The sequence below is a fragment of the Manis javanica genome, chromosome 12 (assembly GCF_040802235.1).
Source record: "Manis javanica isolate MJ-LG chromosome 12, MJ_LKY, whole genome shotgun sequence".
In the NCBI taxonomy this organism is placed as follows: Eukaryota; Metazoa; Chordata; class Mammalia; order Pholidota; family Manidae; genus Manis; species Manis javanica.
Window position 1 is genome coordinate 97,043,043 of NC_133167.1, and position 243,793 is coordinate 97,286,835.

Genomic DNA, 243,793 nt, shown 5'->3' on the forward strand with positions numbered 1-243,793 from the left:
AATACTCATTCCCACACACATTTTTTCAAAGGAATATCCTTTATGAAGTGGAAATAAAGCTTTATTGTTGAAAAGCATTGCTCAATCTTGTGTTTAGCACATCTGAAACCTGGTAGATAACCAATACCTATATGTTGAAAACATAAGTGGATGAATTTAGGAATGAATGAATGAATGAAGTAAAACCTATTAACCCTGAAGAGCAAATACAGTTTTCGCTTGACTTTTACTTTACTCCTTTCCTTACCTATGTCTGGGCATTCTAATACTAAACTAATAAATACAGTTACTCACATAATTGAGAATCCCTAGTAAAATACAAGCCCCAGCAACTATGGTGCTTCAGCCTCGGTGAGATGAATTTGCCTTCTATGATAGTAGATGCAGATAGTAGCTAAAATATATACATATATATCTTCTTCTATATATATGCTTTCTCATGTCCCTCTCCTGCTAGCTTTTTCTTTTATTCCTTCTTTTTTCCCTCATTTTCTTTTTCTTTTCTCTCTCTCTATGTCTTCTTTTGTTCTATGTCTCTCTGGCTCTTTCCAGGTACTTTAAATGACAATAATTTGCCATGATTACTTGGGATTAGGATGCTAACTGCCTCATATTTGAACTTACTTAGATAAATGCTTCAGAACAATATTTCCTTTGCTAATTACACTAGTTATCTATTGCTGCAAACAAATTTGAATTTCATTTCCTGTATTAAATCTCTTCCATTGAATTACCTAGGGTGGATTTTGCTTTTTTTGTCTGGACCTTGATAATATACTCCCTTTCCTTCTAGTTCCCAAAATGGATCTTTCAGAAGAGAGGTCACATCCTGTGCAAGGAAATCATCCCTTCATTTCCCCGTGGTACAAACTCCTGCTTCTCCTTACACTTTGCAAATGCCACTTTGTCTCAGAAGGCTTCCTTGACTGTTTCTGGCACATCGAGTCATTTCTCTTTTATTGCCAGTGTACCTGGTACAGTACTAAAAGTGCATTTATCTTATGATTGAAAGTGTATGTTAGTCTCCTCACTAGCACATAAGCTTGAGGCTAAAGACCATGTTTTTTGGTTTGAATATCCCCAGAACATGGGCATACAGCAGGCTAATAAATATTTGTTAAATAATACACACGACAGAAAATTTGATAACTTCCTAGTGATATTTAAGCAGCCTCAATAGGTTCATGATTTTTTAATTTTATAAACATTGGAAACTTCAGCTGTTTTTCTAGTGATCATTTTAACTGCTGTTTTATAAAGAAAACTAATTAGTCCTTTTAACCAAACTAGATATTTTATCCCAGTGTTGGAGGCAGTAAACGTCATTGAAATACAACTACACTTAGCAAAATAATCAAATATTGATGTTTTTAATGTTAGTTTAAGTCACTGGAATTTGCATTCAAGTTTGTGTATTCATATTCCAAGATATTGCTAATTAAAGGTAGTTATATATCCCTATAGGTCACTATACTTAACCGCTGGAAAAGTTTCATTATGATATTATGTATAAATAAAGGCCAATTTACCTTTTCTACCCATTAAAAATATTTAAAACCTGCATAATTTCTACATTATAATTAAATTGACATATTTTTTCAACAGTTCATGAAGTGACTCTGCCAAGTTGTCAAGTCTTTTCTCCTTTCTGGAAATTAAAAAAGTGTTGTCTTTAATATTTTATTGACTTCAAAGGAAAGCTTAAAAGAACAAAAATGTATTATTCAGTCTATTATTTTACATAAAGCTTAAAATCCAAAACCTGTATTTATTCATTTGGATTCTGAACCCTTGACCATTATTTTGAAGGTTTGAAAAACAAAAACCCATGTTGTCTTATATTCCAGATATGAAGGTTATTGATATATTCTACTGCCAACTTAGCACTTCATAGCATGACCCACCATCAAAAAGACCAAAATATGAGTCTGGAGATGTAGAAATGTTTTATCAACCAGTGAAATAAAAATGCAAAGAAATTCAGAATCTAGAGTGTCCAAGTATCTCTTGAAAATAATTACAGATTCAAAGATTCTGAGGTCCAAGAGAGAATTTACACTGAATGAATTCTAGCTGACCGAAGAGTCCCTGATGACCATCAGAGTCTGTCTGCCCAGATCTGAAGCCAGTATGCCTTTTTTGTTAAATGTCATCCTTAAATATTTACTCTTCATTTATCCTGTTCTTTTGGAAGACTGGGAAAACCCTGGCAGGCTTTTGTTTCTTTCTACAATTATAAATTGTAAATGGGAATTTGATCTCCAAGTTATGTTTAGTTTACAGTACTTGCAAATTCTTAAATGTTTTTTTAAAAATTACTTTTTTCAGAAGAGAGTGTCTTCAGTGAGAGCCAGTGTGGGTTTGTACCGACCACTGGGCGAGACACATTAATTCCACCTCCCCTCACATCTGCTGTACAGAAAATCCAGCATGACTAATCTAGCCTACAGCTTGACTGAAACAGAGCTGAATATAACCAGTTATTCTTTGGCTTTCCCCAGTCATTATCTGCTCAACCAACAGAACAAAAATAATCCTGATGGCCACTGGAAGAAGACAGATGATTCTGTGCTTTAAGGCGGGACTTACCCAGTAATAAGGCTTTATTTTCAAGCACTGTTGGTTGGAAAGCTAAATCTAAGAGATAGCTTTATGTATAGGAATTTGAATAGAGTATTCTGATAGGTTTCTCCCTGCTTGTCCTTTGAAAGTAACCATTTGTATACAAGCCTCAGGTTGAAGAATGTAGTCTTAACCTTTATTATGACCCAATGGCTCCTTACTCTTTAGACTCACACCTTCAAAGGAAGACAGCTCCTGCTATATATATAAACCTAGAGTGTCTTCAATTTCCTATTACCCCTCGTTTTTCATTTCTATAGAACAGCAGAGATATAATTATTAGGGGGAGCTTCTTTGTTTCTTGCATGTATAAATATAAAGCCAGCCTCATGAATACTCAGACCAGAGAAAATGTCTAATTAGTTCTGTTCAACATAATTTCCTGCATGATGATTGAAATGTTTTAGATCTTCACAGTTCAATACAATAGCCACTGGCTACATGTGACTTGAGCACTTGAAAGGTGGCTGCTGCAACTAAGGAAATGGAATTAAAGAATTTTTTTATTTTAATTAAATTTGAATAAGCACATATGGCTAGCAGCTACTTAGTGGATAGTACAGGTCTAGACAGTGTGACTTGAAGGGCACCAAGCTCCCCTGTATTCCTATTGTAATGCCTCCATCTTCATGTCCTGAAACTGACCTTTTAAGAGGTGGCATCTTGAATGAAATTAAAACTGTGTACCAGTCGATGTTTGTGGTTGCAAACACAAGTCAACACTAACTGACTTACACAAAAAATGCTTTTGCAGGTATAGAGACCTTAAAGAATCAACAGGAAGCCTGGAGAATTGGGCTTGAGCTAGCACTAATGAATCTGCTTCATCGCCAAGGTCCTGCTGCCAAGAACACTCTGCTTAGGAGGCCTCTGCTGGCCTTGATACGCGGACACTTGCCACCACACTACAGGATTCTGTTGCCCTTGGTCACTCTCTGCTGGCCGTTGACCTCTCTACTCCACAATAGCTCCTCCTAATAATTTCTAACGAACTTCTGCCATTGTGTCACTCCTTATAGGAAGAAACATCTGTTCAACATCAAGATTCATAGACACTGCCGCCTCTGCATTTCAGGCCCAGGGAGGGGATCGGTGCAGGCAAAAGCATTCATTTAAATGAAAAGTTTTATTTCTAAAAGAGATTAACCTTAGTGCAAACAGTATAGAAGCGGAAGCAGAATCAGACTGATTCACTATATAGAAAACTGTTCTTTTAATTTTCAATTTTCCAAAAACGGTTTTTTATTAATCATTAGCCAGGAATTATAATTATAAAATTTTGAAATTATTATTATGATTAGCTCTAATTAAATATAATTATTCATGAAGTTATAATTCATAACTTGTAAATTGGCTTTGGCAACCTAATGGTTGATGGCATTGAAATCTCTGAAAAAAGATGCCAGGAGAGGAACACTCCTTGGTGTGCGTCTGCCATCTAGTGGCAAGACAGGTTAATGTTCCCACAGAGATCCTCCGGTGCTTGAAAGGCAAGGTTTGCCAGAAATAAGTTTTTCTCACTTGAGAATCTTCCCAAATTGAAATTATCTTTAATCCTATTCTATTCAATTCCAGGTTAATTTCAAATTATAAATCTCTGAAAGCCATGTGTCCATAAACATGTATTTTGGTCATGCTATTACTCTTCTACAGAGAATATTTTGGCCACTATTTTGAAAAAGTGCAAATGAACCCTGGAGTCACTAATGTCATGGGTTGCTAACTTCTAAAAGGATTCTCCCCACCCCACCCCACCCCAAAAAAATAATAAGCCTAGTTTAAGAAAACAGTGAGAGATCTTTCAGTACTTTGGCAGACCACTCTAGTAAGGATGGGAAAGTCTGAAGTGAAAGAATGGATCCCGATCTCAGCTTCATTTCTTCCAGTCCTTGAAAGATGCAGAAGGCAGTTTTGTAGAGGGTATTTGTCAAGTACTATACCCTAATAGCAAAATCAACACAATTTCTCATGTAGCTGAGATAAATAAAAAATTGACCTTAACAAATCATACCTTAACAAAAAGTTTTTTTAAATTGACCTTATACTTCAAAGATGCAGTGTTTCCCTCCTAAGAACACGTTCAAAAGGGAAAAGTAACTATCAAGCAAGTGACCTACGAAGGTTTCTGATAGGTGGTTTGTCTGAAGATACCAGGTTGGCACAACACAGATAGTACGATGGGTGTCCCACCCCGTCTCCAGGGTGCATGGATGCCCTCTGGAGACAGGGTGGGTCCTTGGCTCCCTGGGCTGGGGTGATGTGCTCTTCTTGATTAGTGAAAGAACTTTCCTAACCAACTTCTGCCATTGTGTCACTCCTTATAGATCCTGCCAGTCCCTGGAGAAGAAACATCTGTTCAACGTTAAGATTCGTAGACACTGCCGCCTCCGCATTTCAGGCCCAGGGAGGGGATCGGTGCAGGCAAAAGCATTCATTTAAATGAAAAGTTTCAGTTTTATTTCTAAAAGAGATTAACCTTAGTGCAAACTGTATAGAAGCAGAAGCAGAATCAAGTAAAGTAAGTGAAAGAAGTAAGTGAACATTTTACTATGGATCTGGAAGCAGGAGGAAGATTTGGAATATTGACCATGATGGCAAGGTAGATTAGAGGTTTGGGGACTGAAGACTCCTGGGAACTGGTTCAAAGTAGCTCTTGGCTGGAGGGAGACAAGGAGATCAAGTTTCCTTTGTGGGAACAGTCTGATCCAATAGGGGGTTCAAAATGTTGAGAGGTGAATGGTTTTGAAGAACTACTGAGTGGGTGGAGCACCCAGACGGAAGCCTGGTAAGGACGGAGTTCTGTTTTAAGGAGTCAGTGGGCCAGGTACGGGGGCCTTTCTCCACTCTGGATGCTTCCCTTGCCCTCCTGCTTACCTGGCCCTCCACTTCATCCTCTTCCCCTAATGTTACCCTGTCCCTCCTTCGCTGTAGCTTTCTTTTTCATAAATGGCCATAACAGTTTTATCAAAATCATTACATGAAATCCACAATTTCATATACTTATTTAATCTAAAATAGGTGAGTTGAACCTTCTGTACTTCTCTCTAAAGAGTTGTTTCTAGTGAAGTTTCTGTTACTGTCTGTGACCTTCGAATTGTTTTCCTAGTGATGCACAGCCCTAAATAAGCACCACGCCCACAGAGCTTACATTTATGCATGCATGCTTATGCCTAATTAGAGCGTGTGCAGAGACAAATTCTGTTATTACATGGTTTTAGAGACAACTATTCCTGAGCTAAACATTTTTTTAAAGATGAGTGAGACCCTTGAAGAACTCAGCAGTACTCCTAAAATTACTAAAAGTGGCAATTATTCCAAATATTTATAAATATGAACACTTAAATAACATTTTAGATAAGTAGTAAGAATGTAGCTTCCTTCAAAGATATTACATCTGCAAATTCTTCCCAAAGGGTAAAAGACGTGAAAAATGTTGAGTGTGACTCCATTCCTGACCTCAAGACCCTGTAAGACTGTTACGTGTAGAAGAGAAGCAGCGCAGGGCATTGTGGCATCTACTGTCTAAAGAGGTACTTTTCACTTTCTTCCAGTTTCCAGTGTGGGAGATTGGACACCTTATTTCTCTTTCCTCATTGGTCTTGAGTGACTTTCAGTCATGGATTTGCTCATCTTTGTGGGGGTATTTCAGTCCTGGAAGGGACTTTGGTTTCTTGTTTTTAGACCCTTTTGAATGGCCACATAAGGTTGACATTCATGGGAAAGGTTGAGGATTCCCGGAAAGTTACATTTTTATGCTCATCTACCCTGCAGGATAGCCAATAAAGGGTGTAAGGCGCTACACCAAAATAAAATGATTGTCTGGAACATAAATTTTCTTATTTCAATTATTTAAAGTTCCACAGAAACTTGACTGGCATTTTCTATGAATTTTTGAATAGACATGCAAAAAGATTTGGGGTGTGGGTAATACAGCAGTTATTTCATGAGAGAAGATTAGCCTGCTGCTTAGTCCCCTCACAAATAAAATCGTAAAGATATGAGCTTAGATGTCTTTGTATTTATGCAAGTCAGTACTTTTAAAAATCTTTTTTATTCTACATATGAAGTAATGTAATTCAATACGGTAACTGTGGTGTGTATATGTATATCCATTAACGTTAAGTAAAATTGTGCACCCTTATACATAATTATGTATAAAATTCAAATGCCCATTTATCGAGGTGTTTCCGTGCAGAATCAGGTGCGTTTATAATCACATGAATGGAAATAGGAAATTTCAGAAGCTTTCATATTTTTCCCATTTCATCAATCATAACACCAGGGCTTTAGAATCCCCTCCAGGATTTTTAGCACCCACTTTAGAACCAGCTATAAACCAAGTTTAGAACAGCCGCCGCGGAGGCCTCCACGTGAAGATCGGCCTGGAAAGGTGCACGGAAGGGACCCCGCACGCCAGGCTGGGCGGCGGGAATGGCGGGATTGTAATACTTGCTAATCACGAAGTAACAAAAGAGCTCAGCTTCTCAGAGGAAACAGTTTGTCTGGAACTCCGGTGGTCTCTGGATTTCCGACCAGCAAGAGCGGCTTGCTCGCCGGACCCTCGGGTGCGTGGCGCTCCCCCATGGCCCAGGCAGTCGCCCCAGCGCGAGCTCCCCGGAGAGCCTCCCCGCCCTCGCCGCCGCTCCCCCGGGACGGTTCCAAGCAGGAAGCGGGGACCCTGGCCTCGGGGCCTGAAGGCTCTCCGGGGCGCCCCGCGCCCGCCTCCGGGCTCCCGGCTCCGGCTGCCGGGGCTGCTGTCCCCACCCAGGCGTGCGCGGTCCGAGCTGCCCCCGCCCCCCGCCGGCGGCCCACGCGGGGGGCGGCGGGGCCAAGGCGGGGCGCCTTCCCCCCTCGGGCACCGCCGACGCGCCCCGCGGCGGGAGAACGGGGCCGACGAGGGCCCGGGCGCCCGGACAGCCGCCCGAGGGCGCAGCCGGGCTCCCAGGGGGCGGGGGCGGGGCCGGCCGGGGGCGGGGCGGAGGCTCCCACCGCCCCTCCGCGTCCTCCTCCCCCCCGCCGCGCCCGCCGCTCGCAGCCTCCGCCCCCGCCGGGCTGAAGGGCCGGCAGTCCGCGGCGCCGGCTCGGGGCTGCGGGATGGGGAGTTAGCGCCACGGCGGCGGCAGTGGCGGCGGCGCAACCGGCCACCCCCGCTCCCGGCCCCGTCCCGCCGGGGGCGCCGGGCGCGACCAGCGCGCCCCACAGCCGGAGGCAGAGCCGCGGGCGGCGGCGGCAGAGCCGGGCAGGTGGCTGCGGCTGGAAGATGGCGCCCGCGGGCCCGGGCGGCGCGCGGCGGCGGTGCCGGCGGGCGCTGTACTGGGTCCCGGTGGTGTTCATCTGCCTGCTGCTCGGCTGGTCCTACTACGCCTACGCCATCCAGCTGTGCGTCGGTGAGTGGCCCCGCCGCCCGCTGCCCCCGCGCGCCCCTCGCCCCTCGCCCCTCGCCCCTGCGCCGCTCGCCGGCAGCCCGGCCGCGGGGCCCCGCGCGCCGCCCGAGCTCGCCTTGCGGCCCGGACGCCGCCGACCAGCCGCCTCCGCGCCGGCGCCTCCGGCCGCTCGCACTCTCCTGCCCCCTCACAGCGCCCCGGCCGCGGGGTCGCCGCTTCCCCGCGGGGCTGCGCCGGGCCGCCCCCTCCGCCCCCCACTACGCTCCGCCGCGCGTGCCACACCCCCTGCCTCGCCGGACGGTCGCCGGGAGCGCCGAGGTCCCCCTGCAGGCAGCCTCCGCGGAGACGGGGCGGGGCGGCTGCGCTCGAGCCGGAGGGCTCCCGGCTGGGCCCGGGTCCGAGCTGCGCCAGACCCGCGCGGGGACGGGGGCCTCGGCCTCTGGTGTCAGAGCTCTCCCTCGCCGGTTGTCCTTAATCCACTTTTTAAAAATCTGAGGAAGCACTTGGGGGTGTTTTCGCAGCCTTTCTGATGTGAGGATTGCCAGTGGGGCACTTTCTAGTTACAAGGAAGTGGAGGGGGTGAGCTGCTAGAAAGTATTTTCCAAGATATAAGCGATACGCAAGACCATAATTTCGATGTTGGAATAATGGGAGATGGGGGCGGAGGGACCATCCGAGGTGTTTTCATCCGCAGAGCCAAGCGGCTAAAAGTTCAAGTTTTAGGACCCTGAGTTGGTGGGTAGAGTACTTTAAATGCTGAAGGTTAAAGAAAACCAAAATTGATTATGCATAATTCGGGATACAATTATGACCTTCAACGTAAGCAGGTTTCTACCTTCTGAGGTTTTGTGAGAGCTGATCTGTGCTTCAGAACAGGTGTTAAAACGGGATGGCCGCCTGTCAGGGACTCGGGAGTGCTTTTTCTGTTTGGTGCCCCCCTAAGGACCTGTCGACATTTCTGCCCGAGGGAGCTCTAGCTTTCCGTGGGACTTGGAGAAAGGTTTAAACAGTGACCCGTTTAGTTGAACCTTCTCAACTTAAGCATTTTCAAAGCCTCAGGTTTCCTACCCTGAATCTTGTCTGGAAGCCCTCCTACCTCAGAATGTTGCCCCCCTCGTGAGAAGTACTATCAGAACAATATACCAAAATAATGACTGACATAACTTTTAAGAGAATTAAGACTTATTTCCCATTTCATATAGTTTTTAAATTTGATATTATTTTGTTTATTGAATTTAGAAACAGTATTTCACTACCAAAAAAGTGAGTCTGCTTTTTTTCAAAAAGGGTGATTAGGTGGCACTAAAATCATTAAGACAGCCCTCTATGTGATAGTCAAGTAATCTAAAATGTATAGGTAGAAAGTTTTCTGAAACATGCAATTTTTGTATTAACTGTTACTATTAAAATAGCTTGCTCTTTTGAGATACACCATATAGATTACATAACTACTAGAAACCTTCATTATATGTCATGTTTTCACTCTGAAAAGCAGTGAATAGTTTCATTATTGTAACTGGTGCAAAAGAGAGAAGTCGCAGAAGACCTTGATTAGCAAAACAGACAGCTTATTCTCCTATGTTACCACATTAAGCTAAGGAGCTTAGCCTGATGCACTGTCTCCTGCCCCTGGGGAGAAAGCATATGAAGGCAGCGGGAGCTGTTCTCGCCTTTCAACTACCTGTGCTTCTGGCTGAGGTGCTACACGGAGGTCTTATATTTGGGTAGATAGGTGATGGAGGAGGAACTAAATGGAAAATCACTGTTACGTCTGGATCATATTTTCTTAATGTAAGCTGAAGATAAATCTAAAGTTTCCACGAGATCTACATCACTATTTTGGTAGGTGAAAATTTGAGAGGGAGAATGAGTCTCCTGTTGGTACTTTTACCTGATATCCAAAAGTGAAGTCTCCTATCACTTTCTTGCTACTGCCTACCTAGCTTGGTACGATGCTTGTCCTGTTGAGAGCAATCGGTAAATGAATAAGCAAGTAAATGACTCTCAGAGCTAGGATCTCTGAGGTTGTTAGAAAGTGGTTTTAATATTTTTATTACTATAGAAAGAAGTAGTAATTGTATGAAAGGTCTAGATAGCATAGTCTAGAAAACAGAACAAACTAAAATGAATTTTTGATTCTAGAAAGAAAGGTAGTGTAGGAGTGGTATGCTCTGGAAGCTTGGGCAGTTTGATTGGGTGGGAAGCTGGAATGAACTGCACCATTCCATCCTGGATGCTGGAAAAGATGGCACAAACTCACAGCCAGACACACAAACCAGCCTCCTCTCCTTTTCGCAAACAAAGCAAATGGGATGCCAACCTTCCTTGCTGCCCCCGCCCCACCACCACCCAGCAGTCATCACATTTCAGACTGCTCTGCCCTTTGTGGATTTTTTTTCTTTTGTAAATCTGTTTCCGATCAGATTTTTTCAAATTTCACCTACAGAACATGGGTCAGGGTTGAGACTGGAGGGTGGGGTTGGGGGCTGGGAACTGGAGTAGGTAACAGAAGAGAACCAACAGGGTGATTTACCCTGGTCCTCCCCCTGCATCTGCTCCCATCCGGGGATGACCCTGACTATAAATTATTCTGCGCCCTCTGCTGAATGAACTGCAATTTAGGAGCAGTGCTTATCCTGGTATCCTTGGAAACTGGAGATAATGATTCTCATTAGTTAGCTTCTATATTTAACAACATGGATGTGTGTGGCTCTCTAGGCACTTTTTTTCAGTTAGCATGTTTGCTTAGTGACTGCATTTTATAAGAAAAAATTCATATCTCTTTTTGAAATATATGGATAAATTTTAAAAATATGAAAAGTACATATATTAAAAGAGAGTCACGTGTTTGGGTAAGTTCCCTTCCTCTTCTACCAGACCGCTAATACTTGTGATCATTCAGAACATGTTTATCTATTTTGTTCTTTAATCAGGCTCTTTTATTCATATTATCTTTCCTCCCCTTCCTTCCCTCTTCCTTGCTCTCTCTGCCCCAGCTTCTTTGGTGTCTTATCTGTCTTTTAGCCCATTTAATTACTTATTTAGCTTGCTTTCCATAAGGTAAGATACAGTCAAAGGGTGAAATCTGTAAGGTGGCACCTAAGGATGCAGAATTAGAAGGTCTTGTAAGGTTAGTCTGAACCTCAGGCATGCTTGAGTCAGTGGACCTACTAGACACGTTATGGCAGTGTTAACCTTGCTTATGGAAGAAGATGAAGTTTTCCCTTTTAAATGCTAACATTTAAAATTGCTATTTTAATAGCAATTTTTTTGTTATAATTTCAAATTACATTGAAATTATTTTGTTATATTTTTATTTTGTTATAATTTCAAATTTACAAAAAAATGTTCAAGAATAATAGCAGAATGCTCCCCATGCCCTTGTTTAACCAGTTTGGTTTCCATTTTTCTAAAATGTGTTAGTTGTCTGCCCACAACCTGGCAGGTGCTCTGAAACCTTTACTATTAAGTTGTGCACTTGTACGGATCTGAGTTTGCATATAGCTTTACTTAAGTCATTTCAAGCAGTCATGAAGGTCGAAAAGCTTAGAGATCACCTAGGACAACCCCCTCCAGCTTTGTAGATGAAATTAAATGTTTAGAAGCCGCTACAAGTTCTGTGTCCTTTCTCGGAATTAACTGGTGAAGGTGTAGGCTGTGACTTCAGCCACTGTGATAAAAGTGTTAAATTGTCTCCCTTTCCCTCCAAAGCTTTCACCACTCTAGCTCAATGAAGTTGTTTAGCAAGTTTGTTGAACTTAATTGTTGTTCTTTAATAAAAATTAACACAGCTATGAAAGTGAGTCAACAGCCTTTACACAAAGTTTGAGAGTTTTAGAAGGGTTTGTAGTAGGGGCCAAATAGTTATATCTGCTCATCTCTGATGCTGTAGCAAAAAGGAAACATTAGACAATACTTTAAAATGGGCATGATTGTGTTCCAATACAACTTTATTAACAAAAATAGTTGGCAGGCCAGACTTGGGCCTTGGGCAATATAGATTGCTGCCCCTGAAGAAGTGAGTCCATTAGAATATTGAGATTTTACTCACAGTGTCATGATCTTTATTAATACACATCTCTCAGAAGTGATTGCAACCTCTTATATTGAAGATGTTCAAGAATGAAAACAATTAGTCCAACTACTTAGGGATCAGTTTGTACAACCATGTTTTCCTTCTTTTAAAAAAACAACACCCTTAAGGATAAAATATATAAAACTTCATACTTGAATACTGTTAGGCTATAATCTACCATTAATTCAAGGTCATTGCAAGCTCAAGGAGGGAGACTGAAAGGGGCTTTAAGTTGCCTTCCATCATGAATGAACTTGAGCCATGCAGAGAAAGAAGTGTGTTCTCATTATTTCTATACTATCATTTAAAAAAATTTACAACACCTTAAAGCTTTTTTTTTTAGAAAAAACTGTAGACAGATGGTCTTGGGAATACAAAGTTCATCTTGTTTATAAAAGTTTAATAAACTATTTTATTAAAATAATTTTAGGGGACATAGAAGGCACTTCCATAGAAAATCAATGCAAACAAAACTTTTAATGCCTAAATTGCTTAGAATTGTTTCTTGTTGACAATAGTGATGCAAAATATATTAGCTTTCTGACTTTACTTGATAATATCAAGTATTTTGAAGTTTTAAAGTTATCTGAATAGAGGAATAAAAACTCAATATTTCTTTAAATATAAAGTTTAATTGTATAAAACAAGACAGGCTCGAAATTCTTGATCTGTGCTGCCATTTGACTTAAATATCGATGGTTCCTGGAAAAGTAGGAGAAAAGAAGATTCTCCTTAATGGTTTCTTAGTTACATTTAGTATGTCAGAGAATTCTTTTTCTTTTGATGTATTGGCCAATGCAGAATTACATTTGCTATTAAATCTTACTAGAGATAGTATATGTGAACAGCAGTTACCGCAGTGTTTAGTATAGAGGTGCTCAGTAATTGTTGAGTGAATTGATCTCTTTGCGATTTTGTCTTATTCAATCCGTTTTTAATATGAAAACATGCAATTGTATAATGAGAATAAGTGAGAGGATAGGATCCAGCAGTCAAAACTTAGTTTAAACTAAGGCTGCTTGTAGAAAGTTTGCTCTTAAATGCTTCCCGAGAAAGTTACCTATACTACTTAATTAAATACTTGCCCAAGTGTTTCCAGTAATTAATTAATTAGTTAATTAATTTGGAAGCTGAAGGGATGGTTTCTTAAATCAAGATAATTGTTTCTAGGGAAGGTTTGTTTCCTCAAGGTTAGAAGGAGGTCTGCTTCAGAAGGGTTTGAGTGGGGGTCATTCAGAAACATTTAAGAAGACTGTCATGGGCCACTTTCCCTGCAGAGATGATTTTGGAGGAGACCGGAATAGAGATCTTCTACTAATAGCTGAGGAAAAAAGTGCCTCTGAGGGAAAGAAGACAAGACCTGGAGCCTAAGGTCCAGCTAGGGCATGAGAAGAGAGCTGTTCCTTTTGAGAACGCTACTCTCACAGCACAGTGGCCGGGAAGCAGAAGGGGAGAACGCAACACCCCACTCCTGGCAGCTGTGTATTGGTTGCTGGATGAACGTAAAAGAATAATCAAAAAAGCAGATAGAGAGCACTTCAGTAGTGATGGATTTCTAATCATAGTGTAAGTCTTAACACATGTAGCTGTCTCAGGATAAGATCATGACCCGCAGTGGTCATTCCTAATGCAGCCAGGTGGCTGTTGCAGCTCCCTCATTTCTTACTCTAATCCCAGCTCAGGGCCTACGACTTGGTGGGTGAACGTGAGGAGGCAGAGAACTTCCTTCATACAACCATCGAGTCTGTGGAAGGTCTGGAGAACCTGGCTGGTGCTCGAGTGGCCGGTCACCGTGAACCCCCGGGCCACCACTGCTCCCATGACTTTGTAAAGATGGTGCCGGAGCGTCAGCTCTCCGAGCTGAGGTTGGTGCACCCACATCCCGGGCAGCAGGGTTCAGCAAGAGCACACATTTGATCTTTTTTGGCTTCTGTGGTAGAGAGAAGTGCCAGGAACACACACAAAAAAATACAAAAAGATAGATATTCCAGGGATTAGCATGGATGTGTTCTCCATGAGGAGAGTCCTGTTGATTTGTTTTTGTTTCTTTTTTATTATTGATGGATATTTTGTAGCTTTTCTTCTCAGAAGAATGGAGCCATGACTTACATTGTACAATATATATACTGCTGATCTCATGTGTTTTGATGCTCATATCACATCTCTCCGCCTTCTTTTCTCTAGGAAGTGGTGAGTTCACGGGTCTCCTGGGGCTCCAGCACTGTCTGTAATGAGCATAGAAGTATCTCGTCTGACTTGCAAAATGATAGGTTAGAACATGGCATAGATCCTCAATGCTGTGTGTTGGCAAAACAGTGTCCCAGAGATCATTTAGAAAGACAGCCTTTGGATTAGGTGAAATCCTGTGATTTCATGTTGCCATTTTGATATACCACAGAGAATTAATAATAAAAGTCTAACAAAATTGAATTAATTTCTTTAATAGTCCATTAGAAAATTGCTGAAATACTTCTTCTCATTCCTTCACAGGTAATTTTATTATGACATCTCAGTTGTTATCTCAGTCAAATGCTGTGAGTGGAAAGGGGTGGAATTTTCAGGGCAGGGGTGGGGTGCCTGCAGCAGGGAGAGGTAGGTGACCTGATTTCTTACGAAGCATATGGTGGCAATAAAGCAGCAAGCTCTGATTGCTTGAAATTTTTCCTTTCCAAATCATATCACATTTTGAAACACTTGTTTAGCATTTTTCTTAATCCGACTTTTCATCTGATCATGACTTTTAAATTCAGTTATAAACATGAAGTGCCAAAAATGTCAGAGTCCATTTTTACTTGGGAGGCCCTCCTGAGCAAAAATGCACGCTGCATTTATCACCTTAGCACTTCTCTGCACCCTAAAATGCATGCTTGATGGTAGTTCATTTTAGATATGTTGTTGATTACATTTTTAAAATGCACATGAAGGAGAGAGGCTTTTAGAGATGACTTAAGTTTGTTTCTCTGCCAGCATTTCTCCGTGGTATCCTGACATTTCTTCTAACATGAAGTATAAACTAAATGTTCATACTCGACTTGAGTTAATTTGACCTGCTTGGGTTTATTCGCCAGCATTGCCATCGGGAAGAAGAGTGGGTCAGGGGGTGCAGTGAGAAAATAAACACCAAGCCATGAACAAACAACCTTTCTAAATGTTCTTTAAAACCAAATATCCAAAGAGTACAGTAGTGTCAGGGTGGTTTGTTCATCCTCATAATCATCTCATAACAGATATAATCCTTACAAAACACAGTTCATGTATTTTCAAGACTTTATAGACTTATTTGGTGATAATTCAGTGAAATTTGGGAAACCAGAAAGCTTTGTTGTGGTTATCTGTTTTCTTACATGTAGATAAAATTAAGTTTCCGTCTCTGTCACTTACTGCATACTTTCGTTGAAAATGTGCTGTCATTAAAACCTTGATTATTATTTATAAGCTATTATTATTGACTATGAGAGAGCTTATTATCTCTTCTTGCATTGTGTGAAAAATGGATTTGCACCATATTTGTAGGCTATGTTTAGAATGAGGTGTCTTAAAACTCATACTGGAATGTGTCCTTTATCCTTCTGGGGGCTCTGGGGACACCCCAAAGAGGTAGGTAGCTAAATCTGAAGTATGGCTTTTCACCCAATTTGTGGGGATGTGGAAGATGGTGTGACTTAAATTGTAGTCTCTGTAATGCACATAAAATCCACATTGGGAGTTCCGCTGTGGGAAAAGCCATCGGTTCTGAAACAGTGGATGGGAAACTGTAATGACAGGTGCCTGGTACCATTTATAGGGAATGAAGAAGCTTTCAGTTATGAGCCTTGAGCTGAAAAGCCTTCAGCCTTGCCCCAAATTGCAGGGGCTAATCTCTGACCAACTTTACTACCAAGTGGGCAACTCCATGTGACATGTTTTGGAAGAAAGTCAGTAAGGGACTTATTTACTTACCTATAAATAGTGATTATCCAGGATATCTCCAGGGAGGTCAGTTAATGTGAAAGGATGGAGGAAAGAGACCAGTTTGATTTAATCAAGTTTTCAGTGATAGCATATTTTTAATGAAATGCAGCTTATTCTAGGACTAGGCCATACAAAGAAACCAAGATACACAAATTGAGGGCTATCAGTTGGAGGTGGGTAGAGAGCTGTAATTCATTATAAGCTCCCATAAATTTGCATTTTAACAGAAAATTACAAAGTCCAAGAATTGAGTGCATTTCAACCATCTATCACTTATTGGGTACCCTTCCAGTTTATTCATTCAAAACTATTTAACTGTTCTTAGAGCTGACATTGTAGTTAGGGGATGGGGGGTAGAACCCTACCAAATAAGAAACCCAAGTAAGTAGCTTCAGTGATTTGTTAGAGGGTCATCAGGGCAGGAAGGATTGAGCATGCCAGTGGCAGGTCTGCACTTTAGATATGGTGGCAGGGGAGTGGGGTCATGAAATGTATGCAATGACCTGAAGGTGCTGAGGGATCTAACTATGCTGGTATTGGGAAGAAATGCATCTCAGGCAGAGGGAACAGCCAGTACAAGAGCCCTAAGGCAGGAGTGTGCAAACATGAGAGAGGAGGAAGATCATTTTGGGCGGAGTGGAGTGAGCCAGGGGAAGGGGAGCGGCTGATAAGGTCAGAGAGGTGTGGGAAAGGTACAGATTTTGGGCCCGGGTAGACCTGTGTGAGGATCTTGGCTTTAAAGTAGAGACAACAGAATTTCTTTACAGACAAATGTGACTTGTGAAGGGAAGGCATCAAAATGAGTCCAGTGTTTTGGGCTGAACAACTGGAAGGATAGCGGTCAGCTGCGATGCAGACGGCTGTAGGGAGAGCAAAGGTGGGCGGTGACGACATCGGAACTGCTGAGCGAGCAGTTGCATAGAAGAGTTTGGCATCTGGAAGAGTCTGGCTGGAGGAATAAATTTGGGAGTCTTTAGAACATAAATGATTAAAAACATAACTCTGGCTACATTTGTTCCAAGGGAGTGAATATAAATTGAGCAGAAACGAGGGCCAAAGATGACCAATGCTGAGAGTTCAGGAGATGAGTAGGAACTGGCTAAGATGCCAGAGAAGCAATGACTAGTGAAGTGGATACAAACCAAGAGAGTGTGGTGTCTGGAAGCCTGGGAGGACAGGGTGTCACGGAAGAGGGAGGAATCTGCTTCGACAGATACGCTATGTCAAGGAAGATAAGGGCTGAGAATTTAACAGTGTGAATATTGAACTTTTAATTCATTACTGCCTATACTCCGAAGGCCCAAGTTCAATTTAAAAGATGTACAAAAAATAACACATACACCAGTGTGTGAATTGCTGGGATATCTGAATCCATTCAGTGCAAATGAAAAAAGGCTTTACTCTGTCAGGCAAGCTTAGTTTTCTTATTATCTGAAGATAATCTATAGAAAATTTCATGAGAGCAGTCACTATGTCTGGTTAATTATAGCATATTTTTAATGTCTGCTTAGCATTGTAACCCTGGTGCCTGACAGAGGACAATACATGGTAGCATTCAGTACAAGCTTCTCTTAAATGAATGCATGAATGCCAGCTGAACTTGTGTAACTGAGCCTTTTGTGGGTGCAGGACATTTCAAGCATCAAAGCATCCTATATGAGAGAATTGTCTATTAGAGCTTTTTATTATTTGGTCACTCAGATGTTCATAAACAAGTTTATAATATTTTTATGGCATCAAATTATTACAGGCTGAATTGTGGCCCTCCCAAATTCGTATGTTGGAGCCCTAATCCCCAGGACCTCAGACTGTGACAGTATTTGGAGGCAGAGCCTTTAAAGAGATAATGAAGTTGAAATTAAGTCATTAGGATGAGCCCTGATACCATGACTGGAGACGCTTTGGACACTGGCGTGTACAGAGGGAAGACAGTGTGAAAACACAGGAAGAAGATGGCAATTTACAAGCCGAGAGACAGGCCTGAGGAGAAACCAACCCTGCTCACACCTTGATCTTGGATTTCTGGCCTCCAGAACTATGAGAAAGTTAATTTTTGTTCTTTAAGCCACCGAGTCTGTGGCACTTTGTGATGACAGCCCTAGCCAATTAATCAAATGCTTTTTTCTTTTCATTCTAGACATTGAAATGTAATCATCTGTAATATGGATCTAGATGATAAAATTAACTTAGATCCATTTGGAAATTTAAAAGATAAAGAATAATGTAGACTATAAAGTATTTGCCCTACTATACCTGTAAAAGAATCAGTATAGAGATAAGTGCGCTTCAGGGAGCACTGTACTGTAGCCAGCATCGCCCAGAGGTAGTCCATTGTAATAGTTATCAGATAACTGAAGTGTCACCATAGAATGCTGAAATTTTTACCCACTTTACATTTAAAAAAGACTTCTTAAAATGTTTCACCTCCCCCTTTCCTTGCCCCAGCCTTCTTAAGTAGAGCATGCTGAACGTAATTTAAATTTGATGTGAAGCTACCAGTCTGAGACAGATGCATGTATGAACTTAATATCCAAGGATGTCCTGGACCCTTGAGGTCCTTGGATTTTACATTTTACATTCACAGTCATCTATTTCCTATTGACTAAAAAAATGTCAAGGAGGAGTGGAATTTGTAGTTTTGCCTAGGCATGCTTTTGAATCTCAGGCACTGAGAAGCTGGGATGGCTCATGAATGAGCCACTTGAGTGGAAATGCCTAGCCATATACTTATATCTCAACAAAGGTTTTTTTTCCTCTATTTACCACTTCTGGGGGATTAAACAACAAAAAATCCTTCATTGTAGAAATAATCAGAAGTGTGAAAGAAAACTTCAGTTAAAGTGGAATATTACCTTAATTTGTGGTTTGAGAATAGGCTCTGGAGCAGGAGATTTTTTTTTTTTTTTTTTTTTTTTTGAGAGGGCATCTCTCATATTTATTGATCAAATGGTTGTTAACAACAATAAAATTCAGTATAGGGGGGTCAATGCTCAATGTACAATCATTAATCCATCTCAAGCCTAATTCTCGTCAGTCTCCAATCTTCTGAAGCATAACGAACAAGTTCTTACATGGTGAACGAATTCTTACAGAGTGAATAAATTCTTACATGGTGAACAGTACAAGGGCATTCATCACAGAAACTTTCGGTTTTGATCATGCAATATGACCTATAAACCATCAGGTCAAATATGAATATTCATTTGATTTTTGTACTTGATGTATATGTTGATCCCACATTTCTCCTATTATTATTGTTATTTTTATTTTTAATAAAATGCTGAAGTGGTAGGTAGATGCAAGATAAAGGTAGAAAACATAGTTTAGTGCTGTAAGAAGGCAAATGTAGATGATCAGATGATCAGGTGTGTGCCTATGGACTAAGTATTAATCCAGGCTAGACAAGGGCAGCAAGACATCCACGGATGCAGAAGATTTCTCTCAAAGCAGGGGGGGTGAGGTTCTGAGCCTCACCTCTGTTGATCCCCAAATTCTCACCTGATGGCCCCCCTGCGACTGTGCCTGTCTTAGGTTGTTCCTCCCTTGAGGAATCTTACCCGTCTCTGGCTAACCAGTCATCTTCCGGGGCCATACAGGGAAATGTAAAGTTGGTAAGTGAGAGAGAAGCCATATTGTTTGCAAAGGTTAGCTTTTTACTTCTTTGCAGATTTATGCCCTGTGGCTTCTATGCCCAGCACTTGTCTCGAGGTATCTTTACCACCTGGAGGAATTATGATACTCGGTAAATTCGATATGAGGCACGAATTCTATTTAAGGTTTGTAATTAGGAAGGAAGAAGAAAAGCTATAGATGTAGCATATGAAGGAAACTTGGGAGGATTATTTCTTTGACATATCTTCTTGTATAGTACCTTAAGTATGTATAGGTTTTAAACTACTAACTAATTTGCACACACATATTAACATAATAGGAATACGGTGACATAAACAAAGCAAATCTATAATTACCAGCCATCTCCAGTGAAGCCAAGAAAACCATTTAGGCACCCTAGGCATTTGTGAAAATTTATCTATGATATGATGGATATTTTCCAACTGTACTTGAACCATCAGACAAATTAAAGCAGCCCATTTCTGGGATCTGTTCACATCCCATATGTTCTTTTAACCATAGATAGTCTATAGTCATGAGATTTTGGGGTGCTACAACTTGCACCCCTCCCAACTCCTGCTTGAGTTCCAACAGTACAGATCCAGTCGAATTCGTTGTCTCGGAGATTTTTTTACTTTGATAAAATATACTAACATAAAAATTTACCATTTTACCCATTTACCATTTTACCATTTTTAACTGTACCTTCTAAGTGTACGGTTCAGTGACATTATGGTCACACTGCTGAGCAACCGTCACCACCATCCATCTCCATCCCTTTTTCACCTTCCCAAAGTGAAGCTCTGTATCTGTTAGGCAGTAACTCCCTGTTATCCCCTCCCCCAGTTCCTCACAACCATAAATACTTTGTCTTTATGAATTTGACTATTCTAGGTCCCTCATGTAATTGGAGTCATATACTTGTCCTTTTGTGTCTTTTACTTATGTGTAGTGTCACCAAGGGTCACCCCTGAGGCACGTGTCATGCTGGTAGAGTGTCTGGATTTCCTTGCTCTTTAAGGATAATAATACTCCATAGTAAGTATAGACCTCATGTTGGTATATAACCAACGGTCGTCGTTTGGTGAACATCTGGGTTGTTTCTGCCCTTTGGCTGTTGTGAATACTGCTGCTGTGGATATCGTGCACTGTTATCTGTTCAAGTCCCCGATTCCAGTAGTTATGGGTGTAGACCCAGAGGTGGAATTGTTGGATTGTATGGTAATTCTGTGTATAATTTTTTGAGGACCACCATACTGTATTCCTGGAGCTGATGATTTTTGATGGAAGTATGATTCCGGAGAAGCCTGTATCTACCCTTGTAAACATGCCCAAATTTGCTCTCTAGAAGTATCTGTGTGGCGCGTCTCAGTGGTACTGCAGTTTTTGACGACCTTGCCTTTCATGGCGCCGCAGGGAAGTTCAGGTTAGGGAATTGCGAATAACATTATTTTGCCCATGTGGCAGCCTTCATTGCTAGGAAGGATGTCCGTCCTGAGAATCCTGGCCCCAGGTGTGCCGAGGCAGGAAGGCTGAGAGCTGCCGCCTCCTGTACTCGTCTGCAATTCAGCAGCAGTTTTTGAGTACCCAGAGGACTGCTGCTAATGGGTATAAATTTTATCTTTTTAATGAGCAACAATGTTAGCAAGTGTAGATGGACACACCCCAGGTAGACATGAGCTGGTGGGGAGAAGTGGGGGGAAATAGACCTGTTCCTGTGGATGCATCGGTAACCCAGGATATTAATCATGAACTGGATCTTTATCTACAGTAGGGGGACTGAATATGATTCATGAATGAATAGCAAGGTGTTGGTACTGCCTGCAGATCTAGGGTAAGTGAATAATGTTTTAGAAACAAAATGTGAAGATCCTTATGTGTAATTGGGGCAGCGAGCCAGGCAGGAGACATGAGCGCAGCTCACACAATGAGCTACTGAGTCTCTATTCAGTCCAAATATTGATGACTATGTTATTCAATTCTGTACACAAATTTTTACAACTTCCCACTTACATTAATAATGAATCTAGTATAAAATTGGGTAGTATCTTTGTAACATTGCATTATTATAATTTAAGGTGTCTTATAATATTGATAGTGCAAGTCTTTGATCTGTGGCCTGCCATTTCGTGATTATATCAAATTTGCTTTTGCCGCAACTGCAGTGACTGTGTGCCAGGCTGTAGGTGAAGGCAGTGTAGGGCGCCAGTGTGATTCGCTGCAGGTGTGATTCCCCCAAGACGGGAAGGGCATACTGTAATTCAAGCTGAGATCAAAGACAGGTGCTGTGTGTGAGATGTTTACTTCATGAATATATGGCAGTAAAGGTACAAAAGAAAATAGTCCTTCTTTTCTGTTTCTAAAACAGAAGTGAGCCAGTATCGACAAGTGAGCCAGTGAATAATCCAATAACCCTTGCCTGTGTTGCTGGATATTGTGACCTAGTGCTGTGTATAACGTGGTCATTATTGCTTTTGCTAAAGTTATTTTAAATCCTTTGCTTCACCCCTTCAAGTGTGCTCCTGTAAATTCTATTCTGATGAGCATCATAAACACAAAGGTTGGAGTTACAGCTTATACAGTTCTTTCTCTGGAGCTCTTTGTAGAGTCAGATAATTTACACGAAGCTAAATGTATTAGTTTGGTTTTAAGTGTATTATACGTGCTTTGTTATCTGTGCTCTGCTATATACTACTAAACATGTAGCTGCTTACCCTGGGAGGTAGTTTTAGAAGGTTGTCTGTTTCCTTGGAGAAGCAAACAAGAAGCATTAATTTTTCTACTTAATTAATCAGACAGCAGTGTTTGGTAGGGAAAGAAAGAACACTCTCGGTATTGTCCTCTGTGAGAATTCTCAGTGTGCCAGGGGAGGAGGGCAGAACTGAAGACATTTAAAAACAGACCACAGAAATTGTTTCCATCTGATCTTAACGTATTTTTTAAATGCTGAAAAAAAAAATGCAAAATTTATTTGCTACCAGTAAATAAGTATGTACACTATAAGAAAGATGAGTAGTTACATCAGCAATATAATCATTAGGTCCCTTCCCAGTCTGAAACTTTGGTTCTGACTAATGAGGGGAATGTTTTCAGGATGTCACATCCCTACCTGACCTTCCCCCAGATAGTAGACAGCCACCGTGTGGGAACCAGGTAGAATTTAGCTGAGGATCTGATGTCTACCACAGACTCGCATGATTCAGAGGGGCCAGCCAGGCCTCTCAGGCCCACCCCAAGGAAGTTCATCTGGAAACGGACAGGAAGGTGGTTGGGGTGAAAAGATCCAGGCACTGAAGGTGCTCCAGCTGAGTTGGGGCCCTGTGTGGGAGAGGGAGTCAGTATCCCACAGGATAAGTAAACTCCCTACACTGAAACCTGCCCCACTGGCTGGCACTGGGAATCTCGTCTGTTTTAATTTGAGACAGAGGGATTAGAGGATTCCACTGAGTAAGCTTTGAAATGAGGACACAGAGCAAGGGACCTGCCCCGAGCTCAGATTTCCTTGTTGAACCGCACCGCAGTCAGAGGTTCAGGAATTGTTCCCCTTTGCCGAGGAGGAAAGTGGCAGTGAGTTTTTTAGGGCCATAATCATGAGACAGAGTCTTTAATCCCCTTTCAAAACTGATAAATTGACTTATATAGTCTTAATGGTTTAAGTATAAGCATTCAGTGAGTGTGTTCCCAGCCTTCAGTGGGATAGTTAGATTTTACAGTCTGCTTCTCTAGAGCAGGGCTTCTTAGATATTTAGAGTAAACTTGGGTCAAATTGCTAAAGAAATGTTGAGAGAGAGAGAGAAAAACACTTATAACTTGGGAGATTTTGGTAACTAAGAATTACAAATTACCATTCCAGTACAGATGGATGTTGCATCTCTCTCTTCATTGCCAATTTGTAGAAGTCGAGGCTGTGCCTCAGGAGTGTGTCTGGGCAGCGCTGACCTCAAGAATGATCTTTCTTTGCCTCCACTGCCGAGTGGGGAGGTCAGGGATCCCCATCCCAGCGCCCCGATCCGATGGGACAGGCCAGGAGTATGTGAGAGTAACTGGAGCTCTGCCTGTCCCGGACAAAGAGGCCCAGGGCGGATGCGCAGGCAGGGGCTGCAGGTGTCAGAGCCCGGGTGGCCGTATGGAATCCCTGAAAGGGCTCTGGAGGCAGACAGACTCATATTTAAATCCTAGCTCCATAGGTGATGGCTTGAATGACATTAGAAAAGTGTTACCTCTGTGAGACTGTCTTCCCAACATTTAAAACTATGATGATAATACCAACCCCACAGATTGTTACAAGGTTTAAATGAGAGAAACATTAAAAAAAATGAGTACCATCTAGTAAACCTTCAGTTCAAGTTTTCATCTGTGGACTGCCATTTTAAGATGATACCAAGTTTATATCATGTATATGCATTCAAGTCAAGCCAGAAGTTCCCCTCCTCTCTGTTACCCAACTCCTGCCCCTCCCAGCCACTTCCGGCTCCAGCTGCTGTCTCACTGTGGGGAGTGTTTTGGGCTGAATTGTGTCTCCCCAAAATTCATGGGTTGAAATCCTCACCTGCAAGACTTCAGACTGTGACTAGTATTTGGAGCCAGGGCCTTTAAAGAGCTAATTACATTGAGATGAAGTTGTTTAGTTGTCTCTAACACCACGTGACTTGTGACCTTTTTAGAGCAGGAAATTTGACTATAGAGATACACAGAGATAAAGTGATCTGAAGAGAGAGAGAAGGTGGTCATCTACAAGCCAAGGAGAGAGGGCATGGGATAAACCAATCCTTCTGACACCTTGATCTTGGACTTCTAGACCCCAGGACTGCGAGGAAGTAATGGTTTGATGTTTAAGCTGCTCAGTCTGCGTCACTTTCCCAAGCTGACTAATAATATAGGGGTCACCACTGAAAACAGGGTGGGGTGAACACCAGCTCTCGCAGCTTGGCAGGTAGGGGCAGGGAGTAAAGGCAGCCTGCATCCACTGTGGGGGAAGAAGGCGAGTGGATGTTGCAAACTCAAAAGGCTTCCCTTAGCACAGAGTGACTAATTTTTGTAATACTGTAAATTTATAATCTGGTGATGTTGTTTCATGTATGTTATGCATTAGATAGGCTTCTGATGGCTACAGTGGAGACTTGACCACAATGATAACCAATGACTGCATAACCTTTGGACCATGACTTTATTCTTAAGTAAGAGGCTTCTTATATCTTGGTTTATACTGCCTGACTTATTGTGGCTCATTTTTGTCTTTGATGTGGGTTGTGCCATTCTTCAGAAAACGATCTCTTATAATTCCTCGACCATTTCCACGGTTGTTTGATAATTTCTAGCACATAGTTTAGATCAGCATAGTTTGTTAAATATAAATTCTGGATGAGAGTCACAGGGAATGTGTCAAACTGCCTGGGAAGTCCTATTTTTCCCCTAATTTACACAGCTCCTCCACTCCTTTTCTGTGTGTGTCCAGCCCTGCTACAACCCGGACAGGCGGAGGTGGGATGCAGGCGGGTGGCGCTGGAGGGAAGAAGCTCTGGGAGGGGCAGGGAAAGAAAATGTAGCTTAAAAATACACTGGCGTAGTTTTTTCTCACAGCATTTATTTGGCCACTCTGTAATTCACCTGTGCTTTCCTGCTTATTCACACTCAAAAAAGACTTCCAGCAATTTATTCCCACCAACTTGGCATTTCACTGTCCAGAAAATTGTAGCGTCACTGCAAGCTGAAGTACACTGCAGGCTTCCTCCCCCAGATTGCTTGTAACACTCTTCACACTAAACTTTGGGGAGCTTCTGCCCTGAAATTTCACTAGTTGCTAATACATATGCTGCCTATTCAGCTAACATTTACTGAGCCCCTGCTGGATGCGGGATCTCCTGTGTCATCTCGTTTAATTCACCAAACCTCTCAGTGAGATCAATATTGAGATAAGGCTCAGAGAGGCTGAGTAACTTGGCCAGGATAAAACATCAAACAGGTGGCAGACCAGGGATCCTAACCTCAGTGAGGAGTATGCAAAAGAAAGGAAGAAAAATAACTACAGATTGTGCTAAGTGCTAAGAAAGAAACAGTGTATTATGATAATGATTTTAGGGCTGAACTAGACAGGAGGGTCTCTGAGAGAAACTGACATTTAGATTGCAACCTGAAAGATGGCCAGGAGTCAGCCAGGAGTGTAGCCAGGAGTGGAAGAGCTTTTGGGCAAGAAAGGCGTGAGGTTTACTGTTCCAGAAGCAGTCAGGTCAGCCTGTTTGCGGCTTCGTGAGCAGGATGAGTGAGGAGAGACCTTGGAGAGGTGGTTAGGAGCCAGATCATGTCCTACCACCTAAATAAGGAGATCGGACTTCATTGTAAATCAGTGCAAATCCATGGGAGGGATTTTAGTGAGATGACAGTAGATTGCCTGGCAGGGTGCTTGTGGTTAGAGTGGTTGGGAATGCTGGATCTGGAGCCCAAATTAGAAACCATGTGTTTGGGGTCCAAGTGCTGTGAAGTCTTATCCTAACTCTTTGTTTCTATTCTTGACAAACAGTTCCTACAAACCCACTGATAAATTTATTTGTGGAATGACTTTTGCCCGAGGTTTTTGAAAGTCATGGATGTTTTTCAGAATACATCAGAGTAGGCCTGAAGAGCATTTTAGAGCCAGAAGAGCCATTATGATAAAGTGCTAATTTTTGTTGAAACAGTAAAATGGAAGCATAGATCACTGAATATCCTGATCAAGGTTACACCTATTGGGCGGATTGGGCTTGAGTCCAGGCCTCCTACCATCCGGGGAAATGCAAGTGCAGAGGATCTGAGGAGGGGGCAGTGTTAGTTCAGGAAGCAAGAAAGCCCAGAGCGGCTGGAGCATCATGTCCCGGAGGGGGATGGCGTGAGGTGAGGTTAGTGAGGAGAGAGGGAGTCTAGTTGTCAATAAAATTGTACTGACATATGAAGATTACACAGGAAAACACAGTTTGATAAAGCCTTACAAGTATAAACAGAGGTGTTTTAAAGGAAATAAATTAGAAAATATTTACTAGGAATAAAAGGATATGGTTGGAATTAAACTGGAAACATCAATATGAATAAATATATTTTTCTTAGGTCTAACATTAAAATATATTTTTCTTAGGTCTAGCAGTAATGCCATCAGTATTCATGGGAATAATTTGACAGGTACCTACTGCTGCCCCAATTTTCATTTCTAATGCATTAAAAATGAACTAGAGCTTCTTGGAAAGTCTCTGAAAGGACAAAGGATCCTACTTCCAGGGATTCCCACTGGGCAGTTTGTCAGAGAATTCACTGTCCGTTTGACAAAGCATTTGAAGAAGAGCATAATTAATTCTATTGGGGTGACTTGAGTTTGGAGAGTTGTGGTAGTGAGGGTATCGGCGACCTTGACAGGCGTGCTAGCAGTGGAATGTGGGAACTCAAAGACCAGTTGGTGTTTGTTGGGAAATAATAGGGAGTTAGAGTGGGTAGAGACAGTACATACACTTGGACACCTGTGAAAATAAGTTTTCCTGTAAAAGAGCCAGAAAAATGGGATGGCAGCTAGAGACATGAGGTCTGAGAGACTTTGATAGGATAGAAGGTATTGAAGCATGTTTGTACTGCTACTACTATTTTAGTCTTAATTGTCTGAATCTGAGCCACTTCTATGACTCAAATGAAAATGTTTTAATAAGTATGTCCTTGCTTTTCATTCAGTTTTAACTTCTAACTAAAATGATCTTACAGACTTAAGCTTTTTGAACACAGGGATGGAATCTCATCATTTCATCCTCAACAATTTAAGTATTATATCGTCAGTGAATGTTTTTCAATAAATGAGTTAAGGAAAAGCAGGAAAAAAGCACAGTGTGGCTACAAAGTTATCCTTAAGAGTCATGCATTAGAACCAAACCTGTACTTTTGGTATTCTTCATCATCAGAGTGCATACACTGGGCTAAGGTGTATCTGTGTCAGATGAAATTTGGAAATAGTGTAATGGTTTTACATAGGTAACTAATGTGTATATGCAATGTAGGTAAATTATTCCTCCAAAATACTGAGTTTGAATTAGAAGGCAAGAAAAAGAAAATTCAGATTAATGAAAGAAATAAGAATATTATAGCAATATACATTTATAATGCAAGTATCCCAAAACCACATTGTTCTACCAACAGTTATGTGACTGTTCTTTGCTAATTTAAGGGGGTAAAGTACATTTTTAATCTACTAGACAGTTATGGTTTAGTATCTGAGGTTTTGAATTTTGGAAGTACTAAAGATTGAAGTAGATTTAAGTTACCAACAGTTAACTGGGCTGCTTCTTATCAATAGGTATTATTTTCACAACAAGCTGGTAATGTATAATGACCAAAACTGAATTGTAAACTCTGTAGGTAAAAACATAGGACTGTAATAATCTTTAAGATAATCTGCTTTTTATCAAGATTGAAGTTAAATCAATCTAGATTAAATCAGCTCTAATATTTTTAGACCTCTTTAGAGAATAGGGTTTGATAGCATCCTTAGGCATTATGTGAGTATATAAACAAACTTTGGGTAAGACTATTTGTGGTCAGCTTGTTAAAGTATGACAAAGGATTTTATTATTGTTTTCCCTACAGCACTTACATAAAGATGTATGTAATTTGTTAGATGTTATTCCAGTTTATTAATTTATAATAAATAATAAATTTGGCTTGAGAACTGATACAAAAGATCAGCACATGCCTCCTTAACAGGAGGTTCTCAGAATAAAATTCAATTATAGATTCACAGTATGATGATTAATTTTGTGTGTCAACTCGACCAGACTATGGTGGCCACATGTTTGGTTAAACACCAGTCTAGATGTTGATGTGAAGGTATTTTCTTACATGTGATTAATCTTTAAATCAATAGACTTTGAGTAAAGCTAATTACCCTCCAGAATTTGGGTGGGCTTCATCCAATCAGTTGAAGGTCTTAAGAGAAAAGACTGAGGGCCCCCCTACTCTCCCCACAAGAAGGAATTCTGCCTTCCAACTGCACCATTAACTCTGCCCTAGGTCTACAGCCTGCCAGCTTGCTCTGCAGGTTTCAGACTTGCCAAACTCCTCAATCGTGTCAGCCAATTCCTTAGGAAATCAATCTTAACCTCCATCCCCCACCAATATATCAATATCTATATTTATGTAGATATATGTACACACATATACACACAGGTCTATTGGTCCTGTTTCTCTAGAGAGCTCTAATACACAGCAATTGGAAAACTTTCTTTAGAGGGCTACATGGTAAATATTTAAGGCCCTGCAGGCTATACTGTCCCTGTCACAGCTAACCAACTCTGCAATTGTAGCACAGAAATCCATGTAAATGCTGGGTGTGTGTGCCTGATAAAACTTTGTTTACAGAAACAGGTGGTTGGCTGCCTTTGGGCCTGGGACTGTACTGACCCCTGATTAAATGATTGCTTGATAATCCATGTGGAAGAGATTAGGGGTGGATATAATTTTAAAGATGTTCATTCAAGCCAGATTTTAATCAAGAAGCAGTTTGTCATCCTTATGTATGTTAGAGCTTATTACTTGGACTGAAAGTCTCAGTAGTCCTCAACTTCGGTTTTATATGTTTCATTTTTACACAAGAATTTCTTAACTATAATACTACAACAGAAAGCATTACTCTTATCAATTTTAAACTGATAACTGACCAGTCAGCCCTTTTCCTAATGTCCTATTCCATTTCTTAGAGAAAGGATTAATGAAGGAGGAAGGGGTTGGGCAGAAAGGGTAGCCAGAAAACAACTAGCAACCCAAACTACAGGGCTTACAGTATCTATGATGGTCCCAGATTCCAAGGTGAAATCCTCAAAGGCCTTCATTTTGCTTTTGGGAAACAGAAACACCCTTGGTATGTTTGGTAGTAATTTACCATTCCCATTTTCTCTCTTCCTACCCATCATCAGTGCCAAGAAAGTGCTGCAATTCCTTAGGATCTTTCAGCAAGTCTGAGTCCTTATTGCCCAGCTGTACCACAATTAATCAGGAAAGAGTTTTACATTTTGGAGGGATATTAAAACATTAGAAATCCCTAAAGCAAAATGTCATGTTGTAGGATGCAGACCAAAAAGAAATAAGGTTAATCCAAGATAAAGTTAGGCAAGTGAATATTGAAGTTAAAATTAAAATTTGAGCCACGGTGTTCCTATTGTATACCTTTAGATGGTCACCAGATGTACAAATGGTAAATAATTTAGTATAATAACAGCCGTGCTCTTATTCCCAAGAGTAAATTGCACCTGACTTCTTTGCAGGTGTATGTAAGAGTTAGGTCTTCTTTTTTTTAAAAGCAATTGTTTTTATTCATTGACTTAAGCAGATGGTATCACATCTAAAATAGATTTTCACACTTTTAAAAGAAGTTCTCATGCAGAGTGCCACATCAGGAATGAAGTTTTTATGTCTCATCGTTCCTCTGGGCTAAGGATGAGTACCACTACTTCTGTTCTATACAAAAAAGTTTCTGAAATGGCGTATCTATATGAAAACGCAAGCTATTGAGACCTAAGTTATTTTTTAACCTTTTATTTTCACTTATAAAGTCTGTATTCATTCAAAATTTTGCATTTATTTCTTTCCAAAGCCTCAACAAATATTACTTTTCTCTTTGTAATTTTTCTTCACTGTTAGTCCCCGTATTTCCTGTATATTATATAGTGCAGCAAAATTAATATTCTGTTTCTTTTCATATTCTCATGGGAGGCTTGCCATGTGCCAGGCACTATGTTATGTTCATTATATACATAACTTCTTTTAAGTCTTGTAACAGCTCTAATAATATTGCTATTGTATTTTTACATTCAATTTGTGACAGAGTAAATGGGATAATTTGTGTGAGCAGGTTAAGTGGCAGACATGGGGTTAAACTTTGCCTGTCTTAATCCAGGACATTTGCTGTTTATTATGCTTAGGAAAATTCGTTTTCATTTTGACACATTGAACTATAAAATAAAAAATAATAATAAGGAAGAACCAAACTAGAAGGGAAAAACCCTATATAACTTTATGTTAAAGCTTTCTTTTTTCAAAGTTGATTGAAACCCAACTGAAGCCAGTATCTCCCTCAACCTTTTCCCCATTAAAGGGTCATGGACTACTTTGTCTTCTGCACTTTATTTATGTCCTGAGGTGTTTTCTTCACTTCTGGAGAAACATACTAGCAGCGGAGTACAGATAGGATTACTCTAGGTTTTACAAACTACCAGTTGAGTTTTAAAGTGTGCTAAGCTGACAGGTAGCAGAAATAACTTTTGAGTTTTTCCACCCCAGAAAAGAAAGAATAAACATTTCTCAGAGGTCTGCCCTGATATTCAACTTCTCTATGATTCAAATTATTATGTTTTCTTCCGTTCATCTAAATCTCTTCATTATTCAGTATACATTTATGGAACAGATGCTCCTTGGCAGACATTGGGCTTTTGTGAGAAACTAGTCTTAGTATGATCCAGCAGAGCCCAAAGTCATAAAGTTTTTGTCACATACATGGAACTTTAAAATAGAAAATAAAAGAATTTCTAGGTTAGAATTATGCCACTCATTGTGACTTTAAGTAAAGTTCATTTGCCTCCATTTTCTTATGTAAAAAATAGAAATGATTTAACTAGCTTAGCTGGTTTTAAGAAACTGATGAAGTTATGGATATAAAATGTTTGAAATTTCTATATATGTGCAGTTGGAAAATAGGAACAGGCACAGTTTTAAATAGACCACATTGGAATAATTCTATGACATAATAAAATTTAATAATACTGGATAAAACTCAAAATTCACATTAAAACCCAATGGTTATTTTTAGAAGATCGTTGTAATATGTTCAGTATTGCTATTTTATTTCATGTCGATTTAAATGATCAAATTACATTTGACTTACTATCTGTATTAAAAAGGAAATGTTGAAATTGATGGCTCTTTCACTAACTGAAAATTACAAGGTGAATCATTGACTTACTAATTAGTTAAATATAGTTGAGAGAAGATTAATTTCCTCAATGTCATAAAGCAAAACCTAGTATAGTCCATGTATCTGTTAAGGAGATAGGTTAATTTGGAAGTTTTGATACTGTTATTTAATCAGTAATAAGTCATAAGATTTTTCTAGTATTTATTAAATCATTTGAAAAAAGTTATACACAGCTTTTTTTGCAACATATCTGGGATTACAGGCCAGACTATATAAAAAACTCAATTGGTAAAAGTGAAGTAGACCAATAGGAAAGTGGCAATTCACTCAGTAGAGATAGGAAAAACCAATCATTTTATTTTTTTTAAAATAATACTAAACTTCACTAGTAATTAGAGAAATGAATACAAAAATAATGATTTTTATTTTGTCCCAAGATGTTGACAAAAATTAAAGACCTATTTTATGTGTATAGAAATTTGGATAGGCTCAGAATCTTTGTGGAAGTGTAATTGGATACAACCTTCTAGGACTTTCACATTTTACCCTATAAATATTATTAGAATTATTTACCATATGTATGCATCCATGTGTAACTTATTAAATTGAAAACAACAGAAGATATGTGCATTTTGAAGTACATTTAGGGAAAAAAAGCTATGAAGGGTACAGAAATTGCTTTTAAAAAGTCTGTGAATGTATATACAGCCAATAGTAATCGTCTCAAGTCAAAAAGATTATCAGCTCATACATATTAACTGTACTTTTTGTCTTCAAATGTCATTTTGTTATGCAGTTTTCAGTTCTGACAGCTAGAGCCATGGGTTAGCAAATACATTTTCTTTAAAACACCAGCATGATTGGAATGGTCATTAAGGGTCATTCATATAGAAATGCACAAATGGAGTTGCATTGTTTTTCCATATCCTTAAATTAGTTCCCCTAAAGGACTGTAAATTTTGATCCAGGGAAGACTTGCAGTTAATTTTGGAGCATTTTTGAAGCCAGTGCCTAGAGAGAAATGCATAAAGGGAGTGGTAGGGCCAGGTCTAAAAGACAAGCTTGTCTGAGGTCCTTCCTGTGCCCTCTGATTGACCATTTTAGGGGTTCTGTAAGAAAGTGAATTCTGACTCTCTAGCCTCTGATTTATGAGCAGACGTGTGGAACAGGCCATTTCTAAGTCAGCAATCATCTGTGTCTGCCTGTCCCATTCTGGGCATCAGAAATGTTAAAGGAAGTTGAGAACCTAGGAAACCTTTAAATGAGCCATATCAGGGTTGTTGAGATGAGAGATCTGGAAATCATGTATTATCTGGGCTAAAAGAACACTTAAGGGGAGCACATTCCCTTTATGCAAAAGTCTGTCATTTAGATTTTCTGCTTATTGCTATAGACTGGAAGCCTAGGTACCATAGGTAGAAGCCACAAAGGCTAATTTTAGCACACTTTAATCTTACATTCATTCTTTGGAGCAATCCAATAATGGAATGGGCTGCACTCCAAAATTGTGGGTTCCTGCTTCCCCTACAAATGCCTAAACTGACATTCCATAGCTGTCATAGGGGATTGTTTTGATCAGGTAATCTTAAAAATTTCTCACATTACCCTCTGATTCCAGTGCTTCTTGAGGCAATGAAATTATATTTCAAGACTAAGGCCTGGAATACTACACTCCTTTAAAAAGCCAAATAAAAACAAAAACACATAAATAAACAAATTCAAATCTCTGCTTGCTACATCCTCCAACTTTGAGAAAGGCCAAAACTTTTAACACTTTAGTACAACAAGAGGAAGGCCAAATAGGAAACAGAACAGGTAGACAGTACAGAAGATAAGAAGACTGCCTGGGTTACTAGATACACCCAGTTTCTTGTCCTAGCTGAGTTTAGCTCTGTGATCCCTGTCCCAATCTACCGTGGGATGTTTACAACAGCCCCTATGAGATGGAGGTTTCTCAGGCACGTTGCCCGGGTCCCTCAGTGTACAGTAGGGAGCAATTAGTTGCCAGGCCATAGAATTCATACTCAGAAGAAACTTATCAAGAAGAGCATATGCTGTGCACACTACATTTTATTCTTTCTGGAGAGCTCACTCGGTCGTTGCTCACTTAGGAAGATCAATAAATGTCTCTGGAGATGTGGTGACCTGGCGAACACTGCTTTTATCTGGACTCCACAGTTGAAAGGAAAACCGAGAAACCAATCCATCCAGGAGGAAGCCCCACAAAGGGCATGCATGACAGGTTTTGTTTTCTGTGTGGTAGCCAGGGCTAAAATGCCAGTGGAGGCACGGCTGATGAGCGCAGCCATCAGCCTCTGTTCTCCACCCCCACTCCCACAGTGGTCACCACTCCTCTGAATAAAGCTAAACAAATACTTAAAGAATGTTGGAGGGGAGCCAAATTATTAACCTGCTGCAGCGCCCTGTATCTCAGTCAAGCCCTGTGTTTGCCATAAGCTTCATGTAACCTATTGCCTTATCTCTTTTTTCTGTTTATTTTTATAGTGTCCATGGAAGACATTGGAGAACAAGGTAAGATATGTTTATCATTGTGTTAGATAAAAAATAAAAAACAGTTTGAGGAAACAAAAGAGCATTCATTTAGATTTGGTGGGAATTAATGTTATGCCTGAGACAAGATGGGATTAAAGACATCTTAGTCCCCAACCTGAATTCTGTCAGACGCCCGGCAGGGAGCTCTACCCTGAAATGGCAGTCATTGTACCAGGGAGCCTTGTGGCCTCCAGATATAGGAAGATGAACAATTTCCCAGTTCAGCTCGGAGTATTACCCCACACTTGAGTCATCCATGTAATTAATGAAAATGTCATTGGCATTAGTCATCTCACACTGACTTAATTGCTTCAGTGGGTAATTGGAATTTTTAATGATTCTGTGAGTATCATCATTCTTTTAAAAAGTCAAAAATTTCTGTTTAAGTTTTTAAATAACCAAACATGTTATATTTTACATTAGCATATCTTATTCAACTGTCTCTTGCAGAATTAAGTTATGTATTAATATACTACTCAGAATTAATCATTACCACTGTGTGCAAATTAATGTTTTATATTGGCATAATACATCAAGACTAAAATACCACACAAGGTATGTTTATATATTTAATGAAAAAAGTATTCAGAATGCTTTTCTTAATAGTTGTCCCATGTGATAAAAAAGACATCTGAACTTGTAGGAAATTTCTCTTTGTCCAGATAGTCTCTGTTTAAATATGTTGTCATTAGAACAATTAGGGCCACCACATCTGACTAGAGCAAAGCAAAATTTGCAAACAGCTTCTCAAATAGGAACTGCTTCTGCTGTTTTTTATCAGTAAAGCAAAGTTCTTAAAGCCTGAATGTTTTAACAGTTGTTTAATGCTAGGTTGATTATTTAAATCTCCGGGCCTACTTGCCTTATTTTTACAAGGTAGGAAAGGTCCCTGTAGCCATTTTACCAACAGAGGGCCTGCCTACAGATGGGAGGGTTCTAATCATGGGATATTAAATAATTAAATTGTCAAACAATTTGGTTGTTGTAAAACAAACAGATCTTTTTTGAATACCATGATTTTAGACTGTATTTGCATATTACAATGATATTTATGTTTCTCTCATTTAGTTGTGTGCCTGATTGCTTATCATCTCCTTTTTGCAATGTTTGTCTGGTCGTATTGGAAAACTATCTTTACATTACCAATGAATCCTTCAAAAGAAGTAAGTTAAAATATTAGTAAACTTATCCTGAAGATGGAAATCAGGAAATACTAATGTCTGAAGAATAAATTTATGTCTTTTCATTAATGTTACAAACTTACTGAGTGTAGCAATTGTTTTATATTGTGTCTGTTACATGATAATGTCTCTTAGTATTTGAATTTTTACTTGGTAATTATTATTTTTGTACTGGATGAATATTACATTTCCAATATTAAGTCTGTTAGGTGTTTCATTTCTGCTTTAGAGTCAGACATCAAGGTGGAGGGATGGATAGTTAGAGCTGAAGGCAGATATGTTACTGGGATAACCATCATACTAATGATGGATTAGTTGACCTTCAACCCCCAGAAATAGCAACAAATAAGGATTTAACTGAACTTCTCTATATTCAGAGTCTGTAGCCAGTCCATAGCTGCGAGGTACCCAGGCTCCTTTTATCCTGTCGCTCTGACATCTGTAGCCATCCTTCTCAATATCACTTCCTGGCCTAATGTGGCTGCTCCATTTCTACCCATCATGTCAGTAGTCCAGCCAGCAAGCCAGAGAAAGTAGGAAAGAGGATTAAAAGTAAATGTCCTTCCCTTTAAGGAGACTTTCTGTAAGTTGCTGGTGCCCTTTCCACTTACATTTAGAACTTAGTGATGTGGCCATATTGACTCACACGGAAGGCTAGGATTGTAGTCTTTATTCTGGCCACATTAGAAGGAAAAAGTGGATATTGGGGGACCCCTGGCAGCCTCAGCTACAGAACCCTGTAAGTAGAGTGATACGGTCAAATCTATACTTCGAAAAGATCTTTCTGGCTAACTGTTAGTTTCTGGGTCTTTTATTCTGGCTAAATGTTTGTGGTCAAAGGTCTGTGCCTTACTCATTTTTGTATCCTTGAACCTTAGTTCAGTACATGTTTGTTGAGTAGAAATAAACTTTGCTCCAGTGCTAAAATAGTGTCATTTTAATAGGCCAAGTTAAAAAAAAAAAGGTTTTGGCAACACTGTAAATTGTTTCCTGAAGTTTGAAATGTTTGAAATGCAGCTATGGTTAAAAAGACCAATAAATATGCTATATGACCTGGGAAAGGATATAAAAAACAAAACCACAGATATTTGCACAGAATTAATGGTAGGCCTGGCCTGGGATGCTTTAGAGGGAGCTTTCTTCTTCTCTCTACTAATTTTTCTTTTCCTACCTCTTTTTCCTTCCCTTTTACCCTTTTTACTTCTTTTTTTGTCATCTCTCTTACCATCCTGGCCTTATTTGTAGGCTTGAAGGACAGATCTGACCTCTGCTGTAGGTGATGCCTCCACCCTGGTGCTTTCCCAGGGACCTCCCTGGTGACCATTCCCGCATCTCTTTCTAGCTCCGACCTCTCCCTGCATTTCAAGCTTATATTCACCCTGCCAAACAGAGCTCCTTGATCCACTGACATCTCAAATACAGCGCGGCAGAAACAAGTCATCGCTGCTCCCCCAAACCGTGACTCCTCTGTTCGGTGTACCAGTTAATGCCACTGCCATCCATCTCATCATTTGAGCCAAAAGCTGGGCAGCCTTGCCTGCCCCTCCCCCAACATGCAAATCCTGCAGAGGTTTTTGCTTCCTAATTTTTCTTTTTCAGTTTCAACTCCAGTCTCTCTCTCTTTTTTTTAAAATCACTGCCCTAATTCTCTCTCAATCATCTTTTTTGTCTGAGACATTGCAGTCTTCCAAATGGCATCATTACAGTCTGGCCTATGTTCCCTTCCCAGAACCCTGTACCTGCAGAACTTCGTGCTCCACCCCAAGCTGGACTGATCCATCTACAAACACATTTAACACTTGCGCTCTACCATTTGTATCACCTCAGTGACTCCACAGACCCAACAGGGTAAAGGCCTAGCTCCCTAGTCGGGTAACAGTGACTTTTGTCTAAGTTACTGACTTCCCACTTTATAGTCTAGTGGTTCTTAATTCCATGTAGTTTCCTGTGTACATCATGCCATGGTTTTCTGTCTAGAATGTTATTACCTCCTTTCTCATCCGAATAATTCTATTTGTATTCATAGTGGCAACCTCTTCTTAGTTTCATTTGCTGGTTCCTCATTTTCTCCGGAGCCTCTAATGCATAGGATTGTCCCTGAGCTCAATCTCTAGCCATCTTCCCTTAGTTATGTAAGTTACAACTGTATATCGTGTCCTTGCTTAGGCTCTCAAATTATTATCATTAGCCTGGTCCTCTCTCCTAAACTACACACTCATTTCCAGCTACCTGTTTGGCAACTAAGAGGAATTCCAAATGCAACATACTGAAAGCAAACTTCTTGTCTCCCACCCATTCCCTGATTCCTCGTGTTCCTAAGGTTTCCCCTCAGTAATGATAACTCCATTCTTCCAGCTGTTCAGGCCAAAAGCCCTGAAATCATTCTTGGCTCCTCTTGCTCAGATCCCACACCCAGTCAGTCAGCAAATGCTGTACGCAGGACCCGTATATGCAGCAGCCCCAGGGTGCCCACGGTGAGCTCCTGCCCACCAGCTCCCCCCACGCCAGGCTGGGGCCATCTCTCACGTGTGTGTGTGTGTGGCACCTTTCAGCAGGTTAACTTGCTTCTGCGCTTGCTCTCTTCTCTGTGTTTGCTGCATGACAGCCGGAGTGATCCTTTCAGAACACAAAACAGATGATATCTTTCTTCTGCTTAGAGCTTTCCTGTGATATCTGAGTTCAGTCAGAGTACAAAAACCTACTTCCCTTCTGCAGGCTGTGCATGGCCTGGCCCACGCCACCTCTGACCCTTTTTAATGATGCTTGAATCACCTTGGTTTCCTTGCTGTTTGGTTTGCATGCTAAGCACATCTCTCTGCTAGGGCCTTGAAACCTGCTGTTTCCCTTTGACCCGGAACAACCTTCCCCCAGATACCTGGGTGGCCAGGTCCTCACTTTCTTCCTGTCCCTGGGTCTCTGCTCATGGGATACCCTGTCTCTTTTCATGTCTCTTTTCATGGCCACTGTGCATAAAATAGTAAACCCTGTCCCTAGCATGCCCTATAAACCTTACCTCACTGTATTTTCTCATGGTATATCATTTCTAGAATGCATTCCATATTCATTTTTATACCATCCCCAGAATGTAAGCTGTACAAAAGCAGGAACTTGAAGTGTTTTGTTCACTAATCCATTTCCCATCCCTAGAGCAGTGTCTAACTCATAAAAGGTACTCAAAATATTTTAAATAATTGAATGAGGGAAGAAGTTATATGTACAGAAGTAGGTTTGTGTTTATAGCTTTGGCAGGAAGTTGAAGTCATTTCTGATTTCTCCCTAAGATTATGTGTGAGCTCATCAGCTAAGAATGGTGAGGGAGGGAGGTTGAGGTTTGGGAACAAAGAGATGGTTGAAATAGTGGTTGGAGAGTATAGAAAAATGAAAAAATACAGAACACAGAATAAATGATGCAGTATTAAGGGAGTGCTTGAGATTGTTGACAGTGAATGTACAGCTGTCCCAGACTTTATGGTGTGATTTTTCTATAAAAGACAAACACTTTATTGAATGCCTATAACTTAGAAAGATAGATATTATTTATTACCATTTTATGAATGGAGCGATAGGCTCCGAACATCAGCTAATCATTCTAAGACATCTGGTGCAGGTGGGTGGCAGAGCTAATATTCAAAGCTAAGTTGTTTTGACCATCAAGGCTACACTCTTGTCACTGTACCACTATGTCCTCTCCTATGGAGAGAGGATGCCCAATGAGTGGGTGTGCCTAGGACATTAGTGGGAACGTGGAGAAAATACAGCACCACTGCTATGTACACACTATTCTTTTAATATTTCTCTTTCTTGAAGTTTCACATATGAAGTTCATAATATATTAGGTAATACAAATAAGTAAATATGCATACACTGGCAGTGCACTCTCAAATTCCTTTATACTGATAAGGGGTAATATGATTGAAAGTGTTTGGAGCCCACATGAAAGAAAGATCCCGTGCTTGCTGGCTAAGAATCTTGGGTCAGTCCATCAATAAAATGCAAGTCTGTGGGCCAATCTAACTGATCAGCAGCCAGAGCCCTCTCACTTGTAAAACAAGGGCTCCTGGACTTAGGTGGACAGTAAAATGCTCTCAAATGTTAAAAATCTTTGAAAAATGGGGGGAAAAATCAGAAGAGGTGATATAAAAAAATAGTATTTTTATGTCACTATTGAGAGAATAAAAATTCTGGGATGTATGAACTAATATTTACCTTTTTCATAGCAAGATTGTGAAATTGATACTAGTTTTTCAATTTCTGACATTTTCTCCCAATATAAAAGTAATATAACATGAAATTATATTGCAAAAATGGAGACTAAGCAAAAGAAAAAGGAAAAAAAAAATCCCACCCCACTAATTCAGGCAGTTTACATTCTGAATTTCTTTCTGTTTCTTCTTAGTTGTATTCAGAGTGCACCTATTCCAATTTTTTTTCCAAGTAATACTTCATTACTGGATTATTGTCATTTTTAAAAATGGCATAATATTTTCACCAAAACACAAAAATGTACTCAGTCTCATCCCATCTTGGATTTTTAGGCTGATCCCAACTTTTCATATCATAAATACTGTTTCTAACATTTTTTACATAGGTCTTTACCCGTATTTTAGATTATTTCCTTAATATAAATTCTCAGAAATAGAATCACCCAATCAAGGAAATTTAAGACACTTGCCAGTTTGTTTGCCAGAAGGATGGTAGTGATTTGCGGTGCTGCCAGTGTCATCAGACCCTTGGCCTTGCATGTTGTCATTAAGAAAACTGTGGCCAGTTTAATAGGCAAAAATGTTCTGTATTTTAATTTGTACGTTTTAGGTACTGCCGAGTTATATCTTCATTTTTGTCCTATGTGAAAAACAACTAGCAAAAGAAGAAATACAGTCCTGTGAGTTTTTTGTTTGTTATTAGACTTGTTTTTCCTTAATTTACATATTCTTCTAAAATTATATTCTTCTTTAATCTGCAAACTATACTTGATCCCAGATCTTGGTTTCTAATACCATTCTCCAGTAAAAGGAGGGAGGATGGCTCTAGAACTAGGGCAGGAAGTAGTCACGGTGAGCCAGGAACACTTACAGTGCCAAAAAGTAGGGAAGCACTAAGCAAACTTTGATGGTGGTATGTCAGAGGGACACAGGAGCCAACCGAAAATTCCCATGACTGAAGCAACCAAATAAATAAAACAGTGTTGGGTAACCTAACGGATAAAATAAATATCTAAGAATCTACTGATAAAGGTAAATGAGTGAATGAATAAAATGGGGAGAAGGGAAAAATCTTTTATAGAAAAATTCCACATAATTTATATAGATACTGTGCTCTCAAGAAGGGAAAAAATAAATCCCCACTCCTTAAATGTGGGCTGCATATGGTGAATTTGTTCCAAAGCATATGGGATGGAAAAGGGAAAATGGTGAGTAACTTGAGGTAGAGAAACCTGACAAACACTCCCTCAACCAGAGGATCAAGGTCAACATCAACAATGATAAATCACACTGATAATATGTTCCCTCGATAAGACATGGTGAGGATGGCACTTTACCTCAGTGGTCTTCCTCCCCCAAAACCCAAAGTCCCCATTTAATCAGGAGAAAAACAGACCAATTCCAGTAGGGAAGCATCTTACAAAATACCTGACCAATACTACTCAAAGCTGTCAAGGTCAGTAGAAACTAGGGATATCTGAGAAACAGTCACAGCCAAGAGGAACCTATGGAGAAATGAGAAATAAATACAGTGTAGGATCCTGGATGGGAACCTGGAACAGCAAAAGATATCTGGTAAAAACTGAGGAAATCTGAATAAACTATGGGCTTCAATATTGATTCATTAATTAATTGTGCTCAATGTATCATACTAATACATGATAATAATATGAGCAGCGTAGTGAGAGGATATGTGGGAACCTCATACTGTTTTCTCTAAATCTGAAGTTAGCAAAAAATAGTAAAAAATTAGTAAAACTTCATAAACAAAACAAAACAGTATGCATGACCTGGCTAGCAGACTGCCACCATCTGGAGGTTGGGAGCAGGTTAGAATAACTATCCTTTCCACCCTAGGAGACCTTCCATTTCTTCACATCTCTACAAATGCCATCTTTCTTCAAATACGTGACATGCCTTCGTACACAGAAGTGTTTTGGGGGAGGGGACTGTATATTTGGTGCATTCCAAGATAGCAGTAGATACTTTGACATCCATAGTATGTGAGTAACAGTTCCACCTGTGTTTGGGGTTTTTTTTGGAACTGGTACAGGGTGTTTTATTTATTTATTAGTAAAAGCATCTAATGTTCTGAGGAGACTTCCAGTTCTGTGCCTCACTAGAACTTTCCTTTAAGGTTAAAAAGATACAGAACTCTGTAAGAAACTGTAATAAAATGTTGATAGTTTTAATCCTTTTGACTATTATTAGGTCTTTACCATACTAATTTTCAATGCTAGGTTTTAAATTAATTTTAGGACCAGGGAGCGGAGTTGCATTTTCCTGAATAATGACCATCATGGTTCCAGGAGTAGAAAGTTGGGCCCAGGATGTAAAATAACTTTCTCTTTGATATCGACCTAGGCCTGCTAGTGCTGGTTTTTTTGTCTGTTGCACTGTTACAACAGGGTGCTTACACTGTACCAAGACTTGACCCTGCCCCGGTCTCAGGGATCAGGCTGCAAGGCCTTTCTTTTCTGGGCTTGATACTCAACACTGCTTAGCCATTCACCATCCTCATCTACATACCCAAGCAGTCAGAATAATTGTGGAAATTTATTTCATTTTTTAAACTGAGATTTGAGGTAGCAACTAAAGAGCACTGATAACAAGTATATACTATCTTCATAAATGTGACCTTCATTTATTTGTTATTTATACTCATTTGAAAAGGACTGGTTCAAGTGTCATTTGATGTACTATGAAACAAATGATAAGTAAGTAAATGCCATGAACTTATAACAGGAGGGCTATTTAGTGTAGAGAATACTTTTTCAAATACTTTGGAAACTCTTACGGAGCCTAAACTGTAACATATATGCTAGATTAAGGCTAGTCAATTTGAAATACTAATTTAGAATAATTCATATTATGTAAATTTCTACATAGAGAAAACTTTCTTTATCTTAACAGGTCTGAAATTTTACAGTTATACTAAAAAAATATCATGCAAAAAAGAACATTATGGTAACTTAATTATTTATATTTGAAAGCTGGAGATGTGTCTCTATTTTTTTAAAAAACCTCAGTAGAATTGTCAACCTCTAAACAAAATTTTTAATTTTCATTTCTCTCAAATATCATGACCTCATTTTCATTATTGTTTTTCTTGCCTTCATTGACATGCTTAGATCACTTTTTTACAACTTAAAAAGAAGTATAAAATCTACATATAGAAAAGCATGCATAATACACAATTTAAGGAATAATAAAATGAGAACACTTCAACAGCCACCAGACCATATAGAAAACATCATTTATTTACTCAGCATCCCCTGTGCACTTCCACATTTTATGTCCCTGTATTCCTTAAGAAGTAACAACTATCCTGTTTTTCATTATAATTTTATCACATATAGCAATAATGTAATATATCCATAAGCAATAATGTAATATATATTTAATAATAAATATAACTTTCTGGTTTTAAAATTCAATGTAAGTGGAATCATTTTATATCTATGTTTTATAAGATGATTTGTTATTTGTTGTTCAACAGTGTGTTGAGATTCTTTTTGTGCATAGCTATAGTTCATTAACTGTTAAGTGCAATAGAGGTTTCAAGTATTCATATAAATTATATACCAATTTATTTACCCATTATTCTTTTGATGGACAGTTGGTTGTGTTTAGTTTTTTATACCTTTCAAACAGTGATGGTGTGAATATCCTTGTACATGTCTCCTGAAACACATTTATGGGAGATTTTTAAAACTGTTTTTGTGATTATCAAGTTAGAGCCCAAAGTTTCATTTTTCTCAAGTAAGTGATTTTTTAATTGCTTGGGCTGAATCGGCAGTATAGGAAGTAAAATTAATCTCTTCTTTCGAGTGCTAGAGAATCCATGCCTTGATTATCCCCAAGTAAAAACTCATATGAGCAAATATGTTTGATAGATTTATTTGTTTTTGTTCTTAATGGTGTCTAGTTGAAAAATTCATCCATTGTGTAAAATTTACTTATTTTGCCATTTCATCTGTTAATATAACTAATACTTCGATAGACCTTTAAAGTTTATAAAGTACTTTTACATATTCTATTCCTCTTCAGTTTCACAAACATCTGAGGAAGTAGGTATTATTATTATTATTATTATTCCCTTTGTATAGATGTGTAAACTAACTATCCAGTAGATCAACAGACATGCTCAGATTTCAAACTCTATTACCTCTTGGAATATATATGCTACATGCTATTAATATTTTATAAATACCTTCTTTGTAGGTATAGTAGAGCAATATGTTATTGTCATTTTTGAGAACACTGATTAAAATTTAAATTTCTTCTACAGTTCCATCTCTCTTATGCAGAGAAAGAATTGTTGGAGAGAGAGCCAAGAGGAGAAGCCCATCAGGAAGTTCTTAGGCGAGCAGCCAAAGACCTTCCCATCTACACCAGGACCGTGTCTGGAGGTAGACACTAATGAATGCTCTGGCACGATCAGTTATAGGGACTGTTAGAAAGCATATTTATATACCAGAAACCATGAAACAGTCGTTGAGATGCATTGTGTTCTGTCTTGGATTGTTATTAAATCTCTCCTGTACAATTCTGCAAGAAAGTATTTTTCATATTCTCTTGGAAACCAGATGTAAAATACACAGCTGGTTTTAAAGACTTAGTATGAAAACAAGAATGTGAAATATCTCACTAATACTTTATATAACTTATATTTGTTTCTCACTCACTTTAGAACCATAATTGAATGTAACTCTAGTTCTCACAGTTTTTTCCTGTTTTCACTGTTCTTCAGTGAGCAAGTGGTGATTCCCTGATTTAATATTATGCCGTTTATTCTATCCCACAAAGGCAGAGATGTCATTATGTATGTTGATGTATATTTACCCTGTAGAAGCCTAAGCAAATATCAAGGAAATTTAAGACCCTAAAAATAAGTTGCTGCATGAATTCCCAAATCTAGTTAATGAGTGACAGTGACAGGTACAGAAATCTAGTCTCCTCATTCCTATCGTGGTGCTTTTCTACTGTACCCCTTGATACACTGAATTAAAAGAAAGGAGGGAAGCACAAGTCATACCAGAACAAGATAATCAACTTTCATTAATAAAAACAACTACACTTTGGATTTATAAGTCATCTCCTTGGGTAGCTCATCTACTGATGTTAAGGCTATCATCTCTTGTCCCTTTCAGGTATTATAAGCCTCGCTCCTGAGATGAATTTACAATTCCCAATATTTGTGACAGTTTGAAATAGAATCTGGATTTCCTAATACAATCCTTATATTTTCAGTGCAAAAATTCTGGGTGCCTGTTAAAATCATTATTAACTGACTAGAATCATTGACTAAATTAAACTATACAAAGAATAATAAATAGGTCATAAGACCGGTGTGATCGATCCCCCTTTGAAATAGGTAGTATGCAAAGGTGAGCACAATGCAGAGTGGATGCTCCGCGGAGCAGTCACAGGACCGCCAAGGCAGGAAGTGAGGGGGTCCTTCCTGCTCCACCCACCTCCAGGACCCCTGGATCCTTTGGATGACTTCCTTCACCCTGGGAAAGTCCGGGGACTAAGGCAACTGAAAGCGTCAGTTGATGTTCACACACTTCATAGAGAGTTGAAGAAAGTGGATGGTGATATAATATAGGATTTTATCATACATTCTAAATCCATAGTACTTCGTCCAAACCCAAAGAAAAATATGCCAGCTGGGTAAGTTAAACGAGTGGTGTACGCAGAGAATAAATGCAGCCGTGTCCAGACCTGGGTGTGGGGTGTGGCCAGGCAGGGCCCCGGGGAACTGCTCATCCCACACCGTCCTCCGCTTTCCTCCCATCCAACCGTCTTCTGCTTTCTTAGAGGACTCTTCGATCTTCATGTTTTTAATTTTTTTTTTTAGTTTTGAAGGTTGTTGTTTGGTTTTTTATTGAAATATACTTGATGCACAACATCATATTAGTTTCAGGAGTTCAACATAATGATTTAACAGTTCCATACATTATGAAATGCCCACCACGATAAGTGTAGTTCCATCTGCAAGTTCTTACAGTCCTATTGATGTATTCCCTATGCTGTACTTTTCAATCTTTAAATCAGAATCAGGCAGTTCATTTTAAATTACAATGGAACGATTTTAGCTGCATATAATATGGTGCAAGGAGTGCTTTTTTTGTTAAGACTACAGTGTTCTTTATGAAAAACTACAAACAAAAAATTTCTTTGTGGTTTTGATTTTTGTTGTGTGTGTAAGTTCTTGCCCACTTTGATTTGAAAAGTTTCTTCACCATCTGGAGAGGACCTAGCATTGCCCCCTTAAACCCACCTGGGAATTTTCTGACTTTAGACTAATGCTGCCCATTGTGGTAACCTTGGGTCCCTTGTGGCTACTGAACACTTAAAATGCAATTGTAAGTGTAAAATATGTCATTAATATTTCTTTACTAGTTATATATTGAAATAGTATATTGGATAGGTTAGATAAAATATTGAAGTTAATTGCCCCTGTTTCTTTTTACTTTTTTTAAACATAACTCCTAGAGAATTTGAAAGTACACATGTGATTTACATTATATTTCTTCTGGACAACACTGCCTTACACTTCAATGCTTAGCAAGGGCCTGGAATGTATACCTGTGAGACTTCGTCATTCAGGAGATGGATGAGCAGGCCATGCCTTTCATCTCTGCAGGTCCTGAAAAAGATATTTGTAAGGGGATGAATAAAAACTTATATCAATATTTAAAACAACTCCATATAGGTTGTTTTGTCTAATTAAAAAAATTTCCCTTTATTCTTAGTTTATAGCAACTGTTCCCTTTTCCAGAGATTTTAATATTTGCCAGTCTAACATGGCTAATTATTTGTCGCAAGTATTTTTTCCAAATGTTAAATTCATTAGTTTAGTTTTAAGTGGGACTGCCCACTTAATAACTGCTTTCCTGTAATTTTGGTAGACTGCTTGCATCCTGTACGATGCCTGTGTACTCAAATAGCATCTCCAAATCATTCACCCATAAATGTCTTTGATATCTTACAAAGAGAAGATATCTTTTATATCTCATTAGAGAAGGAAGAATCAGGACTTCACTTCCAAGAATTAAAATTCTGTATGGGAAGTATGTCTTCCAATACTCACTTCTAAGCTTGTCTCTCACCCAGCAGAGAAGATGTGAGCTCTTTCCCAATTGGAGCAATTCACAGTAGAGTTTATTCACAAATTTCTAAAATGTGGTTGTATCCTCACTTAGTTTATCCTGGCAGGGCACAGGAATAAGTTAATTTATTGAGGGAGACATACTGTTTACTATGATAGAATGGGCGTATTTGCACCTTTTGTGAGCCTTCCTGTAACTACTGATGATTGAGAAAAATTTCCCCCCAAAAGATTCCCTATTCTTGGGAAACCTCCTGAGGACTGAGGTGGCTGAAAATTCATTGCATTTTTGTTTTACACAGAGTCCAGTATCTCATATTCACCAAATTCAGATTCAGTGTACTTTTTAGAATTTGAAATTGGATAGATGATAAAAGCCATTTAATTGCATATTCAGTTCACTGTTAAATCTAAGTGGAGTGTTTTGTTCCTAGCAATCCGCTATTGTGACAGATGCCAACTTATAAAACCAGACCGCTGCCATCACTGTTCCGTCTGTGATAAGTAAGAGAACTTTTTTCTTCTAAAATGTCTACATGCTGGTGGTGGGTTTTTTTTGTTTTTTAAGCAGAGTAAAAGTTTTATTTAAAGTTACTTAAAAGAGAGAAAAAGTACAGGCTACCTCAGCAAGGAGAGGCGCCCTGAAAGTTTTGGAGAGAGAAAGTGTAAGATTAAAAGGTTACACACTTAGAAAGGGCACACAACCTCAGTGAGAGGAGTGCCCCCTGAAAGGTTGAAAAGAGAGAGTTTAAAGTGAAAAGGTTACACACTTAGAAAGTGCGGGTGACCTCAGGGAGAGGAGCGCCGCTGGTGGTGTTTTTAATTAATGTATTTCTTCTCTGTTTCCCAGATGATTTCCTTTTCCCCTTATTTATGTTTCTCCAGCTTTATTTAGGAAATATAACTGGGTCATTCTCTTTGGTTTAATCTGAGTGTAGCTTAGGGCCACAGTCAATTGTCCCTTTTCCCCCAAATTCACATAAATTTCTCTTATCTGTCTGACTTTATTGGGTGTCTCACAGTGAAGTGTGAATGAAGTGCACATTTTTTAACGCTCAGACTGGGCTAGTTCTTTTTAACAAATACTTCTATGGCTCTTTTCCATCTTTATGAAGATAACGCATTGACTTCAGTATTTGGGAACCAAGTTTTACTGTCTGACAGTGAGATATTATCATATACTTAACACCACAAGGACAGTACTGCTTGGCTTAAGGATTGATATTAAAGGAAAAGATTTATACAGAATTTCTGCAAATCTGTTGTCATGTTGTACTTCCTTTAGCGTGAAATAGTTGTATATTAGCATATTGCATTGTTTTTTGAAAATGAGTTATTTGGTTTACATCTTAAATCGTGTACTTTTTTAAATGAATTTAAAGTTCTATTATTGTATCATAACTAGAATTGGCTATAATGTTTATTTTAGTTGAGGACTTTTGCTATTATTCAATATTTAGATAAGTAAATAATTTTGTAGTATTTTAGCTGCCACTACTCTTTTGAAGTAACTATTTTATATTTCCTTTTTGTAATTCAGTAGGATTAGAATTTTATGGAGTGTTGATTTTTGTGTGTGGGGTTTTTTTTTTTTTTTTTAGATGTATTTTGAAGATGGATCATCATTGCCCATGGTGAGTATGGCTCTATACTAAAATAAGTTTCTCTCCCTTATAACTTAATTAATTGAATCATTTTACTATTTAAATATTTTTATACATAAAATCTTGACTTAAATAAATAAATCTAGGAGGTACTTTTAGATTTAGTTTCTAATATTTGTTTAGTTAACTCAAAAGAACCTTTATTCAGAAGAATTTCTATGAAATAATTTTAAAAGAAATTTTCATAAAATAATTTTAAATCCAGTAGGTTATCAATATAAAAGTTAATTTCTCTTACTTGCTTTCAACAAATTGTTTCCTTTAAATGTACTGCACAAACACAGAGATTATAAGTATTTCCCAGAAATTATACCAAAATGCACACATAAATTATACACAGTACTTCAGTGGAAGTTTCTAATAAAGAATTAATTCATCTAAAGCTTTAACAGTTTGTTTTAAATAAAACTTGACACTATGGGATCAGTATAGCAAACACACAATGATGTATGTTTAAACAAGGGTGTCTACTTAGAACTCATTAATATTTTTGAAAACATTTCAAAGTGAATATGAAATTATGTAACTTAAAGGATTATTTGGAAGATGAAATTAACTAATGAAGATTTATTTACAAGCCAAGTAAATGTTTACCTTTTTTATTTTTTTAATAAATGTTACATTTTTTTCTATTGTAAGAATACTCACATGAGGTCTACCCTCTTAAATTTTTAAGTGCACAATACAGTGTTGTTAACTATAGGCACAGTGTTGTATAGCAGATCTCTAGAATTTATTCATCTTGTATAGTTGAGTGAACATTTTTCATAAAAACATTGCTTCACTTTTAAAATTTAGAATGAAAAATTCTAATTTATTAGAGTCAAAGAGGGTGAGATTACCTCCCATTATTAGAGTAGAACAAAGACATTTGAAGAGGGGACACAATATATGTATGTTCTGTGCAGTAGGTTTATTACATTGGTTAACAAAGCTAGCCAGTGAAGATATTAGCCAATTCCACTTAGGCATTGTGTCGCATTTACACAGGATCGTCCAGGAATTCCTTTGTCTTTATGAAAAGGAAAAAAAAACCTTTGGTAGAAAAATGTGTGACTATAAAGTATGAGTTGTGTTTGTATTTATGTTTATTGATGTAATAGTTTGAATTCCTAACCCCCTTGAGATAATAATGATAAAAGTAAGAATATTTGAGATCATAGAATATAGAGCTGGTTCTCAGAGCACTTATTTTACAGATAAGGAAAATGAAATTCTTGTGGGCTGTTGCACCTCATTGGATCCACATGATTATTTAGAGTCAAACATGCATTACAACCCTGGCTGTCTGGCTCCCAGTCCTATTTCTTTTCTTACACGTGTCATTTAATATGCTTTGATCACCAGGTTCCTTCAGTGGTATGCAGTATTTTGTGAAGCCGTTTTATCTTGGGATAAAGCTATTTATTTGGGAAACTTGAAAGATTTTAAATTACTTAATCGTACTTAAAAATCAAACCCAAAAGTAACATAGTAAATGAACTTAATAAAATTCCTCTATCTGCCTGACTTTATAAGGTGGCTCACAAGCTTTGTGCTCTTAGGCATGTGCTTATTACATAATTGGACATGAAATACAGTTATATGGGTCATGATTGATTAAAGCAGTATTACATATCAAATTTTAGATATCTAATACAAATTACTTTTTAGTGAAGGATTTTTTAATGTTTGGATGTGTAAAGAAGTGTAAGTCATGCTTTAAAGAAATGCCAATACATTTTAAATGTTAGGAAACCAAATACTGTGTTAAGGCTGAGCATATGTAAACCTAAGTTGAAAATGTAAAACTCACTGAAAATTATTTTTGTTTTCTTAACAGGGTGAACAATTGTGTTGGATTTTCAAATTATAAATTTTTCCTTCTTTTTTTGGCTTATTCTTTGCTGTACTGCCTTTTTATTGCTGCTACAGATTTGCAGTATTTTATCAAGTTTTGGACAGTAAGTCATTGCACTGGTGACTTTTTTTGGTATACAAAAATATATAATAAATTTTCAGTAATGAATTATTTCAGACACTTGTTTTATGGAATAGAGCTTGTTTTATGGAATAGGTCAGCCCTCACTATTCACAGGTTCTGTATTTATGAATTCACCTACTTGCTAAAATTAACTCCTAACCCCAAAATCAATGCTCAGAGAGCTTTAGTGGTCATGCACAGAAGTGTGGGGAACATTTAAGGCACCTGTGTGCACATTCCCAGTTGAGACCCAAAAAGGTGACTTACTGTCATCTTGTTTGAACTCTGATACTGTAAACAAGTATGCTTTTCAGCCTGGTTAGCACCACATGTTTTGCATTTTTGTGCTTTGTGTTGGTGATTTCACTGTTTGAAATGGTCTTCAGGCACAGCACTGAGGTGCTGTCTGGTGTACCTAAGCAGAAGAGCTGAGGTGCTGTCTGGTGTACCTAAGCAAAAGAGCTGAGGTGCTGTCTGGTGTACCTAAGCAGAAGAGCTGAGGTGCTGTCTGGTGTACCTACGCATAAGAGCTGAGGTGCTGTCTGGTGTACCTACGCATAAGAGCTGAGGTGCTGTCTGGTGTACCTAAGCAGAAGAGCTGAGGTGCTGTCTGGTGTACCTACGCATAAGAGCTGAGGTGCTGTCTGGTGTACCTAAGCAGAAGAGCTGAGGTGCTGTCTGGTGTACCTACGCATAAGAGCTGAGGTGCTGTCTGGTGTACCTACGCAGAAGAGCTGAGGTGCTGTCTGGTGTACCTACGCATAAGAGCCGAGGTGCTGTCTGGTGTACCTACGCATAAGAGCCGAGGTGCTGTCTGGTGTACCTAAGCAGAAGAGCCGAGGTGCTGTCTGGTGTACCTACGCATAAGAGCCGAGGTGCTGTCTGGTGTACCTACGCATAAGAGCTGAGGTGCTGTCTGGTGTACCTACGCATAAGAGCCGAGGTGCTGTCTGGTGTACCTAAGCAGAAGAGCCGAGGTGCTGTCTGGTGTACCTACGCATAAGAGCCGAGGTGCTCTCTGGTGTACCTAAGCAGAAGAGCCGAGGTGCTGTCTGGTGTACCTACGCATAAGAGCCGAGGTGCTGTCTGGTGTACCTACGCATAAGAGCCGAGGTGCTGTCTGGTGTACCTACGCATAAGAGCCGAGGTGCTGTCTGGTGTACCTAAGCAGAAGAGCCGAGGTGCTGTCTGGTGTACCTAAGCAGAAGAGCCGAGGTGCTGTCTGGTGTACCTAAGCAGAAGAGCCGAGGTGCTGTCTGGTGTACCTAAGCAGAAGAGCCGAGGTGCTGTCTGGTGTACCTAAGCAGAAGAGCTGAGGTGCTGTCTGGTGTACCTAAGCAGAAGAAGGCTGTCACGTGCCTCATGGAGTCAGTATGTGCATCAGATGAGCTTCTCCCAGGCCTGAGTCACAGTGCCATTGGCCGGGAGTTCTAAGTGAACAATGAATCAACAATACATTTTTAATGAAGTGTCAATAAGGTGTCTTTATGTAGAAACATGTAAAACAAGGCTACGTATTGTTCAGTTCACAAAAATGTTGTGTTCAGAGGCTCACAGAAACCTAATCCTGTGCTTTCCTAGGGAGTTACAGTGCTACACGCTAAGAATACACAGTAGACATGCCCCGTGCATTCAGGGGTACTTCCAATATCCAGCGTAAAGGGATCCCTAATGAATGCCTGAGAGAATATTACCTCACTGCTCCTCATTTCTATGGATGGTTTTACTTCTAAACCACAAATACATTTGTAAAGGAGTGGCCAGTTTTTGCTGTGAGGACTCTGGCACAAGCTCTCAGTGAGGTCTTGTGACCTGTCTCGGTCTGAGAGATACTACAGGATTTTAAAACAGTGTTACCTTCTGTCAGAAGGGGACACCTCCTAGCAGCTCTGGTGCCTTTCTGTGTCCATTACCCAAAACCTGCCAAATTAGAATAGGTCCAGGTATCCTTGCACAACATATACAACAAAAACCAAACTGTTTTGCGTTGCAGTGGCCTGTCTTATCCCAGGGATCTGGTAAGGTTTCTCTCAGACAGCCGCTGGACACTAGTGTTATCTCTGTGATGCTGTTCTCCAAAATAGCTGCAAGCATTATTGTGGATGTGTTTTTGTATGTGTTCTTGTAGTTGATGCTGTTGTTGTAAAACATCAACAGAAAGTAGCTGAATTGTGCCCAATAACCTTCATTTCCAAGCATTATAAAAAAAGTATGTCAACATTTGTATGTTAACAAAACTTTGTCAGGAAGTAAACTAAAAGCTCTATTTTACTGTTGCTTTTATCTTGCTTCCTCCTATTATAATTACATACATACTACTATAATTTTTCTATAATTTGGTTATACAAAGCAAGAAAGAGCCCAAATTTTAATACCTTTTCCTATGTATGTTCTTATATAGTAAACATTTATTCTAATCTGATGACATTTTTCCTCAAAGTTTTAATATAAAACTAGGTATCTTTCTCCACATCTAAATTTTAAAAAATTAAAGCAAAAAAAATATGTATAAAAGTAGGGGAATACTTATCCCTTTGACAAAACATTTTATTTTCTTCCTTTCTTTATAGAATGGCCTACCTGATACTCAAGCCAAGTTCCATATTATGTTTTTATTCTTTGCTGCAGCTATGTTTTCTGTCAGCTTGTCTTCTCTGTTTGGCTATCATTGTTGGCTAGTCAGCAAAAATAAATCTACATTAGGTGAGTATCCAATTATTGTAGTTAACACAACTTTAAAACCATAAATAGATATTCACCAACAGTTGCCATATGATTAAATGCCAGTCTGTCCTAAAGTGGTTCTGTGGGATGCTGACTTAGATACATACAGATACACTCATTTCATATGTTTATCGGTTGTCCATTGTTTGTAAAGCATTGTGTAGATACACTGGTGGGCAAGGGCAAAATAGTCTAATGAGGGGCACAGAAAATCAGTAACCAAAGGTAATTACAAAATGCAAAGTGATTCCAAGAAAACAGAGTGCTGAGGTATGAACCAAGGGCCGGGGATGGTGGAAGAGAACCTGTGTAGATAGAGTGGTCACAGAAGAGCTCACCAAAGCAAAAAGTGTTTAACGTTGGACGTCAGTCATGAAAAGAGCTAGGACATCTCAGGCAGAGAAAACAGTATATTCAAAAGCTCTACAGAAATGCAATGCAGCAAAAGCAATACATAGCAGGAAACACTTAGTTATAAATGATTACATTGGAAAAGAAGAAATATCTCAAACCAAGAACTTTCCACCCTAAGGAACTACAGAAAGAGGAGCAAGGTAAGTCCAAAGCCAGCAAAAGGTAGGAAATAATAAAGATTAAGAGAGAAGGTGATGCTAATAGAGAATTTAAAGAATAGAAGATCAGTGAAATCAATAATTGGGTCTTTGAAAATATCAACAAGTCTGACAAGGCTTTAGCTTAAAAAAGAAGTAGAAAAGACTCAAATTATGAAAATGAGTAATAAAAGTGGGACATATTGCCAACTTGACAGAAATAAAAAGGATGAAAAGTGAATACCATGAAATAAAAAAATTAGGTGACCTGAATGAACAATGAGCAAATTCCTAGAAACTCTTAAACTACCAGTCTGACTCAAGAAGAAATAGAAAACCTGAACAGACCTATAATAAATAAGGAGATTTAATTAATAATCAAAAGCCTCCCCACAAAGTAAGGTCAGGACCAGATGGCTTCTTCACTTATGAATTCTACCAAAGATTCTGGAAGAATTAACATCAGTTTTTCTCAAACTCTGCCAAAAAAAAAGAAGGAAACTCTTCCTAACTCATTCTATGAGGCCAGCATTGCCCTAATGCCAAGCCAAAAACATCACGAGAAAAGAAAACTGCAGCCCAATATCCCTTATGAATATAGATGCAAAAATCATCAATAAAAGATTAGCACAGCAAGTCCAGCAAATGATTATATACTGTACAAAGTAGGACTATTAAAATGATTATATATTGTACCAAGTAGGATTTATCTCAGGAATACAGGGGTGGTTTGATGTATAAAAATCAATCAGTGGCAAGATACCAACCACATTAATAGAATGAAGGAAAAAAACACCATCACCTCAAATGATGCAAAGTACTTAGTAAAATCCACTGCTCTTTCATGATAAAAGCACTTAAACTAGGAATACAAGGGAACTGTCTCAACCTGATGAAGGACATTTATGAGATATGAACTGACATCATACTCTTTGGTAAAAAAGGAAAACCTACCCCCTAAGATCAGGAACAAAACAAGAATGGCCACTCTTACTACTGCTATTCAAAACAGTACTGGTACTCTAGCCAGAGAAATTAGTTATGAAAAAGAAACAAAGGCATCCAAATTGAAAAAGAAGCAAAATTATCTTTTTTGCAGATGTGATTTTATATATAAAAAATGTTAATCCACAATAAAAACTATTAGAACTAATAAAGTCTAACAGAAGATCAATATGCAAAAACATCAGTTGTATTTCTTTACACTAGCAATGAACCATCCAAAAGGAAATTAAGAGAACAATTCCATTTACAAAGGCATCCAAAATAATAAAATACCTAGGAATAAACTTAACCAAGGAGGTACAACAGTAATACACTAAAAATTACAAAACATCGCTCAGATGAATTAAGGAAGACCTAAATGGATGGTAAAACTTGCCATGTTCACATATTGGAAGAAAATATTGTGAAGATGGTAATCTTACCCAAAGTGATTTACAGATTCAGTGCAAACTTTATTACAATATCAATAGCCTTTCTTGCAGAAATAGAACAGTTGATACTTAGATTCATGTAGAATTGGAAGGGACCCCAAGAAGGCAAAACAATATCCACCAAAAAATGAAACAAAGTTCTTTCTGATTTCAAAATTTATGACAAAACTACAGTGATCAAAGCGGTGTGGGACTAGCCTTAGAGCTGTAGACTAATGGAGAATCCAGAAGTGAAGCCATACATCTTTGGCCAGTTGATTTTTGACAGGGGTGCCAAGACCATTCATTGGGGGAAAGAATAGTATCTTTAACAAATGGTACTAAAACCAAAGAACTTTCACAAGAAAACTAGGGATAAATCTTCAGGACCTTAAATGTGGAAACATGAACAACAAAAGGAAAACTAAATTGATCTCTGTCAAAATTAAAAACTTGTACATCAAAGGACATTATCAAAAAAAGTAAAAGACAACTTATAGAATGAGAGTAATATTTGCAAATCATGATTCTGAGAAGGACCTAGTGTCCAAAATACATGATGAAATCGTACAACTCAACAACAAGACAAACAGCCCAATTTAAAAATTGGCAAAAATTTGAATAGACTTAGATAGACATTTCTCAGAAGGAAATGTACAAATGACCAAAGAGCTCATAAAAATATGTTCAACATCATTAGTCATTGGGGGAATGCAAATCAAAACCATGGTGAGGCAGCAATTTACACCCATGAGGAAGGCTATAATAAAAAAAATAGAAAAACAAGTGTTGGTGAGGATATGGAGAAATTGGAACCTTCACAGCTTGCTGGTGGGAATATAAAGTGATGCATAACATGAAAAATAGATTGGCAGTTCCTCAAAAAGTAAAACACGGAATTTGTATAATGCAGCAATTCCATTTCTAGATATATATACAAAAGAATTGAAAAGCGAGAGACTAAGATACTTGCATATCAATGTTCACAGTAATGTACATCACTATTCACAGTAGCCAAAAGGTGGAAACAACCCAAATGCCCATCAAAGGATGAATGGATAGAGAAAATAAGCGTATGCCTGTACAATGGAATATTATTCAGCTGTAAAAAGGAATGAAGTACCGATGCATGCTACAACAGGGATGACCCTCAAAAACATGCTAAACAAAAGAAGCCAAACTCTCAAGAGGTTAACATTACATAATTTCATTTATATAAAATTTCCAGAATAGGTAAGGCCATAGAGAGAGAAAGTGTATTAGTGATTTTTAGGGAATGGGAAGGAGTGGGGAAAGGGAGTGACTGCTTAATGGGTATAGAGTTTCTTTTGGGGTGATGAAAATATTTTGGAATTTGATACAGGTGGTGATTGCACAAAATTGTGAATGTACTAAATGCCATCATTGAATTGTTCACTAATTTTATGTTCTTTGAATTTTACCCCAAATTTTTTAAAAAGCCCTATAGAAAAAAGAGCTAGAAATGCTTGTGAAGCATGGCTGGAGTATAGAAAGCTAAAGAACAAAACATACTCTGAGGTTTCAGAAGTAAGCAGGGACTAAGCTAAGTAGAATCTTCTAGACTAAGGTTATGAGTTTAGGAATGCAACCAGGACATACAGTCTCAAAGGTCACACTATGTGATTCCATATTATATTAGTGAAGATTAATTATAGTATATGGTCACCAAATGTTACTTTTTTACATTCAGGTGAAATCTCATTATAGTAAATAAACACATTGGTATAATAACTTCTAAACAATCTTATTTTAAATCATTGTTGGACAATATAATTCATTCCAAAGCAAATGAATTGTTTCTAGAAGCTTTTAACTTCTAGAATCATCTAGATATAACTTGTCACACTTAAGGACATCTTCTGGACAATATGGTCCTATAATTATGTTTTATATAAAGCAATATAAAGCTAATGATGGACAAAATTCATTATACTTCTGTGTTGGCTCATATTCCAAAAATAACAGTTTAGATTTTTACATCTCAGCATTAAGAAGAAAGTGTAACATAATGATCATCTTGTTGAGGTTCCATTTCTGTCTATTTGCCATGTCCCACAAGCCTCTCTGAACCCCAGCTTCCATGCAGATACAGTGTTTGTTTCTATATTGGATCCTGGTTTGGACAAATTAACTTTAAGTACCTTTTTGGTCAGTTTGAAAAAAAATATGTATGATATGGATGAGATAAAATTTAACTGAAATTGGAAAGTGGAATTTATTGGCTGAAAAAGCAGGTTGTAGAATGAAAGTACAGTTCATTCATATGAAAACTTCTGTTATCTGTGAAATGGTATAAAGTGAAGAAACAGTCACCATTAATTTATATGGAAAAGATTTTTAGTGTTCCTATACCCATACCTCTCTCAGGCTTTTCTGACACCTTAGGATACCTCCTGCTAACAGATGTGCAGAATAAGTGGAGATACAGCAGAGATGCTCACAGGCACAGTTCAAAGCTCTGGTGGCTGGATGCTGAGGGCGGTCCCTGGGGAAGGGGCGTGGGGGTCCACTTTCTAATTAGGGTGTGTGCCGCCACTCAGAGTAGGGCTCACTGCAAACCCAGTGCTCAGTACTCTTTCCTTTTCACCTTTCTTGCAGTGCACGAGTGCTGCTCTAATAAAAGGGTTGCTTAAACATGAAAGTAAATGTGATTGCATCTTGTGATTATTTTAAAACCATATAGGCAGTCTCTATTATAGAGCTGTTGATAAGCCCACAAGCGCTCACAGGAGCCTGATTTTCAGAGTTCCCTGGTTTAGTTCAGTCACTTCTAGATATAGGGGTTACTAGCTGGTGTGTTCTTTGCTCATGTGATTGCTCTACCGTCTTTTGTAGAGGCATTTAGAAGTCCAGTATTTCGACACGGAACAGATAAGAATGGATTCAGTTTGGGTTTCAGTAAAAACATGCGACAAGTTTTTGGTGATGAGAAGAAGTACTGGTTACTACCCATTTTTTCAAGGTACTTTGTTGTGAAAATGTTCAGGTTTTAAATGCATGAAAATAATGCAACAAAAGAAATGAAAATAGGACCTCTGATTATTTACAGTATTATTCGGTGATTCCGCATTGTACCAGTGTGGGAATCAGTTAAAGTTAACTCATCATCTCGCTAAACGTACTGTATTGAAGCCAATGTGTGCTACATGTTTTGTCCATCAGAATAACAATGTTCTGCTCACAGACATCAGCATCTTAACAGAATCTCACTCTGTTGTGAAAATTACCTTTTTTTTACTGCTCAAGTGTAAGTTTTAATTTTAATTACAGTCTAGGTGATGGCTGCTCCTTTCCAACTTGCCTTGTTAACCAGGATCCTGAACAACCATCTACTCCTGCAGGATTGAATTCAACGTCTAAAAAGTAATCCCATACATTGTTGTCTGTTTTGTTTTCAAATAATATGTTGTGTCCTTTGGCTACATGTTCATTTGAAAAAAAATATGAGAACATAAGATAAGTTACCACTTGGAATGAGGGAGGGAGGGAAGTACAATTGGGAAGAGGAATACATAGGGAGGTTCAACCACACGTGAAAACTGTTATTAAACTGGGTAGTGGGTACACCGGGGTTAATTTCCTGCACATTATGGTTGGCTGAAATATGTTGTGATTTTTAAGATGTAGTGCTTATAAGAAAAACAAAGTAGGTCCAGATTAGCTCCCCTAGTGGTCCGGAGAGCAGATAGGGCAGAAAGGGTGGATGCTCCCCAGCCCTCTGGGTGCTTCCTCGCTGTGGTATCAGAACCTTATAAAAAGATGACAGGGGTCCTCTGGAGGGGTCCTTCCCCGGATCAGGCCTTGGGAGGCCAAATGGAACCCAGACACCTGCTTGACAGTCCATCAGCCACGTGCACCATGTTCTTTCTTACTCCTCTTTGAAGACCTCTAAGCACTGTGTGAGCCGCTTCTGTGGAGAGAGAGGGAATGAGCCTTGGAATTGCAGGTCTGGAGACCTTCGCCCCTGCTTCAAGTCTGCTCGAGTTGCAGCCTATCAGGACCTTGAGGGGGACCTGAAACTTGATTCTGACTTTGCTACTAACTGGCAAAAGGCAAAACCACTTAAACTTATTGACTATATGTGTGCTTTTAAGTTTGAGCCATCCAACCGTTACACCTTTTAGACGGGTTCATTTGAATGTGACCATACCTCTAATTTTTAAATGAAAGCCAAAAGCAAAAGCGTAATCACAATACCATTCTTGACTTTGAAATTTGCTTTCTTGCTGGTAGTATAGGTAGCATAGCACCTGTACCTACATGCCTCTCATCTTGTGCATATTTCTTATTGGTCATAGTATAATGAAAATGAACCCAGAATCCTTCTGAAGGACACTGATCCTTGCAGTCATCCTAAACATCATTTAAAATTGCCATGAAATGAAACCTATTTGCCCTTCATCCCTAGGCAAAGCTCCCTGTACAGACAGCACTCCCCCAGGCAATGAGGTGGCCATTCTGGTACATCTGACGGGCAGCCAAGGGCACCCCGCATCTTACGGGGTGGTGGCCTGGGAGTTTTGGCTTGGAAATTCCACACAACTAAATGTTAATGGTTGTTCTTAGATCTCGATGCAGAAAAATCTTGTGTTCTTTAAGCTTTTACAAGAAAGTTTAACTATAGTTCTCTTTCCCCACACCCCCTTTAAGTGGTTTTTGTAGTTGAAGAATATTTGGGCTTTAGAGATAGTATCTCTCCTTCTTCTAAATGTGCATTGGGCTTTGGGAGAAATGCTAGTTCTGACACTGTTACTCAGCTAGGTGATCTTTAAGAGGTCAGGTAACCTCTTGAGGCTTCTCTTTCCTTTCCTTTAAATGTTGAGATTGGGTTTTGACAAATAAGTCTCTTCTACAGAATTTTGAGATTTCCTCTGATTGGCCTATAAAGTGTCTATGGCTAGTGCTGGTCTCCCCTCTGAACTCCCGGGTTTTATATCTGGCTGTCCACTCAACATCCCATCTAACTGTCAAAGTCACCTCCAGCTGAACGGGTGCAAAGCAGAACTCTTGATTGCCAGCCATCCTCACCGTCATCCCACCCTACACCAGATTCTCCTCCATTCATCCATTTATCAGTGTTAGTGACCTCCATTCTCCCAGGTGCTCAAGCCAGAAGCACCGTAGATTCACTCTCAATTTCCTTGTATTTACAGCACAAGCAAATCCTGTTAGATGCCCCCTCAAAATATGTCTATGATCCAAATAAGTTATTATCACCTCCACAGCTGCTTTCCTGGGCCAGCCATCATTCCCCACATGATATTTCCATTCTTTGCTCAGTGGTATTTTCTGATTTCCATTTTTGCCCTCTAGTCCATTCTCCATTAAGAGTCGGTGATCCTTTTACAACATCAGTTTGTGTCACTCTTCTACTCGAAACCCTCCCTTGTTTTCCCATCTTATTCAGAATAAAATCTAACATATGTCCTGTCCTTGTCCTGTCTAATCTGGCCTCCAGCAGATCTGGTTGGTCCTCAAATACACCTGGTGTGTCCCTTACTTAGTGCCTCTTCCCAACTGTCTTCCCAACTGTCTTCTCCAGAGAGCCGAATGGTCTTGTATCTGTTTTTCATTCCCTTTCAGCTCAGGTGTAAGTTCACCACAGAGGCCATCTATGAAAACCCTCGGCAGAATAGTGACCTGCTCCTCTACTTCCCCTTACGCTTTTTCTACTGTCACGGCTCTATTTGTCATCTGATTTATTATATATTTGTTTATTCCTTTATGGTTATTCTTCCTCAATTACAAAAATTTACATGAGATCAAAGACTTTTTGCACTGGTGCAACAGGTACTCAGTGGATATTGTTGAATAAAAAGATCCTTGCCATTTGTTAGAGTCTTATTAGCAAGGAATCTGCAAGGAATCCCTAAACCAGGACCTCATTAGTATGCTGTACCTAGTACCTGATCCCTTTCCTGAGGAATCAATGAGAATTAAAGTAAAAGAGATTTTTTTCATATGAATGGAACACATGCTTTGTCTTAAAGATTTACCTCTAATGTTTTAATAAGGGGATGTTAAAGCTACACAAACTTAAAATGTGAGGGAATTATTAAGAGCAAAAACGTATCTTTAAAAAATATAATGGTTATAGTCAACTAAAATATATGAAATTATTCTTGGAAGAATTTTAAGTCTTTTCCTTTTGAACATTTTCATAATTGCTATTCCAGGGTGTTCTTAAGATACACTAATAGTTTCTATGCCAATAATTTTTTCTGACTACATGAAATACCATTTTTAACTTAACATTTTTTTCCTATCATCCAATATATCACTATGTAGCATATTTAATAAATTTTAAAACTTAAATCTTCCTTTTAAAACTCTTCATTCCACAAATTAAACACCAGGTTTGCAAGACCTGATAATGTCGGAAGTTTTCAACAGTCCTGCTAGATAGTGTTCAAATCTGTTGTTTCAGTTTTATGAAGGAAGACAGAATTCTTTGTTCATTGCATGGTGGGCTACTCTAGAAACATTAGGCCAGTTTTTCTCAAACTGGTCTTTTTAGCATCACCTTCATATAATTTTTTCCGTATCCACATACCACTTATAAAATTAATGTTTCTTCAATATATTTACTTAAACTGGCACTAAAGTTTATTTGTAAACCAAAGTTTCTATCGCTGTCCTAAATGAGACATTAGTATAATTTGCCATAAACAGAATATAACTTTAAAAAAATAAAATTGATAATAAAACACTGTTTTGTTACACTATAAGTAGACTCTCTTACCTGCCAAAGTTAAAGATTGTCGTCTTATTGTAATCAGAAGAAGGAAAAGAACTGAGGAGAGACCACTTTTCTGGTTATGAGTTAGTGGGATTTAGTGTCTTATTCCTGTGTTCCCCATATTCTCTTGGTAAATCCTACAATTATCTGTACCACAATTTTGAATTGTATACTTTTGAGAAATAGTATAATCAACAGTTAACATGATTATGATGATGATGATTATTATTCAGTCCTGAAAACCATCAGTTTCCTGCAAAGCCATTGAGAGAGTCCCAGAGCCACCTTCTTACTGATTCTCAGTCTTGGACAGAGAGCAGCACAAACTTGGGAAAAGGCAAAGCCGGTAAGGGTGTTTGGCTGTTTTGATATATTTTATTTTTAAAAGGTACAACTTGTGAAAAAATCCCATTATGTTACCAGTAGAATTTTTCTTGCTTTAGAGTTGGACCCCCATTATAAATTTAGAATCATTTTCAGGAACTTCTATTTGTGAAATACTTTGATCCATGTCTGTTACCTGTAGAAATCATTTTATGAGAGAGAGAAAGATCTATGTTGCTTTTTCCCCCAGTTGAAAGAACCAAATCTTTATTATTGCATATTAAATAAGATGATAAAAATAAACTCAAATTTAAAAAAAAATGGAAACAATGCAATCAATTCAGATAACAGGTTGAAATATAATCTGCTGAAAAAAATCTCTATTGATGTATGTCTTTTAAGACTTAGTGATTGCATAATTGCTATAGCCTCAGCTCCCGTTGTTTCTTCATATCCCACTCACATTTATCTTGTAATTGTTGATTTTAATCTTTTGATTACTTCAGTCAATATAGTTTATTGAGGAAGAACAAGTAAGGCTTTTAAGCAGACCTGACTGCAAATCCCAATTTGAGCACCTAATTAATGTGAGATATTTGTAAAGTTATCTAATCTCTTTTAGACTTAGATCTTTTAGACTTTTATCTTTAAAATAGCTACTTATCATAAGTGGGCTCTGTCTCTTCCCCTCAAACCTGCCATTCTATTTTCTAGTCTATGGTAAGGACCAGGCATTATCTACACAAAAATTGATGACAACTCCTTGCCCTTCGAATCCACCAGCTTCCTTAGAAGCAAAGAAGTGGTGGTGGTCAGTTTTTTTTTGGTGAGGGGGTGGAAAGACAAATAGCTCCTTTTACTTCAGAAGGGACTCATGTGTCTTCTTATGGTTCTGTATTAAGATAGAAGTGATTTTTTGGTTTCTAATTTGGCATGTTAGATTAATTTTCTGTTACTTTGATAGATGAATTGAGAAATTATTTAAAATTTAAAAGATGATGTAAAAGGAGGAGGAGAAACCTGAAAAGGATTAGGTGAGAAAGGGCTCAAAGGTTAGTTTGACCAGAATGAGGGAGGAGAATTAGGAGACAATGATTCAAGGTGATGGAGAAGTGCCAGGCTCAATGTATCTTCCGTTGTTTTGTTCATAGCTCTACTTCCTCAGGGTTTAGCTCTGTTTTTACATGCTTATTTGTAGCACTGGTTGTGGCCAACACTGTATCACGTGTAAGTGTGTTTCTATATGACCATTTTATAAACACCCATCCTACATACAAGGCACCCATGAAGATAAACTGGGGGCACTCATGGATGAATAAACAAGTCTCCTCCTATTTGTTTGAAGCAACCAAAAAATAAAAAAAATAAAAGCTAATATATGTTTTTCTTGAAGGTATGAGCAATCCTGCATTAACCATGGAGAATGAGACTTAGCTCTTCAAACAAAATAAATTCATATTTTATGAAAGTAAGTTCTTCCTCTGTTGTTATATTTCATATTTTTAACTGTTTCCCAGTTCTTTTAGGGCAGAGTTTCCTAAAAGCTGTATTAGCTGACCTTTGGGATTGCACTGGTCATGCTGCAGACCTCCAGACATGCACCTAGTTTTGGTATTCTCTAGTATTTAGGTTAACTTGGTAACAGAAATAGGTCGATTAACAAAATTTATTTTTATAATAACACAGTAAATGGCAAAAATTGATCCTAAAATATTGAGCTTTACATGACAATTTTGTCATTTCATAGGTCTTACAATTTTTTTTTTAATCCAGGATATACAGTGGTCATATCTTTGACCATCCATTAGCAGAATCTCACTAGGTCTAGTGCAAGATAATTATATCTTGTTAGCACAAACCTTTATCATCTCTGTTTTTGGTCACAGTAGGACCCCATAGCATCTGTCACTCTTAAAATAATGGGTGTTCCAAATCATTGTCTTTAAAGCATAATTTCTTAAACCTGTAGTTCCAAATCAGTTGCTTTAAAACATAATCTATAAAACGCTACAATAAAGAGCCCCTTTGGAACAAAGCCATAAACATATAAACAAAACAGCTCTATGTACCATTATAATAAACACAGTGTAAAGCATTGAACACTGAGGTTATCAAGACAACTCTGTTTACAAAGCCGCAGTCTAGCCTCCTAAAGTCGATGAGAAGCAGGACAGTAGCATATAAAACAAAATCATTTGTGTCAAAGTACTTTATGAATATCTGGTTTTGTTCTTTGTTTTTTAAGTCATTTTAACTCTCAAAATCTGCTTTTTTAAAATCTGGATTTTCATTTATTTTTGTTTTGATGAGTAGCTGTGTAATAACAGCAAGAGACTGATCTGGTGATTTGCCAGTTGACTAATGTTTTGATTTTGGATGACTGTACATGATGGTGTAGTAGATCAGATTTATCATAACTGTGGTTAGGATAGTACAATTTTTATTTTAATTTGGTTAAATAGAGAGGCAATATTAAATTTCTGGAAATAATTCTTACAGTGTACCTATGAACACACAAATGTGAATCACCAACCAATACCACAAATGAAATATTTTTAGAACATAGTTCTGTAAAGCATATAAAGTTTTGCAGGATTTTTTTCACCAACATTTGAATCATTAGTTATAATAACCATTGTTTGGAGGTCATTTGTGTTAAATATTTGTAAGTTTACATAGGGATATCATGTATAAGTCACGTCAACTTGCCAGCATTCTGACACACCAATGTTGCATTTATCATTATTCTCTTAACACTACACAGAGACAGATACATAGTAGGTTCTAAAAAATCATTTTATAAATAAGTGATAAAATAACATTGCTAAAATTAAGAATCTCACAGAAACTTGATTGCATTTGACTATGTGACATTAGTGGTCATAATAACCAAGTGGTAGCATGAAACAGCTGCATTGCTGTTAAAAAAAGAAAAGGTGATTTTCCGGGGTGATGTTTTTCATTCCAGTGACATAAACAGTCATGGTAAAATGTTTCCTTAAAATAGTAGTTTTCCTTAGGTAGCTAATATTCCAAATAGTTTAATTTTAAAGTTTTTAAAATAGGAGTTCCTGCCTTCCATCTGACTTGCAGTTATTTAATGCACATTTATATTGGACAATATATTCTGATACTGATATGCTTAATTTATATTACCAAATGATAAATTCATATTGTCTTCTCCTCTTTTGAGCTACATTAGTGAACTGTGGTCTTTTTATAAAATATTTATTCATTCAGACTACTTTCCAGATAGTTGTAATGTGTCTGGACCCACAGTAGCACAGAAGGATTTAAAGTATTAGTGTTAGTTAAATTTAGCCTGTCCAACGTTTCCTCTTAATACAATGTAAGTAAAAATGCTGTGTTTTATGCACATGAAATTTCAACATTATTTCCCTGAATCCCCCTTCCAACTCAGTTGTCACTCCTAAATTCCTACTGGCCTCAGAAGACAAATGCAGAATAACATAGAGCCCTGCCACTCAAATTGGAGCCCCAAACCAGCAGCATTGGCCTCATCCGGGACCTTAATAGAAATGCAGAATTTTGGACTTTACCCTAGATCTGCTGAATCTGAATCTGCATTTTGTGTATTTGACGAGATCCTCTGGTCTTGTACATGCACATTATAGTTGAGTGTATGCCCTGATGTAGAGGTCTATATTAAAGAATACATCTCTGAGGCCTCTAGCATAAAAAAGATTTAATTTTGAACAGGGAATGTTACTGCAACAAATAGTGAATTAGTTTCTCTTTTCTTTTTTATAGTTAACACAATAAAAAAGGATTTTTTCATTTTCTGTTTCATTTCAAGGATTCAGTGCTGTAGATGGATGGAAGAGACTTCCCACAAGAAGGCACCATCGGCCAGGTGTCCCCATTTCCCTTTGGCTGGATATGCAGAATATGAATTGGTTAGTTCTCTCAGAGCAGTTGCTTAAAACACAACACATTTTATATCCACTATGCAGATTGTCTCAACTTATTTCCTGCTAAGTATTAAAAGTACTTATGGTTAATGAATCAAGGACAAAATACTTTCTATCTTAAAAACTTGGAATAAACTTCATGGGCTAGTTTTCACCCAAATATTTGGGCAGCACAACTTACCACATCCAAAGCCCATTTTCTGATTGAGAAAATTGAGACTTATTAAGATTTTGAAATTTAAAAGATTTCAAGTCACAGTATACTAACAAGTTTTATTCATAAAATCTGTTCATTACCTATGAGAAGGTTGAAGTTGGGTATCAGACTTTTTGTTTATGCCTTCTGATGTGAATCCAGCCTCGGAGTCAACCATAAAAGTATGAATCCATTGCAAATTTCAAGTGGCCTACAGTTGAAGATTACTTCCATTTTTTGCCAGACTTTAATTATAACCTTAGTTCCCTGCTGGAAAAGTGTGATCGTTGAAGCTTGAGTTCACTGAAAAGCAACTGACTAGGAAATTTTTGTCAGAACTAATACATTTCTGTTACTTCAGAAACATATTTTTCATCTCTTCTAATCTTCCTAAATTAGAAGAAATCTATAATAATAATTATGAAGATTGGTTTATGATATTCTTTTGCCAGTTTCTTTTTTAAATCTCCTTTTTTTAGGTTATTTCTCCTAATGAACATAGCAAAATAGTGAATTTCTGTTAAGAATCCCTGATGGGCCAGTAGATTAGTCCTCCATTGGTATCTATATTATTTGTATCCTCTCACCAAAAGTATGACAGTTTAATTACCCAGTTCCTCAAATATTTACTAAGATTAAATTATGCAAATCATTTTAAAAAGTCATATATTTTTAGAGATTTAGTTCAACATGAACTAAATGGAGTGCTGTTACAGTATTGAGTTTAAGATAAACTAAAGTGGTGTGTTTGTTGATGCCAAAATGTTCGGCTTCAGTAAATGTACTAAGAAGCACTTGTGCCTTGTATGCACTATTTGAAAAAAAAACAAAAGTTTTTTTTTTTTTAATTTGAATGAAGTGTAAATTTTTGTAAATGTTAGAGATTAGAATACAGTGTATACATTTTTTGGTACTGATTTTGAGACTTTAAAGCAGATTATCTTTTAACACTTACAAGTCTAAAGAACTGGTATTTGATCAAAGAGAAAATGGTATTTTTTTTTAAATCTGAACGAGGCAAAAATTCAAAAAAGACCTGAGGATAATGGAATAAAAAGATCCTTGCAATTAGTCATCCTTCCTAAAAGATTGAGTTTTATGTTGAAATGAATTTATGGAAGACCCAAAGTCAGCCAAGTCCATTTTATAGATCATTTTAGTACAGTTCTTTGAAAACTAGAATGGCAGTCTTTTTCAGGTTTCTTTTTTAAGCTAAAAGATTTTGATCTGACAATCTGCTTCAAGAAATCTCAGAAGATGTGATGCATTTTTATTTTTATTTTAAAGTATTTTTGGGTCATCATTTTTCATTACCTGAAGTGCCAGGTTGGAACCTACAGCTACTGCTTGAAGTCTTAAGGGCAATGTCATGTATTCAGAATTAAATGCAACCAGATTTTTTTCAAAGCACAGTACTACAGCTATTTTTACAGTCAGGATTCCGTTAGGTGTTCCTTCTTATCAAACTAGAAGCTAAGAAAAAAAGAGGGATTTTTATTCTTTACCTTGCTAGAGTACTGTTAATTTTTCCCCTTGTAGGTCTTCTGTGTAATTACTGAAATATGTAATTCAATACACATTACAAATGGATTCAAAAAGCTTTTTCAGACTAAAATTTTTTTCATTAGATTGTTACAGTTCCCTTTTTGTTTTCATACAGTGAATAGCCCTTGAAGGGTTTTTTGTTTAGTTTGTTTTTCAATTTGAGAGGGTTATAATTTTTGGATATGGTGGCATATCTCATTAGGTATGCAGTATAAATTTACCTGAGTGAATAAAACATCAAATAGACCTACATTTGTACATGTTTATAAAATGTATCTTAAAGACATTTTATTTAAAAAATGTACTTGGTTAACTCAAACTTGAAGACACATTTACACTTCAGCTGTCCTGATATAATAGTCCATTAAACTGGTAATTTTGATTTTTCCTGTTTTTAAGAGATTCTACCATCTAAGTATCAATATTTAAGAAATTTTTCATTTAAAAATGTACAAATGCTTCATAAACATTAGTTAACTATTTGCCATTGTATGGTGAAAGAAGGTTTGTATTTTTGAAGATGAAAAATTATGCTAAATGCAACGAGACATTCACAGAAGTGCTTATCCATAAATTCTGTTACATCGTAATAAAGTCTGGTTGACCCCCTTATACTTCTGTCTATATGAAATTGCCTTTTCACTGACAATATAAATTGTTTTGAAGATATACTTATCCCTACAGTTTACTAGAGCTACCATAGGCAAAGCTCATATCTTCAGCTGGTCAAAACAGCTATTTTGAGAAGAGGTGAATATAAGGATGAGATAATTACTCATTAGTAATTAAATGAGTCTCAGGACAATCAGAAAGGGACTATAGAACTTGAGAACACTGTACTTAGCAGGTAACTATTAGAATTATGCCATATGTTTGACAAAAACTATCTTCACTAGGGAAATCAAATATAAAGGATTTAAAAACCATGTTCATTAAAAAATTAAGGTAGTAATCGTGTGATGTGCTTCAAGAAAACAACTTGTGAACATAGTTACTCCATTTTATTATAAACTAGCAAATTTTCCCTGTTTTGAAATACATATAAACTTGTTGGACTGATTCTGAAGTTATACTATATACTTAGGAATACACTTACTCTCAGATATTTACTTGTAAAAGTGGTAGTTCTAAAACCATTATGAATTTTTAAAAAGCACACAAACATATATATGAATCACAAATATGGTTAATACAAATCTGCTTACAGTGCAGACCACAATGAAAGTTTCCTCCATAATGACCCTCCCACCCAGGCTCACACTACAGATTCTAATCTGCCAACATTTTGGTCTAAGTGACACATTTCAGGAATGGATTTTCATAAATCCCGTGTATCACCAGGTAAGATCCTTCTGTGGAAAACTTTAAAACTGTAAAAAGCTACTTGGCTTAATCCCAAAAGTTTTAGCAGCCTGCACTCCTCTTCCACATACTTAGACAACTTAGAACTATTTCCTCTTAAATGTGGAAGCCAACCACATTTTACACCTGAAGTGTTTGTTACTCTTTTACAAAGATACTACTGGAAATTTTTAACCCTGTCTTGGTAAACATTCAGATTCTAATTTTTTATTGCAATTTCAGCAGTTTGATCCTGTCACTTATTAAAAGCATTATAAAAATACACATTACAGAAGTCTCGATTTTAAAATTGAGCAATCTGTTCCACCAGTAGGTTTCCTTTAGAACTTATTACCAAAGAATCTTTGTTACAGAACTCAGGAAATGGTGTCATTCATTATAATGGCACAATCCTTGAGCTTTCCTTCCCTTTGCCATGATGAATTTGTTACTCTTTTATAGTAGTGTCCTGATATGAATCAAGAGAACATCACTGAAGGGACGAATTCAAGTAGGTTTTCTTCAAAGGAATTCTGTGGATCAAACACTGAATGTGAAGTGTCTCCCAGCACAAGTTCAGTGTAGCAGGAGGCTCTGAAATAGAATGTTTTTTTCCATCCTCCGACAAAAGAGCTTGTAAGTAAAGAATTTGCTCTACCTTAATGAAGCCTGGGCTACTAAGATTCAATATCTGATGCTTTTAATATTCTTATGCAAGCAGAAAGTTCACATATGGTATGTGAGCAATGCCATCAGAGACGACTTTAAATCACTTGCAGCCTGCAGGAAACTGGTGACTGTGCTCAGAGATAGATCTTCGCTGTTCTTGTTCACAGCCAATATTCAGTATTTCTGTACTGTTTACAGTTGGGGGGAAAATGTCTTCCCTGATTATTTCTTTTGAGTTGACTTATATCTTAGTACCAATTAAATCAAAGAGGCCTTTTGAAAAGTGATTTTAAGAATTGTTTTTTGCTACATAAAGGAGCATCTCTCAGGGAAGACTTAATAGTATAAGTAGCTCAGTCCTGACCTGAGTTTATTAATATTTCTTGAGAGATGAAAGTAATCAAAATAAGAAAAAAATAATGCTTCAAAGTAGAAATCTCTTGGTGCCAAAATAAAGAACTTCTATCAAAGGAAGTCCTCCCACTGTTTTTTTGTTTTTAATTGAAGTATAGTTGATATACAACATTGTATTGGTTTCAAGTATACAACACAATGATTCAACAGTTACCCACATTATTAAATTATCACCCCCCACTAGTACATTTATTATCTGTCAACATAGGAAGACATTACAGAACCACTGACTGTATTCTTCATGCTGCACTTCCATCCCCGTGACCAACTTATATTATGATTGAGATTTTTGTGACCCACCCACACACCCCAACCCCTTCCCCATGGTAACCACCAGTCACTTCTCAGTGTCTGTGAGTCTACTGCTGTTTGGTTCATATGAGCTCTTTGTACTTTTTAGATGTTAACCTCTTATCAGATAAATCATTTATGAATATATTCTCCCATACTGTAGGATGCCTTTTTGTTTTGTTGATGGTGTCCTTTGTTGTACTTAAGCTTTTTAGTTCAATGTCATCCCACTTGTTCATTGTTTGTTTCCCTTGCCTGGGGAGATGTGTCTGTAAAAAAAATTCCCATGCTCATGTTCAAGAGATTTTAGCCTATGTTTTCTTCTAAGAGTTTTATGGTTTCATGTCTTACATTTATGTCTTTAATCCATTTTGTGTATGGAGTTAGACAGTAATCCAGTTTCATTCTCTAGCATGTAGCTGGCCAGTTTTCCCAGCACCAGTTATTGAAGAGACTCTTTTCCCCATTGCATATTCATGGCTCCTTTATCATATATTAAGTGGGTTTATTTATGGGCACTCTATTCTGTTCCATTGATTTATGGGTCTGTTTTTGTGTCTGTGCCATACTGTTTTGATTACCATAGCTTTGTAGTATAACTTGAAGTCTGAGAGTGTGATACCCCCAGCTTTGTTGTTCTTCCTCAAGATTGCTTTGGCTATTCAGGGTCTTTTGTGGCGCCATGTGAATTTTAGGATTATTTGCTCTAGTTCATTGACAAATGCCATGGGTATTTTGATAGGGATTGCATTGAATCTGCTTTGCAAAATTGCTTTGGGTAGGATGGTCATTTTAGTACTTCCTATCCATAAACATGGGATAGATTTCCATTCATGTCATCTTTAATTCTTTTCATGAGTGTGTTAGTTTTCAGAGTACAGATATTTTGCCTTCTTGGCTAGGTTTATTCCTAGGTATTTTATTTTTTATCAAGTTGTAAATGGAATTGTTTTCCTTATTTCCCTTTCTGCTAGCTCATTACTAATATAAATGCAATAGATTTTTTTTTTATTTTGAATCCTGCAACACTGATGAATCCAGTTACTTCTTCTAATAGTGTTTTGGTGGAGTCTCAGGTGTTTTCTGTGTATGTCATCTGCAAATAGTTTAACTTTTTCCTTACCAATTTGGGTGCCTTTTCTCTCTCTATCTTGTCTGCTTGCTGTGGCTAGGACCTCCAGTACTATGTTGAATAGGTGGCGAGAATGGGCATCCTTTTCTTGTTCCTGATCTTAGAGGAAAAGCTCTCAGCTTTTCACCAGAGTGTGTTAGCTCTGGGCCTGTCATAGATGACCTTTATTATCTTGAGGTATGTTTCCTCTACATTTTTTTGAGTTTTTATCAAGAATGGATATAGAATTTTGTCAAGTGCTTAATTAAGCCTCTGTTGAGATGATCATATGGTTTTATCCTTTCATTGATGTGGTGTTCCACTGATTTTTATTCAGCTCTAACACTGTCAGTTTAGAATTCATGTCTTTTTCTGTCAGCATGTACAGCCCCCTAAAGCCCAATATTAAAACCATCCTAATAATCATTTCTGTAAAAGCTGAGTATTTTAAAAAGCAACCTTAATTGTACACACTAGTTTTAGTGTAACATGCAAACATGTCTTAAAACCCTTTTATATAAGGCTCTAAAAATTATAATTACGCAAGACATAAAGGTTATGGATGAGCCCAAGATAGTTATAATCAGTCAACCAAAGAAAAGTCTATATATGTATGTACATCTCAAGTTTTGTTTCTCTTTCTACATGGTCAGTGTGATGGTGGTATATTATACCGGCTACCAACAAACGGTATTATTTGTTTAGAAAAAAAGAAAACAAGGGTGTGTAACAAGCAAAATAGGTCCTTGCCAAATCAAAACAACTCACATTTTCACAGGTTTTATAATTTGGCCAAATTCTTTTCTGCTTCATGCATATTTTTAATGTATTTTGCAGTTGTATCACATCTTAGATTCCACTTTAGGTATACTTGTGGTAGCTCAACTTTGAAAGAAGTCTCACTGTAGTTGTCCCAGACTATCAATACAGACTGATCCTTCAGTCACTTCAAACTCAGTTTGATTTCTTGAAAAAAAAAAGTACAGCTTGGTTGTATTGGTAACAGACTCATTAAGAGCCAAAGAAATACTCAAAATCATGTTTTATCATTGACTGTTGATGCTAGACTCAGTATCCCCACTTTTGAAACCAGTGTTCTCATTTTATTTTCTTCTAATCATCATTTTATTTTTTTCTAGACACATTTCTTTGGGTTACTGCATTCAAAAATGTGAAATAATTCACCATCAGTAAGTGGCTTTGTTTGGCTAATAAGTGGGCCACTCAGAAATGAACCTTGATTGTAGCCTCATCTTCATTTTTTATTTTTGTGAAGAAATGCTGTGATAATTCCATTTAAAATTTCTAATTCTCCTGATTGCTGCTTTCCCATGAGTTGGGAGTATTGTGATGAGTGCTTGGGCTGGTTATGTCAACATAATTGTGTTTCTTTCAGGATGGTTATGGTGGCACTGCATAGTAAACAGTATTTTTTCATGTAATTCGGTAAGGTAGTCCATATTACAAGATGTCTGAAAAACACACCATTCAAAATGCACTTCTCTTGTTTTGACATAAGGGGCATGAATTAGTAACAGAACAAAATAGTAAAATGTACAGAGATAAACCTTGCACTCCAAATGGTGTCAGGTCCCATCTGCATCACTCACTTTGTAGCAAACTGAGCAATGTGCAATGACGAGAATGCCACAGAGTTTCTGTAGGAGGTACTCAGTTTTTCCCATTTTACTGCAAAAGTAGTCAGACAGTACATTGAAGATCAGTGTGGCAGCATTCCAATAAAACTTTATTTATAAACACTAAAACTTGAATTTCATAGTTTCAATTGTCAGGAAGTATTTTTCTAATTTTTTTCCCCTAACAATTTTAAAACTGTAATGCCATTGGCTATACAAAAACAGGCAACAGGTTGATTCTGGCCGGTAGGCCGTTTGCTGACTCTTGCTCTAATACTTAACAGAATATGGTAAGTCCAGAATGAAGGGCACAGGAACACTAAAAAATTATCAGCCAATTATTTATATCCAAATTTCGTAAAGGTCATAATGTTTCTCTTACAGAAGTTATACTTTTTAGAGACAGAAGTCAAAATTGATACAAACTATAAAATTCAGCAACTGTGTGCCTATTCAAAAGGCAATCTTTATATAACTCCTGTTATTTAAAGTGATCAAAATAAAAAACTTATTAGACACCTGCTATGTCAGCTTTAAAAAGAAGCTATAGTAAGTTACACCAAACTTTGTCTTTCAGAATAAATGCATTCTTGGAAACAAGATACAAATCAATTCCTAACATCTAGTTGAGGTATTCATAAATAAGCCAACACTGTTGTGTTGAAATGTGGAAAGCTCAGATCAATTTTTCAATTGAGACTAATAATTAGCTCGTTAATAAAGTGAACTGAATTCTGTTCAGCTGTCCAAATTTAAAACATCCCCCAAATAAGTATTTCTAAAATAAAATTTACCAGTCATCAACATATATAAGAAAACATTTCTGAAGCCTTTATTTACAAAAGCTTTAAAAACAAATAATACCCTCTGTTTTGCAAATAATGTTTTGTTTAAAAAGGACCACCCAGTTACAGCATAGTAATATGAATCAAGAATGTACAAGGAATACAAACCAATGTGGCTAACATTTAGAGATTTGCTAATAGATTGAAATGTAGGTAACACACATCATAACTTGTAATCTATCATTTCAGGGTAGAATTAATGATTACCAAAATGTCTTCCTACACATGCTCTGGTCTGGTCACATATTCTAGATGACTAAATATTTCACAGTCTCTTTTGTCCATATATATAAAATAGATTGCAAAGATATACACAAAAAAATAAACAAGCATTACACTCCTCAGGTAATTTTAGTAGATATATATATATATATATATATAGCTTATATATATATAATTTTTGTATTTTGTTGTTCTGCACCAAATTTCTTTTTTGTAACAACTAAGAAAGCACAATTTTTTTTCTTCTAATTTGGTATAAAATATACCTAAAGACTTGCTACCTTTGGGCTTTAATGAAATTGATTTGTAGAATCAACAAATCAAGAGCATTGTAAGTATGGCTATAATATAATTTTTTTTAATTAAAAATAAGGGTAAGCAATGACAGAAAAAAAGATCAGGGAAGTATGCTGTTATAAATTAACTACAGCTTCAATATCTTGGATACCAGTTTCCTGGCAGACACAAAACATCCAATCATAAGGGATTTTTCCTGAAGGGTGTAAAGCTGGTTTTGAAAAATTCTTTAGTCACAGAACAGCCTACACATGCCAATGAGAAACCGACAGACACTAAATGTGCTTGGAAGATTAAACACAACATACAGAAACAGCAGTTATTAAGCTCCTCAGTAGTTTGACTTCTATTTTTTGTAGTCTTGCTGAATCAACCGTTCACACAATGCATGTGCTATATTCCATGGGTCAAAAACAAGAAAATACTGTGTAAAGTTGGCAGATGGTCATCTTTCCAGCTAAGAGCAAGAAAAGCCAAAATTTCTGATAAAACAGAGGATCTGAGTCAGAATCACTCTCTAAAGTGCAAAATTGATGGTCTACAATCTCAAATAGCTAAAACTCCTGCAGAATGGAAGGGAGACATGAAACAGAGAAATAAATTACAGTCAGTGCTAGTTAATTTAGAAAGAGTTGAAAAACCAAGCTCAAGTAGGTTAAGTTTATCAAAATATTCAATATGTAGCTTTTCCTGTGCTGTCACACACGCCTGCTAACAGGTACATTAAGTTAAGGCCAAATTTAACCTGAATGCTTTCCTATTTATCAGTAAGATCTGAGATACAAATCGTCATACTTAGTACTAAAAGGCAGAAAATAAAATGGGCTATAAAAAAAAGTATTGTGTATTGTTCAAGAATTTCAACCAGAGATAAAACCTATATACAGGCATGTGTGTAGCTCAAATGAAATAAAAATAAAAGGACTATTTCATGTCATGACTGCTTGTTGGCTTCCTCTTCATATGCATTCCCTGTGCCATTCTGTACATAGGATGAACCAGAACCAAGGCCATACAAATGACCACAATATTTGGCATCATCAATATGATCTTCAAAGAACATCTAAAAAGGAATTTTGGAAAAAAAAAAAGAGAATTTTAACCAAAAGGTACCACTGGTAATTTATATTTCAGCAATGTAAGTACTGATTGTTCATTAAGCACAATGACAGCTCTTTTCTGTGGTGCTTGAGGCCACACACTTAAATTCAATGAATAAGACTGATGTTCTCAAGAAGTACAGAGCTCAAAAGAAACCAAAGACTACAAAAAAATGTATAAACGCATGTCTTTCTTAATTAACCTTTAGACCATTTTAATGAAAATGTGCCATCATTGAAAAGTGGCAGACATTTTTATTCCATTAATTTAATAATCTCAAAGGTAAGAATGAATGAAAATAGCCAATGATGGGGAAAAAAAATTTAGGCTTATAAGTAATCTTGAATCTATGTGCACAGCTGAGTTGGCTACAAATAAGCAAGCCCTAGACACACTCGGACAGTAAAATCTGAACATTCTTAGTAGGTTACTGTCCTTGGAAGAAGCCAAGAAAATAAAGATAATCAATTAAGTACTAGAGAATCCACCATTACCTGAACCATTAAGGCATTTTTAAAATGCAAAGCTGAAAATCCAAAGGTGGTTTTAATTCTCTAATGCAGCATTGGCAAGAAGTACAAGACAAACTATTTACTTGCCATGGACACAGTCCAGATCACTTCTGAATCAGCATCACTTGGTGAAAAAGCTATTATGCTTCCTTATTACTAAGTTTCTACAAGAAGCTGTAAAAAGAGTTCTCAGTCAATTCCTTAATGTCTACGGGGATATACTCAAAAGAATTCTAAAGTATTTGGCAAAAACCACCTTTATTTGTAAGCAAAAAAGTCCATTCTATTTGTTTTTGGAAAACTATTTTTCTTTTCTTTGCATGTACTTACAATGAGATGTACCTGTACGTATCGGTATATAACCTAGGAGCTGACACGGGTTCATTCAATTTCATCTTCCAGACACAAATGCTTTCTATATGAGGAACTGACCTCTGCCTTTAGCCACTAATGGCGGGTCTGGCCAATATGACTTGACTCAACTACCTTCAGGCTTACTTAACCCCTTTAAAATTCAAAACCTCTTTGTAAAACTCAGTTTTCTAAAAAAGCACAATTCCCACTCTCAAGTCCTCCAAATACTGAAGAACAGCAATAAGCAAGAGGTATTTTTTACCAGCAGTTTAATGCCTAAGAGATGATAATGCCAAGGGAAACGTAACATAGGGACGCCCTGCCTGGGCAGAAGCAGCACCGCTGTGGTGTGCAGAACTCCAGAGTCTTCCACCACTAATATCCGTGGCCTTGGATACAAATCACTAGCCTCTGGCCTCAGTTTTCTCGCCTAAGAAATTAGTTGGACCTACGTGATTTCTAAGGTAACTTAAATTTTTAATTTACAAAGAAACTATTTTTTCATTTCCTTCTGAACTACATTGCAAGGTAACTTATTTCTGAATATTCATTCAAGTATGGTGGATATGACTTACATGGTACCTCTTATTTATATCTTCACTTAGTAAGTACTTATTGCCCCCAAAATTTTGCCATAAGATTTTTAATGTTCTCAACCTAATAATCGACTGAGAAAAAGGCAGTGATGTCTTCATACTTCTCTCATCTTGAAAAAGGCCATTCCTGTAAGCAAGGAATCCGATCCTGCCTGATGTTGTGGTCCTATCCGTTCCAGCTCTAACTGTTCAGCAACTTCCTGTAAACCACCCTAGAAGAAAGAAAAACTGCCTGTCAAAAGAGAAACACTGCAATGCCTGAATTCACAAACTGTGTAACTTAAGACACTGACCAAAACATAACTGAAGTTCAGTAAAGACACACCTTATGAAGACTAGGAAAAACCAGACAATGTGAATTACTATTGTTATTTGTTGAATGTGAGAGTAGTTCATAATTTAATAGAAAATGAGGTCTTAATTGGGAAAATTTATCTTCATCATATGCTTTAAGGCACGTGACAGTCAAGTAATTCCTAAAGATCTGAGGGAAGCAGATCATATACAAGGTAATAGGTATATAGGGTAACACTTATCAAGTGTATTCAGTCAATCCATCATCAATCAGTATTATAAAACTGATACTTGGCAGTTACTTTCCAATTTTCTTTAAGCTTCCTACCAATTTGTCTCTAAATAGTCTGAGCTAAACACTTTGCATAAAATAAAAGCTATTATGACTAACCAAATCCTTAGGAATTCACTAAGTGCTTAATTATGGTTTTGTTACATAAAAAGACAGTATGTTTTAAGAATACAACTCTTTACAAGGTCCTGCTAAAAATTTGCCTATATTAATATTGCTAGGATTAAAAAAGAAAGATCATGAGATGAAAGGGAGACAGAATAAAAGGAGGAGGACAGAGGTAAGGAAGGAGAGGAGAAAAAGGGGGAGTGTGGGATGAGAAAAAAGACCAGGACCAAAAAAATACACAAATTCCTCTAAATTGTTTAGGCCTCTACTTAAGCAGCCCTTCTCTACCTCACAGGTCAAAAGAGTACTTTGCATAGCAGTTGCTTCTGTGCTAAAAATAACATAAGGATTAGGTGTCAGTGCAGCTGCTTAGGAGAGCAACAGAATAGGGTCATTCAGGCTATAGACTGAATTTCAGGGGGCGCACTGAGTTTCTAGAGTCATAAGAGTATCTTATTTCAAGTTCGTGTGAGTCACAGAAGTGTCTTCAAATTGCAGAGAATTCTGCTGTTCTTGGGTACTACATACATGAAGTAATCTCTTAAAAATTTCCCTGGTTATATGCTCTATCCTGTAATGAGGCAAGGAAACAAGGGCCAAAAGATGGCTTCTCATGATTTTTAGTTCATTTGTCAAAAGCAAAGTTTTTTTACTGAATTCCTAAAATTCCTTCTTTCTGCTTAAAAGTAAAGCTCTTAAAGTTTTTACTATCTCCTAAAAGTATAACTTGTACTCCTCAATGCCTGGTGAGAAAACTTGATCAACTCCAATGTTGATTCTATGAAGCAACCTCTTTACCTAAATGTTCTTGCTTTTAAGTTACAGCTTAAATACAAACGTAGCTGAAAAAAAAATAAAACCACTGTATTCCTTAGGAGCTGCACCTCCATAGGTGAATTCGTTCTCAAACTGAAGGAGCACTTTTCCTTACTAATGAAACATTCCTTTTGAAAGAAATAATGTTCAGAAGTAACAAATTATTATGCGCAAGTTAAGCAGTGTCAGAATATAAGCTATGTCTAGACAGGACCTACACATTTACTATGGCAGTAAGTTGACATCTTTGGGCCGGGGGGAAGAAAACCCTTATAACTACGTAATTTAATTCTAGGGACATGATCCTGTGACTAATCTCTAGCCAAGATAAGCTGAAAGGAAAACTCTGCCACACTACTAACTACATTAGCATACTGCACACTTCAGACTTTATCTTGCATGGGTAGATTATGTGCCTGTTGGGAAGGAGTGAGAACTTGCATTTCTGTGCATGAAAAGCCTCACTAGTCTTCACATTACTGTGCTAGTTTATAATTTTCAATCTGGCAGTGACAAAATTTGATCCTTCGCTCGAATTTTTCTTGAAAACATTCTGCCTATATATACTGAAGCTTTAAAAACCATTTCCTAGAAACTGTTTATGCAAAAAGGATCAATCAGATAATGTACCTGCACCTAACATAAAACTTAAAAATGTGATTTAAAACAACATCCCAGTCTAGATCTTCTATGTCAATCACTTTGTCTTAATAGTGTGTTGAGTACTGAAACCTTACTTTGAGATTTTTGCAGCTTTTCATGAGGTACTTCACATCATAAATCACAGGAAAAAACAATCGAAGGATCTCAAAGAAGTCAAGTTCTTCTTCAGGCAAATTAGAGTTGGTCAGGATTTTGATTAAATAGCCAAAGTCGTAACCACTACAAAAGGGTTAAAAGAATACAGAAGAGGGCACATAAGTACCACAGAGGTGAAAAAAGTTTTTTCTGATAGAAATTTTAAGTCACATCCTTGACAAATATTCAAATGTATCAGAGTCTAGTCTGGACTTTAAGACAACATGAACCCTTTCTGGTTTTGTTCATTTTAATATCCACAGTGCCCAGCACATAGTATTTGCTCAGAGTGTTTTTCTGAATGAAAGATGTCATATATAATAAAAGGATAGGAAAATGCATTCCAGTTCTTTTGTATCCTCATGACTGAGAAAGTAAAAAATGAACTCAAAAACACCCCTCAAATTAACAGAGGCTTAAGTCTTGTCTCCTGAGGTAAGGGTCAAGTGGAGGAGAAAGAAAAGATAGTGAGAATTAGTATATTCAATCCCTCCAACTCAAAAAATTATTGCTTAATACTGCATCAAAATTTACAATGTGAACAGTCCCTTCACTATAATCACTCCATAGGCCAGAACTGGAAATTCTAAAACATACAGGACACTATTTTTTTTTTAATGTAAGAAGTGGAACAAGTGTAAGAACATTAATAATACCTGCATAATGCAAAGCTTTTAAAAACCATAATAAAAGACCAAATAAAATTATTCCAAAGGTCACTTTTAGTCCCTGGGCTGCCAGTTTAGTTTACATAGGTAAGAAAACTCTTTCTCCTACTTGGAAGTCTACTTTTACAAAACAGAACTAATTTTCTTTCTAGAAATTCTCAACCAATCAACCGAGTTTTATTTTATAGTAACAGAAACTACCACTTACTGAGAATTCACTGTTGAAAGTACTTTACTAGATGCTTTAAATATGTCATTTTTTGGTCGTTAGAACAATTCTACAAGAAATTTCTTCTAAGTGATGCTTTCCTGATCACTCTATTTAAAAAATGTTAAAATCCACCACACACTCACCACTGGCACTGTGTTTTCCATAGCACTTATCACCATCTAACAAACCATTACATAAATTGCATTATTTTCAAAAATCGCCTACTTCTACCAGCATATAATCTCCATGAGGACAAAGATTTTAGTCTTAGTTTATAGCTTAGTTCCTAGATTATCACTGCAATTGGCATATGGTAGATAATATTTTTTTGATAAATGAATGGTTTCAGTCTAAGGCTTAGAAAATTAAATAACCCTTGGTAACACAAATTCCAAGTGGCATTGCTGGATTTAAACAGAGATCTACTTTTCCAGCTTGTACTGTTTCCACTATGCAATATTGTGTAGCTCACAGGCTGAAATGTATACCATGTTGTTAAATTAACCTTTAAGTAGACGAACATTAGTGCCTCAAGTTAGGAGACAGTTGTATGGCAGGCCATTCTGTGTAGAGCTAAGCCTGAAACTACTGAAACAGTGACCCAAGTCAAGCATAAAGCAGCAAGGAAATGGCTACACAAATGCCATTTTCAATACAAGCTTTTTACCTATGAAATGATAGCCATTTGACCCCTTCACAGAGGACCACTCCTGATGTCATAAGAAGTTCTGCAAAGTACTGGGTCTCAATTCCTTCCTCCTCATGTTTTTTAAACTGGATACCAGATGTTGTCAGTAGCTCTATAGAGTCCTGGGCATACATGTCCTCCCTGGCAGGAGAAAAAGAAAGATAACCTTCAAAAGTGCCATACCTCAAACACTGTTTTTCCCCCATTCACATCTACAACTACAGTGCCAGATAGAGGACTGGCTTGGGTTCACTTATTCCCAACGTTCCATGTATATATGAAAGGAAAAGACACTGAAAACATAAATGTTTTTAGAAAAGTGTTCATACAGTAAATAACCATTCCAATATACAGACCAATGGTGAGATTTTAATCTTATTATCAACTCAATTTCTTTAGCCTTTCATAAGTGAAATACATTTAAGTTTAGGGTCTTCTACTCACCAGGGCTACCACCATGAAGTAACAGACATGTTCTTTTTGGGGCCTTTTGGTCTCAGCAGCCACTTTAATGCTCCCAGAAGGCGTGTAGCCACAGGTGAGGGCCATGTCTGTTTGCCCAGAGCAGCATCGAGCAGACCCAGTGGGAAATGTCTGCTGGGACTGACTGACGCTACATTCCAGCTTAAAGGAGAAGGAGACGCCTGCTCTCGCTAATGATGAGCCATTTCAAAAACAATAAACTATTTAAAATGAAGGACTCTACTGTAACAACAATTTTTTTCTTCTAACAATCTTAATCCTAGAAGATTACCTTACCAAAATCAAGCCAGGAAATCTAAGTATAAGCCAGTCCTTCAGTATTTTACTAAAGCCAAAAGAAAACCATCTCTAATTTTTAAGCACAAACACATAGGTATCCAAAACACTAACTTAAGCAAAAAAATATCAAAACAAAGGTATACGTTTCTCAGAATAAGTGAAAAGTATTTTGTGTATTGCCCACTGGATTTTTCGTATTTTTTAAATTGTAAGAATACTGGTTTCTACCATTTAGCATGAGAAGATTCTATTAAGAGCTTTAACAAGACTTACTAAACTAAAAGGAACATTATACTTGAGCCAAAAAAGTATTCTTATAGTCTAGTCTATGGAAATCAATTTGCTTTTAAATGTCTTTGAAAAATAACTAGCGACTGAAATATTAAAAAACAGAAGGGAGCCATGGCAGTTTTAAATCAAAATTTCCCCTGCAGAACACTAGGAAGGGTATCTCAATAAATCCAACTTTTTTCATTATACTCATTGTACAACAGATACTGTGGCCTTACTATATTAAAAATAAGTACCTTAAACAACAAGAAACTCACAGGCCCCAACACTCACATCAAGAGACATCCCATAGCAAGTAATAACCAAGTACCATCCTACGGACAGAAACTAACCCAACTATATATGCTAAATTCAGTAACTGTACTGAATTTGCTAAATTCGCTCTACCTGGAAGTATTAACTCAGCCTACTACACAAATTCACATTTTTAAACATGCACATGAGAGACTTTACAATTTGGAAATGCCCATTAACCTCAATCCACTCCTGACTAACCACACATATTCATTTTTTAAAATGTAAGCTATATATCTAAACTTATGCTAAAAATCATGAGTAAGGTAAAAAGGAAAATACACTGTACTTAAGATTATCACAAATACACAGGTGGTTACTAAGCTTAACATTTCATAAACTCAAACTGGTAATACAAAGATGCCCCCCACAATCTCCAAAAACTATGAAATATGAACAGCCTGCAACTCCTTAAATGACAACTGCCCTTCACCTTCAAATGTTTATGCCTTATCTGAACAACAAAATAAAAAACCACCCTTTGATGCTGCTGTCCCTTGTTTGCTACTTTTTCTTCTTTTCATTGCCATATTCTTAATCAACTTCCTTTTACCATTGAATCTATGATCCCGTCATAGATTCTCAAATATTAGTAACATCATCAAACTGATGACTCTAAAAAAACTGGTTCTCATCTCCTGACTTCTGAGTGGAATTCTCTTCATAGCTTTCTTCTTTTCTTGACAACTAAGCAATATTCCACTTCAATTTTCTTGGACATATCAAGTCCAAATTCAGTTTGGAGAGAATTCTCATACATTAATCAGTAGCTAACAATTTGAATTCTTGGACTTCAGCAACAGAAAGCAGACAAAGAGATACAGGGACCCTAAGTTATAGTGCCCATGACCAATTTTCCTCAACCATGTGTCCCTGGTGCCCACCAGAGCTGTGGACACATTCATTCTGGGCACGCACTCAACCATGTGTCCCTGGCGCCCACCAGAGCTGTGGACACATTCATTCTGAGCACACACTCAGCTATGTGTCCCTGGCGCCCACCAGAGCTGTGGACACATTCATTCTGGGCACTCAATCAAAAAGTTCATTTGTGTCTTTCCTCAAAATATCCAAGACTCTACTCATGGTGCTCTGTGTCCACACTGGGAAGCACTAGTTTTATCTTCCAACTGACTTTTCTACTTAAATAATATTTTTCATTATAACTTTCTCCTTAAACACCTCCCAATATGTTAACGTTAGCATAAATGGTAGCAAAACTACAACAGCACTCTCTGTATAAGAAAAGAATGTCTTTTAGAGACTGCAATAAAGCAGTTGTTACTAGAACAAAGATGTTACTAGAATAGGAAAATGTCAATTTTACAAAAAATAAGACAGTACTTACAAAAGTTATTATCAGTTTGAATAGAGATAAGTACTTTTTATTCATTTCCCCTAAAGAACACTTTAGGAAGGGTATCTCAATAAATCCAACTTTTTTCATTATATAACAGATACTATGGCACTGAAGTTTCTAAGCAGTGCTTCACCCCTTCTGACTTGTAATCTACTCATAAACTGGAATCTGACTAATAAAAACCTTATCACAAGAAGGGTAACTATTTTTTAACAAAAATGTATGTAGTTCAAATTTCACACAGCATTTGAAAATGAAACTCACAAGGTTTTTTTCTACAAGTAGTATTTTCAATACTCAAGGTTTTCCAAATTTCAAAAAAACTGGCAGTCACTCTTTTCAAATAACATCTCTAAAAATTCAAAGTACTGAATTTAAAAGTCATCTTCATCCTAATTTATTTTGCCCATAATAGAAAGAAGACATTTAACCTTCAAAAATTTTAGGTTTTAAATATTTCCAGGATTACTATGCCAAATTCAGTTAAAATTTCATTCACCATACTTGAGAAAAATCTACTCCTAAAATTAAACTAAAAAAATAGTTTGGGTTATATTTATTTCTCACTTACGTTAAATTAAACTTAAAATTAAACTGCCAAGTTGAAGTTCCTGGAGGGTATTCTCCTTGCTCATTCATAAATGTCAGTCCTAGCTGAATTATCTTTAACAAGTCTACGTTACACCGCAATAGTTGGTACTGATAGTCAGCATTGCTCCTGAATTCTCCAATGGGTCTTGCAACCACACCTGGAAACTCGGTGTCCTGTAAAATAGTTTTAAGATTCATTAGTTACCAAAAGGTCAAAAACATTCTGCAAGTTACTAGAATAATTAATTTTCATTGCAAGTCTAAGAACATTATTATACATGAAATGTTATGCATTCATATTTAATTATAGTGCCTTTTAACTAAATTAGTTTTCAGAACCAGAAAACTCTACAAACTTAGTGACTTTTTCTTACTTTAAATTATCAGTAAAAAATTACTGTGTATGATACACATTATAAATGCAATCAAGGACTCTATTCTCAAGTAAGGGGAAACAAAATCATAAACTCATGTTTCTCAAGGGGTCTGTGAAACTTTGCTCACAGTATTCTAATGTTAAAACCAATGAAGAACTGGTTAAAAAGAATTGGAAAATGTATTATAGTTTCCAATTCTTTTTCTGAAACAAGGTTTATCCAAACACCAAAACCTCCTAATTTCTTGGCCTAAAACAGTACTTTTCCTCCAGAGGAAGCATGTCATCACAAATTGCATGCCACCCATTCATTCTTGTAGAATGTTATCACATTTCTAATGCTGTCACTCCTTATCAACTGAAAAATAAATGATTACTATGAATTTCTACTGAGTAAAAAAAAAACTTCAATTCTATTAAATCATGGGTAAGTACACCTTTATTAAATAGAATGTCATCTAGCACACTCAAATATTCGTATTTTACCCAATGTGCCTCTCCCCATAGAAGCCTATTTATTTATTTGTATTAAAAATACTAAGAAAATGACGTATCAGTTTATTATTAAAATTCCAATTAGGAAACTAAGTACAAAATCTAAATTCCAAGTCACTATGAACTAGTAAAGAAATTAAAACCTCTCTAAATTCAGGCTCATTCAAGAACCACTTTACTGGATGCTACATTATGCTACGTGCTGAGGAGGAAGAATGGATGATTAAGACCCTAACTCCTGCTTCCTAGAACTAATACTCTAGAAAATGGTCAAGTACGTGTACACGGTACAATAATGAAGAAGCAAAAAAATGAAGCTGAGTAGACAGTCTAGGCATATTGACTAGTATATGCAAAAACAAGATGCTTAACAGCACAGTGCGTCTGTCCATAGAACTCCACTGACAACTCAAAAACGAAACAAAAAACTGAAGATCAACAATGTTTCACTGGGAGATCTGAATTTTTTATTTTGTGAAGGATATCAGGAGCTCCCTGGCTTCTGGGAGCTCATCTGGCATTATCAGTTAGGCCTTCCTGTTTCTAGGAGCTGACCTGGCACTCCTTCTGTTGATAAACGATTTCACATTTCACCATCAGACAAAGCTACTCTGTAATCATGACTGAACATAGACAAAAATATAGACATTGTCCAAACCACAAAAATGACCAAATATCCCTCTGTCTTGGCTAACATGAGGGACTTGTTTCCCTACCGCCTTGGTCTTCTTTCTTTCTACTTAAGACTTATTAATGTCCTCTATCATGGAATTACCCCAAGATCCTGGCAGTATCCATTCCAGAGCAAAGCCCTGCTTCCTTAAACCTTCTGTAAAACCAACTAACATAAGCCCAAATCCTAAAACCCTTTCTAACATTCTTAACTCTAGTGCCTCATAGCTGCAAAGGTATACATTCTCCCTCACTGCCGTAACACAACTAACTTGTCACATTACAGGTGTGTTCTTGGTGATCTTTGGCTGAAGGACATTGACAAAATTTTTTCATTAAATTAAGCTCTGAAGAAAAATTAGCCAGACTGGGTGAATTCAAGACTTGTAAAATCTCTCTGCCTCCTTTTTTAGAAGCATTTTAAGGATTTTCTCTTAGGCATACCATAGCAACATAATTATATTTTCGGATAACCTGACGAATTTTCTTCATCTCTTCATCCAGGTTGCAAGCCCAAACTTCACAAATTCTTTGGCTATGATCTACAGTTGCTGCTGGCATAGTGAGGGCACAAGGAGTCTAGATGCCAAACATCAAAATGTTATACTTGATTGAAGACTTGTTTCATAAAATACTTTACCCTTTATTTGTGTACCTGTCAAAATAAAAAACAAATATAAAACTATACCAGAAATCTGAATCACAGAATAACTGAGTTGATAGGAACCTAAGAGATTATTTTTTCAAAGTCCTTGATTCATAAGAAATCAAAGTTTAGGAAGTGATGTGTCTAAAGCCACATAGCTTATCAGTAAAAAGAACAAACTAAAACACAGGTTTTCTGGTTCCAGTAACAATGTTATGTAAAAATAGTGTTTTCTATGTGTACACACTGATCATTTTTTATAACTTTCCACTAATGAAAGATTGCTCTGAATTCAAGTCACTCTCTGAATAAAACTTTATAAAGACAGGCATTTCCAGATAAAAATGAAAAGTTTAATATAGATACACATGTGACAAGATCAGGTGTTACCAGGACAAAGGCAGTGTTTGCTTTTACTCCTCATTAAGAGAACATTCAAAATCTGATTTAATTCAAAATGTACTTTACTGGCTGGCTTTCATTCAAGTCAGACAGAAGGGACAAAAGTAAATCAATTTTTTTTTAAAATAGCTCTTTCTAAGAAATAAGTAACAGCCATAGAAAGTTAAGTCCCTACCTGTAAGAGGTAGAAAGTAAGGAAGCAATATAATAGTCTGCATTTCGAATTGTTTCCTGCTAATGTCCTAAAGATCTGAGCATCTTCCTTGACTACCAAACTCACACCTCACATTTCTGGTCCATAAACACGAGTTTTTTTTGGTATATAACAACAGTACAGACCAACACTTGGATTCCTGGGCAGGGAAATTCCAACTGCTCCTTCATTTTTCACTCGAGTTCGAAAAAATTATAACAAACAGGGTAAAACAGGGAACTGTGACACTCCACCCCACCCAACCCACCTGCACTGACAAATGTAACCACGAGTGGCTTTAAGAAGAGAAACCAAAGACCTAGGGAACCCCTTCTTTATAGCCCTCCCCACTCCGCTAAACACACACACACACTTTGGAAGACCCTGTCACACACACACACACACACACACACGCGCGCGCGCGCGCGCGCGCTGGAAAGCCCTGTAGTTTCTGACACACACACACTTTGGAAGACCCTGTAGTTTAACATTGCCTTTTCTCCACCCCTCTCTCACTACAGTTCCAGGAACCCCGAGGAGGCATCAAAGGCCTTACTGAACCTAGCATCTCCGTCCTGCAGGCTCCCAAAGAACCGAGAAGACAACACAGAGGTACTCAAGTCATAGATAACGCTCTTCCCTGCAGGGAGCTAGTGAGAAAGTGCGTGATAACCATTTACAGGAGCCAGATTGAGTCACAAGAGCTGCAGAAGACCTAGGCCACCGCCCTCTACTCCCAATTTTCGTCCCACAGCGTCGAAGCCCCAGGTACAAAGCCTGTACGTCATCACTCCGCGTCACGCCCCTGACACATCCCCAGCGGGTTACCCTGCCTCCTTCCACCAGGCGCCGACCTCTGGCCTTGTTAGGCCGCGCTTCAGCGGGCGCCATCGCGCAGCCTCTGCGTCGCGTTCCCGCCCCCTTCCCACTTCCCCGGCCCGCCCCTCCCCCCGCAAGTCTGCGGCAGACCCAAGATCTACTTGTGTCGCTGAGCTCGCGCTCCTCCTCCTCCTCCTCGCCATAGAGACAGCACCCGGCGGCGGCGGCGGCGGCGGTGGCGGCAGCGGAGTTGGCGGCGGGTGCCCCATAGACACCTCACGCCCAGGAAGAGAGAAAGCGGAGCCGGAGCTGCGCCGCACCGTGCAGCGCCGTCGCTTCTTGCACGTCCTGACGGGGGCGCTACATGATGACGCACGCGCAAGGGGGCGGGGCACGCAAGTGACGGAGCCTGGGTGGTGGAACGCCGCCGCTCCGGCTCCCGGACTTACTGGTTGGGGCGTCCGGGCTGTGAAGGCGTGACTGGCGGCTCCTGGGGGCGAGCGCCCCCCGTCCGGCTCCCTGTAGTCACAGCTTGCGCCCCGGGAGCCGAGCGCCTCCGGCCGGGCTTGCTTAGAGAAGACGCGGTCCGCCCGGCGCTTGGGGCCCCGGGCCTCCCGGCCCGCTTCCCTGTCGCTGGAGAACCGTCGGACTGAGCACCTGGGAGACGCAGGCCGGAGCCTTTAGGGCCTCGGGCCCGGGGACCCGTGGAGGATGAGCTGGCTCTTTCCTCTGACCAAGAGCGCCTCCTCCTCCTCCGCAGCTGGGTCCCCCGGTGGCCTCACCAGCCTCCAACAGCAGAAGCAGCGCCTCATCGAGTCCCTCCGGAACTCACACTCCAGGTGACTGGCCGCTGACTCCGACGCGAGGAAGGCGGGCGGGCGGGCGGGCTCTGGCCGCACTCACGGCTCCTCAGGCCGACTCCCCGCCTGCTGCTTCATTTTCGTGTACCTCCCTTCGTCCTGGGTCGCACACTTGCCGTCCCATCCCTGACTCACGTTCAGGGTTTTGCCCCGGCCCCTCCCTCCCGCTTGCTCCCCCACTGCTCAGCTCTTCTGATACCGATTTGCTCATCCCAGCTTGACTCGTCCGCTGGCTGTGGTCGGCTTCTTAATCTGCATCCTGTATCTCTTGCTTTGCCCTGCTTCCTCACGGGCTTTTTCCTATGCCTGTATGATTGCTGCTTTGGCAGAAGTGTTAAAATACAGTACTTGCCTCAAAAGAATTGTGAAGAGTAATCTCCAGATTTCGCTAGAGGAAAGTTTTTGAAAAAAACTGTTAACATCGGGGGAAAAAAAAGGGAAGTCAAAGTTTTAAGTAGTGAGCTATTCTGGCCCGGGAGTGACATACTCATTCTTAAATCTGTAATTTTAAATTTATCTCCCCCCATCTGGCAACTACCAGTCTCTTTACACTTCTCACTTTATTATTCTTGTTCACACACTCAGAAATTGTTTCTTATGTTCATTTGGATTCTGTTGTTTTACTAGGAGTTTTCCGTTTTCAGCATGGTTAGATTGGAAGTCTTTTGGACTTCAAACTATTTCAGCTGTTTTTACTGCAAACTGGTTTGCTTCAGCCTTGTTTATTGCAAATGTCTGTGGCCTCTAATGGTTTTCAAAAATTAAAACTGCCTTTTTATATTATATGAATTGAGCAAGTATATTGACTTAAGTGCCACGGCATATATTTTAATGTAAAGCTATCGACATATTCAACCCTCTTTCTTAGTAGACTTTCCATACATTTAGAAAATACATATTCTGAGATAATAAAATTCCTGTTGAATGAACGATTAGGAGCCATTTTATACTAATAATATTTCCCAAGTAAGAAAGTTATAGTGTAAATAGTTTAAATTAGGTCCATAGCTCAAAGAAAAATTCACTGCAAAATCAGTTTGGCTAAGTTGAGGCCTAGTCTTGATTGAACTTCAGGTGTTTCTTGGTTGTCTTAATTGCTCAGAACCTTACAAAGGTAAAAACTTGTGGTATTTAAAAGGAAAGAGTGGTGTTCTATTTGATTTAATGGTGGCTTTCTCTTTGGAAAATAAGTTCACAGGAGTTCTTACAAGTCAATCTTATTCTAAATAGTGTTTTGTACTAATCTGTAATAGTGTTCTGTACTACTCTTAGATGATAATGCTTTTAAAATAAGGTGACTCATTTTTAACATAGCACAAGTTTGTCTCCTTAGAAGGTGTCACCTTGGAAGTCTATGTACCATATTAGTACTACTGTTACCAAAATATTTGTTAGAATCACACCTTTAGAATTAATTGCTTTTAAGCCTGTAGAATATTGTTAAGTGTTCTCGCTGCTGGCAAATTTTTTTTCTTTGAGTTGGAGTTGAATTTCTGAAATACTCCACAAAGTCCCTTTCTGGTAAGGCTGGTAAATAAGAGAAGTAATTGATCTGAAATTTATTAGGTATTTATTTTGCTTCTCAAATCAGGTGAGAGTCTAACGCAGGAATTGCTAATCTAAGGAGCTCTGGAATTGGTTTAAGAGGATCAGTAAATAGCCTGAGTCACATGCAGAAAGGATCCATTTTATTATTTCTTGAGCCAGAAATTATGCATATATTATTGGACATGTGGCCTTATCTACATATTTTGTAATGTTATGACTGTCTAACTTAAAGTACTTGATTCTTTAAGTTCTTTTATAAAAATACTTGCAGTTTTATTGAAATATTTCACATTTATAAACTATACTTGGATAATTCTGGAGAAAAGTAAGTCATATACTTCCAGTTTTCAAGGAATGGTACAATACCAGAAAAAATGTTATGAATCTATTCTTGTTAAACTTGCCCTTTTATCTCATTACATGTATTTTAAAGCTAACTGGTAAAAGTAACCTGTGTAGTATCTGACATGTTTCAGTACTACAACTTAAAGATTTTTGTACAGAAAGACACTTTGATTGGTTATTTTGAAGGTGCACTCTGAAAAAGTTGAAAGAATGTTTCCCGTAGCATTTTAATGAATAATGCAAAACTTCCTGAATTATGAATGTCAATATCTTGTTTCCTGCTGCCCAGCTCTTCCACGTTTCACACTCATAGGGGTCAGCAGCTCTTCCCTGGCCCTGAAAGTCTCTGACGACTTTTGCCCTCCTCAGTCTTTACCCACCCCATTCCCACTCTTACCTTCTGTTAACTCCTTCTAATTAAAATTCCCTTTCAGGAAAGAATCTAATGAATGTAATCTCTTTTTTTAGTTTAGGCAGTTCATAACTCATCTTCCTCAGGCCTCTCCTAAAGGTTAGCTGGATTTTGTGTATTTCCCCATCGATTTACTAGTAAATGAGAAGCTTCTAACAAAAAAAAAAGCAGATAACAAAAAAAAAAGTATTTAACCAAAGCATAATGACACTGTTTGCTATAAAAATGAAAACTGATAGTTATATAGACTAGGTTCAAGGAATAGATTCTACCACAAAAATTCCTGACTTAATGGTCAGGAGTAGATTTCAAATCTGTTGTTTCTTCCACTTCCTAAGGGACACTGTTGGTTTCCCACCCAAATCCATTTCTCCTGACTTCTTAAAAGAAAATCTGCTTCTATCTGGGTTCCTGGTCTGCAGGGCCACATACTTAATGGAGGCTGTGCTCTTTTAACCACAGTAGGTAAATATGGTTTATGCCAGTAATGATGGTTTCATTCCTCCCGCTAATTGTTGTGAAAACAGGACTCTTGACCTAATCTTGGTCAATGGGAGTTGGAGAAGTCTGCTGGGGAGCTGCTCAAAATAATCTCTAAATAACAGAGATGGAAGTGGCTCTTATGGTTTGGGTATTGTGTTACATGGGACATCTGGGACTGCTTATCACGAAAGACAGGCTAACTACTGAATGTGTACAATAGAAAGGTGGGATGTCCATGATAATACTGTGAAGCTGAATTGACCAACTCTGGAAACTTCTACCCCTGGACTTCTTGCTTTATAAGATGAATAACCCCTCACTATTTTAGCCACTTTCAGCCCAGGTTTTTAGTTATTTGCAGTTCAAAGTATCCCAAGTGATACCTAACTAATCCCAATATTTAAAGATTCTTCAGAAGTGAGGCTGTTAGTTATTTTCCTGCATTGTACCTGTGTCAGAAAGTACTGAAAACTGGTGGTGTTAACAGTTGCCATCCTAACTATGCCGGTTTCTCTTCTCTCTCAGTATCTAAAGTTAAATAGCTTCTTTATTATTTTATTTACTTGGCTCTAAAACAACAACCTGGAGCTATGTTGTGAATGGTAATTATTATCTGTAATTAATGATGTAAATTTAAAGTCATACAAATAGTAATCCTGTATTACTTTATACTTAGATCAGCTCTCAAGAGTTTATGCATTCATTTTAATAATCACACGGTGGTTCTGGTACTGTTTTTAATTTTACTAAGAAAATCTAATTTGAGGGTTGTTATTATGTTTATCAGAATTGCTTTTTTCTTTTTCACTCTTGTATAATTAATGGTCTTAATGAAGGAACCCCTGAGCCACAAGTCGGAGATACGATGTGCCATTAGCTGGTGGTACAGCCTTGGGTGTTCACACAACCTTAATAGGCTTAGGACAGCCCAAGTGAAAGGATTAACTACCTGCTGTCTTAGTGCCCTGCCCAGCTGTGAAAGTCTGTTGGTTCTGCAGGTTCTCAATGTGAGCACTCTCTTGGAAATAAAAGACAAAATGAATTTGAATAACATAAGTGGAAGTAAGCAAAAATTATTGGCATTGGGGAGAATAGCATGATACAGGTTGATGAAATTTGTAATCAGACTGTCCTGGATTCCAGTCCTGGCGCTAACACGTACTAGCAATAGGATCTCTTGGGAACTTCTCTGGGTCTCCAGTTCCCATCTGTAAAACCAGGAGTTGTGATTCTTATGCAGGATTGTTGATATTTAAGTTATATGTATAAATGTTTATTAGAGCATCTGGCACATAGTACATGTGACAGATTACGCTCCTTTCCACTGCATAGAATCAGGGTGCCAGGAACTGCTGCCTCTCAGCCTAAATGCCTTTACAAAGCTTATTGTTTCTTAATCCCCACAAGCCTACCTACAGCTCATTTGTCTCTGGCAGGACTACTTCTGACTTGCCATTCAGAGAGCAAGTTCATTTGAGAAAGAAAGTTTCCTCACAAATGAGATGTACCTATTTTGAAGTTATCAACATGATACAAGTAAAGAAACTAGAACATTATCTGGCATGCAGCAGGTATTCTGTAGATAGCAGTTACTTTATTTTTATATCTTAAAAATAATAGCGCCAATCTCCATAGTCTTTAAAAATTGTTTTGGAATTTTCTTGTGCTGCCAGACCCTGAAGACTGTTGCTCATTCTGAGTGTCCAAGCCTTTAGCTTTATAACTGCCTCAGAGAGTTCTCTACCTTATAGCTATTAACTTAACTCCTCACTCATAGTTCTAAGACTTTCTCCTGTAAACCCCTGGGTTTCAGAGTAAACCTAAATTCCATAATTTTCTGTAGGTTTCACTGTCATTTCTTAAGGACACATGCACAAACTTGATAACACAATAAATTTATAGCAAAGGGATATGTGTATGTGTTTTCACTATACAGTGTTACATTTTTAAAAAAATGGATCCATTACCAGCATTTAGAATTTGAGACTTTTTAAAAAAACCCAAATTTCCAATTAAGAAAAATAGGCTTTATTATTTAGAGCAGTTTTAAATTCACAACAAAATTGAGCACAAGTACAATATAACCCCTTCCCCTCCAACTCTTCTTTTAAAATAGAAAACCTGGGAACAGTTCTCATATAGCAACATTGCTTTGAGCTGAAGATTGGCTGTTGTCCCCTTTGTGGGGCTGCCCATTCTCCATTTTACGAGTTTGTAGTCCTCTCTGTGGTACTACAAGCAACTGCCTTCATTTATATACTTTATCTAACTCTTACAGGTTTTGACATTAAAACTTCCTTAGGGAAGGAAATTGCCTTGTTAAGAACAAAAAAAAAATCCTGCAAGAACCTGCTAAGCCTTAGCTTATTGATGCTACAGAAATTTACAAAATGTCAATATTTTGATTGGATGTTGAGCTCTTATAGTGAACTTTAAAATTAAGTGTATCAAACAATCCCATAATTAAGTGAATTTTAATTGCTATCAAACCATATAGTTTATATAACCAGTGCTTAAAAGCTATAATTAAAGAGTACATGACACAATAAATCATGTTACTGTTTATAAGAAAAATTTTCTTAAATAGAACGTAAATAGCTCCAGTGCTATTTCTAGTTAATTCTCTCCCTAATAGTTTCACTCCATACCTGCTTTAAAAAAAAAAAAGCACCCAATCATTTCTCCCATTGCTAGTTGAATCGAGCCACATCTTCCCCTCTCCTCCTCCCTCTGAGCTCCTTCCAAGCTACCTCTGCTTTCTGCTCATCTAAACCAAAAACCTGATCGTCCTTGTTTCTACTCAGTCTTCCGTCCCTACTACCAAGGATTTCTAACTATTCTCTCTGCCTCCGGTCTTGTTCCCTTGATTTTTTTGTTCCATGTGACTACCAGAGTAATCTTTTCTAAAATTCGAGTTTGACCATGCTGTTCCTTTTAGCAGTTTCCTAACTTTTGCCCAAAAAAATTCAGCTTCCTTAGCTTAATGCCTGGTTGTCCCAGAAGATGATGATGTGACTGATGGAGAGGTGTCAGCAGAGAGAATATCAAGTCTTTTTACATGGCAGAGGATGTGGACACATTTAGAGACCCAGTATTATTTCATATCTGAAGCTTTTCTAATGCTCTTTGCTTTGTCCAGAATGTATATTTCCTTTCCCTAATTCTCTCTCCTGAGTGTTAACTGTTACTGATTTTTAGGTGTAGCTCAGATTTTTTTTCCCCCCAGAACACCCAACCACCCTTAGCCCTGCTTAGGTTAGGTGCTTTCTTCTGTGTTTCTTTAGCTCTTTGCACATCTCTGTCATTATCCTGTGTTGTACAGAATGCTGTTCAAAAAATACTGTTAAGTAAGTGGTCCATTGTCAAATAGATTTAAAACTTTATAATAGAGTTTCTTGAAGACTTCAGTATGGTAAAGTGCATCAGTATTCTCCAAGAGAAGGATATGATATGAAGCATTTTCCAAAGAGAGCACTGAACCATTTACTTAACCATTTATCAGATCACTGAACTTTTTTTTTAAAATTTTTAGTTTCTTAATGCACAAGAATTGTCTTGTGTTTGCCCAATTACCTTTTTTTCCTTGAGTTTTTGTGTTTTGGGCTTCTTTAGTTTGCTGCATGTCTTGCTTGGTTTGCTATGTTCATTTCTGCCTCTAGTGATGAATGAAAAAGAGGGACTTGCTCCAACATGGGGCAAGCTGATAGTTGACTTATGGAAATGGAGCCTCCCTGAGAGTCAGTAGTCTAAGGCAGTGCTACCTTAGAGACTACCTCACTGTGTTCCAGGTGCAGATATTACTGCTGTCTGCTGGTTGGACAAGCAGGGAAAAGAAACTGCTTAACCTATCTGGTTCCAAAGCTCTTCCCCATTCATTATCCTGATAAATGCTCCTGCCCCACCCTCCACCCTCTGGATTTGCATTGACTTAAGTTCAAGGGCTTGGAGGACCTTCAAACTGCTCCTACAGTGCATTGGTCTTCCGTTTTGTGTTGTCATTAGTTCCTGTGTTTACTTTCTTTCTCTTTATTTTCTCCTTATTTTCATCCCTTTTCCTTAAATCTAATCCCATCTTTTTTATTTTTCAGGGGTTCCTCAAAATTTTTTGTTTGCTTATGGAATTATTTGCTTTCCAGCACTATTATAGATTTGCTTTTTTAAAGTCTGTTTTGTTATTTCCTGGAGATTTAGATGGGAAAAGAAACTTGTCTAATCTCCATCTACCTGCCTCCATCAAGCATCTGAATCCTTTATTTACAAGATTTGCCTAACACTGTGGGAAAGGCATGCCATCAGTATCTTGAATTGATCTTTTTTAATCACTTGGCCTTTCTCTTCATGTTCATTGCCTCTTGAGAGCAAAGACTACACACTGTTCATCTCTGTATTTTCATTTCCTTTCAAGATGGTGGATTAATGTAGTTCAGTTAAACCAAGTCTTACGAAATCCAAGCTTACACAAAATATGAAGTAGTAAATAAATGATTGATTGTTCTACAAAAGGAATCTTTTGACCATAATTTGTGCCTCCATTGCATTTCAAGGTCTATTTTATAGTTTCAGGGACTATCAGAGAAATGAAGATGAACTTAATCAAACATTGTGACTAACAAAATTATCTGTTATTATAGCTTTCTTTAGTCCCAGACAGATTTAGAACCACTTAGGTAAAACCATAGCAATTCACTTCTCTTAAAGAACCTAGAAAATAAAACTGTTAATGGTCATTTAAATTTTCTTTTGTGATATGTATACTTTAAAATGTGTGTGTGTGTGTATTTACAGCTAAAAAAGTACTACCTGTCAGCATAAAGATATGACTAAGAATTTTTTTTTCAGAGCATGATTTGTAGTAGTAAGAATTGGAAACAATCTAAACATCTAATAGAGAATAGGTTATATAGCACACTAGAACATTATGAAGCCATTAAAAAAAGATACTGTAAAATAACCTTTACTGATTTAGAAAAGAGCAAGTTAAAAATTGTAAGTACAATAGAATTGTTCTTTTATTGAAAAAAGTTTTAACTGCTTTGTTGAGATTATAGTTTACCCATTTAAAGTGTACATTTAATTATTTTTAGTATTTTCACAGATAATGTGCAACCATCACTGCAATCAATTTTATTTTTTGCATGCTTTATTTTTTATTGGAATATAGTTGCTCTACAATATTATGTTGATTTCAGATGTGCAACATAGTGATTTGACAATTATATACATACTAAATTCTCACCACAGAAAGTGTAGTTACTCTGTCACTATACAGGTGTTATAATATTAAGGTATTATTAATATACCATGTAATTAATATTAGTGGTAATTATAATAGAAATATATTAGTGTAAATATAATATTATAGTGCAATATACCAAGAGGCTATATTCCTTCTGCTCTACTTATATTCTTGTGACTAATTTATTTTATAATTTGAAGTTTGTACCTCTTTATCCCCTTCACCCATTTCCCCTATGGTAACCAGCAATCCATTGCCTGTGTTTAGGAGACTATTTCTTTTTTGTTTGTTTTTGTTTTTTAGATTCCATAAATAAGTGAAATCATATGGTATTTGTCTTTCTCTTACTTCACTTAGCATAATACCCTCTAGATCCATCCATGTTGTTGCAAATGGCAATATTTCTTTCTTTTTTATGGCTAATAATCCATTTTGTGTGTGTGTGTACCATATCTTCTTTATCCATTCATATATCTATGGAAACATAGATTGTTTCCATATCTCAGCTATTGTAAATATTATAAATATTGTAAATTATGTATGCACAGAGGTGCATATATTATTTTGAATTAGTGATTTTGTTTTCTGTGAGTGAATTCTCAAAAGTGGAATTGCTAGGTCATATGGTATTTCTATTTTTAGTTTTGTGAGGAACCTCTGTACTGCTTTCCACAGTGGCTGGACCAACAGCATAGGAGGGTTCTCTCTTCTCCACATCCTTGTCAACACTTGTTATTTCTTCTGCTGATATTAGCCATTCTGACTGGTGTTAGGTGATAACTCATGGTAGTATTGATTTACATTTCCCTGATGATTAGTGGTGTTGAACTTCTTTCATGTGCATGTTGGCCATCTGCATGTCTTTGAAAAATGTGCAGGTCTTCTGCCCATTTTTTAATTGGATTGTGCTTTTTTGGTGTTGTTGTATGAGTTCTATATATATTTTAGATATTAGTCCCTTTTTGGAAAGTTCATTTGCAAATATATTCTCCCAAATACTAAATTACCTTTTTGTTTTGTTGATGGTTTCTTTTGCTATTTAGAAGCTTTTTAGTTTGTAGCCTCACATGTTTATTTTTGCTTTTATTTCCCTTGTCTGGGGAGACATACCCAGAAAAAATTTACTAATCCTAATGCTGAAAAGTTAGTATACTGTCTATGTTTTCTTCTAGGAGTTACATGGTTTAAGGTCTTATATTTAGGCTTTTAATCGTTTAGGGTTAATTCTTGTGCATGGTGTAAGATAAGTGATTCAGTCTTCCCAACACCATTTATTGAAGAGACTGTCTTTTCCCCATTGTATATTCTTGCTCCTTTGTCATATATTAATTCACCATTTGTAAGTGTGGATTTATTTATTTCTGGGCTCTTTGTTCTGTTCCACTGATCTGTTTTTGTGCCAGTACCATAATGTTTTTTTACTATAGATTTATAGTACAGTTTGAAAGTGGGAGGATGTGATACCTCCAGCATTGCTCTTCTTTCTCAAGATTGCATTGGCTACTGAGGGTTTTTTGTGGTTCATAAACATTTCAGGATTATTTGATCTATCACTGTAAAAAATGTCATTGATATTTTGACAGGGATTGCATTGACTCTTTAGATTGCTTTGGGTAAAATGGCTATTTTAACAATATTTATTCTTTATCTCCATGAACATGGAATAGTTACGCATTTATTGTGTCTTCTTCAGTTTCTTTTATCAGTGTCTTATAGTTTTCAAAGTATAGGTCTTTCACCTCCTTGGTTTAACTTATTCCTGGGTATCTTATTCTTTCTGATGCAGCTGTAAATGGGATTGATTTCTTAATTTCTTTCTGCTTATTTGCATATGGAATATACAGTATAATTGTGTATGTTGTAATGTATTATAAATAAGGCTGTGAATGTAGAAAGATGAAAAGGTAAATACACCAGTATGTTAGCAATGGTTATCTTAGGGATACAAGTTCTAAGTGATTTTTATGTCTGTTTTTTTAATAAGAATGAATTATATTTGGAATTGATTTTTTTAAGTTATTTATAATAGCAAAAATCACATGGTAACTTTTCAGGGAGTGATTATTATTTTAATTAAGTAAAACAGATATGTCATTTTGTCTAATGCAGCTGGTGTAAAGGAGGAAAAAGTTTTCCTCAGCCCTCTTAGGGTCTGTGGCTGGATCTGAAAATTAAAGACATATTAACAGGAGAAAAGCATACAAATGTATTTAATAAAAGTTTTACATGACACAGGAGCCTTAATAAGGAAATGAAGACCAAAAGAAACAGACCTGAGTATTTTATGCTAAGTTTGACAAAGAGTAAACAGTCATGGAGGAATGTGATAGGTTAAGGAATATGGGGTAATTGTAGTGAAGGGGAGTGGGGTGTGATTAGCAAAGCCTGTCAGAATTCTTCTTGGTGCCCCTTTGTCTTTGGAGATAAGATAGGGCACCTCTCACATGAGGATTTTATGACCTGTTTCAGGAAAAAGTCCGGGGATGGGAGGTCAGAGTAACTTTCCTGCTTTTGCTGTTTTCTCAAAATTCCTCCTTCAGCTTAAAATACTCAAGATGACAAAGTGCCATATTTTGGGGTAGCCTTTCCTGAACCCAATCAGTTGCCATAATTAACTTGTTTTGATATTTGTTAATGATTGTTCAGCTCTTATTAATGTTGCGTGTGTTACCTTCAGGTATTTGTACTTCATTTGTGAAAGAAACTTGTCAAAAATTGAAATAAATGTCAAAAATATAATTGTGGGGACAGTGAATTGAACACCTCTAGCCAATGATTTAAGTAAAAATCAACTTAACTTTTCTATGAAAATTTTTTTAAAAAATACACTGTTTAAGAAACTGAGCTATTTAACTTTAGTACTACAGATTAGACAAGGCTCCAACTTCTATGCATGTTCTAAGTGCTTATTTAATAATAGCTAGTGTATACTGAGTAATTATTGTGGTATCATGTGGAGGCTTTACATGTATTATCTCATTTAATCTAAGAACTCTTTTAGGTAAATACTTCTAACATCCCATTTGAGAGATAAGACTTAGACAGTGTAAGTAACTTGCCAAGATCATACAAGTAAATCATAGGAGGTTTTTGATTCCAGGAAGCCTAGGTTAGGAGGTCAAGTTCTTAATCACTAAGATGTTCTACTTGGCTTTGAACTGTTGGGTCCTTTTGTGACCAGTATTCCCTTGAAGCAGTAATAAATTAGGGTGGTGAGATAATGAAGAGGAATAAAAACCTTAAGCCATTTTTTGACTGTGTGCTGTTTATTACAGCCGAGGAAGCTGACAGTATCCCAATCCAAACCTGATTCCTTATGAGAAACTTTATAAAAATTGTGTAAGTCCTAATATGGAATATCTTCTTGAGTCTCAGCTGTTTCTTCTCAATCATAACCCCATCCCATCTCAGAGGAGAGAGCTTATCAACATCTGTGATTTCTTTGTATGTCCATCCCAGCATTCTCAACCTTTCAAGCTACCTAAAATTTATATATTCTAGAGGCTAGGTTTTTGTCAGAAGGCCAAAAAACTAGGAAAATAAAAGGTTTTCTAAAGTTATAGTTACAGCAACCAAAAAAAGAACAAAAAATCATGATGTTAATGCTAAATCTTTCAAAGGTATTTATACCTGAAAAAATTTCATGTCTACCTAACTATCAACTTCCTCCCAACCTTAATTCTTCAGTACTACCTAACATTTTTCCCTTTACAAATGTTATGAATGTTGGTTAGAATTGCAAGTGGGCTTCCAAAAGATTTGGTTGGTAGATTATAATTGTAATGTATGCCTGCAATTAAAAATAAAAAATGTGAATGTGGAATGCTAAAATACTAGGGACCCTTATTAGTTGGCAGTTACATTCAGCTGCTCATAACAAAAACTCTCAAAATAGTGACTTAAGATAAAACAGACACGCAAAAGGCATTCAGTTTGACAATTCCATAGTCATCAAGGACCCAAACTATTTCTGTCTTTCTGCTTAGCTCCCCCTAGTGAATGGCATCCATTCTCAGGGTCACTTACGGTCCAGACAGCTGTGAGGTCCAGCCAGGAGGGGCAAATGGACTCATACCAGTTTTCTTGTTCCCCTTTAAAATGCTTTCTGGAAACTCCACCCCACCTCTTCCCTCTCTCTATTGGCTGAAAGTCTGTAGCAACTACTAGCTGTAGGAAAGGCTGGAACATTGTTACCAAGATTAAAATCACACTTGACTTATTTAGGTATAAGGGGAATTCTTGTGTATGGACAGCAGCCAGCAGATGTCTTAAGACTGTGGGACATATCATCCAGACTTCTAAGTAAGCTGCTAAGACCCAGCCTTCCCAGCTGTCTTTATTGCTGGGTAGTGGCAGAGTTAGAATCAGAACCTAGATGTCTTGCTGACCTGTATTAAACAGAGGGCTAACAATTATTTTTATTAATGATGAATTAGATGAAGTGATAGCAAATCAATCTAGTATTAATACAAGAGTTTTTCTTTGCCTCTTTGCCTCAATGTCTTTCCCTCCTTACCTCTTCCCCAACACACACACACTTGGATATCTCAAAATATTATTGTCTTTTAAAAGTACTTGATAAACCTATTATTTTTCCTTAAAGATACAAATTATATTGGCTATCTAGATTCTGTGATTAAAATTAGAAATAGTTTTAGTAGGCTCTAAAAATATTTAGCATTTCTTTTAACCTTAATGGTTTTATAACTTTAGGTAAATTTTTTTCTCAAATTTTCTCCTACAGTATAGCAGAAATACAGAAAGATGTGGAATACAGGTTGCCAATCACCGTAAACAACCTGACAATTAACATTAATATGTGAGTAGAATTGTATCCTATTTTGTCATGTAATAGGACTTTTAAAAATCTTTTTAAAAATTTTGTTTCTTAGTTACTGAACATATTTCAAATATTCCCTTTCTAGTAACTACAGTTTATTAAAGTTATACAATTTCTTGAAATAAAACATTTTTAAAGACATCACTGTAATGTATATTGTTGTAAGAAAGAAACCATAAAAGTGGAAATGCAATAAAAAGATGTAATAGTAATTCTTAGTACTATGATCATTTTTATTGATTTGCATGAAAGCTTTAGCTGGAGGTAAGCCAAAAGAGTAAGAACATAATGGCAAAGTTATCATATGTAGAAAATTGTTAGAGACGTATTCACTTCTTTCAGAAACAAGTTAAATTATTGTAGTTTTCAGCAACAGATATACTGTATCAACCAGAAAGTTCAAGGCTGATTTTGATCTGATTATTTTTAAAGAAAAGAAAATTAAAAGTTTAGAATATAAAGCCATTAGGTTATTAAGTTTTAAAGAGGAAATGTTGGACAAAGTGATTGCTGAAGTACCCATTTAACTGTAAGTGCAATTATTAGACTTTAGTGTCAAATAATTATTATGTTAGATGGCTAGGTGCTGGAGCAGATATTTGGGCAAAGTATAAAGGCACCTAATTTGAAGGCAGGAACCATCGATTGTTCACTTCATATCCTCATTGTCTGTCATAGTGCCAGCACATCGGAGGTCTTATTAAATCCTAATTGAATGAGTGAATTAAAGCATGAATATTTAACAGTGCCAAACATTATGCTATGTTGTTGATAAATAGGAACCCTTAGAATCCTCACAGCAAACAGCCTTGCAAATTAGGGTAAACACAATCACATAGGCAGTAAAAAATAGTGCAGTCAAGATACAAACCCAGATTGGTTGGTCTCCAAAGGCCATTCATTGCCTATTTTTGTACCGAACTAATTTAATGTCTTCAACTATGTAAATGAAGTAGTTTTATCTCTTCACATGCCCTAGGTAGGGCTAAGTCGGAGAAGCAACAGGGACTCAAGCTTTCTTCTTATGCTGTCAACAAATAGTTTTCTGAGCCAGCAGGAGAAAAGAGAGGCAATTATAGGGACATTCTTCTGAGTTTTAGAGGAGAGTTGGAAAACAGTTCTGTATCTATTAAATCCCATTTTTTAAGATTTCACTCCCTAATTTTAAATTTATAGTAGTTGCAAAAAGGTCAAGATTTTTTTTTTTTTGTATTGAAAATTTAGTGTTCTTTACTTGAACTCATATGATTGACCTTAAAGTTAGGAGAAATGTGTTATTTGGGACATTTAGAAGATAGTGTAAAAAACCAAAGCAGTGTTTTAGTCCTAGTACTTCCCATTTTATCCTCTCAGCCTTTAACAATTCAATAGTGAAATAATTCTTGGCAGCATTTCAAAAATAGAAAAACCACAAGGAATTTATATGGCCAGAACTTGTGGTCTAGTAAATAACCAGACTGGGTTAATATGGCTCATCTGGTAGAAATGCCTGATCTGATGTTTAGTTAGATTTTGTATAACTTAGTATATTGTCTTAGAAAGCAATTAACTGTCATGGTGTGAAGAATATTCCATAATTCAGGATATCCATATTCCACATGAAGGAGGTTTTACTGTGTTGAATTACTTTATATATGTTCTTGTTGCCAAAGTGTATCCTTTTGTGTATTTTGATCAACTCAACAACCATAATAGAGTACTTATTAATAATTAATCTAAAGGAAAGTATGAAAATTAAATATTTTAACTAACTTTGTTTTAGGATTATGACTATGTAATGTAACCTTTGCTGTCTTTTTTTGTTGTTGTTTTTCATCTGTTCTGCTTTTACCAGATTGCTCCCTCCACAATTTCCTCAGGAAAAACCAGTGATCAGTGTTTATCCACCAATACGACATCACTTAATGGATAAACAAGGAATATATGTTACCTCTCCATTAGTAAACAATGTATGTATATGGCATAACTTATTTCAGAGTAATATAACAGGTGTATTTTTTTTACTAAATATTTCAGAAATCTAAAATGGATCTAAAATCTCATCTGGAATCAGTAGTTTTCAAAAAAAATTCACTATATATAATATTAATAGTAATTTGAAGGTGTTTTCTGTTGGTGAGAACCTATTGTTAGAACTTTGGTTCACAGATCTTCTGTAGTTGTTAGGAAGGGATAAAATTCAGTTATCCCTTGAAGTTCTTAGGATACATATGTGATTGATTAATGTGAGGGACTATAGCTTACATATACTCTCAGTATTTACCTTTGAACTTTCACATTATTATAAATAGATAAATAGTAACATGTGAAAATATTTCAGCCTTGTTGTTTAAGTAGACTTTTAACCTGACTTATTTATTGTATTGATTCTGTAAGGTAATGTTGTTAAGTTATAGATTGCTAATATGTTCATTGGCACACTATCCTTTGCTCTTCATTTAATTCTTGACTTGCAAAAGTGGGTTAAAAACTAAGTTTTGTAGTGACATTGTCCTAATGAGACTTCTGAAAGTGATTTTGATCACCCTGTATTACTGTTGCCTTTAGTTCACAATGCACTCAGATCTTGGAAAAATCATTCAGAGTCTGTTAGATGAGTTTTGGAAGAACCCTCCAGTTTTAGCTCCTACTTCAACAGCATTTCCATAGTAAGTATATTTATTACAAAGAAAAATGCTTATATATATTTATTTTTATCAAAGTAAATCAAAATGTAATTTAAAATTTCAAATGATGTTAAAGAGCAATCCTCTGTTTTCACATCCCTACCTTCACGTAAGTACATTCATACTTTTCAGAGGCAACTGTGTTTTCTTCTGTTAGCTGCTTCTCTAATATAGTCAACCCTTGAACAACATGAAGAAGATTAGGGGCACTGACCCCCACACCCACCGCACAGTTGAAAATCCACATATAACTTTTGACTCCCTAAAAACTTAACTAATTGACTGCTATTGTAGGCTTTTATATATCATACATAATATTATGTAAAAGACCATAAGCCTACTGATAACATAGTTGATTAACACATATTTTGTATATGTATTATGTACTGATTCTTATAATAAGGTAAGCTAGAGAAAAGAAAATGTTACTAAGAAAATCCTAAGAGAAAATAGATTTATAGTGCTGTACTGTATTTATTTTTAAAAATCCACATATAAGTGGACCCACATAGTTAAAAACCATGTTGTTCAAAGGTTAGCTGTATTTACCTTTGTCTATATGAATAATATATATGTATTATTATCTCTTGATTCTTCAATTTTAGATGTTACCTATTGACCTCCTGTTACAATTGATGAGGATTCATTATCTTTCACAAACCTTTTTTCCCCTCATCCCCCCAGTGAAATTATATTGTGATTTTTATTAAATTCATGTTAGGTGTTTTCATTACTTTGAGTGTAAATATTCCCTATTGCTGTACTTTGTCATTCCCTAAGCCAAGTACTTTGTCATGATTGCATTTCCTTATGCTATAACTTTTTCTTTTCTGTAATTAATAATTACTTCCATTTTTCATTGGTTTTGTTCTCTTCAATCTTTGTAATTTTCCACATTTTTCAGAAGTTTAAAAAATATCTTTCAAATAATTTTTCAAAATCATCAAACCTGTCAGATAATCTCTAGGTTCCTTTTATTTCTTTTCCCCCTGTAGACATTGCTCCGTTCTTTTCCTGCCCATTCTGAATTTGTTACTCTGTACTACTACTGCACAGCTCTCACCCTAGGATTTCCCTCTCTCACTTTACTGTGTTGGATTCTTCTTCTTTTCCTGGATCCTGTGTGTTTCTCTTTATCAGGCTATTTCCTAGTTTCTTGCTTACAGCCTCCCAAAAGCTTCTTGAATAGGGGTATGTTCTAATTACTAAGAATGAATAACGAACTACCCTAAGATTTATGGTTAAAGTAACAACTTCAATTTTCTTTATGAATCTGCAATTCGGTTAGGGACTATGGAGACAGCTTGTTTTTGTTTCATCTTTTGCTTTAGTTGGTGTGGCTTGAAGTCCAGTGGTTGAAATCATCTGAAGGCTTACTTAATTCTGTCTGGCAGTTAATGTTGGCTGAAGCTGAGCCCTTAGCTGACAGCATCAGCTGATACATCTGTATATGCCCTGGGCTTCCTCAGAGCATGGTGATTGGATTCTAAGGGCAAGCATCCCAGGAAAGAACAGCAAGTCAGGTGGAAGCTGTATTGCCTTTTATGATATAGCCCTGGATGTCAGTTAGTATCATTTCTGCTACATTCTGTTTGCACAGTCAGTCACAAAGTTCCACCCAGGTTCAAAGGTGAAGGGAAATAAACACCATCTCCTGTAGTCGCAAAGATCAAGAAGGGCATGTGGGACTGGAAATCTGGTTATTGCCATTTTGGAAAATAGTGTGCCACATTCTGGCCATAGCAATTCACATCTCCATATGCAAAAATGTACTTATTCTTTCTCTCAAGAACTTTCAGAGTTTGCCACGTTACGGAATCAACTCTTGTTCAGGATCCAAGGTTTCAGCATCTAAATCAGATTCAGGTACAGATGAGTTTTCTTAGGTATGTTCTGCAAGTACAGTTCCTCTTGATATGAAGGCATGAATTAAAAAGACAGGGTAGCTAGCTGCCCCTCACACACCCATCGTACAACAGTAGAACAGGCTTGAGATAACCACTGTGAACCCTTCTGCTCAAAAAGGTAGAAAATGGAGGTGCACAGGAGCCACTGTTCCATAGCAGTTCTGAAATCCTGTTAAGCATACACTGCCGTTTCTTTAATAAGGACTTAGTCTTACTTTGTAGGAATGATTTTTCACAGAGTAATTCTGGGTTCTTGCTTTCATCTTCTGAATCATTCTACCTTTCCTAAATTGAACCCTTGTTTGCAGGTGAGTAGTTTTTTCAACCTGCTTCCTGCTTATAGAAGTTTAAAGGTCCGCAGGCATCTTTTCACTTGATACTAGCTCTCCTTTTTAAACCAAAATTCCCCTTCCATAACATTTTCTTCTTTGCTTTAAGTGCTCCTTGATCCCCTTTCTCAAAGGCCCACGAGGCACCTGCTAACATTCTTTCACACTCTCCTACGAGTACATCCAGCTTTCACCTCTGTTTGGTTCCAAAGCCACTCCCATGCTTTCATACTTTTTTGTCATAGCAGCATTCCACTTCCAGGTGCTAAAACCTGTCTGGTTACTAAGGCTTCATAACTAATTACAAAATTCTGGCTTAAAACAATGAACACATTAATTTTGCTCACTAACCTGTAATTAGGAAGGGTTGATGAGAGGGTGCTCTTGTGTCTTAACATCAGAGGGCTATCAGCCTGCTCATCAAAGGCATTAGCTGACATCCTGAGGGAGAGCTATAAGAAAGTCATATCTCCTCCTATGATTTAGCTGCTGAAGTCATTGAGTGTCACCTCTGCCACATTCAGTTTGTTCAGCAATCACAAAGTCCTGGCTGCTTTAAGGGCTTTTCTCATGATGGTGGAGTGCCAACATTCTGGAAGAGTGTATGGGACAAAAATACTGCTGTGTCCATTTTTTTTTTGATTGAAGTGTCGTTGCTACACAATCTTATATTGGTTTCAATTATATGACACAGTGGTTCAACAGTTACCCATACTACTAAATTCTTACCCCAGCTAGTGAAGTTACTTTCTGTCAACATAGGAAGTTACAGAATCATTGGTTATATTCTCCATCTATAACCATGGCAGTTGTACTGCCATCCCCATGACCAACTTATATTATGGTTGAAAATTTACGCCCTTTTATCCCCCTCACACTTCCCCCCAAAATACCTGTCATTTCTCAGTGTCCATGAGTCTGCTGCTGTTTTGTTCATTTATTTTGTTTTGTTTTTATATTCCGCAAAAAGTGAAATCATATGGTATTTTGTCTTTCTCTGCCTGGTTTATTTCGCTGAGCATAATACCATCTAGGTCCATCCATGTTGCTGGAAATTGCAGGATTTCTTTCTTAAGGCTTAATAATATTCCACTGAGTATATATATGTAGCACATCTTCTTTATCTATTCATCTATTTTTGGACACTTAGGTTACTTCCATATCTTGACTATTATAAATAGTACTGCCATAAACATAGGGGTGCATATGTCTTTTTGAAACAGGGATCTTGTTTGCTTTGGGTAAATTCCTGTAAGTGGAATTCTTGGGTCAAATGGTATTTCTGTTTTTAATGTCTTGAAGAAACTCCATATTGCTTTCCACAATGCTTGAATTATTTACATTCCCACCAATAATGTAGGTGGGTTCCCCTTTCTCCACATCCTCTCCAGCATTTGTTGTTCCTTCTTTTTTGAATGTTGGCCATCCTAACTGGTGTGAGGTGATATCTCATTGTGGTTTTAATTTGCATTTCCGTGATAATTAGCAATGTGGAGCATCTTTTCATGTGCCTGTTGGCTATCTGAATTTCTTCTTTGGAGAAGTGGCTTTTCAGATCCTCTGCCCATTTTTTAATCGGGTTATTTGCTTTTTGAAATGTGTGAGCTCTTTATATATTTTGGCTGTTAACCCCTTATCAGATATGCTTCTGATTAAATTCTCCCATACTATAGGATCCCTTTTTGTTCTGCTGATGGTGTTCTTTTCTGTACAGAATCTTTGTAGTTTGATGTAGTCCCATGCATTTTTGCTTTTGTTTCCCTTGCCTGAGGAGATGTGTTCAGGAAAAAGTTTCTCATGTTTAAATTCAAGAGATTTTTGCCTATTTTCTTCTAAGAGTTTTATGGTTTCATGACTTATATTCAGGGCTTTGATCCATTTCAAGTTTACTTTTGTGTATGGGTTTAGACAGTGATCCAGTTCATTCCCTTACATGTAGCTGCCCAGGGTGGGTGTTTAGTAGTCCTGGGCTTCTACTTCTTTCCCGCTCCATTTCTCTTCCTCCTGCCTGGGAGCTGGGGTCGGGGAAGGGCTTAGGTCGCATCGGATCGCAGCTTTGCTACTTTACCCTTTTCTGTGAGGTCTTCTCTTTTCCCCAGATGTAGGCAGTCTGTAACAGTCTTCAGGTCAGTCTTTCAGGATTATTTGTATTTGCTGTATTTTTGTGGTGTATGTGCTTTTGGGAGGAGGTTTCTGCCTCACTTGTCACACCACCATCTTTTTCCCAGAATCTCCATGTGTTTTTGAATATGGTTTGCTAATATTTTGTTGAGGGTTTTTGCATCTGTGTTAATCAAAGATATTTGTGTCTAGTTTTCTTTTTTTGCAGTCTCTTTGTCATATTTTTGTATTACAGTTATGTTTGCCACATAGAATGTTTGGAAATATTCCTCTTGTATTTTTTGGACTACCTTAAGAATGATATTGTTCTTTAAATGTTTGGTAGAAATTGTGAAGTCATCTCATACAGGACTTTCGCTTTTTGGGAGTTTTGTGATTACCAGTTCAATTTTGTTGCTAGTAATTATTCTGTTCAGATATTCTGTTTCTTCTTGTGTCAGTCTTGAAAGACTGTATGTTTCTATTTATTTCTTCTAGCTTGTCCAATTTATTAGTATATAATTTTTCATAGAATTATAATTCTCTGAAATTCTGTGGTGTCAGTTTTAACTTTTCCTTTTTATAAAAACTCATGATTTTGTGTCCTTTTTTTTAATAAGTCTGGCTAAAGGTTTGTCTATTTTTTTATCTTCACAAAGAACTAGTTCTTGGTTTCATTGATTTCTTTTTCTATTATTTTCTTAGTCTGTATTTAATTTATTTCTGCTCTGATCTTTATTATGTCCCTCCATCTACTAACTTTGGGCTTTGTTCTTTTTTCTAATATCTTTACTTATAAGGTTAACTGTTTGAGATGCTTGTTTCTTGAGGTAGGTCTGTATTGATATGAACTTCCCTCTTAGAAACCCTTTTTTTAATCATTGCATTCCACATATTTTGAACTGTGTGTTTCTATTTCCATTTGTCTTCATGTATTGTTTAATTTCCTCTTTGATCTGTTCACCAGTGCATTTATTAGTTAGAAGTATGTTGTTTAATCACCAAGTGTTTGTTTTTTCCAGTCTTTTTCTTAAAATTGATTTCTAGTTTAATACCATTTTGGTCTGAAAAGATGCTTGATAAAATTTTGGTCTTCCTGAATTTATTGAGACTTATCTTGTTATCAAATTATTTAATCTTCTGGAAAATGTTTCATGCCCTTGAGGAGAATGTGTATTCTGCAGTTTTGGGGTGGAATGTCCTTATATACCTTAAGACCATCTACTCTAATTTGTCATTCAACATGGCTGTTTCCTTATTTACTTCCTGTCTGAATGATCTATCTGTTGATGTAAGGGCATGTTAAAGCCCCTACTATCAATATGTAGAGTATACTGGTTTGTAGATTTTTCCCTGTCACCAGTTTGATTTCATGCCACTCCCTTCTTGCCTGTAACATTTCTGGTGAAAGATCTGCTGATAAACTTATATGGTTTCCCTTGTAGGAAACTTTGCCTTTCTCTTGTTCCTTTTTAATTCTCTCTTTATCTTTAATATTTGCCATTTTAATTACTATGTGTCTTGTTGAGGTCCTGGGGTTCATCTTGTTAGGAGTTATCTGTGTTTCCAGGAGCTGAATGTCTGCTTCCTTCCCTGGGGAAATTTTCAGCTGTTAATTCCTCAAGTAGACTTTCTACCCATTTCTCTCTCTCCGTTCTAGGACCCCTATCCTGAGAATATTGTTTCCTTGGAGTTGTTGTAGAACTCTCTTATCATCTTTCATTTTTAGAAATTCTTTTTTCTCTGTGACCTTCAGCTTGGTTACTTTCCATTGCCCTGACTTCCAGCTCACTGATCCATTCTTCTGCAGCCTCTAGTCTACTGTTCATTCCCTGTACTGCATTTTCATTTTGGTTATTGTATTTTTCAGCTCTGACTGCTTTTTTAATATTTTCTATCTCTTTGTTAAAGTCCTCCCTGGGATAGTTCTTTTCCCCAGACAGATTTCTGATCTCTTTCATTTAGTATTTTTTCTGGCATTTTGTCTTGTTCGTTTGTTTGGAACACATTCCTCTGTTTTCTCATTTTGCCTGGTTCTCTATGTCTATGTATTAGATATATCAGCTGTACCTCCTGGCCTTGAAAGTAGTGGCTGTATGTAATAGGTACCCTCTGGCATCCTGAAGCACCAGACCCAGGTGCTCCAGTGGGGTTCTGTGTTGTGGCTGAACAGTGACTGCTCTTGGTGGGCTGTGGGCAGGGTCTACCCTCTGCCTCTCTGCCAGCATCAGTGACTCTCCACTGCTTAGCCTGTGTGTGAAGCCTGGCATTTCCCCTGCGTGGTGGGTGGAGCCACCACCTTCCTGGCTGCCTGCATTGGCTGATACTGCTGGGCTGAATGTGTTGGGTGTGGCAGGTCTGCAGGGAGAATGCTGGGTCTGAGCCAGCCAGGTAGATGAAGAGTTTCAGAGCTGCTCCTGTAAGCCTCTAATCACGTAGGCTAAGGGAAGGCTGGAAAAGTTTGTCCACATGCCCTCTGTCCTCTGGAGAGAGTTCCCTCAAACCCCTGCCCCTCCAGTGCACTTCTTGAGGCTGGCAAATCTACTTTCAGACTACTGCCTGTGTTGGGTCTCAGAGATGGGCAGAACACACTTCTCAGTAAGTAGAGACTTGGCTACCCCACAGCACTCCAGCCCTCCCTGGTGTGCAGCCCTGTTAATCTTCAAATCCCAATGCTTTGGGGACTCATCTTCCCAGAGAAGATTCCCAGGGCCAGGTGTGGCAGGTTCCTGAGCATTTTTCTTCCTTGTCCCCCACTGTGTTCCTCTCTCCCTCCCACTTGTGGATTGGGATGAAGGATGGGCTTGGATCCTCAGTGATCAGTGAGGTCTTCTTTTCACTAGGTGTAGACAGTCTCTTCTGCAGTCTTCAAGTCTATTTTAGAGTTAGTTGTATCAGAGGGCATTGCTTCCTCGGTGTGTACATGGGAGGAGGTTATAGTGACCCCCTATTCACCGTCTCCCTTCACTCCTCTCACTTTGCTGCTCCTGCTGGGTGACTTCACTGCACTATCTTGGAGTCCACCGATGCTTTCTTCTGCTGTATTTAGTCTGCTGTTGAACTCCTCTAGTGTATTTTTCAGTGAAGATACTATATTTTTCAGCTCTGTGACTTCTACCTGGTGTTACTTACTTTTTCTTTCTCTTTATTGAAGTTCTTACAGTATTTTCTCCCTCATTTAGTGAGCATCTTTATGATTGTTACTTTGCATCCCATATCAGATACTTCTGTTTCATTGATGGTTTTTTTCGAGGTTTTATCTTGTTCTTTTGTTTGGAACACGTCTGTTTCTTCATTTTGCTTGACTCCATGTGTTGGTTTATATATGTAAGATAAAACAGCCATCTCTCCCATTGTTGAAGTCTGGAGTAGGTGATGAACCTTATTTTTCAACTGTGCCCTAGGTTTTGACTCTCTCAAACCTCTGTGATAGTTCATGCAATCTGTTATATTTTTAATAATCCTCTGTAGTTGATGGTGTTCCAAAACCTGTCAGTGTCCCAGAAGGGAGGTTCTGTCAGTTCTTGGATACGGACTTATTGGAACCCAGAATCCCGGACAGCAGCTTTTAAAGTGTGGAATTAAATATAGTCCTATGGGTCTGCAGGTGTAAGCCCCACTGTCCCCCAGAGCCAAGCAATCCGGAGGTGTCTTCTGGGCAGCAGTCATAATAATCAGGTCTCCAGACGAGCATATAAACTCCTTTCTGGGATATACCAGTGAGGAATTTGGGGCAGATGGAGAGCCTGTGAATGGAGTCCTTTGACTCCCTCAGAGTGCCTCCATAGAATACTTACTGGGCAAGCAAATAGGCCTCTTCCACAGAAAGACTGGGGTGTGTTAGTTTGCTGTCTCTGTAGTGCCGTGGGAGTGGTGCCTGCCAAGATCTGTCACCTGATTGTGCAGTTCTATAGGACTGAGGAATGCAGGCCACTCTGACCTCCAGAGTCAGGCAATCAGGTGGCATCCCGTATGTGGCAGCTGCAAAAACCAGGGTACCAGACATGTCAAAGCTTCCCTCTGAGCGATCCTGGCTCTCTGGAGTACAGCGGAGGAGGAGCACAAAGGTGGCATCTGCAGCTGGACTGAGGCATGCCATTAGAAAGCAGACGGTGCCCACCAGCTTCTGTCCCCAGAGGATATCCCAGTGCGTCCCTAGACAGATGTATGTTAAATTAGATGCCTGATCCTTAGGCTGATGCTTCAAGATGAGCAAATGAGCCTCTTCCGCATAAAGTATGGGTGCTTCTCAATCTGCTACTTACTTGCTCGGCTCTGGGGTAGGTCAGTCCAAGTGTGTGAGCCATTTACAAGCCATTTCTTAGTTCACTATAGCCTTGTGAGTCTCATGGATGCAAGCCCCTTTGCAAGGCTAGATGTTTTGGGGGCTCGTGTCATGGGTGCAGATCTTAAAAGCTGAGGTACTCAGTGTGGAGTTCACACCCTTTGCTCCTCAGGGAGAAGCTCTGGGTTTCAAGTTCCCTCCTGACTATGGGTCACTGTGCCAGGGGTGGGGTTGATGGTAAGATTGCATGTCAGTCTCTCCTACCCTTTTAATTATGGTTTTCTTGCTTGTCAGATGTGTAGGAATCACTTAGCTAATTTTTAGGGTGTTTTCAGAGGAAATTGTTCCAAGGCTATGTAAACTCAATGTGTCCATAAGACAAGGTGATTTCAGAATCTTCCTATGTCATCATCTTGAAGCAGAACCCAAATACTTATTATCTTGCAAAAAGAAATATTGTTCTCTGGTGAAATCTCAAGTACATACTCCTGTGCCAATTTTTGAAATACATATACATGTTTTCTATATGCATCTCGTTTGTATTTCAATATCTTTAGCAGCTCATCTATACAATTTTCCTTGAAAATTTTCTAGAAAAATAGTGACTTTAACTCATGTTTTCCCAGATATAGTGAAAGTTCCTGAGTAACCTCCTCTTGAATAAATTTTCTGGTTTAAGTGTTGTTCTCTGTTCCTTATATGAGGTACTGGTTGATGCCAATGGATGCCCAAAACTCAAAAACAGCCTGTCTATTCACTTCTCTGACTAGTTGGATTATGTATTTTCTAAAACATTTTTCTTTTTCATGGAAACCACAATTCTCTCATTGGAGTGTTCAAATTTTATCAAGTTTATATAAGATTTAATTTGGTTAATTGTGATAATTGTCTCCTGCCATGAACCAATTCTGTCCATAATTTATGACCATTGTTATTTAGAACAGTTTAGGAATAATTTTATATATTTACCTAAAAATCTAACCTAATTCTTTTGTCTTTCTCTTCAGCTTATACAGTAACCGCAGTGGGATGCCTCCTTATGCTTCTCAGGGTTTTCCCTTTCTTTCTCCATATCCCCCACAAGAAGCTAACAGGACTATCACTTCTTTATCTGTTGCTGACACTATTTCTTCAACAACAAGTCATACAACAGCCAAACCCGCCGCTCCTTCATTCGGTGTCCTTTCAAATCTGCCGTTACCTGTTCCCACAACAGACACTTCAGCACTGGTTGGTCTTTTCAGTTGTCTATATTTTGTACCCTTGAAACAGTGAATAACAATGAATAAGTATTTATTAAATGCCTCCTTGTGCCAATCACTAACTTAGGAACAAAAGACAAAAAGATTAAATCCCATTTTCAACTCAAGTAATAAACTCAGAGCGTTTATTCGCAGATAAGGAACTTTGAATAGAGTAGAAGAGAGAGTTTAGAGTCACAGTTCAGACACAGTTGTGGGAAGGGTCAGTGCTCCCAGGGTCCAAGGTAGAACTAGAAGGGGTGCCTTTTTAAAAATGTGGTGCTGTTTTTTTTGACCATGTGCCTCAAATCCTTAGTGCCTCACGCCATGCCGTAAAACGTAGGTACTCAGTTAAAAAAATGGTCAACAAATGAATCCGTTTAGGCTTGAGGCCAGCTTCTGACAGATGGTAATAAATTTGCCAGATGGGTTTCTGAAAGCTTTCTGTGAAGAGATAACAGCACTGACAAAGGTGTGGAGGCATAAATGAGATGGAGTATTTGTATAGCTGCCTATAATAGATCTTCCTGGCTGCCATACAGGACCTAGCAAAGGCATGAGAGTGATCATGTAGAAGGAAGGTCTGCTATAGCTGCTAAGAGCTTCAGGTGTTCATTCTTTTAAAAAACTTGTATGTTCTTAAGCTGGTAACATGTGGGATGTCACTGAGGGAGAGACTAATACTTTGTGCATAAAACATAAAGGGATTTAAGTATCTTCATATTTAACCCTTTGTGAATATTACCCATAACAGTGCTCAAATATTATATAACATTATATCCGAATTCACTAATTTTAGTGTTTGTAGTAATTTACAATATAGACCCAAATAGACTTTGTTTTTCCAAAACCTTCTTTGTTATATTAATGAGTATTATGAACAAAGCACAACTTACTAGTATAGAGAATACTGCAAGAGAATTTTTCAAGAATTCACAATTTAAAAAGTCATGTATATTCAAACAATTCCTTATCTGCCCTGCTGTCTCATCAGACTTGGTTATATAATTATTCAGGCTTTGCCAATTTACTTTCATACATATCAATTAAATCCACAGATAATTATCCATACTTATCACAGATACACATAAGAGATTTATTTTTATAGCCATATACTTGCACAAGAAAGAGAGCTAACACAGGTACGCACATGATCCCCACCAAAAAAATTAGTAAAAATAACTCTCCTTGTATAAAGGCACACTGAGAAAAGTAGACTGAAGAAAGAGGAGTGAGGACAGTGTAAAGTGAGAAGGTGAAGATGTGATGATGCAAACAGACTAGGATATACATTTCACGATTACATTTACAAGTAAACAGGAGCAGGCAAAAAGACGGCTAAAATTTAATACCATTTCAAACTTTTTTTAGATAAGTCAAAATGGTTTTGGTTACAAGATGCCAGATGTCCCTGATGTGTTTCCAGAACTCTCAGAACTAAGGTAAAAAACTTGGAGAGTAACTTTGGTACTTGTCCATTTTATTTGTGAATATAAATCAGATTGTCATTTTTGTGTCCATATTAAATAAAAAGATTTTTAAAATCTTCACTATTCTTCTATTGTGGTTGTCTTAGTGGGAAAGTTTTATAAATTTAATGCCTTATAGGTTGTATTTCTTGAGTTACTTGTATGAACCCATGGGTTTTTCTGGATACTTGGAATGATATAATAGTTACCAAGATAATAATGTCTTTTCTCTTGTATGACTTTTTGTGAAAATTATTTCTGAGTGCATTATCCTAAAGATTTCAAATGTATCTTGGCCTATTTTAGACCTTTTCAGTGTTCCCATAGTAGACAGAATTTGGTACATAGAGAAACAGATTAAAGTTCTTATAAAGTAAATAACAAGGTATTTTTACAGAGCCAAATTTTACTCAGATTGATAGCAAATAAGTTTTTAATATCAGAGTTTATGGTACTGTTTTTCCTGGAACCCTGATCCTCTTAAGTAATTGAAAGGAGCGTTTGTTTTGGGGACACTCAATTTTGCAAAGCATTTAGTTCTTTATACCCCCATTGCACGTTTACAATACTCATAAGGCTGTTGTTACTAAGACTACTGAATCCAAGTAAAATTTTTTGCAGTTCTTTTTGTCAATAGTATATATCCCACCAGGAATATATAGTCAAATACCCATGACAAATTCTGTGAATAGTTAAAAAAAACAAAGCCTAACTTGATTTGGCTCAGTGTTTTATAATTATTTTAGGAAGTAGTGAGTTACTATTTTTTGCTAGTAATAAATTAGTGAGGGTTTACAATCTACATGTGGTAAAGGTTTATATGCATTGTAATGCTTGCAACACCCCCACATTTGTTCTCATGTCATAAAGGATCCTTTTTTACTTCCTTTCTTTTTAATTTCTGCCCATTTAAAAAAAAATTATGAAAATGCCAAAAAATACAAAAAGGTGAACCTCCTTGTTCATCTTGCTTCATATACCCTTCTTCCAGCCTTTTCTGGCAAGTATGGCTATGGGTCAGGATTACTTTAAACCAGATCTCAAATAGTATATCCCTTTCACCCATAAATTTTTCCAAATTTCTCCACCAGGTAAGAGCTTTTTCTCTACCATAATCCCATTCTACATCATCATCATACCTAACAAAATTAATAGTAATTCTTTAATACAATCTCATTAGCTCAGGTCCTAATGATAAAATCTTTTTGTTGATAGTTTATTTGAATCAGGATTCAAAACAAGTCTACCTATTACATTTGAATACTGTTTCTCTTATTTTTCTTTTTAAGCATGAACCATTTCTCCCCACCTTTATTAGTATATATGTAAGTAAATACGTATATATGCACACATACATATGCACACATAAATACATGTGATACATATAAATTATATACATATTGTAACATATTTTTTTAAAGAATTGATCATTTGTCCTGTAGCATTTCCCAAATCCTGTTTTTGCCAGATTGTATTCTTTTGGAACCATTGACAATGTTCTATTTGACGTACTCCCCTTCTGCGGGTGGCTAGTTCTAGGATTTTGATTAGATTTAGGTTCAGTTTTTATCACACCTTTGGGTTATGCACTTTAAACTTACACAATGCTGTATGTCAATTATATCTCAATAGAGCTGAAAAAAAGATTTATGTTCAATTCCTTTGACAAGAAAATTTGTATCATAACCAGTGTATACTTCATAGTACATCACACAGGAAAGCAGTGATGTCTGGTTGCCCTATTTTTAGTGATACTAAGACTTAAACAGGTTGAAACACCTGAAATCATTGACTCTGGATTATTTCATTAAGGGTTGCAAATGTAGTTTTCTGTTGACAGAATTAGCCAGAATTCTAAGGAGAACATCCCTAAATCATCTGTTTAGTTATTTGAAATACACTTGATACAGAAAAGGCAAGATAAAAGCTTGATTTTTTTCTCTTAATTCATCTATTTCCATAATAGTTGGTTCACAAGCAAGCCTCAAACTCCTGATAGGTGAGGGGTTTTTGTTTGCTTTCATAGTTTGTTTTTGTTATTTAGAGCTCATTAATTTTATATATTTGGTATTTTCCATCCATTGCAGTCATTATTCTTTTTTATGCTTAAACAGTCCTAACTGTGGTCAATAGGAAATTCTTCAAGTTAGCTTTTGTATCCTTTCTGACAAAACAAAGATAACATAGATTCATCATGAGCATTTCTTTTCCCTGACTGTGAAGTCAGCCATTTCTGTGAAAGGGACTTACTCTGTTTCAAAATAATAATACCAGCATTATTACTGTGATTATTGAATAAGTTTTTGGTTTTATACATCTTTTGTCTTCAGAATATATCACACCAGAGATGGAGCCAAATACTGTTTTTTTGAAGTCTCTCCAAATGATACCTCTCTGGATGATAACTTAGGGGGGAAAAGTTCATTTATTTCCATTTGCTTTGAATTTTAGAACCTGCTTTTTTCTAATTTTGTTTTTTTAATCTTATAATGCTTTTATTTGGATATATTATAGGTAAAACTAAAAGATAGGTTCAGAAAGCTTTAGCTTCCATCCCTATCCCACCCATCCTGTTCCCTCTTTTAATCCCGTGGGTATTGATTTTTGCTTTTGGTTTAGCCCTCTGATTGCTTTTATTGAAATGTTTTATGAACATATGTACACACATACACCTGTATCTTTTATTGTGACAACCACATATCTAGCTAAACACGGAGGTTAAAGTTGGGAGGTTGGTGGGTCTGTTCATGTACCCTAGTCTTCATAGTCATTTAATGACAGGACACTGCATTCGGACTACTTTACGTTCCATTGTGGTTGATGTTTTAATTGCTTTCAATGTTATAGTTTGCCTTCCTGTGTGTATATGTAAATATAGATACTTTGGAAAGCATTTACAATCCTATCAGCTGAATAAAACTGAAAAGTCATGAATGTCCTCCTGGAGAACAACTTAGATGACTGATATTAATTAACATACTTTTTTCTGTTGTGTTTCTAGTGTTTCACAACTTACAGATATGAATGAACAAGAGGAGATACTGCTAGAACAGTTTCTGACTTTGCCTCAACTAAAACAAATTATTACTGACAAGGATGACTTAGTAAAAAGTATTGAGGAGCTAGCAAGTATGTCTTCCCTTACTTCTTAAATTTCTTAAGAAAAATGTGATTGTTACCTAGAAATAAACCAGAAATTCATCTTACAGGAAAAAATCTCTTGTTGGAGCCCAGCTTGGAAGCCAAAAGGCAAACTGTTTTAGATAAGGTGAGTTCATTATCATTTTTGAAGAAATCCGGCAATGTAAAAGCAGAATAAAGTAGCATTTTTATGTTCTCTTTTAGTATGAATTACTTACACAAATGAAATCTACTTTTGAAAAGAAGATGCAAAGGCAGCATGAACTTAGTGAGGTAAGATTGCTTAACTGTTTTCCTTTACTGTAAGAATTTTTAATCTTAATGTGTGTGAGCCACGTTCTTTCATCATTATGAGAAAGCATTTATTAGGTGTCTGACTTTATAAGGTATGATGCCTTTAATTAAATGCAGATGGTAGCTTTCAATTGTGGAGGCATTATAAATCATTTGTGCTCATGAGAGAGCATATTCGTTCCAAATAGAAAAATATTAAAAGCCCCATAAATCACTTACCTGGGAAAATTATTATAAGGCCGTTTTAACTCTTGTAATAAAACCTAACAATAAACTGTAACTTTAGATTCACTTGTAAGCTTATGTACACATGTGTTAAATGAAAAAATAAGCAAATCTAAAAGCATAAAAAGTATAAATTATAATTTGCCACAAATAATAGATTTAATCATAGAAATCCGGTTATGTGAAAAATTAAAAGCATTTTATAAAAGTAACCCATATTTCTAATAAAATAAATCTTTAAAAATAAAAAGAATAGGGGCTACAATCTTTTTATCTTGTATCAGAGGCCAACATCATAATTACATTCTATTTCCTTTAAAATCAGAAATTCTGGAAGGTAAAGCCAGTGTAATAAAACATGAAATAGAAATAAAACAGCAGCAAAAAAATGATGATAAAGGAGAATATAAATTTATAATGTATTTCAGATAATGTGATCATCTTTTAGAATAAAGAGAAATAAGAATAATAGCTAACAATGATTAGTCTGTATCTTGTACTAAACTAAGCTGTTTACATATACTGCCCATTATTCCCCCCAAATCCTATGAGGTAATATTGTTACTATTTTCCTATTTTATCAATGAGCAAACAATAAGTTCCCTGAGATCATATATATAGAAAGTATTAGGGTCAGGAGTCAAACATAAGCAGTCTTCCCTCACTCTTAACTAGAAAGTCTGAGAGAATCAGCTGAAATACAGTCGATACTTGAACAAAATGGGTTTGAACTATGTAAGTCCACTTACATGCAGATTTCTCTCAGTGACTATAATTAGAAAATATTTTGAGATTTGGACAGTTTGGTAAAACATTTTCTTATTTAGCTTACTTTATTGTAAGAATACCTTACATATACAAAATGTGTGCTGATTGACTATTAGTAAGGCTTCTGGTCAACAGTAAAGTTTTAGGGGGGGTCAAAAGTCATGCATATTTCCAACTGTGCAGGGGATTGGCACCCTTACACCTGCATTGTTCAGGGTCAGCTGTCCTCTGAGATGCATGTTAGAGCTTAGTAGATAATGGTGAAATTTTTTATAACAGTCACATGTTTTCTTATACAAACTTGTAAACTAAGAATAGAAAATAATTCCTTAATTTGATAAAGAATATTAGAATCACTAGCAGCCATCACACTTAATTACTAAACATTTCCAGGATCCCATCAGCGTTCAGGTAAGAAGTGATGTACCAGTGTCACCATGGTCTGACGTTGCTCCGGAGGTTTTGGCCACTGCAACAAGACAGAGAAAAAGAAAAGATACAGTGTGAAAGGAAAGATGAAACAATTGTTTACCAAAAATAAGCAAGCAAAAATCATAGCCTATTGAGGAAGTTTTCCTCTAGATTCCAGCAACTGTCAGAGCAAAATGAAGTAGAGAAAAATAGTATTAACAATAGCAACAGAACTGTAAAATACTTGGAGCCAAATCCAGTTAAATAAGTTAGGACACTTTGCTACATGAAAGACTTGAGTAAATGGAAAAACAGAATATCCATGGACTGGAAGAGTATTATAAAGATACCATTCTTTCTGACATAACTTAAAATCTTAATATATTTCTATCAAAATCCTAAGAGTTTTTTTTAAATAGATTTACTCTAAAGTTCATCTGAAAGATAAATGGGTAAAAGTAGGAAGAGCTTGAACAAAACCATGAGGAAGAGACAGTGAGGAAGACCTCCCTTTCCCAGGATCAAAATACATTTAAAACCTCATAATTTAAAACAATAGAGTAGCTTTGTAGGAAGGAAAAAATCGTTCGGTGGAACAGACTATGCAGTTCAGAAACAGACTGATGTGTATACGAGTAAATAGTTAGAAAAAATTGAGGATTTAATAAATGATCTAATGGGTAGTCCATTTAGAAGGTTAGCTCCCTGTGTCATACTGTACACACAGAGCTACTCCTGATAGTATAAGTATTTAAGCAGAAAACACAAAATTATCAAAGACATCTGTCTCCTAGGATTTTTTTTTTAAGATTATGGTGGGAAAACCTTTCTAAATATGATACAAGAGGCAGAATTATAATTGAAAAAATGCATATATTTTGTTATTTATAAATCTAAAGCATATATATTGAAGATCATAAAACTAAAAGTGAAGTAAAGTGAGCAAATATTGTAGCATATATGGCAAATATTAATGCCAGTGGTCCATGAAGAGTCTTTACAAGTAAGGCAAAGAACAGGAAACTCATAAAAGGAGAAATATGAATGTCTAATAAGATTCTAATATAACAGTTATTCTGTGCCATGTATATAGGAGTTGCTTAAAGTGTTTGTTGAAACATTAAAAAAAGAACCTTGATGCCTTGGCTCATCTCTAGATGTGCTCACTCAGACTCTCAGGGGATGATGAATCTTCTACACTCTAAAGTATGTGAACCACTTAAACTAGACTGTTGATGTCAGAAGTGCAGAAACCTGTCATTTTATTCCCCCCTTATACCCATGGGTATTTATTCCCTCCAGTACATAGTCTAGTGCTTGGAACATAGTTGATTCTTGGTATATATTTAATGTATAAATAAATGGAAACATTTGAAAAAAATATTCAAACCTTACAAATCCTAATCAAAATTGCATCATCTGCGTGAGCCCAGTTTATAAAGATAGATAACCAGTGTTGGCAAGGATGATAAGCTTGTGAGGTATCACCATGAGTTGCTACATTACACCCGTGACTGTAATTAAAAATATTTTTTGTTCCTACATTTAATTCTTTGCTCCCTGAAGTTAATTTTTGCATGTGAAGTAAAGTAAGGAAGGGTCCAACTTCGTTCTGCATGTGGATATCCAGTTTTCCCAGCGCTGCTTGTCAAAGACTGTCCTTACCACGTTAAATGGTCTTGGCACACTTTTTGAAAGCACTTGACCATATATGTGAGGGTGTATTCCTGGGCTTGCTGTTACATGGTCTGTATATTTCTCTTGCCCATACACTTTTAATTACTGTAGCTTTGTAGTAAGTTTTGAAATCAGGAAGTATGAATTTTCCAACTTTGTTCTTTGTCAAGATTGTTTTGACAATTTGGGGTCTCTTGAGATTTCATGTGACTTTTAAGATGGACTTTAGTATTTCTGCAAAAAGTATCATTGATATTTTGATAGGAATTTGATTGACTGATAACTTTCGGTAGTGTTGTCATACTAACAATATTAAGTCTTCCAATCCATGAACACGGGTGGTGTCTTTCCACTTATGTCTTCATTTTTTTTCAATGACATTTTGTGGTTTTCAGTTTACAGATCTTTCACCCCTTTGGTAAGATTTAAATTGCACCCCTTTTGCCATATTCTGTGAGTCACTATGTCCAACCCACACTCTGGAAGAGGGGAATACACAAGGGCAGGAATACCAGAAGGTGGGGATTATTGGGGACCATCCTCAGTGGTGCCTGCCACACTGATCCAATTCCTAAATACTCAGGAGAGGACATTGATTTGCCTAGTTGCTCGTACTGAATAGCTTGCAGCCAATGAGGTGGATTCTTTTGTTAGTTATCCACCCCTATATCCAAAAGCTCAGGACCTGAGTCGTAGCAGGTTTCCTCACTGCTAGAATGGAATGTTTCTCCCTACCTGCATCTCCTTTTCTTTGCTTCTAAGGAGTTTTTCTGAGCATTATAAACCCATGTAGTACTTGACTTTCTTTTCCAGAGCTGTAGTGCGAGTGCCCTACAGGCAAGATTGAAAGTAGCTGCACATGAAGCTGAGGAAGAATCTGATAACATTGCTGAAGATTTCTTGGAGGGAAAAACTGAAATTGATGATTTTCTCAGTAGCTTCATGGAAAAGAGAACAGTATGTAATACTCTTCAGTTGAGGAAAGATGGCAGTGTAATGTCAAATTATTTAAGGATATTTATGAGTTTAAAAAGTTAGCACATTACTGAGCTGGAGTTTGGAATGCCATGGGAGGAAACTGAAGAGCAAAACCCCCCCTAATTACTTTAAACCTGCTTGTTGTGAGTACATGGCAGGCAAATCAAAGGCTAATTCTGTTTCAGAAATATCTATAATTCTGTAGTTAAAGATGGTAAGTCAGCCTAAGTACAGTATTAACAGTTGTGATACCCTCCTGAACTACCTGTTTGACAAGTTGTTTAAAAAGAATAATCTACAAAGATAATTTTTTTAAATTGTAAATGTTAAGAACTTTCTCTTCTGATATTTCTATATATATATATAGTAAGCAAAAAAGTCTGCTTACTAGTACCTTGCCCTTTGATAGAGTCCTAAGTATTTACCTACTTTCTTTAAAACATCACATTTTAAATATTACCTTTAGATAGGTTTTATTATCCCCATTTCCCATGAGAGAAAATTGAAGGTCTGGGACGTTAATGAGTATGGTTGTACTATTAGTAAGGTACTGATTCTGGTCCATTGTTCTTTGGTACTATGTATACCTTGAAGTTTTCATTTATATTTTTAATACGTAGATATTTGTAACTACATAAATAACTGATATGGAGGAGCAGAGTTTGTTTTACATTCTGGAATTTTACAGAAAGAGGTTATTTTCCAAACAAAATTCAGTGGGTTTTTTGAGGGGGATGAAGTGGGGGATGGGGGTAGCAGATTCTTAAATTCTGAGCTACATTAAACTTTGAAAGTTAAATGTCAACAGGTTAAAAGATTCTTAATGTAGGAAGTAAATAGGCAAATTGCTGGAGAAGTGACTGGTATTTTAAATAATTTATCTTGTAGATTTGTCACTGTCGAAGAGCCAAGGAAGAGAAACTCCAACAAGCAATAACACTGCACAGCCAATTTCATGCTCCATTATAGGTAAATGGTATTCTAGAAGGTTTGAGTCTCAAGGTTACTGCATGACTTAATTGAAATGTTCTTACTAGTGCATGTTCAGCCACTGTTAAGCATAGTACTATAAGCATAATGTATAGAATGCTTTGTATTAAGTATTAAGCATAATGTTTTGTATAATAGCATATAACCAGTAGAAATCTTTTGGGTATTTTCTCAGTATGATGTTGGCTTCAATGAAATGTGTTACTTTTTCAGTATTTGATAGCAACTTATAATTAAATAAGCTATAATTCTTCTCTCAGTTTATGTGTGAAGTGTACCATACCACTTCGTTGACATATTTCTCAGTAATCTCCTTTGTCATTTCTTTCTTTCAAATGAACTGCCAGTCTCTTTCTTCCAGTGTTTTTCTGGCCAGTCCCCTGACTTTAGGTTTTCTCCTTCCTGCACATCACTGACAGTCATCTTCCTAAAATACCACTCAGCAATAGAATTTCTCTGCTCCAGAACCTGTAAGGAGCCCCTAGCAATGACAGTATCGATGCCAAATTTCTCTCTCTGGTGTTAAGCTTTCCATAATCTGGCCTATATTTGAGATCATCCATTTTAATTTTCCATTCTCCTTTTACGTTCTCTCACCTGTCATGTTCGTTCTTCTGTCACTGTGTCTTTGTTCATGCTCTTATCGCAGGACACCCTTCCTTTTCCCCTCCCTCTTTCTTGTTTAGGAATGATTTGGCTGTAAGAAATAGTTCGCACCCCAGTGAGTTTAAGTAAAAGCTTGTATTATTGGACAATGCAGGGGTACATTATGAAGCCAAAATGGAAGAAAGTACAACTCACTCACCCGAGTGACAGCACCATGAGAGGCCGTCAGTGACCAAAGCACCTGCTCAGGTTCACATGTGTTCCAAGGCCACTTGTTTCTCATTTCTGCCTCTCTGCTCTTTTCTATCTCTCCCTCTTGTGTGCTTTCTCACTTGCTTGTCAGAGAGCCTTTGCTTGCTGCACTGGCACATGCTTCAGCCATTCCTGCCACAGGCCCAATTGTATCATGAGAGTTCAGGCCGCCCCCGGACACTGGCAAAGTTCTCCCTACAAACCCCCGCAAGAGACACTGGCCCACCAGCAGTTTGGCCTGAACATGCTGTCATGTCCTCTGCTGACATGCAACTGGGCAGGAGGAGCAGACTTCGAGGGAGCATAGGAGGTTCCCAAAAAAGGGAGCAGGCCATGGTGAGGGAACAGCAGCAATTTCCCATCTCTAGCTGAAACTCATCTAGTTGTACTTCTCTCAATCTAGTTGTACTTAAATTAACATTAGTGCCAACACTGAATTATTTTATATCTTGTGTGTGTGTGTATGCTTTATTGAAGCAGAGTTAATGTGTAATATTACATTGGTTTCAGGTGCACAAAATAGTGATTCAGCATCTACATAATTATGAAATACCCATAAATCACCAAAGATATTACAGTATTTTTTATTGTCCCTATGCTGTACTCCCATCCCCATGACTTATAACTGGAAGTTTGAATTATTCTGTATCTTATTTTGTAAATCATGAGGGTAAGAATTAATTTTTTGTATCATAGCTGGAGAAGTGGACACTAATTTTTTATTCATATGAACATGCTAGAATCCCTTCCCTACTTCTTTTCCCTCATAATCAAGTCGTCGTCTTATATGTAAATATAATTAGAAGAGAATGTAAAGGGATAAAATATATCATCTTAAATAATAGAGTGTTTTCTTTTCTTTCCAGATTTTCCTGAAAACATGTACTGCCAAGAGAGGAATGGGACACAAAACTAAGCACCTTTTATATTAATGATTTGAAAATTGGCATTTCATCACAGTGACTGAATTCATAGATGTACTATACAGATTGTATACAGAACTGAGACTGATTTTATACAGATTAGAATGATTGCTATGATCTTTGCTTTGAGAAATTTTTCTGCACTGTTTGCACTAAAAGTGTTTATTTATTGTTGATCAATTCTATCATATTTAAGTTCCACTGCTGTTCTCTCTTACTATTGATTAAATACCTATGCATCTAATTTTAGCTGGTTTCAATATTTTATACTACTTCATTTAAATTTGTATTTTTAATTTAAAATGATTTCATTTCTTCATCAAGAATGGTTCAGATTTTATCCTCTCAACCTTTTCTGAAAATTACCATTTTCACTGTTAATGACTTATTTTTCCTTTCTTTTTGGATGGTAAGACTTTGAAAAAACAATTTGTTTTGAACTGTTAGTGTCAGGAAACACCAAACCTGACAATGTGCCATCTCAAGAAAGTAACTTTTAATACTTAAAATAAATCAAAAGAATAAACCAGCTGCTCTTCTATATTGCTTAGTTTTTTAAGTTAAAGACACATTATAAAAGAAGCAATACAGGTAAATTAATATTTTGCTTAATAGAAAATATTTGCCTTAAATTAGTCCAACATAAATATTCATACTAGTTTATTATATAAGTAGCTGATGGGTTTGTGGTTGGATAAGGTATATGCTAAATTCCTAATGTTAAAGTCAAAAACTATCCTTTTGTTAATAAATAGTAAATCTAGACACAAAAGCATCAATGAATTTTTCTAACCTTTACTCTTAGTGTTCATAAGAGGAGAGCTTTGGTAATAAATTTAATATTTATTTTTTAGGCAGTCTAGTTTTTAATTGAATTTTCTCTTTAATGTGTATATGTCAATTTGCTTCTATACATATTACCTAATGAACACATTTTATGGATAGCCATAAAAGCTAATAAAGGAGAAAATCTTTAACTATATAATAGTTAAGGATTAGTAAGGTAGTATCTAAATCACAAAACAACCTAATGCATATGTTTGTTTAAATTTCATCTCAATATGATTGTCATTCCAAACACCAGCATATGTAGTTTTGTCCTTTCCTCATTCTGCTGTTCTTCCTATACATTTTTTTGACTGAGTTTTAGGAAAAACAGAATTATTTTCTTAAGACTTGAAAAATAATAGTCTGTATGTGGAAGGGCAGGTATTCACATGGACTTCAAATACATAGATAGATAAAGAGGTTGACTTTTATTAACCACCTGTCTTCCTGACACTGTGCTAAGGGCATGCTGTTACGCTTCAAAATCACCAGACGAGGAAGATAAACTATTCTGGCTTTCCAGTTCAGATAACTGAGGTAGGTGTTTCAAGTCTGTAACATCTGGTTATTCAAAAACCCTTCCTCACTGCACTGACCAGCAGCAGAGCTTCAATTTTCCCAGCAATTTCTGCCGTCGAGGACGTAATAGTCCCTAGCTTTTGGAAACAATTTTTTGTAGTTTCCTTAGAAACTATATAGAGCCCCAGAACAAGACACCAGCAGACCACAGCCATTCTAAAAGGACATTAGTTTATATTTTTCTAATGAGGTATTGTAGAAGTAGTATATCACAACTCCAACATGGCTGAGATCTTTGGGTGCTTATCTACCTTCCCCTCCACCAAAAGAAAAAAACAATGTTCTTACCCACTAACTCTCTTCTGCATAAACACATGAGGAGTTTTATCTCAATGTCTTCTGTTTTTTAAACTTGAACTATCCCAGTTTCATTCTATACCAGTTATCATAGCTTGGTTTCTCCTTCCAAAATTGATTCAATAGATAATTTTCTCCTTAAAATCTAGTCACTAAAGAGGAGTTTGACCATCATCATCTGCATTTAACAAATTAGTTCAGATATAGGTTATGTAAGTCATACAGGATGGAAGAAGTCTGCATTTGAGTAAGTTTGTGTGAATTTGGTGGCTTTTATTGCAAAAAAATTAACGTTTTGGGGTAGTTTTATAGCTACATTATTTTTTTCTAAAAATTTAGCCATATTGGAGAAGCAGTGCTGGGGGTGTGGAGGGTGTGTTGCCTGCCAAAGCAGGCATTCTGATGTTAGCATATTAATGGAAACTAGATGGAAATTATAATGGTAGAGGAAAGTTTAGGAGTTACTAGATTATTCTGAGTAGGGGTTAGTGATGGGCAGAAATTTAAAGGCTGATCTCAAAAAAGAAAAAGTTTTCTAAATCAGTGAAATACTAAAGATTTCTGTTTCAAAGTCAGAAGGTTTTCTAGAAGTAAACTAAACTAGGAAATGTACATTGGAAGATAGATTTTTTGACAGGTAAGTTTCTTCATAACATATATAAATATATTTATATACTTAAATTGAAGGATAGCTCAGATTCATTTTTAGGAGAAGAAATTAATCATGTGTTCTTAAAGAATAAAGAACATATGCCAGGGTTTTCCTTCTCTTCTTGACATATCCTCAAAAAAAGTCCTTTTGTTGATTGCTGAATCATGATGAGAAGCTTACTTATTTAGTATCACTAAGTTTTCCTTAGCATCACTAAATAATAAATCACTTCAGCTCTAAGTATTAGTTGGGAAGTAATTTGCCTCAAATCAATGTTACATTGGTTTGTTCTCTTATGTTTTAAACCAACTGTCCTAAATAAAACTTTTTGATTGATGTTTGATTTAAAATGAGAAGTACTATTAGTGATTTCAGTCCTCTTGGATTGGCCATGCTCATTCAAGGCCCTGTAAAAGCACAATAAAATTATAATCAGCAATAAATCTAACCTTTTATATAAATTTCAGTGCTACATTCACTTCTAATAAGTAGTCAAAATGAATATATGCAAAAAATAATGTCTTGTAAAAGGAGGACTCGAGTCTGAAAGATCATCACATTAAAGAAATTTTAAATTACACTACTTGATTTTCAAAAGTTTTATTTATATAGTTACTGTGTCATTTTTTTTATAGATATACACTGGCAAATGGAAGAAATTAAAGTCACAGCCTCAGTATTAGCAAAGAAGATTCTAAGAGTGATAACTACAAGAATGACATAAAGTAAGTTATGTTATAAAAATGCAAAAACCATTGCAACTCTATCCTAAGTATTTATCATTAACAAGATATTCCCTGCTATATATATTATATTGCAGAAAATGAATAAACATTTCCTATACCTAATATGGAACTGCTCATTAGAGCATGCTCAAATTTTTATTCTGAGAGTATATTACTTTTATATTAAAGGTAATATACATTTTATATAGCACTTTTATATTAAAAGTCTCTAACATATTAAACTTGTTCTATTTTTGAATGATTAGCACACAGTTCTACTATATTATTTATGTATATAACTACACTCCCTCCAAATGTTCATACTAGACATTTCAGCAATATAGCTTTCTTGCCTTTTTTTTAAATTCCAGTTTCATTGAGAGATAATTGACATATATCACTGTATAAGTTTAAGGTATACATCATGATGGTTTGACTTTTGTACATCATGATATGATTACTGCAGGAGGTTTAGCTGCCATTCATAATCTCATATAAAGAGAAATACTAGACAAAGAAAAATTTGTTTTCCTTGTGAAGAGAACTCAGGATTTACAAGTTTTATATATATCTCTCTATATATTTATCTTTGTGTGTATGTGTGGTGTGTGTAGCCATGTTAACTATAGTCATGCTGTACATTACATTTCTAGTACTTATTTGTCCTGTAGGTTTGTACCTTTTGACCACCTTCCTCCGATCCCCCTTTCCCTCACACCCCACCTCTGGTAATCACAAATACAATGTCTTTTAGAAGTCTAGTTTTTTATTTTACTTCTGCATGTAAGTGAGATTATATAGTATTTGTCTTCCTTTGACTTAATTTCAATTAAATAATGCCCTCAGGGTCCATCCATGTTGCAAATAGCAGAATTTCCTCATTTTTTATGGCTGTATAATGTTCTGTTGCTTATATATACCACAGTTTCTTTGACCATTCATCTGTCAATGGACGCTTAGGTTATTTCCATGTCTTGGCTATTGTAAATAATGCTGCAATGAACAGGGAGTGCAGGTATCTTTTCAAGTTGGTATTTTTGTTTCCTTTGGATAAATACTCAACTGGAATTGCTGAATCCTACATGGTAGTTCTTTATATTGTTGAAACAAAAAAAAGTTATTCATTATTCATACACATTTTGCAGAATGGTCATCACAGTAATACATCTGTCATACAAAGTAGTTACAGTATTATTGACTGTATTCCCTATCCTGTACATTAATCTCCATGTCTTTATAAATAGATGGTTCCTCTTTATCCTCTTAACCTATTTAGTATATCTCCCCTGCCATCCTCTGGCAACTATAAGTTTGTGCCCTCTATCTTTGAGTCTGTTTCTGTTCTGTTTATTCATTTGTTTTTATTTTTCAGATTCCACATGTAAGTGAAATCATACAGTATTTGTTTTTTGACTTATTTCACTGTGTGTAATACCCTCCAGATCCATCCATGTTATTGCAAATGGCTGGATTTTACTCTTTTATGGCTGAGTAATATTCTGTTGTATATATGCACCACTACTTCTTTAGCCATTTATCAATCAAGGAAGTTCAACTTGCTTCCATATCTTAGCTATTGTATATAATGCTGTGATGAGCATAGGGGTGCATATGTTTTTGAATGAGTATTTTTATTTTCTCTGGATAAATGTCTAGAAGTGGAATTGATGGATTGTGCGGAACCTCTGTACTGTTTTCCCTCCTGGCTGTACCAGTTTTCATTCCCACCAACACTTGTTGTCTTGTCTGTTATTGTACTGCTGTTCATTTCTCCTTTTAGCTTTGGTATTTTTTGTTTTATGTACTTAGGTGTTCTGATGTGTGCATATATACAATTGCTGTATCTTCTTGATGTATTGATAGTTTAAAGTCTAGCTTGTCTGGTAAAAGTGTAGCTACCTCTGCTTTTCTTTGGTAACTTTTCCATCCCTTTCCTAACAGTCTGTGTGTGTCCTTAAAGCTAAAGTGAGACCCTTGTAGGTAACATGCTATTGGATCTTGTTTTTTGTATCCTTTCAGCCGTTCTGTGTCTTTAATTAGAGAATTTAATCTGTTTATATTTAAAATAATTATTGCTACATAAGGACTTATATTGCCATTTTGTTGTTTTCTATTTGGTTTGTAGATCCATTGTTCCTTGTTTTTTATCCTGCTGTCTTTTTTTTTTTTTTTTTTTGGTGTTTTGATATCTTGTGGTCTCAGTATACTTTGACATCTTATGTTTTCTGTATAATTACTGCAGGTGTTTCCCTTGTTGTTACAGTAAGGCTTATATAAAATCTTAAAATTATAACACCAATTTTAAAGTAATAACTTAATTTCATTAGAATTCCTAAAGCTTACACTCTTAACTTCTTTCCCTCAAATTTTAGCTTATTAATGTTTTACTTTACATATTTTTTATATTTACCTAATAGATTATTATAGATATGGTTATTTTTGCTATGTTTGCTTTTAATTTTTAAACTGGTGTAAGTGAATTACACACCACCATTATCCTATTAGAATCCAACTTTGACAATATACTTACCATTACCAGTGAGTTTTACACTACCCTCTTTTATGTTTATATGATGTTAATTAGCATCCTTTTTATTTCCACTCAACTCCCTTTTTAACATTTCTTTAGAGGCAGGTCTGGTGGTAAGGAACTCAGGTTTTGTCATGAAAGTCATCCTTCCTTTGTTACTGAAGGATAGCTTTGTCAGGTATAGAATTCTTGACATTCATTTTATTCCCCCAATATTTCAAATATGTCACTCCATTCTCTTTTGGCCTGAAATGTTTCTTGAGGAATCTGTCGATAGACTTACAACATTTCCCTTGTATTTCTCTCTTTTCTCCTGCTACTTTCAAAATTCTTTAACTTAACAGCTTAATTATAATGTCAGTATAGCCCTACTCAGGTTTAACCTATTTGGGTTCCTTTTGGCCTCAGGGATCTGGAAATCTGCTTCCTTCCCCAAGTTTGGGGAGTTTTCATCTATTATTGCTTTAAATGTGCTTTTTGTTTCTTTGTTTTCTTCTGGGAATTCCTATAATGTGAATAGTGTTCTTCTGTGTCCTATAATTCCCATAGGCTTCACTCCTTTTCATTGTTTTCTTTTTGTTCCTTTGACTGGATAATTCCAATTATCTTTCAGGTCACTTTTTATTTCTTTCACATAGGAAAGTCTGCCTTTGAAGCTATTGCACTCCCCTGTTTTTGTGTTTTTAAGGTCTAGGATTTGTTTGGGGTTTTGGGGGTATTTTCCTAATTTCGTTTGTGTGTTCTTATGGTTCACTAAACTTTGGTAAGAGGATTATTCTGAATTCTTTGTCTAACAGTTTATAGATACCCATTTCTTAGGATCAGTTACTAGAGCTTTATTTGTTTCCTTTGGTGCTATCATTATTTACCCGATTTTTGTCATCTTTGATTCTTTATGGAACCTGTGCATGTGAATAAGTGATCTCTTCCAGACTTTGCAGGTTTGCTTTGGCAGAGATGGTGCTGCACCAGACAGCAGAATCTGGGCTTCTGGGTGTGTCTGCTGGTTGTGTCTTTGAGTACAGGGCCTGTTATTAGGATCTCAGGCAAGGCAAGTGTTCAAGCTCTGAGGACAGGTTGTGGGGAACATGCCACTGGCTGAGAACAATTGGGTAGGACTGCTGGCTTGGTTCCCCACTCCAGGGAGGCTGCAGGATGGGCTCTGCAGTTTTCTGGATTCTTCAGTCAGGCTTACCAGAAGGTTGGGACTAGGTACTACACTCAGCAGTGGGTGGAGCTGTGAAGTAACTGCCCTGTTCTGGCAGAGCAGCAAGACAGGACCCAGTACCTACATGGTTCTTTGGGGACCTGAGTCAGGCAAGAGTGTACTGAGTATCGTGGTCAGGCGAGGCCACTGGTTTTTGCTCTTCAGATGGTGAAAGCCACGGTCTGTGCTCCCTGTTCAAGTGGCACTGTCAGCTGGCTCTTGGGTGGGCTGCACAGCTCCCCGTGTGCTCTGGTAAGGTTCCACAGTCTGGTGGGTTCAAAGCTATGTTCAGCAGTAAGTGAAGCTACAAGTTAAGTTTCCCTGCTTTGGTACAGTAGAAGCAGCTTGAAGGCCACTGGTGTTCTTTTTTGTGGACTTAACTGCCTCAAACCAACTTGTGCGCCAAGCTCCCTAGCCAAACACAGACATTGCTGTTGCTCTGTGGGCCGTCAGCTCTGCTCCCCACCTCTTGGTTCAGAATTTGGGGGGTCATGCAGATTCCAGGCATTCTCACTAGCCTTTCCTGTCAGATGATGCCAGGGGCCCTGCTCTACAGTTGATCAGTTATGTCTCTGGCTCCTACTGGCAAGACTGAAAGAGCTTATTCAGGCAACTCCTAATAGGCTTTGTGGTCAGGAGGGGCTGGGAGCCACCCTCTGCATCAGGTAGAGCTTTAGCTCAGCTCTTCCACCTGGGTGTGGGCAGACCAGGCCCGAGAGCTGGTAGAACTCCTCTCTTGCAGATGTGAATTCAGCTGACCTGCGTCCAGCCAAATTTCCTGGTCAGACTGAACCACTGACCTGATTCTGCAGGTGAGCAAAGCCGCTGGCTGGGACTAGAACTCGGGCTGTGCATGGAAGAACTTGGACTGCCAAAATTTTAGTGCTGGCCATTGGGAGCCTCTCTGCCACTGCTCTGTCTCAATTAGACTCCCAATGTGCTGAGCCTTATAGCTTCCTCAGCTGTCCCCATGGGGTAAAAGCAGAGTAGGGGCTCCCAACAGAGCAACCCAAAACACTGGGGGGAGCTGGATGTCACCCTTAAATCCTGGAGGAACATAGGCTCAGGGGAGACCTCTTGGTATGATGCTGTGCCGGTCTGGTGGGGGGCCAAAGCCACAGGTGTGTAGTTCCTTTTACCCTTCTGATAGTCTGTCTTGGGTCTGTGGGGTACAGAGGGTGCCTCAGCCTCACTCACAGGATCTCAGTCTCTCGGTGCTGTCCTGTCTGTGATTAGTTGTTAGTTCTTCTTTTAAGGGAAATGAAGTCAGGAATGACCTATGTCACCATCCTGGTGACACCACTCTTCTTTCCTTTGTTCTCATTTCAGCAAAATTTAATACATTAGCCTATTTTAAACATTAGCCTATTTCATATATTCAAAATATTGATGTAGATTGTTAAAGTTAAATTTAAATGTCTTTGTTCTAGAATGTACTAATAATCAGAAACCATGCATTGTGGATGTCAAAGACCAGGGAATGAATCTGCTTCAAATGTGCATTTTAGCAAAACATAAAAACTCTTTTCAGAACTTTCAGCAGTGGTCATCAGATGTTACTAATATTAATCAAATCATATTAGCCAGTTATACAATTTTTAAAATGATAGATAACAAAACCTATTCCATTAGTTAAATAGACATGACAGCCAAATTCTCTAGTTCTTAACTGGGATTTTTTTCTCATTGAAATGTTACCCTACTAACTTTACACTGTTGTACTTCAGGAACGTGGCTGGAGGTTGGATCGTACTGTCTTGGTAATGTAGTTTCTAGAATAGTAATAAAAGGTTAAGAGTTAATAAGATCTGAATTCATATTTAAGAACCAGCAAGTAAATGTTGCTTCTGCTTTATTAGATAAAAAAATGAGTTGTAGTGTTTTTTAAATGATGAGAATAAGAGATTCTAGAAAAAGACAAAATTATAACTCAAAATATATTGTCTAAGGAAGAGTTAATCATTAAACTTCAAAGGTAAGCAATTACAGTGGTGTATCTATTAACCAAAAAAGGTGCCTGCAACAACATGCTGTTATTAGTTATTAGAAACATTATAACTGAGGAATAGAAAACAAAATGTGTACCTGAAAGTGAAGTAAGGGGATTGACGATGATAACAGGTGCAAAGGAAGGGCATCAGGGCAGTTTTGAGCAGATGCATGCTAGGACAAGATTTGTATCGATAACCTCAAGTGATGGTAGGATTTATTGTTCTGTAGTGCATAAGTCTTTCATTGTCTTGAATGATTATTGAAATGAGGAATTATTTCCTTATATTCATTTGATAAAAGAAATGGCTACTTCCTTTTCTTTAACATCTAAAGAAACTAAAGGTTGGACTTCTCCCCTTTTCATTGCTACATTTTATAATTCTTGATGACACATGCTATTTCTTGAATTATTTTTTAAATTGCACTGTTCCCTTATACTTGGAAAGTGTTTCTTGTGGGCCCTCCGTTGGGGAGCTCCAGGGGGCTGCTTCAGGCAGTGAGGAACACAGCCTCGTCGGAGTCCCGGTCCTTGCCACTGTCGTCGCCGGGCGCACACTCCCCGCCACTTGGAGAACGACAGCTCAGATCCTCCACCCCTGACTCTTGGTCGCTGTTGGCTGACAAATCCGGATCTGAACTTTTCAAATTGTCTTGAGTCAGAATCAGAGCCGAGTCCTCATCGCCCTGGGAAGGGCTCCTGGACGGGAATGATGTCATATTCCCACTGTAGTCCTGGGGAGTGTTGGCTGTGCTGTTGTCTGAGGTAGAAAACCCCGAGTGTTTGCTGGGCTCACTTTGCTTACTCTTCACTTTAGTGTGGTTTAACTGGACTTTTTGGATTTTTTCCAGTCTCTAAAAAAGAATTTCAGGAAAAAGTCATAAATCACTTATCTTTCTTATATATGCATTGCTTTAGCCTTCCAGCTGGGTGTAATGTTAAAACTGTGAGATTTAGATGGACTTCTGTTCAAAGCTAGACTTTGGACAAAGTAATTAGATTCTGTCAGACACTGTTTTATAGATACAGTATATAGGTAAAACACCTGGTAATTAGTAATTGTCAACCTCTGAAACCAAAGTACACTTCTTAAAAATCAGGATTGAGGTGTTGAGTACGTCACTATAAAACTCACCCTTTTAAAGTGAACAATTTAGTGGTTTTAGTACATTGGTTTATTTAGTACACTTAATACAAGGTTATATGCACTATTCACTACTAGCAAGTTCCAAAGAAACCCCCTCCCACAGCCTAGCAATCACTAATCTATTTTCTATTCTTCGGATTTGCTTGGTCTGGATTATTTCATAGAAATGGAAGCATATAATGTGGCCTTTTATGTCTCGCTTCTTTCACTTAGCTCATGTTCTCAGGGTTCATCCGCATTGTAGCACATATCTGTGCTTCATTGTTTTTATGGCTGAATCATCATCCATTGGATGAATATTCTGTTTTGTTTATCCATTCATCAGATGATAGATATTTGGGTTTTTCAAAATACATTTCATCCTTTGGTGTCAGCAAGGGAGATGTTATAAGATCAAATATCACATATTCATGCAAAAAACATTGATATTTACTGCATACAAAAGCACTGTGTGGGGCAATATGAAAAACAGACTAGAGATGAAGTTCATGTAATTGAGGAATTTGGAAACGGCAAAAATTATTTTAGAAGGAAGAGCTCAGAGTAAGTTCCAGGGAAGAAGGAGCATTTTAACAGGACTGGGAAGCAATTAAACGTGGACATGCTGGTTGTGGTCAGAGCAGTTCTGGCAGGAGGGATAGTAAGAAAAACACAAAGGTAGGAAAGTGTCAGTTATATGTAAGAAGCAGAGAATAAATTTGAAAGGTAAGGAGACTGGATTGTGGGAAAATCTCAACTGCTAGGCTAAGGAGTTCTGACTTTGTTATTAGGAAAACAGAGCCAACAGTTTTTAAGGTATTTTTAGATATTCTAAGTAATTTTTTTATTACTAGTATTTTAATAAAGAGAATACTGGAATAAACTCATAGACTCCTAAGCATCTTAGGAAGCTTGGCTATCTTTCAGATGAGTAAGTAAGTAAAACTAACTTTGTAGAGCCTAGTCTTGGGCTTCAGTTATTGGGGAGCTCACCTGGTGGGATGGCTTCAGGTCATCCACTGGCTAAAAACACAAATAGCTGTATTGCTACATTTCACACATTCTGAGTCATGAGACGCTTTCGTGGAGCTGTGATGGAGAAATACGCACAGAAACTAGTTTGACAAGAGTGAGCATATCTTACTTCCTCTAGGGCCTCTAGCTCCTGCTCCAGCTGTTGGGTCTCTTCTTTCACTGCTGTCAGGTGATCTGTGACCGACTGCCGAGGCTGCAGTCCCTTGTCAAAGCGGTTATACATTCCGCTCCAAAACCTGGGGAGAAGGGCAGAGCTTTGCGTGTTCTCATCTTTGTAGGCATCCGTGCTACCACAGTCCTCCCACCCCAGTAATAACCAAATGCAAATTCCAGGCTCAAAAAAGCCACTCACTTAAGGCAATGATTTCTTGTTGATGTTTTCTTTTTCTTAGGTCAGTAAACTCCTTTTGGGGAGAGTAAATTCATGGAGAATCACTTGTATATATGGCACTGAATTAGGAATATACTATAATTTTCTAAAATGAAGTAGCACATGTTAACCATTTTCTTTTTTCTGGTTTAAGAAAATGGCTCCTAGCTTTAAAGTAAACGTTTAAATTTGAGGTTTTCAGTTTGGTTCTTATCACAAAAATTTGTATTTGCAATAAATCTGTCCTTTATCTTAGAAAATAGACCCACATTTTACTTAGAAGTACTTTGATGGCAGGGGCTCAGTGTCATCTGTTGGTTTATCCAAAGTCCCTAGAACAATGCTAGATCCTCAATATATTTGTTAACTGGCTACTAATAACAAATTAGTTGCAATATAATTGATTGCAGCCTGTCTCAGTAGTTCTCAAAACTGCTGTTTTATACAAACCATGGAGGTTTTTTTTTTCTGTAGTATGACAGAATTACTATTCTGCTACAACGTTTCTGGGGAAATAGATTGCAATATTTAAGAACAAAACAATAGAGAAAGGAAACTGCTAAGTGTGTGTTAGGGTGGGGTTTCTCGGTTTATTCTGTGTAAGTTTGTCTTTGCCAATCTGACTAATCTTTCCATATCATACAAGCCTAGAGAAGCCAAAGGACAAAATGTAACATATTATACCTTGTGCATACCTAGTAGAACCCATAGGATGTCCCTATCCTAATATATATTAGACAGTCTTAAAATAATTTATTTCCACGGGAAATAGTTCCACCAGGACTTGATTCAGCAGAGAAAGAAGGTAAGCTTGGTTCTGCTATTTAAACTTGTCATTGCACATTTAACTTACAGGGCACTCAAGGTTTATTCAGCCCTTTTCTTTCCTTCCTCCTCTTTAAATACATTTACATTTTCAGATGCCACTGTTATAAAACATCAATTTCTACAGAGAATTCCATATCAGGAGGAAAGGGGAGAGAGAGGAGACACTGGCAAAAACACCAGATTAAATATTTAAGCACCTGCCTTTGGTGTGTTTTGCATCCAAAAAAGCCTTGAAGCTCAGTGATTCATATACTTTGGCCTCCAGATAGAAAAATGGTACCAGAACTGAGTTCATAACCATACCTAGTAAGGTCCTAGAGAGTTACATACTTGTACATAAAGTTGCATGGCGCTGTGGGGAGATGAAGGGGTCCCTGGGTCTGGCTGTGATCAGCTCTAAACAGAGGATTCACATAGTCGGCCCGATTCTTCCACAGGTAAGCCCACAAAGAGTATGTTCTTTCTTGAATTCTATTAAAAAGAAAATGACCCTGAAAAGAACCTATCTTGTTTCTTATAAATGGTAGATATGTAATATCAAAGCTGGAAAGGAACCAGGAGTTGTTATCTGAATACCCGTGCCCCTCTTCTATAGCAAGGAAATTTACAGTCTTTGTCTTCATGGTTATCCACTGGCTAAAAATACAGCAGAAAAGCTATAATAGTCTCCACTCTTCTGCAATCTGGACTGGCCTCAATAAGATGTGTAATTCCTCTGAGCATGAAATAAAACTAATTTTGGGGGGATTTTTCCCCAAACAGTCATTTAACTTTTATTTTCCAGGTACTATTCAAATGCTGCACATGTTTCCTCTCATTTAATCCTCATTGAATTCCTATGAGATCTGTACAGATGAGGAAACGGAGGCTTGGAGAAATTAGTTTTCCAAATCACAGCTAGTGAGTGGAACAGCCTGGATTCAAGCCCATTAAATTGGCTGGTCTGTTGCAACAAAACACAAAACTGTCTGGGAAAACAGGTGAGCTTCAAGGGTGTGCTCTGCTGCTAAATCATTACCATTTATCAGGAATCACATTTGAAGTTCCTTGGAAGAAATGAATTGCTAGGGTCTATTTTATTTGATCATTTCCAAAATTAAGTCTGATATTATGTACATCATAGTTAAAACCATTTTTTTATGAAAACTTCAGAAATGTTCTCATTTGCAGCTCATAAATCACTTTAAAATAAATTATAAAAATTTGACAGCAAAGTCTAGATTCATGTTTTCTCCCACTGGATAAAAGCAATAGCTTTAATCTGAATAAAGGAGTAGCGTGAGTTTCAAATTTGCTTACTACTTGCATTTCTTAGTAAGACAGCATATCAATCAAAGATGTCTAACCTTCTTCCCTTCAAAATGCAAAAATCACTTCCTCTGACTCCAGGTGGTTTCATTTCAGTATTGGTGTGCCAAGTCTGTCAGCCTGTCTGTGGCTATCAGGCAGAAACTGGGGGAAGTCTATATGATCTTCATCAGTTGATGACATTAAGCCTTTTATGAAGGGATGGCGGGACAGAATAATTTTAATCTGTCAGTACAAATGTGTGACTAAATACCATTCAAACACTTACTTGAGTTCTTGTCTCTCCTTCTGGCTGTTACACAGGAAGTTTCCAAACTGGCAGGAATAAATGTGGTGTTGAATGTGAATCAAAAACCTCTCGTTGAACTCAAAGGCACAGGGGAATTGTTCCATCAGCTGCCAGATGCACTCAATGAACTGGTCAATAACTGGAGAGATTTCTTTTGGATCACCATCTAGATTGCCATACCTAGGAAGCAAAAGGTGGAGACTTTACAGAACTTTTTGTTTTGTAAATAGAAAGCTATACATGCAAAACCAATCATAGAAGCACCCCTGGTTCCTAAATAAGTCTTATCTTATAAACCCTGGGATGCAGAAAAAGTAGAATAACTTTTTAAATTCTAATTTCAAGAAAAGAGTTAGTGCTAGAGATAAAATTCAAAAGCTTTCCATGGAAAAAGCATCCTTTAATTCAGATTTCAAAAGTACATCAGAACTTTTGAAATAATCTCCCAGAGTTTCTCACTTTTGTTGGGAAAGAATGAACAAGAAAACTCAAAAAATTGTGGTTTTGTAAATTTCTAGGAATATTTCATTTCTAGAGCAGTGTTAAAACTTGTCACATAATTTATTTCTATGTGAGCTCAGATTCCCATACACATTTATATCTCCCCTAAGGTCTTCAAGAGTACATCAGAATCTTCCACACATTTGTATTTATTTTAAAATGAAGACTGCCTAGTCCTTTACACTGTTACTGGAATTTCAGAAAGAACCCAAAAGGGTGATTTGGGTGTCATGAAATACAAAGTACATTAGGAACGCCATCTCCACAGCAGTGGACAATCAACTTGAGGAATAGAAATGAGCAAGGATCAATTTCAGGGTTTTTCTGAGAGTGGGAACATAAGAAACTGGAAACTTAGATACTGGAAAGTATCAGTTTCACTCACCTTTGGTAGCTTTTGAAAAGGGTTATCTAATATATTCTTTCCTTATAAAACAATTATCCAACTAGTTTTCAGCTATTTCCGTATTCCATAAAGCCTCCATCTCAGAGACCCTAACAGGGAGTACCGTCCCCAAACTAAAAATGACAACGTGATCTTTAGAAGGTTACTTAATTGTTTGGGGGCTTTAATTTTCTCATTCGTAAAATGGAATAACTGTGCTTTCCTGGAAAAATATTGTCACAAAAACAGTTCTTGAAAGCCACAGCGGGGATGCTCAATGCTAAATGCAAAAACTACAAAAATAAAGGCAGTTCGATGAACTCAAAATCTGTAAGAAAATAAGTTGAAACAGTCAAAAATATCTAATTAGATTATTAGCACGCTGCCTAAACTTGATTTTTGGCACCCAAGGACTACACTATACCACCTACATTTAACATGCAGAGATTAGGGGACACCACACCCCCAGTCAGGCATTATCATCAACACTAAACAGAGAAGGCTGGTGGCTCCAAAAACAATGGCTTCTGTTTATTGAAAGCCTAGTACACTGGCCAGGTAAAGAGCTCATCTGCCTTTTTAAAAGTCTCTCTGTAATAACCCTGTAGTATAGGGATGATATCCCATTCACAGGTGTCTGAGACCACACAGCTAGTAAATACCACAGCCTGCATCTGTGGCCGCAAACCTGGGCCGGTGTCCTGCATTACTGCTCCAGAGACAGCTGGGACCCACTTCACCTGTGACAGTGCCGTCTTAGGACAAGCCCAGTTTAACTCCAGTGTGAAGGAACTGTTCCACAGGCATTTCACAACTCCCAGCTTGAAATGAAAGTTCACACTCCAGAATGGAATAATTTAGTAATCAAATGGTAGGAGGGAGGGCCGATCCTTTCTAGGTCGGTAAACAAGCATTCTCTGTCTCTTCTGGAACAATTTATCTGTGATACAAGTTATACATGCAAATTCTGTCTATCTGAATAAAATACACAAACTAAAACATAAGGCTATTTCTCCCCACTCAACTGAGAACGTCAGAAACAGATTTTTTTCTCCTAAACATTCAAAACAGATTTTTAAATATTTCTTACCTGTGATTAAACTTATGGCCAAAGGAAATCCAGTCCTTTTCAATTAATACCTGTACAAGAAAATATAAATATCACAGAGAGAAACAAGGAAAATAAGACCACAGCCAGTAATGCCGAAGAATTCAAAGTGTTAAGCGACAGAAATTCAGTTGAGTAAATTTAAAGATCAAATAGCTTTATTCAACAATTTATGAATGAGGCAGCATCCCATCTAGGAACAGAAAGGATCTCCACCAAGCTGTAGAAGAGGAAATGTTTTTAAAGGCAGAACGGGGTAAAAAAATGAATTTTAGCTAAGAATGCATTGTTGCAAGCAAGGTAGCTCTCCTGAGGGAAATGTAAGGCGGCTCAACTAATTCCAGGTCACCTGGTTTAAGGTTCCATTTCTGGGGGCTGAAACTGCAATTAGGTCAAATGTTCAGTCTTGGTTTGATGACGGGGCTCAGCACCAGTGACTCCATTTTGGGCCTGTTGTCCCCTTTTTTATAACAAGTTTCTTGGAGCATAAGTCACTATTGTTGGGTAACCTGAACACGAATCCACTCGTTATCCACCAATATAGAGATGCATGTCGGAAGGGCAAAGGCGAATTCGTCCGTAGGAAATGCAAATGGGAAGGGATGTATGAAAAGTGTCATACCACCACCGAGTGCTTTCTTGTGAGGCACTGTTCATACTGCTTCATGCATGATCTCATTTCATTGTGGGATTTGTATTATCATCACTCATTTTACGGAAAGGGAAACAAAGGTTCAGTACTCACCTAAGATCAAACTACCAAGAAGTGTTTGATATCACCTCGTCACTTAGCTCTTTCCACACCAAAGCCCACCCCTTAACCAACAGGTAATGCTGCCTGTCAATATAATATCATATATCATCCTTTTTACAGGAAACAATAAGGAAAGTTTTCCAGTGATCTTTACTACACATTACAAGAATTCTAAGATGATGGGGGTTTGGGATGTATCAAGTTTCAGTTCTTTGGAGTGAAGGGCAACCTGAGTTTATAATCTGAAATTGCCTGCATTTGAAAAAAATGTAATCAAATAACGCAGCACAATTCCATCAATATCATCAATGCTGTAAAAGGCCAGAGGTTTCCCCTAACAAAATATGGAGTAGTTGAAGTTTTTCCTTGACAACTCATAAATTTAAGGGGGCAGAATTAGAGTCAATAGTAGTAAAGGATGGTTAGTGTGAAAGAGACGCAAGTGTGCGCCTCAGAACCCCTCGCTCCAGATGTCAGTGCAGGAATCAGCCCTCCTAACCTCAGTCCAAGGGAGGAGTCTGAAGCAGGAGTGTCACTCTGAAGCCTCAATGCTGTCACCCTGCCCAGAAGCTCTCTGACACTTTAAAAAAAAAGTAAAAGAAAAGGCCCGAGAGAGGAAACCTACCTCTGCTCTCTCATCCCCAGATTGTCAGCTGATCTGACCTGATAAAGGATGCCTAGCAGTAGAGAGATCCCTTCCAGGCTCTGCTGTCAGCGTGTCTAGCATGAAGCCAGGATTCACTGAAGTACTTTCTACCAAACCATAGTTCAGCAGGCAGGAGCCAGGTAATCTAGTCACTAGGGAGCCCCTGCAGTCATTTTTTAAAAAGTTACAGCTTAGCCAAAGCTTCACCATTCCAGGCAACTACACAAATATTCTGCTCTTGGAAGCGACATGCCACGTGCGATTCATACCTAAAAGGTACAAAATCTAGGAGAGGATGGATTCATCGTTTCAGGAAAGAATGCCAAAACACGGACATTTTCACTATGCTCATTCCAGAATTTTAAGGACTACTTAATAAAAGCAGCAAGTGAAAACAGCTTTTCCTCCCAATGGATTTTTGCATACACAATACAGAAAATTTTTTCTCCAAATATCTTTTCTGAAGAGTCTTTTCTGTTACATATTCACAGTACCTCCTACTGAAATACTTAATGAGCAAATGATGTCTAAAACTCACTGTTTTACAAAGTCCTGAATATATTTTCTGTTTGACACCACATTCACACCTTTACTCAAAGCCTGTTTCACACCTTTTCCCTTTAATTAATCTTGCTGATCTAATAAGAGAAAAATAACACCAATGAGGAAAAACAGAGCAAGTTGCCAATAGTTGCTCAAAGAGAGGTCCACTGCCTCTGAGGCCCTGATGGGAGAGGACGGGCGGCCACACTCACCATGAAGCCCTTCAGGGTCCGGTAGTGTGGATCTAGCAGCAGGCTGGCCACCGAGCACACCTGAGCGGTCCTGTCCCAGCCGTCAGAGCAGTGAACAAGCACACTTGCCCCTTCCTCTGAAACCGCCTAAAAACACAGATCAGCAAAGTTTCACAAAGAATGGCTATGGAAAAGAGAGCTTTTCAGACCTAGGTTTGGTTTTAGACTTAAGGAAAGAAACAGATGAAAAACAGTAAAACCCAAACCGGCTTATTCATTTATGTAGTGTTCATGCCCCCATCTTACTTAGGGCAGAGCCGAGGAAAGGCTTGGTGCGGGAAGCTCAAGCTTCTCTTTCCCTCCCCATTATACCCAGGAGCCGCCCCCAAGACCACCTCCACTGAGCACAGGGATTACGTGAAAGTTTGCTTCCTGTGCTAACATCTAAGCCCCGTTCCACCCTCTCCTCCCCTCTAGTTTTCCAAGTAATAAGCCTTTCCATATCAAAATTCTGGAACTGCCACTGGCTTTGGTCATTTCCAAAAAGGAAAAGGCACAAAAATTATAAATTGGAAAACAATGAGGTTAGAGATAAAAGGGTAAGATTCGAGTTCACAGGCCCAGGAGTAGGGCAAGGAGGAGAAAACAAAGGTAAAAATTAGAGTTAGCAAGTCTCTGCTCCAGTAAGAATTTCTATTTGCTTTTGCAAATATGCACACAAGTTTAGCTATCTTGGTAGGAAACATTGGGGAATGTGATTTCATAGCATCTACCTCTACCTGAAATTTTATTTTTATTCATTTTCTGTCTCCCACACCAGAATGTCAGCTCTGTGAGGGAAGAGACTTGATCTGGCTTATTCGACATGCATCCTCAGCACCTTGAGGAGTGCCTGCCAGTAAGTGTTGAGTAAATGAATTTTCTAATAGAGGGGAGCATACCACATGATTGTCTTTACCTATAACTCTGAGAGGGATTTATATTTAAAAAACAAAACACTGAACAACAACATAGACTATGCATTCCAAAACAGCTTATATGAAAGTTGTAGCAAGATTCCCCCTGCGGCAGAACGAAAGCTGCCTGCCAGGTTCAGGAGCATGACTTCTGCTTTGCCATCAGTGAAAGGAGGAGCTGTTTGCCAAGGGGAAAGCCTCAGGCCTTCTGCACCAAGTGACTCATACTTGGATGAATCTTCTACAGGCAAGCCTAACTGGAAAGAGTATTTTGGAAGTATTTTACTTTACTGCTGTGCTGACATACCAACCCCTGAGCACTGTACTCTTTGACGAATGTACATTCGGGAGGGCAAACGGGAGGTCTGCAAAGCCAGCCCCCATGCAGGGCAGCCCAGCCTGGCACATGGCCCTTGAGGAGGAAACGGGATCTCCAATCTGAAGTCAGCATGCACTGGCTGGTCTCTCCCTTATTTTCTTCACAATCACATACCTTTGCAATGAAGATTCCTGCATCCATGATGGCCTTAATGTGCCTTAGCCAGCCGGAATTCTCCAGTCCCCACAGAAAGTCACTCATGGAGGGAGATTTAAGTTCACACACTGCACGATAAATCATAAAGGCAAAATGAAACAATCCCATTTTACATCATATTTGCATGTAATTTGTTAATGATTCCTTCATTATAGTATTTTCTGGAAGACAAGTCAAGATAAATGCCCAGGCATATTAAACTTGATTCTGTTGAACCACTTCAAGTAAGGCTTTTCTACTTTTTTTGGTCATGGATGGCGTTGCATCTGTTTTGAAGTTTTATTAGGTTTAAATTCCAATATTAATGAAAATTGAATACTACCATAGTAAAGGTCCATCAGAGAAGAGCTATTTACCCTTCCAGCAAAGATATTCAAAATGGGCCACTAAGAAGCACTCCAGCTGAGGACTTGGGGGGGGGATGGGAACACAGCTCGGTCACGTACACTGACGTACAGCAGGTGGGAGGGTACCACAACCACTGAGGCCCTCCCTCAGGAACCAGGGGTCCAGACCCCACACTGGACTCCACAGCCAGGGTGCCTGCACCAGGAAGACCAGCCCCCCCAGTGTCTGGCTTTGAGACTGATGGGGTGTTTGTCCAGGAGAGCCAGAGGGCAGGAGGAAACCAAGACTTTGCTCTTAAAAGGTGTGCACAGTCTCACTCTTAAGTTCAGCACAGAGGCAGCAGCTTGAAAAGCACCAGGGGTATACAGGAAGAAGGCCCACTGACTAATTTTAGGATGTGTACCAGAGAGGCAGGGATCTGTGGGAAAGTTCTCCAGGGATGGCAGCACTGGAAGGCACCATATTTTTTTTTTTTTGGCACTTCTACCTAGCTGGTCCAGCACTAGGCAGGGCAGCAGCATTTCTGACACTGTTCTATCTGCTGTGCTTGCACCACTAACCGAGTCCCGGATCTCCCTCGTGAACATGCACTCCCCAACCAAGCCCCCCAGAACCCCTTGTGAGTGGCTCAGTGACCCCAGCAGGCACCAGAGCCCCTCCCAAGCTCCCCCACCCTGCAGGTCAGTCCCCCAACACTGAGTGTCTACAGCTGTCACAGACGCTTATGCAGTCTAGAAGAGGCTCCCTTCAGATATAAAGGCGCACACAGACTGAAAGCAAAGGGATAGAAAAAGGTAACTCCATACAAAGAGAAACAAAAGAAAAGCTGAGGTCACGATACTTAAATTAGAGGAAAAAAATAGACTTTAAAAAAGAAACTAATAAAAGAAGGCATTACACAATGGTAAAGGGATCAATCCAACAAGAAGATATAACACTTGTAAATATATATGCATCCCATATAAGGGAACCTAACTACAGAAAGCACTATTAACAGACATAAAGGGACAAACTGACAGTAATACAGTAACAGTAGGAGACCTTAATACCCACATCAATGCACAGATCATCCAAAGAGAAAGTCAATAAATGGCCTTAAATGACACGTAAGACCAGATGCACTTACTAGATACACACAGAACATTCTACCCCAGAACAGCATAACACACATTCTGTTCAAGTATACATGGAACACTTTTCAAGATAGATCACATGTTGGGCCCCAAAAGAAGCCTCAAATTTTAAGAAGACGAATGAAATCAAACATCTTTTCCAACCTCAATGGTATGACACTAGAAATCCGTTAGAAGAAGAAAACTGGAAAAAAGACAAACATTTGGCAGTTAACATGCTACTAGACAACCAGTGAGTCAATCAAGAAATCATAGAGGAATTTAAAAATACCTTGAGACAAATGAAAATGGAAACACAACAATCCAAAATTTGTGGGATGCAGCAAAAGCTATTCTAAGAAGTTTATATGCAAGGATGTGGAGAAAAGGGAACCTTCAAGCACTGCTGGTGGGAACACAAAATGGTACAGCCATTATGGAACATGGTATGGAGGTTCCTCATACAATCCAGCAATAAATACACTTTGGGGTATTTATCCAAAGAAAACAACATTAATTCAAAAAGATCTAGGCACCCTGTGTTCACTGCAGCACTGTTTACAACAGCCAAGGTACGGAAGCAACCTAAGTGTCAGGAGATGAATGGATAAGAAGATGTGGTACATATACACAATGGAATATTATCCATATAAAAGAATGAAATCTTGCCATTTGTAACAACATAGAGGGACCTAGAGGGTATTATGCTCAGTGATAGAAGTTAGAGAAAGACAAATGCCATATGATTTCACTTATATATGGCATTTAAAAAACAAAACAACAGAAAAACAAACAGGTTCAGGGATACAGAGAACAGTGGTGGTTGCCAGAGGGGAGGAAGATGGAGAGATGGGCAGAATTCGGGAAGGGGGTTAAAAGGTACAAACTTCCAGTTACAAAATGAGTAAGTCATAGGGATACAATGCACAGCACAAGGAATACAGTTAATAATATGTCACAACTTTGTATGGTGACAGATGGCAGCTAGATAAGGTGATCACTTCATTGGATATTCATAGTAAATACTGAATCACTGTGATGTACACTTGAAATTAATATATTGTATGTCAACTGCATTCCAATTTTTTAAAAAAACATAATGAAGATAAGCTAAAATCTAAAGATATGTGTATTTACAGAACTAAGGAGGGGATGTAAACCCTTCTTTAATATTACCATAAGCTATTTCATCTCTAGAGCTTATCTTTTAGTTAACATGAAGCATGAAAAAGCTTTAAAGCTAGTGTTCTAACTACGTGTCACAAACATTACATTCCAAAGTTTATGGGTTTGACCTCCTGTAAAGCACTTTTGAGAGGTCCTATACATCAACTAGTGACAATTAATGTTGCACAGATTGGTGTGTGTGCCTCAGTGTATCTTAGGGTACTCCGTGATGCAGTGGCACACAGCGAGTGAGGAGCCCTATTTCCTCCTGGCTGTCGGTGATTAGCGGTAGAGCCTTGCACACATCATTTCAACTCTTGGAGCCTCAATTTTCTCATGTTTAAAATAGGGAAGGTGTACTAAAATTATATAAGTGCCTTTCCAACCCTGAACTCCCAGATTCAACTTTGGTAACTCTTAAAAAGCATTGTGCATTTGAATCTGTAGTAACCATTAACTACAATACTTAATTTAGTGTATGTCTTTCCCTCAAATATTCCAGATAGCAGGGGTCATACCTATTTCCTGCAACGTAAGAGCCACACACAGAGAATAAGTTAAATTGAGTCAGAGATGACACCAGTAACACCAGGATTCCCAGCAAAAGGCTGTACTGTAAAAAAAACTTCATTCTGAGTGTATTTAGGCAAGACTCCAAAGTCTTCCCTCCAAAAGCTCGCCTTGAGCTGGGAGCAGCCCCAGGGGCCTGACGCGCAGCAGGAGAACGGAGCTTGCGTCACTGTGGCTCAGTGCACAGTCCCTTTGTCTGAGGCGGCGGTGCGGCCCGCTGCGCACCAACACACCCTGGCAGGAAGGCTCTCTCGGTGCCCGTAAGCAGCACACGCAGATCTAGACGGGGAGAGGTGCTTTGCTGAAGCCCAGTGAAAACTACACAGACGGTGAGGTGAAGTACCTCATCCCAAGGTCAGCCAGCCGGAGAGTGAGGCCAGGACCAGTGTGGCTCCAGGGTTCGTGCTCTTCAGCAGCAGCTCTCCGCCGCCGGCATGCCATTCTTCCTAATTCAGTACAGCCGGTCTAAATGCTCCTCGGCCCCCATGCACCATCACTTCAAGGTTATGCTGGCCACCCAGGGTGGGAGCCACTCCTCAACATGGGGCTTTGGGCCTGAGAGACGCTGTGAGTGTAATACGTATCCCAAATTTCAAAGCCTCAGTGCAAAAAAAAAGGAATGTGAAATAATAGCTTTTTATACTGAGTACATGTTGAAAGGATGATATTTGGGCTATATTTTATATTGGGTTAAATACAGTGTAATTATTAAAATTCATCCATTTCTTTTTAATGTGGCCACTAAAAAAGTTAAAATACAAACGCTGCCCACACTTGTGACTTCTGTTATGCTTGAATGCGACAACACTGACTTCGATCGCTCAGGTAACTTGATCAGCAGTCTTCAAATGTTTTTGCACATGTACCCCAACAATAATAACCTGTGTGCCCCCTCACACATCCTGGAATAAAGCACCATAGTAAAATTGAGGGCTTGGTAAAGGGTGTTTGTCTTGCATGAGGTGGCAAAAGGGCACTGAGGAAAGGGAAGTGGGAAAGGAAAGCTGGCTTCCAGCCTGGACCCAGAGCATTCACACGCTGCTCATGGTTTTCACTGCACACAGAGGTCAAGGCCATAAAGCAGTCCAGCCAGGGCACACCTCGAAAACTCCCATGAGCCCGGGTGTATGTTCCGAGCCGCAGCAGAGAGATGGCCCGTAGTTAGGCCTGAGTGATCCCTGCCTTCCTGCAGTTTCCCAGCCAGCAGTGACTCTGCCCAGCACGGCTGCAGGCCCGCAAGCACGCAGCCAACGGGAAGCACAGGAAGGTCAACGGTCAGCGGCCTCTGTGAACGTACCTTACCCTCCTGGGCACCTGCTGCTCAGGCTTTTTGTCCAACCTCAGGCTGTGATCCAACTTAATCCTAAAATATACACATTCCTCCACGTAGAGTCTCAGGACTCAACTGATAATCCCCTGAGTCTTCCACAGATAACGTACTCTTGCCAACAGTTTTTTGTTTTTTGCTTTTCCACCAAACAGGCTCAACATTCTGGTTACTGAGTAAGGCTTACAGGGCTAGCTGGTGTTATCATTTATTTCAAAAAGTTCCAGCGAGCTGGTGGGATTGCTTGGCATCCACGCTCTGAAGCTCAGCCCAAGAATAAATGATCCTTTTCACCTTCTCTTCCTACAAGGCATGGAAATGAGAGCAAGTTTAAAAATAAAGACACCAGACTTCCCAGCTGACCTGGAGATGCCTCTGCCAAAAGCCAGAGAGGAACAGATGCCTCCCTGAACAAGGCCCTAAAATGTACTGCAAGCCAGAATGTTCCAACACTTCTATCTTCATTTAGCTCACCCAGCAAGGGGCAAGGGGCCGCATCTCCTGCCAGGTCAGCTCCTTTCTGCCATACTGAGAATGGCTCCTTGGTTAACATTTCCACTTTCAGGAACATTAAAGCTGCGTGTGTAATGGAAGATGACCTCGCCAGATTTTCCAGCAAGGTAACCACCGCGAGGGTGTCCTCCCCGCAGTGCCGAGCAGCAGCGTTACAAGCAAACAGCGCTGCAGGTGATAAAAAGATGCAGAGACAGATGGGGGCACACTTGAGACTCAAACGATTAGTGCCTGGATTTCTAAACAGAACTGGTGTGTGTGTTTGGATAAACTCAGGATAAGGTAGAAATACTGATTTGTTCACTCTTGTTGCCAAACCCAAACCAATATTTACAAACCATTTTGCTGAACAAAGTTCATTTCAGCTGACATCAGAGGCATATGCCACATATTACAGAGTCACACTACCTAACCGGGAGTTTAATGCCCAGGTCTCATAATACTTGCTTATATAACAGGGCAACTATATTCCATAAACATACACAAATGACACTAAAAAAGAAAGATATATAATTATGGAACCTGAGGAAATATGAAATTTACTTGGAAGAAATATAGCCTCAGATGATCTTTCTTTGCTGTTTCCCACACCAGTGTCCCTTCTTCCCATACAGTTGCCGAGTGGCGATCAGTGAGGATGCAGACGCTCCATTTGATCCTGTGGTATTGGCCTTTCTTGTCTCTTAAGATCTGAAGTTGAAATGCACCTTGGCCTTCCCTTAATTAACAGCCTGACACACGCCTGAGTTCTGCTGATGTCTGATTTGCCCCTTTTGAATTTTGGACTCAGAAAACCAAGACCAATAAAATGGGCCTCAAAGAACTGGCAAAATGATCATTTCCCTTCACCAGAGGACTTCATCATGGTCTATAAACAGAAATGTGTGAGTAGCCTGTTTTGGGGTTGCTCTTTTACTTAGAGCCCACACGGTGACACAGAATACAATTCTGAGCTCTGCACTGAATTGTATCCAGCGTATTGATGTTAGTGGCGTTCTCCTCCCGACCCATGCCAAACGGCGTGAGCCCTCTTCATAGGGAACTTCCCAGTAACTGGAGAGATCTGTATGTTTGCTCCTCCATAAGACACCAACAGGATTTTGTAGATGATTCTTTAAAACAATTCCAGCTTTGTTCATGATGCCATTCTCTAGAATCTCTGTACAATTAATTATACCATGAAGGCCACTTTTGTATAGTTGTTTCCTTGTAAAGAATTTGATGCTAATGTGAAACGGTAAGATACAAGCAATAAATTCTATACGCCTATATTAGCACTGCTTGAGTTAGTAGCATAGAAAGTAGTACAAACACACATGTGCATGAGCATGAGTTTATCCAGCTACTAATCAACATGTGTGTGAATACTATTTACCAATGGCCTAAAGAAAATCAAACAGCAGGTTCACAAAAAAATGCCCTCTGGTATCTATTTAGCTTTGCATGTGAATTTTGTGTCTAAAGACACAATTGCAGCAAATAAATTTACAAATGTATGTGCCCGTTTATGTTTCACCGGGCGCCCCATGCAGGGCTCGGGGCTTGGTGGCTGGCTGGCAATGAGCAGACCACCTTCCATGTACAGTAAGTGCTCTGGTCTGGACGTGCAGAGGAGGAGTGGGTTCAGACGCGGGCACCGCAGCAGGTACACTGTGACAGGAATCTGGTTCCCTTGGGTCCAATTTCAGATTATTTTCTACAAATAAAGAATAGCTAAAGCAGTAAGCAAACTGCACCAGGATGAACAAGAAACTGAAATGAGGGCTTAAGGAGTGAGAAGGTCTACACAGGAAACATAAAGCAAATGGAAGTGGAGAAGCCTAGACTGGGAGGAAAGGGGAGGCTGGGAGGCTGTGGCGGCTGTAACGCATCTGTGGTGGGCGCTGGCGAGAAGGCCTGGGGATCGCTAAGATCAAGACGGAGGCAAATGGCAAGGCAGTGACGAGGGCAGCTGGGGGCAATACCGCGCTTGTCACAGCGGTAGAGAGACTGCCACTACGCATGCTCGGCACATCTCAGACCGTACTGCCACCGGCAAGCCGATGCTGAGCTGCCAGATCCCAACCACAGCCTACGGGGAAAGCAGCTCACCTGCCACTGAATAAGCCACGTCTGCCTTCAGTCACGGAGACACTCTAGCACTCCTTTCCTGAACGTCCCAGTTACCCCAGCACCAGCCGCCATGACTCACTAAATATATAACAGTAATTCTGAGGGTGCAAGTCTTTAATCTTTGATGTGTCTCAGTGAACATCAAGATAAAGCAGTCAGGATTAAAATAGCCACTATTCTCTCATTAAAGCACTTTTAGTTTCCTCATGTCTTCTCCCTGGAGTGTCACCCTAAGTCTTTGGGGTCAGTCCCGTTAAAGCAGTCCTGTGACCGTGAGGTCACTCATAAGCAAGCATTATTTTTTCTTCCTGCCTTTTCTTTGCCCTACATCAAAACTGCTCACTTTATATTAACAAATGAAGAATTTTTCTATCCAGTGCCTAGTATATGGAAAACGCTCCCTGTTTGAGGTACAACTGGATGTCGTAGGTAACTGTGGTAACTCCTGGTTACTAAGTACTTACTATAAGCAGGCGTCATGCCTGGTACCCTATATACGTTATCTGCCACAGAGGATACGCTTTACTCCCAATATTTCTGCTCAGAGTTAAGGTTGTGGCTATCAGTTCAAATGTCCTTTTTCTTTGACACCTTCTTCCTCATCTCATGTTTACTAAGTCACCCATGGTTACACAGCCAGTAAATAATTGAACTGGAATCCAGTCCCCAGCACACAGTGCCGAAAGGGTCACACCCTTTCCTCTGTGCGGTGCTTAGAATGTTAGCGTCTAGATGAGCCGATACCATCCTGCACCCATCGGCCAAATCTCACGTCCTCTTACACCACCAGAGAGAGCAAGGTGCACTCACGTCATCCATTTCTTTCCTCCAACTGACCATTAGTTGAAAATGAGGGAAACCTGACAGGAGACCTGCGGCTCCAGCAGAACACTCCTCAAAAAGCCTTTCAACTGGGACTGCCGTGTGCAGCTATCCAGTTCCACGTAAACGGCAAAGTGGGTTTTCTGTGGAAACTCATGCCTTGTTGCTAAACTTTGCGGGACAAGTGACCAGATTTTTAGCCAGATCTTATTGGCCGGCTCATCTAATAGGTTAGTAATCTGAGGAAATCAATAATAACAAAAGCCAGAATATGGAGCACTGAAAAGAGATTAAACCTTGTAGCCTTTTATTAGTTCCTACCTGGTAGAATTTCATACCATTAACTGGCGGGCAATGTAATAGGAAATACTTTAAAAGAAAAACTTAAATATGAAATATTTATAATGGGTTGAACCCTGCCATTTCTTCAAGGCTTAATTAGCCACCACCTCACAAAGACATGAGATTAGGAACAAGGTGTCAAAGAAAAAGGACATTTGCACTGATAGCCACAGCCTTAACTCTGAGCAGAAATATTTCACAGAGACCTTGGAGTTGGGCGCGTTAGGGGCTGCTCCCTTCTAGACGTTAATGCGACCAAGACAACCTGGCAGGAGGCAGAGCAGGGAGCCGGGCAACCTCAAGAACACGCAGAGGGGCCCCCATGGCCAGCGCAAAGTCCCTGCTTCCAGCGTCCTTCCCACACCTGATGGGCATTCTGGACAGCCGGACCACAGAACCCTCACACGAGGCACAGATCAGAGAGGATCTCTGGAGCCACCTGATTTCGCCACAAAACCTTCCCCCAGTCAGTGCCCACAACTGCAGGGGATACAAGAGTCATTACAGGAGGGGCCTTCTAAGTGAATCGGCGCGGCCCCTTCCCTGCGGCACTGTGCACACTGCTGAACTGACACTGGGCCTTCATCCCTGGGCTCGGGGCCTCTGCCCATCCGCTCTGCCGTCAGGCCAAGGTTGGTGTCTCTGTAAAACAGCTTGCTGAGAAAACACCCACAGCGTCTGACGTGTGGTTTACTAAATGATTTTTCATCAGCTTGTGCTGGGTGGAGAGAGGCCACATCACAATCACCAGGCAAGTACTTCCAGGCCCCTGAAGCTGCACCGTCTTAGTCCACGTCTCCTGAATCATGAAATTAAGAAAAGTCACCCATGAGGAGGAATAGGACCTGTCAAATACTTGCTTGGCTGACTGAATCTACAGGCCATTCATTCACTATGTTATTCAGTGCTTAAAGTACAGTACGGCTTCCCAGGACGAAGCAAAATGCACTTTACATTGGAAAGCACTTTACAGTTTGTAAGGAACCTTTTTAATAAGTCTCTGAGTTAGAGACCACACATTGCTTACATTGTTACAGGAAATGAGGTTTGTTCAAGTTTACTCAGCAACTATGGCAAGAAAGCCAGATCTTCAGACACTTAGGCCAGAGCACTTTCTACCCGGCTCACCACCTAGAGCGGCGGTAACACCAGGTGGTTAACAGTGCAGCATGTAGGTTCACACTAGTTAGGTGAAAATCTTGGTTCTACCACTGACTATTGTGAGCCTGCCCGTTTCTTAGCATCTGGGCCTCAGTTTCCTCATCTGTGGAATGAGGGTATTAAGAATAACTATAGCATGATTACTTGAGTAAACACTTATTAAAAAACTTACACAGTGTCCAGTACAGAGTCATCACTCCATAAATGTTCTATCACCTTTACCCCGTGGGGTGGTTATCCGTGAGCCTGACCCACATGGGAACCACAGACCCACAAGGGTCACTGTGACATGACAGAGGGACGAGGCTCAGATCCTGCTTTGTTATGTAACACTGGGAAGGATGGGTTTTAAAAAGCTTTTTAACTAGAAATTACACAATGACCATAAATATTGACACCGTCCTTCCGTGATAATCCAGTTATCACTCCAGGCATTCTCTCCTAGTCTTTCTCCATACACTTTATGATATACCATGCCAGGTACTGTCTGGTATACTGCATGGAGAGAGTCATGTGTGCCACGCTGTGCACAGCTCAGGACCCCACGGCAGAGCACGTGAGCAGCCTCCAGGACTTAACGGGTGGACCCCAGATGACAGCCACCCAAACTGAGGCCCTCAGTCGAACTCTGCCAACAACCTGAGTGAGCCTGGAAGCAGTTTCTTCCCCATCCAAGCAGCCAAAACCTAGACTGCAGCCTGGAAAGACCCAGAGCACAGGGTCCTCGGGTTACCATTTCTACATGAGACACACCTCACCTCCTGAGCCACAGAAACTATAAGATAATAGTGTATTTTTCTTATGTGCCACAGAGAATATTTTGTAAATAAAGAAGGAAAAAGAAAAAAACAGCCATCGTCCTTCCATGATAATCCAGTTATTCTGGGCATTCTCTCCTAGTCTTTCTCCATCAATATATTTACCATACAGTGAATCAGAGTATGTATACAGTTATACAACCTGAATTTTTCACTTACACTAGAAACAATCTCCCATGTTAGTTACTACATATAGTCTTCACATTGACTGTTTTTAATGGATACAAAAATTCTATCGAGGTGGAGCAAAATCATTTACTCAGTCTATTGTTGGACATTCTGGTGGCTTCCAAAATTCTATTTATTACAAATAAAACACTACTATCAAAATAGGCAAGTCTATGTCTATTTTTTCAGCCATATTTTGGATCAGTCGCTAAGGGGAGGAAATCTGCTAAAAAATATATTACGTCTAAGCCCATTTAAATAATACTAGAAAATTTTAAAGTACTCTTTTTACCACATTCTTTTCACTATTGGGTTATTTTATTTTTTTTAAACTAAAGTGAAAAAACGATACCTTGAGGTTTTAACTGACAGCTCTTTAATTGCCAGAGCAAGTTTATATGTTTTTCTGTATGTTCATTTGTTTCGACTACTTCCTCTTTAACAAATTGTCTTAGATCGAGTTGTCTAACTTTGCTGAGACTGCGTTTCTTCATCTGCAAAGTGCAGCTATTATCATGCACTGCACATGATTGCCGTGAAAATAAAATGCAACCATTTAATGGAAATACTGACGAAGGCTGGCACATAGTAGTTGCTCGATTTTCAGTTAAATGACTAAATGAATGAATAAGTGGTCGACAGTAGAGAACTACACAGCGACCATAAATATTAACATAACATTCACATAGAATCCAAGCATGAAACATGGTGGAGAGAAAGTGCAAATTTCAGACAACATCCAAAAGGTGGATCATGCTGCCTGGAAAAGAAAGAAGTCTTTGCCATAACATCTTTCCCATAAATTCCTTCCTCCCTTGAAAACATATTTAGAAAGAGGCGATACATTATGCCATGACCAGAGGCCTGGATGTGACACAGCCCGTGTGAGCCTCCACCTCCTCTCGCTGACTTCCTCCCCAGCACCAGCGATGCCCTAGATTTTTATCTCCACATCTAATGCTAACAATCTCCTCATCCTGGGAAGGAACTTACTCCAGGCTCTTCTATCAACTATTTAAAAAAGAAAAAAGAAAATATAGGTCCTCCTTTTATTATTTCAGGGAAAAACCATTATCTATGTGATCAAAAGGGAAGATGCTATAAAAAGCACTGAATAAATTGCAAAATTGCTATGTTCCTGGCATCATTATTACCTCCTTGGCAGGTAGGAATACCACAGAACAGTTTGGTGCAGAACATATAAACCCAAGTTTAAAAAATCAGCTCTATGAAAGGACATACGCAGGTGAACTTGGTCCTAGATTCCAGTTCTGATGAAATACCTTGCAGGTCTTGCTCACAGGGTTAGTAGGAACCAGAATGCAAACAACTTTTCTCTTTTTTGTTATTCAGAAGCTATTCTAACATACAGTAACAGCAGTAAGAAGAAACTGAAGACAAAAATCATCATGAATGAAATGCACCATTCCTCTCCTGCCAAGTGACCAGCAGGGCAAACCTTCCAACCTCTCTGACGGCAGAGACAGCCATCTGAAGAAGGGGCCTCCGAGGGTGGGGCTGATTGCATCACTTGTCAGCCGAGCCTCCATAGCTAGCTTATGATTTACTTGGTAAAAACAGATAGTCAAACACTGGTCAAGTTCCAAGAAAGGCATCCAGCAGGTCATCCCGGAGAGTGCGCCGACATGGCTGGAAAACCGAGGTACGAGAACCATGATCCCTTGTGGAAGAGCCCGCCCTCCGGGACGCAGGGTCTACTTGTCCTGCTAGGCAGTGGGTCAGACCGCAGATCCCAGGACAGGAGGAAAGGTTCCTGAGAAACTGAATAAATGCTAATTTAAAGACTAAAGCTAAGTGATAACGTCATCATAAGCACTCTCATGAGCTACTTGCTGCACAGAAGAGAATACCTGCTCTCAAAAGTCAGCTTATGAAACTTACTAAATAAAATATAAAGCATATCAGCCTAAATGTTTTTTAATCACTCTGGTAATGACAAACACTTCATAGTAAAGTTATACTATCTTTTTAATAACAGCACTGAGCTCATCCAACTTTTCAACAGGTAAAAAGCATAGCTGATAGCAGGACAGTCAAACTGCTCTTGAGAATCTCCAGAAGTTTAAGCTCAAACCTCATGCCCGGGCTGTCCTCGCTGGACCTGACACACGGCCAGTTTCATGTGGAAATGAGGCGGTGATAGCTCTGGGCCGGGATATTTTTCAGACACAGGAAGAGATTTCTTCTAACCATTCAAATGCTCAATGCAAGTGTTTGCAACCAGGGCATCGGCCTGTAGATCCAGACAGTCACTAGAAAGGCCCCCAGAAATAGTCTAATCTTCTCATTTTACAGCAGGTAACAGAGTCCCAAGGAAGGTAATGGATGTGTTCCAAGTTTCACAGTGACTGAGATAAGCCAGCGAATCCAGGAAAGAGAAGGGAAATGAGGCCACTCGGCGGCCCTCAATCACCCTGGCCCCACCTGGCCCCACATGATGTTCTCGCTCCAACCGGTGGGTCTGATGAAGCCGAGAACTAACTAGTAGAGTATCTGACAACAAAGATGTAACCCTAGAAAACATGCTTCTGCAGTTTTCCAGACCCCAGAGTTTCTGTTCAGACAGCCCACTTCCCCAGCCCCAAACCCCTCCTTCCAGGGCCGTCCACAGGAGTACCAGGCCTACAGCCCTAAGGCTCCGAGGCACAAAGCCGCAGGGCACCCACGGGAGCCAGAGGAGGCAGACGGTGACAGCACCTTCCTCCCTCGGCCTTTACACCTGTGTGGAGCATAAGCAGAAAATGAAGCTGGTTGTGCTTGAAATGCGGGTCTCTACTCAGCAGCTTATGGCAGGTTTGGCCACAAGAACGGTTCTCTATCACGTGATCCGTCTCTGTTATGTTGTGTGTGTGTGTGTGTGTGTCTGGCGGGGCTGCTGTGTGCGGAATGGTTTGCATGCCGGCGTGTTGCATGGGCTGCTGGTTAAACAGGAGGATTAGGACCCCCAACACCTCCCTTTTGGGGGCCATTCTGCCACTTGGATTCAGTTCAGTAACCTCATCTCCATACAAGAGCGGCTGGTCATTGTTTTAAGTGTAGGAGTTGCTTTATCTCCAAATGGCCTTGAATGTGGTGGGTCAAACTAATATAATGACGCAAAAAGAAAAAATACCCATGCGCTTTTATCTCAGTCTTCCCCTGGGGAGTGCCTGACACTACCCACGTGGCAGACTGCCCCCCCCATGATGCTTACAAAAAACACGAGAAAAAGGCACAAAGTTCGCTGCAATATGATCTTCCCAACTTTCCCCACCTACCACTGTGAACACACTGTGCAACAGCCACACCGTAAAAAACACAATTTTAAGTGAAAAGATGCTCTTATTCCGTTTGACATTAAAACATTTAGCTGCATGTTTTAAATACTGTGCATCAGGAAATGGCTTACCTTCCAGCATTTTCTGCAGACTGCTCCTCATGACATGGATGTTCTCTATCCCGATGAACTGGAACTTGATGTTGGAGTAATTGTCTTCGTTCTCATAGCCTTTCCCTGCGGCACGGTTTGCCATCGCATTAAGCTGTGGGGATGGGTGAAACAACAGCAACCGATTATATCCAGGACAGGAAAGAACCGAGACATTTCAGGGATGTCCATAAAAACACTCCAAATGATGTGCAGAAATACACAGTGTGGTTTAAATCACTGGAACACTGTACTAAGCTACGTGCTTGGTGGGCACGCCTGCTGGGCTCACAGTCACCGACATGAATCTGTTGACGGGGAACATTTTCTTAGGTTGGAAGCGGTCTGCAGATAAACCTTCCAGAGATGCCTCTTGCAGGTCCCCGTCCGAGACGCCAAATGGTATGAAATCTGGGACAGAGCCAAGTGGCCCCGATTTAACCAAACACGACATCCTAGGAATATCAGCAGATGCACTGGCGATGTGAACCCCCGTAAGTTAAACTGTACCTTCCAGTGTTAAGTTGCCATCAAACATGTCATCAAATAGGAACGGTGACTCATTCTACTTTGCCTACAAGAATCCCCCACTTAAACCTTGAGCAGGAATTACTGATTAAACTGAACAGGGGGCATGTAGATGCTACGTCCCCAGAGATATTCCCTCCATCCCCTGTAGTTAAATCTAGAGGCCTATGAAGAGAGCTTTTTCATCACTTACGTTGCCACAGATTTGTGTGCCAGAAGTGGAGGTTTCCTAGTGCAAACTAGCTAAATGATAAGGGACTTGGAAGAAATTTATTAAATGCAAACTTCTCTCTATGAGAATAAAGGGTGTGGCCTTAATAAAAATATTTTTAAAATAGTGTTATTTTTAAGACAACTTCTATTTTAAAGTTTTTTAATATTTTAAAGGGAAAATTTTCCTAAAATTGCCTAAAGACCTTGTTCTTTTGAAACTTACTATTCTAAAATATCTCTGCTTTGTGTAATTATTTCCCAGAGCTGCTGGCTTATCCTTTACAACAAGCTTTCTAAAATAAAACAATTAGTAGGATACTTGTGAGTGTCCTTACGCCAAATGGATCTTACACTTATTCTTTATCTTGAATAATTCAAGTTAAGCTACTCATCACATACTGTGAAGATACTCTTTTTAAACAGTGTAATGAATAAAACCCCAAATGCACTATTATTTTAATCTATCTGTAGGATTCTATGTTCACATTTTAAATAGCTGATTACCTATGACCTGGGAGAATTTATTTGTAGTCGTCTTTAAAAGCAAGGGAGCAACACAAGATGGCTTCTTGAAAGCCAGTGGTACTTCTCATTATGAACAGAAGGTGGCAGTATTTAATCTATCATCCCAAGTGTACTTTCTCAAGGTCTGCACGTAAGTCACAGGACCGCATGATAAGGTGGCAAAAGCCAAACCCTCAACTCAAGAAATAGTTTTATAATTTAGAAAATTAAAGAAGCTACCCTGGACCTATTTACATATGCAGATAGAGTGTCCCTTATATAAAGAAAACACTATTACAGTAAGTCCAAATTGGTGCCCTGTCCTTTGGGTGAGAACTCCATTTCACAACCAGAGGAAAAGCTGTTCATTTCAGACAGAAAGTTCTCGAATAGATAAAACAATGGAGTTAAGTGCATTCCAGTTTCAGTTTTTGCTTAAGGAACACAACAGATAAATGAAAGGTGGGACTGGAAAAAATTCCCTGTTTTTTAACCTAAGATCATCCTATGTGATAATCTCAGCATCATCAGATACAGAAAAGCTCGCGAACATAACCAAAAGAATCCACTCATTTCTCAATACTTAGCGAACACCTGCGGCGTGCCAGGCATCAAACAGAATGAAAAGAGGGCCTACGTGCCTGTCGCCGCCGCCTTACACTGAGCGGGAGGGAAAGCACGCGGCACCCACCTGCATTGGGCGGCACCCACCTGCATCGGGCGGCACCCACCTGCATCGGGAGGCACCCACCTGCATCGGGCGGCACCCACCTGCAGCGGGCGGCACCCACCTGCAGCGGGTGGCGCCCGGCGGCCCTGGGGGGGCGCTGGGACTGGGAGCGGCGGGGCGGGAGCCCCGTGCGGTCTGGGGGTCCCGCGTCCCGAGGAAAGAAGATCGGGAAGCACGGGGGGCGGGGAAGGTGTCCCGTGGAAGCAGGAGGCCGAGAGGCGGCGGGTGGGGGGGGGCAGGGAGCCCCCAGCGCTGCAGCAGCTGCCGACGGGAGGCCTCGCTGCGGGGCCCACGGACCGGACCGGCAGGGACAGTCACACTACGTGGCAGTGGGCAGCTAAGGAAGGGTTCTGCGGTTTCACCGAGAAATGTGGGGTGCCGCACCCGTGACGGAGGGGGCGCTGGGGCACACGAAGGGCGAATGATGCGGCGGCGACGGGAGGTGGGCAGGCCGCGTGTCCAGGAACGGAATCGGATTCTTTCCTTAACTCTAGGTCAACCAAACACACCCAAACCATGGCAACTTAGTCAGGGGTTATCTTGCTATCAAGTTAAAGGTCGGCCTGGTCACGTAGAAACGAAGACCGCCTTAGGCTGGAGGGTAACATTTCAGCAGAGTACATTCTGCACCTGAGTAATGACAGGGCTGACCTACGCGGTTGGGAAAGGAGGGCAAAAGTTGACCTTGGGGGCAGGAGGGCTGGGCCGCACCCCCGCACTGCGGGGCTGAGGGTGCTCCTCCTCCCTCCACCTCCAGCGGGCGGAATGAAGAACCTTACCTTGCGGGGAAAACCTGCCAGTACGAGATGGTTTTATTTCCTCCCCCATGTCTGCAGAGTGCCCGCCAAAGTCACCCTTCCCTACCCTCTCAGGTCAGCCCAGCAGGGTAGCTCAGACGGGACTTCGCCAACCAGCTCCACTTAAAATTCCAACCCCAGCCAGGATGCAAAATTGGCTCTTTCCCTCCTTGTTCTGCACGGGGTCTGCTCCCTCTGCCTCCTCTTTCTTCTAGGCTCTAGAAGAGTATCAGGGGCAGCGGAGGCCCAGAGGAGGGCCAAGAGGCAAACAGCTCTTCAGACAGCGGGGCGAGCCCGCGATCCTCTCCGGCGGCTGGCGCTGCTCTTCGCGGCAGCACTGCCTGCCCGCGGCAGCCCTCCTCTGGGCCTGTGCCCCCGAGGCCGACTCTCAGGGCAGCTCGGGGTCCCTCCTCGCCGACTGCAGGGGCCCCTTCGCTGGGCCTCTCTCGATGCCCCCAGCTCCCTTCCCAGCAAACACCCACCATCACGTGCTGCTGGGAACCTCCAGTGGGCAAGACTTCCCAGGAACACTAGTGAGGTGGCTCATGTACGGCTTCCTTCCTCAGTGCCCACTCGGCCCACAGGGAATTCCTGCATCCTTGTGTGCCACCTGCTGTCTCCCTCCCGCTCCCTCACCCTGTGCGCTGCCCAGGCACATCCCCTAAGAAGTGAGATCCTCCTCCTCCTCCTCTTTGCAGGAATAAAGATATTGCACCCCAATACCTTTACCTGATTCTCTCCGACCCCCCCTCAGGATTCAGTAAGTAAGAACACCCTAGTTACCAAAGGCAGAGAAACAAAACATCCAGTGTGACACCCTGTTATGCAACTGAAAAATTGCTTACAAGGTGAAATAGAAGCCTTAACCTGACAGCTGTTGGGAGAAGGCGCTGGGACAAAGGCCGGGGCTGGCTGAGGCAGGTGCTCGCCTCACCTGCCCCCGCAGCGCCGGCCAGGAGCCCAGCCCAGAGGCCTTCCTGCTCCGCCGGCCTGGCCTGACTGGGCAGGGCAGAGCTCGGGGCTGGTTCTTCAGCTTGGGGTCTCCGGCATCACCAGGTGTGTGCTCAGGGGGCCATGATCCTCCTGAGTTCACAGTGGACACTGGGCTCCCCCAGAGATTTTCCTGGACAGCACCAGGGTCGAATGCAAGGGGCACAGGCTTGGCCTCAGATAGTCTGGATTTGAATCTGGGCCCTGCCCTGAGCTGGGCATCCTTGGGCAGATTATTTAACCTCTCTACACCTAAGACCTTATCCACAAAAGAAGAACATCTCCTAAATCATAGGATTATTTTAAGGATTAAATGAGAAAGATACCTGGCACTTTTACAAGCTCAGCAAAGTCCCAGAACAAAGTGATAAAATCATGAACGAGGTTGAGAGCAAATGAGTTCTGTCTTAGTTAACAATTCAACAGCTATTGTATTAATACTATTTCATGCCTTTTTAAAGCACTAAATCCAAGCAGATATATATATGCCTTCAAGAGTATAGAGATGTGTATTGTTTTTTGAATAGATATTCAATACCTGCTGAGGACCTCACGGCCTTTGCCTCTCGATTTTAATGTCAAGAAGCAATTCAGAAGGCTTTTATCTGCACAGGCAGCATCTGGGGCCAGCCTTGCTAGGACAAGAATGATCAAGGCAGCCTCCTGACCCTTTCTCTTTTTAATTAAACCTGTGAGCAGACCTGTGGTGCCCCATTCCCACTGCCCACCACCTATAGCAAACATGGACTCAGTCTCCTGGCTACCAAGGAAGCCTAACAGACTCCAGAACAAAAATCAACAGACATGATCTTTAAAAGAATGAAAGCTCTAAGCAAACAGTTTAAAACTCACGTGAAGTGTGTGTGCCCCAGGAAATATGGGAAGAGGGCATAGTTACATGAGTCACCAATTTTCTGTGATGGATCAGCATCAAACTCTTTATCATCAAGAGCAAACACACTTACTGCTAAATATACCCTTCAAAACAAATCCTTTGGATTAATTCATTTTAAATCTGGAATATGCCTGGGTCAACAGCTGCCACGTTTCCCAGAATGTTTACATAACATAGTTAGTACACACTCGGGTCACTAGCCCTTAAATTAGTAGGCAAATCTGGCTGCCTTTATTTAAATCTGGGAAAACAGGATAGAGGCGGGCATCCCAAGTCAGTGAAGCCTGTCCTTCCTTTTCTTCACTGTGCTCAGTATATGTGGCCAAGAAGCAGGCATTCTTCAAGGCATCTCTGACTACTAGGCAATTCTGAACAGCCCCTCTTTCCTCACGACGGTACAATGAGGAGGAGGGAAAGAAGCCCAGGTTAAAGGGAAGATGGGGTAAAGCACGAGGAACCAGAGAGAAAAGCACAAAACAGAGACCTAACGTCAAAGGTTTCCAGGCATCTTTCAAGCAAAAATCTTCAAGTGGTTTGAAGCTCCTACCTGTGTGTTATGCTTTCAGATTATCTAAAAGGAAGAGAACCCTTCACATAGAATCTACTAGAATGTGCCTGGTCTTTGCACCTGTTTGATGGCTGATCTCCGCCACCGACCCACTCATCAGGCATGAGAGCAGCTCCGTGTCCCTGCCCCAGCCCCAGCTGCCCCTGCGCTCCAGTTCTGAGGTCAAGGGATGAAAAGGGCACTGATGTGATGCTGGGGAACCATCAGAATAATGACCCCCACGACGAGTCACAATGTTTGATGAAACAGGCTCAGAGAAGCAGTGAAAATTGCCAGGGCCGAGTGCCTAGCCATGGCCAGTGCGCAGGCCCCCCGGTGTCTCGAGTCACCCGTGAGTGTAGACCGGCCGTAATTACCTATTCTCAACATCAGTGCATCATTTGAGCTATTATTAATGAAAACACATATTCATGTGCAAGTTTTTGTGTGGACATGTTTTCATGTCTCTTGAGTTAAGAGTGGAATTACTGAGTCATCTAGTAACTCTAACATTTAAGATCTTCATGCTCTTTTAATATCTTTCTGATTAAAAATATTTTCTGACTATAATTTATAAAGTAAGAGTTTCTTAAAATCCTCCTCACACCCCACAGGAAAAACCACTGTTAACAGTTTGGTATATGGACCCTCACAATGTTTTAAATGCAAAGAACAATATATAATTTTTATAAAAGTTATTATTACATAAATGGGATTATATTATACATACCTTCCATATCTATCATGGACACCTTTCCACACCCATATGGAGAGACAGAGCTACATGCACCTCCCTCTCTCATCAGGCATGTAGTCCAGGGGTATATTCATTATGGGCGAGAATCACAAATAATACCGAATAAAGGCCACTTCGCTCTGGCACCTCATTGTGTCTTATATTTCCCAGGCACTTGGAGGTGGTCTGTTTCCAGGTATTCCCTGGCATATCCTTCTGAAAATTCTGTTGGCTGGTTGACAAAGAAATGGGTCCAAAAAGTAAAGTGGGAATGGTGCTGGCCTGGCGCTACCCAGCGTTCCAACCCGTAAAGCAGAGCGGGAGTGCGTGTACGATGCACTTGGCTTACCCCTTGATGACTAGTTATATTATTTCCCGTTGGTTGTTTCATTAGATTATAAAATTAAGATGTGAATACATGCATAATCGTGAAATTACACTTTCAAACAAGAGACAAGTAACAAGTCCTCCACCTCCCCAAATCCTCCCCTCTCCATGGAATCGTAATAGGCTAGTGTTTTTACCCTTCCTGCTCCTTTTCTATTTTAATAGGAATTTCTACATACTTACAGTTTTTTGTTTTTTATTTTTACATAAACACAGTAGTTTACATATTATTTTGTGTCCTTTTTTGTACTTGACATTATATTTTGTAAATCTTTCCAAGTCACAGATAAAGATCACCACAGTTGAATGCGAAATTAAAGTTGAACACCTCGCAAAAAAATGGAACTGTGCGCATGCTCCATAGTCAATTTCATATTGTCAGAGCACAACAGATAATTTTAGAAACAAACCAGAAATGATTTGGTGTATTCAGGAGAACGATCTCCAAAATTAAACGACCCTGATGGGTTGTATGCACGAGGTACCCCGCACAGCGCGAGGAGGGGAAACATCAAATCCTCTGAAGTAGTCGGGAGCCTGACACACCCAGGAGCAGCCGGGTGCGGCGGCCAAGTACCGAGTGTGCAAAGAGGAACGGCCCCTTTGCAGAGGAAGCACCCTGAGCGGTGACGGAGCCCGTTTAGTTTTGCCTCATCCCCGGTTTCGGGATTCCAGCTGCAGAGACGTGCATCGGAACGGGCTCACTTACTTTAGGCCGAGTGTCAACAACGTAAATGAAGTCGCTTCCCGGATTGGCTTTCCGGATGGCCTGGAGCATCTGCTCGTCCTCCAGGCACCGGGCGCTGAAGCCGGACAGGGGCTGGCTGCTCCTGCAGATGGAGGCCTGCGGGGAGAGGGGAGAGACGGGGCACTGCGGCAGCGGCAGCCAAGAGGGCCCCCGGGCCACCTCCACACCCAGAGCCCGCGTCATTGACGCCCACGCCCGCTGGTAAAAATCCCATGATAATGCCTTCCAGAAATCGAGGTCGGTTTCTCGAGAGAAACACTACGCGGGTGAGCAGCGCAAGAAGTTTCTCTGTGTACAAAATGGGGAATGTGTGAGGATGCTTAGACAGGCTCCAAATTATGAAATCTGAGGCCATTTAACTAACGAACCCACTTTCCTTTTCACTGGTATTGGTTCATCTTCCTGTGGAAGATAGAAATATAAAGTAGAAAAATAAATTAAATAACTATGCTTCTAAAATTTATAAGATACCACTAATGGCAAGACAAATAAAAACAATGTTTTCCAGTGCTTTCCATCATTTTTACTAGCCCATGTAGAAACATCAGAAATACCCTAAAACCATTCTAAGTGGGGGAGTTTTCCCTGTGCGGAGAGCCCGGGCTGCTGCCAACTCTGGCCCCCAAGACAGCTGGCACACACCTCACCTGGCCCAAGCAGGAGGGGCAAGGGGTTTCTTTGGAACCAGTGTGTGTTCTATTCTGCAATTTCCCTACAGTGCAGTATCAACAGAGTATATCACATTGTCAGGCAATATATACAATAGCATAAACATTTCTCTAAGTCATGAGCAGGTGAATATAGATACAACCTCACAACTGTAAAACTTATACTTTCATGACAAAGTACTTTTAATAGATTTAGATTTTAACATTTAAACTCAAGTCACCGATAAAATATAGGAATGAGTCAAAGAATCTACACTGAGACTGTGCATCCACTGTGTCAGAGGACAGAGGCGGCGGGGGTCAGTAAGGGCTCTGGGCAGGCTGAGCAGAGGAAACCTCCACTGGAAACAGTCGAGGCATAGCCCAGGGCTCTGTGCAGGGAGGGGCGCCCAGTTCTGAGTCCAAGCCCAGCCGAACCGTCCCTGAAGCTCAACCCAGGACCCCTTAGCTAGGGTTTGGGTTTCTCCAGATAAAGGGAAGCTTTGCTACCTCTCACTGGGGAAGATGGGGATGTTTCTCACCACACCCTCCAGCTGAGAACCTGCTGGAGGACCGAGAATACAGACTAGCCAGACACAGGACTGAGCAACTGTCCCAGGGTCCCGGTCCCATTCTACAACAGAGGGGCAGTTCCAGAGGTGGCCCAAGGAACCCCAGGGGGCTGCCGGGTTCCAAATTCAGGAGAGTGGGATGCAAAGGGGAGGCAGAGTTGCTCCCGGGCTGTTTAGTTCTTGCTGGCAGCTAAGTGCAGTGCGTGGAGGAGAAAGTGCGCAGAGAGCCTGCACAGTGTGAGAGGACATGGGTTTGGGGGGCTGGTGCGGGGGCAGGAGACAGGCAGAGCCAGGGCAGCAGCCAGACCAAGGTCGGGGAGCAGAGGCACGCTGTGCCCAATGGCTGAGAGCAAGTGGCCACGGACGGCCCTCACAGCACCGCATCCAGGCACTGCGCCTTCTGGCCTTCAGGGGGCCAGGGCTGTTCCCAGGCCCCGAGGGGGCTCTGACGGGGAAGACAACAACCCTGAGCTGGCTTTATCTGATACTGTGGGTTAAAGAAAACCTCCTTAACACAGCTCCCACCAGGCAAGTCCTCAGATCCTGTCCGAAGAATTAGATGGAAAAGGGCACATATTTATACGGTGAGCAGCTGTCTGAGAATGTTCACACCACACCTACACGCGCTGAACTGGTGAGACTCCAATTATGAGAGGAAGCCAGTTAGTGACAACTGCACTAGTGACCTCCAGGTTGAGAGCTAGCTTTAAGGGAAGTCAGAACTGGGTTATACCACGAAATGTGTCCCATCAATTAAACCAGATACGTTAAACAGACTACATCTTAATATTCTGTAGTTATCTTAATAATCTCTAGCTATGCTCCAAATGGAATTCATTGTCTCGGTGACTGCTAACACACACAGTTATCAATTTTGAGTAGAGCAAGTGGCCTCTGAGTGCGTTTGTCCACCCTGTACACACCCCAGAGCATCACACAGTTGAGAGAATGGCCCGTTTCCTGGCAGCATTTCGTACTGACCTCAGTCACCTGTAAACTGTCACAAAAGCCTCTCACAATTCTACTGATGATTAAAATATCCAACATTTTTTAATACTTACTATGTGGTGGGCATATTACAAACACACACAGGCTTCTGAACACAAAAGTGACATTATACAAGTCTGTGGTCTGCAAAGCTGTTAACAGTTTGATATACAAAGGGAGTGTGGATGGTTCTATATAACCCATGCTTGACTTAAGGCCTAAAACCAGTATTCTGTGCTGTCCCTGACATCTGGTAAAATTGGGAGGGCCTCGAATGGCCTGCTGGCAAGTTCCCCCCACACTGTGCTCCCATGGGTAACATCCCTGAGTCACACAGTTCTCCCAGAGGACCAGCTAGAGTTTCTGCTCACCCCTGAGAAAGCGGCTTTGGTTCCCCGCCAGCCCATGGAATCACTCAAGCCAGTCACATCCTCCCTTGGGAACCGGGGGTCACCTCGTCCTCCTGATACTACAAAGCCTGCCTCCCTCAGCACCTGCTGGTCCTCTCCATTCCTGAGGGTACCTCCTGTGGCCCTATGGAGCAGGCAGTGGCCTTGGCCCCTGAGCAGTGGGTACAGGTAACTAGTAAACTGCTCTGCTCATCCATCCCAGTAACACTAGGGCAGGATTCCTAACCTCACCAATGGGTGACCAGGAAGGAATCGCATCACCACGTATGACAAAAACCGATCCAGAGGGAATTATGGACCATCAGGGGCACATATATCAGAGGAACCTAACAGGACTTCCAATCAATGGAATGATGTGCATTTCAAGCTTCTCCTAATATAATCACCAATTCCTCCAGCCCAACATTAGCCAAGCCATCTCACCATCAAAAATCTTAAGTGTCTCTTTGGTAACAAGGGGATATGTAGGGAAGAGCATTTTAACTAAAAAAATGTGATATTCTTATCAAAAGCATAAGTTCTACTGGGGTGGGAATATACACACTTACTCTGTAATGCCTAAAATCACAGAAGGGAAGAAAGAAAGATCGGCACATTTGTATCATTTGTACCTGTTTACTTTGTATGAAGACTGCCTGGTTCATGTACGGGTTTTGCTGAGCAATGACAACCTGAAACACTGCACTCTTATTTCCCTTTATAAAAGTCCCTGGTCAAAGCACTGACATAATTAACCTTGATGAAAAACTAAAACGTTGTTATAAAACACAAGTTTAAATCTGACACAGACCCTACCCTACTCCTGCCTTTAGGCTCATGCCCATGTGTACATGCTCACATGGGCACCTGTTGTACTTTTTTATAATTTCATTTAGCTTTGAATCCAAGACCATATTATCTGGCTTGAAAACCAAACTTTTTGACTTAGCAAAAGTCAAGTAATGTCTGAAGTGAGTGACAAAGCCCACCTTTGTCTCCCCAGATTTGTTTTCTTGTCCCCCATGGCAATGGAACCACCATTTTTCGTTGCTGTGAGTCTTAGGGTTCCCCATAAGATTGTATTTTCTCCCGGGCCCTGTGCGGTCTGACCAATGGGATGTGTGCACAAGAGTCACGTGGCCGTTTCGGGCGCCTTCCTCACAAAGCCGTCAGGGCACCATCCGCCCCCCTCTGCCTGCTGCTGCACATAGGTGGTGGCTGGTACTAAAGTCAGCTCTCCCATCGCTCAGTGGGGGCCACGCCCGGGCAACGGCGCAGCAGAGGGCTGAGGTCCCCAAGGGCTGAGTGGTGTGGGACCAGGACACCAGGCCTGGACTACCCATCCTTGGGGTTTTACGTGAGAGGAAATAAAGTTCTGTCCTGTTCAAGCCACTGCTCTCTGTTAGTTGCAGACAAACCTAATTCTAGTTTTTACATGTAACATGAAAAAAATAAAACCTGCTTTCCATAAATAAAGACTTCTTATACTGAGATACTAAAAAAAAATTGGGTACACTTGCTGACTGTACCCCATTACTTATGGTCCAATATACAGGGAAGGGTTAAGCAGAGTTGCATAGTGTCTTACCACACACAGCAACATCCACAGACCTCAGGGAGATCGCAAACACACACAGCAGAAGGCCGCTAGAGAATGCCTGTCTATGATAAAACAAGCAAAGCAAGCATGAAACAAACGCATGCCTTGAGACTTACGTGGTTATCTTTGTAGTAGTAAGAAAGGGCAGGAAATCGCCGTCTGCTCCGGAACTTGGAACTCCCCACTATGATGTGTGCTGTGGCAGACTTGGGAACGTACAGCTCAGTCGGGTAAGAATCACAGACCTGTCAGAGGAAACACAGGGGCATTTTTAGGCCATCTGGTAACACTTTGTGAACTGCCCCAAGAAACTGCCCACCGTGCTTGCTCGGTCACACACTGACGTTTCCTTGACCAGGGTACAGAGGAGGCTATTTGGAGGAAACCAGCAGCCACTTCACAGATACGATGCTGCTGAATCTCCGAAACCATCACAAAGGAAAGCAGGACTTGCCTTAGCACACATGACCTTGTGCACTGGCCCTTCTAAGGACTCGTCACGTGAGGCAAGACAGCGACACATAAGTATTTCTTTCATCAAAATGGGACAAACTGTAACTTTGTATTCTGGAAGCTGAGAAAACTTCAGCTACCTGTTTCAAATGAAAGACAGCCTGACACTGGGGGATACTTTCCTAAACCACAGGCACAAGCAGCAAAATTCCTCGGCCGGGCTCAAGCCACACGCACTCCTGCGTCTGCACCCGCCAGGCTGGTGGCCCTGGGCACTCCTGCCCTCCTCCTCCCCAGACCAGCCCTTCTCCGTCCAGGGCCAGCCCGACACTGCCTCCTTCAGGAGGCCCTTTACCTGAGCGCTTTAGCTTTCTGATCCCTGCAACTGACAAAACAGAAATAGGATTCCGTGGGGTCGATATGAGGATCAAATCAGGTAACAGCTATGACAAAGCGTTCTATGAGCCATTAGGTCTGCCCAGAAATGTTTGTGCTGGAAACAGTAAAAGTGCTTGATTTGTTGCTTCACACATATTTTGCTTTGATATCAGCCAGTCAATCGTTTGCAATGTGAGGCTCACTTGGACGGCAGTTCTGGCCTTCGCTAAAGCAACTGTTTACCTCCTGCAAGTCAAGCCTCTTCTTGGGCATTTCAAGAGGAAACCTCAACTGTGTACAGCAACAGGGCAAATGCAATGTCTGCCTGTCCTCTGTCCGTCTCCACCCACCTTTACCCCTTGTTAAAGATGGGACTTAGGGGAATGAAAACCCACCACCGTGGGATCCAAGCCTCCCAAGCGTGTATAAATTGCTCTGTGATGATTCCTCTCTCGCCTGCCTCCACTGTCTTTGTTACCCGACTGGTGAACAACATCGAGTAGGAGATAAATGGGCCACAAAAATGATGCTCCTCAGCCCACGGTGTGATTTCATAATTTTACCAAAGACATTTTTGGAAAGATTACCAAAGACTTCATGTGGGCTGGGCACTGACACTCTGTAGGAAAATCCCATGCTAACAACACATGGTCCGACCTACTTGGGCCCAAAAAGCTTTTACTGGAATCACTGCCACAAAACACTACACTTCCTTCCCCATGCAAATCCGGTGTCTGACCAGTCAGCTAGGACATGACGACACACACCACACCTGCTGGTCTAGGTTCGGAGACATGCAGTCATTGCTCCAGACTTATTTTTCTTGAAATAACACTTTTTCAAAGGAAATCAGTAAGTTTACAGTAAGCTAGGGATTAGTGTCTTCCTTGTAACACCACCAGGACTTGCAAAGTTATTTATAATTAAATGAAGTAAGAAAAAGAAAGTAATGCGTAAGATCTCTCCAAAGTGCCATTTAGGCCACCAAATTCTGAAGCCACTCCATGTGCCTCCCAACATCTTGGAAAATCACATAAGAAAATAGAGAGAGAAAATGAGAAGTTCAAAGTGGGAAATGCTTTTCCTTTGAATGTCCTTTACATTGACTGTCTCAACCCAATGAAAGTAGATTAAGTTAAAAATAATTTACACATTTTTTTTATGAATAAGGAAATAGGTTTCTTTGCTTTTCACTAAATAAATCAGCCTGAGTGGATTGCCTGCATGTCTGAGTTTGCCTTGCCAAGAAGAATCTTTTTGGTAATTCTCTCATTCAACATTTTTTTATTATTAAAATACATTTGACATATAACATCACATAATTTAAGGTGTATAACATGCCATTTTGATACATGTATAAACTGCAGGATGACTGCCATTGTAGAGATAATTGGTGCCTCTCTCATGTTACATTAATTATTCTTTTTTTATGGTTGGACTCATTGTCTTTTTGAAGTTTGATGATTATAGGACAATCGTGTTGTCTACCAGTGAGTTTTTACTGAATACTTATTATGTGCCAGGCATTACATTAGGTGGTAGAGCAGAAATGAATAACAAAACTGTTACTGGCCTCAAGGACTTCAGGTTTCCGGGAAAACTGATTTTTGTTGACCCGGTTATCACCTTGAGTAAATGTTTTTTACCATTGCAGGGTGGTATCCATCTGAGATGCCATCTGAGGCATCTACATCAGAACTCTGCATTCACTGAGGACCACCTTCTTCATGGAGCACATTGGAGAACCAGTCGTCAGGAACTGAGATACAACTACAGAGACAACTTCCTTCTTGAGCATTTAGGGCCTAAAATTTATTTCAAGGAATTTATGATGTAATGGGGTGAAAGATGAGCCTACGGTGATTTATAGATAAATAAAATAATGCATGACACATGAATTATAGCTGTGGACAACTGAAATAAACAAGGTTATAAATTACTGGTTCGCATGACACTTTAAACTTTAAGAGAAATAGATTAAAATTTTGACCTAGTAATGAATGCCAATCATTTTATTTAAAGAAAGATATTTTCAGGAGTAAGTCCAAAGGAAATCTTAGCTGGGAGAGTTAGGCTATCATAACCAAGTGTCTTATAACTAAGGACAATAGAGATGATGCTACAGATGGTGATGATAATAGTGATCCTGCCCCAAACCCCACAAACAGGGAACGGCAGCGCTGGTCTGGAGCCCAGGTTCCAGGACATGTGTATGCTGCTGTCCCCACCATGCGTAACAGCTTCCTTGCCGTCAGGAGACACCACCAGTGAGAAGAAGGAGTAACTCTTGTAAAAGAAGGGAGGAAAAGTAAACGTTTTTCTCAACTGTAAGGTTAAAAGCAAAAGGAATAGATGCGGATATAACCTTCTCCGTGGGCTGTCAGTCGGAAATTTGTTAGAGAACCAACTTTCACTATATTTCTCAATCGGCAATAAATAAGGATACATCATCTTTCTCCCTATTTTCATGATATTTGTCAAATCAGAAAATTCCCTAGGTTCCCACCTTTTCTGTTGCAACACAGCTTGCTGATGGTTAGTTTGGGTTTCCTGTGTGCAACTTCTGAAGAGAAATGCTCAATGACTCATGTTGTGCAGTCTCTCCTGCAAACATGGGACTTCAGTACTACAGATGAGTCATGTTTGTGGTGCTAATTCTAGAAGGAAAGTTCACCAAAAATAGGAAGAACCTGTGTTTCCAAGGCAATGTTATTCCTCAAGATGTGCCTTGACCTCATTTTCTTCCTCACCCAAGGGTATGTCATATTTTTTTTAATATAAAAAGGACACCAATTTTCCTCACAAAAGTTGGATTGTCCTTCTTTTCATTTTAAGGCTAAAAAGTCACTGCAAATGTTGGCTTTAGCAGGACAACAAACTATTCTGATTACATTAGCTAGACACTTTATAATGGTTGAGACAAAAAGGCCCAAACATCCACTCACAGTGTAAGATTATGCTTGTTAGATTTAAGTGTAATTACAAAGAAAATTCAGTACCAAGAAAATGTCCACTCTATCCCAAATAATCTATAAATTTGGTAATTCAGAAGAATGATGTGGAAAGACCTGGTCTGTAGGATAGCAGGACTTATTAAAAAGCTATAACAACCATAATTAGTGATAATATAATTATGGAAATTATATAAAGTCAAATTTAGACAACAGTTACCAAACAGACCAGAATTTCTTTTTATAAACAATATGCTAAACCATGAAACAAAATAGGAAGCATTAACAACTCAAAACTTCTGAGGATCAAAAATACTCTCAGAAAAGTATATAAATATCTCCTGAGAGGAGATATTTCCAACAACTATAAACGATAACAGATTATTATCTAGAATATATAAAGAACTTCTAGAAATCAATAAGAAAAAAGACATACAACCTTATGGAAAGGTTTTATTTTTAGGTAAAAGGTATCCCACTGTATTCATCTTATTGTGCCTTGCTTTTTCAAACCTAACACTATACTTTAGCAATCTTTCCTTATCAGTACATGGAAATCTTCCACATTCTTTAAATGGCTATACACTAACTTAATTATACAGGCAGACCAAAAATTATTTAACTGGTCCTCTACTAAAGAAATTTGGGTTTCTTCTAATATATGCTATGACAAACAATGCTTCAGTAAGTAGCCTTTACACCACTGTGTGTGAATGCTATTAACTCTTCAGAATAAATTTCCAGAAGTAAGACTGCTGGATCTCAATAAGTAGGTATACCACCAAACACTGCCAATAGTATCTGTTGGTGAATCTAAATGTAATAAGAACTCGTATCTTGGCAGTAGGTCTGTAAATCCATGCAAACACTTTGGAAAAGAATCTGGTAATATCTAGTAAGTCTAAAACTACATACCCTCTAACTCAGAAATTCTGCCCTTAAGAAGAAACCCACAGTATACTATGAGTCATATGTAAGCCAGTTAACAGTATTTTTTTGTAACAGTAAAACAAAAGAGTAGAAAGAAAAGAAAAAGAATAAATCATTTTTTGAACTATGGGATATTTCTAAAATGGAATATTATACAGTAGTGAAGAATGGATGAAAGAGAGTTATATGTATCTAATAAATTATAAGTATTAACTTATCTGTCTTAATTGGTTTATGCCTGAGTTCCACCACTTGTAAGGTAGGGATAAAAACACCACCTACCACAAAGGATTGCTAAAATTTGTCTTCTTTTTAGACCAGTGGCTGGCAGCAGTTTTAAAACTACTATATATGTGCTTATTAAACAAAACGAACCTCACAGTGTTGAATGAAAAGCCAACTTTCAGTAAACTACATTCAGCTTGACACCACATAGAGAAGTATAAAACCATACAAAATAATAGCACATATTACTATTTATAATGTACAATGTTATGAAGAAAAGCAAGGGAATGACAACACTGAACTGTAGTCAGCGACACTGGAGCAGGAGGTGGTCTGGAGGGAACATCGGGAGGTTCAGCAGCCCTGGCCGTGTGTGTCCCTACGGAGTGCGCGGGTCCCTGCTGTTCATTTTATTCTTCTTCAAAGTTTTGTGTCTGCTCTAAGTGTGGCATAATAAATAAGTAACATTTTGAAAAGTGAATGATAGTCAACGGAAGAAAAGCAACAGTATACTTCCAAAATTACTGCAGGTAAACACAGGAAAAAACTATCCAGCTATGGATATAAAGAGGGAAAACATGACTAATAAAACACGCAAAGCATAGTATCTAGGACAATATCCCAGACACCAGTTACTACTAAAAGATTTTTAGATTGAGGAAAAATCAGAATCTAGCCATACCTAGTTTTATAAATATCAAAACATGCCACCCCCATGATGATGACTATTGCATACTTCAAAAAAGGACAAAATATTCATATAGTAAGTTTGGAAATTCTGGGATAAATAGAGTTCTACCAGACAAATACTGACAAGAAAGAAATGGTAGAAATATAATCATAATATGTGGAATTCAAAGTCAAAAGCAGGAAAAAGGGATATTTAAAATTGATAAAAAGAACAACACTGAGATGTCCAAAACAAAACTATTAATGGCCTATTTGTTTGGAATCTAAAAAAAATATTTAAGTCCTTTATGCCTTTTGATAGATACTAGGAATTGGCAAATAACTTAAAATATGGTCAAAACCATCTGCACAAAGATATTGCTCCCAGAATTATGAGTAATCTAAATGTCTAATAACTGAGAAATACTAAAGTACATTTATTTGATGCAATGTTATATAGTCATTTAACTGACAGGAAAATTGTGTAGCAATATAGATAACCATTATAATCATTATGGTAAGGTGAAGAAAATAATCAGGATTCAAAACATGTGACTAGAAATACTCAACAGGAGATAAAATACATAAATGGTCAATCAGTATATATAAAGCTACCAAATCAAGAAATCAAAGCATGCAGATTAACTTGAAAATTCACTTGCCCTACTATAAAGCTGTCAAAATATTTTTTAAGAAATAAACTCTTTACTGAAAAAGGTACAAAGAATCAAGCATTCTCATACACAACTGCTGAGAATTTATGTAAATTGGTACAACCTTTCCATAGTTCTTTTTGACAATATATTCAAAAATTTGTGTAAACCTTTTGAACTAGAAATTCTACTGTTAGGAATCTGTCTTTATAAAGAGAACTTTAATGTGGGCAAGTACAGTTACCAGAATGTTCTCATTATGTTATTTAAAACAGTAAAAAATAGCAATAATCTAAATGCTTAAAAATTGGAGATTAGGTAGACAGAATATGATATACCAATACTATGTAATATTATATAATGTTTCATAGTGATATAAAATAGGAAAATACAATATGCTCTGTGAAGAAAAGCAGAACTCAGGCAAATATACGTAGTATGATTTTATTGGTGCTATATATTTGAATGGTTCCTTTTCCTCTGTATTTTCCAATTTTAAACAATGAAACCCATACTTAAATAAGAAGAAAGTTACTAAACAATGCAGATGAGAAAAAAAACTAAAGGACAACTTTGAAACCTAACAGAAGAATGTGAGGGCAACGGATGGGGGATGTTTTCCCTTTTTCTCCTCGTTTGTTAAATTTTGTGCAATGTTCTTACATTACTTTATTTAAACTATTTAGAAAATTAACAGGGAAATCAACCCTGGTTTGTCAGTCCATCATTAAGGAGAATATGGAATTAATTCTGCCACCCTGCTTCCATCCCCTCCACAGTCCTTTCTGTAAGTGTAGACGGCGCTGGGGAAGCCTCTTGGTGACCTTGTGTGCCAATCACGAGTTCAGTGCGTCCAGAGCGTTGCTGGGGCCAAGCTGCCATGGGAGTCCTGACCTCCCCACTCATCACTCACTGCACTATAAAAAGACCTGATGGGGAACAAGGTCCTGGCTGGCCCTCCTACCAACTGCCTGGCCGTGAGGCCTGCCACTGGCCTCTCTGGGTTTCCATTACCTCAACTGTTAGGGAAAGACAGTGGAGGGGACAGTCTAAAATGCCCTTGTTAAAACTTCTTGATTCTAGATGCAGGTAGGAAATAGAGACTTGGACACCCACACGTTTGCATCTACACAGAACTATAACCACTAAAGCAGATCGAGCAGAGGTCTTGCTGAGCCATGGGACATGACTTGATTTGGGTCAAGTAGCCAAGGCCACCAGATGCCCCACTCACCCTATAGTCTCTGTTCACATCGCTGAGCTGCCAGTGCGTGTTCGGGAGGCCCATTCGCCGGTATTCCTCACCGAGCTCTATCAGCATCCAGCCTTGTTCTCGCTCTTCTTTATCCAGCTTGGGGTTGAATGAAAAGCAGTACAACTCCTCGTATTTCACTGCAAGCAAAGGAAGCCACATCCAGCTCAGTCAAAGCCAGACCCCATCTCCCAGGAGCACTCTGTCTGGGCTGGGGTACACCTAGCGGCCAGCCCGGCTCCCTAACCCCAGGCCACCCCGAGGAGCACCCCGTCCCTGTGGGCAGGGCCACCCACCTCCCAGCAATGACATGGGACAAGAGGACTCAACTTTGAGAGAGCTTCTTTCCTTTTAGAAACAAGGCATTCTCCATTTCATGATTTTTTGCCTTTTTTAGTTGCTTTTGAAGGTTAATATATTTCCTAGATCACATAACATATGAAGCATAAAAATTAATTAAGAATGTACGCATTCATCAGATATCAAGAGTTCAATCTGTTTGTGTGTATCGAGCTTAGATGTGGGATGGCCCCTCAGAGGTGCACAGAGGCCCAGGCCATCGCCACATTTTGATGCTCACGGTATTAAAAAAGAAATAACGAAGTAGTTGAAAAAGCTGTGGAATATATTTAATGTTTGCACTGAAAATATGTGAACTTGTAAAACTACAAGAGTGTCATAATTGTGCGGCTCAGATAATAGTTAATAGGATTCACTAAAAAAAGTCCATTTATAGGTCATGGCACCCTCGTCATGAGGGACAAGTGTAAGGATATACGATGCAAATCTTTCAATTCTACCAGGGTATCTTCATCTTCATGCGTCGCCTTCCACGCTCAGGAGGCCAGCCCCAAAATCCCTCCCCAGTAAGATCTGGGTTTGATTTTCTTGCTCCAATCTTGCCATATTAAGGGAAGTTTCTAGGCCAGCACTTTCCACCAGAAAATATAATGCAAGACATAGATGCCATTTAGAACAGATTTGTAGCCACATTAAAAAACTAGAAAGCAGACAATGAAATTAGTTTTACTAATATATCTTCTTGAATCCAATATATCCAAAATAGTATCTTTTCAACATGTACATAAGACTTCTTTGTATTTCATATATTGTTTTGTAGTGTCTTTGAAATCCCGTGTATATTTCACCCTTGACATGTGCCTCTTTGTTCATTCCAGCCACGTTCTACGAGTTTGATACCCACCCACATGTGGCTTGTGGCTACATATCAGACAGGGTGGATCTATGTACTTCTGGTGATAACAAACTATGGCTGATACTGAACCCTTGTTTCATTCTAGAGTCTAATTAAATATATTAACCCATCTGGTAGGCACCATGATGGGCCTCATTTTGTGGGTGAGAAATCTGAAGTAAAGGGCAGGTGAGGGACGTTCCCCGGGCCAGGCAGCTGGTAAGTGGGGAGTGTGGATTTAAATTAGGCAACCGGGCTGCACGGTGTGTGTTCCTCACCACACCCACTGCTCCCCCAAGGCAGACCCTGCTCTCTTCTCCCCACATGGGCCACTTTGGCATCTACTCTTTCCTGTTCATCCCCTCATCTTCCTGTTTTTCTCTAGTAGATTTATTATTCCTCAGTTTTCCAAGTCCCCCCATTTATCCCTCCATCTGTAGGTGGCATTCAGCATGGATGATTTAATGCTCCTAAACGTGTGTGCCTGAAGGCCCTCCCTGTAAAGGACCTGACCGGCTGCAGCAATACCCGCGCAGCCTGAGATCAAAATGCAGTTTCAGACTTGTCATTACTATTGACTCACTTTTCAAGGAAAAAGATAAATAAGGGCCATATTTTAAGGACCACACTTTTCATCAGAGGTATACTCCTTGTCAAAAAAGGAAGACTGTAGGGTATCAGTGAGATAAACTATGCTCTGTCAGTCTCTCTTGATGTCTTATTTCTAAGACCCAAAACTGAGAACACTGACTATTCAATCAACAAGAAAACACACACAGACAGGAACACGCACAGAGTAGACGCTTTCAGCAGAAACTGTTGCTCGCAATCCTAGCTGACTGAGCATGCGGCATTTGAAACTGAGATCCAGTCTGGGAACGTTGGCTCAACACCGACACATCTTTTCCATCTCTAAGGACCATTTTCGTGACTCAGGCTTCTGATATCATAATGTTGACCGCAAATGCAATTTGTTTAAGATGCCGACAGACTCTCTTGAGAAAAACCTCAGCTCCCTCCATGAAAGAAGAGCTGATGAATAAGGGGGAATAATGGAAGTTAAGTTCCCTTGGTTAAAAAGCTTCAAGTAAGTTTAAAGGAAGCAGCAGCGACCAGCCTAGGACTGCCAGTGGGTTTCTGTGCATGAGCCCCTGCTTGCGGTCACGGGCAGGATGCGAGAAAGCTGCACAAATTAAAGCAAGAATAATTTATAACAGACGCTGAGATCACTCTTGAATTGGGAGCCATCAGAACGGGTTCCCGCTGCAATTACAAAGTTTTTTCTCTCAGTTATTTTTAAGGAAAAGGGGGATCGACGATACCTCCAGCCCAGTTTAAGTAAAATTCTGCATCGAGGCAGAGAAACCCACATTTTTATCAGCCGAAGCTCAGTCTAGTTCACCACGAGCAAGCTTCTTAACCCAGAGGACAGCCCAGGAAAGCCTTCAGCTGAGGACTGCCCACTCTGAGAAATTAAAAAGTACCATAAACACGGATGTAAATTTTACTGAATGTTTTCCTGTTCTTGATGGTCTGTTCCCCTCACCTCCATCTCCTGCAAAATGCATAGCAGAACCACCCCCTCCATAAAAAATCAAAAACTAAGGCCAGAGGAATCGCTAGTCTTTACAGAATCTGAACTGAGAAAAAAAAGCTGTCTGCTTTGGAGAGGTCGAATCCCTGATTTTTCACCCTCTCTTACAACAGATGTGTTAAACATCCCCCTGGCTTTTCACATCACCAAGTCTGAGCCATCCATCATATCCAGCATAAAACATCTTTTGCGGTTAGTGACGTCAGGTTTCAGCGGGAGGTGCACTAGAAGGCCTTGCCCCCAGGGACCCCATTACTTGGAAGGCACAGGACCTGCTCCAATAGGAAGCGAACACTCGGCATGCCTTCGCACTGTGGGAGGAAGCTGGGCGTGCACCTCTGGCCAGAAAACAATTGCAGAAAAAATTATGTGGAAATCATTCCAGTATTTATTTACCTTCCTCAAGCATACAACTGCTAAACAAAGAGAGATTTGAAGGCTTTTTTATCTGCTCAGAAAGAAAAATGACAAGTTTTAAAATACTACATTAAATTAAGAATGAGTAGCACTTTGGCTGTGTTTCTAAGAAACCCAAGTCAGTGCTTCAGGACTAAGGAGAGATGCATGCTTTGATTTACTTTGTCTTACTTTAGCTCTGTGTTCGCCACATGCGCCTTAGCACAGGGATGCACGGGTCACTGCAATGGGTTCAAGACCTACTGCTCTCGCCAACGGCTTCACTCCCAGACAGCCCCATCTCCTACTTCCTGGAGAAGACGACGCCAACCAGTGGGACTTTCAATGTGGAGCCACCAGGCCTGCAAATGGCCCCATCTCCTCACCCAACCTCTCCTCCTTCCCTCCCATAAAAAAGGAAACCATGTTCATTCCATCAAATAAGAAAGCTGTGGGTAAAATAAAGCAATTAGGAAAGAGAGAAAAATAACCTAGCTTGTTTCCCAGGTATCAAGTTAAACATTATAATAACACAATATTTAGGAAAAAATGTATGGCAGAATTCCCTCTTATTACGGACTAACTGGGAGAAACAAAAGGTAATTCAATATTAAAATCAGAAGCACAGTTTAACAAATGAGAAGAAAACTTGCAACAAGTAATGTAAAACCTGCATACTATGACTGTGTATTGGCAGTTTCCCTTAGGCAAGTGTTTTTAAAAATCAAAAGTAAAAACAAAAGTGAACTGCTATCAGCAGAATGTGCAGTCAGGGTACAGATATGGGGAGTTCCTCAGAACCCTAACGACTGAAAGCTAAATTGTTGCAAATGTCTTGCTTAACTCAGGCATCTGAAAGTAACTGCAGTTGAAAAGCCACATTGCATTTTGTACATTTAGAATAAACATAATGAGAACTTTGCTGTCCATTTTCTGACTAACCAGAATATCCACAGAGAGTGATCGAATTAAACATCAGGACTGTGGAAGCAAGCTCCTGGTGGAAAAGGACCACTGGACTCAGACACTAGTACCATCAACAAAAAGGCAATTACCACTATAGAAATTGCTTAAGCAGCTATGACTTAGACAAGGACTGTAAAAAGTTAAATTAGACAAATGAGATTCCATCAATCATGAGATTGTTAAAATCACAAGAAATATGCAGAAGAATTGGGGACTAAGATGAACTGAAAAAAAAAAACCCACTAATTTAGTAAAAAATGGGAAAATAAACAAGAGGTGGTTTCAGTGTTAAAGGGCCCACAAACACTACAGAGGGAACAATAATTGATACAAAAATAAACAGCACAATTTGCAACAACATGGATGGAGCTAGAGGGTATTATGCTCAGTGAGATAAGCCAGGCGGAGAAAGACAAATACCAAATGATTTCACTTATCTGTGGAGCATAAGAACAAAGCAAAAACTGAAGGAACAAAACAGCAGCAGAATCACAGAACCCAAGAATGGACTAACAGTTACCAAAGGGAAAGGGACTGGGGAGGATGGGTGGGAAGAGAGGGATAAGGGGAAAAAGGGTCATTACAATTAGCATGTATAATGTAGGGGGGGCACGGGGAAGGCAGTAGAGCACAGAGAAGACAAGTAGTGACTCTTAGCATCTTACTACGCTGATGGGCAGTGACTGTAATAGGGTATGTGGGGGGGACTTGATAATGGGGGGAGTCTAGTAACCACAATGTTGCTCATGTGATTTTATAATAATGATACCAAAAGAAAAAAAAAAGGAGGCTCAATGAGAACACAGTCAATGGTTCTGTCACATCTTTCTGTGTGGACAGAGTAACTGCACTAGTTAGAATGAGGACTTAATGTAACTGCTGAATCACTGTGTTATATACCTGAAACCAAGATAATATTGTATCAACCAAACTTCAGTAAAAAAATTAAAATTAAAAACATAAACAGCACAAGGAAAATTAGAGGGATGAGAAAAAAAAAGCATGGGGAAAAATGGAAGCCCCCTGAGAAATAGGGAGCTTTTAATTTAAAAAATGTATATCCTTATTAGTTCATTGGATCTACAGGTTTGACTTATTTTCTCATTTGGACCACATCTTTATTAACGTGAATTATTCTTTACTAAGAATTAAAATGCCCCCTGAATTTGGCTATGTTATTTTGTACTGGGATCTTTTATCCCACGACCAAATTCTTACTAATCTGAATTCACACAAATGGCAAACCAATAAAATCTTGCCAAATTTTTAGTGGTATTTTGATTTACCCTTTTCCCAGAAATCCTAAGGCAGTAAAGACAGAATCCTGAGAGCTTTGAAAAATATCTAGTTCATAGGCCTTGACCGAAATGGACTCTCAAACATTTCTTTTCAGAAAGAAAAAAATGTGTCCTCTACAGGACCTTGCAGTTAGCTGCGTCCATAAGGGAAGCTGAAAATGCGTGATTCATGTTGGCGACTAGCCAGAATATCCACAGAGAGCTATACTGCGCTGCTAGAATTCAAAGTATACTCCACACACACATACATTCTGAAACACTTCTGGCAGGGTGAAGGTGGATTTTGTAAAAGATGCTCAGATGGTTCCAGTAAGCCACCCATACCCCCTGGGGGGAGCACCTCACTCCACCCCGTCCACCTCCACCCAGATTTCAAACCCTGCTTCCATGGTTATAGGCCGTAATATGTTTTATTCTTAGCATTGCCTTTAACATGAAATCATGAAATTTCTAGTATTCTATTTTATCTTCCCATACTTAATAAAGTACTACGTTTTATATAAACCACCATTTCCAATTGCAGTGTTTCAAAATGCTGGTGGCTTCTTAAAATTCTTCTCAGGTAATGGGTTTAATTCGATTAATGACTATGGCTCCCTTTTTTGGTGTCTGGCTGTTTCTAATACCTAACTCCCAAAACTTCACCTTTAAGAAGCACTGTGCATTTTAAAGAGCAGGGAACACAGTGGTTTTTCCTCCCTGGGGACCACTGCATTGAGAGTCTTGGCGCTCGCTGTCATCCCAGGCCAGAGCCCTCACTGTCATGTCCTCCTCCAGCTACCCAGCCCCCTCCCAAGTTCTCTGGGCCATTCCTAAATCCTGGTAATCCAGTCAGAGTGCATTTATTATCCGGTACAGCCATTAATCAGTGACACGGAAATTGCTGGCACACAATTCCCTCGTATTCTCGGCTGCATGCAACCTAACGTACATCTTCCCAGAACTTCTGTTCCAATTATAGTGCACCCTCTAAAAAGTTCAACTGCTTTTCTGGCAAGCTCTGCAGTTCTTTTCAACATACTAAGATGAAAAAGCCTCAACCAGCTGCCTTGAAAGGGGAGCAAAATCAAGTCAGAATTATCAGATTTTCACAGCTCTCTGGCATCAACTTCATTACATAACGGTGACTCTTTGCTGTCTACAGATGATATGGTCACATCATAAACTGAAGACTCAGCCAAATGCCTTGAAGAGTTTTAATCAAACTTCTTGTCCTGAATCCAACAGCATTCAGCAAAGTGGCTATAAGCACAGACCCTATTTCTCTTACCAGTGACGTCCGGCTGACACTACTGTGGATATTACTTTATATAAATAAGCTCTTTTCACCATATTCTCCCAAGAAACTTAGATGCTATTTCTTTTAAGCAAAAGAACACATACATTCCCCACAGAGAGACAAGACACACTTAGGTAGAAATGCATAGGAGGCTGCAACTCTCAAGAACCCTAAATCAGGGCTCTTACAAGAGGGTAATCGAGGGCACATATTTTTCAAATCAACCAAACATTCTTCCTACAACACTTAAGGACATTTCATTTAGGACAGTTAACATATCCATATGGCAAGTACTCACTGATGCTAACAAAGGTCTACTTATACCAACCTTGGGAAACATACATTGTCATCAAGAAGCAACAGAAACTGAACCTAAAACACCCTGGTGAGCAAAAACTGCACTCAGACTGTTTGGTGCCTGTGCTTTCCACACAGAACAATGCGGTCAGCTTGTTCGAGGCCTCAATCAAGGTGGCCTTATTACCACAGTACCAGACGGGCACAATTTTAAGATGATTTCATCCTGAAAGGAAAACACACTCTAACCCCTCTGAGATAAAGTAAATCCCAACAAAAGGGGCTCACAGAGTGAACCCCTCAGGAGAAATCCTAAAAGAAACTGTATCGCTCCTATTTCCTGGCCTCATCTGAAGACTGAGATGGCATATAATTCTTAAAACACTGTAATTTTTAAGCACTATAATTCTTGTATTTCTTGAACATGATTTGTCGATTTCTTAAGAGTGGGTCCATATTAAAGGCCGCGCGCCTCTGCCCTACCTGGCCTTGCGAGGCGTATCAGAGAGATGTACACATCGTGGCAGTCTCTTTCCTGCGGTACGATGAGCTGTAACAGCTGAAAGTTCTTGCAGCGAATAAGCAGGGGGCAGCCGGTAGCGGTGGTTGGCTGTTTTTCAATGGTAGAAATCTGACTATGAAGAATCTGCAACCAAACGTTAACACAGACAAGCTAAAACAAATAAATGATACATATGACAGGGAATAACAGATCTCAGCCACACGCAGATAGACAAAAAACACCCCCCCCCGACCCCCCAGCCTTCAGGTGTCTCAGCACCTACATGCAGATGACAGGCACAGAGATGTCTGGGGAAGAACCAAATGTCTAAACTTAGCATTTTATTTTTCAACACCAAGCTTTCTAACAACTAAGCCTAATCATTTGGAGCAAACTATCCAGCACGTAATTTTGCACAAGTCCAGGTAAGGGAATATTTTGATAGTCAAATGTTGAATGCCCTTAAGAGCTAAAATTAAATAAGGTCATGAGAAGTTAGTAAAATAAACGTTGAAATCGACAAAAGTCAGAGATGGCTCTGCTGGGAGGTGCCACCACGCTCCTTCGTCCCACATGGAATGCTCAAGTTCAACAGCAACTTGAGATTGTTGTTTGCTAAGCTGTTGGTGGTCAGGCAGGCTGCAGAAGAGATTTATTTTAGAGGAAATCACGCTGAAACATCTCTCTGGTGTTTCAGGAGGGTCTCTGCTCTGTCCTCAGTGGCAGCACTTCATTCTTTAAATTCCTCTCACAAAGTAGTGCCCACCACCTTCTGCTGAAAACATAACAATGTCTTTGGAATATTAAAGGGAAAATCTACAGTTCAGGGATTCTGGTTCCGGTCATAACGTCATGGTTGCGTGGCTATACACAATAAGAAATATCTAATGGTCTCGTTATTAAGTACCCTTCCCTAGCTTTTTCTGTTTCCTTTTTAAATTATTAGAAAAGCAGAGACAACATAATAAAATGACTAAATGGCTTGCGTTACAGGATCCTGTGGATAAAGCATTTGCGAATACAGCACTGGGTAGATGCCATATGCTGACATTACTGAATCTCTGCCTGACAGCCATGACATGGAATATTTGTATCTGATGGAATATTTGTATCTCTGACTCTTTCCAGGTCTATGTTTGATGACATTCAAATAACAGTTTAAATGAATTTAAGTAGTAGGTTTGACTGTGTGTCAAAAAAGGCAAAATTCACATTTTAAAAACGGTCCTCTAAACACCCAAATACCAAACGCACACCCACCACATCACTCCACACATGTACAGAGGCTCAAAACGTGTTACTTCAAACAGTGGAAAACATGTAGAGCCAGAAATATGGAAGGCATACCCATGTTTCTTTTCTTGAGTCCAGTGCATTTTCCACAAATATGACATGAGTAGCCGTCAAATACAAAGTACCTAGGGCTGCTTTTTTAGAAGATACTCGATCTACCAAGCGAACATTTTCGACCTAGAAAAATCAGTTTGACAGAGTTATAGTAAAGCAAATGGGCTAGTAACAAAGATAAATAGTAAGTAGGTAACCTTGTGCTTAATCCAAAACATGATTCTGAGAATTCTCCCAATCACAAAAATCAAAACTTGCCCCCTTAATTAGATCTCAGGATATGATTCTATATATCAAAAGATAAAAATTCACCAATTACTACACCATAACCTTAAATGTTCCACAAAAGACTTACAGACCGTATTCTTTAAGAATATCCTTTCTGTATTTTGAATCGGTCAGCATTTTTATTTCACTATAGTTATGTAATTCTAACTTATGGCAGGAAGTGTATGCATCAAAGTTCTGAATTTACACAATAACTCTGTATGAATTACATTCCATTAAAAAGAAAATAGTGTATTTTCCTATGTGTTTCTCAGTTGTAGAAATGGCCTCAAGGCTGTTTGCTTCCATATAAACAAGTAGGAAATACAAATATACATATAAAAGCAAAAAGCATCAGAGAAATGTTCTGCATATTTATTAGGAAAACTACCGAATTAAAGATATTTACATTCATTTATAATAAATATCTCTAATAAGTGGAATTCTTCCCTCTGAGCTAAAATTTGAACTGTTACATATTTCTGGAAACTATTTTTATGAAGCACACATCTCTCATATGCACCATATTTCAAGGATACATGTGTTGGGATGACTCCAGTATGAAATGTAGTAGAAATAACAAGACAGGGCAAGTGAAGATTGGATCACTGATGACTCTAAGAAGGCAGAGCCACCACACCACGAGATAAACACTCCAGGAACGCTGGCAGGGCTCAGCAACACTCCTTACTACCCCTAACGATCAACCATCTTCAAGCACACACTGGGCTCAACCCTCATCCTTCAGGTCAGGACGGCTGCTTGCTTCCAAGACGCAGCTGAGTGACTAGTGCATCGTATTTGCTCCCTTCTTTAGTCTCATACAGAAGCTGTGGCCCTGATGTAGTCGGAGAGCCCGCGGATTCTCAGCTGCTCTAGTGAAGAAGACCTGGGGAACATCAGACCCAAGGATCGCTCCCCCGGATGCCGAGGGTGAACAACCCTCAAGATACTCCACGCCTCCGTCTCCTGAGCACTTAGAACCGAACCAGCCTTCCAGGAGGGGCACCTGAGGGTCCTAGCCGACTTCCTCTCTATTTCCAGAGTTAATGACGTAAATGAACAATGCGGTATTTAATTTCTTCTGTCGTTATTTAACAAAACACAATTTTATTATGATTAGTATATGGCCGCGTATTGGGGGTGGAGGCACCACAACTCTTTTTTTTCACACAATCATAAAGTATTTTTTTATTCAAACAATTTATGCCGGGTGGTTGCATAACTCCTGAGGCCATGTGAATGTCAATACATATTCAAGATCATTCAATTGCCTCCTTAACGAGCTCTTTTATTGGTTTTAGTGATTTTTTCAAAAAAGTCTCTGGGGTGTTCTGAGAGGAATATTTTTTGTAATAATTTGTCTCTTCCTTTCTAATACTCACACCTCTTTTTTTGCTCCTTGTTTAATGACATTAACCAGAACCTTCAGAATAACAGTAATAACAGAGGTGACAGCGGTCACTCATGGGTTTCTTTCATGTTACTTTTTTTAGTAACAGCTTTGAGATTTAATTAGTTCACATTCCATACAATTCACTCACTTCAAGTGCACTTGTCAATGATTTTTTAGTTTATTTACTGCACTATGCATATCATCACTGGGCAACCGTCACTACCATCACCTGTGAAACATGTTTCATCACCCCCAAAGAGAACCCCAATACCCATCAGCATTAACTGTGCATTTCTCCCCCAACCACCTCAGCAATAAGCAACATCAAGCTACTTTTTGTCTCTATGGACCTGTCTGGACATTTCATATAAACAGAACCAGACAATATGTTGTACTTTGTGACATAGATTTTTCACTTAGCATAATGCTTTCAATCCATGTTTCAATCCAAGTGAATACATTTGTAGAAGGTATCAGTATTTCATTTCTTTTTATTGCCAAGCAACTTTCTACTATTTATCTAATTGTCAGTTGATGGACATTTGGGTTGTTTCCATTTTTTGCTATTTTATAGTTCTGCTATGAACACTCTTGTACAAGTTTTTGTGAAGACATACATTTTCATTTCTCTTCAGTAGATAGATAGATAGATAGATAGGTAGATAGATAGATAGATAGATAGATAGAATGATAGATAGATAGATAGATATCTAGGAAAGGAATTGCTGGGTCATATGGTTACTCTTTATTTAACCTTTTGAGAAACTCCCAGACTGTTTTTCAAAGAAGTTGCACCATTTTATATTCCTACCACCAATGTATGAAAGTTCCAATTTTTCCACATCTTTGTCAACACTTGTTATAATCTCCCTTTTTCGATTAGCCACCCTAGTAGGTAGCGAGATGGTGTCTCATTGTGATCTGAACTTGCATCTCCCTCATGGTTACTGACGTCAATCACCTTTGCACATGCACTTCTGTTTTTAATGGGAACACTTCCAATATTTCACCACTGAGTTTTCATTACACTGTGGAAGTGACCTATTCTTAGTCTACTAAGAGTTTTGATTTAAATCAGGAGTGAACATTATGCCTTTTTCATATGTATTTGGATAAACATTTGCTCTTTTACTTTAGTCCTATCTTACCCATAATAATTATAGATTTCTTATTCTTGGCATATATTCCTGGTATTTATTCCACCAACTTGGATTTGGTGTATTGATGTTTTAATATTCCTTGTATTTTGTCTGCTATAATTGTTTTATGGTTTGTTTTGTTTTTGTTTTTGTATCTATCCTTTTAAAAGAGACTGGCATGTCCTTGCTTTATGTGTGTGTGACTTTAATGAGGTGAATTCAACACAGTTATGATCATGTCAGTGAGGAAGCTTTCAACATACAAATTATTATTTGAAACAATTACAGGTACTTTCTTATACAAAAATAATTATTTTAATTTCTTATCTGATTATCCATCTGTTCAATATTTCCTTTGGTAATTAAATCTCCTTTTGACATCTGTTTTCTTTATAAATTATCTTCTAATTGCTGGTTTTAAATTCTTGAAATCTTTTAACTCTTATCTATGGAAAAATCCCTCTTTATCCCTTCTCTCATTCCTGATACTGTGAATTACATTTTTTGTGATAATATAAACAAAGGTTTTCTTCAAAGTAAAAGGTCTTGGATTTATCAATTTAATAATAATTTTTCTCTATTCTGGTTATTAATTTCTACTCATGTTTGTTAATAAGCATTTTAACTTGCTTTCCTTGGTCTACCATGTGGCTTTTATTTCTTTGTTCATTTTTAAATTCTTGGGTTTAATAGCCTCTTAATTTTCATTCTTTTTGTTTAAGAAGTTTTTAAGTCCAATCGTCCTTCCCCAAGTAAATATTTGGCTGCATCTTATGAGTTTTGTTTGCAGTAATATTATTCTTCTTACTTTCTAAATAGTCTATAGCTTCAGTTTTTATTTCTTCTTTGACCCACTAGTTTTTAAGGAAAATATTTTTCGTTCCCCATGTGAATAGGTTATTGTATTTAAATCTTTATCATTAAACATTCTATTTTGAACTAACTACAAGAAACATGAAAGAGAGATGTAGCAGGAGAAAAGCAAGGGGATATATTATTCTGGGAACATTTCTATGGGAAAAAAACCTCATTTGCATGCTAAAAAGTACCTACCAAATTAAGCAGAAGTCCAGGAGTCATATACCAGTTAACAGTATCTAAAAATGCATTGTAAATAATTCTACCTGAACTTAGGACTCATGACAAAAAACATTATGGAGATAATTATTGAACGTACAATAATATTTTGAGGCAAAAATATTTAGTATGGATTATTCTCCCTATAGAAATGAAGGAAGTTATACCCCTTAGATTATTTTTAGAAAACCTCAGTGGAACAGAACAAGGTTCACAGATGGTGGTAGATTAGAACACTTAATGCTATTTTTCCATGTCTTTTTGTTAACTTTGGATGCTGCTGCAGGAAAATTACATTTCAACATTTGGCAGTAGTTCTTACAGGTCCCACAGCTGTCAAAAGTAATTCTGAAGTAGAGAGATGAAGAAATTTTTAAAAAAATGAGGGAAACACCACCAGCATGATTTCCCAGTGACGTGTACCAACAAAAGAAATGAGTAATACAAATTAAAATTCAGTTGTTTGAGAAATTCTGTGACAACAGGGAACATAGTGCTCAGGGGCCACTATGTGGTTTATACTAAGATAGCCAGAACATTCTTGACTGTGACTCTAGAGTCATCAACTTTAGATACAAAGAAATAAATCTCAAGAGGTTTGGCAGTGTCTTGAAGACCCACTGGTTCAATAACTCTGTTTCATTGTTCGGCTAACTTAATTCTATCTCATTTCCACATATAATAATCCATATGGTAATAAGACCTCTTCATACTTGGAGATGACTTAAGAAATTACCAACTTCTCTAGACAGTTACTGCAACTCATTTGTATGCTCCTAGAAACACTTAGCTTAAGACACATTAGGTATTCATGCTCTGCAAATAGAAGTTCATCTATGTAAAACATATTACAGTAGATCATTAATTCTTGGGTGTACAGTTCTCACAGTCCAACACTTCTGAGAATGGTAACGCATCTTATGATCAATGTAGTAAGAAGTTATTGTTGCACTGCTGCAATGCTTCTGTCTTTCTTTGTGGTACCTAAATTCTTGGTGTGTCTTACAATCAATCCCCTGGTATTTTTGATTTGCTGAAATGCAATTAAGTTTGTAGTCATTGGCATATAAACAATATTTGGAACCACGAGACTGAGAGAGTTACCTAGGGAGAACATGTAGAATGGGAAGAGATCTGAGGAAATGTGGTGTTTCAAGGTCTGAGAGGAGAAAGGGAGTCAGAAAAGGGAACTAGAAAAGAATGGGCAGTTACAAGGAAAATCAGGAAAGCATGCTGTGGAGGGAGAGCGTACAGAGGTCTAAGAGACAGGGAGAGTTTATTCTAAATGCTGCTGAGAGATCAAGTAAGGCAAGAACTGTAAAATGCCCACTGCATTCAGCAACGTAGAAGAGGCTGGAGACCTCAGCAGGGGCATTCCAGGGAGCACAGTGGCTGGAGGAGTGAACTCACAGGAGCCGAGACAGCAGAGTCTACTTTCTGCAGAAGTGAGGGTGGGATTGTACAGAAGCCAGGGGGGAATTGCCTGACCATTTAAAGTCCATCCCGGAGCAGCAAAAGGCCAAAGCATATGAAGAGCTTTCCAGAAGCAACTGGCAAATTAAAACACAAATTAAAAAATTTGTGTTGCCATTGAGGGGGCATCTGGAGTTGTGATATACACAGGAAACAAAATAATTCCCATGAGGAGGAATTTGTGAGACATACATTTTTTTAAAGGATTAGAGAAAAGGAGATGAGGATTACTGGGCAAGGATTTGTTTAGCCTGCTTACGCTGAAGTCTCTCCAGTCCTGAGAAGTTTTCTTCCCCAGCTTTAAAAACTGGTCTAAAAAGTTATGAAATGTATACTTATTTATGTGATGTTTAAAGATTCTGAAATATAGAAGGAAGGAAAGAAACGCCCTCCTTGTCCCCTAATCCAAACATAAGTACTGTTACTATTTTGGTGTATTTTAGAAAATACTTATACTTCATTTTAAGTGTTATTTGGTTAGGTAGAGAAGGGCCAGAGGAAATAATCCCAGGGATGGGAACAAAGTCGAATCTCCACCTTTTGCTTTACTGAACCTTTCCATTGCCCCAAATCTTCAGGAGGGTTGCCTATATGCCATAATGCCTTGATGGACTGGACAAAGGCTGTGTAATTATGTAAGGGGCAGGTTTTAATTCTGCACAGCTGTGTCACGAAACATAGGTGCATAAATGGACAGTGAAACCATCTACAACCTGAACTGCCTCAGTGAGAGCAGAAGATTACGCCTGAGATCATTATGAAAATGCAAACCTCCATGGGAGTTGGCAGAAATTCTGGGCTGAGCCTTGAACTTCCAAAGGGAAAAGAATGGGAGTGTTCAAAATAACCTTACCAATATCTCATGGGTCAAGCCAATCCCAGCCGTCATTTGGGCTATGTAAAAATTACCATAATAATAACAAGTATTTTTATAGTATTTCCTCTATGGCACACACTGTGCTGTCACTTGGTCAATCTGACCTCAGAAGAATGCCACAGTCCCTGAGTTAGGTCTTTACATCACCCCCATTTCAGTTACATTTAGAGACTGCAACAGTTTCCCCAGAAGCAGACAGATTGCTTTCCTTGGTGTATCCTGTGGCTTTTGTTTATTTCGTTGTCCATTCCTAAATCCTTAGGTTTAACAGTTTATGAATTTTCATTCTTCTTGTTTAAGAAGTTTTGAAGTCCAATCATTTTCCTCTGAGTAAACCTTTGGTTGCATCTTACAAGTTTTGTTTGCAGTAATACTCTTCTTACTTTCTACATAGTCTATAGCTTCTCTAGACGGTGTGTGTCAAGGCTCAGCCTGGAGCTAAGGTCTAAATCCAAACCCCAAAGTCATTATTCACCAAGGCCGTGTGCCTTGATGGTCCTGTTAGTCCTGATACTCAACATTAGTATTTGTAGGAATATCAATTAGCAATTATTTTAGGCAACTTTATACATGAAATCAGTACTTTAAAAAATAGAATATTTACAAAACTGAAGGAAAAACAGCAGCAGGCTCACAGACTCCAAGAAAGGACTAGCGGTTACCAAAGGGGAGGAGTAGGGGAGGGCAGGGAGGGAGGGAGGGAGAAGGGGATTGTGGGTATAATTAGTGCACATGGTGTGTGGGGGGTCACAGGGAAGACAGTGTAGCACAGAGGACAAGTAGTGACTGTGGCATCTTACTACACTGATGGACAGTGACTGCAATGGGGGTATGGGGGGACTTGATATGGGTGAATGTAGTAACCACAATGTTTTTCATGTGAAACCTTCATAACAGTGTATATCAGTGATACCTTAATAAAAAAAATAGAATGCTTTAAGACAAAATTATACTATATTCACAAACCACTCTAAGAATATTCTTTGAGATAAATCCACACACAGCAAGCCTGGGAATGGGATCAAGAGCCCAAACACTGGCATGAGGAGACATTCCAGATTCTCAGAACTAGTAACAGACAGAACACTGAACATCACATCCAGTTCCATTCAATACGATGCCTGCACAGCACCAAGTCAGGTTCAGACAACGAAAGGGTGAACAGATAGAGTCTTTGTCCTCAAGGACCTTACAGACTCCCTGGAAAAGACTACCCCTGTTTAAAGGCCTTTTCATTCCCATCCCTGCTCAGCTGGGCTTAGACTGAGCAGGAAAAACATTTCATCAGCTTCTCTAGGCCAAGACTGAAAAGCTTCAGTAAAGACACGGGGCCCTCCCACACTCTTGGCAGGTGGGGAACAGGACCCCCTGGCTGTGCGATACAGTTCAGGCTTGGCCCTTCCCTCGGCGCCCGGGAGTCAGAGGGGCCTCGTAAATCACTGAGAGGTGGGCCTCCCCAGCACTTCTCCATTGTGGCACTTTCTAATATCAAATATTAAGCTTAATAGAATATAAACCTTTACTTTCTACACTGTAGGTTGAATATTCGATTGCTGAACATGTTGGGTTCCACAACCACCATAGACTATCTGGAAAAACAGAGCTGCTCTTCAGGACAAGGAGTCCGAAGGGGAGGGGAGGGTTACCTTTTATTGAAAAGGACAGAAGAAAAATGAACAGCGCTGGCCAGCAGCTTTACTTGGGCCAAAGACTAAGTCCTCAGTCCTATAAAAATGAGGCTGAAGGTCACTGCCAATCATTTTGGGGAAGAAATCCAGAGGTTGCTGAACAGGGAGAAACCAAAATGTCTGCAGTAGCCAAAATCTAAGACAAGTTTATGTTCTAATCTAAGAAAAGCAGCTAGATAAATAGTTTGTCATGCTAAATTTGGTATCCTGACATTTTCTAACCCTACCCACGTGAAAAGTCGAGTGTTTGTCTCAGAGGCAGGAGGCCTAGGCTCTGGTTCTGGTTCTGAAGCTGAGCTGTTGGGCACAGGCCATTTAGTTACCATCTCTGCGTGCTCACTTCATTAAAGGACCTAAAGAGTATTTAATGTCCTTCCCCACTATAATAGGCTGCAGTTCTAACTCAGTGGTACGTGACGGAGAAGTTAGAAAGCACGCACAGCAGCAACTGTGAAAATACACATGAGTCCATATTAAATGCTCCAGAAATTCGGGCACTCAGTAATGTGGTTGGCCAACAGATTTCCTGGGGACTGGGAGCGCCAGCTCTACAACACCCAGGGGCCGCACCGATATTCACTGCTGGAGGCCCACAGGAGATGAAAGTGCTGGGCCCCGCACACGGCCCGCTAGCCTGTAGAGGAGCTGCCCGGGCCACACAGCTGGCTCTTCTCCATCTCCAGGCCCCATTTCCCAGCTTAAGTTTCCCACTTTCCTCCTTTTGGAGTATTAGGAAATGGCTCCCTGGGCGCCCGGAGTATTTGGTAAGGCTTCCTGAGTTATTTCTACCTCTGACAAGAGTCTTATTGTAGTGTTTTAAAGTCTTTTGGCTGCCATTAAGAAATGATATCGCATTGCATCTTTTAAAACACATTATTTTTAACCTTGATGACAATAAAATTCTTTAAGGTAAAGTGAAAGAAAATGTTATGTCAACTGTATCAAGTGTATGTTTATATAGGAATGCCAACCTAATTTCTGAAAATATAATATTTAAATATCTATCTATCTAGCCTGCTATCTGTTTTTGTTTGTTTTTTTTACAGTCTTCAGTGGTGATATGCAGGTTCTGTGGCACTCAGGCTAAATGGCTTCTTAGTGCCCACCCGTCAAATTCCCACACCACTGCTCAGAGAGTGTTGAAGTGTCAGGAGGACTTATGCAGAAAGCCAACTTCATCACAATAATGAAAAGCTACAAGTAAAAGCAGAGTCCATTTTTCCTAAAATATTCTTCTATCATAAGCAGAACACATCACATGATCCACAAAATGTGCAGACGTACGACAGGAAAATGTGCGCTAATACTGCAGTTTACATAGCACAACAGCACATGGAGGTCCATTAAGCTGTGCAGGAACGGGCACTGAGACCAGGAAATGGGGGGGGGGGCATGCACTGGCCGGACATGGATGTTCCCAGGAAGGGGGCTGCGCTGGGGCAGCCAGGCTGTGGGCCGTTCTACTTCAGTCGGCACCCACTCCTCACCCCCCAGCAGCTCCCTGAGAGTCACAATCGGGCCCAGCCTGGAGTAATTTTCCAGAAAAGTAGATGGTAAAGAAGGAAGCACAATTGTGGCAGATTCTTTTCAACTTCCCCCTTGAGCAGAGGGGGCATGATGACTGCAACCCTCACTACCATTTACTGAGCAATTAGGAAGGGTCTGGTACTGCACTGAGACTTGCCCGTCACACTCCTTCTAACCCTAGCTGGAAGGCAGACATGATTCTTCACAAATGATAGGGAGCACGAATAGTACCTCAGTTGTCCAGGGTCTCACAGCCAAGCGGCCGAGCCAGATTTCAACCAGTTTGACTGACTCCCATACCCATTTCCCCAGAAACAGTCCATGACTTCTGCAGTACAGGCCTAATGTCAACTAAGGAAAGCATCATGACTCAAAAGCCTATCCTCCCATTTACCCTAAAGTTTCAATTAGGTCAGTAAGTAAAAAGCTCCAGCTAAAGCTAAGGCATTGATAATTTGGTATAGAGCAGTGTGGCTGGCCATTAAAGCCCCTGCCTGTTTACTCCCTCTTGTCAGGAGGAGCAGACCCCCCCCTTCTCGGGGCCAAGGTCAGCCTGGAGAGCCTGCTTCCCGGGCAGGCGGGTCCTGAACTGTGCACTGGTACGTCTCACGTCATAAGGAGCAATGACCTCCTGCAGCACTGGGAAAACCATTTCAGGAACCAAGCTTCACATCTAACCAGTCACGAATTACAGAAACACCTACCCTATCAGAAATTCCAAATGGTTTTATCTATGGCAGGCATCCCTGTGTTGTTAAGATGTTTTAAGCTTGAATCCAGAGCTCTTAGACAATGAATGATCCTACTTTTGAGTAATCGCATGTGTGAGGGGGAAAAGAAAAAAGTGCTATCAGCTGTTAATAAACAGTAATTACTAATAAACAAATCCATAACAGAGACTTCAGAAATTTAATTCTTGTTTCTACTGAATGCTCCCCTCATGCCCGTGACTTCACTTCACCTGGTAAAGTGTGGTGACCACACAGTATGCAAGAAAAATGGACCACCCAGTTATAGTCACAAGTACCTTGACACAGAAGAAAAAGTGAAGCAATAAGAAATTTTCAGACCATTTAGAATTATCATCTCTCACAACAGCAGAAAAAAGGCATTTGATCCTTCCAATTTAAAAAGAAGCACTTTCAATATTATATTGTATATCTGAAAATTGCTAAGAAAGATCTGAAAAGTTCTCATCACAAAAAAATAATTTGTTAACCATGTGAAGAGTCGGCTATTAACCAAACGTACTGTGGTGATCATTTTACAATATATACAAATATCAAAATATTTTGTTATAAACCTTAAGCTAATATAATGTTATATGTCAATTATATCTAAATGAAACTGGGGGAAAAAAACATATTGTAAAATGTTACATAACAACCTTGTTTTCAAAAATTAAATAAATAAATAAAAGAAGCCCTTTCTCCCCTAAAGTTGCTTAAACAAATAAAACGGGGGATAGTCACGAAGCTTGGGGTGTTTTTCTAACTCAGCCATTTGGCAGAATGGTCAGCAACACCAATCCTTGTACCAAAAGGCAGATTCAATCTGTTTAAAAGTATAAAACCAGTGAACATCCTACCCCAGGGACATTTTATTCAGAGGTTAGATATTGAAGAACTGGGAAAAGAGCAGAAAATCACAAAGCCTCATCCAAGAAAACACAGGATATGTAAAGACTTAGACATTCTGTCCTTCATTAAATCCATATCTTTGATATAACACAGGATCAACTGATAGTGGGATACATACACTGAGACTGCATAAAAATAATCCTATTTCCAAGCTGCCTGAGAAAAGAACTCTTTTTAAAATGAGTCCTGCTATGCAGCAAAATTGTTTTTTAAAACATAATATAGTCAGGCACAAAGCAAGGTGCCCATGAAAGGACCTTATGAAAGTTAGCTGCCATTCATCAGATTACACCCTTTTAATTTAATTAAAATATAAATTAATATTACTAATTTGATGAGTGTCCACTCTTGTGCCAGGCACCCATACTGTTTATCAAAAGGCTCCTAACTGGTAACACAACCCGCAGATTATCTGATCCCACCTCTCTGTGTCAGGCCTCTTCCAGGAGCAAGAGACAGAAATCAGCCTCACAGGTTTACGCCCAGAGGGGTGTGATTGAAGCCTATCTCCATGGAGATCAGAGGCAGGGCTGCCTTCAGACTGGCCAGGGGTTCAAATCACCCAGCTCCTCACCCTGGTCTCTCAGCGGCCTCCCCTCTGCTGGATCTGGGCTCTCGGCTCACTCCCAACCTGGCCTCGCCCGTCTACCCCTCCATAGCCAGCCGGGGAAAGCCAGCTGGCCTCCCTGCAGCCTAAGCAAAGCCTTTTTGCATTTCACTGGGTCACGTGCTTATCCTTACACCAGTCAGTGTGGCACAGCAATGTCTTGATGAGTGGCCAGATTTGGGATACAAACCACACCAAAACCACACACCCGGTTGCGGAGCAGGCACGGCCCCACCAAGGGCGCAGGCAAGCGCGCAACGGGCATGCGCCTAGCGCACCACCAACTCACGGCAGCCACCCCGGGGCCCAAGTCCTGCCTCCACCGTCCTACCGCATGCCTTCATCACGCCCCTGCGGGTTCAAGGCCTCAACGGCTCCCACCGCTGCTGATCCCGGCCTTCCGCCCCCTGGCGCCACCTTACCTTTTCTGCAGATTACTTTTTTAAATACCCAAACCATCGCCTGAATAGATGTCACTGAATTCTCTCCAAAGATACATTGATCTATCAGAAACTATGCACGGGAAGGTAATCCTTCTTCCCATTTCTTCTTCTGCCAACATCTAGGCTAGGTGGCAGACAGAGGCCACACCTTCACCCTTACCTCCTCCAGCACCAACTTGCCTCTGGACAGAGCCAGTTTCAGTCAGATTAACTGTAGTAAGAGGGCTCAGATTTGGAAAACTAAAACCCAGTATGAAATAGATTCATAATCCAAGGAGTTTAGACAGACTCAAGGGTAAATATTCGTAGAAAAGTTCATCCCAGTAATCTTGATCTAATTTTCAAAAGTAAGTGGGGAAAGGGCAGGTGATTTGTCCATGTTATTTTGTTCTGCTGTTTGCACAAAAAACACTGAAAATGAATAAAGATCCTGGAACTGCATACATGTTAGAAGGATTTTGTGTGTGTGTGTGTTAACTTCCACAGTGAAGAATCTACACATTTCTCCAATTTGCTGGAAAATTTAAGTTTTTTCTCCATATAGGAAATAGGGTACTTGATATACATATTTCTATAGACTTTTAAGCCACCTACAAATCTCTAAATAGTTCCATTAAGTAAGGTTATACTCTGAGAAATATGAGCCTTGTGCAGTTTGCTTTTAAAGGAAGAAAAAAAGTCAGACAAATTCCCTATACAGATAAGGGCATTTTTATACAGTTGGGGTCAAGGTAAAGGAAATATCTTGATGATTTCAGACGCCTTGAATGCCTATAAATGGGCAGGTTGTTCAGTTCCATCTACCTATTCAATTGTTAAAACAGATTTGACTGACATTTAAATAAATTTTTCCAATTCCCTGCGGGGGATAATAAAGCTAAAATAGTGACACAGAGCCATAGCTACTTGAGATATAAGAGTGCTAGGAATTCTTGGAAAAGGCAGAGAAAAGAAAGGAAGCCCATATTTGCTCAGAGGAAACTACAAACGTTATGCCAGCAGCCAACTCTCATAAATCAAAAGTCAGGCACGTCAGAGTTTTGCAAAGGGCTCATATCATTTATTTTGGTAGGATGACCCTGGATGTGTAGGCTTAAAAGAACATGCACTGTTGAACAAGAGGACAGTGCCAGGATTTATTTCAACACCACCTTAAAATAACCTCAACCAAAAATACCATTTTCAACAAGAATAAATAAGAGAAAAAGAGGATGAAACATCTTAAGAGGACAATAATGAAGACCAGATGCTGGGCCCAGTGTGACTCAAATAATAAATGTATGGAGTAACTTATTACAGATAGCTAGTTACAAACAATTGTTTTTTTTTTTAAAAAAAAAAACAGTACTGGGTGAATAGACCTTGCTATGAAATAATATAGGAAGTCATAGGATTATTTTAATATGGTGATGATCTCTCTCAAAATTATTTCTAAAATTCTAAAACTCCTTCTGAATTTGACATTTTTTTTTTGACAAAGGCACTAACAGCAAAGGACTAAACCATCTACTTATATAGCTCTTTTGGAACTATAGGAAAACATTTTTCCAAGGGCACGTTGTGCTGAATGGGACTTACAGCTGGTCCAGAGAGGAGAGAGCCCAGGCACAGGGAACCCCAAGTCAAACACACTCCCTCCCGCCATCTTTGGCAAATGCCAGCATCAGAGGATGCAGGGGTGTGGCCCGACCAGCAGGCAAGGCCAGGCTCCAGCTCATTTACACATTCCCATGCCTACCCCCGGGGAATCCAGGCCCCCAAGGACAGACTCTTTAATCGGCACAAGATTTTTCTCCTTCTTGTCTTACAGGGCAGCCCTCTGGAGCCCATCATTCCCATGTGGGAACTGAGTATAAAGCAGAATGCCTTGCAGACACAAGACTATGGTCGCTTCTTCTGAGTCCCAGTAAGAGAGACTCCACTGGCCATCACGGTGAGCCTGGAGGCTACCAGGGTCAGTGAGGACACCACTCAGCCAGCCCGGCATATCCCCTCCATCCTAACACCCAAGACCTGTCTCCTTAATACCACTTTTCCTGGACCATCCAGTCCACAGTGATCATTCTCTCTCCTCTGAATTGCTGTGACACCTCTGGCCATTACTATTTCCTTCCCAATCATCCTGCACTACCTCATCACATGTTCTTTTCATTGTGTCACTCTTATTATTTCCAGGAATATATGTTCTCAAAGAAGGCACCACTTCCTTTACTTCCATTATCCCCTGCAGCACCATGAACAACGCTAGGCCCACACTTACAACAGAACTGTGGGAAGAGAGAAGAGACCCAGTGCTTGCTGTGTTGGCTCCTTAACAACAGCCCGTTACAATGATTTCACAGCAACATACCGACCCATGCCTGCAGGCTGCCTAAGGACAGACACTACGTTTTAGTCACCTCTGGATACTGATGCCTGGCACACGCGTGTGCTCAAATATTCGTCCAGTGACGGAAAATTAACGATACTGTGGTCAAAGGAAGTATGTGAGAGCCTGTATAGAATCAGGTATGATTTACTAGGAGTGCTTTATTATTAATTTGAATTTTCAGACAAGAAGATGAGGAATATTCGATTGTGGAAGATGTTTCAAGTGTAATAAACAAGAAACAGAGACAAAGAAAGAAAGAAAGGAAAGAGAAGAAAAAAGAAAATGAACTTCATCTGCAAAGAGAAAACTGAGTACTATGTAACAAACGTGAAACTAAGTGTTCTTACTTTTTTCCAAAGCCGGGATACAGTATGCAGCTGTAGTTGAACAAGCAGTCTTTAAAAGCTGCTGTGAACACAAGCCAGCAGGCAAAAATAAAAGCTGCATTATTAAAATAGATCTAAGGTTTGTTTGTTTTTTTAAATCCAACCAGTCTTCACACTGGACAGAGGTTGGCATACAATCTGTGAAGTTTCAAAAAAGTTCATCTTTCCTTTAGGTCCTAAGTTCTTTATGCACAATTAATACATCCTTTTCCATAATATTCTTTATTTGGAGAGTTAAGACTATTCAAGATACCAGTGTCTTGCCAGTTTATGGGTAAACGGGGGAGCTGAACTTTGAGATACCGTGCAAGATTTTTTTTCATGCTGTCATTTGTAACATATTTTGTGAGAATCCGTGGGATTAAAGTTTCAGTTACAGTGTTGTTTAACACTCGGTTTTCCTTGAAAAACTAAAATCTGTGAGCTTGGTACCAAGTCCTGGTATAACATTCTCATTGGAAGTTATAGTTATATTTTGTAGTTAAAAAAAGAAAGACAGTTAAGTACTTGTGAATTAATGAAATATTAGCATAATTGTGTAAAAAAAGAAGAAATAAGGCTGTTAAAAGATAGTGAAGTTTGGACACAACATCCCATTAAACCATTTCCTTGATCCATTCATTCATTTACTAAATGCCAGATTATCAAGTGCTCTAAACGTATTCTCTTCCTTAGTCTCCTGACTAGTTATAGATGAGAGAACTGCGGCTTTGAGAGACCTCAAGTGACTCATGCAAGATCAGTACACAGTAATACATACAGAGGAATGTACAGGGTGCTCTGGGTGCCGGGGATGCAAAGTCACTACTCACAGGAGCTTGCATTTTGTTTTGGGATAGTTGGGCAAGGCAAGAGGCAATAAAGAAAACAGAAAGCAAAAAAAAAAAAAAAATATATATATATATATATATATATACACATATATGCATGCCAGAAGATGCTAGGGGGTGGGACGAACACAGGGAATGGGCCGTGGAGAGGCACCAGCATGTCCAGGAAGTCCTTGCTAATAAAAGGACTGGACGTGTCAATTCAGAACCAAAGTAAGTGAGGGTGCCAGCTATGAGCAAGGCTGGAGAAAGAGCACTGGAGACAAAGGGGACAATGGAGGGCCCTGGGCAGGGGCAGCTTTGACATGTTCAGGGGTGTCTGGCCCAGAGACTGAGGGGAGAGGAGCGGCCGTGGGCAGCCAGGGTGGCTGCAGGACCTTCCAGGACATTACAGCTTTAGCTTGCACACTGAATGGGATGGGAAGCAACTGGAAGGTTTATGGGGGAAGGGTAACAGGATTTCACAAATACATCTAAAAATGGAAGATTTTGTAAGGTCTTGATTTACAGGGATTATATGATTTTTTAACAGAAAATTGCAATGTTTTTCTTTACTTCTTTCCTATGAATTCCATGAAACTAGGGATCCTGCCTGTCTTGTTCACCATCAGATCTCTGGGGCTTAAAATGGTACCTGACATACAGGAAGCACTCGACGATATTTGCTGAATGCACAAGTGAATGAATAAATGCATGAAGAGTGTCTTTGAATCTATCCGCTGAGGTCAAGAAAGCAGATCCCTTTCTTAAACCACCACTACTCACACTGGCTGAAGAGTTTACTTCAAGGTGGAAGTCAACTGCGCCCAGAACACTCTAAGGTCTTACGCTTTATGACATGCCCGAAGGAATGAAACTTTCTTTCATTGCTTGGCAGTAAATTTATTTCTCCGGGAATCTGTGATAAGCAGTGTTTTAATAAATGCAAAAGAGGAGAAAAGTAAACACAATTTTTATAAAGTTGTCATAGCCTGCCACAAAACTTTAAGTGGGGGTTATTTTTAAACTATTTTAAGTAGCTGTGGGAGGAAGGATTGGGTTTATATCCTGGGAAGTACTTTTACTCCCAAAGGCTTCAACTAGCTGTCCACCAGGGGAAAGGGCACTAAACAGTTTAGACTGTTCCTGGCCTAAGAAAAATGGTACAAAATGAGCTTCTTGGACTCCCTCTGAGTGCAACGTAAGAATACAAAACTGAACCATCACAGGGCACAAAGTCACGGAATCCTGGGTGTTTGGTCAAAAGGTTTAATTTCATGCATACTTCACAGCTTGCCCTGCTCAGAATGGAAAAACAATAAAACTCAGCTTTGAGCAAGGATGAGAAAATACATGTACATCTATTCTCTGAAAATAAGCATTCCAGGCACTGTTTTGCTTGCACAGATATGACAGAAGTGATAAACTAACTGAATCAGTTAATGATGTAAATTCAATGGGAAATGTGCTGAAATCTACTCATAAGTACGGACCTTCAGAGGAGGCTCCAGTTTCATACAAGCATTCCAATGTTGCAAGGTGTGCAACGCCTTAATTATATTCCTTCTGAAAGCCTGAATGCTGACACAAAAGTTACCATGTTCCTAAGAAATGTTACTAAGGAAACAAAGTGTGTTTCTCAGTTATATTCTCCGCATATCCACTCCGAAAAGACTCTCCCTAGGAATCCGGGTGATGCCTGAGGCTTTATCTCTAGGAACACAGGCACCACCGAGGCGTCCTGAGCAAAATTTGACACCTTTCCTAAAATCCATGTGTTGGATAAAACTAATGTTTTTATAAAAGAAAAATATGCCATCAACTATGGGTGTGAACGGGACTTTGGTTACAGGAAGGCACTTTTTGTGCTTTCAGAGGAGAAAAAAATTAAAACTTGTCACACAGTGGGGAAGTGAATGAGTAAGTCAAACAAAATGTTTGGATTAAGAAAAGTCTATTCTCAAATTTCATGGAAATACTTTCAGCATTTAAACCTGTGACAGCCTCCTTGTACAATAATGATTGATCAAAGTAATAAAAACAGCTAAAATGTACTAACTGCCATGTTATTGCATGCCTCAAATGTGTTGTCCAGGCTAGTCTCCGGACTTGGTATAGATGAAGAAATCAAGGCTTTGAGAGACCTCAAGTGACTCATTCAAGATCAATACACAGTAATCAAGACTGTCTGGTGCTAGTAAAAGATGGGCATGGATAGCAAAGGAACAGAACTGGGTGTCCAGAAAGAAACCCATGCATCTATGGTCCGTGCAAAATCAATTTGGTAGTGAACTGATTTTCTGCAGAGTGCTGAGACAACTAAATGGAATAAGAAAACTCTTTTCAATAAGCAGTGCTGGAACTACAGGAATTTGATACACAAAACAGTGAGTTTGGACCTCTAAATCCCATTACATACAGAAATTTAACTCAAAATGTATCAAAGACCTGAACAATGTAAATCTTTGTGACCTTGGGTTAGGCAACAGTTTCTTAAATATGGCACATAAAGCCAGGCAACCAAAGAAAAAACTGGTAAAATGGACTTCATCAAAATTAAAAACTTCTGTGCTGCAAAGAACAACAATAAGAAAGTGAAAAAATACAACCCACAGATTGGAAGACGACAGTATTTGCCAGGCATACATCTGATGAAGATCTGGCATCAGAATATATAAAGTATTAAAACTCGATAATAAAAAGAGATGACCCAATTAGAAATTAACATAGGCTGGAACATAGGAGAAAAATCTCAATCTTGGGTTTGGAAATGGCTTTTTAAATACAATACCAAATGCATGACCTATAAAATGAAAGAATTGATAACTGGTTTTCATTAAAATTCAAAACTTCTCTCCAAAAGACACTGCCTAGAAAATGAAAAGACAAGCCACAGATGGGGAGAAAATATCTACAAAATACATTTTTGGTAAAAACAACCCAATTAAAATATCCCAAAGACCTTAACAGGTACTTCACAAAGAAGATATACAGAGAGCAAATAGAGTATTTTAATACAGATGAAAAGATGCTCCTCATCATTTGTCATGAAAGAAATGCAAATTAAAACAAGGAGATACACCTACACACCTATTAGAATGTCCAAGAATCAAAATACTGACAATACCAAATGCTGAGAGGACGTGGAGCGACAGGAATTCTGATTCACTGCTGTGGGAATGCAAAATGGTTCAACCACTTTGGAAGATAATTTGGCAGTTTCTTATAAAACTTAACACACTGTTACCATACGGTCCAGCAGTCGCCCTCCTTGGTATTTACCCAAAGGAGCTAAATACTCATGTCTACACAAAAGCATGTCCAGGGAATGTTTGTAGCAGTTTTATTCGATATAGCTAAAACCTGGGAGGAACCACAATGCCCTTCTGGAGGTGAGCAGATAAACTCTGGTACGTCACACAAGGGAATATTGTTCAGCATTAAAAAGAACTATCATGACATGAAAAGATATGGAGGAAACTTAAATGCATCTTAGTAAGTGAAAGAAGTCAATCTGAAAAGGCTGTATGATTCCAACTATATGATCTGGAAAAAGGCAGAACTACAGAGACACTAAAAAGACAGTGGTTGCCAGAAGTTAGGAGGGAAAGAGGGGACACAGATTCCTAGGGCAGTGAAACTGCTCTGTATGTTACTATAATGGCAGAAATTTGTCCAAAGCCACAGAACGTATGACACCAACAGTGAACCCTAAGGTAAACTATGGACTTTGGAAGTTAGTGATGTGTCAATGAGGTTCATCAATTGTAACAAATGTGTCACCTTGGTGGCAGATATCAATAACAGAGGCTGTGTATGTGTGGGGACAGGAGGTATATGGGAAATCTCTGTACCTTCTGCTGAATATTTCTGTGAACCTAAAACTGTTGTAAAAACCGAAGTCTATTAAAAAATAAGCAAAGGATTTGAATAGATATTTCTCCTAGTAAGATATACAAGTAGCCCATAAGTACATAAAGAGATGCTCAACACTGTTAACCATCAGGGGAATGCAAATCACACCACAATGAAATATTACTTCACATGCATTAGAATAGCTATAATAAAAAAAGACAAACAATAACAAGTGCTGGTGAGGATATGGAGAAATTAGAATGCTCATGCATTCCTGTTGGGTCTATAAACTGGTATAGCCTCTTTAGAAGGGTCTGTTAGTTTCTCAGAAGATTAAATATATAGTTGCCACATAACCCAACAATTCCAATCCTGAGTACAAACTCGAGAGAAGTGAAACATATCTTCACACAAAAAATTTGTATGTAATTATTTATAGTAGCATTAGTCATAATAAAAAGGAGAAACAACTCAAATATTAAGAGTAATTTCTATATTGATTCTAATTAGAATCAAAAGTAATATACTTTTATAACCTAAAAAGTATTATTTGTTAAAGACGAAAGTAGAATAAACACTTGTTGTTGATGGTATACTGTGGTAAATGACACAGAGAAAGCCAGTCTTCTCATGGCTCTATCAATCTCTCTCAATCACCCAGAGAACTTGCAGATGAGATCACTATTTTCAAATGAGGGTTATGGAATTTTGTAATTACACATTGGTGAGTTTGACATTAATTCTAGGCAAAATTCTAAAGTAGCTTCTTTAATGGAATTTTGTATTGACCTAAAAAAGGAAACCATCAACCTACAGGAACATCACGAATTCACTCAGTCACCATAGAAGACTACTTCATTTTACTTTGATGAGCTATTTGGAGAGGTGACAGAGGACAAGTTTACCAAAAGTGACATGGCACCAAACAAGGAATTTGTTAATCTGCTGTCAGGATTGAGATCCTGGGAGAGGGAGAGAGGCAACAGTCTCCATGTACTAAGAAGGCATATATATCCACCTAATCTAGTTTCTTTTTTGGGTGAAATCATGGATGAGGTAATAGACAGAAAGCTCTAATGAAATGGATGGTACCAAAATGAGAGGAAAAGCAGGTGTATATCAGGATCCAAAAACAGAGTAACTTCATGCAATAAGCTAAATCCAATGAAATAATGTTCAACAAAGGTAAGTATAAGATACTAGTATCCACGGAAAAGGCAGAGGAAACTTGACTTCACAGCACAATGTGTGGAGAACTTGAGGGTTCTCTTCCACAGTAAGCTCACCAGAAGGCCACTGAGATATGGATCCATAGAATACACAAATCAAAAATATTTACCAAATTTTACTCTTTCCAAATTCAACAAAACCTAAAGCAATCATATGTCCTTTAACACAATGAGTAAAGTAAGTAGGATGGTAAAGGACTTAAAACCAAGCTTCTGGTTGGTTGCCAGAATAGGCAGTGCTAAACTACTTAGGTAAGATGGAAGGGTTCGGGGCATGGCAACATCATATGAAACACTTGAAGGGCCTGGCAGGAGGGTGGAGGTATTGGGCAATATCTCAAGGGACAAAGCTACATACAATTACCGAAAACTAAAGTGAGATAGATTTTGACCAAATATAAGGAAAACTTCCTAACAGTTAGGGCTGACCATGGTCATCAAGGGCTGCCAAAGGACACAGTGAGTTCTCCACATCAGAAGTATGAAGCATGCATAACGTAGCTGGGCACTTGGCTCAGTAAATTCAAACATGATTCTAGAAAGGAATAGGGAAAAACTATAAAAACAACCATAACACAACTAACAAAATGTTAATAAGTACATACCTACAATAATTATGTCAAATGTAAATGGACTAAATCCTTCAATCAAAAGACATAGGGTGGCTGAATGGATTAAAAAAACAAGACCTATCTATAGGCCGCCTACAAGAGACTAACTTCAGATAGAAACACACACACAGACTCAAAGTGAAGAGATGGAAAAAAGTATTCCATGCAAATGCAAATGAAAAGAAAGCTGGGGTAGCAAAACTTGCATCAGACAAAACAGATTTTAAGACAAAGACTGTAACAAGAGACAGAGAAGGGCATTACATAATGATAAAGGGAACAATCCACCAAGAGGCAGCAACACTTGTAAATATCTATGTACCCAACACAGGAGCACCTAAATACATAAGAGCTAATATTAACAGATATAAAGGGATAAATTGACAGCAATGAAGTAATAGTAAGAGACTTTAATACCCCACTTACATCAATGGATATATCATTCAAATGGAAAATCAAAGAAACAAAATGGTGGCCTTAAAGGACACAGCAGACCAGATGCATTTAGTGCACACAGAACATTCCATCTATAAACAGCAGAATACACATTCTTTTCAAGAGCACATAGTACATTTTCCAAGATATTTTCCAAGGTCACATGCTTAGCCACAAGTCTCAAAAAATTTAAAATGATTGAAATCATATCAATCATCTTTTCCGACCACAATGGTATGACACCCGAAGTCAATTACAAAAAAAAAAAAACGGAAAAAAAAAACAAACATGCAAAGGCTAAACAGCAGGCTACTAAACCACCCATGGGTCAGTTGAGGAAATCAAAAAATACCTTAAGACAAATGAAAATGGAACACAACATTCCAAAAACCTATGAGATGCAGCAAAAGCAGTTACTAAGATGGAACTTTATAGTGATACATGCCTACCTCAAGAAACAAGAAAAAATCCCAAATAAGCAATATAATCTTACTCCTAAAAGGAAAAGAAGAAGAACATACAAAGCCCAAGGTTAGTAAAAGGAAGGAAGTAGCAAAGATCAGAGCAGAAATAAATGACATAGAGACTAAAAAACAAAAAGGGAAAGACCTATAAAACTAAAAGCTAGTTCCTTGAGAATATAAAAGAAATGAATACATTCCCAGAAACACACAACCTTCCAAGACTGAATCAGGAAGAAACAGAAAATCTGAATGACTAAATACTAGTAATTAAATTGAATCAGTAATCAAAAACTCCCAACAAACAAATTCCAGGGCCAGACAGCTTCACAGGTGAATTTTCCTAAACATTTAAGGAAGAGTTAATATCTAGCCTTCTCAAACTATTCCAAAAAACTGAAAAGAACCCTTCCAAACCCATTCTATGAAGCCAGCATTACCTTTATGCCAAAACCAGACAATGATACCACAAAAAAGAAAATGATAGGTCAATATCTCTGATGAAGTTAGATGCAAAAATCCTCAACAATATACTACCAAACCAAATTCAACAATACATTACAAGGAACATAATTAAGTGGGGTTTATTTTAGGGATATAAAGAGAGTTCACTACATTCAAATCAATTTATGTGATACACCACGTTGACAACATGAAGGATACAAATCATATGATCATTTCAATAAATGCAGAAAAAACATTTGACAAAGTTCGACATCCATTTATGATAAAAACTCTCAACAAAGTGGGTATAGAGGAAATATACCTCAATATAATAAACACCATATATAACCAAGTCACAGATAACATCATCCTCAATGATGAAAAGTTGAAAGATTCTCTTCTACAATCCAGGACGAGAAAAGGATGCCCTACTCTTCCCACTTTTACTTAATAGTGCTGGAAGTTCTAGCCAAAGAAATCAGACAAGAAAAAGAAATAACTGTCACTATTTGCAGATAACATGATACTACATACAGAAAACCCTAAAGGTCCACCAGAAAATTCTAAGAATAAATTAATTCAATAAAGTTGCAAGGAACAAAATTAAAATACAGAAATATGTTGCCTCTATACACCAATAACAAACTAGCAGAAGGAGAAATTAACAATCCCATTTGCAATTTCATCAAAAATAAAACAATACCTAGGAATAAATTTAACCAAGGAGGTCAAAGACCTGTACTCTGAAAACTGTAAGTATTGATGAAAGAAATTGAAGACAACACAAATAAATGGAAACATATACTATGTTCATGGACTAGAAGACTACTATTAAAAAGTCCATACTACCCAAAACAATCTACAAAATCAATGCAATCTCTATCAAAATACCAATCGCATTTTTCACAGGACTAGAACTAATAATCCTAAAATTTTATTTCAAAACTATACCACAGAGCTACAGTCATGCGAATATCGTACTGGACAAAGACACATAGATCAAGGAACAGAACAGAGAGCCCAGAAATGAATCCATGTCTATATGGTCAATTAACTTATGACAAAGGAGGCAAGAACACACAGTGGGGAAAAGACCGTCTCTTCAATAAATGCTGTTGGGAAAGCTGGACAGCTATGTGCAAGAGAATGAAACTGGACCACTTTCTTATACCATATACAAAAATAAACTTGAAATGGATTAAATACTTACATGTAAGACTAGAAACCAGTGCTGTTCACCTCTCCAGTATACTCACACTCCCTTGAGTGTGTCCTTTGCTTTATTAAACTATTCGCTCATACCTGCTCGACCTGCTCGTAAATTCTCTCAATCAGAATTCAAAACCCTCCCACGGGTTGAGATCTCACCTAGTGCACAGGGAGAGGAGATCTCCCTGGTTTGGATTTTGGTAACCACGAAGGGACTCTTATCACAGTCCTCACCAATGGTCTACATAAAGAGGAATTCTATACTACATTAAGACACTCCTTGTCTTTTTCTTTTGGATCTTTGTTCTTGCCACTTCCTTGGTGGGCATGGGTCAACCATGTAAAAGCCACTAGGATGGCTGCCACCTACAAAACAACCCCACTCCACCCCCATAGCACCTTCTCCCTATAGGTTTTAGTTTCTACTTCCAAGGATCCCTTTCCTCCACTCACGGTGCTCCCTAGTGCCTCCTCTGTGACTCAGTCTAACACTTCTTATTCTCAGTTCCATGGCTCGCTCTCTGTCTGTACTATTTCCTTGCCTCTTTGTTCACATCTGAACTCCCAACTTCTATGTCCTTGTTTCACACCTATCACCTTCCCCTTTGGGATGGACAGTCTGCTGGGTCTATGTCAGCCAGGGTCACCTAGGATTTAAGCCATTTTTGGGATGCCTTATGAGACAGCCAAGAACTAGACCCTGGCCTCTGGGTCAGTCTTATAATCCATCTAATTCAATGTCATCCCACTGTACATCTTCTCCCCTCAGGGCCATTAAAAGTGAGGTTATCGGGATGCTCAGTCAAGAGAAGTCTACCCTGGACTTCAGGGTCTCACCCCTCTCCCACCTTCTCCCCACTCTTTTTTCTGGAGCCCTGGCCAGGGATGGAGTTGAGCCATAGGGACACCTATGCATGCTCAAGTGGATCACAGGACCTCCTGTGCACACCCAGTTTAAGTCTAGGTGTGGAGAGATGCCTCACATGACCTGCACCTACAGTTACTTTTGGGTTTCTGAAGACACCTGTACAACCAACCCCTCACACCCTGGACATCAGGGACACCTGGTTGCCCCTGGTGGTAGTAGGAAACTCCTTTCTCCTTTCAGGCCCTGGCTTGGTCATGGGTGACACCTCCTCCATTATGACTCCCCATTAGGGTGCATCCTCAAAAATTGGGAAGTCTTTAAACTAGACTCCCTAATGGATGAAACTAACACAGCCTGGCCTGAAATGGCCCCCTAACTACTAGACCTGAGGGTGTATACTTAAAAACTGAGAGACTTTTACATTACATAGGTTAAAAAGACAGAAGCTGATTTCCTTTTGTAATACTGCTTGGCCTCAATACAAACCAGCAAGCAGAGAAAAATGGCCCCAAAACGAGACCCTTAATTACAACACCATTTTGCAATTGGATATTAGCAGCTAGAAAAATCTTTGCATCAGTTTCTTTGTGCCTGTGTCCACATATGTTACCTCTGAATGCTACTGCTAAAAATCAATCCGTTTAAAGACAAGTACTTGTAAAAACTGGGCATTCCAAAACTTTCAGAAATTCTGATGGGAAATATTCAGCATTAATGCTAGTTTAATTAAAATAAACTTGACTTAATGGTTATCAGCATTAAAATGAAAGTTTTATTCTGCCTGTTTACTTAAAGTCATTTAAGTGGATGTTAACTGTTAAACCTTTCAAAAAAAAAAAAGAGGCTTGGAAGAGTGGCTTAGACATTGAATGAAGCCTTTGCAGGTAATCTGCACTCCTGTTTACAAGTGAACTGTTGTTTACAAGTGAACCAAATAGCTTTATAGGTACACTTTTCAACAATAATTATGTGTGTTACAGTATGTATACCTAAAAAAACAGCCTGAAAATCTTTTTGGTAACCTGAAACCTTAAAGTTCTGCTAAGTAATAGGTCAAGTTAATGAATTAGGTCATTTCCAAATAAAACAAGATAATGAAATATTAATTACTGAATATAGGTTTATCCACTTTTAGCTTCCTTATTACAGAGAAAAACAACTTTGGGTCTATCAGTAAACATATTTTGTGCTTACTGAAAGATTGTACTATGAAGAAGCACATGTTTCTAGAAATTATGAAATGTATTCATAACTTTGCAAATCTAAAGAATGTTAGTGTAACAGTTTAGAATTGCTTACTTCTTAGTTTTTGGTGAAAACTAATTAAGACTACTTGATATGAGATTGATATGAGAAGGTATGAGAAATGGAAATGCACTTTTGAAGGTAAAGAAGATAATTTTGTCCTGAAGTACAGCTGGTTGTTTAATGAGGGAAAATTCTGAATGTAAAAATAAAGTTGTTGAATGCTTGTGGAAAATAAATTTAATATGGTTATGCTATGTGAGATTGAAGTAAATGAGTTTTGATATCACGTAAACAGCAAGATTAGAATTTTGTTGTCTGTTTGTTAAAGGACAAAGTTTTCTTGAACTATTGGCCTGCTCTTAATATTAAGAGATTTTGAAGGGTTTTCCTAATTGCTTTATCAGAATAATTTCTTGTGCTTCATGTTGTCTGAATTAGGTCTTTGAGTACTCAAGAAAAAAAATCTTAATATTAAAAGAGCTAAGCTTTGCTAACAACTATGTAACCTTACGTATTTGCCTTTAAAAATCTCTTACTGTCACTTTGGTTAAATGGATAAGTATTGTTTCATGGTGACCTACCATCCTTTTTAGGCAAGTGCCTTGAAGCCTTTTGATAATTTTGACAGCTTCCCAAAATCAAACTTCTAAATAAAGTCCTTTTACTTCTAGTTAACACTGAGATTTTCTAGAGGAACCTGGAACATAAAGGAGGACTATTTAGCTTATTTAGCTGATTAATTTGATATGTAAGATTACCTGGGAAGCATTGTCAAATGAATAATGCTAAACTCTAGATTACTAAACTGTTATGCTACAGAAATTCCTTGTCAATTGCCTATGACAAATTCTCATCAGATATTTCACGACTGCCATTTTGAAGTCTTTTATCATATAGTTACTGTTTTACTCTGAAACTAGTAAAAAAACTGGATTCAAACAGAACAAGAATTACATATCATTGAATAAATGGAGGGAAATGATTTTAATTTTTATGAATTTTTGTTTCAAATGTTTCTGATCTTTTAAAAAATGTTTGCTTTTAAACTTTTTCTCTTAAGCTAACTTATAGCAGTTTAGTAAATTATACCTTTACAAGCAGAACTGAAATATTTATCTTTCTCTCTCTCCCTGATCCCTCCATAATCTGGAAACTCTTAGTGAGTATTTTTATATTTTATGGCAGTATATTTATTTACATAAGTTCAATAAGAACCTGTTCTCCTTATAATAGGACACAATCAAAAACACTGTTTATTTTACCAAGGATTTGACTGGAATGTCATATTCAAGAGAGACGTGCATAGACTCAGATGTGGTCAGACAGCTTTCAGGAACTAAGGTTGACTTTATGGAGCCAATAAAGCTCCTGGGAAGAACGGGCCTGGTACCTTACTTACAGGGTTTCCAGCAGCCTTTCCAGGTGAGTAAGGAAGGTCAATTTCCTGACAGGTACAGGAACCTCAGAATATCTTGGGGACCTCAAGAAGAGAGGAATTCTCACCAATCTATAGGTATTGCAGGTGAAACTTGATGGCAAGTCTCTGGCTTGGCTTTCCTGACCACAAAAGGCTCCCATCATTTCAACTGGGGCCCTACTATTACTAGTCCTCATATTTTATTTAGGTCAGGCATTCTTAACCTCCTTGTCTAGTTTTAACAATTACTGCCAGAACTCCTACATTCTGTGTACTCTATAAGTCATTCTATATTGTTGGATGCATAAAAAGAGGAAGGTTTTAGTTGTATAATATATAAGATGTAATTACAATTTCCTCAAAAAGTAAACACAGAGTTACTATATGACCCAGTAATTCCATTTCTAGGGATATACCCAAGAGAACTGAAAATTTATATTCACACAAAAATACAAGCATATGAGTGTTCACAACAGAACTATTCTTAATAACCAAACAGCACAAATGCCCATCAGCTGATGAACGGATAAACAAAACATTTGTGCACAGAATGGATTATTCTGCGGGAAAAAGGAGTCACGTATCAGTACGGGCTGCAAGTTGGATTAATCTAGAAAAAAGTCTGTTCAGTCAAAGAAGCAACTCACAAAAGACCACATACTACATCACTTCACTTACATGAAGTGCCCAGAATAGGCAAATCTAATGGAGACAGAGAGTAGGTTAGTGATCATCACAGGCTGGACAGGAGAATGAGGACTGACTACTAGTAGGTGCTGGGTTTCTTTTGAGGGTGATGAACATGTCCTGGATTAGACAGTGGTGATAGTTGCCCAACATTGTAAATATATTAAAAAATACTGAATTGTTGGACATAAACATGAGCGACTTCTTTATGAACATATCTCCCCGGGCAAGGGAAACAAAAGCAAAACTGAACAAGTGGGACTATATCAAGCTGAAAATCTCCTGTACAGCAAAGGACACCATCAATAGAACAAAAAGGCATCCTACAGTATGGGAGAATATATCCATAAATGACAGATCCAATAAAGGGTTGACATCCAAGAGCTCATGCACCTCAACAAACAAAAAACCAATACTCCAATTAAAAAATGGGCAGAGGAGCTGAACAGTTCTCCAAAGAAGAAATTCAGATGGCCAACAGACACATGAAAAGATGCTCCACATCACTAGTCATCAGAAAAATACAAATCAAAACCACAATGAGATATCACCTCACACCAGTAAGGATCGCCACCATCCAAAAGACAAATAACAACAAATGTTGGCAAGGTTGTGGAGAAAGAGGAACCCTCCTACACTGCTGGTGGGAATGTGAATTAGTTCAACCATTGTGGAAAGCAATATGGAGGTTCCTTAAAAAGCTCAAAATAGAAAAAGCATTTGACCCAGGAATTCCACTTCTAGGAATTTACCCTAAGAATACAGCAGCCCAGTTTGAAAAAGACAGATGCACCCCTATGTTTATCGCAGCACTATTTACAATAGCCAAGAAATGGAAGCAACCTAAGTGTCCATCAGTAGATGATTGGATAAAGAATATGGTACATATACACAATGGAATATTATTCAGCCAGAAGAAGAAAACAAATCCTACCATTTGCAACAACATGGATGTAGCTAGAGGGTATTATGCTTAGTGAAATAAGCCAGGTGGAGAAAGACAAGTATCAAATGATTTCACTCATCTGTGGAGTATAAAAACAAAGAAAAACCGAAGGAACAAAACAGCAGCAGAATCACAGAACCCACGAATGGACTAACAGTTACCAAAGGGAAAGGGACTGGGGAGGATGGGTGGGAAGGGAGGGATAAGGTGGGGGGGAGAAAGGCAGCATTACGATTAGCATGTATAATGTGGGGGGGTCACGGGGAGGGCTGTGCAGCACAGAGAAGACAAGTAGTGATTCTATAGCATCTTACTACACTGATGAACAGTGACTATAATGGGGTTTGTGGGGGGAACTTGTTCTTTTTTTGAATGTTTGAATGTTTAAACATAATGTTCTTCATGTAATTGTAGATTAATGATACCAAAATTTTAAAAAAAGGTTAATTAAAAAATACTGAATTATATGCTTTAAAATGACTAAAATAGTGAATTTTATGTTATTTTAATTCTATCTCAGTAAAACTACACATAATCACAAATATATATTTTATATATATATATATATATATATATCTGCACACACACACACCATATGTTTTGTATAATATATTGCCACCCACAAGTAATTAACACTGATACTATTAGAATATTCACAAACTGTATCTAGGCATGGGTGAGATGCCCATGAGGCCCGGATTACTAAAGCAAACACTAAAAACTGAAGGGCTGAAATCAAGAATTATTCATTCCTTCTATTATTCAGTTAGTAATTTATTTACCATGTTCTTCCTTGGTGACAGAAACTGTGTTAGGTGCTATGGATAGAGCAGTGAACAAGATCAGATCCTCCCCTTCATGGGGGCCCTGGTTTAGCAGGGGAGCTTGACGCTAAAGAAATCACCACTCTAGTCAATATGAAACTTGTAACAAGGGACATGAGGTGAAATACTGGATTATATGATAGACTATAACAATCAGACCTCCTGCAGATGGGGAATTGGGCAATAGTCTCTCTAAGGAAATCATATTGATACTGAAATTGGGAAGATGAGAGATTTCACCAGGTGAGGGGTGAGGATAAGAGTTTCCCAGACAGAAAGGCAGTGTAAATGTCCTGGGGCAGAAGAAAGTCTGTCACATTTGAGAAACCCATGAAGGCTAGCTGTGATCAGAGGGCAGTGAATAATCATAGAATGAGCCTGGAAGCAAACAGGTGTCAGTCCATGTGGGGCCCTGGGACACTGTGGGGATTCTCATTTTATATCCTGGGGATAAAGGGAAGTCACCCAAGAATTTCAGCAAGGAAGTAACATGATCAATTTGTGTCATAAAAGCAGCACCCAAAACAGTACTGGAGGTCCTAGCCATGGCAATCAGACAACACAAAGAAATAAAAGGCATCCAAATTGTTAAGAAGTTAAACTCTCACTATTTGCACATGACATGATATTACACATAGAAAACCCACCAAAAGAATCCACCAAAAAACTACTAGAACTAATAACTGAATTCAGCAAAGTTGCAGGAAGCAAAATTAATATGCAGAAATCTGTTGCATTCCTATATACTAACAATGAACTAACAGAAAGAGAAATCAGGAAAACAATTCCATTTACAATTACATAAAAAAGAATAAAAAACCTAGGATAAACCTAACCAAGGAGGTGAAACACCTACACCCTGAAAACTATAAGACACGCATGAGAAAAATTAAAGAAGACACCAAAGCATGGAAATCTATCCTGTGCTCATGAATAAGAAGAATTAATATTGTCAAAATGGCCATCTTGCCCAAAGCAATCTACAGATTGAATGCAATCTCTATAAAAATACCAAGAGCATTCTTTAATGAACTAGAACAAATAGTTCTAAAATTCACATGAAACCACAAAAGACCCTGAATAGCCAAATTAATTCTGAGAAGGAAGAACAAACCTGGGGGGATTATACTCCCCAACTTCAAGCTCTGCTACAAAGCCACAGTAACCAAAACAATTTGTTACTGGAACAAGAACAGACCCATTGATCGATGGAACAGAATAAAGAGACCAGATTTAGATCCATGCATATATGGTCAATTGATATATGATAAAAGAGCCATTAATATACAATGGAGGAAGGACAGCCTCTTCAATAACTGGTGTTGGGAAAACTGGACAGTACATGTAGGAGAATGAAACTGGATTATTGTCTAACTCCATGCACAAAAGTGAACTCAAAATGGATCAAAGACTAGGAATTTACCCTAAGAATATAGCAGCCCAGTTTGAAAAAGACAGATGCACCCCTATGTTTATTGCAGCACTATTTACAATAGCCAAGAAATGGAAGCAACCTAAGTGTCCATCAGTAGATGAATGGCTAAAGAAGATGTGGTACATATACACAATGGAATATTATTCAGCCATAAGAAGAAAACAAATCCTACCATTTGCAAACACATGGATGGAGCTAGAGGGTATTATGCTTAATGAAATAAGCCAGGTGGAGAAAACAAGTATCAAATGATTTCACTCATCTGTGGAGTATAAGAACAAAGAAAAAACTGAAGGAACAAAACATTAGCTGACTCACAGAACCCAAGAATGGACTAACAGTTACCAAAGGGAAAGGGACTGGGGAGGGTGGGTGGGAAGGGAGGGATAAAGGGGGAAAAGGGGCATTATGATAAGCACACATAATGTGGGGTGGGGGGCAGTGGGCACAGGGAAGGCAGTGTAGCACAGAGAAGACAAGTAGTGATTCTATAGCATCTTACTATGCTGATGGACCAGGTATGTGGTGGGGACTTGATAATGGAGGGAGTCTAGTAACCATAATGTTGCTCATGTAATTGTATATTAATGATACCAAAATAAAGTCTAAAAAATGGATCAAAGACCTGAATGTAGGTCATGAGGCCATAGGACTCTTGGAAGAAAGCATAGGCAAAAATCTCATAAACAAGAGCAACTTTTTCCTGAAAACATCTCCTCAGGCAAGGGAAACAAAATCAGGGATGAGCAAGTGGGACTATGTCAAACTAAGAAGCTTCTGTACAGCAAAGGACACCATCAGCAGAACAAAAAGGAATCCTGCAGTATGAGAGAGTATATTCATAAATGACATATCCAATAAGGGGTTAACATCCAAAATATACGAAGAACTCATATGCGTCAATACCCAAAAAACAAATAACCCAATCAAGAAATGGGAAGAGGAGCTGAACAGATAGTTCTCCAAAGAAGAAATACAGATGGCCAACAGGCACATGAAAAGATGTTCCACATCGCTAATCATCAGAGAAATGCAATTTAAAACTACAGTGAGATATCACCTCACACGAGTTAGAATGGCCACTATCCAAATGACAAAAAAAAAAAAAACAAGTGCTGGGGAGGATGTGGAGAAATAGGAATTCTCCTACACTGTTGGTGGGACTGCAAATTGGTGCAACCACTGTGGAAAGCAATATGGAGGTTCCTCAAAAAACTAAAAATAGAAATACTATTTGACCCAGCAGTCCCACTCCTAGGAATTTCCCCAAAGAAAACAAAATCCATGATTCAGAAAGATACATGCACCACTATGTTTGTTGCCACACTGTTTGGAATAGCCAAGATATGGAAGCAAACTACATGTCCATCAGCAGATGAATGGTAAGGAAGATGTGGTACATATACACAATGAAATATTATTCAGCCATTAAAAGAAAAGAAACCCTGCCATTTTCAACGACATGGATGGACCTAGAGGGCGTATGCTCAGTGAAATAAGCCAAGTGGGGAAAGACAAATGCCATATGATTTCACTTATTTGTGGAATATAGAAACAAAGCAAAACAGAGGGAACAAAACAGCATTAGATTCATAGACACTGAGAAATGACTAGTGGCTACCACAGCGGAAGGCAGTGGGCTGGGATGGTGGGTCGGTGGAGGGGAACTATTGAACCACTGTGCTGTACATTTGATTAAAAAAAAAAAAAGGCAGCACTCAGGCTCCCTGTGTGGACAAGGGATTATACAAGAGCAGAGGAAACCCAGGGACAGGTTAACAGCTCCAACAACAGGGTCAGAGGAAGAGAAGACATTTTCAAGGTCTTTGCTGGAGTTTGGAGGTCACGACATACTCTATTTTACAACTCAAATTTACACATGTGGAACAAAACATCCTGCAGAAAGACCAAAGCATAAGAAGTAGAGATTACTTTCCAGGGTCCTGGACACATTAGCATTAATCCAGTACCAAACCAAATCCTACAGAACACTCCAAGCTACTTCCAGGAGTCCTGCACCCATTTCATATAACTAAGGAATGGCCAAATTATCCCTTCACTTCTTGCAGGGTCTTTTCTTCCCAGCAAGTTTTCAGGGTGGTAAAGAAAGCCAGGCTGTGACGTCAAAACCCAAAGTTCACTGACAAGGATAGGTAATGCTCAGTGTCCTCACTTAGACCCAGCCTGCCAACTAGCTGGTCCTTGGACCGTTTTTTTTCTAGGGAACCATTTTGGGAGAGAAACACCCTGCTTAGCATATGCTTATTAAAGGCTTCAGTTAAAAACACTCACACACACACAAAAAAAAAAAATACATGCAAAGCATTCCAGATTATTCATGTGCATCTGTCCCCCTAAACTGCACTCAAGAGATGGAAGCAGAACATAGAGGCTGTGATGAATATCACACAGTTTACAACGAGTAAATGAATGACTTTCATTGTAGTAGGAAACCAACTACATATTATACACACATTTCTTCTCTTAAAACCACACTATCCACATGGTAAATATTGCTTCAATAAACAATATTGCGGTCAGATAAACAAATTTTGTATATACTCCTTATAAACCACCCAAGACATGAAATCATGAAATCTAAGGTAAGCTACCTATTCAGCATTTCCTGAGTATACTGGAAGCAAACAATAAAGGTAAATATGGCCATCAATAGTTATATACTTTGTAGCACAAGCTCTGTAAATGGTCTTGTTCTCTTTTGCATTTGTACTGTGAAAATTAATTTTGCACTTAAAATACAAAATGAAAAGAGATGTTGTTTAGCCTTGAGGAGTCATATCATCACTTCTATCTTCATCCCCATTAAGGTTTTCAGCTTGAGGTTGTAATGATTTATTACAATACACCATAATGACACAACTGCATGACAGCTGCCTCAAATGTTCCTGGGCCTCCTTGACTCCTTGCTTGTTAAGACTCAGCTGTTTGAAGACTTCCCTCACCCTTTATGGTACAGCTGACCCTCTACCCATTCTCCCTTCTCGGCCACCTGTCCCTTGTATATCTCTCTATACAGATTTACAACTGCCTGCCCTTCCAGACTAGGAGTACCTGATGCTTTGTACACGCAGGTTCCTAACAGAGCCGGACACAGGGAAGGTCTCAAATGCTCATGGAAGGAAATCACTGAGTTAATGAATCTGATCCATCCAACCACTATAGTTTTTAATTTTTTCCACGTGCAATATCCAAAATGTTAAAGACCCTCAATTCAATGGTATTTCAGGTAATTCTCCAGTTTCTCTCATTCCTTTCCATTGCCTGATAGGGGATTTCTAATTTGAAGTACAACACTGCTTAGAGGTTGTTTATGAGACCAATTTTAAGAGTAAATGAGAATATTGCTTGCTGCTCAGGTGTGCACACTTGGCTTTGTATAGTTAGTTTGAATTAGATTAGAAAAAGCCTTTACTCCCCAAATTCATATTCTATAGTGCCATGTCACTCTATCACTCTTGCTGTTGATATTCACATCAGGCATCACTTCTATAAAGGACCCCCTTCATCCTGATAAAGGCAGATGCCCTTGGCAAGGGCAGAGAGAGTCGGTGAGTTAAATTCGTCATTCCGGAATAAATTATTTAACACCACTTAAGCCCTGAAAGCTTTGAGCCACCAATCTTGTGGTTTATGGCACTCTCTTCTACGTTTACAATTTCCTGATGGCGAAGCAACAATTTAATTCCATAGTGCAAAATCAATACAATTTAAATTCACTGTTAAAACTGACATTCTCTAGCGAGCTAAAATAACTGACATAACTGTAAAGCGGTTTTTACAAAGAGGTAATTAGGAACCATTCCAGAATTAAGAAACGAATTATTCTTACTGAACTTAAAGGGAAGATGTTTTTACATCCCTAGGGGTGAGTCAGATCCACAGCAACACCTAAACAACGGCCACACAGACTAGCTTTGACTAAACTCCATTGAGGGCCTAGATTCTGAACATCAGACCATCCTGGAAATACGAAGAGCTTACTGGTAGTAGCAAGAAATAGCCAATTGGCTTTTTAAACGTATTCTTTGACTACTTTGGGGTTTTTATCAGACAGGAATATCTTCCATCTTTTTCACTCTAAATTATATTACTAGTACAACTATGAGTAGGAAAGTTTGGTAGAATGGTCAACACTTCCAGTGTTATTTATCTAGAATGATCATGGACCGGTCGCTCATTTGTTGCGTGACAAAAGCTGGTGTTGTTTCAAGCACAACAGCGACAAATCTGTAAGCAGCCCGCTTCGCCCCAATGAACGAAACAGAGTGGGAAAGGCAAGAAGAAGGAAGGATTGAAAATAACATTCAACCTATAGCGAATATTGATCGTCTGCTCTGTGTAATACCATTGGCGGCCGACCGCCTGAAGAAGGGCGAGCTGGGGGCGACTGAACCCTCAGATTCAACAAGCTTCCCGAGCGCATTCAATCCACCTGCACGAAACTCGTTCCCTTGCACCTGTCATTAGAAAGGCGTGTTTCTCTTTCAACTAATCAGAGGAGCGAACAGAAATACTGAATTTAAAAAAAAAGAAAAAGCAGCAGCCTAGTGTCAGACCAGAAGGGAGCGTTCACCAGCACGTCTGCAACCCCATTACTCAACAGACAACTGGGGTTCCCTCCCGTCCACGCCTGTGTCCACGGCGCAATCCAAGGACAAGAGGCGGGATCCAGCAGCATCCCAGGCGAGGCCTGATGCAGCAGCTGGAGAAAGGCCGGCCTCCGCGAACCCGGAGATGCTCGGCGCTGCCTCACCACCCACCGTCGCTGGGCGGGCACCGCGAGGAGGCCAGGCCGCCCGCCCGCTCAGCATCCGAGCTCCCGCTCTCCCCACGCGCGGCGCCCGGGCCACCCACCTTGGGCGTGCGGATGTGCTCCATGGCTCGCCGGGTTCGGAGGCCCCGCGGGCGTGCCTCCCGCACCTGCGCGAGTCTGCGGCGTGGCGGGAGGGGTGCGGGGAGGGGGCTTCGCGGGAAGGGGCGGGCCCGGAGCTGGCTCCGCCCCCAGGTGCACCGGCGTCCGCGCGAGGCGGGCGTGCGGGGCCGATGCCAGCGTGGCCTTAGAGCGCTCGGCCACCTGCCCGCCTGCCGCGTCCCGCCGGACCCTGGCTGCCTGCCGACGCCCGGAGCGGCTCGCTCCCGTCTCAGAGGCGCAGCCGCGTGGCACTGTGGGGCTACTGTTCCCCGAGACACAATGGGGGCCTTGTGCTGGGTGTGGCCTCTCGGAGCAGAGGTGGGAAGCGCGCGCCGCTCCCCACCGCCCGTCGGCTTCCTTCAGGGCGCCCCGGGGTGGGTGGGGCCCTGGCAGCGGGCGCTCCAGACCCCGTGCGGCCTGGTGGGCTCTGGCTGCACATCTCAGCTGGGAGCAGCCGGCCTGGCATTTCCGAGGAAGGTGAGAGTAACAGCCACAGCGGCCGCGCCTTAGGAGGTGCTCTGTGAAGTCCAGCATCTCATGTCCACCCGCGGCTTCGCTGTCGGAACTGGGGCAAGAGGCGCTTTCCCTTGGCACCGTATTGGGTGCCCACTTGCCGTCCTCACTCAGCTCTAACGAAACTGTAAGACACAGACACAAAGCACCTATTATAAGCTATCATGCTTTCCATTTATGATATTAAAAGTGTTCGTTGCCATTGTTAGTACTGAGCCATCGAGAAAAGCCAAAGAGAAGAAATGCCCTCTCCTTTCTTTTTTTGCCACCCTGTATGTACAACACTCCATCGCTAAAATTTTGGAAATCTGAATATTGTTATTAGAATAATCTAATTTTTCCTAGCTCTTCTTAGGTCTCTTTCTCACTGAACTGTACATTCTTTAGCTATAGAAACATTTTTTCTTTTTGCCTAATACATGGTAGGCACGTTGCCACCTTCCAGATAAATGTGTATTTAATCAATAGTGTTACATGTATCTTTAAATGACCAAGTTTCCTTGACGTATCTCCTGAAATTTCATCCTCTTACTGCTCTGGGAGGTAACTAGGGCAAGAACAAGGAAGTGATGTTTTCATGTGATAGAAACGACCCAGGGGGTGATTTCTTCACTAAAGAGCACCAAGAATAGTCAGGAGCTCTCTGGTCCAGCTCACATACTGGCCTTGGTCTCCTCATATACAAAATGAGAGAATCACCTGCCCAGATGATCTCAACGTTTGCTCCCCTCTCCATATTCCATAGGTAGTAAGAATCCTATATCCATTTTGAAGGGTTCCTGTAGGATAATGATCCTGGAATTACATGCTTTCAGGCCTCTTCTGTTCCTCTGGGGTGGGGTAATCAAGAGTTTACTTGGTGAGTAATTTTTGCTTTCAACTATTTCTGACCTTACATATTGGCATATTTTTAAAAAAGCACTCAAAACAGATTGGTAAGTGAAAAGATGTAAATCTGACCAATTTAAATAGCTTAGTACTAAGAAAAATGTTATAGGTTAATTCAAAAATCCATCTCCCATTAATCATAGCTATAAAATCAGCATTAGGTTACATCGTACTGGAGGTCCTAGCCATGGCAGTCAGACACAACAAAGAAATACAAGGAATCCAGATTGGTAAAGAAGAAGTTAAACTCTCACTATTTGAAGATGACATGATATTGTACATAAAAAACCCTGAAGACTCCACTCCAAAACTACTAGAACTGATATAGGAATACAGCAAAGTTGCAGGATACAAAATTAACACACAGAAATCTGTAGCTTTCCTATACACTAACAATGAACCAATAGAAAGAGAAATCAGGAAAACAATTCCATTCACAATTGCATCAAAAAGAATAAAATACCTAGAATAAACCTAACCAAAGAAGTGAAAGACCTAAACCCTGAAAACTACAAGTCACTCTTAAGAGAAATTAAAGGGGACACTAACAAATGGAAACTCATCCCATGCTCATGGCTAGGAAGAATTAATATTGTCAAAATGGCCATTCTCCCCAAAGCAATATACAGATTTGATGCAATCCCTATCAAATTACCAGCAACATTCTTCAGTGAACTGGAACAAATAATTCAAAAATTCATATGGAAACACCAAAGACCAAATAGCCAAAGCAATACTGAGAAAGAAGAATAAAGTAGGGGGGATCTCTCTCCCCAACTTCAAGCTCTATACAAAGCCATAGTAATCAAGACAATTTGGTACTGGCACAAGAACAGAGCCACAGACCAGTGGAACAGATTAGAGACTCCAGACATTAACCCAAACATATATGGTCAATTAATATTTGATAAAGGAGCCATGGACATACAATGGCAAAATGACAGTCTCTTCAACAGAATGTGCTGGCAAAACTGGACAGCTACATGTAGGAGAATGAAACTGGACCATTGTCTAACCCCATACACAAAAGTAAATTCAAAATGGATCAAAGACCTGAATGTAAGTCATGAAACCATAAAACTCTTAGGAAAAAACATAGGCAAAAACCTTTTAGACATAAACATGAGTGACCTCTTCTTGAACATATCTCCCCGGGCAAGGAAAACAACAGCAAAAATGAACAAGTGGGACTCTATTAAGCTGAAAAGCTTCTGTACAGCAAAAGACACCATCAATAGAACTAAAAGGAACCCTACAGTATGGGAAAATATATTTGAAAATGACAGATCTGATAAAGGCTTGACGTTCAAAATATATAAAGAGCTCACCCACCTCAACAAACAAAAAACAAACAATCCACTTAAAAAATGGGCACAGGAACTGAACAGACAGTTCTCCAAAAAAGTACAGATGGCCAACAGACACATGAAAAGATGTTCTACATCGCTAATTATCAGAGAAATGCAAATTAAAACTACAATGAGATATCACCTCACACCAGTAAGGATGGCTACCATCCAAAAGACAAACAACAACAAATGTTGGCCAGGCTGTGGAGAAAGGAGAACCCTCCTACACTGCTGGTGGGAATGTAAATTAGTTCAACCATTGTGGAAAGCAGTATGGAGGTTCATCAAAATGCTCAAAATAAACTTACCATTTGACCCAGGAATTCCACTCCTAGGAATTTACCCTAAAAACACAGCACTCAAATTTGAAAAAGACAGATGCACCCCTATGTTTCTTGCAGCACTATTTACAATAGCCAAGAATTGGAAGCAACCTAAGTGTCCATCAGTATATGATTGGATAAAGAAGATGTGGTACATATACACAATGGAATATTACTCAGCCATAAGAAGAAAACAAATCCTACCATTTGCAACAACATGGATGGAGCTAGAGGGTATTATGCTCAGTGAAATAAGCCAAGTGGAGAAAGAGAAATACCAAATGATATCACTCATCTGTGGAGTATAAGAACAAAGGAAAAACTGAAGGAACAAAACAGCAGCAGAATCACAGAACCCAAGAATGGACTAACAGGTACCAAAGGGAACGGGGACTGGGGAGGATGGGTGGGTAGGGAGGGATAAGGGGGGGAAGACAAAGGGGGGTATTAAGGTTAGCATGCATAAAGGGGGGGTGGGAGAAAGGGGAGGGCTGTACAACACAGAGAAGACAAGTAGTGATTCTACAGCATTTTGCTCTGCTGATGGACAGTGAGTGTAAAGGGGTTTATAGGGGGGACCTGGTATAGGGGAGAGCCTAGAAAACATAATATTCTTCATGTAATTGTAGATTATGATAACAAAAAAAGGCAAAAATAAATAAATAAATAAATAATAAAGAAAGAAAGAAAGAAAGGGAGATTACTCCCTGATAGGATAAAACTAACTGTAAATCAATGATTAATGCATGCTTTAAATATCCTTAATTTTGATCATTTAAAGCATGTCAAATGATCAGCTATGGAAGTACATTCTTCTGATAATATTCCTTTCTCTTGAAAAAAAAAAACAGCAGTTCCTGTGTGGTGATCTCTAATAAGTTCTTCACAATGGTAAAGGGCATATCAAAGTGTGGGCAAAGAGTCTGTTTGTGTTTATACAGAGGATCAAAGCCTAATTTGGCTACCCAGAAAATGATCTAAGATACGATATGAAGAAGAAGTTCCAACATCAACATACTCTGGAAGAGTCATTCCAGAAGATGATCATCAAAAGACGTCAACAAAGATCCTATCACTGTTGCATTCATCCCACTGGTTCCTGGAATTGCCATTGGAATGAAGAAGGAGTTATCTAAGCTGGCCTGTGCATACAGTAAAATATCAAATTTGACTAGATCTATACTGTCGGAACTCAACCAAGAATTAGGAGAAGTGCAAGTTGCAGCGCTCCAAAATATTGAGACTACAGACTATCTACTGTTAAAAGAACGTATGGGAGGTGAACAGTTCCCAGGAATGTGTTGTTTTAAATTGTCTGATTTTTCTCAAGCTATTCAAATTCAGTTAGACAATATCCATCATATCATATATAAGTTTTCACAAATGCTTAGGGTGCCTAACTGGTTTTCTTGGTTTCACTGGAGATGGCTGGTAATTGTAGGTCTGCTTTGGTTATGTAACTGTATTCCTATTATGTTAATGTGTGTCTGCAATTTAATTAGTAGTTTAAAACCTATACATGCTTAAGTTACCCTACAAGAAGATATGTCAAAGAAGTAACCAATCTTCCCATGTTTTCTTCCGTCTGCTACTTCTATAGCTTTTTTTCTTCCTTCCTAATTACAACCCTTAAATAGAATTTGTGCCTCATATCGAATTTACTGAGTATCATAATTCCTCCAAGTGGTAAAGATACCTCAAGACAAATGCTGGGCATAAAACCCACAGGGCATAAATCTGCAAAGAAGTAAAAAGCTAACCTTTTCAAACAATACTGCTTCTCTCTCACTTACCAACTTTACATTTCCCTGTATGGCCCCGGAAGATGACTGGTTAGCCAGAGACGGGTAAGATTCCTCAAGGGAGGAGCAACCTAAGACAGGCACAGTCGCAGGGGGGCCATCAGGTGAGAAATTGGGGATCAACAGGGGTGAGGCTTAGAACCTCACCCCCCCTGTTTTGAGAGAAATCTTCTGCATCCGTGGATGTTTTGCTGCCCTTGTCTAGCTTGGATTAATACTTAGCTTATAGGCACATACCTGATCATCTACATTTGCTTTCTTACAGCACTAAACTATGTTTTCTACCTTTATCTTGCATCTACCTACCACTTCAGCATTTTATTAAAAATAATAATAATAAGGGAGAAATGTGGGATTCACATATAAATCAAGTATAAAAATCAAACGAATATTCATATTAGACCTGATTGTTTATAGTTTATAATGCGAGATCAAAACCGAAAGTTTCTGTGACGACTGCCCTTGTACTGTTCACCATGTAAGAACTTATTCACTATGTAAGAATTTGTTCACCATGTAAGAACTTGTTCGTTGTGCTTCAGAAGATCCAAGACTGATGAGAATTAGAATTGGGGTGGATTAATGATTGTGCATTGAGTTCCCTGTACAGAATTTTATTGTTGTTAACTGTTAACAACCATTTGATCAATAAATATGAGAGATGCCCTCTCAAAAAGAAAATTAGTAAAATATTGAAACTTTGGGGAAAAAAATCAGCATTAGGTTAAAATGAGGCAATTTGAGTTATATTCAAATTATCAGGATAAAGTAACATAGAACAAGCTAGAAATATAAAAAACACCAGGGAAAGCTGTCCCTAGGAGTAAACCTTTTAGTTTGATCTAACAGTTCTCTGAGGAACCCTCTGCCCTTGTCTCGTGGCCCCAGTCGCCATGCAGGGTTTTAGAGCACAAACCGTGCTGACCCCTGACAGACACTCTGCACTTTCTGGTACTTACACCTCCTCATATCCCCAAGTTTCACAGCTTCTCTGAACCACCACCCAGTGGGTCACAAGAGATTGAACAAAGCAGCAAGAGATGAACTGCAGGGAAGTGAGGGAAGACAGAGTAGAAATGGCTGAGTACACTGATCCTAATAGGGCAGGGTGACTTACGAGACACTGATGTTAATTGGCTGACGGTCATGCACAAGGTACCGTAGCAGATGCCGGGAGGGTAAAGGGAGACCCGGAGAAGAAGGATACTAAGTTCCTACATAGTAACATGGGTGACACCAAGGAAGGAAAAGCAGACCAACTAGGATGCCAAAGGGGCACCTGGAAATGCCACAAGCAGCCTCAGAGAGACTAATCTACTTCCTACGTTCTCCGTATTAAGTATGCAGAGAATAATACAGAGAACTTGGGATCAGCTGCTTAGTTCTTCAAGTTTGGTATCTGGTGTGTTTGGAATGAGCCATGGGTCATTTGGATGGATGTTGCATCTCTGAGTATTCACAGAGCAGAAATCTCTCCATCTGGCCCCGGAACTAAGAAGTGAGGAGGGAGGAGAAAAACGTTTTCTTCTAACCCTACCTACTTTGCAGATGGACCCACACCCAGATTTACTCTACAGCAGACTTTGCCCAACGAGTTGGAAAACGTCTGTTTTTTTCTCTAATATTTGTGACTCCTGGATGGAAAATAAATGTATTTCAACAAAATGCTTTCCACCATCTAGAAAAATACTGGACAATAGGGTTAAGACCCGGTTCCCTATGCTGTGGCCCTTCAGCTTTCTAGATATTTGCTGATGGCATCTTGAGGTTATAGAGAAAATAAAAATGGTAAACTCACTCCAAATATATGATGTGACGGTGGCCTCAAACTATTCAGCATTAGACTGAAATGAATTAAGAGAGAAATAGACTCTCTCTTCAAGTCATTTATTGGAAGGAAGCTACTCTTCAGAGTCACAGCAGATTCTCTTGAGTGAAATGAGTGCCTTTTTGTGGCTGCTGTTCTTGCACGAAGCCACTGGAATGTGAAAGTTAAGTTTGTACCTAGCCTGGCCTATCTTGACTTTATGGAGAAGGGGAATCTGAGAGTCAAAATAATAATAAAATCTGTCTCTACCTTCTGTGTTTCTGATCTTTTTAGAGATAATGTCTTTTGAAAGATAATGGAGCTGATAATGTCATTAAATAGTTCTAAAGACACATGCCATATCTCAGACCTAAACTACTTTATTGTATATGACCAAACTTCTTCTGGGTATCTGCTTGAGAAACTTTTATCACACATATACTTTAGTTGCAAATAATATTGCTACAGGAATTTTTAAGTAAAAACTTTATGTTAACTGGTAACTTCCCCCAAATCCTGTGATCTTCAGTGGCCTGAAGAGATTTGGATACTTATCAAACACTTGCAAGATTTTTTCCAGAATTCTTACATTTCTCCTGAGGCAACTAAAACTAAAACTTCTGATTTGGCAGGGAAGCCAAGAAATGTTTCCTCAGGGGGTAGTATGGCTTATGATTACAAACTCAATAAAATCCTATTCAGCACTATTAAACTTTAGTGTTTCATAGTATGTGTGGAGAAGGGTACACATATCAGAACATGCCCAGTTTGAGCTAGAAATGTATTAGATACCTGATATGACAGAGTCAAAGCAGAATTTGGAGTTCTGCCTGGAAAAAAAATAGCATCCTCACCTTCAGGATTTTTATAAACACAATGATGCGTAACAGCCACATCCTCTTGGCCCAGACCTATGCCAGATACAGAGAACAAGCTCTGGGGATGGCAGGCAGCTCTGCTCTTTTTCGAGGAACCAAAAGGGAGAGTCCAGGGCAGTGTAAAAAGAGCATTTACTCTGTGAACAGGCAAGGTTTAAAATAGCCTCTTACATTTTGTTCTCCCTCCAAGAAGGCACATTGCTCAAGCCCAAGTGTGTGTCCTCGGACCACTTACAATTGTTTATCGCCTTTACACTCTCGTCCCTGCAACCACCACTGATGCAGCTGACTCTTCTATCGATATTTCTAGCCCTGAATTCTCTACCTCCCTTATTATATTTCCATCCATATGCTGAGTATACACTGAGTACCTCCATTCAGTCATCCCATCAATGTCACAAACTAGGTGTGGTGAAGAATGTGGGCTCTGGAAGCAGACAGGCCTATATTCAAATCACGACGCTGGCTTCATGTTGGCTGTGTGACCTTGAGCCAGTTTTTTAACCCCTCTCGGTCTCAGGCTTCTCAGCTGTAAAATGGACATAATGCATTGCTTTGTTTCTCACACTGAGGAGTAGGTATCTCTATATATGGATGTTTATCATATTACTCCCTGTGTGTTTGTATATGCCTGATAATGCACAAAATAAGAAATAGAACTGATAGCAAAAAATGGGAGATGGTTACATGGCCTTCTTAGGGTGGATGTGACAATTCAGTGGGATTGAGCATTTATATATTTGGGGACAAATGTTTATTGAGTGCTCACCTTGTGTGGATAAAAGTGTGCATCAAAGCAATCACAGTTCCTGCCCTCAAGGTACTTCAGTCCAATAGACATCAGCTATCATTATTATCTTCTACCTAAAAGCAAAGCCCTTTCTTGAGTGCATTATTTCTTTCGTTGATCTCAATCACTCAAGCTCAAAACTGTGGAGTTGTTTGTGGCTAATGTCTCTTACTGGCGCCCATGTCCAGACTGCGTAGATTCCTCCTCCAGTTATTTCCCCTTTCTTTTTCACAGTCATTACTCAGGTTCAGACCCTCAGTGCTTCTTTCTGGCTGGAATATTAGCCTCTGCTGCCAGATGAATCTTAAAAGACAACTCTAATCCTATCACTCTCTAGCTTAACAACCTTCAAGTGGTTTATAGTTGCCTTCTGAATTAAGTATCATTTATTTATTCTGTCATTTAAGGCCCAGCCATATTCTATCACTGTCTTTTACAAACTTAGCAAAGTCAGTCACTGGCACTTAGCAGGTGCTCAATAAATATTTTTCTGTATATCTCAGTTCGTCAAACAAGCAAGCACTTTCCAGCATTAGCTTATCTTTGTCTCTGCTCATACTGTTCCCATCTATCAAATCCTTTGAGGCTCATTTCAAATCTCAGTTCAATGTTCCCTCCAAATGCAGTTCTTCCAAAACAACTCACCTGTTCATTCCAAGAGACAGAGATTATCAGAGGCAGTTTATTTTCATCTGGAAGTATAATTTTATACATCTCTGTCACAACTTGCCTGCAGGGGACGTTGACCTGTCCACCATCCCAAGAATACCACACTGGCCACCCAACTGACAGAATCATGCTGATTAGACCTGATGAGCAGAAACCAGCAGGTGCACAGATGCCTAAGTAAGGCATACAAGCATCAAAGGGTGGGAGCTACGTTGAGAATATTCAGGGTCCTGACACCTCAGTGAAGTTTCTAGAGATCTACAGTAGTCTGGGACACCTTGAAGTAGCTTCTCTGACATGAAAGACAACTTGTTTCACTTTGCACCCCTACCGCTTCTTGCTCTGACCTATACCTAAGCTGCCCATGAGGGCTCCCAGCTCTGCGTGGGGTCTAGAGCAAGAGAAGGCTCCCCAGCTGGCTTGGGGTACAGTGGACACAGATCTATCACAGTGACCTTTTGACCCCAGCAGATCCAAGTATGCAGAGGTTATCTGCAGCAAACAGGAATGTGGCACGAAGCCTCTGGCAAGACACAAGTGAAGAATCACAACTGGTTATTGACATGGCCCCACAGTGCCTTTGTGCTAATTTCTAAAGTTTTCTTTAATTTTTCACTGTGGTAAAATACACATAACATAGAATTTGCCATCTTAATCATTTGTAGGTGTACCATTCAGTGGCATTGCATACGTTCACGCTGTTGTTCAATTGCCCCCAATATCCATTTCCAGAACCCTTTTCATCCTGCAGTATTACTGAAACTCTGTGCTCATAAAACACTAATTCCCTGTTTCCTCTCCTCTCAGCCCCAGGCAGCAACAATTTTACTCTCTCTCTCTGAATGTGACAGCTCCATATATGTGAAATCAAACAGTACTGTGACCCTTGAACTGCACAGGTTTGACCTGCTTGGGTCCCCTTATATGAAGATTTTCTTTCAGTAAACATATTGGAAAAATTTTTGGAAGTTTGTGACAATGTGAAAAAGCATTTTCTTTTCTCTAGCTTCCTTTATTGTAAGAATACAGTATATAATGCATTTAACATAAAAATATGTGTACAATGGAGGGGAGGGCAATTGTCCCTGTGGGCATAACTCCATGCAGTTTTTTCTGGGAATTTTACAGGCCTTGAAGGACAGATGGCCAGATGTACAGATCTACACCAGTTTAAGGCATGTGAAGAGCAGTTTGTTCAAATATCAGGAACTTGGAAAGAAAAAAATTGGAGGTTGGCATTGAGAACTAAGGAAAATATTTATAGGTCTTTCTCTCAGGATAAGCCCAGAGTATGGAAATATTTGTGCCCCGTGTAAATACTCACCATGGGGCACCAACTCTAGAGCCACAGTGATATCCTCAATAATTATATGTGCACGATGATCTCTTTTATGGTTACCTGTCACTGGAGGCTTTCCCAGCCACTCCAGAGCTCACTTATTGGGCTTCATAATCACAGTGGCAGGAATAAAGTCTATACAGAACTCAGCCTTCCCTCACCACCTCTTGATTTGACTACCACCGCTGCTGGGAGCCCAATGTACACACACCAGAGACCAGGGCTGAGCCTCTCCCCCTCCCTCTCCTATATATCCCGTCCCTGGGGAGCCAACCGGGCCCTGTGGAAGGCTGATTATACTGAGCCGCTTCCATCATGGAGGGGACGGTATTTATCCTCTAGAGAATGAACATTTATCTTAAATATTGACTTGTCTTTCCTGTATAATATCTCTGTCAGCACCTCCTCATTGGGCTTACTTAATGCTTACTCACTGTCACGGTATCCCACAAATATCCCACCTCATCTTTTATTTGCACACACACACAAAAAAGTTTTAAACAAATATTAGAAAAGAAATAGGCAAGTGTCCACAGGATTCACTGGTCTTGTCATATAAGCAATCACTCAGCGGCTTCTGGCCTCATAGACTCATGGAATGACCTATTCAAGATTCTATTATGCCGCCTGCTAAGAGATAAATGCCTTCCAAATGTGTGTGGTGTCCCAGAGGATGGGGTCTATGCTCTGAACGAACTTCCTGTATTATATATAGTCTTTTTCCTCTAGATAGAATATATGGATGCAAGAAACAAGAATAACAATGAGAATGGCACCTCTTGTGATTAAATCTGTTCAAATGCTTACTATTTTTTGCCCTCTGACTGCAATTTCAGGCTTCTTGGTTTAGAGGTTGTAGTAACTAAGGTGGATGTGCTTCCACAGGAGACACAACAATGGTTTTACTGCCTTTGAAATCGAGATTGCTGTGTTGCTCCTCATGCCAGTAAACTGAATGCTAGGAAAGAGATGCTTCTTTAGCCGTGGAGATTCACCCTCATTATCCAGAGGGGAACAGGGTTGCTGCTGCACAACGGAGACCCTGAGGAGAACACTGGCGACTCAGGGATTCTCTGGGACACTCATCCAGAGGCAAGAAAAGCACCAGAAGATGCAGCGACCCCATTCAGGAAAGATGTGCAAGGGCTCAGATCATCCAGAAATTAATTGAGAAAGACCCTGTTTCGTATGCTGTCTGGGGGGAAAAGGGAGACAGAATGGGTAGTTGAAGAAGGGCATTGCTTAGTATCACCTGTGGCCTCATGACCTCTTGTGGGAACAATGACCGTAGCAACTACCAATATAGTCTGCCCTGCGCTGTTACCTGAATGTCTACTTTAACCAATCCCCGCATGTTTCCTATTCTATTTTATACAAAGTGTGTTAATGAGGGTTAATTTTGTAAGTAAGCATTGAGATGATAAAATACCAAATCGGAATTTTGCTTAAACTAGAAGAGAAATGATTGTCACCCAGAGATGGATACTGTGAACTTGGTGTTTTAGACTTATTCACTTGAGGAGGAGATGAGCATGCTTTTTTCTTATATTAAGAATAGTCAGAACTAAACTAGCAAGAAGCATGTTGTGGTTGCTTTTGTAGATTGAGGATTGCAGCTTAAGGATTGTGCAGAAATGTCAAGTCATTAAAGGGTGGGCTGTGATAGAGAGGGCCACGTGTCACCCAGCATTTATCCCCACCTCCCTAAAACATGTCTTTCATTACTAGAGAGGATGGAAGGTATAAACTACATTGTTATATTTCCCAGACTTCTTTGCAATTAGAGTTAGGAATCTGACATCAGTTCCTGCAATAATGGCGCACTAGAGGAAGACTGGAAATGTAGAGTTAAAGAAAAGGCCACCATGTGCTGTTCTGTTGGCAGGAAAGTCATGCAGGTGCACTTAGATACAGTGTCAACGGCCGACACTCAGCAGACCCACGTGTATGTGACTGCTGCCCAGCAGTTCAGCAGAAGCCCAGTGACCGTGGCTCTCCTATCCAAAGGTAGACACAGTGGCCCTGTATTCTTGAACACAATAGTTCAGGAACCAGCCCCTTGATTTGTATTCTTCTTCTTGCCCTTCCATTAATTTTATAAACACCTAAGCCTTTGCATTAAATTCTGTCAACTTAAAATACTTTTAAATACTTTCATGGATTGAATGCTTGTGTCTCCCCAAAACTAATGTGTAGAATCCCATACCCACAATATGACTGTATTTGGAGATAGGGCCTGTGAGGAGGTAGTGAGGTAAAATGAGGTCCCAAGGGTGGGGCCCTAGTGCACTAGAGTTGGTGCCCTTGTAAGAAGAGGAAGAGACCACAGGGCTCTCACTCGCTCTCTCCGTCCTGTGAGAACGCAGCCTGAAGGTGGGCATCTGCAGTCAAGGAGGAGAGCTCTCGTCAGACACAGAACTTGCTGGACCCTGATCTCAGACTTCCCAGCCTCCAGACTGAAAAATAAATTTCTGTTGTTTAAGCCACTCGCTCTATGGCATTTTGTTATGGCAGCTCAAGCTGACTAATACCAATACCTAGAATGGTTTGTACTGATCCTAACTTGATACAGATATTTAAAACAACATAATTATGCAAAGTACGTATTTCAGCCTTCATAAATTTGTGAATATAAAGGCAGATACCCAACATCTTACCAGCCCAAAGCTTCCATCTTCATGATAGGGTCCCCTTCTCCCTAACATTCCCAGGGGAACCAATGTGTGCACACAAGCCAGTTTTGGTGGCTTCTGGCTACCTTGCTAGCTAGGCCAGGATTCTGCTGCAGCAAACATGGTGAGGGCTCAAAAATGCGACTCCTCATTACCTTTCCTGCTGGAAACCTGCTGCCCTTGACCTCAGGGAAGGCACAATGCTGCCTCCACCCTCTGATTCAGAAATCAAACTTACCCCCAGTTTTGAGGATTTCCTGTTCCAAAGATGTTCAGTTTTCCAGATTATAAGAGTCTCTTGTTTTTTCTTTCCCCATCATGGTGACCCACACTGGGCCTCCAAGAGCTGCATCCAGCATCCATCCTGAACTGGGACTTCCGCCCTGTGGCAGTTAGTCACTGCCATTCTCAACACTGTCGCTTTCACTGTGGTTATTGTCACCGACAGGGCTGAAAGCATGCTCTCCTCTGTGTCTGTGAAACTGTAAAGCCACCACTGCACTCCAGTGCCAGAGAGCTGCCCACTGCAGATAGTCTTGTGAAATCGAAGTTAAGACATTCACTCAACAACGTCTTAGTATGCTGATAGACAGTGAACACGGTGGAGGGGTTAAGGTCTTGATAACATGGGTGAATGCTGAACCACTGTTTTGTGTATGTGAAACTATTATAAGATTGTACATCAATGATACTTTAATTAAAAAAAAAAAAGAAGAAGGTAAGACATTCCTATTAGGCTCAGCTACAGTTTGTCCTGAAGCAGAATGCCTGGGTCACCAGTGTGTCAAGAGTTCACATTATTTCGATGCCTGCACATCACCATTCCCTACAAGGTGCCTAAATGGAATGTGTTTCTAAGATCAGTCAGCACAGTGGATGCCAAAGCACCACTCTGCCCCTGACTGATATCAAGCCCTGATGCAAGAATATGCTTTCCAGTTTTATCCCGTGTTCAGGTGTAATGAATTTCTCTCATTCCTTGGATGGAGTTGGGTGCATTTTTGGGGTAGGTTAGTATCCAGCCTGCATCACATGCTGGCAAATTCTTCAGACATTTGCAAATACCTGTACAGGCATTCTAGTTTTTGTAAATTCGAAACATTCTTCAGCTCCTGTGAAAATAAATACATTCCAATGGGCCCCTGGGGGACTGGATTCTGCCTCACCTAACAATCTAGAAGCATCAGCTCTGATCTGGCCAGTACTCCCTTTCACATTTTGATTAGCAAAACATTAGAAACAACGTATATAAAAAACAATTATTTTTATTATTTTAAAAAATGTATTATATTATATAAAATGTTGTGTAGCAGTACATGAAATAATATATGAGCTTTAAAGTTTCTTTAAAAGAATGCTTAATGGCATAGAAAAATGCTCATGACAAAATTTTAAGCCCAAAAGCCAGAGGCAAAATTGTATAGAAAGTATAACCTGAGCTGTGCTGCAAAATGTGTGGGTGCAAATGTGTGTGTATGTGTGAAAAGAAAGGGAGAGAACATAGAAGAAAGAAATATACAGATATAAGAATTATATCTGGGTGGTTGGCTTGTGGGTAGTTTTAATTCTCATTACTTTAAAAAAATAATTTATAAATACAGTGTCTATTTTAACAATTATAAAGAACATGTATTTTAAAAGGCCATTGGAATGTAGAAATGGAGAAGTATACCCTACACAAGGGAAAGAACAAAGAAAGTGTGTTATTAAAAAGCAATAAAAAAGACTACAAATAACTTCCTGCAAAAATAAATAAAAGTCCATTTTCAAATAAAAAACAAGTCATAATCATAATCATGTTATAATGTCACAAATCAAAGCAAACATTTTTGTGGAGGATAAATTTTCTTTTGAAGCAAAAACATAAGTTGGATACTGAATAGTCAAGAGAGACTTTCTAAATATATATTGCCTAAAATTTCAATTCAAAAATAATCCAAGAAGTACCCTTTTTCAAGGATAAAATCTGGCTTATTTTTCATGAGGAAACAATAAAAATAAATATCCCAGACATAAAACAATCGCTGGAAAAAGAATAGAGGACGGCACTCCCTCCTGAGGGTCAGGATCTTGGCAGTGCTGTTTTTACAACCAGAAAAAAAAAAAATCCAGAGAGTTTTCTGTGAAGTATAATCTGGAGGAATGTTCTATGGTGCTTTAACGCCAACATCCTATAAAAATTGCTTACTTGATCTTTAACTTTTGTAAAAACCTAAAATGCATCTTTGGTATGTGGGTCCTAGAATATACATAATATCATAAAGCTGTACCTTAATCTTCTTCCTCTTTATTTAGGTACAGGTGCTAAATACTGGCAAAATGCTTATGAACATGAATCTTGGGGCCAGGACAGTTTGAGATTTTTAGTAAACAGATGTAAGAGTTGTTCCTGGATTATATTAGGGTTTCTTGTGGAGATAATGAGTAATTTTTGAATTCTGGCTCTGCAAGAAAATTCCTCCTTTCCTTCTTTGGCAGAGAGAATGTTTTTGTAAACAAAAGCAGTGAACAGGATTTGTTCAAAATGGGGAACTAGCAAGGGTTTGATCTGGATCTAACTCGTTGAGCACCCCCCATGCTTGCATTTGGGTTAGCAGACACTATTGACTGTCTTGCCACAGCCAAGACATATTTAGAGATCTTGAACACAGCCCAAAATAGGAATTTCATCATTTTCAGGTAGAACAGATCAAGTTTATTTTCAATGTTTTGTTCCTGATTATTCTACCATTTTAGGGAGTCTCCACAAATAATCACTAATTTATGAATAAACTATAGCCCAAAAGTCAGGTTGTACGTGGGATGGTTAGTGCGCAAACTTCGCATATGATGCGTATGTTTCTGAGCTGTGTCTCAGCAGGTTATACAGACAATGCTTTTAATTGTGCTACTATTCACACTGTATGGAACTCCCACTTATAACATTATATCAACATTAAAATACCTAAGAACCTGTTTGATCTTGCATTTTAGGAACCTTAGAAGCAGAAGGGGGCACTTCCACAAGTCCCAGACAGGTAATGGCCTGGGCAGTCTTAAATGACAGGGATACCAACTGACGTGACTTCCCTTGAAGACCAACATCTCAACTCTTTCTTCTTTATTAACTTGTTAGGTTAAGATGACCTGAAAGTCATAAAGCTCTTTAGGTTCCATAACAATATCCTACCAGGATATAGAGTAACACATATATAACTATATCTGTGACTATATTTGCAGTCATATATGGAATATAATATCTCAACCACAATAATGGGTCAATAAAAGATTTGCTTCATAGGCTGCTCCTGAGTTTAGTAACATTTATTAGCCATTATTCATTCGTTGTGATCTGGGAAATAGTAAGCAGAAAATATTTTAAGAAAATTTGTAGGAGAAAAAAATTTAAAAAGAGTTAATTCTGTTAACTTTTTCTGAAAATTGAGGAAAAACTAATCTTAATTCTCTTTTAACTGACAGTATACTGGTCCAACTTTGGAAAGTGTTGTTTAAACTCTTAAAGTGTTGAATTAAATAACAAAGGAGAGGAGGGAGGGGTAGAGATGAGCCCCAAAATGACCCCCCATGACCTTATATTTAGTGACCTACCTTTGTTAAGTCCAGGGTCTCTGAAAATCAAAGCAGGGCAAAGACTCACAGTTTAACAAGAAAGCAGCCTCCATTATTTTCTCTTTACAGGATACGCAGTGCATGCACTAAACATCAAAAAAAAAATAGGACAAATACATCGAGACAAATGATTCTTTTCTAAAGTAAGTTCTTATCTCAATTCTAGGTTCACTCAGGCTACTTAACGTGGCACTGACATGAAACAAAAGCAATTTGTTTTAGTGTTAGGAGGAGACTCTTGCTAGGAGAAAAGAATTGCCTAGGCTTGAGCCGGAGAATGTGACGATGCTCGTGGACTGTACTGAAATATTTATTGAGTGAAAATTGAGCACCTGACTGCTTTTAAAGAGGAAGCTGCTGCAGGCCGTATGGCTGGCAGTGGCTCTGAGAACTGCCCTGGGCTTTCGGATCTCTGGAGCTTTTTCAGTACAGATTCCCGACCCTTAATTTTGAAGATTTTTCCATTGCAGCCATTAGCATAATTCAATAATCAGGTACGAGCTTCAACAATCTATTTCTAGCATTTCATACATTCAAAATTTTTTTCCATCAAATTTAATACACACTTGACAGACTTAAATTCAAAAGTACCCAGTTGTGATTAAAGCTAAACACCAGATCATGACTAATTATTTACATCTGCTACAGGTGTCAGATCACTAGTATCATTTTTCTATTACCAATTATTTAAACTAACGACAAAATGCAATAAAAGAGTCAGTAAATATTCAAGTGTTTTAATGAACAATTCTGGAAAAAACAAGACAGAGGCATCGTTTAAAGTAATATGTTGACTGGCTAGTAAGGGTATCATGAGTGTTCATTGGCTGATAAAGTTCAAAATCTGCATATCAGAGTCATCACCATGGAACATATAAGCCTACATTTTGTTTTAAAGTTTAATTGTAAGTCAGAGTAACGTTACTCCTGCATTTCATTCTTCAAGCAACATTTTCTGAAAAAAAATTAATTATCAAACTTTTTATAAGACTACTATGGAGAGTGCATAATCCTTCAAATATAAACTTATCTCTAAAAATAGAAGATATAGAAATACACGTACACATACACACACAGTGTCCACTGCACCGAGAGAGGTCATCTCCTGAAAGCATAACTGGGCCACACAGTGCTAACACTTTCCTCAGATTGTTTCTCCTATAACATAGTGGGACACTACCCGTGAAATGACCTCATTTTCTTTCATCTTTCTGAGCTTAAAAAAGAAAAAACAAAGATTTTCCTTTATCAGTGGAAGCCTTAAAACCAATGATACCTGCAGTGTGTGTTTTGTATCATTTAATTATTGCTATTTGATTTAGTTCTGCTTTATTTCCTCTTTTTGAGAGGCATGATAATGAATGCTTAAGAACTTGGGGCTCAGGACCCAGAAAGCCTGGGCTTGAGTTTGGGCTCTGTCGCTTACCAGTGGATAAGCCTGGGACGAGCCTACCCTTTCTGTGCCTCTGTTTCCTCACTCGTAAAGTGGGAATTAATAACTAGGTGGCTGTGAAGAACCAAAGAGAGGTCAGTTTAGAGCAATTAGAATAGAGAGCATCCCATGTAATTCCTCACAGACCCTTCTCCTGGATCCAGCTCCTCCTCCATTTCATGTCTTTTTTTCTAACTCAAAATAGGTCAAAACGAAAACACAGTGTTTCTCATTAATGGATACAAGGGGTATTTTGGGTGGGACAATTAATTCAGGCTCACAAAATGTAGGAAATTTATTGTCCTTGATTTCTGGGAACTAAACGCCAGTGGAACTCCCCAGTCACTGTGACAACCAAGAAAGCCCCTCCCTCCACTGACATTTACAAATGCCCCCTAGTTCCTAATGCCCCACCCCCACCCCAGTTAAGAATCACAATGGATACTTAACACTTATCTTTCATAAGTGTTAGCTAAAGTTTAAGGAGAAAAAATGGAAATGTTGGTAGATAAAGTAGACAGTAATAATGTAACAACTATTATTTATTGAGTTCTTATTATGTGCCAAAGCTCGTAACAGACCCGTAAGGAGAGGAAGAAACTAAGTCTTAAATATGAAATAACTAACCCAAGTCAAAAAGTGTCAAGGTGGTTCTGGAAGTTGAATTCATGGTTATTTTACCCTCCATCTTGTGCTCTTGTTCATCAAACTAGATAGTGTACTGTTTTAAGTTGATTCAACTAGCAGGTCTTCAGACAGCTCCATCAGTTTGACCGATGACCAAATTTGGTGCAAAGTTAACACACTCATCTATGTATCTATACAGTATACCTTGGACAGAGCTGAGTTTGCTCACCCTGACCCTGGACTCTTGACTTTAATGATCAGGTGAGTTCAGTTTGTAGATAGATACAGATAACAATACCTGTAATGAATGTTTTGAAACCCACAAAAATTACACTGATTACTAACTGCATGTGTGGTCTGTAAAGTAATGCAAGTATAACCCAGAAGTCTCTAGGTCTTTCTAGCCTGTGGATATGTCTTCCAGTGGCTCATGGTCTCCACTTGCTTGGACAGAAATTCCAATCTCCAGAAATGTTCCCCCCAGGCATGTCTAGGCATTCCTAGAGACATGCTCCGATTCGCCCAGAACACGTGTTCTCGTCCAGTTCCTCTCCAGCCTCTGTCTTATGAAAACCCCAGATGGGGGACACCTCACCACTGCCATTGCTACAGGAGCCTTCAGTGAGGGGGTTACCACCCAGGCCAAGGGAACTTCTTCCTGCCACTTCCGGGCTGACCATTTGGAAGGGTCAAAGCCATACTGGGTTTCCCAGGGGCGATGCCTCTCTTCCCAACTTTGGGTCACATTTTTTTGAGTTGCCTAGCAGCTCTGCTTAAACCAAATCCACAGAATTTCTTAAAAGCTCCTTTAGTTTGGGGCTCTCCCATCTTTCCCTGGGTGCTCAAACCTGTCTAAGGAACCAGACAGAGAGCAAATGCTATGTCAATCATGCTTTCCACTGCCTCTGACTCTAAAGTAAATAAAAGAAATACAAACTTCAAATTATAAAATATATTAGTCATAAGAGGTACAATATAAAGAATATAATAAATAAGACTATAATATCTTCATGTGGTAACAGGGTAACTACATGTACTGTGGTGAGTGTTTAGTAATGTATATAATTATGGAGTCACTATGTTGCACATCTGAAACCAATACATTATTGTATATCAACTATATTGAATTAAATAGAAAAGAAAAGCACAATGCCTTATTTTGGTATTGAATTTTATCTGTCAACTTAACTAGGCTAAGGTGCCTAGTTTTCGGGTCTAACACCAGTCTAGATGTTCCGTGAAGGTATTTTTTTAGATGGGATGAATATTTAAACCAATAGACTTTGGTTAAAGCAGATTACCCCCCCTAATGTGGGTGGGCCTCATCCAATCAGTGGAAAGCCTTAAAGAAAAGACTGAGGTTCCTGAAGAGGAAGGAGTTCTGTGTCCAGACTGCCTTCAGACCCAGGACTGCAACAGCAACTCCTGCTGGGATTCACAGCCTGCAGCCCTGCCCTGCAGACTGTGGACTGGCCAGCCCCCAACCACATGAGCCAGTTCCTCCAAATCAATCTACCTAGATCTAGATCTAAATATAGAGAGTGGATAGATACAGGATAGATGTATAGAATATTTATAGTATAATAGAATCATAGGAATATATATTGTTATATTTGTGTATCTCCTATAATAGCTCATATTTATCTCTGGAGAACCCTAATACAATTTACTTTATCCTCATTCAGACCCAGAAGTACTCAATCATAGCAACACAAATAAACAGATGCCCACAGTCGTCACCTGCTGGTAAGGTCAGCAAACCAGGCATTGATTATCATTCTCAGGCTTCTGGAACATCATTTTATATTGTAGATAATGATCTGTAGGAGTTACAAGGTGGATTATGATATCAGACTCAGTTTCTCTTACCTAGAACTCTAAACAAGTGTTGCTAAGGGGATACCAACTGTGCTGGTCTTGTCTCATGTTCTTTCCCCAGCCAGTTGACACTGGGATGCCTGCTTCTTCAAGAACATTCCCACCACCACAATGTCTACCTCTACTACTACTAAAATTAGCTAACATTTATTGACC

General features: G+C 39.1%; 4 protein-coding genes and 1 non-coding gene across 13 annotated transcripts; 3 read left to right on the forward strand and 2 right to left on the reverse strand.

The window, feature by feature from the left end:
- The first annotated feature begins 7,751 nt into the window (after window positions 1-7,751).
- Window positions 7,752-70,152, forward strand: ZDHHC2 (zDHHC palmitoyltransferase 2). 2 transcript variants are annotated; one of them, XR_012124010.1, is made up of 14 exons: window positions 7,752-8,009; window positions 34,061-34,087; window positions 35,177-35,271; window positions 43,783-43,903; window positions 47,043-47,112; window positions 48,210-48,242; window positions 50,095-50,215; window positions 52,806-52,938; window positions 57,782-57,908; window positions 58,217-58,309; window positions 61,919-62,031; window positions 63,403-63,477; window positions 65,827-65,926; window positions 69,486-70,152. XR_012124010.1 is itself a non-coding variant. In XM_073219091.1 (13 exons), exons 1-12 carry the CDS (start codon window positions 7,883-7,885, stop codon window positions 63,441-63,443), a joined length of 1,101 nt encoding a protein of 366 aa, XP_073075192.1. In that variant the 5' UTR covers window positions 7,752-7,882; the 3' UTR covers window positions 63,444-63,477; window positions 65,827-68,294. The 2 variants fall into 2 exon arrangements, 1 of the variants encoding a protein (XP_073075192.1); XM_073219091.1 differs by lacking the exon at window positions 69,486-70,152 and having other exon boundaries at window positions 65,827-68,294.
- Window positions 70,153-73,953: 3,801 nt separating this feature from the next.
- Window positions 73,954-88,421, reverse strand: CNOT7 (CCR4-NOT transcription complex subunit 7). Of its 6 annotated transcripts, none has more exons than XM_036997158.2 (7): window positions 88,298-88,421; window positions 86,233-86,443; window positions 84,226-84,419; window positions 80,927-81,088; window positions 79,320-79,464; window positions 77,174-77,284; window positions 73,954-75,572 (listed from the first exon to the last, which is right to left on the reverse strand). In XM_036997158.2, exons 2-7 carry the CDS (start codon window positions 86,347-86,349, stop codon window positions 75,444-75,446), a joined length of 858 nt encoding a protein of 285 aa, XP_036853053.1. In that variant the 5' UTR covers window positions 86,350-86,443; window positions 88,298-88,421; the 3' UTR covers window positions 73,954-75,443. The 6 variants fall into 6 exon arrangements, with proteins under 6 accessions (XP_036853053.1, XP_017509480.1, XP_017509478.1 ...); XM_017653991.3 differs by lacking the exon at window positions 88,298-88,421 and adding an exon at window positions 88,010-88,175 and having other exon boundaries at window positions 86,263-86,443; XM_017653989.3 differs by lacking the exon at window positions 88,298-88,421 and adding an exon at window positions 87,999-88,172.
- Window positions 88,258-126,363, forward strand: VPS37A (VPS37A subunit of ESCRT-I). 2 transcript variants are annotated; one of them, XR_012124009.1, is made up of 13 exons: window positions 88,258-88,687; window positions 101,477-101,551; window positions 103,407-103,521; window positions 104,120-104,220; window positions 113,867-114,089; window positions 115,472-115,542; window positions 118,571-118,698; window positions 118,779-118,837; window positions 118,915-118,983; window positions 122,899-123,042; window positions 123,952-124,032; window positions 124,814-125,247; window positions 125,778-126,363. XR_012124009.1 is itself a non-coding variant. In XM_073219090.1 (12 exons), exons 1-11 carry the CDS (start codon window positions 88,560-88,562, stop codon window positions 124,030-124,032), a joined length of 1,194 nt encoding a protein of 397 aa, XP_073075191.1. In that variant the 5' UTR covers window positions 88,260-88,559; the 3' UTR covers window positions 125,778-126,363. The 2 variants fall into 2 exon arrangements, 1 of the variants encoding a protein (XP_073075191.1); XM_073219090.1 differs by lacking the exon at window positions 124,814-125,247 and having other exon boundaries at window positions 88,260-88,687.
- On the reverse strand, window positions 118,990-223,256 carry MTMR7 (myotubularin related protein 7). 2 transcript variants are annotated; one of them, XM_036997107.2, is made up of 14 exons: window positions 223,004-223,256; window positions 186,760-186,882; window positions 185,394-185,556; window positions 177,868-178,025; window positions 170,491-170,619; window positions 166,141-166,275; window positions 159,087-159,219; window positions 145,176-145,285; window positions 143,748-143,873; window positions 141,575-141,624; window positions 139,578-139,778; window positions 138,332-138,472; window positions 136,913-137,039; window positions 118,990-120,466 (listed from the first exon to the last, which is right to left on the reverse strand). In XM_036997107.2, exons 1-14 carry the CDS (start codon window positions 223,025-223,027, stop codon window positions 120,398-120,400), a joined length of 1,689 nt encoding a protein of 562 aa, XP_036853002.2. In that variant the 5' UTR covers window positions 223,028-223,256; the 3' UTR covers window positions 118,990-120,397. The 2 variants fall into 2 exon arrangements, with proteins under 2 accessions (XP_036853002.2, XP_036852998.2); XM_036997103.2 differs by lacking the exon at window positions 118,990-120,466 and adding an exon at window positions 135,134-135,496 and having other exon boundaries at window positions 223,004-223,236.
- On the forward strand, window positions 134,389-145,441 carry LOC108393281 (VPS37A subunit of ESCRT-I). The gene is made up of 3 exons (XR_005055556.2): window positions 134,389-138,981; window positions 139,613-139,792; window positions 144,547-145,441. It is a non-coding gene; the product is annotated as a VPS37A subunit of ESCRT-I (transcript).
- Window positions 223,257-243,793: the final 20,537 nt, after the last annotated feature.

Bases quoted from the DNA above. Each gene is read 5' to 3' on its own strand.
- ZDHHC2 (XM_073219091.1), top strand. From the start codon at position 7,883: ATGGCGCCCGCGGGCCCGGGCGGCGCGCGGCGGCGGTGCCGGCGGGCG. The intron at 8,010-34,060 runs GTGAGTGGCCCC...TTATTTTTATAG, and splicing joins CGCCATCCAGCTGTGCGTCG to TGTCCATGGAAGACATTGGA. The intron at 48,243-50,094 runs GTGAGTATGGCT...TTTTCTTAACAG, and splicing joins ATGGATCATCATTGCCCATG to GGTGAACAATTGTGTTGGAT.
- CNOT7 (XM_036997158.2), bottom strand. From the start codon at position 86,349: ATGCCAGCAGCAACTGTAGATCATAGCCAAAGAATTTGTGAAGTTTGG. The intron at 79,465-80,926 runs GTAAAAAGCTTG...ACCCTTTTGTAG, and splicing joins AAATGGCTATCATTTCATAG to TGGTTACGACTTTGGCTATT. The intron at 75,573-77,173 runs GTATGAAGACAT...ATTCCTTTTTAG, and splicing joins CCTTTTTCAAGATGAGAGAA to ATGTTCTTTGAAGATCATAT.
- VPS37A (XM_073219090.1), top strand. From the start codon at position 88,560: ATGAGCTGGCTCTTTCCTCTGACCAAGAGCGCCTCCTCCTCCTCCGCA. The intron at 114,090-115,471 runs GTTGGTCTTTTC...AACTTTTTTTAG, and splicing joins CAACAGACACTTCAGCACTG to ATAAGTCAAAATGGTTTTGG. The intron at 115,543-118,570 runs GTAAAAAACTTG...TTGTGTTTCTAG, and splicing joins CCAGAACTCTCAGAACTAAG to TGTTTCACAACTTACAGATA.
- MTMR7 (XM_036997103.2), bottom strand. From the start codon at position 223,027: ATGGAGCACATCCGCACGCCCAAG. The intron at 178,026-185,393 runs GTAGGGCAGAGG...CTTTGCTTGCAG, and splicing joins GATACGCCTCGCAAGGCCAG to TGAAATACGAGGAGTTGTAC. The intron at 159,220-166,140 runs GTAAGTGAGCCC...CCATCCCCACAG, and splicing joins TTGTTGACACTCGGCCTAAA to CTTAATGCGATGGCAAACCG.